This window comes from Diplodia seriata (assembly GCF_021436955.1).
Source record: "Diplodia seriata strain FDS-637 chromosome Unknown scaffold_7, whole genome shotgun sequence".
Lineage (NCBI taxonomy): Eukaryota > Fungi > Ascomycota > Dothideomycetes > Botryosphaeriales > Botryosphaeriaceae > Diplodia > Diplodia seriata.
The window spans coordinates 180,071-449,835 of NW_027117314.1; the positions used below are offsets into that span (position 1 = coordinate 180,071).

The following is a 269,765-nucleotide window of genomic DNA, read 5'->3' on the forward strand; positions in this document are numbered from 1 at the left end:
TTGTCGACTCTGGTTACCGCCCTGGTCAGAAGTAAAAAAAGAAGAAAGGGCCGGCAGCGGCGGCATTTAAAGAGACTTGGCCGGATCCTCCTCCCCTTTTCCGGCCATTCCCCCTGCTCTACCGCGCACTACGGCCCCCGCCAAGCCGCTTCCTGCCGGAGGTTGAAGCACCCCACCAACATCGCCCGTCTAATATTTCCGCCCGGCGCCCCTGAGCATTCATATATTCTTTGCTCTTCCGTTGCATCCTTTTCCCACCCCTCTGAAAATGGCACTCACCTCATCCAACACCCCTCTAGACCCCGCCGCCGCGGCCGAGGCGCAGGACCAACTCTCGGACATAAGCCGCCGGCTCTCACGAGACCTCGCCGGGCTCAACACGCACCGCAGGTTCGGCAGAGCAGCGTCTTCGAACATCCGGCGATGTCTGACCCAGCTGCGAGAAATGTTGCACGTGCCAACGACGGCGATCCGCAAAAGCCAAGTCACCATGGCCCTGCTCGACATCGCCGAAAGCCCCGTCGTCGACGACACCCTCCGACAAGAAGCTCGGACAATACGTGACAGCTTCTCTCAAACCCTGCTCGCCGACAGCCTCGTCCACTGGTCCCCCGACGAGCCAGCCGCCGTCATCGTCCTCCTCCCCATCTCGGATCACCGCGCCTTCCCCTCTGACGACCGCGACGCCCAACCACCCTTTTTCCTCCTGCGCTTCGACTTCGACTCCGACGTCTCGACCCTCGCCCTGAACCAACACGCCCTACAAACGACAGCGGCGGCGCCACTACCATTCGCCGTCTCCGCCCGCCGCATCTCGCACCCCGCCAACGCCAGCACCCTCAAAGCCGCCGACCTATGGTCCCTCTCCTCCTCCACCACCACCACCGCCGCCGCCGACCGCCGAGACGTATACACCGTAGCCGTACGCCCTACGCTCTCACCCCCCGCAAACACCACCACCACCACCACCACCCCCGACTCCGCCTCCTCCCTCACCTTCGACATCACCGCCGCGCAACCAGCAACCGCCGCCTCCATCTCCTCTTGTTCCTCCCTCCTCCTCCGCCACACGCGTCTCCTCCTTCCCGCCCGCCTGTTCCCCGGTGACTGCCTCGTCACATCCCGCCCTCCTCCGCCCCCCGTCATGCGGCTCGACGACGACCCGGCGCAGCTCGTCGTGCAGGTCAGCGTCCCGGAGCGTGGACGGCGGATGGGGGAAGTGCGGTTGGTGGAGCGGCGGACGGTGTGGGGGGAGGGGTCGCCAGATGCGGGGGACGCTAAGGCCGCGTTGCTGTTGGCGGGGAGGGGGTGTGAGGGGATGGGGGGGCTGGTGGATGTTGTGGTGGTGGTGTTGGTGGTGGTGGTTGTGGTGGTTGTGGCGGCGTGGGGGAGGGTGCGGAGGGGGAGGGGGAGGAGGTCGTGTGGGGTAGAGGGGGGAAGGCTGGTGTTGGGGGGCGAGAAGGGTGGGTGGGTGTGAGGAGGTGGGTGGGTGTTTCGTCGGCGCTGGCAAGGTTGGGGATATTGGTAATCAGCGGTAGGGGTTCAAAAAGGGTAATGGAAGCTTTGATGCGGAACGAAAGATGGATATTTCGAGAATTGTGGACGCCCCCGTTCAGAGAGGAACGGATGTTCCAATGCCGCTCCAAGGTCAAACTGACGACAGCAAAAGGAGATCATGCACTCATAAGTCATACGCCGGGCAGAAAGACGACACGCATCAAACACTCCCCCGTCTCTGCCAATCCCGCTCCCGCCGTCGCTCCTCCTCTTCTTCCCGCTCCACCCACCTCACATCCCCATCATCCCCCTCCGTCAACGTCATCGACACGGTTGGCGACACCTCCCCGACCTCCCTCCGCTCCTCAACCCTCACGCCCTCCCTCTTCTCCTCCTCCCTCTCCCTCTCCCTCGCCTCCGCCGCCGCCACCTCCTCCGCCGTGACCTCCTCAAACACCGTCGACGACGACAGCGGCGGCCGCTTCAACCGCGGATGCCGCGGATCGGCCACATCCAGCACCGCCAACACATCTCCAGCCTTCGCCGTCGTCGGCACCGCGCCCGCGCAGTTGCGCCACTCGCCGCCCAAGCCCAACTCCTCGTGCGCGAGGCGCTGCAGCTGCAAGACGTCATTCGAGACCCACTCGAGGCGCGAATAACCCCCACCACCACCACCACCACCACCACCACCACCACGGCGGCGGCGCTGCACGCACGCCGTCAGCGGCTCCACAACATACGACCCCACGACCACCACGCCCCCAACGAGAAAAATCACCAGCAGCCCCACCGCCGAGACATTGACATACGCCTCGCTCCGTATCTTCTGCATCCCGCAATGCTTGTCCCCCACCGTCTGCGGATCCACCGGCACGCCCGCGTCCGCCGGCCCCGTCGCCGTCTCGCGGTACGACAGCTGCAGGCCAGCGAGGGCCATATCGAACCAGCCTTCGACCTCGTCCTGCCACTGGTCACTTGGCAGCGGCCCTTGCAGCCCCCACCGCAGCGTCTGCCGCGCGCGCAGCGCGCTCACGCCGAGGACGGAGACGAGGTCGTACGGGGAGCTCCACCCGCTGTCCTTGATGCGGCGCAGCCACTGGAGGAACGCGCGCTCGGCGTCGTTCCGCAGGATGTCGGGGTAGGCGAGCACGGCGTCGATGGTGCTGGCGAGGGGCGTGCAGCGGCCGTTGTTCGGGTTGCACCACTGGTTGCGCGTGGCGCAGGCGAGGGCGGAGGACGGGGCGGAGGCGAGGTACGCGGAGGAGAGGGCGTAGTCGCTGCTCCAGGCGCCGCCGGAGGCGCCGGGGCGGGCGGCGCGGAACCAGGGGTCCGAGGTCGGTTGGGCGAAGCGGATGGCGTTGGCGGAGAGGAAGTGCAGGGAGATGTCGGCGGAGGGGGCGCGGAGGGGGGCGATGGGGTAGAACATTGTCCAGGGGATGTCGAAGGAGGAGTTCATGGAGTAGGCGCAGGTGGAGCTGGGGGTGGGGGTGTTAGTGGGAGGGGGGGACGGAGGGGGAGGGGAGGGCGTACCTCAGTTCGTATTGCTCGGCCGTGCGGTTGATGGCGTCGAGGAGCAGCTCCTTGTGCTCGTAGATGTAGTCGGAGCCGTTGGCCGCGCCCAGCCAGTACTGGCGGAACAGCTCGGACGTGCCGCCGACGCCGGTGTAGTTGTGCTGCACCTCGTACTTGGTCGTGTTGAGCGGCGCGCACTCGAGCGTCTGCCGGAACTGGAAGCGCAGGCTCGGCGGCGTGTTGATGCCGAGGTCGTCGTTGGTGTCCAGCAGCCCCGAGTCGATCCGGATGTTGGCGTCGGGCGTCACGCACATGTCGGCGTCGAACGGGCAGCTGGCGTTGCGCTCCACCGTCGCCGGCAGCCGCTGCTTGACGTACGTCCCGCAGCTCGCCGGGTTCGACGACGTGTTGGTGTAGCATTGCTGCGCGTAGATGAAGCTGGTCGCGGCGCCCTGCGCGATGTACGCGTTCATGATGTTGAAGAAGGTGTCGTTGTCCGACGAGCTGGAGATGCCGCAGCGCGGGCTGGAGATCAGCACTTCGTTGCCCATCCCGCTCGAGATGGTCGAGGAGAAGCCCGAGGCGATGGCGAAGGCGAGAATGGTGATTGTCGTGTATGCGATGAGGGGGAGCAGCCGCGAGTATGCGTGCTTGGCCTCATTTTGCCCGCTTCTCCATGACCAGAGGACCAGGAGGAGGCTGCACAGGCCGCTGGCGCCGTTGGCTGAGTTGCGTAGTAGGGCTTGTCGTTGGTGGTGTAGTCCGTCGCGGGCGCTGGCGGTCGAGAATAGAGTGTGGAAGGCGAAGCAGCTTATCCGCCAGAAAGCCGTGCTGACGATGGTGATGAAGAAGGCAGTGAAAGCGATGAGCAGAGCGCCATCTCTCCGGGACAGAGTTATGGTGGACCCAAGAACGGCTCCACGAGACCAATTGGTCCACAAACCAGTGTAGATGCCATAATAGCTCGGGGTGTCTTGGGTGGCCGAGGACAAGGAAGCCAACGAAGCCATTGTGGTGGAAGTCTGCAGTGCGAACCTGGGAGATTGCAGACACGGCAAGTCAGTCGTTTAAGTCTTTTTTCATGTTCCATCAAAGCTTTACAAAAATAGTGCGCAAGGGTTGTGCCAAATGAACATTTGGGGGCCGACTTTGATGCTGCGAGACGTTACCCGTGTGTGTGGATACACTGTTATGCCCTCAGGATTATCCCGCCTGGGTCGCACATCATTGGCCACGGAATCCAAACATCAATGTCACTAAACCCGTTCCAAAGCTCGGCTCAAAAACCTTGCACCAAATGCGTGACCATCACCAGGAAATCGGTTAATTTTGGACGCTTCGCCCCCAAAGACGGTTGCCGATCGTCGATAGGCAGCGCCCAGCTCCACCATAATCATCGCGTTCAGACCACGAGGTGATCGAATCATCACTGTAGCGAGATTGTTGAGCCGGTACCTGGAATGTCGACTCCAAAACTCGTTACCTACCGTCAACTTCCAAATAATCACCGACATCTGAAGGGAGGCTCGTTGTAGAAACGTGGTATTCGCAACCGTCGTACCAGCGCACATGTGGCACAGCAACTGGGGGCGGTGCCGGGAAGCTTGCCGATAAGGTCGAGTCATGGGCGGCAGGCATTGCTGTGACAGGTAGGCAAAGATCAGCACCCAGCCCTCGAATAAACGGCGGGCCATTCGGGGACCTCTTGACGTGATAGGCCGCCAGAAATAGCGCGGATGTCGCTATCACCAAACAAACAAATGGTGAAATGCTGCGCATATTCGTGGCTGAGCGCTTCCTCGGCGAATTGTAACATGCGACCGCTCTGAAGACGGGAAGAAGATGCGGGGGGTTAAGCTCCTTCTCTCTTCGGGTAGCCCCGTCAGCAACGCATAAGATCATTAAGCAGTGTGTTAACGCTGATCACTACCGGATGCTGTCGCCGGAGTGCGTTCGAAATCCATGGAGCGTGCCGTGCTTGTCGGCACTCTTACCGCTTGATGTCGTTCGGTTCGGCGTTGGCCCAGTCCTGTCCATTCCTTTTTCTCTTGGATCGAGGAAACGGCGGTAAGCACCGTTGTTCTCTTGTCAAGTGGATATTATTCGTCTTGGAAGCTACAATCAGCTTTTACACGCTGCCATTGATATTTCCTTCGCTCCTGGCCATCACATTTGAAGGTCGAGGTTGGCCGGGAAGGATTTAAGGTTGTAGATCGATTTGGCGTGGAGGAGCCTGAATAATGTGGGGTTTCGTAACGCCACCAACACTCAAGCAAGCACTAAGCAAGCGGAAAAATCGACTCGCAAACGTCACTCAGGACAAGAGAGTTATTTCTCGATATTTTCATGACCCAAGAATAAGTTTGTTCCATAGGAAGCCAAGCTCAAGTTCAAAAGCTACTCGACTTGTCGATGAATACACCATCGGATCCTATCCTCGTGTGTATTCTTACGCAAAGAAAATGTTTTTTTTTAATTCGCTTCATTGCACCCTTTTCGCTCATTGACTCCAATAACTCTTTCTCAGTCTCATGTACCAGGTCCATTTTCAACGCTTTGCGCTCGCCCGCCATCACCGTGACCATGTCCGTGCCGCAATAGTAGACGGCAGTCAGCGCGAGCGTGCGCGCGGACCTACCAATACTGTACGCGTACGAGCCGGTGTTATCCCGGTAGCGGAAGCCGATGGGGAACCCCTTATAGCACTGATGTTGAGATATATAACCATAGTGAAGTCGCCGAGTATACAGTGTTTTGCATCATGGAGATTATAACGCCATCTCCCCTCACACTGTCACGGTTAGCAGCGCGGTGCGCTGGAGAGAAGGCGAGGGCGCAAACCAGGGAGCGTCCTGCCGTCACGGTTCAGGCACTCATGGCGGGGCACGAGTTCAGATTTTCCCGGGGAGACAGCGTGATGAATAAATCGTCGGTTCCGACCACGAAGAAGGGAAGCGTCTCAACCAAATGGAAGTAATTGAAAGCATAGCTTTTTGATCCATCCGCTCAAATCACTGCGTTCGCTGGTAACAAAACGTTTGCTTATCAACTGTACACCTTATGTTCCTTTCTGGCGGTAGCTTCCGAAACAGGCGGGTGGAAGAATTAGGCGAAGGTTACTCAAAGTTGAGTCTGCCCCAAATTCCAACAACTCACCTGTTGATATCATCACTTGTAATTCGTCCTACTCTCCATTTACCTCATCAACATCTGCCCCGTAGATTCAACTGGTGGTTTACTCAACCATGTATAGAGATGTTGGCCGAGTTGTCAAATCAGATACTTCTCAGGCAAAAGCTTCTCATAGACACCAAAGTCAATCGAATTCACATTATTTCTCGCCGTGTGTTCTACTATAGAGTACTAGGAGTTTTCGTGAGCTATCATATTCACGCGCACGTTGTTGTCTCGGAAAGAAGGAAGGCGCAGCCTTGTTTCAAAGTCGACGCCCCGTTAGTATGGAATCATCGGACTCGTTTCCGTCCAAGTGGACATGCGGGCCAACAAGAAGCCGCCATCATTTCTTGGGATCATCTACGAAGATATGGTTCGTCCATTTTCACCAACGCCGATCACGCACGACCAATAAAGACCAGAACTCATCACCCCGCTTTCTCATCCCCGCATCACCACCTGCACGCGCTCGACGTCGGTGACCATCGATTTTTCAGTGCTTTCATTGTGCGATATCATATAAAGCGCTACGTTATGCTATCTCCAAAATCTTCCTTTTTCACCAATACCACCAGATCCCTTCAGTCTTCCAGGACCATCATCTTACAACCGCCACAAATCCTTATCCGGTACTCTTCTCCACCAACGTAACCTATCACGAGATAGTGATCAATAAGGCTATTAGTCATCTACAGCAGCAAGTCGCGCAATGACTTCCTCGCATCCCTTCGACGATGACTTGATGCTCGCCGCTCCAAGTCCACCCGCCTACCCCGAACAATCGAATGCGGATGGCATCTTTCCCGCCGAACATGCTCCAGCCACTTGGGATCCATCGGACGCGGGAGGCAGCTGTAATGTGTGCCCTCCCGGATCTTGCACAGTATTTGTTCCGAAGGAAGGGGACCCCACCCACTGCGCCCATGCAAGCTGCGGACATACAAACGCGCAGCATGTCTGAACAACAAGGCGCCCCCGGGTACATGGTGTCTCCTGCGGCTTAGGATGTGCGAGTTGGTGGAAGCAAGCTTCATCGAATCATCATCAACACTCTACTGTCACGAGATAATCCACAGTCATGTCTTCTGGCGTGCTCAACCCCCATCGAGGAGAACGCCAAAACGGTGCGGTGCGGTTCAAATCCAGTTCCGCCCGCTTCGTCAGCCTTGCACCTCAAGCCCGTTGGAGCCCATCCCCGTCTCCATCCCCATCCCCACCCCCACCCCCTTCCATCATCACCCTCATCCTCTCCCTATACCCCTCCCAGCCCGGCACGACCTCCCGCAAAAAATACGCCGTCCCCTCCCTGCCATCGCCCCCCTCGGCATCATCCCGCATATCCCACACGCGATCCGGTCCGGCCCCGAGCACCCTGCCTACGCACGTCACGTCAGCCATCAGCCAGGCCCCGCGCCACGCCACACCACACCACCACCATTCTCCCCCCAACACACCCCCCCTAAAAAAAGAGAAGAGACTCACCACAAACATCCCCCTCCAGCAACACCCCCACCGCCCTCCCCACGCACCCCGCATCCCCCGCAACCCCACACCCGACCGCTTCAAACAACCCGCACAAATCCGGCGCCTCCCCCCTACTCCCGTCCGTCATGGGCGTGCGCGTCAACCACGGCGCGACGGCGTTGACGCGGGCGGTGCCGCGGCGCGCGAGGAGCGGGGCGAGGATGCGGAAGAGGCCGCGGGCGGCGTGCTTGGAGGCGGTGTAAGCCGCGGCGTTGGGGAAGTCGAGGTAGGCGAGCATGGAGGTGAGGAGGATGAGATGGTGGCCTGGTTGGGGGGAGGTGGAGAAGAAGTGGGTGGCGAGGGAGGCGGTGTAGTGGAGGGCGATGGCGTTGACGAGGTAGGGGGTTGTGTCCGGGGGAGGAGGTGGGGGTGGGGCGGCGGGCGAGTGGGAGGAGGAGGGGGAGGGGAGGTCTGAGAGGGAGGCGGTGGCGGTGGGGAGAGGGTCGTGGTCGTCCGCGGTGATGAAGGGCGTACCGAGGACGCCGGCGCAGGCGATAACGGTGTGGATGGTGGGAGGGGAGGAGGGGTCGAAGGCCGCGGCGGTGGCGAAAGCCGCGGCTTGGGCGGGCCAGGATGTGAGGTCGCAGTGGATGAATTGGGCGCTGTGGGAGGAGGGGGAGAGAAGTGAGCGGGGACGGGTGGGTGGAGGGGAGGGTGGCGCACTGGTAGCCTTTTGCTTGGAGGGAGGCGGCGTGGGCGGTGCCGAGGGGCTCGTTGATGTCGAGGATGTTGACGTATGCCCTGGATGTGTGGGTTAGCGACGTTGAGCTATTCGGGAGTTGTGGAGGGGTAAGACGATGGAGTGGAAGAGGTGGATATCGCATACCCGTTCCCGGCAAATGTCTCCGCGAGCGCGGCACCGACACCCGAAGCACCGCCCGTGATGACTATGTTCTTCCCGGCTAGAGCTGTACCAGTCAGTTCTTGGTCGTTGCACCGCTCAAGGCTCAGCGCAGGAGAAAGGGGGATGGAGGGTCGAGAAGGCATGGTGACGGATGTCAGCGCAGGCGAGGATCGTCAGCGGGCACTGAGGTGGGACTCCATCAGCAGCATGGCTGGTAATATACCCAGATGATTGAAGAAAGCTTCGGGAGCCCATGTGTTGCGCCCATTCCGGAAAAAGCTCCGTTGTGTAATATTCGCTGTACGTGGATTCCAAGAAGTCTACTTACTTCTCCGCATCTCCAGTACAACCAGTTCGTCGGGTTTCGGAATTCGATTATGCCTTTTGAATCTCACGCTTACATCTCTCGTGAGAATGTAAATCGTTCGGGAAGCGCACTGGTCTCTCTGGAGTCGTCGCAGATTCAGTTCGCCAACACGGCGTAAACTGCAGTATTCGGGGCTCAAATCATGTCAGTCCACTTCCCCGCATTTACCATTCGCCTACACTCGGGAAACCGAGCATGCAGAAATGAGAAAGTGCCCATGGCGGCCGTATCTGAAAATCCCAGTCAACGTCACTTTCTCGGCTCTCCGCTCCAACCCCCACGGGAATCCCGTCCGTTTGCGGGGGGCCGTCCTCAGCACTGCCGCGCTTACTCGGATATCCTTTACAGACCTGTCTCGGACTAGTACCACTGTTTTCCCATGCGGGGAGGGAATAATATATCGCACATTCTGCCAATGGCCGTCGTCGCCAAGTGTACCCTCAATCGTCTACGGATTATTCCAGGCCGTTGCATGGCCACGGCTCGGTGTTCCGATGACGACGCCTTTGTCCCGTGTGTGAATCAAACAACCCTACAGCTCCTCGATTTTGCACTGTATTGGACGTGTTTGGTGTTCGTGTTCCGGCAGAGAGGGTGGAGGGTAAGCGCTATATTCGCTCAGCACGTGCTTTTTTCTTTCTCGCTGCATGTTGTTTTCAAAGTGCACGGTAGCAGCGGCTTTCCGATCGTTCCTCGCACTGGCGCTTCACCTCGCACCAAACACGAACCGTAGTGCTGACAGTCAAATTCCAGGTACATGGCCTGATTAGGGGTGCTCGACAGTCGCGTTGTTCGTTACTGCACAAGTGCATTTACATAAAGTTATCAACAACCGTCAGACAGTAGATTAAGGATTACAGTGGTAACAACACATACCTTTCGAAATCCCGCAGTCTTCCAGGTGGACCAACAGCCCAAGTACTCTGGTGTGGTGTGGTAGCAGCTTCTTCGATTCAAAGATCAATAACACCCCACATCTTTCCGATTCCGCACACAAGATAATCCCGAAAAGTTTTTGCTTGATTTTTTTGGTTACACTCATCAGGAAGAGGCTCTAAGCTACTTACAGCCCCCGCTCATTGGTATCATCAAAACAATATTCATACAATATCATCCACCGCCAATACCTATCAAAATCCCTTTACATGCACATCATGGTATCATAAAGAAAAAACAGACAACAACAACGCTAACGAAAACCCCCCACGAGGGGGGCGGGTGAGGCGGGTTCTCAAGCGCTCAACCCAACTCAATCAAGAGCGAGCGAGCGAGCAACGCCGCCAACGCACGCCTGGAACATGCGCGCGCGCGCGCGACAGGAAACAACAGTCGAGAAGAAGAAGAACCAGAAGCCCTAGTTCATCTCCTTCTGGTTGCTCCGGCTCTTCTCCCAATCCGAGTCGGAGTTTTCCTGGCTGCGGCGCGGCACGTCGCCGCGGTTCTCGGCCAAGCGCTCCGCGTCCTCGAGCGTCTTCTCGACGTCGAGCTTCTCGCCCTTGCGCACGCGGCGCTCCGTCCACACCGGGTTCTCGTTCTTCTCGTACGCCTCGGCGAAGATGGCGTCCATCTTCTCGAGAGGGTAGCCTGCATGGATAAATCTATTAGTCGCATGTTCGTTTGGATGAGAAGAGAGGGATTGATTGAGAGCTTACCGTTGGTCTCGACGAAGGTGAAGTAGACGATCGGGATGAAGGCGAAGTTGAAGCACATGAAGACAAAGTACGTCTCCCACGCGATCTTGTTGATCATGATGGGCGCGAGCTGGACGACGGCGTAGTTGAAGATCCAGTTGGCGCTGGTCGACAGGCCGTTGGCCTCGGCACGGATGCGGATGGGAGTGATTTCGGCCGGGTAACTTTCGTTTTACGTTAGCATCAATGCCAGCGAGGTCGGCCGGTGTGTGTAAAAACTTACAGCCAAGTGACACCGAGCCAGCCCATGGCGAAGAACGAGTTGTAGACGAAGATGAAGACGGTCGCGGCGAGAGCGGCGGGCTTGGTGCCGGGCGCGAGGCAGGCACCGACGACGAGCAGAGAAATGGCCATGCCGACGGCACCCCAGAGCATGAGCGTGCGGCGACCGAGACGGTCGACGATGAACAGGGCGACGAGGGCGGCGATGAAGAACTCGGTGCCCAAGCAACCAGTCATCAGACGGGAAAGCTCGGCATCGAAACCAAGGGAGTCTTCGAAGACGGTGGTAGCGTAGCTGGGAGCTGTTAGCATCCTGATGGGTGAGATGGAAGGATGGAAAAACGTACTAAGTGACCAGGTTCAGACCACCAATCTGCTGGAATGCCTGAGAGCAGAAGGCAATGGTGGCACGCCAGCGGTTCATCTCGGGGCCCTTGCTGAAGAACTCCTTGAAGGTGAGCTTCTTGCCGCCGGTGATGGCGTTGATCTTCTGGATGTCTTCGACCTCGGCGTTGACCCTCTGGTCGTCGGTGGAGCTGTCGTAGAGATGGGCCATGATGTCGCGAGCAGCGTCCTCCTTGCCATGCTTGAGCAGCCAGCGAGGCGACTCCGGGTAGGCGAGAACACCGAGGATGAGCAAGAAACCGAAGACGGCCTGGAAGGCGATGGGGAAGCGCCACTGGAAGGATCCGTACTGCGTGACGAACCAGAAGCCGTAGTTGATCCTATGACAGTGTCAGTGCGCTGCAGGTGGCGAAGAAAGCAAGCAGTGAGAACATACCAGTAACTGACACAGATACCACCGGTGATCAGAGCACCCTCGAACAAGACGAGGAAGCCACGAATCTTGGGCGGGGCCATTTCGGACTGCCAGACGGGAATACTCGAAGTGTTCATGCCGTTGCCTACACCGGTGATAATGCGGCCGGCGATCAACATGCCCATGGTAACCGAGGCGGTCTGGATGGCGGTGCCGACGAGCATGATGGTGGTGCCGATCAGCACGGATTTCCTCCGACCGAGCTTGTCACCGTAGCCGATGATGAAGAACGAGCCGAGCAGACAACCGATTTCGTAGATGGCAACAACCAAGGCCTGAATGGAGCCGTCCTTGTAGTTGCTGTCCATCAGGGGGAAGTCCTTCAAGAACATGGGCTCGGAAATGATTCCAGCCATGATTCCCTGGTCATAACTGTAGTCGCGGCGTTAGCTCTGGGGAAGGCGGAGAAGCTCGAGTGGCAGCTTACCCGAAGAGGAGGAAACCGGAGGCGGCAGTGATACAGACACCAATCTGGAGGGCCTTTCCTCCGATCTTCCCGCCGAGGAAGCCGGTGTGCGTGAAGCCTGAGAAACCCATGGCGAAGCGTGCGGCACCGAAAACAACAGTGCGTCACGGGGAATGGAGAGGGAGTTGGTGAGGCGGAGAAGGAGTAGCGGGGAGTGGTGGTTCCCTTTTAACTCCCCAGCATGAGCGGCCATGTCTGCGGTCCACAGTGCAGACCCTTGGGCGGAGGGCGATGATATCAGGGACCACAAAAAGCACGGCGGAGCGGGGGCTCGGAGCAGCGCGAAGCGGCATGCAGACCGGAGATCCATTTGGGATTGTTGACGGCCAGCGCCAGGCGTGCGGGAGATGGCCCGGGCTGGTGGGCGAATTGTGGGTGTGGTGATTTCATACTGGAGCGTGCACGATAGCGAGGTGTGGGAGTCTAGGCCGGCGCGGCAGACACACGCGGTGTTGGCTGCGGGCGCGCGTATGCCAAGGGCTGGGCAACGCAACAAGGCGGGTCAAGCGACGACCCGTGACGTCAGTGCGACAAGCTTAAATTCTTAATCGGCCAATTAAGCGCCGCTGCCGCCGCCCTTTTGAGCCTCATGGCGGCCATCCGGGCGGGAGTGGCGCAGGGAAGCGAAAATCACGTCCAGCCGATGACGGCATCCCAACGGCGCGTCGAAAAGAGGCACTTTTCGCTGGGCGACAGGCCCGTCGCGAGGGTTGCGGGTGAGAATAGGAGAAGTGTGGGAGCGAGCAGGCAAATCTGGAGTTGCTGGGCCGTTCGCCTCCCCCGTTTCCCTGCCTCCGCCGTCTCCGCTCATCCATCCGCCTCCGCTGTTGGCCGGCTTGCTGCCCCATGAGCACCGCGCATGCCAGCCCCACCGTGCGCTCGACTGTGGGCCCAAGCCTAGCGGATCGGCCCCAACCCATCACATGCGAGCCGCGCTTGCCCAAACGGGCCTGATTGCGAAGCTTGCCGGCGACTCATGACCGGTGCGGCTCAAGAGCTGATCGATATTTGGACGCCGTACCCGCCGCCCTGGACGACGGCTGCTGCAACAACGTAGTTCGAGGCCGCACCTCGGTGTTTTCGCACCAGACGTCCAGTGTGAGCCGACTCCTGAGCTAGCTCTGCTGCGAAAAGTGGGCTGGCCCCCGCCAGCCCGCGCCTGCATTCGGCTCCCATCCAACTCCAGCGCAGCGGAACCGCCCCCGAAAACTGGATCGAGATGGTGTTGCACCACACCGCATCAACGTCCACCGATGCCGATGCCGATGCTGATGCTCACCCAACCCACGTGACTTCACGCCAGCTAGCCCAGCTGCCACTTTCAAGTTAATGGCGCATGCCGCAACTGGAAGGATGTCGCCTTAGCCCTGTCTCGGCTTCTCCTTCGACAAAATCGCTGCTTATGCGCTGATACCGGCGGCCTGAAAGCGTGGAAACCACTGCCATGATCAGAAGTGAATCGGACTCACCGGTATCCCCCCAACTCCGAACCCACGCATCGTTTCGCCGCGCCGCTCAAACCCCCATCAGCCGTGAAGGGTATTGTACGTACGGCCTATGCACGCTCATGCGCAGACTACTCGAACCACAGGCTGCACCCAAGCCCCTCCCCATCGTAGACGACGACGTGCGCAATATCCCATCACCTCTGTGCTTTGTCGCCCTCCGACCGCCTCTCGCCCCTGCCCCCTCCCCTTCCCGTCAGCACGTCTTCCGCCGCAGCTCGTTCTCCCCCGCCTGATCGGAACACTCCAACTGCCCGGCCTTCTCTGCGCCACGGTTATCGCGCGTTCCCATTCCCGCTCGCTTGCCGGGCGGACAAGCCGCATGGCTGCCTTCTTGCATTGCGCCATTGCTCGACGCGCAAAGCACGGGGTCCCCCAGTCCCGGTCCTCAAGGATGGGGTAAAAGGGCGTGCGGACGGAGTGTTCCGAGCCTCGAAGCACCACCTCGAACTCCCTTCGCGGAGATGAGAGAGAGAGGCCGGGAAGTATCGCGTTGGCCCAACTACACCCACCCCCACCTTGGAGACTTCACTGAAGGGGCGAGGGTGAGCAGTGGCATGAGCCCCCGAATGCGCATTTCCATCGGCGTGTACAGCATACATCCGTCATGTCCGTGACGAACCGCACGCGGCCGATGCGCGTTCCCGCCGACTCGGGACGCGCGGAATGATGGAGAAGACTCATCGTCCCTGCTACGAAGCCGGCCGGCTGGCAGATGTTGCCTTCAGGGGGCCGTGACACTACGGAATCTCCTCATCTCCTTCTATGCGGTCCCATCCGTGGTCGACGTGGAACTTCTCGAACGCGGGCTGACATGAGAAGCAGTAGTCAAAGTCCAGACACGCGCGGCAGTGGAAAGCCGGCCCACGTATCATCTACCTTGTCAGCAAAGTGGTACGTACGTACAAAGCAAGCCTTCCATCCCAGTCACTCACCAGAAAACATGAGTCGCATTGATATGGTTCCGTGTGACTTCTTTTGGTCTTCCACGCCGCGTCGTCCCTCTCTCTGAGTCGCAAGGGGCAATTCTCATCCGCAACCAGGCCGTCGTTCCCGTGGTATGCAGCCAAGGAAAACGGCGTGAACGCTCCAGGCATACCGTCGGTCGAGACAGTGGTCTCTCGAAGGCCGGCGAGCATGAGATCAGTGACCAGCTGCGCGTTCCCTGCTCGAGCCGCCCAGAACAACGGCGTCCATTCGTGCTCGGAGGATAGGAGCCGTTCTGCGACGGGAAGCCTGAGGATGTGGCGAGTCATTTGCACGCTTCCAGACTGACAAGCATAGTGCAAGATGGATCGACCGGCATGGTCAGTGCCCAAAGAATCGAAGCCGTGATCATGCAGGAAATCGAAGACTTCCACGTTCCCAGCACGTGCGGCAAGGTGCAGGGCGCTCCGTCCCATGGGATCGGGCGAAAATGATTCCGCCCTCTGCTCCTTCACAACCAGCCGCAACAGATGCAGGTTTCCAGTACGGGCAGCTTCGTTCAGATACGGGAGCCATAGACTATGGCCAACCAATGAAGGAACGTCGAGCTCGACTCGGAACAGGCGATCAATGACTGAGTTGTGGGCGTTGCCGGCAGCGAGCAACAATGCAGTATTTCCACCCACAGTCTTTTTCGCAGGGTCTACTCCGTGCTTCAATAATATCTCAACGAGGTCTCCATCGCCACTCTCAGCCGCGAAGTGCAGGGCCGTTTCCCCATATCTAGCTGGCGTCGACGGATCCGCACCTTTGTTCAGGAGGTATTTCGCTACATCCGGGTGTTTGCGGATGATCGCAAGGTGCAAAGGCCCTAAGCCGTCTCGATTGAGAGCTTCAAAGCCGGATCCGTAGTTAATAAGTAGCTGCATAGCCTTGACATCTCCAGAAGTGCTCATGTTATGGGTAGTTAAAGCTATCGTCCGGACGAGAATGTCGAATTAAAAATTCTATATACGTATTATTTTTTTTCTCTCTAAAAACGAGCTAAGATATAGTTACGCTATATTCTGCTATTCTTCGCGCTAGCCATCGGCTGCGAGAGGGGGCTGTAAAGCGGGGTAAAAGGCCCGGCGATGGCATCCTCGTTCTCAATTTTCGGCATCAACTTTTCTTCGACAAAGGATGCCCAATGATTGAAACATTTACTCCCAAGAAATGCAGTGACATCATCGAATTTGTGTATGTCTGAATCCTCGGTTTCCGCAACGTGGTGATACCAGAACCTCGCAGAGTAGTCCAGCAAGTCTGGGCGAGGATCATTCCAAACATTCTCATTATGGATGACTCTGATGCAGAGTCGCGCAAGACGGCGATGTTGAGCGGAGCTATCTGATATCTGGAGCTGACACGGGGAAAGTGGCCCTCTGCTGAAATTGGGGCGAAAGGATGTAATCTCTCACGGACGTGTGAACGAGGTGGATCGTTGCAGAATGGATAGAGTCAGCGCCATCTGATCTTCGCAACTCCAGAAGTGGCTCGCATAGCCTCTTGAAGTTTTCTCCAATCGAATCGATCTGGCTTTCTAAGTCGCTACTTAATTTAACCTTCAGGGCGTGGACTATTTCGGGCAACGTTAGCGGCCTGAAAGCAAATGCTGTCCAGCGGATTATGGCCACTGCGATCTGCTGCTCATGGCCATTCAAATTTTGAATACGTTGCCAACTTCCTTCGAAGGCATCAGAAAGCTCTCCGAAGTCGATGGTGCCATCCTGGGTAAAGCTTTCCGAGTGCCTGCCAGCCTGAAGACGATGTTTCTGCAGCTTGATCCACAAAAAGGAGCCCGCTGAAGTCTTCGAAAGTTGATTGGCTAGTTCGATATTCAATTCGGCTGCCCGGTTTGGCAAACTCTCATCCACGACCTTTCTTGCAAGGACCACAACATCGCTTTCAACATCGTGTTCGGTGATTTCATATTCCATGAATGTAGGTCCTGCATAATGCTTCAGCGAAGATGAGATCTCTTCGCGATTGTCGCTTCTGCTCATGACGAGGACTCTCGTGTCAGTCCAAGAAATTGCGGTCCGGAAATCTTGAAGGAATGCTGCGCGTTCGCCTCGGTCCTTGAACTCGTCGAGACCATCCAAGACAAGCGTACACCTTGGAACGCCGGAGAGAATGGACCTTAATAGTCTCAGGGAGTCTCTGGTTGTTGCTTCCGACGAGGAAGTTGAGACAAAGTGCTGGAACGCGATATCTCGTGCGGAGGAATTCTGACGGACAAGCTGAGAGAGCCAGACTCGAGGAATGATGTCGAGACTGTTCTGCGACTCAGCCAAGGTGGAGCAGAAAGCATGCGCAACCGGCTGTTCTCCATCCATGTGCTCAACCAAGGATTGCACGACCCGTGCGCAGATGATTGATTTCCCGTAGCCCGGTCGTCCATGGATCCAGAGAATGCGGCCTCCATCACCCGGGGCAGTTTCAGGCACCAAGACCTGTACGTATCCCGCTCCAAGATCCAGTCGCATGTTCTAGGAAGCCGCAAAGACTTGCGGCGCTTGTATTCTTTGACTGTATCCGGGTGGTCTAGCCATTCATCAATACGTTCCAGTTTCACATAAGCTGTGACATTTGCTTTGCCAGCTTTCGGCCTATAAGTGCTTCCGTCGAGGTTCGCATCTATATCAGAGTGTCAGCTCGACTCACTATGGTCGGGAAGATTGGTTTCACCCTTTGGATCGTCGGGTCCATCACCGGGTAAGTCCATTCTCACTCTGGATTCAGGGAAATCTTCAAAAAGGTGGTTGACCATCTTGCTCAGTTCTCTCACTTGCTCTGAAAACCGTTGGCCATGGATTGACCAGCGAACTCCCTCTCGGAAATTGGTGACTCGAGACCGAAAGGGCGAGCGCGGTCTCTTTGGGCCTTGATCAAGTACCGGAATCTCCAAAGATACAGCGCCATCCTCGGCTGCATCCTGTCTGATCTTCCTAAATTTTGACCGGAGCCATTTGCAGATCTCCCTGATGACACCGAAGTAGCTCTTGGCGTTTTCAACGTAGTCTTGGTCCTCCAAACGAGGATGGTGTCTCCTCCCTAACTCCTCTCCGTCAAATCCGGAATAGGCGATCCAAGTTCGAAGGCGCAGCAGGCTGCGGTGGAGGATGAGGAGGGCTTTCCTTGACTCGAGCAGGAGCTCATGGTCTACAACCATCTCCCAGCGGTCGCGGAGGTCGAGTATATCGTTGATCAAGCCGGGCACGCCAATGATCACTCCTGCGATGTCCGTCATGATTGCACCGCAGTGTCGAAGTTAGTGCGAAGGTAAGCGAAAGTCGGGGAAGTTGGCCAGGCTGGCGAGATGTTTTTTTATACGACCTCGCCAAGCGATGGGGGCGGCAATATCAATCAGCCTGCACTTCTGATTGGCGATGAGTGAGTGCATGCTGACTTCCACCCTTCTCTGGCGTTGAATATCATGGCATGTAGCATTACTTCTGTACGGAATCTATCAGTGACACGCCACACTTCAGCGCAAATCAAGCCCGCAGAGATCAAACCTCGTGCAACATCCCTGCTTCCCAACCGACTTCACAACCCATCGTTACCCTCAACCCACGAGAACCAAAGCCCTGCGCAAACATCATGACCTCGTCGATCACAAATTGCATCTTCAGCACCCTTCAATCTCCCGGTGATAAGGTGCGGTACGGCGGCGGCTCCAGGACTGACGCTCAGCGCGGAGAGAGCTCGTAGGGCTGTAGACCAGATGGAGGCGGGTTCGTTGTGGATACCGGTGACTACTCTGCTCCCCGCATGCGCTGCTGCTCTTCTCCATGCGCAGGTTGAGTCCGGAGCTGTCGGGTGATGGAAGGAGGTGTTGGCGAAAGCTGCGGTTGTTGCGTCATCGACCCAGCGGTTCCATGTTCCTGCCGATGGCTAGCGCGAAGAATAGCAGAACATGGCGTAACTATGCCTTAGCTCGTTCTTAGAGGAAAAAAAAAAAACAATACGTAGGTAGTTGAAGCTATCGTCCAGACGTGTATGTAGAATTGAAAATCGCGCAAGATCGCGTCAAACTGCCGCTGGCTGTAGGAACCGGAGTTGATATAGCCCATAATAGCCACCTTGAAGGATTCTTGGCCACGGTGAGAGTTCACGGTAAGCTTGTGGCGATCCTCCTTCTTGATACGCCACTGATAGAAAAATGAGGTAGCGTCCATCACGGAGATGTAACTACATCCCCGGACTGCGTTGATAATGTCTTGCTGTGCTGGCAAAGGATACGAATCCTTTTCTGAGATTCGATTGAGGCCGCGAATGTCAACTACCGCGCTTAATTCTAGATACACGTCTGGACGATAGCTTCAACTACCCATGACATGAGCAAAAAACAGATCCACGCTAGCCATCGGCTGCGGCGCCCGTCGCTGCTGCCCCTTAACCCCACGTCGTCAAAACCTTATCCGTCAACGAAGACCAATTCTCATAAAAGTACAGAGAAAACTTAATTGCCAGACAGGCCTGCCTCGCTCCTAAGGCCACAGGCGGGTTGTTTGCTTCTTTTCTCAATTAGGCTTAGCTTAGTTTGCTGGCAGGCGGTGATATAACCCACACTTTATAGATGTGTTTTGGGGATGTAATATGACAGAGAGTGATGATGTCGTTGTTGCGGCTCAAAGAGCCGGGTAAGTATCTTTTACCACCTGCTATGGTTTAAAAAAGCAACTGAGCTCTAGGTAGTCGCCGGCTGCGGAACGCCCTCTGTAGAATCACAAGCACGAAGGGGAAAAAATCACCACGCACACACCAACCCATCACATATCCGTACGTTCAGCAGCAACAGTAAATTTTTGTTCGCAAAATATAATATCGACAAGCAGCAGCAGCAGCAGCAGCAGTACGCAAAACACCGCGCGCGCAAAACGCGCCGCAATGCCGCACGACCAACCAACCAAAAAGCCAAAAAAGTTAAAACAATCGACTATATATCTACAAGAAGCTTCCCACCATCCATCCATCCACAGAAAAAAGCTCAACACCCCCTCTTTCTCTACCTCCTCAGCGCACCCTTAACAACGCTCTCAAACACAAACGTAAACCACTCCAACACATCCTTGATCCGCGTGCCCTCGGGCAGCGCCTCGCCGGCAACCGCCGCCGCACCCGTCGGCGCGGCGATGACCTGGGTCAGCGCGGCGCTGGGGATGATGTTGGTCCAGTTGCTCGCGATGCCGCTGGCGACGAGCGACGGGAGCGCGGACGGCGTGGCGGCGGCGACGGCAGACGTCTCGGCCGCGACGACCTGGGTGGCGAAGGTGGTGGCCTGGGCCTGTTGGCCCTGGCCCTGGGCCTGGGGCTTGCCACCCTGGGCCTGCTGGCCCGCGGCGGAGGCGGAGGCAGCAGCGGAGACGATGTAAGTCGAGGTCTCGACGGAGGCGGCGCCGACGGCACCGGCGGCCGAGCCGGAGGCAGCGATGGCGGCGGCGGGGGTGGCAGAAGCAGCTTCGCCAGCAGCCACGGTCACGAAGACGGTGGTCATCGAGGTGTTCTTGACGGTGATAGTAGTAGTAACGGTGGACTTGCCCGAGTCGGCAGCACCCTCAGCGCCGGAGCCGGACGAAGGAGCGGGGGTGGTGGCGGCGGCGACGGTGGAGGTCTCGGAGGCGGACTGGTCGGCGACGGCGGAGGAGGAAGACTCGGTCTCGGAGCCGGAAGAGGCGGCGACGGAGCTCTGGCTGGAGGAAGCAGCAGCGGAAGACGACGACGACGAGCCGGTGGAGATGGTGGTGGTCTGGCCGGAGATCTTCTTGGCGGCGTGCTCGGCGGCGACGTAGACGATGGCCTGGGTGTTGCCGGTGGGCAGGTCGGGGTGGATCGAGGCGTCGACGACGTACAGGTTGTCGGTGCCGTAGACCTTGCAGTCCGTGTCGACGACCGAGGTGCCGTCGTTCTCCAGGCCCGAGTCGGTGCCCATCTTGGCGGTGCCGACGAAGTGCGAGCCGGTCGTCAGCTTGGCGATGAGGTCGGCCGCGGTGACGTTGCCGCCGGTGGTCGACGTGACGCTCATGGTGCCCGACTTCTGGACGTAGCCGAAGAACTCGTTGATGAAGGAGGTGATGGCGGCCTTGTCGGCGTCGGTCGTGAGCCACGGCTCCGTCATCAGCGTGGTGGCGCCCGACTCGTCGATGCCGAGGCGGCCGGTCGAGGTGAGACCGTGGGTGAGGTAGACCTTGACCTTGATCTCGTTGGAGCTGGAGACGGAGGTGGTGCCCTGGACGTAGCGCGTCTTGCCGTCGGAGCCCTCGACGCTGGTCCAGAAGTTGAGACGCTGCATACCCTCGGCGAGAGGACCGGAGCCCTGCTTGTAGAGAGCAATGTCCGAGTCGGAGGGGTTGGTGGGGTCGAAGACGGTCATGTTGCCACCGTTGACCTTGACCGTCATGGACAGAATGGGGTGGTCCTTGAGGCCCTTGCCGACGGGGAGCTCGATATAGTCAGCCGAGTCGAGGGTGATGCCGTTGTTGGCGCTGTTGACGATCTCGAGCTGGTCGGCGGGACCGATGCCAGAGTTGAACAGGATGCGGGGGGTGGACAGGGCACCGGCAGCGAGGACGACCTTGCCGTTCTTGGTAAGGTTGATGATCTGGGCAGCGCCGTCGGCGTTCTCGATCTCGACACCGGTGATGGAAGAGCCAGTGCGCATGACACGGACGACCTTGGAGTTGAGCTGGAGCTTGAAGTTGTCAAGCGCCTGGGCCTCGGGCAGGTAGGTCAGGACGGGACCGGCACGGAGAGAGTCCTTGACGTTGAAGGGAGGGTGCGAGAAGACCTTCTCCTTCTTGTTGGGCTCCTCAATGGCGTCGACCTCGCTCCAGCCGTTGCTCTTGAAAAGCTTGGACAGGGTCTCGTAGACGCCCTGGTTGTAGCGGCGGCCGTCGGCGGAGGGGAGGGTGGTACCGGGGTTGCGCTCGTAGAAGGCCTCGGCAGAGGACTCGACGTCGGCCCACGACCATCCTTGGGGCCAGTTCTCGAAGTCGGCCTCCTGGGGCTTGACGAACATCTCGGCGTTGATGGAAGAAGAGCCACCGAGAATGCAACCAGCCTGGGAGGCGGTGTCGGTGCAGTAAGAGACATCGCCGGTCGAGGAAACGGCGTAGCCGTAGGCGGGGACGTCGTAGGGGGTGACGGTGCTGTTCCAGTCAAGCATGTCCTTGCCACCGCTGGAGGCGGACGAGGCACCACCGCGCTCGATCAGGAGGACGGAGGCCTTGGACTCGGCGAGGCGCTCGGCGGCAACGATACCGGCGGCACCACCACCGACGACGATGTAGTCGTAGGTGTCGCTCAGGGTGGAGGGAGTGGCGAGGGGAGTGCTGGAGGGGGTGGTGGCAGAGCCAGCGGGGGTGGTGGTAGAGTTGGAGGCGCTGCTGGAGCTGGAGGCGCCCGAGGAGCCAGTGGCCAGCTTGGACCAGGTGGCGAAGTCGGCGGACTCAGCGTCAGCGATGGTCATGCCGAAGGCACCGAAGCCAGCAGCGTGGTAGTTGAGGGTAGCGGACGCGCTGCCGGGGGAGGTGGGGGCAGTCTTGGAGAAGGCCCAGCCGAGGACGCCGGTGGTGCCGGTGACATCGAAAGCACCAGAGTCGCCAGTCACGCAGCCACTGCACAGGAAAGTGTACGAGTAGTGGGTGGAGTTGACGAAAGTGCCCTCGGGGATGGTGGTGAGGGTGACGGCGTCCATGACGGCGGGGTTGGAGTAGGCATTGGTCTTGCGGGCCGAGGCAACAATGTCCTCGCCGTTGGGCCAAGCAGCAATCAGGGTCGAGGCCATCATGGAGGAGGTCATGGAGACACCAGCCCAGCCGGAGCCGGGGGCGACCATCTGGCCAATGATGTCGGTCTTGGCATCGGGGCTCTCGGGAAGAGCGACACCGAAGGAGAAGCCGGTGGTCTCGTCCTGCCAGCGCTGGAACTTGATGCCGGTGGTCGAGTCGGTGTAGGCGCTCGTGGAGGTGGCCGCGCGGGCAGCACCAGCCAGGGCGGCGACGGCCGCAACGTTGGCACGCATATTTGTGGTTGTTTTGGGAAGTGAGTGTGAGGACTAGTAGTCAAAGAATGTGAATCTGGCACCTGGCCAAAAGATAGAATAGCTCGAGGCGAACGACTGGAGCCGTCGAGGCTGAAAAGAATGACTTGCGAGAAAAAAAAGAAGGTAATGCGTGCTGAACTGGCAGCTGTGCGTGAAGGAGAAAGAAGGCGGACACCGGGGCAGCGCTTGGCGGGACTATATACTATGCGGGCTCGAATGGGGAGGGCATGATTGTTCAGCCACGGGGCATGCAGCGCTCCACTGCTGGCACCGTCATCTCGCTGCGTGAAACGAAACTCGACTCTCGGCAGTTGGTTTCCCCTCTGGTGATGCGTCCGGGCTCGGATCGTTCCAGACGGGACCTGGGCGAGGCCTGGCGGGCTGGAGCCGAATCAGCATCGGCAATCCGCGCGCGGGCATTGGCCGGCCAGCCGAGCGAGCCGGGGGGGTGTTTCGCATATAGAAACGCGGCTGGTGTTTCTGCTGGAAGCGAAGGGGCGCGCACGGCGGTGGTGAAACGGCACGGACGCGATAGATGAAGAGGCTGGCCTGAGCGCCTGCCTAACCGCGCCGCCGTCAATTGCCCGCCAACCGCAGCCGTTGTATTTCCACCACCACGCATGCGACCGCGCAATCTGCCGTCCAGGGTGCCCACTCGCCTCCGATCGCAAAGCTTGGTATCCCGGGTCCCGCGCACTTCGTCATCCGCCGCGGCCCTCGTTGCGTGCGTTCCATACCGGTAGACGCCGCAGTGCCAGCAATGCCGTTCACGGGCCCACACGGGGCTTTCACCAAGCGCCACGGCCCATCAACGGCCACTGGCGGCTCCCTATAGCCCGCGGGCGCCGGCATTAACACCGATCCACCATGTGGAGAAGCTAGAAGCCGCTCCATTTCGAGAACAATATACTGCGCGGAGCATCTCGGCTTTTGCCCTACACTACCATCGCTGCTATCTCCGAGCCACGCCTCACCGCAACCCTCTCCTTTCCTCTGCTCCCATCGCCGTCCCGTCGACGCCCTACCTCGCCGTGGCCTCCTCCGCGTGCTTGTGGTGGCAGCCCGTCGCCCTCGCCTTCGGCACCAGCGGGCTGCGCCGGACGACGCGCTGGCTGCGCGCGGGCAGCGAGTCGAACGAGTCGGCGTACGTCGCCACCGCGTGCGCGATGGCCCGCGTGTTGATCAGGAACGCCTCCAGGTTCAGGTTGTCCACCGTGTCGCCCACGCGGTGGTAGTTCTCGTCGTACGCCAGCCCCGCCGTGCCGCCGTACAGCGCCGCCTCCGCCTCCGTCTTGACCTGCTCCGCCCCGGTGAACAGCCCGCCCGCCGCCACCCCGACGTCCAGGAACGGCCCGTAGTCGGAGCGTCCGCTGAACTCCGTGGGCTGCGACGGCAGCTCCTTGCTCGCGAAGTAGCCCTCGAACAGCGCCTCCGCCTCCGCCGAGCCCGCCGGTCCGCTAAGGTTGAAGGCCGACCCGTCGCCGTCGTAGATGCCAAGGAAATAGTTGGGCGACGCGATCATGTCGAAGTTTAGGTACAGCCGGATCTTGTCCAGGTCCTCGGGCGTCGTCTGGTTCACGTAGTACTCGGCACCCAGCAGGCCAAACTCCTCGGCCGACCACCAGGCGAAGCGCACGGCGTTGTTGACTTCGTACTTGGCCAGCTTCAGGGCAACCTCGAGGATGCCGATGGATCCGGAGCCGTTGTCGTTGATGCCAGGGCCCGCCTCGACCGAGTCGGAGTGCGCGCCGACGAAGATAACGTTGTCAGGGTCGCCAGCCTTGGTCTGCGCAATGACGTTCATGCTGCATTAGGGGTCAGCCAGAAGGATTCTGGTGCGGTCTGGGTGCTGGGCAAACTCACGTGACGCGATCCTCAATGATGGAGTTGACGTTGAGGTCGCCAGTGACCTCGCCGGCCTCGAGCAGCGCAAGGATTGCGCGACCGTTGCTAAGAGAAATGGCCGCGGTGGGCGGGTAGGTGCCCTCGGTGCGGTTGGGAGCACCAAGAGTGCCGCTTAGAGAGCCATTGACATTGTTGTAGATGACGGCTCCGGCAGCCCCTGCGGCGCCGGCGTAGGCGGCCTTCAGACCGAAGTCACAGGTGCCACGGGAGATCAGCGCGATGGCGCCTGAAACCTCCGCTGGGAAGTCGGACTGCAATTTGTCGTCAGCTAATCGCATTGCAGAACGAGAACAAGACAACAGGCGCCTACCGGTTCGCAGCCCAGGTTCGACACGGCAACGATAGGGGCCTCGACCTGGCCGTTGGGCGCGTACGTCATCAACTCGGCCTGCTGGTCCTCGCCATTGACAGTGAGGGTGGCGTCACCGCCCGAGAAGGTCTCGATGAAAGGCTGGTACTCGACATCGTAGTACTCGTCCAGCTGTGAGATGAGCTCGTACAGGTATAGGGTAGTGAAGTTGTGGCCGGGGCTGCCGAACACGCGGTTGCGGCCGGTGGTCTGGTAGGCGATGGCCTGCAGGTTCTCGGCGTGGTCAAGGAGAGCGGCGGAATCGATGTCGTTTTGGAGCGCATCCTGGCTGACGCTTTAGCACGTTTCACACCTCAAACGAATCGGAGGCGCACCCACCGACGTGACGGGCGTCTTGGCCTCAGTCTCGGCTTGCACCGTGATCTCGTTGGGCTGCTCTGGCGCTGCTCCCCAGTTTTCGACATCTGGCTGCCAGTCCCGGGGGAAGACTTGGGGACCGCGGCGCTGCAGCAGAGATGCTGGGCGGACGGCGTGCACGTGACCGGCAGGGGTCGAGGCCTCGCCGACAACTGCGAGCGCTGCCAAGGCGGCACTGGACTCGAGGAAGCGCATCTTAGCGTAACGTGGAGAGCGTAGAGGGGTGTGTCTGCGCAATGCCGTCGGCCAAATTGCTCGGAGTGCTGCGGCTATATATACTCGGTAGGCCTCGACTTTGAGTTAAATTGAGGATATTGATAGGGTTCCACAGCACTTGGCGGGAGCTCTTGGGCTTGCAGTGCTGTGCCTGACGACAGGTCGGGATGAATTGGCGTATGGGACCATGATGCATGGACGCGTTCCCAGAACAGGCAGGCGGATGAGGAGCAGGAAGCATCCCGGTGGTGTTGCCCAGCGGAAAGAAGCATCCAAGACGGACGGCGGGCTTGGCGCGCATCTCGGCGGAGAGGGGACGGGGGGCGGAGGGCGGATCCAGAGAGAAGGGGGAAGGAGATAAGAGCGGCCGGCCAAGCGGCCAAGGCAGTGGCAAACGAGAAAGGCAGATAGAAACGTGATAGCGGAGGATTTGTCTGGCCTCGCTGCCTCTGCTCCGCCTTTTCGCGGCTTTGGACATGATTGAAGACGAGGTGGCGTCCTTCGTATTCTTTTCAAGAGAGATGTCGCCTTCGTGCCACGGCAGCAACGGCACAGGGTCGCGTACTGTGCCTGTCAGCCAACCCGCACCCTAAGCTCATGCGCTGCAACCATTCACACGACGCGGGTAGCCAGTGGAAACAGTCGCACCGCTTTGCAAACAAAGCAAGGTAGATGCCCCGAGACCATCACTCGCGTTGCGGGGTGAGACGGGCCATGCTGGGTGTTGACCGCTCATCTGCCGCAACTCGAGATGTTTGAACGATTCGACGACGATGAAACGCGCCCAGTGTTGAGTGACGCGGCGCAAGCTCAAGGTTTGCGGCGGCCAGGGTGGGAAACCCTGTCCTCCATGTTTCCTGCAGGTCAACCTTCGCTTTTGGCACTGCGCAGAACCGGGCTTTGCGAGCTCATCAGCATAGGTATCCTCGCATGGGTGAGGGTTGCGGGGTTGAGGTTGATGAGGCTCCGAGGGCGACTCGGGCAGGCGCACGCGACACCCCCTGGTCGATGACGCAACCGCCGCCTTGGCCATCCCTTTACCACACAGATCACGAGAGGAAGAGCAACAAGAAGACAACATCTCCGCTATAGATGCTCTCTAGTAAATCAATTAGCCCTTGCCGCATTGTTGAATCTGATTGCTTACTTCATCCTGGGAACATTCGAAAAACTGGGGTATACGCGAGCTCTGGCTTTCGGGGTTTGAGGGTCAGAGTTATCACTTGCATCCCCATCCTGACTGTCCTCGGTACTGATATCGCTATCACTGCAGTACCCATCAACTCGTGTCTGAACCCAATCAGATGCTTGAGTTCCATGGCGTCATCAACCGGTGCGCAAATGATTGGGGCTCAGTACTGTCAAATTGCGCATTTGCGCGCACTCCTTCACTGGCGCAAAAACTCGAGGTGGGATATCGACCACACCCGCCTTTTCCAGATTTTGCCCTTTGAAGAGTTGGAAAGCTCGCAGAGGCGTTCTGGGTTTGGAAGTAGCTGTCTCTCCACGGAATCATTGAGAACCGTCTACGCCAATACAAGTGCTGCGAATCGAGGACGCAATGATGTCAGTCAGCACGATGCTGATTCGCAAAACATCGAAAGAAACTTCTCAACAGCAAGTGTAGATGCTACACGAGCGTAAAGGCGTGTTCGAAAAAAAAAAAAAAAGGGGGCTTGCCATCGCACTCCGACCAACACTCCAACCGCCCTTCCAATCAAGCAAAACCGACCTGGTATCCCAACAGCAACAAAACACACAGCACGTGGCACCACTCGCAACATCACACACGCAGTTATTTCCAAACACATCCACAAACAAAAAGCGCACAAAATACATTAGTCTAACCAATCATAAACCCGTCTCCCTGCTACAAGTCTAAGCAAAACCAACACTCTCCAAAAACCCACATCAACGTCATCATATCATGTAAACCTTAGCGAGTGTCTCTGGGGGGAAAAAAAGGAAAGAACCATGCAACATCATCATCATCAAGAAGAGACGACAACGGCACAATACAGTCATATAAACAAACGACGGAGGGGAAGAGAAAGGTAAGAAAGAGAAGTGTGGTAGACGACTGCTCCGAGAGCATATATACCGTACCAAAGAGATGGAATGAGAAGTGAAGTAAAGAAAATCGTGATTACAAGCGAGCTCAGTCTCAGGGAGGAGAAGAGATTAGAATTTCAAAGGGGAAAAAAATAGACCACCGTTTTGTACTCCTGGTTTTTCGTAATTGTTATTTTGTACGGGTGTGTGTATGGCGACGAGCTGCCTTGTATGGGAACAACAACAGGCCGAGTCATAAAGGGAAGGAAACAAAAGTAAAAAAGTCCTCGGGAAGGACAGGCATACCAATGAGATACTTTTTTGTTTCTTCGGGAGGGAACGAGGGAGCGAGTGAGCGAATGAGTAAGTGAGCCTGGAAGAGACCATGCCAGACGTGCAAAAGAAAATCAATATGCCAACCATGTGCTATGAGAGAGGATCCCTAGCAGTAGGAGAAATTATCAAAAACCGTTCGCCTTCTCTGCACGAAACACCTCGTTCTCTTGCCTACGACAAGAGCATTAAGCGCTACTACGGGAAGTAGGACCCGGAAAAAAGGGAACGCTATTTGTTTGAATGACGCCATGTGTCCCCCAATTTGCTTTTTATTTTAGTGACCCGCCGTTTTGAACATGATGCCGCAACCAGAAGTGCTGGTGTGTATTTTTCGTGTGGTTGTACAGGGCCTGTATCCTTCAGACCAGTCTTTTTTCTTCATACTTCGTTCCCGATTGCATATCCAGATCGACTCTTGAGAAGACCCTGAGTAGCTGGGGTACTCGTAATACCAGAGAGGTACTTCTGGGTTTCGTGGGAGTTAAGAGCTCTTCTCGCTCCCAACTCCAGCACCTAGACCCGGAAAGACACCCCAAGCACCTCCTTGCGAAGAGCTAGTTCCACCAAGGCCGCTGGACAGCCTCTTGGCCTTCTTCTCCTTGTCGGCTGCGGATTCTTCTTCTTCCATGTCGAACAAACCCTGTTCTTGCTCCTCTTCAATGGGCTCGCGGCCAATGCTGCTGCTGGAGATGGCACGGTCCATACCAATTCCGGCCCTCGAAGGTACGGAACCAATGCTGGAAGCTGAAGTCAACCGTCCAGGCATCCCCGGGTGCTGCTTGTCTTCTGGCCCTTCCGGCTTGGAGTCCGATACAAGAGATGAGAGACGGGTGCGCTGGAGCTGCTGACTGAGCGTGCTAATGCTGCTCTGACGCGGCGGGCTAGCAAGACCGAATGGGCTAGCGTCACCGGTTGACGGGGTCCTGCGATCTCCGATGGGACGAAGTGACGGGCTGGCGTTCGGGTTCAGGGAAGAACCGCGGAGTGGGGAGCCCACAACGCCGAAAACGTTGGCGCCAGGGCTCGACGACATCTCCTCGGCGGGCTTGTGTGTCCGGGAGAAGAGAGCGCCGAAACGCGAAGGAGAGGAACCCAGCGGTGAGCCGACCTTGGAATCGCCCGGAGTGCCCAACCCGGAAAGTGACTGGCGGTGGTTGAAACCTTGGTCGTCTTCGCCGGCGCGGGAAAAGCGGCGCATCTTCTCCTGGGGGGTCAGCAACTCGTGCAGGCTGTTGGGGACCAGGTCCTCCTCGAATGCAAAGTTCTCATCCCACTCATCCTGGCCAAAGCCGGGTCGTGTGCCCAAGCTCGCCGACATGACCTTCGGTCTCGCGAAGCGCTCCGAGTGCATGATGCGCCTGCCCATCATCGGCTCTTCCGTCGTGGGCGGGGATGATCCCAGACCATTCCTTGCAAGCGCCTCATCTCCAAATGCGGAGCTGTGCAGGTTCCTCAATGTAGACGTCTCGAGCGCCTTGTTCTGATACGACGACGGCGGGGAGGCGCCCTCGAAGCCGAAGCGCGAGGGGACGGATGCGGCGATGGGACCGTAGCGGGCCATGTGGGAAATGCCCTGGCTGTCAAAAGAAGCGGGGAGCGGGGCATCGAGGACGCTCAGGCCCTTCTGCACGGGCGACGTTGGGAGACGGCTGTCATTTGGCGGTGAGCCGAAATTGGAGCCGGGATTCGAGGAGAAGGTCTGGTCGATGGTAGGTATCATATCATGAAGGTGCTTGCCCTGGGCGCCCAGGTAGGGCTCGTCAGAGGACATGTAGGGGTATTGCGGGGCGCCGGCCATGGCTTGCATGGTGAGCAGCGAGCTCTGGGTCGCGGGCGGGCGGCCGTACGGATGGCGGCCCATTGCGAGGTTCGGGCCGTTGACGCGCCTGCCGTCGGGCAGGATGTGGGCGAGAGCGCATTTGGCGCCGAACTTGCAGTTGCCCTGGGGGCGTGTCAGCGTGCGGCGGCGGCGGGCTTGGGGACGGGCGAGGGCAGACCTTCTGGAAGTACTTGCACGGGGCAGTCTCGGTCTGCAGGTCGTTGGTGTGCAGGAACGGACAGGCCTTGCCAGCCTGGCAGACGCCCTGGCGGTAGAATTTGCACGGGACGTGTGCAGTGCCTTTGAGCTCAGTGGGATCAGTGCTAGTGCTCTTCTGCGAGTGCTTGTTGTGGCGCAGGCGCTCACTCTTGCTGTTGGGCGGGCTGCGAGGCCCGTCGAAGCCGCTCATGCCGCGCACATGGCCCTGGTGGCCGTTGGCCACGCGGTGTTGTATGGGCACGCCCTGCTGGCTGGTGGGGCTCTGGACCTGGCCGTTGCTCTGCGAGCCGCTGAAGTCGCGCGAGTGGCGGTTCTGCACGCGCTGGCCGTTGGCGGCGGGCTGGGGCGGGAATTGGGGCGCGAGGGCGGGCATGCTGGGGTTGGGGAGCGGCGGCGGGGTATCGTGGGTTGGGCTCTGCGGAGGCGGCGAGAAGAGGGCCTGCGGAGGAGCAGGCGGGGGCTGGCTCTCGGTGGTCATGGTAGCGGTAGCGGCGGTGTCGTGGCCCGGCGGTGGGCGAGGCTGCAGCTCAGTCCGTCGAGAGCGACGTGGTGGGCGCGCGGCGGGCGGTCGAGCGAGCTGGGACCGGGACGGAGACTGGGTCTGGCGCTGGCCGGGGACGGGGACGGGGACTGGGACTGGGACTCTGGCGTGGGCGGCGGGACGATGGCCGTCGCGATGCTCGCTTACGCTGCTGCGGCCAGGACCAGGACCAGGACCGGTGACGGGCGCTGTGATCGGAGCTGCTATCAACGCTCGCCATGCACGCTCGGCGGTCGAGAGAGGCGTCTTGGATGGCGATTGTGCGGCAGTGCATCGCCCAGATATGCCCGCCCGCGCCCGTCACGAGGCGCGCGAGTCACGCAACAAGGCGGCGCGCACGCGTCGTCGCAGCGATGAGCTCATGTCTCACTCGACCTCGACCGCCCTCGACAGCTCCAGCTCCAGCTCCAGCTCCAGCTCCAGCTCCAGCTCGCAGCTCTCCCACCTCCCCCACGCTGCTCGTGGGCCGACCAGGCCGTCGTCATGCGCCCGCTGACCGGGATCTCGCCGCCGTCCCTTGCGCCGCCCTGGCCGCAACCCGCATCGAGATCGGGCCCTGCCGCCGGAACACCGCGTGCCTTCCAACCTTACTTGGCCGCTGCGCATCATCCGCCCCTCTCTGCTGCCTGACCGCCGCCCTGCGTATATTACCGCCGTTAACCTGCAGTAGTCCCTCCAGCATGTCTCCCGTCAGCTGCCGTTGACGTCTGTCTGGCTGGCTCCGTTGTTCCATACACACCACTCCATCACATGCTGCGTGGGATTAACGAGCCTCCGTCCGCTAGAAACAACCGCCCTTCTATCGCGCCGATTGCGCCTTTGAGCCGTTCCTCGTGACCCACTTCCCTCTGCGTGTTCCTGAAGAACATCCGCCCGTAAGTACCTAGGTGATGTCACTTCGCACGCACCCCCAACAACATGCCATCAGCCGTGCACTGTCCGTCATACCCCGCGTGATAGACTTGTGGGGTTATGTGTATCTACGACCTAGTGCCTCGGAGCTTCACAACCCTCGACAGCTCTGAAGAGGTCATCGGTACCTCTGCGGATCACAACTTCCGCCAACAGTATCTTGCACGCGAAAACTTCCATGTCACTCAAAACAAATCCCTTTGATTTTTGAACCCAGCGCAGCTATCTGTGCGGTACTCACGAAGAGCACGAAATTTTAGCTACGTGCGCAGTGCTGGTGCCATCCAGTGCACTTTGACTTGCAACCGAGTGAAATCGAAGCAAAAAGAACAGAAGTACCACCCGGATACGTCTTTAGATGCCGCCACCACGAGTCAATCCGGCCGTGTAGTTGTTGTTCGTCCAGCCAAGCTGCAGGTCGTCCATGAAGAAAACCCTGTCTTCGGCCGTGTCACTCCAGTAGTATGACCTCATGCGAATCGAGGACAGGTCCGTAAAGTCTCCACCTTCACTAAAGAAGTCAATCTTGGTCAGCTGGCATTTGCCTTCCTCGTCGACAGTCGTCTCCGAGCATGGCACCATGTCGAAAGTCGAAATCGCCTGGAGCCCTTCCACCTGCTCAATAGCGTTCCAACGGAAACCAGTAACCTCAAGGGTGCAGTTGAGGGGGTCAGGACCGTTATCGACAGGAATGGGGCCCTTGTTACAGGAGAAGGAACCGCCGTAAGCGTTGAAGTGGAAGGCAGAGTCACTGATGCGATTGCCATCAGCGCTGATGCTACCGTTCCGAGTTGAACCATTCTCGGGCTGCTCCGGCGCGGTTGTCGTCCTGTTGGGCAAGTACATGACCAGGTATGGGGGCGAGGCAGGGCTGATTGCATCGTAATCCGTCGGGACGTACGCGAAGCCTTCGTTGAAGACAAGGTGGTGAGTCGGGTTGTTAATACCAACGAACGGATCCGAAGTGGTGACCACGTTGTCATGGCCCTCGTCAAACTGTGTGTAGTAAGTGCACACCGAAAGGGAGTTTCAAGGGGAGATGACACTGACATTGATGGTGAAGTTACCGAAGTCGCAGCCCTCCCCGCACATTGCAGATGTTGGCGTCGGATTCGCACTGGTACTGACATTCGAATACGGAGGGAAGGTGGTGGGGGTCAAACTTGCAGCGTGCACTGTCGTCGTCTTGCTCACGATGGAAGTGTCCGCCGGCACTGTCGTCGTCTTGCTCACGATGGAAACGTCCGCCGAAGGAGTGTCATACCAAGTCAAAGTCACCGTGACATTGCGGGTGGAGGTCCGAGTCGTAAGCGGGGTAGAGTGAACCTGCGAGTGAGGAGGCACCGAGACTCCACCAGTGCCTCCGGTGACAAGTCTCGAGCTTTGCAGGCCCGGGGTATACCCCGACGAGTTCCAGCCATGATAGCCCCAGCCAGTAGACGGAGACGCATATGGGGTGGCATTTGGAGACATGGGAGGAGTGACCCACGATGAACTTGTAACCACGCGAGAAGATGATAGGGTGACCTTGGATGAGCTTGAAACCGCTGGAGGAGACGAAAGTGAGACTTTGGATGAGCTTGTAACCACCGGAGGAGACGACAGTGTGACCTTGGATGAGCTCGTAACCGCAGAGGATGATGGAGTGACTATCAAAGAGGTGGAACCTTGAGAAGAGGAACCATACTCTGGATCGGCATCGGAGATAGTCGAAGTTCCGGAGAACACGGTAGTAGAACTGGTCGCGACAATAACCGTCGTAGGCTCCTCACTCTTTGTAACCCACACCGTGGATGTTGAGGTAGACTCCGAGGGAGTATGGTCCGTGACGGTGATGAACTGCGTCGAATTGAAAGTGATCCAAACCTCACTGGTTGTCTCCTGGGGCGGAACAACAGTAAACGTGGATTTGCCGGACATGACCGTGATTGAATCGGTAGGGTCGGGGGATCCACAAGGCCAGAGGGTGGAAGTGCCGTCCATCGCCTGAATGAGCTCTCCGCCAGTTGGGCAAACAAGACCAGACGGGGGAGGCGCAGCAGAGGTCGAGGAAGGTGTAGCAGGAGGTTGTGTGGTCGAAGGCGAGTACGAGTTGCAGCCGAGAGTGGTCGTCACTGTGATAGTGGGACCAGTAACAGTAGTAGTCCAAGCCATAGTAATCGTCACCGTGCTGGCTGGTATGATGATAGTCCTAAGGTAGAAGGGTAAGTGTTGACGTGACAATAGGGAAGATCAGAGGAGAGAACTTCGGATGGAAGACCTTCCAGTGAAGCGGGTGCTGACGATTAGCGCATTGGATAGACTCAGGAGCAGTGGACGATATGAGGGAAATGTAACACTTACTCCTGGGCGAGCGCCGGCAGGAGGAACGCCATGAAGGCGAGCCACGCTTGAACGAGCAGCATGGCTCACTTGGCGAACGAGCTGGGATGCGAAGCAGTGGGATGAGAGGTCAAAGAAGGTGAGAGGTGTGGACCACGGAGGATTGGCGTCGGTTATCGAGTGAGTGAGTGTCAGTCGCCGGTAAAGAACGAATGAGTGTGGTGGAGAAGGAAAGGAAGAAGAGGAGGAGGGCGGGCGAAGAGAAGGGTCCTTATGCTCGGCGGCGGGCGCTAGAGCCAACTAAGCGAGCCGTCCGTGGATCAACCGTCTTTCCGCCGCCGCGCGTGGCTCTGATTGGCCGAAAATCAAGCTCGCACGTTCCGCTTGTCGTTTTTCTCGACCCAAAAGAGCAGGCGCACGTCATAGGCCTCGGATCAGGGAAGCTACGGCCGGCTGCAGCCCCATCAGCGAGCTGACTGCGCTGGTACTAGGTGCTGGCACTCCGAAATATCTAGTGACACGAAATGCGAGGGCAGACGATCACGGCAGTCAATCTTCAGGGCAGTAAGCCATGCAGGTACCCCTCTGTCAGTGCTGCCAGCCGGAGCCACAACAGAAGATGGATCTTGGTCTGTGGGTAGGCTGCCGACCATGCAGGGTGGTCCGCTCATCCTTGACCGTGTAACGCCAGGGCGGGTAAGGCAACATGGCATTGACGCTGTGTCACCGCCGCCGGGGCTGTGGCTGTGGGCATACTGTGAGCAACGTCTTGAGAATGCAGCTGACTCACTGTGACGCCTTCGGACATTAGTTCTGAGCGCTTTAACCGCTCTCCCCAGATACTCTCCCACTGAACAAACCTAGATCAAATTGCTGACATCCAAGGATCTCCGTAGTATGACTACAATCTCTACAGCACTTGCAAATTTTCCGACAACCTGTTGGCATCTGAAGAGGTCCGCTGCACCTCCGAAACAAGCAATTTCAAAGCGCATTCCCCACCGCATCTCCCACGCCGCCTCTCAAAAAAGAAAAAAAGAAAAAAAGAAACAAGAAAACTCCCGCCCACGACCCCTCACTCAAACTTATGCAACACCAACCAAACCGGCGCCTGGCCCGACCCCTTCCCCCTCCTCTCCGTCCACCCCTGCTTACTCAGCGTCTCCGCCGCGCGCTCGTCCTTGTACTTGATCGTGCTGCCCTTGTACCACCTCCCGTTGCCTGCCTCCGTCACCTCGCTGACGGCCCACGCGTCGTCGCCCTTGCCGAGGTGCTCGAGCAGCTGCTTGACGGACCACCCGACGTCGGCGTCCCAGATGTTGAAGCCGCCCATCCTGCGCGCGGGCACCACGACGCCGCGCCGCGCGCCGTCCTTCCACGGCCCGATGTCCGTCTTGCGGAAGACGTGCAGCCGCGTCTGCTTCGGGTTGTAGATGATGCCGACGCCGGCGCGGCCGCCTTGTGCGCCGGGGCGTCGCGGCAGCGTCTTCGGGTTCGCTGGGGCGTCGCCGTCCGAGCAGCCGTCGTCGTCGTCGTTGTCCTCGCCAAAGCGCCAGTTGGGACCGCCGCCGGGACCGCCGCCGGGACCCATCCACGGCGCCGCCATGAAGCCACCACCACCACCACCGAACGGCGGAGGGCCGTGCGGCGGCGGGAAGAAGCCGTGGGGAGGAGGACCTGGCGGCATGCCGCCGAAACCGGGGCCGTCGTCGTCGCCGGGAGGGCCGGGAGGCGGGCCGCCGCCGCCAGCGAAGAAAGGGGGAGGACCGCCGCCGCCGCCCATGAAGGGATGGTGAGGGGGAGGGAACATGGGGGGCCCGTCGAAGAAGCCCGGGGGGCCGCCGGCGAGCATGGGGTCGAGGAAGTCCGGGGGCTGGTAGCCGCCGTAGCGGCCGTGCCAGGCGTGGGGTGGGAAGCGGGACATGGCCGGGTTTGGTTGGGTTTGCGGGAGAGGGAGGGAGGTGGGTGGATTGGTGTTTTGTTGAAGAGGACAAGGTCGAGGGGGCTGAGGGTTTGTTGTTGGCTTGATTGAAGGGGTAGCTTTGTGGAAGCGTCGAAGTGTGGTGCTGGAGGATGTTGTCGTGGCTTGCCCGGAGCTTCGCTTGAACTGTGAGAACAGCAGTCAAAGTGGATGAAGGAGAAGTGTCGGTGGTTGCAAGGAGGTGGCCCTTTTGTGCTGTTCAACCTGGGTTCTCAGCTGTGAGCAGGAGACCGAAGCATAAACTCCTTGGAATGGTGGTCACAGACTGTTGCGGGTGCCCCCTTATTGTAAGCAGCTGTGGCACGCCACGAAAGAACGACGTTTGTCAAGAGACAATCGTAGGAGCATTTGGGCTCTGTTGGCAGTCAGGTTCTTCTGCTTTGCTGGCATGTCATCTTCTGTTTTCCTTGTTTGTTGGCGAGGAAACGTGGCGAGGGGTTTGTAGAGAATTGGGTGTCAATGAAAACAGCATTTGGGTGGGTGATTAGTGCTTGTAGTAGTACAATCAAGAACTTTTGAAAAGGAGATAAAGGAAAATAAACCACGGGGAGCATGCACGCACGAGACTTTACTCCTGAGGAACTCCGCGTGAATCCAGCACCTGTGCAACCACAAGGACATTCAGTAGAGTAGCGCTGGTGAACACAACATGAAGAGACAAAATGACAAGGAACGTGGAATGAAGATATTGGATATCTTGAATCTTCATGAGTTAACGACATTGTAGAATATAGAGCAGCTGACCACTCGCCCAAAAAGTCCATTAATTCAAGCCTTCGCCTACCCCCCAGCCACAACGGCCAATCCTTCGTAAATTTTTCTCTTGACGGCATAAAAAGTTCCATCAGGCCGTCCTGGTCCCATGACGCCAAACCCACTGCTCTCCACTTCAATCTTGCCTGTCCCACTCTTCCTAACCACCACGGAGCCGTTGATAAGTAGTGTACCCTCACCACGGAACTCTGCCGCAAAGCCTGATGATTGCATAATCTTCCGCAGGTCCGCGAGTCTCAGGTCGCCCACATGCAAAGGCTGAGCGACCGAGCGCGTAGCAGCGGCCATGCTGGCAGGCACGATGTCGAGAATCGGTGTTATGTTGACTTCCTTGCTCCCGTTGTCTTGCTCCGATGCTTCTTGGCTGTCGCCCTTTGCGCCCTTGACCTTCTTCTTGATGCCGCCATCATCGGTTGCTGAGTCGTCGTCCTCTGGAAGGAGCGCTTCCAAACGCCCCGTGATCGCAACGACCCCAAGGCCCTTCACGTTCTGCCAACGCAGACGACGAACGATGCTCTGACTGAGTTTGACCGTCCATGCGTTCGTGTCAACGCTTGCGTCGACCGTGACACCGATTGTTGGCGTGAACACGTCGACTGTGGCCTCTGTTGTATCGGCAGTCGCTGCCTCGATCAGCTTCCGGCAATCTGCTGCCAGCGCCAGCGTCTCCTCCTGCTCACCACCGACGAGGATGAGCTTGCGCGGTCGGATCATGGGTATGAGCAGCTGCAGGCTTCGCTTGTCGTGCAGGCCCGAGAAATCCACAAACGCGATCCTGCACTCGAGTCGTACAGTCTCCTGCGTGAAGATAATCTTGGATGGGCCGGCAACGACTTCCTCAGAAGCCTCGTCTTCAGACTCTCCGGAATCATCGTTTTCGGCCTGCTCGTCATTGGTGACGCTGCCTTGTACAGAGCCGTCCTGGTGTCTGCGGCGTTTCGTTGTGCCGTTCGCCGCCTGCCGTTTGCCTGAACCGGGCTTGCCTGTCTGTTCGTCCCACTTGCGCTTCTGGCCAACGCCCGCATCTTTCTGCACGGCGCCATTCCGCATGTCCTGGCCGTCCACTTCGTCACGCTCCTCTGCCCGAAGGTATTCCTCTGGTCGGATGAGGTCTCCGAATTCGTCTCCGCGCCTTCTCTTCGCAACGTAGGGGAACATCTTTTCTCTGCCCTTTTTGCCCCGGGTGTCGTAATCGTGGACGTTTTTGCGGCGTAGAAGGATGTTGATGCCCAGTTCCGCATCGCTAAGTCCCAGCTTTTGTCGAGCGTGCGTCATGGCTGCCGAAATATTCAACGACTTTCCCTGGTGTTCGGTATCCGATTCTTCCGAGGACTCTGAGGTGGTTGACGAGCGGTCATCGATAACGTCTGCTGCGGTCTCCAGCGAAGTTGCGCCGTCGGGCTGTAGAGTGTTATGCAGTTGACGCTGTTGTGCGAGGTAATGCTGGTACAACGGGATCTCGTTTCCTTCGAGCGGTGTTGCCTGAGGTACATCCACAGTTGCTTCGGCACCGCCAGCCTGCTGCACAGCAGCATCTTCACCAGCCTCGGCGGACTTCGTGGCGCCGCTTCGTTCCGCCCAAAGCTCGTAAAGCAACCTGCCCAGTCCTTTCTTCAGGTCTGAAGATTGTGCAACTCGTTCCGTCAAGACGACAAGATTTCGGCTGTCGGCGGCGAGATTGCGCAGAGCCTCTTTGGAAAAGCCCCATTGCAACGAGACATCGCTTGCCAAGATGACTTTGGGGCCAGTCGTGGAAAGCATGCGACTGACCTGGGATTTGCGTTCTAACAGCCTCACATTTCTGAAGTCGAAGGGCGCATTAGGCTTCTTTGCATCATCCTTCCCGTCTCTTGACCTGCCCTGCTGACCTCTTGTACGTTTGACATCGTCCCCACCCTGGCCACTGCTTGCCACTTCGAACTCGCGCACGATGCCCTCGTCCATCCACTCCAGCATACTCCTTGCGTACCGCATTGTTGCGCCACACGTGCGGCTGGTGAGGTACAAAGGGGCATTGCCAAGCGAATGAGGCTCCGCGGACCAAGCGCTCTCCAGTAGATATGCCAACTCCAAGATGCGGGCACTCGAATCCGAGGGAATCAGGACGGAGCCGCCGTTGGAGACCGTTTCCTTGATCATGTTGAGCAGCAGCTCGTCTCGTTTTTGTCGGCCGCCGGACAGAGCGATACGTTCCGCACCTCTGCTGCTACAGATCATAGCTGTTGGCCGCCGCAATTGCTCGATGACCTCGGCACCGCCGGCACCAGATCCGCCCAGCCAAGCGGCGCCAGAGAGAACATGCTCTCTAGCCTGGTTCCAGTCTACCGCGTACACGACCGACTCCATGCCATGTTGGATATGCCATATTGTGCCGCCCAAAGTATGTCCAGCGCTGTAGGCGGTGATGGTTAGGCCATTGAGGGGCGGAGAGAAGGGCGAGGGCAGTGGTTGATGCGGCTGAGAGTATTTGAGCGGATTGATGAGCGAAAAATAATGAGCGATTTCCTCGGTGGAGGGAGGTTGGAGGAGGATGTTGGGGTGGCTGCCGCCTTGGAGGGCAGGGAATGAATAAGCCGAGTCGGATAGGGCAGCTTCCGGGATGATGGAGGATGCGAGAGGGCTCGAGGAGTAGAGGTCCTGGAGGAGGGTCCGGCCAAGAGATATAACGGGAGTGGTTGCGTAGACGGGAATTCGAGCGAACAGCGGAAAGTGTTTGCAACAATGGGCGAATGCACCAAGGTGGGCGGTTGTTGCGTGGGTGAGCAGAATCACCGAGAGGGTTGGGATTTGCCTGTACGCAGCCGGGTCAGCATTGGATTCGGGTCGATCAACAAAGCATGGCTGCTGCTTGGGGCGCGCGTCCTACCTCTCGAGCTCCTTGAGCTTCTCAGCGTTGAAAGCTTCGTCCCAGCCAACGTCGACCAGGATCTTGATGCCGCCATCAAGCTCGAGCAGGGACTGCGATGCGGCTGAGGTCGACTGCGCGCCCAGAAGGGGAGTGAAGTTGAACATGGCTGCGGCGCGAGGGGTGCGCGGGCACGCGGACTCAGACTATCATGCAATGGGCATAGCAAGGTGGGCGACGCGGTGATGGAGGGGTGCTGGCAAGGCTACTGCTACAGGTGCTGGAGGCCGCGGCGCGCGCGTGCTGATGGTGACGGCAACGCTGGCTTTGGTGTCGCGGCTGCACGTCGCTCGTCGACCGCGTTTCCTGCGGCCCGTGCGCGCCCAGCGCTGCAAACAAGGCAAACACGGTCTCGCCGCGCATCCCCTTTGGGCATAGGCTGTCCTCGAACCATGGGCGCGATGTCATTCTTTGACCATCCTCTAATTCAACCTCCTCTCCCCTCGCTGGCCGTCGAACTGCTGCTGGGCTCGCTCATGCAAGGCCAATTGGATCCCAAATGAGCCGCCCAACAAGTCCAGTTTCACGCAGAGCATCTGGCTGCTCCCCTCCCCCTGGATATTGAGTATTGGTGCTTAAATCCGGCCACGGCCACTGTCGATCAGCCCGGAGCTGACATCCGCATATGAGCGTTGGTGAAGTCTGACATGGGCTATCCATCACTCGGGTTCCACCAGATACGCGACCCCTGATGCGATCCCTCCGTCGGCGTCAAGCTTCGCGTGGCTGCAATAGACCGGCCCTCAGCCTGGTACGGGTCAGTCTGCCGATCTCCATGCTCGCAGCGATTACTTATCCTCCTCTGACGAACGCATCAACATTCTGCCGTCGCTCGCCAAACGATATCCGGTGGTCAGCACCTGCGCCACTTGGCCCCATTTCGCCTGCTCAAATTGGGGGACTGCTGCATTGGAGACGGCCGGACGCGAGCCGGTTACGCTTTCTGGCGGCATGCACAGGGGCTAGTTCCAGACCCGCCGGTCTGGCGTGGTACAGCCAGCGCAGCCAAAATGACGCCGCCGGCCGTTGTCGATACTGCATGCGATCGCGACGATCGTGCCTCGTACTCCTGAATCTATCGCCGAATAAGCTGGCGTCGTGGTACGTGATGGCTTGCTCCGCCGCTTACACCACTTAGGGCGCTCCGTCCAGCCAGGTACCTCTGGACGCCGTGGCCAAGCCTCAATGGCAGCAGGGTGGACTTCGGGACGGGGATTCCCATTGTCCTACCGTCAGCCAGACGCTGCCACGGTCGACCATGCCGCGACCCGTGTCGCAGCTTTGCCAATCTCTCACCGGCCATGCTGCCGCCTGCGAACGCTGCTGAGCCGAGATGCTACAGGTCACATCTCGTCGCCGGCGTGGCTCGCCCATTCGGACCATCCCTGCAGAAGGCATGTGTGGGATCCCCAGAGAGGCTGGTCCGGGCACTACCATCCTCGAGCCCCAGCGTGCTGGACCTCATGCATGCTGCACGGGAAGTCAATCGTGACGTCCAAACACTCCCGCACGCGTTGGCCCTGCCAAGCCCTAAGCATGGGAGGGGAGCGCCTGGCGACGTTCGGTAGGCCGGCCGAGCGAGGTGTGGCGGGAGGCGGTGCCGGCCGTCAGCCCAGCCCGGCCAGGGCAAGAGCCGTTTTTGTGCGACCTTTCGCTTGAACCTGGAGGCTGCAAGGAGTGCTCGGCTAGCAACATCCCCCAAGCCGTGCCACACGAATGGCGGTTGACAGAGCTTGTGCGCAGTGACATTGCTCGCCTCTTGGAGCGGAGCATGCTCCGCCGCCGACCCCGGCCCAGGCACGGCGGACATCTGCAACCTGAGGTCACAACCATGCCTCCGTTTCGACTGCGCCCACGTGCGGACACGGCCTCTCTGCAGCGGCGTTGCCGCATCCGTCTTCACCTGCTCACGGCGCTGCACCACAACGGCGCCGGCGGTGATTTGGAAGAGTCGCGCCGCCAATGGAGCAGCCCCGCCGGCCTCTGTTTCAAGCAAATGCACTAGAGAGGACGGCACGAAGGCTCTCTTCAGCCGGAGCAGCACGGGAGAGCAGGCGAAGTGGTGGGCAAGCACTCTACGCATGTGATATGTGTCTGACAACCATGGCCACAAGTGGACGGCTCACCTCTGGCACGGCAGCCTGTTTTTGGGCCTTCTGGAACGATCCAGGCCGCAAGAAGCCGGGCGTCAATGGGCTACGCTCGCACTAAATAGCAGCGTGCTCGAGGCCGTCGGAGTGGCTTGCGATGCTCGGTCCGGCCGCGTGTCAGCCGACTGCGCTTCACAATCCCATCACACGCCGCGCGCTCCGTCGGCGGCTTGGGCGATCGCGTTCATGTACAGCATCTGGCCAGCCCCCACCCGCGTGGGTTTAGGGCTGCAGTTTGCGGCAAGCGGCGGCGCTGCGAAGTGGCTGGGATTGGCGTGGGTTGCACACGATCTGTTGTCTGCGATGCGGTGCCACGGCGCGGTGCGGCCAAGGGATCCCCAGGATCGGCGCGGGTGCTGCTGCGGGCGCGCGTCAACGACGTTGCGGTGCGCTTAAGGGCGGGCCACGAGCGGATGGTGGCCGCGAGGTCAAGGGACTCGGGCTGGCCCTGACGGGGTTGACGGCGCAAGGATGGCGGCGCAAGTGATCAGCGCGCGGCGGAAAGTTGGCCGGGATGCAGGCGGGTACGCGACGTTAGCCAAAGTCAAAGCGAGGATCGGCTTTTCGACGGCGCCATTCTCGCTGCCCCTCGACGCCCGCCAGCAGCCAGCGCGCCGCCCCCGGCCGCTCCACCCGCACCCACCATGCTCCCTGAGCGCTGCCCTGAGATCGCAAAGATTGGCGATGCCAGCAGGAAAATGCCCTCGTATACCCGCGAACCCCACACCCGCGCCACCAGCCAGCAGACCAGATTGCTCTCCCGGCCAGCCTAGCCGCTTCCATCCCACGGGCTCCCTGCCCGCCAAACACCGCCCCCGCCTCTGTTTCGCCCGCCCATTTATCACTGGCCGCTGATCCGCTCGCGGTAAGCAGCCTGCCGACTCGCGCCCTCGCTCCTCGCTCACGCTCAGTCAGCCCGCCCTCCATCACACTCCTTCGCTCTACATAATCCGGTGCTCGCCGTCCGCCCCGCCCCAAAGCCCAAGCTCCCGCCGCCGCCAGGTGACGCGCCTGAGGGAGCTCGCCTATCGTCTGCGCCAGAAGCCCTGCGTCAGATCGCATATCTGATGCCCCCGTCCTGCCCGTCTCTCCTCCAATTCTCCTCCACAACATGGCTTCCGACATGTTTGGCCCCAACCCCGTGTCCTACGGCCCGCGCTTCAGCATCAGTTCCTCGTCCTCCAGCCAGGCCTCGCCCTCGTCGAGCGAATCCCCGCGGACCACGCCCAGCGTAATAGACTTCCAGTACCTCCCGGACCCCAACTCAATCGACGGCATCGTCCCCAAGATCGAGGAGCTCGACGATGACGACGACACGTCCAAGATCTCTCCCCTCACCGACGAATCCGTGCCCTCTCCGGACCGCATTGTGGTGAAGCGCCCCCGAGGCAGGCCTCGGAAGCACCCCATCGCACAGCCTGCCTCCATCAGCAAGCCGCCCAAGGGCCGCTCCAAAACCGGCTGTATAACGTGCAGGCGCAGGAAGAAGAAGTGTGACGAGACTAAGCCAGCTTGTAAGGATCCCGCCTGATAGCTGTGGCACGGACCATGGTCTAATCTGAACGTAGGCCTGCATTGCCAGAAGAACAACGTCCACTGCGAGGGCTACCCGCCCAAGGAGTTCTGGAAGAGCGGAAGGCAGCGGTCTATTGGTACAGTATACAGACCACGGTCAATGATGCCGCGTACTGATGATTGCAACAGTCACCCGCAGACACAGCTCCGTGTCCGTGAATTTGCCCGTGCTCATCGACGGAATTGAGACCGACATTGACCGCAAGTTCCTGGACCACTTCCACTTCAACGTCAGCCGGGTGCTCAGCCTATTTGACGATGTCGGAGGCAACCCTTTCACCAAGATCTTAATCCCCATGGCCATCAGGCACCGGGGCTTGATGCATTCGCTACTGTGCCTTGCCGGCTCCCACGTTTTATTACGCGAGAAAAAGCCCGAGTACGAGCACAGGCAGGCCTACCATTTCGATAACGCCATCCGGAATCTCCGAACCGACGAGAACATGCAACGGCGGTTCTCCGGTGATGACACGGCCGTTATCGATGACCCGACGGTCGCGCAGACGCTGATCCTCTGCCTCAAGTCCGTTACTGCCGGAGAGACGGATGGTTCCTACCGCGCCCACATGGATGCCGCGAGACATTTGATCCAGAACCAGGAGTCGCCCAACAAGGAATTCCAAGCCTTCCTGGTCGAGTTTTTCGTTTACCACGACGTAGCCAATTCCGTGACGGCCACCGACCGGAGAAGTATTCTTATGATGGATGACTTCCACCTGCCGGAGTACATGATCCAACCGGAAGCGGCCACTCTCCTCGGCGTCGTGGATGGTCTGTTCCGGATCATTTCTAACATTAGGAAATTGCGCGATAAGATCAGAGCCAAGAAGGTGCAAGGCGTCAACCCGCCCGTGGATTACGAGATTCTCAACGACGCCGTCTCCATTGACCAGGATCTCCGCGAGTGGAAGTGCCAACAGGAGGACGAGTATCGTTACTACACGTCTATGCTGTACCAAGCATGCACTTGGATCTACCTCCACCGGACCATCAAGCCTTCCAGGCCGGACCCCGCCCTGCACGAGGCCGTTAATAAGGGTCTCGAATACCTCGAGAAACTGCCCCCGACATCAAATACGCAAAGCGTCCTTCTCATGCCGCTGTTCCTCTTGGGCTGTGCCGCGTTCGAAGAGCACCAGCGCACCCCCATCAGCGAGGGCCTCGACAAGCTGCAAGCCTACTCGCACCTCGGCAACATCAAGTACGCACGCGAAGTGGTGCATACGGTGTGGGAAATGATGGACTCGGGCAACGAGGACTCGTGGGACTGGGAGACTATCATCGTCAACAAGGGTTGGGACTTCCTGATCACTTGATCCACCCTTGCCTCTCGGTTGACTGGGGGTGGGTATAGACCCCGGAAGGTTTTCGGTGATAGTTTCCGTTCACGAAGCGTGGTCCGGCTCATCATCATCATCACCGTCCCTCCCCACCCTTCTTCGCAAATTAGCGTTTCGAGGCCTTGTTGCCATTTCGCATCACGTGGTTATCATGTTATCGGTTCGGTTGGAATTTGGCGGGCGCGCGTGCAGGTTCTGGGTCTGGTTTTCCGATTTCCGTTACAAATGCGGGTGGTAGGCGGGAATCCTGGGCGTTCTATACCACCGAGAGTTTCGCCGGTGCGGGATGCATGCGGGCGGGGATTCTTTGCTGTTATCTCTTTGTTTTTCTTTGCTTTGGCTATTGGATACCATCGTCGGGTAGGGATGAAGATAGTTGATTTCCCCTGTCTTTTTTTTTTTCTCTTTCCTTTCCGCACACACATACGGTTTTGTTTGGGGGTTCGGCAAAGTTGATCTGGCGGTTTCCCGGTTTCCCTTGTTTTGGTTGGTTCGCAAACCGGCCAGCAAGCACGCTTGGTCCTTCTTCTCCTTTGCATTTTTTGGGCGCAGTCGTCGGCGGACAAATATCACATTACCCCGGATACGGTTACCAATACAAATCATCAGGGGTGGGTGGAGGGAGGTTCTTGATCACACATGGGCGGCTTTTTAGTATCTGTTCGGGTTTCACTGAGGTGGATGAGAGAGGGGGCACAGGCTTGATGCCGCAATAGTTGGATGACGATGGATGATGGAAGAAGAAGAAGAACAGCAAAAACAAAATCATTCCGCTTACATATCCCGTCCGTCCACTACCTGATCTGATTCCGCGACCCGTCGGCCTTTTTTTCTGTACACCTTTGTCACACCACTTACCCCCTTCTTCTTCTTCTGCAGAGCAAGCACTACATACGCACCACTGGCTTTTTATTGGCTTATACGTTTTTCGCTGCGCTGGACGCATCGTCGTTTTGTAAACATTTCCTCTTTAACTTCCCTCCCCATACCCCTTTCCTGCCTTCTGTACTTAATTTCTGGTTGCCAAGCTGCGCGGACGATTGTGAGCTTGGGAAAGGTGTTGTCGTTTAGATCTGGTCGGCGCGCGGAGCACGTACGTACGTACATACATCCATCCATCCATCCACCCCTCCATCAAACTTCCCGCGGGGGCCACGCGGCAGCAAAGCACAAACACATGCAAGCAAAGCGGGCGGGCGTGGGTGGGTGGTGCCGGACAGCAGACCGAGCCGCCGAAGATAATAATAAAAACATTCACGGTCATTTCCCATTTTTGTTTTGCAGAGAGAGAGTTTTCGCGGCCACCAGCCTAGTAGTCGGTCAAAGTTCAACAACAGAGAGAGAGAGCAAGAGCGTTTGGAGGCGTTTTGTGTGGGCGCCGCGCGCGTCGTTGTTGCAGGCAAGTTACCCGAGAGTCTAAACGCCGCCCTGCCTTGCCTGCCTTGTAACCCTGCCTGGGGGGAACCGCGTCAAAGCTCTGAGAGCCCTGGCTGGCTGGCTGGCTGGGTATATACTTTTTCTTTTTTTTTTTTTTGGCGCTGTGTGTCGGGGGCCTTGGCGTGGATGATCATCTTGGTTTTTTTGATTTGATTTGCTTGGACGAGGGGGGTGGAACGTAGGGAGGGAGGGAGCACAGGAGGGAGGGAGCAGGGATTGCGCGCACCGCTAGCATGGTATGTAGACAGCCAGCCAGCCAGGTGTGCCAGGTCAGGTCAGACAGAACCGGGCAACCCGGGCGCATCCAACCAGCCAGCCAGCCAGCCAGCCCGCGAAAGGGATGGAAAAGAAGTAAAGGCGGCGAAACGGCAAGTCACCGTGAGGGTCGCAGGTGTGCACCTGCATGGGGGGTGTGGGTTTGGGCTGCTGCTTCGTTCTTTGCTTTTGTTTTTTTTGTTCGACATCTTTTTTTTCTCGACTACGTACATGCACACTACTGTAAAAGCCGGGGTAAAGAAGTAGTAGTGAGTGCAGGTGCTCCATAAAAGCAAAAGCCCAAGCATGCCCCCGATACGTGTAGGTTGTTGCTGTCGGGCAGCAGCAGCAGCAGCAGCGGGAGATAAAACGCCTAAACCCGCTTCTTTCTGACTTGAAAAAGCGATGTCTTCCCTTTGCGGTATTGCAGGTACTACACGCTGCTCGGTTGTACCTACGGCCCGCGTGGCGGCAGCGCGAGCGCGGGGGTGCCATGGTGCTACCCAGCTAGCCATTTGCTTGGCGTTGTCTCACCAACAACCACCACACTGCAACTGCACACCACATGGCTTCCTTCATCATCACCACGTGCGGATGGGAGAGAAAACAGATACGAGGGCGGGAATGGCTCCGCCCGCCGCCGCCGCCGTCACCGTCACGGTCACCATCGCCGTCTCGCCACATCTCTTGTGTCTTGAGTTGATGATGGATGCGGGTGGAACGGCGCGGGGGATCGCGCGCACGCGCGCGCGGTGCCGCTGCCGCCGTTGATAGTAATGCCGATGAATGATGATCGTTCACTTGATCGCAATGGAATTCTCCGCTTTCTTCCCTTCCACATCCCCTCGCCCCCCCTCCCCCTCTTCTTCGTGTCAAGGAGGAGTCGGTGATCGGTGTTATTGTTGTTATTGTTATTTTTTCCCGCATTGGTCTATACCCGCCGCGCCGGTACGAACGACGGCGCGCATTGTGACTTATGACGACGACGATGATGGACGATTGTCATTTAGTGGAGAGTGCCCGCCCGGCGGACGGGACGCAAGCCGGACGGACGTTGCCTGTTGGAGTGGGCCGGGCGATGGGCATTGTGTGTGAAGGAGGCGCGTGTGTTGTTGGGCAACGGAGACGGGGGGGAGGAGAGACACGCATGAAGAGGCGCAGGAGAAAGGCCGACGCCGAACGTGGACGACGCGAGAGAGAAGCGCAGAGAGAGGGAGAAAACGTGAGAATGGGGGCCGGCCGGTGGGAGAAGAAGCTCAGAGGCACGGGGAGCGCGCGGCAACGACAGCATATCGTCGGAACCGCAGCATGATGGCGATGACGACGACGGTGGTGGATCTGCCGCAGCTCTCTCTTTCTCTCTTCTTTCCTTGAGCGACGCGAACCGAAGCGATGCGATTCTCACACATCATCCCTCTCAATGCCCCGCCCGCGCGCGCGCCCCATCGTCCCATCCGCCCCAAGAATCCCGTCCCGTCCCAAAAGGGGATCGGCCTCGGGAGTGCGGCGTTGCTTCGCTGCAATTTCACGACAACCCTCCCCTCCCCCCTCCCCAACGCAACGGTTGAATTTTGATGATAGCAATGCCCGCACGCTCCTCCTCCGCCGCCCCGGTCCCCGCTCCGTGGTCATTGGGATGGGAGGGGCCCATGCGTTTCATCTAGTGTTCCTGCTGCTGCAACCGGGCACGTACGCGGGCAACGGGGCATTTATTTGTATAGGCAGTATTCTTGTTGGTCAGCGGCGCAGAATGCTTGTTCGTGTCGTATCATCGGAGGATTTTTCCGTCATCGCGTGCCCTGCATCTGCCCTCTTTTTCAGTCTAGCTTCTTAGACCCGGAATCCTTCTCTGCCAAACGCCTCCGGATATGAAGAAGGAACAGAGAGGGTCACGCTTCGTGTCTGTCGCGATGGTGAGGGAGCTGTGGCTTGCTTCCAGGGGCGCAGTCGATCGTCCGTTGACTGTCGCCTTGCTTGATCGGGGACGATGGGCCGCCTGGAAGACGGACCTCGGGGTAACTATGCGATTACGGGCATTTTTGACTGCCGTGAATGGACACGACCATAGCAGAGACCAGAGAGCTAAGCGGATCAGCCGGATGAGTCTGGACATAGGCCGCGCCGGGCCGGCCGAACCCACATCATCATCGTCGTGCTCGTCATGGTCGGGTACGGGTGCGGATGCCGTGATGGGCCAGGAGTTCGTTGGGCGGCTATCACCACCGTCACCTGTTTGATTGATGCCTTGCCGCTCTATTTTTCCCTGCTCTTTGATCAGCCCGTCCTTCCGGCTGGCTGCTGCGCTGCTCCGGGTCCACAGACGCGCGGGCGAGGGAGAGCGGCATCGAGCGTGCATAAGCGTTGATGGGGCCCGGGGCTGCGCCAAACGACGGACCCATCAGGGCACACCTGTTGCACCCTGGGAGGGGAAGAAGGCGGCGCGACGGCTGCTACGACGACGACGTATCTCTTCCTCCTCTCCCCTTCACGGCTCCGTCGTGTCGAGGATTTGCCTTTGCCGATCGCCAGTGCTCCCTTTCTCCTGCATTATCAAATCAGGCAGGCCCACTTGCCCTCTCCGTCTCCTCTGCTGGCCTGGTTTCTTGCATCTCAGTCATTGATCAATCACAGGCCGTCCCTGGGCCCCTTCCCCTCCCGTGCTGCATCCTGCGTACCCTGTCGTTCCCAGCTGAAGCTGCAATGCGGCGCCGGCGTCTCGATCAACCGCATCCCTCTGCCGCGCGATCGGCCCAAAGCGTCCACGGAGCGACAGCGCGATTGTTCCTTCAGGGCGCGGTGGAGAGGGGTGACTGCTCGGGCGTGCAGTGCGCGCGGCTAGAACAAGCGCGACTATCGAAGCACTGACTTGGCGGCAGGGCGGCAGGAATCATGGGAATTAGGGACCGTGGCAGCGGCAGGCGGGCGCGAGGGAGCGGGCGACCAAAGCTTTCTGGCACCTCAGCCGCCCGCGTCCGCCCGCCCGTCCGTCCGCGTGTCCGCGTCCTGGACCAAACTTCCCTTAACCTTCTTTTACCCCTTCACGTCTTTCCCCACAGGGACCCTGCTCGGCCGATGGCTGTCGCTCACTACGTTGTTTTTTGTGGCTCGCGGGCCCGTCTCCTCGGATTGAGTGGGCATCGCGGCCTTTTAGATTGCGGCACACGAACATACACGTAGGCCGCCGTGGCTCTGCGCCGCTCGACAGCGAATCGTCGCGAGCGCTTTTCGCCCGGCCAGTGAGATCTCCTGTGCGACGGTCGGCGGATTTGTCTAATCATCTCATCAAGCAACTCGGCCTTTCCATGGTAGGTAAGCATGGGTGATCGTGGTTTGACCCACGGGCAGCGAAAGCCGGCGCGGGCACGGCAGCCCAACGCACCGTCGGCGGCGCGTGGGCATGGCAGATGCGCCGAATCCGCCCGGCGCAGGCTCGCAGCAGCACGGCCGACCAGGCAGACGGACGGGCAGCCAGCAGCCAGGCCAGACGACAACGGTGCGAAATTATCGGGGAGTGGGCACCGCAGGCGCGCCAGGAAGATCGACCGGGACAACCCTTTGGAAAATGACAAGGCGGACCCCGGCGCGCTGGGAAGTGGTTGATGCAGGACACACGCGCCGCCATGCGCGCCCCCCGGCAGACCCGCCGCTGCGACCTCTGTGGCTCCGTCGCTCGAGGCCCGAAGCGGGGGCCGCCGACTTCTTCATCAACCGAAGCCTCTCCCCATCGAGCAGCAGCGTCGCAGAGCTGAGCTCGCAGCTGGCTAGCTGAGCCCAGCCTTCGCGGCTGGCTGGATTCCGGGGGCCGCAGCTGGCAGCGCGGCGATCGCCAGCTCTCCAGTGAACCAATCGCGGTCGCTAATGCATGGTGCGCAAGCGTAGGTAGGGGTGCCGAGGGGGGCGTGTGGTTGTTCGCTCTGTCGCGTCGGCGCTCTGTTTCGTCGGCTGCCTGGGCCGGGCTGGCTGGCTGACGGAGGGACTGGCCGGGTGAGGAGTGTTGTAATCGGGCCATCATCCTCCAGCGTCGTTGTGGCTTTGCTGTGCTCTGGCTTCTTCTGTGCTTTGCCGCTGCCGCAACGGAAGGAGCTGGCTGCCGAGCTGCCTCCTGCTCCTTCCTCCCTTCGTGCTCGCGCGCACACAGACTCTCCACCGGCGGCGACGCTGCCGCAACCGTCCAAGGCGCCTCCTGCTGGCCCCCGCGCCTTTGCGTCTTCGCGCCTCGCGCCTGCGCCCGCGGCTGTGCTTTCGCTCGCGGCCACTAAGGCCCGCCTTCCGCGCCGTACGTGTGCCAATTTGGACCGACGTTCAGGCCTTCAGCTGAGCTCTGTCGTCTGCCTGCCAAGAACAGCAAGCTTTGCGGGTTGCTTGCTTGCTTTTGTGCTGCCATCTATCCGAGGACTGACTACCGCGCGTCTGTCCTGCGCTTCCTCTTGCATCTCCCGTCCGCTTCGGGCATCTCATCCGCCGCCCGCCCACCGTGGCCCCTGCGTACGTGAGCCCCGACCCCCTCCCTCCCCACTTCCAGCGGTGCATCGAAACATCGCTTCTGCTGTCCTGCTGCTGCGCCGCACACTCGCCTCTATTCCTCTGGCGCAACGCAACTTCTGTTCTTTTCGGCCAAAGGCAGCTAGCCCCGGTCCCTGCTCCGGCCGTGGACCGACCATCCCCACCTGCCTGCCGGCCGGCCGGTTTGGCTCGCCGTGCTGCCTGCCCCGGCCCGCTGTCTTACGATGATCGATCGCGGCGATGAGCCGGAGTCGTAGCGGTGGCAGTGGTGGTGCCCGCGGAGAACGCTGCCAATACGCAGAAACGCAGGGCAAAGCGAGGAAAGGATGGAACGTCATGGTGGTGCCTGATCCCGTCTTGGCTTCCATGCGTGCCACGCGCCTCGTGGAAGCCACCTTGGTCGATGCCCTACCGCTCTCCTTCTTAGGCTATTGCTATGCCGACGTATTGGCTATCTTCGGCATCTTCGGCATGTTTGCCATCGGGCCCAGGGTCCGTTGCCGTGGGCGTGCTATCGACTTCCCGAACGGGGTGCCTGTCGACTATCGAAGTTCTTTTATTATCTGCGGGAGAAGAGCTCACGTAGTACAGACGCGGGGTCCAGGCCGCCGCCTCCCCGCAACCATTGCCCGCTTCGCTGCCGGTCTCCTCCCCCTTTCTTTGATCCTGCTGCTGTGTAACCACCGGGACCCTGTAGTTGATCGCCTCCATGTACGCGGCGTGCTGCACCGACTGCACCGCATTCACGAATGGGCTAGGTCTTGGGGACGCAGTCGCCGCCGCCACTGTCGTCGGCTGCTTTCCACATATCTCTCTCTCTCTCTCTCTCCCTCGCTCTCGCATGATGGCTTGCCTTTTTTTCTGCGGGCAACGCAGAAGACAGCGGACATCTCAACGGCGAGCCTTAACGCACTAAGGGAAACCGACAAGGCTCGGCTCGATCAGGCATCCCGGGGAGCCGCGCCTGTGCCCCCCTCCTCTATCCCCCACACTACATGACTCCCGCATCACGCAGTAGTCCCCATCACCCGCCGATTTTCTTGGGCTTGCAGGAGCGATCCCCGCGTCGGGGTCGGGAGGAGGAAGAAAAGGTGGTGTGCTTCGTCGCGTGGCAGAAAGAGGGACGATCTCTCCCGTTGCTCCGATCCAGATCATTGACAAGTTAGGGAAACCCTGTCCATCTAATCATGCTTGGCCGTCGACCCCGGGGCGAACGAACGCACGCCACGCCACGCGCTATGTACCTTATGCCGTGGCTTGTTCTTTTGGTAAGTTAAGCGGCCGCGCCGCAGATCTCACGGCTGAGAATACACAAGGTGAAACGGTTGAGGGAGGCGTCTGTGCGTGTTAGGTCGTTACGCGTATGTAGGGGCATTGTAAGTATGTATGTAGGCGGTGCCTGCGAGTCAAGAACAACCGGGTGGTGGACGGATGGGACAGCAGTGCCTACTGCAGCGTGACGAGGCATGGGGAGGGGGGAAAAAACGTGCACGCTGCACTCGGTCATCTTGCCCTGCAGTCGGTCAGTCACTCTTCTCGACTTCATGTGTCTCAGTCTCCCATCCAGCTTTTTTTTTCTTTTCTTTTTTTTTTTTCCTCCGTCGTCCGCGATTCAGATCCGTCCCGCCCTGCAACGTGGTTGTCGTCATCGAGCTATCCGTCGCCATCCCGTTCGTTCGTGGGGGGGCGAGTGGGGACCCCACTCCACCCACCACGGCAGCAGACGGCCCACGAACTTGACTCGGGCGTGGAGTGACGACGACGACGAAAAAGCTCGGCGCGGCCTGCCCGAACGGAAGCAGAACAACAGAAAAGACTAGGCGGGTATTATCACTGGCCACACTCGGAGGCCAAATGAGAAAGCACTGTACTTGCTTGCTATCCACTCCCTCCAAACACCGCTTCAATTCTTTTCCCCCCGCCGTGCAAGAGAGAAAGGCATGTACAACGTCATAGAACCGAGACAGCGATGGGACGGATGTTGCGTCGTTCGGCATTTCGAGTTGGGCTCGGGAAGTGCCTGCCGAGGATCCATCCCATGCCATCCAGCCAACTAACTAAGCACAACGTCTTCCGCCCTGCTTTCCGCGCCGCTGACCGGTCAAAAGATACTGCACGTCGGAACCGCACCACCACATCCATCCACGTCTCCTTGTCTCGCCTCATCAGCCTCGCCCGCCGGGCTGTAGCAGTTTGCCTCGGTCTGTTTGGCCGTCTTCGAGCCACCTGCCCTCCATGCGACTTGCTTGCTTGCCCCGGGGGAATTAAAGCCACGTGCGGGCCACTGAAAGGCTAGAAGGAGGCGAAGAGAGAGAGCAACATTGCCGAACGCCAGCATGCACGTTTAACTTTTACACTACGTACATACGCCCGCCCTCCCGTCCGCATCATCATCAATCGTTCGTTTCCCACGCTTCGCCTCGCCCCTTCCGTCATCTCCCACTCCCTCCCTCCCGGTGGAACCTTCCGCTAGCGACCGGTTTCCCGTCCAGGTACATCTCCCGCTGCAGCGCGCTGAGTCGTGTTGCTCGCTGAATGATTCATGTACGTGGACGGGGGGGCAACGCAACGCAACGCAACGCGGCGCACGCGGGCAAATCTTCTTGTTCGCCGCACGCACGCACGCACGCGCGCACGGCTGGTGCCACGATTGTCTTGTCGGTTGCACGTACGTCGCCAGGGAGGGGGGGAGGGGTTGGGGTGGTGCTGTGTGTGCTGCGTGCACGCGGCGTGCTACGGGCAACGACGTCTTCAACGCACGAAAGAGCGCATGTGCTCCACTTGCATTCAGGAACCAAGGGCGGGCGGGCCGTGTATGTATGCACCAGCAAGTGTTGGGACCGGATGCATTGTTGCATCGATGAAGCAGGTTCCTGTGTTGCGGAGAGTATGAGGCGTGCAGTGCAGCCCGTCGGACGGTCGTGCAACGGGTTTAACTCATCACTGTCCGTTCCATCTCGCACTGGGCTGAAGGATGGTGGTGGGAAGGTCGAAGAGAAAAAAGAGTGGACGGACGTAGACGTGTGGTTCGAAGGAGCATGATAACTTTCCAAAAAGCATCGTCACCCAGACACCACATCCTACCACAAGCGCTCTACCATCTCCCCTATCTCCCATTCCCCAGCCACCAGCCTTCGTCATCGCCTGTTGTTGAAAGAAGAAGAGAAAGAAAAAACTCGGAGCATTCGTGCGTCATAATTCCCCTCCTCTGACCGGTCAGATCCTCAATCCCCACATTAAACCCGGCAAGGCGGGAAGGGACGACGACGCATTGACTCTCTCTCTCTTGCACAGTGAAACGAGGAGAAGAAGGAAAAAAAAGAAAGACGGATCGAGCCGTTGGATCGCGCGTCTCGGTCTCGAAGCGAGGAAGGATTCGTACGTAGCGAGATGGAAGAGCGATGAGAAAAGAAAGAGCAGTAAATGCCCGACATGTCCCAACAGCTTCCTCCCCCCATCCTGGCTGGTGGTTCCCGCTTTAGCGCAATCTCGATCCGATTCCTGCTTATCTTAGCGTCTGTTTCTGTTTCGGTGTCTATTCATGTATGTTTGTGTGTGCGTGTGTGAGAGACGAGAGAGACCTAAAATGTAGATAAACAACTAAAGAGCGGTGGTTGCAAGACATTTCCCCCATCACGAGCGCTGGTGCCGTGCTACGTGTTCGCCACCGGCCCGGCCGTCAAACGATGGACTACCCTTGCACTGCGACAAGACCCTTGAGCTTTTTTGTCGCGGGGTGGTTTTGGGGCGGGCAACGGAGTCCTCTCCGATCCGCCCTCCGCCGGCCGGCCGTCGTCTGTGTAACGAGGGTTAAGCGCACTACATGCGAACTAACTGAACTACCACGCGCAACCAGGGTCTCCATATTATTTCCGGTGCCTCCTCTTCTCCCAAGCATATGCCAAGCCCGGCGGCGGGAAAGTACGAGTAATGGATTTCGATACCCAGATTCCCCATCTTAGCAGGGCGAGAAGGCAAAAACTTGATTTCCTTTTTTACCCGCTTGCGCGATGCTCCACATCAGCCACTACTGCCCGGTACCCAAGATCCGTAGTAGTGCTGTATCAGCCACGATGGCTGGGTGGGTGGGGACCGGTTTTATTTAGCGACGACGCGATGGATCTTTGACAGCCAGCCAGCCAGCCAGCAGACCAACGCAGGGTTTGTTAGCTTAGGTTAGGGTGACTGCTTAGCAGCAGCGGCAAAGTCACCATCTCTTCTCTCGTCGACGCTACTCCCAAGCAGCCGGCAGAAAGAGGCGAAAGTCCGCGCGTCGGTTCAGTCAGGCCCAAGCAAAGTGGTTAGCAGCAGAAGCAGCAAAAAGCGCATCAGTAGTAGTCGCCCCAGCCACAAAGGCAATCAATATAACATCCTTCTGGCCCTCGAGAGGCGCCGTCGCGGCGCGTAGGAGCCAATGGAGAAGGGGTACTTACCGCGCACCACCTTCCTCTAACGTGGTGCATCATCGTCACTTCTTCTAAGCCTAGCCTAGCCGCCGCCTTTGCGGCGCGGAGATGGAGTGATTTGGAACGAAACTCGAGTCATGTCGACCCAACCTTTGCTAGCGCGGCTTGCCCAAGCACGGCATTTCCGACGTCAACGATCGCGATCGTGGGAGGCCGTGACGGAGTTTGCGCGCGTGTGGGGCAAGGGTACGATAGTGTTGAGGCAGGGTCGAGTAGTGCGTAGTCTAGCGTGGGGCATCTTTGGTCTATGTCGGGGTCAGCGAAAGGATGGGGGTGGGTGGTGAGGAGGAAAGTGGATGCCCGTTGGGTATCAGGGCATGGAGGAATGGCGCTAGTCGCCGGAAAGGAAGCGAACGAGAAGTAGTAGTACTCGGGTGGTACAAAATGAAACTTCCTCGTTCGATGGCGAGGATGGCAGCGCGTCTTGTAGCTCCATGCGTGAGATGCACATGTGAGCGGCCGCTGCAGTCATGGTCCTCGGTAGGTGATAAGTGGGCGATAGGCTGTAGCTTTGGCCATGGTAAATGTTTTGCGTCTCAGACAGGCGGATGCCGGAACTGACGATGTTGGCTTGCGTACAGCGACAACGGAGGCGTTGCTGGCTGGAGTGTGGCGCCTGGTAGTCTGCCCGTCAACCGGCTTACGCAACAAAGCTCCGTCCGCAGTGGGGCAGTCGAATCCATAGCGTGCGGGATCATGGTCATTAGGTAGACAGACAGACGGAGGAAAGGGTGCATCCCAAGATGCGCTCACCCATGCCCTATACAACGAACTTACGATATCTGACGCCGCGACTTCTCACCCGCCCGGCTCCGGCCATGGTCATTATATCGTTGTGCTGGTAAGTCGACGTCCGCAACGGCCAGCAGGCAGGGTGCAGGCAGCCATTAATATGACGGGGCACACACACCTCTAGTCAGATGACCGCGAGGTGCTGTGAGATGGCCGGCGCCCGTCACAACGCTTCTGTTTTCGGCACACGCAGTGTCACGACGCAATGCGCACACCTCTTCAGGCCCGCCGCAGCATGCAGGGGTGCCTCTGGCCGACGTCAGCCTCGGCGAACGTGGCTGCTGACAGGTGTCGTCGATCGCCGCGGCTTTGGACGGCGAGAGGTGCCGAAAGCAGGTGCAACTCTTGCTGTTTCAGGAGCTCGTTGAACGGTGGCAGCTCCGCAGCACCGCGGCCTTGGTCGTGCTGGCGGAGGGTGCACACAGCAGTCCGGTGCGCTCGGAAGCGGAGACGGGGAGGCGTCGGCGTCGCTGGGCTCCTGCAGGCCCGTGTGGTGTGGCTTTCGCGCATTTCCTTCAGATGACCGGAATGTGCCATCTGGCATGAAAAGGCGATCGCAGAGCTAGGGGCGCGCACGCCCCTCATCTCTCGCAATCCAACCTGTTTGGGCAGCGTGTGCTGGGCAGCCCAATTTCCGACGAAGAGCTGTTTTGGCTTCTGCCTGGGTGTTAGCGGGGTGATTGGTGGTGAGGGGTGGTCAGATGAATTGATCAATCAGGGGAGCAGGCGCGCGGGCGGGGGGCCCTGCGTGCTGCGCGGCGTGGAGTCGAGCGCAAAGGATGCGCCCGAACGCGGGCAGCGCTGCAACGGGCAAGGGCTCGAGATGCGGTTTGCTAGTCTTGTGCGACGCTGGCGAGTGGTGTTGTAGACATCAAATCTCGAAGCGGACGCGGCTGCAGCATGCATGATCGGATGCCCTCATCAGACCGCTTTCTTCCGAGTCGCGAATGCTCGCTGCGCTGCTCCACGATCCTTCGCCGTTTCGCCGAGCCCGTACAGACTATCGCGTGGCAGCCGCTCGATTGGCCGCCGCCGCTCAGCCTTACCAGCCCGCATGCCTGCTGCTGCGCACGCGGGCGCTCTGCGTCTGTGACGGAGCCGCAGCGAGCACATGTCGACTCTGAGGCATGGCGACGGTGCAGCAGCCGGTGAAACGTCAGACCACGGGTGGTGGGCCTGGCATCGCGGCCATGGGGTGTAACGTGTATCCGCCCGGCAGTCGTCATCGCAACCACGGCAGCGACGGGGCTCAGGATCGTTGCGGATTGACAGCACCCGAACGGTCCCCACCCACGACTCCACAGAGCGCAGTTGTGTCGACGGGACGAGAGGGCAGGCGCCGACGGACAGTCCGGCCGGGCGAGTGAGGCGGCGACAGGCAGTGTTGGCGATTGGTGAGTCTTCATCCGACAATGATTGCTTCGATCGCCGCGGGCTCCACTGCCTCTGCGGATGTGAGAGAAAGAGGGCTTGGCGAGTCAGGCGGCGGGCAGCGAGAGCGAGTGAGGCGTCGGGAGATCTGCGCCTTGACCAGTGGCATCTGCCATCGCGCCGGGCCCTTGAGCAACGCGCGTGTGGTTGCTGGTTGACATGCATTGAGCCATGGCGCACAGACGGATGGCGGCAGCGACCGAAACGGGGCATAGGACGTGGTGTTGTCGGAGCCGCGACCCGTGTAACATTACCCGCTCGCTTTCGCTCCCTAACGCCGTCGCTGCTGCCTCTGCCTCCTCCATCATCCATCAGCCACGCCGGCGCTGCTGCGCTATTCCGGCCACTTGGGTGACGGGATTTTTTGAGTTGACGAGCTTACTGTGAACGGCGATTCTGACAGAGCGTGCCCTGCCCCCGGGATCCTGGCGATTGGCGAGGACTGCCCTGCTCCGCCGAGCCGATTGTAAGCGCCCCAGGTTCCAGGGTAGGCGTTCGCAGCGCGCTGAGACGTGAGCTTGTGAGACCAGATCACGCAGTACAACTCTGGGGAACCTCGTGATGGCAGGCGCCAAATGCCGGATTAGGCATGGTGGCGGGCGCTAGAAGCCAGGAAGACCGTTGGCGGGCGCGGGCCATGGTGTTGAGCGCAAAGCCCGCTAAGGCAGTGCGCTATTGCATACATCTCACCCTTCACCAGCTCGCATGAACCGCGGCCAGAGTGCGAGGTGTGCCGGCTGAATTCGAGTGGTCGGCGGTGCAGCGCAGCTCCAGCTCGCTTGCGTAGCGAGCGCAACGGCCTGCGAATGCCGGCCGGGGTTCTACGAGCCCTCTCGTCCGCCCAGGCCAGCTCCTTCCTAGCCTCGCTGGGGACTTCCTCCCTCTGACGGCAACTGTCAACACCAGCAACTCGACCGACGTGCCCGATGAGCCCACAAATCTCACGCTGACCATGGAGCGCGACGTCGACAAGCCCGACGACTCGGGTGACACGCTGAACGACAAGCACTCTCCCCATGTCTCTGTGAAACAAGGCCCGCCCCGGCTCGGCGCCGGCAACGACATTTCGCTGCGCGCTGTCTCTCCCGTCCACGTCGCGGTACGCGACATTGCCGTCAAGGTCGACGTCTCGCCCTCAGGCCCGGCTGCCGTGCTCCATGCCCTGGCCGCAACGAAGGGCGCGGCGCAGGATGCCGATGCCGAGGCTGCAAAAGCCCGCGACCTCAAGCCCATCCTGCACAATGTGTCCGCAGACATGCCGAGCGGCAGCCTGACGGCCATCATTGGTGGCAGTGGCTCGGGCAAGACGACGCTGCTCAATGTCATGTCAAACCGCATGCACGGACGGCGACTGCATGTTACCGGCGGCACCTTGTTCAACGGCCACGACGTCCTCGGTGACCTCTCGGCCATCAGTGCCTATGTCATGCAAACCGATGTGCTGCAGCCGACCTTGACTGTAAGGGAGACGCTGCGGTACGCCGCCGACCTGCGGCTGCCCACGTCCGTGGCCAAGGATGAGCGCCGTCGCGTTGTTGACGAGGTCATCCTTGAGCTTGGTCTGAAGGAGGCTGCTGACACTCGGATCGGCAACAATGTGCACAAGGGCTGCAGCGGCGGCGAGAAGAGGCGGACCAGCATTGGTGTTCAGGTTAGCTATCTTACGCAGCTCGGCAGGTAGTCGCACAGACTAACCCCTTCACCCCAGTTGCTTGCCAATCCCTCTGTTCTGTTCCTTGAGTATGAGCCCTGCGTGCCGTCTTTCACGCTGCCCAAACACTAATAAGCCCGCAGTGAGCCGACCACCGGTCTGGACGCAACTAGCGCCTTTCAGCTTGTCCGTACGCTGAAGAACCTTGCGAGCAAGGGCAGGACGATTATCACAACCAGTACACATGCCCGGGCACTCAAATATAGCAAGACGGTCAGCGCTAACCTGAACAGTACATCAACCGCGCTCCGAGATTTGGGATCTGTTCGACAATCTCGTGCTGCTGACCAAAGGCCACCCTGCCTACTCCGGGCCTGCTGCTGATGCTTTGTCATATTTCGCCGGCCTTGGCTATGAGCTGCCTCCATTTGTCAACCCGGCAGAGCATTTGATCGATATCGTGGCCGTAGACATTCGTTCTCCCGAGCTTGAAGAAGCTTCAACTGCCCGCGTTGAAGGCATCAAGGCAGCTTGGACGCAGCATGCCGAGGAGAAATTTAGCAAAGATGACGATATCCGATCGTCTTCTATGGCGCTGCCCAATCGTTCGAGCAAAGACTATCACGCTCAACTAGGCCGTCAAATTCGTGTCCTTACCGCAAGGACGTGGATCACTACCATCCGGGACCCAATGGGCATGTTTGGCAGTTTTTTGGAGGCCATAGCAATGGCAATCATCACCGGTCCGTGCATGTTGAACATTCTCAACGAGACCTACAGCTGATGTCCGTCCAGGTTATATCTTCTTCCAGTTGGGCGAGGACCAAGCCGGAATCCGTTCTCGACAGGGTGCCCTCTACATTGCCTCCTCTCTCCAAGGCTACCTGATCCTCCAGTTTGAAGTTTACCGCTTGACTATCGACATTGAGCTCTTCGACCGCGAGCGTGGGGAAGGCATCGTCAGCGTCCCAGGCTTCCTTATCAGCCGTAGACTGGCCAGACTTCTCATCGAAGACTTTCCCGTGCCGCTCCTGTTTTCCCTCATCTTTTACTTCATGGCCGGTTTCCGCACCGAAGGGACACAGTTCATGACCTTTTTTGCTGTCATCCTGCTTGAGCAGTACATTGCTGTCTGCTTTGCCATGACTTGCGTCGCAGTGTCAAGGACGTTCGCTGGCGCATCTCTAGTCGCCAACATGGCCTACACCCTTCAATCGATGGCATGCGGCTACTTCATCCAGTCCAACACGATTCCAGTTTATGTGCGGTGGACCAAGTGGATAGCATATTGCGTAAGCTTCTTCCGAGCCTTGGAACTCTGACTTGCAGCTGAGAAATGGACAGTTCTACGCTTTCGGGGCCCTTGCTGCCAACGAGTTTGCCGGACGTTTTTATGCTTGCCCCGAGGAAGGTGGACCAGCGAACCCAGCCTGCAAACAATACACAGGCGATTACATTATGGAACAGCTCGGCTTTCCCTCGAATTGGATCTGGAGACCTATCATTGTACTTTTGGCTTTCGTCATTGCCTTCTACTTCGGCGCCGGCTTTATCCTTCGGTATTGGAAAGTTGAGATGCAAATCGGAAGAGCGCGCAAGGACGAATCCGACGAGTCGGCGGGCAAGGAAAAGATGACTGCAAGATCTCTCCAGGAAGTTCGGGCTGTCAAGCTACGGCTGGAGGATTATGCGCTGGAAATTGAGAAGCGGAACTGGATGGGCCGAAAAACTAAACAGTTGGAAGTGCTCAAGCCTGTCACTGCCGAGTTTGAGCCTGGTGTTCTGAACATCATTATGGGCCCTTCCGGTTCGGGTAAGACCACGCTGCTGAATTCCATGGGGCACCGCTTGAAAAACAGCTTCTCGACAAAGTACCACTCCTCCGGTCAGCTGCTGGTGAACGATGCCATTCCGTCTGATTCCGTCCTCGAGTCTATCATCTCCTATGTAACTCAAGACGACGATGCTTTGCTTGCCTGCTTAACCGTGCGGGAAACCCTCAGGTAAACTTCTCTCCGTCCGATTACAGACTGCCGCTAACTTCATGTTCAGGTTCGCTGCTGGTCTTCGTCTCCCATCATGGATGCCAAAGGAAGAGAAAAACAAACGTGCTGATGACATTCTTCTCAAGATGGGCTTAAAGGATTGTGCAGATAACCTCATCGGAGGCGAGCTCGTCAAGGGCATCAGCGGCGGTGAAAAGCGTCGCGTCACAATCGCCGTCCAAATCCTCACTGATCCACGAGTTCTACTTCTCGACGAGCCGACAAGTGGTCTCGACGCTTTCACCGCCACCTCCATCGTCGACGTCCTGCGCGGCCTCGCCGAAGAAGGCCGCACGCTCATCCTGACCATCCACCAGTCCCGCTCCGACCTCTTCCAGCACTTCGGCAATATCCTGCTGCTCGCGCGCGGCGGCTTCCCCGTCTACGCCGGCCCGGGCAAGGACATGTTGCCGCACTTCGCCGCCCAAGGCTTCGTCTGCCCGCGCAGCACCAACCCCGCCGACTTCGCCCTCGACCTCATCACCGTCGACCTCCAGCACGAGAGCAGGGAAGCCGCCAGCCGCGCCACGGTCCGCAACCTGATCGACTCCTGGACCAACAACAACGAGAAGCCTTCGAACGCCGCCACCACCGCCAACCGCCGCCCATCCAGCACCACGCAACAACAACAACAACAACACACGGCCACCCCGGCCGAGCTCGGCAGCCTCGCCCGCAGCACGACGCCCTTCCACGTCGCCTACCCGCTCCTCGTGCGGCGCGCAGCTCTCAACATCCGGCGACAACCACCCCTCATATCCGCGCGCATCATGCAGGTGGTCGGGCTGGGCGGGATCCTGGCGCTGTTCTTCGCGCCGCTGGGGCGCGACTACTACAGCGTGCAGAACCGCGTCGGCTTCCTGCAGGAGATCCCGTCGATATACTTCGTCGGCATGCTGCAGAACGTCGCCGCCTACCCGCCCGAGCGCGACGTCTTCGCGCGCGAGCACGACGACGGCGCGTACGGCGTCGAGGCGTTCTTCGCGACATACGCCTCCGTTGAGGTGCCCTTTGAGATTGTGACGAGCTTGGTTTTCGCGGTGCTGGCGGTGCTGGCGGTGGGCTTGCCGCGGTCGGTGGAACTGTTCTTTTTGATGGCGTTTAATTGCTTTTGCATTGTTAGTTGTGGCGAGAGTCTGGGGATTATGTTTAATACCCTGTTCGAGCATACGGGGTTTGCGGTTAACGTCACGTCGGTGTTTTTGAGCGTGGCGCAGATCATGGCGGGCATCATGAGCATCGATATGCCGGCGTTCTTGAAGGATATGAACTATCTTTCGCCGATCAAGTACGTGGTGGCGAATCTTGCGCCGTATAGCTTGGATGGGGTCAGGTTTACTTGTACGGAGGGTCAGCGGTTGGCGAGTGGGAGGTGTCCGATTGAGACGGGCGAGGAGGTGTTGAGGTTGTATGCGTTGGAGAGTGGGGATGCGAGGTTGAATGTGTTGTGGTTGGGGGTGTGTGCGGTTGTTTATCGGTTGTTGGCGTATGCGTTGTTGAAGGCGAGGAAGGAGAGGTGGAGTTTACGGTGGTGGAGGGGCGAGTAGGGGGATGGAAGAAGGGCTCGAGTAGGTAGATGGCTGTTTGTCTTTTCGCCTGTCATGAGGATGTGTACGATTGTAAATTATGGCTATTAGCATTCAAACTGAAGATATATATTTTTTTTTCTTTTCCTGGTGCTTCTTTTGGTGTTCTCAGTGCGAACTTCCTGATACGTCCTGGCTGTCCTCGGCCAATGACGCGTGGCCACGGATTCTATCTTGATTCGCCCACTACGGCCCACAGAGACACGAAATGATGGGGCTGTTTTGTGTAACATCGCATCCGTGAAGGATTCAAGAATTAGCTGTTCCACCCCTTCACGGTTGCCCAACAACGCGTGATTGGTCGGCCATCTGCGTGTAAATCAGCTACTATGCCTCTTGATAGCTGAGTTACGTGTTGTTGGCCGACTAGCGTTAGAAAAGGGTGCTTACGTGATTGCCTCTCCGCACTGGCCAAGATCCTTGGCCAAAGCACCCAGCCGGCCGGTTGGCCAACAACACGTAATTCAGCGGGGCATGATACTGATTTACACGCAGATGGCCGACCAATTACGCGTTGTTGGGCGACCGTGGATGGGTGGTCGCTTGTGGGGTGGGACCACAAACATGCTGCTTATGATCTAGTTTCGGCCAAACGCGAATACATTCTGAGATGCAAGAGACCCGATAGGTCAGACCGTCCGCCTCGTCAGAACTAGGCGGTCTTTGTCAGCCCAGGCTGCAGCAGGTATCCGTTATAAGGACAGGCAGCCTCGCACCATTGACGACCTTCACCCCATTCTTTTTCTGACCTTTCATGAAGTTACACTTCCAATACTTGACAAGTCCCCTCCTTGCGATCTTTTTTGGCCCACCCTGTCAAGCTCATGTCTCAGGAGCACGGTGCCGATCCCCAAGCGTCTGCGCTGAGTCGCTCGCCTCCATCTACGCCGAACAATGAGAGTTCCTGTTGCAGCATGTGCCGCAGCACTCTTACAAAGATATTTTCGGATAGGTCTTTTGAGTACCGCTACGTCAAGTGGACCGAGTTGATCGATTCCGCGAATTCTGGGTGTCTGCTCTGCATCCAGTTGATGGACGGGTTTTTTGGAGATAAACGGGATGAGCTACTCAATGCAATGAAAGAAAAGCCAGAGATGAACGACTCCTTCGTTCGCTTTAAATACACGGGCAGGAATATGTTCTTTGTGTATAGCAATAGTACTGTTGCGTCGAGGATTCCGTACATGTTTTTCGAAGGGTATCAATCTTCTAGTAAGCCTTTTTTGCCACCTGATAGATAATGTAAATGAATCTAAAAGCGATTGGCAACAGAGATAAGCGGGTTTTACGACGCTCCCTCGGTCAACACTGACAGCGATAAGACGTTTGATATTATTGCTACCTGGTTATCAACGTGTTCGCATGGTCACGAAGCATGTGGCGGCTCTGGAGACTTTTCATGGATGCCCACAAGGCTACTCGACGTGACGATCGGCCAAAACCTGAATAGGAGCAAGGATCGAGTATGCCTGAATGTTATCGACGATGGCCGTCCTCCAGCCGCATACGCTACGCTCTCACATTGTTGGGGTGGTCATGCATCCATAAGGCTCACCAACGAAACTCGCTGCTCGCTAGAGCACGGATATCCCGTCGAAGCACTCCCAAAGACATTTTCAGATGCAGTACGGATTACGAGAAAGTTGGGTATACGGTACCTATGGATTGATTCCTTGTGCATCCAGCAAGACTCCGAAGAAGATTGGGGGAGGGAGTCTCGGGTCATGGATATGGTATACAGCCATTCATGGTGCAACATTGCGGCATCTTCTGCCAAAAACGCTTCTATTGGGTGCTTTTTCACGCGCGACCCGAGAAACGTACAGCCTTTCGAAGCGGATGTCTGGTGGTATGAGACAAAAGCCAGTGCTCCTATCACGTTTCTCAGGGAGGAATTGTGGAGAAAGCACGTCGACGAAGGAGCTCTTGCACAGCGGGGTTGGGTCGTCCAAGAGCGTGCTCTAGCACCGCGGCAAATCAATTTCAGCAAAGCTGGCGTCTTTTGGGAATGCAGGACTCTCAGAGCTGTCGACTATTTTCCGCAACAGTCGCTCGGTGGCAATGGTTACAAAAACCCAAACCCGAAACGCCTGTCGTACCATTTGGAAAAGCTGATGAAGGACACCTTGTCAATCCACGTCGATGATATCCTTGCAGCCTCCAAAGATTTTGTGTACAGGGAATGGTACAGGATCGTTGGAGTTTACTCTGCAACCACTCTCACGAAAAGAAGAGATCGTCTTGTTGCAATCTCAGGATTGGCAAAGAGAGTGCAAGCGGCAGTGAAGGACGTCTACCTGGCGGGTCTTTGGGAAAGCAGGCTGCTCATAGAAATGTGCTGGGAACAAAAGTCCGGATTCCAGGCTCCGCGGCCACGGCCATTGCTGGCTCCAACTTGGAGCTGGGCATCAAAGTTGTCTCCCATCTACCCTATGGAGTTTCCGCAAGACGCGAATACACTGGGAAACAAGATACTGCAAGTGAAGCTTGATCACGCAACAGAAGATCCTACCGGTGGTGTTGTTGGAGGATATCTGAGACTGCGAGTTATGGTTGGGTTGATATCGCCCCGTATCTCACTCTCTTGGGGTCTTGAGGATATATCTGGACCTCTAAGCGCTTTGATTGGGGAAGTGGACACCGAGTGGGATGAAAAGTTCGATGAAATGAGTTCGGGAGACTGTTGCATACTTCTCTATACGAGCCCCGAAGGGAAGTACATCAGTGGCCTGATCTTGCGTGCGCTCGATGAAGGAGGCAACTATGAGCGGATTGGCCGTTGGCACAGTTATGGAAACGGTGACGTGGAAAGTAAACTCAACAATCTTTCTGAGGAGGAAAAGGAACAGCTGTACAAGGAAATTGTGATTTATTGAAGTGGGTGGTAACGTATCAAGGCAGGACAATAACGACCTCAATCTTGAATTCATTTGCGCCAGAAATCTCTTTACTATCCACGCGTCTGTATGACCGCTCTGCCTACTACGTAAAATTCACCTCAAGCCTTTTCCCATCTCTCACAACTTACTCCCCGGCTTACAGCACTCCTCCAACGCACCGCCACTCCCCACCGTCGCCGTGCCCGCACTCTGCTGATGCCTCTCCTGGGCACTGGTACTGCGATTAAACCCCTGCTCACTCGGCGGGACATCGAGGGCGGGATTCCTATCGAAGAAGTTGACGGGCTTAAGGGCGACCTTGAGGACCTCGACGGGCATGACGGGGAAGTCCTCGATGCGGGGGACGTGGTTGATGCCGAACTGGACGAAGACGACAATATCGGCGTCGAGGGCGGGGTCGGCGCGGGCGGCCCAGGAGCGCACGCCGGTGCCGCCGCGCGACTGGTTGGTGTAGCGGCCGCCGGCGTAGAGCTCGCCGTCGCGGTGCGCGACGAGGTAGACGTCGTGGTCGGCGAACTCGGCGCGCGCGTGGTTGAACGAGTTCGCGTCGGCCAGCATCTTCTGGAAGGGCGGCGCGTGGATCTTGTACGCGACGGGTAAGCCGTTGACCGGGTTGCGCACGCCCGCGTTGCAGATCTTGAAGACGCGGTTGGCTGACGGAGAGAGGTCGTAGCCGCCCGTCGTGGTGACGGGCGTCTCGGTGACGGCGTAGCCGGTGCCGTGCGGGTTGGTCGTCGGGTCGCGCGGCATGGGGTGCGCTTCGCTGTAGACGAGGCGGTTGGCGTGGCCGTCCAGGGCGGGGTCGATGCGCAGCGAGAAGATGTGCTGGTGGTGGACGGCGAGGACGCCGGGGTGCACGACGGTGCCGAAGGGGACGCTGAGGCCTTCGTCGATGGGTTGGGTGGAGAGGATGCCGGTGGCCCGGACCTCGTAGGCGAGCTCGCCGGCTTGGTTGAATTGGAAGGCCAGGATGTACTCGTAGTTGGAGACGGTGATGATGCTCTGTAGGACGAGCTCGCGGTTGCGCACCACGGCGGCACGGCCGGTTCGGTAGTTGGTGTGCTTCCAGCCAATTCCCGCGTCTTGCTCGTGGATGCAGACTACGTTGGGCATGTCGACCGTGTCGCCTTTGTCGTCGGACAGCACGGACGAGAGATAGTAGATGTGGCCGAGACAGTCGCAGCCCAGCTGCAGGTTGTTCGCCATGATGCCCGCGCCTGCGTCGCCCAGATCGAATGCCGACTTCTTGTGGTAGGGGTGGCGCGGGTCCGCGTAGGGGATGTTCATGTCGGAGAGCGAGATGCGATAGAACAGTGAGCGGTTGTCGTATCGCACGTCGTACAGAACCATGCCTTCGCGCTGGTTGAAGCCCACCCGGAACCTCCACTTCTGCCATTCAATCACTGATGACGTGCCCTCCTGGGTGACGGTGAATGAAGCACCCTCGGGCTGCACAACTCTCAGCGGCTTCAGGTCTGTGCGGAGCTGCTGGGCCTCTGGGATGTACTCGTTGGGCGGATGGACCTTGAGAGGACCGAGGGGCTTGATCTTCTCGTCGGCACCCGTCGGCAGGATGTCGATCCGGATGACGGTCATGGTCTCAGTGCTGATGACGGGAGAAATAGGAAGAGGCAGGGCGTAATGGTTGGAGTCGGCTTCATTGGGGTTGAGCGGGTCCCGCATGTACATGAAGCACTGGTACATGCGGTCGTCGTCGTCGACGCCGTCGGATCCGTAGATCCAGGGGTCGATCACCACCACGGTGCCTTTGGGCAGCTGCAGTTTGGCGATCTCGGCCTGCACGCCCGCGTCCTCCAATGCAGTCTTTTCGATTGCCACGATCTCATCGCCATCGCCGTTCGCATGGACATTGGGACCTAGCCGGACGTTTCTCTCAACGCTGCCAGCGCCAAGGTCTACTATGGCCTCGTGGTACTTGTTCTGGCTGGGCGTCAGCAAAGTCAGCACTTTTGAGGGACCCAATGAGCCTTTGCCAAGCGAAGATTTCCCCGCTCTTATGATAGCCTAAATAGCATGACGCACCGTGTTGCGGATGTAGTAGTTCACGAAGGCCTTCCGGCGGATGTTAGGGCGTGGGGCCCCGGAGTGCTCAGCTTCCAAGTAAGGAACGACTTCGGCCTTGGGCGGCTCCTCTAGCGTCACGGCCTTGAAGTGCAGGTTCGTGCCTTGCGGCCAGGCACCCTGAATGATGGCGGAGGCGGCCTTGATTTCGTCGCCGGTGAGCGGTGCTAGCGGATGGGCTGCCGTCTGCGTGGCGGGCCGCACCGGCAAGTTTGGGATAGACTCGGCATAAGACATGGCGGCGGGAGAGGGAGGGAATGAGGCAGCGGGGCGTTGGGTACACGATGGCGCGAAATAGCTATATATAATGGCCACGGCGGCTAGATGGCAGGGTTCCGAGGACCGCTGACAGCGCGCCTGAGTGGGCGATAAGCAAAGTGGGGATGGCCATTTTGTGGTCGTCGATTGCGGAGCTGCGTGGACTTGCCCCGCTGGGTAAAGCGTGCCTGCCGTGCATTGGCTGCTTGCCACCGACCCGGAGCGATCGCGGCCCCTGTGCCCTCGATGCCTTGCCGTTAGCCCGCCATGGCACGTCGTGCCACCTCGAGCTGCGAATGCCTATTTTTGAAGCGGATGACTGAGGTTGCCCATACCTAAGAGCCATCTTCTGCCTCCAATCGTCGTGAGAAGCCCAACAAGGCCAACTGCCGCTTAGCCGCATTGATGCGGAAGTCCCACGCGCCAAAGTAGGCACACGCCATTGATCTACACACTGCGCACCAATTCGGCCACTTCAACACATCTTGACCGCATCGCAGCGCATGCTCCACTCCGGCGTTGGATCGGTGATGCTGACTGCGGGCATCGTTAGATGGGAAGGCTTGGAGTAGATCAGCGTCGACAGCGAGGGAGCTTCTAGAAGGTGTGGTTCCCACGAAAGCTCTAGTTACCAAAGCATGCCTAGGAAGACGCAAGGTACGGTCAAGCCAGCGGGCACTAAGGTAGTCAGATCGCGCAACACCCGCTGGCGGAGGATTTCAACTGAGCCGCAATACTCAAGCGGCCTACAAGTGGTTAGTTAGGTGCAAAGTGCGCCGTCGGGCGTGCGCCGCCCAACAAGAGCTTCAACTGTTCGAACCTTGAGTGGAGATGGTTGCGCTTTGTAAAATGGTGGATACTGCCAGAAGAAAGAGTAGTTGGGCGCGCGGGCGGTGACGCGAGCACGGACCATATCTTAATTGCTGGGCAGTTTCCTTGGAGCTCCAGTCGCCGAAAGCAAAGCTACCGCGTCACACTCGAGCTCCCCCGCCCACCGCAAAACCCGTTAGCCACGCGCCGAAAGCTGTCCTCTTGAGCTACATCCTCGTTGTAGCCGCCTCTGACCGCCCGTTTCCGCGAGCGTAGAAACACTTGTCGCGCTGCGCCTGCAGCCCTCTTTCACCATGCCTCCAGAGAAAGGCGGAAGGGTTGTCTTCATCGGCAACATCCCCTATGGTACGTTGCATGCACTCATTCGGCCCTATGCGTGCCATTTCTGACCTTGCGCACAGGCGTGAGCGAGGAGCTCATCACCGAAACCCTCAGTCGCGTCGGCCAGGTCCTCAACTTCCGCCTCGTCTACGACAAAGACTCGGGCAGACCCAAGGGCTTTGGTTTCGCCGAGTTCTCCGATGCTGAAGACGCCGCCTCCGCCGTGCGAAACCTCAACGATTACGAGCTTATGGGCCGCAAGTTGAGGGTTGACTACTCCAACGATAACGGTGCTGGCGACAGCGCGCCCGCGAACTACAACTCGCCTCAGCCCGCCTCCAACGGCCAAGATGCGCCGCCCTCTACCACACTCCCTCCCCTGCCACCGGGCGTCGACGTGCCGCCAAACCTTACCTGTCCCGACGCCATCTCCAAGACGCTCCAAACCCTCCCTCCCCCACAATTGCTGGATATACTCTCGCAGATGAAGGGACTGGTTACCACCGACCCGGCCAAGGCCACTGAACTGTTGAGACAGGCCCCGCAGCTGTCGTTTGCCATCTTCCAGGCACTGCTGCTTCTTGGACTAATCGACCAGTCTCTCCTCACCTCGGTCGTGGACACGACAACGATTCCGCAAGCGGAACCTCAGCCACAGCCTGCCGCTACGCCCATGCCGCCCCAGGCATTCCCGGGATACCCGCCCCAGCAGCCTAGCCGTGGCGTGATGAGCGTCCCTACTCCCCCTGTTGGCAACCCATACCAACAACCTCCGATGCCGATGCAGCAGCCTGCCGCTCAACCACAGGTACCTTTCGATCAACAGGCGCTGATTCGGCAGGTGATGCAAATGTCGCCCGACACCATAGCGGCTTTGCCGCCGAACGACCGAGCGCAGATAGAAGCGCTGCGGGCGCGCATCATGGCGACGGGATCGCCCTTCTAGAAAAGGGCCGGATGGACGGAGGCAAAAGGGTGGCCTAGACGGGCGTTTGGCGCAAGTTTTTGCATAATCTGGGCAATGGCGGAGCTTTTTGATATGCGGAATGACGAGGCATACCATTCTGAATTTGTAAATTACTACATATGCAGACGACCGGTCAGTTGGCTGCACGCAAGGGAGGAGCGGGGGTCGTCGGGGCGCCAATGGTTCGCGACGGAGCGCGGGAACGACACCAGGGCCCGGCGGTACTTGGCAGAGCAGCAAGACAGATGAATCGAATGCTATTTGACACGTCTCGGCAGTAGGGCTGACAACGAGCTCCGATCACGGTTTCACGTGTGGATTTGCGTGAGGGTGCGGCTCTCCGGATTTTAATTCGGTGGCTGGGCCGCAATGTGATCACCGACCCGTTCGGATCGCCAGCTCAGAGCTCTGTGCGCTGCAGCCCGCGTCCAACCACAACCCGCCGCGCGCTGCAGCTCTCATTCGCCCTCGGCTGGAGACCGCAACCCTCACAAGATCGCACACCGAACACCTTGCACCGGCCAGCGCGCGAGCTGAGGCAACGACGACCCACGACGGCCACTGCGCTTGCCGCGACACGGACTGCGCCGCGCCCTCACCCAGCACTACTGTACCATGTTATGACTTACGACTCACGACCTGAAGCCTGATACCCAAAACAGCAACCCAATACCCAGACAAGAGTAATTCATTCCGTTTCCTGCATAGAACCTCGCCACCCCATCATCGCCGCTCCATCGCCACGCGCGCACAACCATGTGGAGCAAGATCACTGGCAAGAGCAGCGACGCCTCGTCGCACGACGGTCGCCGCAAAGAGCATGGCTCTTCGTCGTCGCGCCGTCGCGCCGAGTCGATGGTCTCGTCCTCCACCGCGCGTAACCCCCCGTCGTCGCGTGTGGAGGATCGCAGCGACTATCCCCCGACCTTGTCGTCGCGAAGCAACAGCTATGCGCAGCCCGCGCCCTCCGTCTCGTCAATTGGCACCTACGCCACCGCTCGGGACTACGACCAGAAATCCGAGAGAACCGCTCCGTCGCGCGTCGGCTTCGACGATGACGATCTTCGCTCCCTGCGCTCCGACAGGCGCCGCGACGACGACCTCCGCTCCACACGATCAGAGCGGCACCGTGACGAAGACCTCCGCTCTGAGCGTTCAGAGCGCCGCCGTGACCGCTCGTCTAGTCGTGACCGCAAGCGAGACCAGAGAAACGGCGATCGCGAACACAAAAGGAAGGACAAGAGAGACTCGAAGGACAGCAAGGACAAGCGGGAAAAGGAGAGGGAGGATTCCGGGAAGAAACCCAAGACGCGCCCCAGGAGTGGTAGTAAACTTTCGGAAATTGTGGACGAGCCGGCGCGCCCGAAGGCTGCAGACATCGCTGGCCGCGGCTCTGGTGCATATGACCTCCCGATGGCCAGCCCAACTGTTTCCCAGTACACCGCTCCGTATGGCCCATCAAAGACTGGTCCAACCTCCCCCGGCTATGGGCGTATGGATGCGCATGTAGCAAGCCAATTTCCCGGTCAAGATCCCGTGGACTTCTCAAATGCATACCGCCCGCCTCCCAGTGCGCTACAGAGCCAAACTGGCCACGCTTCTGACTATTACGGAGATTATGGCCAGTCCGTGCAATATCAACCAGGTGTCCGTCCTGATCCGCCAAGTGTGATAGTTGGCACCCAACCACACCTGATGTCAGCATCCGTTGTGCCTAATCCCCCCGCAGAGACTGGTCAAGGCGCTGCTGCCGACTTCTACGGAACTCCCACCATCAATGGCGACAGACCTCCTGTCAAGCCGCCTAGACCCCTGTCCATGCCCGGTAGCTTCGAAGAAGACCCACCGGCTAAGCCGCCGCGGCCAAACTCCATGCACAGCAAGATGTCCACCGCTGCTGGCGCTGCTGGAGGAGCAGCTTTAGGCTATGGCTTGGCCCACGAGTCAAGCAACTCACACCACGGAAGCTCCTCCCACAACTCCACGAGCATCTATGAAACCACTACTAGCACCACCTATCATCCACAAGTCTCCAACCATCATGTTGAAGACCCCCCTTACTACACCACACCGTCCACCTATGGGCCCGCCTCCCAGGTTTATGCCGAGTCTGAGCCCGTTTTGCCAGCCTACGCCCAGTCCGCCACCAGCAAGCCTAGCAAGTCAGGTAAGCACTCCTCCCACTCTAACGCAGGTCTCTACGCTGCAGGCGCGGCTGGATTGGCGGCTGGCGCATATGGCCTGCACGAACACCACGCTCATCACCATCAACATTCGTCGCTGCCACAAAACGGAGGCCACTACCCCTCACAAGTTCCAGCCTACTCTGATCTCGACATGGCCATGCAACAAAAGACTCGCGGTCCTGTCGACAAGATTGTTGATTGGTGGAAGGACCACGAAGACGTGAGGAAGATGGAAGAGTACACAGAATATATTGGTGTTTGTCGCCACTGCTTCGACCCATATGAACCTCCATCAATGGCTCCTCGCAAGCACCACTACCACCCTCACCGTCGTACAAGTGGCGGCTCTCTCCGTCATTCACGTATTGACAAAGGATCTCGTTATGGCTACTCTTCTTCAGACGATGAGCGCAAGAGCAAGAGCCACTCTTGGGTCGCCAAAGGCCTTGCAGGCTACGGCATAGCCAAGGTCGGCAAAGCCCTCTGGTGGCAGAACCAGGATTTCGATGATACCTATAGCGCAAAGTCGGGTCGCAAGCACCGTTCTTCTCGTTCGTCTCGGGGCGCGAGAAGCCGAAGTGGCTCGAGAGATAGGCGGAGCGTCACTTCACGCGGCGTCGTCCGCAACAGGAGCAGATCAAGAGACTCCCGCGCTAGCAGAGGCTATACCACCGAACGGAAAGATTACAAGGTCGTTCATCACCACTCTGAGTCCCGGTCACATTCGAGGGATAGCAAGAGTGGTGTCTTCTCTGCAGCCGCCGGTGCTGCACTTGGAGCTTCTGTGGCTGGCGCAGCCGTGAGACGTCGCAGTAGGAGTCGCTCGAACTCCCCTCCTGGCTATGCCATTCGGAAACATCACACCGAGGAGCCCTCTAGCTCGGCCTCATTCTTTGGCTTGGGTGAGAAGGACCACCGTCAGAGCAACCACCACCAGAGCACCCGACACTCTGTCATTTCTTCGGCCTCGCGTCACGATGATACGAGGTCGCACCGCTCGGCAAAGGAGAACACTGGCAGTGTATTCGGAGGCATGTTCTCATCTGGCCCATCAACTGCCACCAAGCGCGAAAAGGCAAAGACCCACGCGAAGAAAAAGAAAGGCTTCTTCAATTTTGGAAACTCATCCTCCTCGTCTGAGGATGCTGGCCTGACGTACGGTGGCAGTGCTTTGTCTCGGCATAGTAGCGCAGCCTCTCGTCGCAACAGTGGACGCAAGAAGCGTCGAAACTCTGATGAGAAGCTCAACGCAACTCTGATCGGCCTCGGTGCTACTGCTGCAGCATTGTCTGGCTTAAACAGCCGCGAGAAGCACCGCGGTAAGCGCAGGTCGGAATTTGGCGCTGCGCGTGAAGGCCAAAGGCATCACGGCGCCAGACATTCCAGCGACCGTACCCGTATGCCTGGCTCTTACATGGGCTCGGATTCGGATGAAGGCGAATGGGAGTCGGCCTCTGAGGATGAGAGTGACACTTCTAGCGTTGACTCTGGCCTTGCTTTTGGTGACTATGGTCCGAAGAGCCGGAAGAGCATGGAAAGTCTCCGCTCCGACGCCTCTGGAACCGACAAGTGGAGCTGGAGATGGGGAAACAAGAAGGACAAAAGGAACCGCAAGTCTCATGATAGCCTGAAGGCTGGTGCCGCCGGTCTCGCTGGCGTTGGTATTGGTGCAGGCATTGCTAGTGCAGCTGCCGGCGACGGCAGAAGCAGTGCCAGCAGCGTTCCCACACCACTGCAGACGGTCGAGCCGGTGGCTACATCTGACCCTAACGCTTTCGATGCCGTCCGCCGCTCCGCTTCGATTACCTCCCAGCAGCATGGCCAACACGGTCAACCGCTCGTGACATCTCGTCCTGGGGCCGTCCCTCTCCAGCAACCCCAACCCATGACGCCGGTATCAAACGCCCCGGTGTACACGACCCAAGCCGGCTACGCCCCGACTCCTGCATACTCAGCGCCATCGGGCCCGCCGGTATTTTCCGGCGGTGCCAGCAGCAAAGCCCCTCCCACGACCTTCCCCGGCCTGCCCGGCCATTCGGAGTTCGAAGAACGGCCTCCGATGCCACCCAGGCGCGCCTCTTCGCCCACCAACACCCACAGCTCGACGAAGCGCGACCTCGCCATCGCGGGTGCCGCCGCTGCGGCGACTGCAGGTGTCATTGCAGCGTCGTCGCATCACGGCCGGTCTTCCTCGACGTCGAGGAGGAGAACCAGTTCGCCCTCGACCAGGGTCGACTCGCCCAAGACGGTGGGCTTTGACCTGACGAGAGGTCAGAAGGAGAAGGAGGATAGGGAGAGGGTGAAGGAGCGCGAGCGCGAGCGCGAACATGATCGCGAGCTTGAGCGAGAGCGCGAAAGGGAGCGCGAACGTGAACGCGAACGCGAACGCGAGCTTGAAGCCGAGATCGAGCGTGAACGTGAATATACGCGACTTCGCCATATCGAGGAAGAGACTCGTCTCCAAGAACGCCGACTGCAGGAGCAGGCTGAACGCGAGGCGGCATCTCGCCGCGAAGCTGAAGAAGCGGAAGCCCACGAGCGCTCAAGGCAGGAAGCCAAAGACAAGGCGGATCTCGACCGTGAGACGCAGCGCATCCTGCGCGAGCGAGCTGAAGCGGCCGAGGCTGCTGCCGCCAGAGAGGTGGCTGCGAGAGAGGAGATGGAGCGGAGAAGGCTGCAGCATGAGGCTGCCACGCGTGAGCGCGAAAAGTTGGAGCGCGAAATCTATGAGGCGGAGCTCAATCGCCAGCGGGAGGAAGATGAAGCGGCCAAGAGGCAACAGGAGCGCGAAGAGAAGTTCGACTATGACATCGAGGCCCGCCATCGCGAGCTTCGTGCTCGGGAGCGCGATATTGTCGAGCCCGAAGAGCATAGTTCTTGGAACACGCCTGCTGTCGCTGCTGCGGCTGGCATTGCTGCGGGCGCTGCCGTCGCTGGTATCGCTCATGACAAGGATCGTGACGAGAAGCGTTCTAGCAAGATCGAGTTTGACGACGACCATCTCTATGAGGATGAAATCATGGATCCTCACTACTTCCAAAAGAAGGACACCTCGCGCAGCCCGGACCGAGAAACCAGCCGTGAACGTGAAGAGAGCATTGCGCGCAGCGCTGCCAAGAAGGTCATGGCGGACATCGAGGAGCGTTGGAAGAAGCCCGCCGACAAGCAGGACATGGAAGACTTCTGGGCGCCACCTGAACTTCGCGATCGCTCGCCATCAAGCAAGGTTACCAGCCGCAGCCCAGACGCGGACGTTCAGGTTTATCACTCGCCATACGTGGTCGTCGAGCCACCGTATGAGCCACCGTACAACTTCACGGCTACTAGGGACGGCGACGACCCCAAGTCAAACAGACTCCACAGCGTCCCCACGCTTAACCTCATCGAACCGACTCCGCCGGTCAGCCTTGCTGGCAGTTTAAGAGGTGAACATTCGTCCCCGCCGTCACCCAACATGGAAGCGCGGAAGGATGCTGCCGAGGCTATCAAAGAAGCCGAGAATGAGAGAGAAAAAGAAGAAAGGCAGCGCAAGAGGACTAGTGTCACCTGGGGCGCGGACGAGACCTTCCACTACGAGGCGCGAACACCGGAGAGCTTCCGCGAGCACTACATTTCTGACCAAGATATGAACCGGCATCTCCCAGAAGACTGGGTGCTTCAAGGTGACCACGCGTACGCGGATCAGCACCGCTACCAAGGAAACGACGAGATAGTCGTTGAGGCCGACTCGCCTCGTTCAGGCAGAGAGCGAACGACCTATCGTCCCGACGTCCACGACTATCGCCAAAGCTGGAGTTCGGATGTCGCCTCTCCGGTGGAGGAGATCAAGCGTTTTGAGGACGATGGCCGCCAGGTGATCGAGTCTACCTCTCCTGAGCACACCCCCACGATAATCACCCCAGGAGACGAGAAGTACCAGACGCCCTTCTTCGAGACGGTGCCTGGCTTTGCGGCTTACGACGCCAGCCCTGGCGCGGATGCCGAAGCTGGTCGGCACGGCTTCGTGGAGGGTGAGATCGTCGAAGAGCCCGTGGAGGAGATTATCGCGTCTAAGCCGAAAGAGGCTGAGCCGCATATGCCTGGTGGTTGGGACGACGAAGAGCCTCTGAAGGAAGCGGATACTGCTTCTTGGGCCGAACCGAAGCTAAGCAAGAAGGAGCAGAGGAAGCGTGACAAGGCGGCCAAGCGTGCCAGTGGCGACACGCTGGAAGACCTGACATCCTCTACGGGTTCCCTGAAAGACCTCGACCGAGATTCAAGAACCGAATCCGAGGCCAAGTTTGACGAGGATGTCTGGGATGCACCGCTTAGCAAGAAGGATAAGAAGAAGCGCGACAAGGCTGCAAAGCGCGCAAGCGAGAGCTCTTCGCTGCCTTCCACCCCTGTCGAGGAACCAAAGGCTGAAGACTTGTGGGAAGATGTTTCCGGCAACAAGAAAGACAAGAAGAAGAAAAAGAAGCGGGACAGTGTCGATCGTGACCCTCGCGACATCGAGCCCAATTACTCTTATCCGTCCGCTTCCGGTGAAGCTCGCGACGCCAAATCGGATTTCGGTGTGGCTCCGAGCCGCATGCCGGAGGTCGCTTACGACGATTCCCGTCGCCGGAGCCTTGATGCCGGTCATCAACCCAGCTCAGCTGCGCCTTTGAGCTTCGCGACAGCAGCCGGCATTCTTGCCGGTGGCCTTACTGATTCCAAGCGCAAAGAGGCTGAACCTGATAACCTCTGGGCTGCCACGACACCCTCGCAGCAAACGCGTCGGGACCCATCGCCTCCTTCGAGTTCCGTGCCGTATCCCTCGACCTCGAATGGCGACCATTCTTCTGCTGCTCCATACACTGTCGATCCACCCGCGCGATCTATTCCAAGCACGGCATTCCATGAGTACGATGAGCTTGCAGACGCGAAACAGCCGTACAAGAAGGGCAGCAGGAGACGTAGTAGGCCGGGAAGCGGTCCTGGCCTGGGGAGTCCATTGAGATCCGAAGTTGCATTCGATGACTACATGGGCATGGACGCCGCGGCTGCTGCTGCGGCGGCAACTGCCGGGAGAGACCTATCGAAGGCTTCAAGCGAGTCGTACGAGGCAGCCAACGTTCCTTTGCCGAAGGATGACTCGCCCCCTTGGTCGCCGACCGGAGAGAAGGACTCGCGGCAGAAGCAGTACATTTACGATGAGCCGGAAGAATTTCCCATTCATGCTGGCGTCTCAATGCCGCATGATCCGTACGGCTCGCCGTCGCCGCCGCGTGGGGAATATCCTGAGCGTGGCTACGCTTGGGAGGATGAAGGTGAGCGCAAGAAACACAGACATCACCACCGGCCACGAAGCGAGGACCCGGCGGACACTAGGTCAGTCGCGTCGGACGACCGCGATTCGGAAGGTCGAAGGAAGCACAGGCATCACCGTCGCCGGGAGAGTGAGCGCTCGGATGGCACTTACGACGAGACCCGGTCATCTGTGTCCGAGGGTCGTTACGACGACGATGGCCACCGCAAGCACAAGCACCGCAAGCATCGGTCCACTGGCGACGATGATTCCAAGTCCGTGGTCTCCGAGTTCCGGGACGACGAGGGCGATGATTCGTCGAGGAGGCACAAGCACCGCAGATCGAAGCGGGAGAGCGACATCTTCGATGACTCGCTTCGCGACCGCGATGCTCGCTCCGACCCGGGCGATATCCTCGAACGGGATGACTCTGAGCGGCGCAAGCACAAGCGTAGGTCCAAGCGCGAGGGCGACCTTGATGACACGGCCTCTGTGGTGTCGAGTCCGGCGAAGTACTTCGACGACGATAAGAAGAAGGACAAGGAAAAGGAAAAGAAGGGTGGTATCTTCTCCAGCATCTTCGGGAAGTCCAAGGAGAGCCTCCCGGAAACGAGCTCCACCAGGTCCCTTGACAAGGCCCGTGATGATAACGATGTGGATGACCACAAGCACAGGAGACGGAAGCATCGGAGCTCCACGCATGGCGGCTCTTCGTACGGATCGGATGATGACAGTCGCTCTGTGGTCTCAAGCACGAGCGGCAGGCGGGAGAAGAGACTGAGCGGTAGCAGAGACGACTCAGGTATGGATTATTCCCGACACTACAAGGTACATACGACAGAGAAGCCCTCTCTTTCTTCTACTTCTTCTTCTCGACTTTCTCCAGTCGAACTCTCGAAGTTTCCTTCTACGTTTGAGAAGGGTGTTCACACCGCTCCTTACGTGTCGCCAAACGCAATCGACGACAGGGAAGACATGCTAAATCATCTTGTTACAAAGGACGACCCCATCACCGGCGCCAGCACTCCCACTAAAGACAAACGCAACACCTACCACGGCGCCGAGTCTTTTTTAGGGCTTCGGGCAAGAGGTGATCAATCCGAGCGTCTACCTCCCCTGCCCACCATCCACCACGTCCCCATCGCCCCCGCGCACTTCGAACACCAAGACGAGCTCGAGAACGCAATGCCGATGTTCACCCCCCTCCCGCGCAGCCGCTCCACCTCTCCCACCGAAGAAGGCGGCGGGCGCCGCGCCGCTGCCGCCGATGATGACAATGGGCCCCCTCTCAACTTTCCAAAAGTCAGGCCCAGCGGTAGCCCCGATGCTGCTGCAGCGGCGGCGGCCGCCACCGCCACCACCACTCCGCAACAACAGCAACAGTTCGGCATTAACAACAACAGGAAAAGCACGCCGGCGACAAGCAAGCGGAGCAGCATGATGCCGCGCCAGACGTCGGCGACCGCCGTGCCGATACACTTCCGAGGCTTCGGCTCACGACCAAGCAGCGAAGTGGGCAGCCCCGCTGCCGCTTCGTCGTCGTCACCGTCGCGACCCATCAGCACGACGGCCGTCCCCATCCCGTTCCTCGGCCGGCGCGCCAGTACGGGCGCCCATCAGGGCTACAACAATAACGCGACGTCGGCGCCCAGATCGCCCGTCTCCCCACAGCAGCACGCGCCCTCGACCGATCCGCTCGGCACGATGGCGACGCCGCCGATGCTGCAACAACAGCAACAGCAGCAGCAGCATCAGAAACACAAGAGGATCCCGTCGACCGAGTTCAAGGGCGGCAGCACGTTCAGGCCGCTGTACCTCGTCGAGCGGAACGCGGCGAGGAGGGGGAGTAGTAGTGGCGGCGGCGGTGCGGGAGCGGGAGGAGTGGTCGACGAGCGGTTGCCGTCGCTGCCGAGCAGCAGGAGTCCGTCGGTCAGCCAGGAGAGTGGCGGCGAGGATTGGGCGAGCGCGGTGGAGGAGGTGGAAGGGGATGTGAGTTTCGGCGAGGCGAGCGAGAGGAGTAGTGATGGCGTTGGGGAGGGGGCGAGCGGGTATGCGAGCGCGAACGAGGGCGACGATGACGACGTCTTCGGGAGTGCAACCCAGTCGCCGGACTTGAGGCATGCGGGTTTGCGGATCGATACCGGCGGCGCCGTGAGAGCTGCTGGCGTTCCGGATGATTTGCTGGGCAGTCAGCAGAGCACGCCGAGGGCTGGGGCGTTTGGGACGACGACGACGGATGGGTTTTCTTCTGGTGCGAGAGGTGAGGTTGAGAAAGACGATTTCGTCGTGGACGTTCCTGGTGCAGCTGCTGAGAAGTTATCATTGGAGAAGGAGCAGGCGGAGCAGCAGGCGTTGGCTCTTGATCGCGACGGTGGGGAGAAGGATAGGGATGCGGATGCGGATGAGGGGACGAAGAGCGCCGATTCTTTCGCTGCTACTGCTGCTGCTGCCGCGGCGGTGTTGGGTGGTGCGGCTGCCGCTGGGTTTGTCGCGCATGAGCTGGGCAAGGGGCGTGATGGTGAGGATGAGAAGGAGAAGAAGACTCGAGAGGTGGAAGAGCAACCGAGAGACACGAGGGAAGAGGAGGTCGTTCGGCCGACGGCTGTTGTGGAAGAGCCTGAAGCTGAGGCTGCACGCGGGGAGATGAGCTCTCCTCTCACGGCTGTCGAGGGACAGTTTCCAGCTGTTGTCGACGCGGCGCCGAGCGAGGCTGTCTCTAGCACGCCCGTGGAGGAGTCATCGACTGCTGCTGCACAGCCATCTGGTGAGGAGCCTGGGCCTAGCATTTCCTCGAATGTGGGTCACGAATCAGCAACTCCAGGCATCACTAGTACGGAAGAGCCTCCTATCGTGTCTCGAGACCTTACCGAGCCCGCCCCCGCGGACGGTCTCGCCCCGGCTGAATCCAACACCACCGTCGAGGAGCCCGCATCAGCCGGTGGCGCTCCCCTCGAGGAGACATCAACACCCACCGCCCTCGACGACTTCATGGCCGGCGAGCCCGACAATGCCGCCATCGAAGAGGCGCGCATCGCGGCCGACCGCGAACGACAGGAGCTGGCGGCCGATCAGCCATCGTCTCCCGCCCGGCCTGCTCTACTGACGCGGACTTCTTCTTCCTCGTCGAAGAAGAAGGGGAAGAAGGGTAAGAAGGCGGCGAAGCTCGGCACCATCTCTCCAGATGACAACAACGCCGCCGCCGGCACTGCCGAGGCTGCGCAGCTCAGCCCCGAGCAGGTGCGCGAGACGACGGAGAGGGATACGGCGGAGGCGGTCGAGGGGTGGTTCGCCGATGATGATACGACGCCGTCCGCTGCCACCGTCGAAGCCACTCCGTCGGGTGTTGGGGAAGCGCGGCCGAAGAATGAGGAGGGCGAGAAGAGCGAGTCGCTGACCACCCCTGCCGCGGAGGTGCCGAGCGTGCTGCTGGCCAGAGAGCCGAAGGGCGGGAAGAAGAAGGGGAAGAAGGGCCGGAAGAGCAAGAGCGGGTCCGTGAGCGAGGGCGTCTCGTCGCAGCCTGCCGATCCTGCCGTCTTCGAGGAAGCCGAAGCCCCGCTGCCTGCAGCAGCTGAAGAAGCGCGGGATGTGGCGCCTGAAGACGTGCCTCTTCCCGAGGCTGATCAGTCGCCTTTTGCCGAGGCACCGTTGCAGCCGGAACACGAGGCGGAAACGGAAAGGCAGCCGCTCGCGGTTGTTGAAGAGCCCGAAAGAGGCGCTGAGCGGGCGGAGCATGAGGCACCGCGGGTTGTCGAGCATGAGCAGCTTCCGCTGCTGGAGAGGGACGTTGGCGTCTCGGACATTGCCCCCGCCGAACAGGCACCGTCGTCGGCTTTGGACAGAGAAACTGCCGATGCCGTTGATGCTGCTGCTTTCCACGAGCCTCTGCTTGTCGAAGATGCTGCCGTTCGGGACCAGCAGCAGCAGCTGGACCACACTCCAACACTTCCTGACCCGACACCCAGCAGCCCCGTCACCACCGGCGCCGCCCCGCAAACCGTTGCCGCCGAGGAAACGGCACCCGCCGCCTTCTCCGCCGAGGATGTGGATGCCCAAGCACAATACGCCGAGCCTGCTAGGGAAGTTGAGCAGCCCGAGCCGGAATTCGCACCCGTGCCGTCTCGCTCTTCTTCTTCGAAGAAGAAAAAGAAGAAGGGCAAGAAGGGTGGCAGTGTCGGGTCGGGCTCTGGCTTTGCTACGCCTGCTGATGAGGAGATGCGAGAGCCCGTCGTGGAACAGCCGCCCGCTGCTGCCGTTGTCGAGGAGACGCCGGTGTTCCCGAGTGAAGAGGGTATTCCTGCTGCCGTTGGCGTCGAGGAGGCGCTGGCTGATGCTGGTGCTACTCGCCCTGGTGATGAGAGGGTTGATGAGGCTGAGGCGGTGCCTGTACCCGAGTCCGCGCCTGCTGAGGAGGTTGATCTCGATGCGGAGTTTGCGCCGGTTTCTTCTTCTTCGTCGAAGAAGAACAAGAAGAAGAAGAAGGGGAAGAAGGGTGGGAGTGGGAGTGGGAGCACGAGTGCGGGGTTGGCGACGCCGGTCGGGGAGGAACCAATCGAGAAGGGCCCTGTCTTCGAAACGTTGGCCGTTGGTCAGCCGCATGTCGAGGAGCAGCTTTCCAAGGAGTCGGTCGTCGAAGAGCATCTCGCTGAACAGCCGGTGGCCGAACAGCAGATCCTTGAGCAGCTGGTGGCCGAACAGTCTACCGCCCAAGAGCCGATGTTTGAAGCGCCGATACCCATGCAGCCTGTTACCGATGAGCCTGAGCCAACCGAGGCCGTCGTTCAAGCACCCGAGCACACCGTTCCTGAATTTGCCACGGAAAATCGCGACTTCCCGACGGAAGAGATTCCCGATGTTGAAGCATCCACTCCGGCTCCTGAGGTGGATCCGGAAGATAAGTTCGCGCCTGTCGTATCCTCGAAGAAGAAGAAAAAGAAGAAGGATAAGAAGAGCGGCAGCGTCAGCGCCTCGGGGTTCGCTACACCCATTGAAGAACCGGCGTCGATCACGTTCAGCGTCGAAGAGGCGAAGCCCAGTGAACCGACCATCGAGGAGCCTCGACAGACTGTTACACATCCTGCTTTGGAGGAGACGAGTCCCGCAGCTGACCTCGCGCCCACCGAAGAGAATCCTGTGTCGGTAACCGAGGACATCACTGATGCTCCGGTGGTGGACGAGCGGGGGGCGCAGGGGGTGCTGGAGGAGGGCACCGCTGCCGTCCAGCCAGCTGAATCAGAGACCCCCCAGCCTTCTTTCTCCACCGGTTTCGATGAGCATGCAGCGCCAGACGCGGAATTGCAACAGGCAGAGCCTATCGAGACTGCTGAAGCTGATCCGGAGTCCGAGTTCGTGGCTGTCCCTGCGAAGAAGAAGAAGAAGGGCAACAAGGGCCGGAAGAGCGTCTCTGACAGTCCGATCGATGTCGCCACCACGCCTGTGGAAGAGGTTGTGCAGGAACCTGAGTCCAAGGCCACGCTTGTGGCTCCTGCTGAGTCTGAACTGGACCAATCTGTTGAGGCGCCAGTATCCGAGGCGCCCAATGTGGACGAAGCTGCGGTGGAAGCTCTCCTTGAGCAGCCAGGTTCGAAAGACATGCCGCGGGAGTCCATCACGGAGCCTGTCACAACTGTGGAGGAAGGCCAAGTTCCCCATGCTGTCTTTATCCCTCTGCCTGACGCAGATAATGATCAGGACCTTGCGGAGCCGCAGGATGAGGTGCACTACGATGTCCCTAAGAAGATCGGTGTCTTTGAGCCGGCGACCTCCGAGCAAGCGACCGTCCCTGAGCAAGTCGACGAGGTGCGTCTTGAGGCAGGGCCTGAGAACGAGTTCTCTCCCGTTCCTTCAAAGGACCAGCATCAGCAGGAAGAAGACACTATTTCTGCGCCCGAGACCTTTGCCACTCCAGTCCATGTCGAGGAGGTGCAAGAGAAACAGCCCCACTTCCTCTTCGGCCCCGATGTGCCACTATCTGAGAGCCACCGGGAGGATCCGGTTGAGCAAGTGCCTTTGCCGGAGGACGAGCGTGAGGAGTTCAAGGAAGCTGAACGGGCTATGGAGCCCGAGCCTATCTTTGAAGATGCGCAAGAGAAACAACCAGGCCAATTCCTCGGTGCTGACGCGACCTCCCCCGGACCGACCCATGGCCATCTGACCGAGCAGCTGTCTTTGCCGGAGGACGAACACAAGGATCCATGGGAAGCTGACCGTGCCTTTGAGGTTGAGCCTATCGGTAAACAAGCGCCACATGAGCAGCCTCAGGTCTTTGACGAGGCTGCTCGGGTGATGGTCGAGACTGATCCTGCCGTCGCAGAAGTGCAAGAGAAGCAACCAAGCGACCTCTTCGGCGCCAAGGTGGCCCTGCCTGAGGGAGATGACAAACAACTACCTGAGCAGCTCACCATGCCTGAAGACGAGCGTCGCGAGTTCGACGAGGCCGAGCGGGCTATGGAGATCGGGCCGAAACGGATTGCTAAGGAGCCAGTCGTCGAGAAGGGTTCCGACGCTAGTCTGCCAACTGCTGTGTCGCCAGCGGCTGCCACTGTGCCCGTGCACTCGCAAATGCCTGAGCTGGGTGCTGAAAGCCAGGTACTGCATGAGCCCTCTTGGGAGCGTGGGAATACTACTACCGCTACACCTAAAGACGACACCGAACCCGTTGTTTCTGAGATCGTCGGCGCACCTGGGTCGATCGCTGAGAGTCACACTTTCGATGAGCAGGCAGCCACTCCTATTGATTCAGAACCGCAACCCGAACTGGCTGTTTCTGATGTTGAACAAATCTCCGAGCCTCTTCCTGAAAACAAGGCCTCCGGTGAGCCATTTGCGCTGCCTCAAGAGACCGCAACTACCGCCAGCATCCATGAGACGCAGCCGGAAGACGAGTGGGCAGTCAAGCCGTCCAAGAAAAAGAAAAGCAAGAAGAGCAAGAAGTCGAAGACCTCTGGGCAGTCCAGTGTCGACATCACTGAGCCGTCAACCCCAGCTGAACGCAGCGAACCGCAGATCTTGCATGAGGACACGATGAACTCACTTGGCACTTCACACGCTCTTGAACAGCCTGCAGAGAACCTTGAGGCGGTCGGCGGCATCGACAACGTGCCCGAAATGGGCGCTGCAACAGGCGCAGAGAGAGAGCCGGACACGGTGGACAGAGAGCATGGCGCCTCGCATGACTTTGACCGTTCCGTCACACAAGAGATGATGCCGGAGGAAGAGCAAACTGCTATGGGGCTATCCTCAACTGACAACGCAACTGAGCCAAACTTTGCGGTTGAAGAGCTGGTTTCAGCATTGCAGCCTTCGACCGCCGAAGAGGCTGCGAACATTCCGCTACCTTCGGAGACTGAGGAGCCTCTTCTATCTTCGGATGTTGCTAACATCGCTGCGGTCGAGAAAATTCACGATGAAGCGATTGCGGAGCCACAACAGATGATCGAGCCGGAACATGTCAAGGAAGCGCTCGTTGGAGAAACTGCAGCACTCGGCCAAGATCCATCTGCCGCCATAGAAGCTCAACCAGAGAATGAGTGGTCTGTTCCAAGCAAAAGCAAGAAGGACAAAAAGAAAAAGAAGAAACGTGGCTCTGTGGCCCAGACGCCAATTGAATCTTCGGCACCTGGAAGCCCGAGGTTGGAGGCATCAGGCGTCGAGGACATTGCGACGGTGGCGTCGCCAACGCAGGGCAAACCTGCAATCATCCCAGTGGACCAACTACAACCTGCAGAGGAAAATTTCGAGGCTGCAAGTGAAATCACGCCTGCGGCTACGGATCAGCCAGCCAGCGTCGCGGACGACCTACGTGGCCCCGCTCCCGGGGCCGCGTTGATGCCCATCGACCCCGGCGCTCCCGTAAGCGAGGAAAACCCCTCGAATCTGATGGCAGAAGAGTCACGTGAGGAGACACCGCTTCATGCAGGCGAGTGGGAACTGCCAACTCAGTCGAAGGAGGTTGGCGAGGAGGACAAGGAGCGTGACGACGTCGGTCCCCCCACCACCGGTCAAGGCCTGGTGGAGGAAGAAGCGGTGCCCGCCGATGGACAGATCTCCAGCACTACCGCCGCCACTCCACTTCTGGAGACTGCTGAACCAGTGCCACGAGACGCCGACGACGCTTGGACTGTGGATCCCGCCGCCGTGCCTTCTTCTGCGCATAATCACCAACAATCGATCGCGCCGCTGCAGTCTGAACTTGCCGAAGAGTTGCCGACGGATATCGAAGCTGGTGTGGAGCCTCCTCCTGTCGTTGAGGAGGCGGTCGTTTCGCCCGCTGTCCCCGAGACCGCTGCGGCCGAAGACGAGTGGGCGTACATGCCTGCAAAGAAGAATAAGAAAGCGAAGAAGGGCAAGAAGCAAGATTCTATCCCGTCGACTCCGAAAGAGATAGAACAAGCACCGGAGCCTTTTGTCGAGCCCGTGGAGAGTGAACGTGCAACCGATGGCACAACTTTGCAGAGCGCTCCGGCCGAAACAACGGGCGAGGAGCCGCCAGCACTCTTTGACGAATCGCCGGCCCTAGTAGAAGCTGGCGAGGATGAATGGGCCCTTCCTGCCAAGAAGAAAAAGGGTAAGAAGGGGAAGAAGGGCTTCGCCGACATCGTACAGGAGGCCGTGCAAGCTCCGGAGACTCCTGCCCTTCCCGAGCGGCAGTTGCCAGAACAGGTCGGCCAGAGCGATGACAAGAGAGAGGAAAGCGCACCGGTATCGTTGGATTTCTCAGCGAACGTTTCAAGAGAGGCCGCGGATGAAGCCACGGATGTCGACGATGTGCCCTTCGAACCCTCTGCTCGGGGTCTCGAAACGTCAATTACTGAAGAGATTCCGGGTGAGGAGCGACTCTCGAGCACCAAGCCGCTCAGCGATGTCGTCACAGAGGAGCCAACCGTAGCCGAACCCTCCCTGGAGCAGCCGAAGGAGGCTGACGCCGAAGATCTCTGGGCTGTGCCAACAAGGAAGAAGAGCAAGAAAAAGAAGAAGGGGAAACAAATGTCCTTGGACGAGCCTGCAACGCCGCCTACGACGGAACACGCTGAACCCAGTGCTGTTGAGGACGTTGCTGGCGCTCTACCGATGGAGGAGCCCAGGGACATGTTGGAGGTGGAGGAGACTCGGCCTGAGGTTTTCCCGGAGTTGTCGCAGCCTGAAGCCAGCATCGAGACGCCTACTCCAGTCGTCGAACCCACAGACGCTGGTGAAGCCAATGCCGAGGATGAGTGGGCGCCTGCTCCCACTTCGTCGAAGAAGAAGAAAAAGAAGGCGAAGAAGGACAAGCAGGGCTCGGTTTCTGAGATTCTGCCCATCCCTGATGAAGCACCGCCGGCTGTCGAAGAGAAGGCGGTGGAAGAGCACACTCCCGAGAGCAAAGATGTCGAGTTTGTATCAGGTGAACAGCCACAACCGGTTGTGGATCCTGTGCTCGACGTGCCTAGTGAGGTTGTCAAAGCGCATTATCAGGAGAACAAGGACGTCGATTTTGTTCCGAGCGAGCAGCCGCAGCAAGAGGTCGAGGAGCCTGCTGTCAAGACTGTCGAAGAGCTTATTCCGGATCAGAGGGGCCTCGGACCACAACTGGATATCGAGCCTGTGACGGAAGAACTCACTGATAAGGTTGCGTTCGAGGAGCCATCGAACGAGCCTATTGTCGAAGAGCAGCCGGCCGAATCACATGTCGTCCAAGAACCTTTCGAGGCTTCCATTGAGCAAACCCCCATGGAACAATCGCTGCCTTCTGAGCCAGTCGTAACAGATGTTGCGAACGTCCAGTCCCCTCAGGAAGCAGGCGAGGATGAATGGGATATTCCGTTCAAGCAGAAGAAGAAGAAAGGCAAGAAGGGGAAGCGCGATTCTACTCCTAGCACGCCCCCGGTCGTTGAGGAGGTTGCTCCGGCCGTCGTTGAAGAATCCATGGTTCCTTTGGACAAAGCCAGCCCCATCGTCGAGGAGTCTACACCAGTCACCGAATTGCCTGCCCCAGTCGCAGAAGAGTCTGCGCCAATCGCTGCAGAGACCGAAGATACTATGCCTCAGCTCAGCTCAGAACCAAAGTCTCTTGGCGATAACGATGATCTCAAAGATATCCCAAGTTCAGTCGAGCTTGTTAATCAGGAGTCGTCTCCGCCGATTGAAGGCGAATCGCAACAAGACGTTGAGAGAACTCTGTCCGCTGCGGACCCGAGCTCCACGGAGGCTCCCACGCAAGAAACTGGCCCCGTCCATGACGAACCTCATGAAGCGCAGCCTGAAGACCTGTGGGCTTTGCCGACACGAAAGAAGTCCAAGAAAGGCAAGAAGGGAAAGCAGCAAAGCATCTCCACTACGCCAGCTGAATCTTCGGAACCGCAACCAGAGCCCGAAATCGTTGGCGGACAACAGCTTGAAGACACGCTGATGGAGCCGCAAGAGTCTACGCCAATCGAGGTTGTTGCAGACGAGGAGTTTAGCATGCCTTTGAGTAAGAAGGACAAGAAGAAGCAAAAGAAGAAGGCTGCTGCTACTCCTGCCGCCGCTGTGGCTGTGCCAATGCATGATTCGCCGCCGTTCGATGATACCGTAGCAGATGAGGTGCCTGCTGAGCAAGAAGTTCCCAGGGCTGAGCAACATACCGAGTGGACTGCTCCTCCGCTCAGCTTCGCCGATGCCGCCAATCTTCTTAGCACTGAATTGTCTGATTCTAAGCGTGAGAACTTCGAGCCGCCAAGCTTGGTTGCCCAGTCATCGTCGGAGACTCCGTTTGAGCATGAGGGCATAGAAGAGGTCAAGGACAAAGCTTTGTCTGAGGAGCCTGCCGTACCTCATTTCGCGGAGGACATCACATCGGAACACATGTCTCAAGACGTTTCTCAGCCCGGAACTAACGCACGTGGTTTCGTCAATGCTGAACCTCCAAGAGAGGTTGAAGCACCAGTCCCCACGGAATCCACGGAAGAGTTGCCAGAGAGCGAAGACAAGAAATTCAGTTCCACATCTGCGCCTTCTATTGGCTTTGCAGCTGCAGCGGGCATTTTGGCCGATGCTGTTGCCGGTTCGCGGCGCAAGGAGTATTCGCCCGAACCCTTCAAGTCAAGCGAGCCCACAATTGAAGCCGCTTCCGGTATTCCCGAAGGCCATGTCCTGACGACTTCCCCCGACACAGCAAATCATGATATCACGCATGAGATACCAGACGTCCCGTCTGCTTCGCTTGGAGATACTGATGCGCCCAAAAACCCAGCTACAGAGCAACAAGAGGCTGTTGCACCAACTGAAGACAACATTGTGCCTCTGGAGACTTCCAGGGATGTTGATGAGACACTTCTCGAGCCCATTTCGGCACCGGTGGAGGCAGAGGTGGACCCTTCTGAGGAGTTCGCGCCAGTCAAAAAGAGCAAGAAGAAAAAGAAGAAGGGAAGGAAGAGCGTTGGCACGGAAACGCCAACTACCGAGGAGCCGGTTCTTGAGTCGAAGGAGATCCTCTCAGAGCCAGTCGTCGAAGCTGAACCTGAGGCTGGGCGTGTCGACGAAGCTCCAACTCCTGAAGCCAAGCCTGCTGAAAACGAGTCTGCAACTCATGATCAAGCCAAGGAAATGACCGAACCAGCTTTTGGGTCCGATGAAAAGCGACCTGGATCTCCTGAACGCGATGTTGATTTTGCAGCGACCCTTGCAGCGGGCTTACAAGATTCCGGTTTCGATCCTAGCCTTGTCCTCAGCGATTCCACCTTCCACGGGCGCAAGAGTCCGCCGAGTTCAGCCCTTGAGGCTGACCCTGACGATGAGTTTGCGTGGTCAAAGCCGAAGAAGAACAAGAAAAAGAAGAAGGTTATCGCGACACCAGATGCCGAAGGGGATTTTGCAATACAAGAAACCGCCGCTCATGAAATACCCAGTCATGAGCGGTCAGCGGAAGAGAACCCCAGTCAAGATCCAGCCTTCGCTGCCGCTGTGACTTCTGTCCTGGACGATCCCACTTTTAACAGGCGCACCCCTTCCCCTGACGCTACGAAGGAAGCAGTGTCTGACGAGTTCTTCCCCTTCCAGAAAAGACCAAAGAAAAATAAGGGGAAGAACAGCCAAGATGGCAGCCCTGAGGCCGAATTGGCTGACCTGAGCCAATTCGAGGGCCGACCTGCTTCGCCCATTGGTATGCCTCCAGATGAAGTCAGCCGCATGATTTCCGAGACACTGCCTAACGTCGCTGCTGAAGATCCACTTTCTGCAAGCAGGCAGTCACCCATAGAAGTTGGGAAGGACATTACAGTCGAAGGACCTCTACCCTCTACTTCAGACGAACCTATTCGGGAAGCTGCTGTTGATTCGCCGGCGGTCGAGGCTCCCACGGATGTGCCCACCGCTGTTGAGAATCCAGCTGCCGAACTTGGAGCCGAGAACGTAGAAGCGAACGACCGCGAACTTTCTGTTGAAACTGCCGCAGCCGATACAAGCGGTGCTCCGAATGCTGTTGCGGAAGATGAATGGGCTGTGCCGAGTAGGAAGAAGAGCAAAAAGGGAAAGAAGGGAAAGAAGGGCGCGAGAGATGTGTCTGGCCAGCAGACGCCAGTGGAGCAGACAGAAGCCGCGGCTTCAAAAGCTCCGGTTTCGACGTCTTGGGCGGACCAGATGGAGGACGAGACGCCAATTGAGATTCCTGCCGAGTCAGGGTCGCTCGTCAAGATGCTTGAATCGCGAAATGAAGAGCCTCATGTGGAGAAAGAGGTGGAAGCGACGCAGGAGTGGGACTTTCCGTGGAACAAGAAGAACGATGAGACGAAGCGGATGTCCGTTCAGGAAATGGCGGAGCAAGCAATGTTACCAGCTAACGAGAAGGGAGCCGGAATGGAGTTTGAGGAGAAGAAGGTGGAGGAACCGTTCGACGCGAGAGCGGTTGAGGAACCGACCACTGCAGTCCCTAAGCTCAGTACTAAGGAAAAGCCAGCCAAGCAGGAAGAGCCCTCATCGGCCGAAAGCCAGAGCAGCAAGATTGCAAACCTTTTCCCTGGTCTTGAAAGGGTGAAGCGTAAGGTTCCGCCACCGAAGGAAGCAGAGCCTAGCACAGACTCGCTGGAGAAGAAGGACTCCCGCTCTTCCCTTTTGAGCGACCGTGGATCATTTGAGAGGCTGCGCAGAAGCTCTCCCTTGCACAGCAAGCGCAGCATTGAGAGGGAGTCATCGTCAGAGCCCCATCGCCGTCTAGGTGGCCTTGGACACATCATGCAACAGCCCACATGGGGATTCCCGCCAGATTTGCCACCGAATCGAGACAGCGCGGTCAACATGAACGACACTCCAATCCTCCCCAGCGAACCCACGTTCCATACCATGGTAAGGGATAGCGGCTTCCACGACGGCGATCACACTCCTATCGAGGATGAAGAACAAGACTCTCCGCCCGAGCCAATGCAGGTGGACGTGGAAACGGGGCCCGAATGGGAAACTTCTGTTAGACACGGTGAATCGACGGAAAGCATACCCATGGAAGACGGCAACGAGAAGGTCCCTTCGACGGTGACGCCGGTGGAGCAGAACAACAGCCCTCAATGGCCCGACGAGGACACAGCACAAGGTACGGCATTCACATCTCCTGTTGAATCCCTCACCACCACAAGGGCACGCTCGTCCACGTTGTTCCAGTCCTCACCATCGGCAGGCTCCATTCTCGATACGCCGTTGAAACAGCCAGACACGCCCGGCGAGCCCAGGAGCATTGCTTCCTCTCCACCCTCAGCCACGCGGGAGCTGCCACAAGAACCGCCCGCGTCCCTCTTTGGAGACCCAACGCAGCAAACATCGGAGAGATCGCCGCCAACCTCGGCCCCATCGCGTCATCTCAAGTCTCCGAGCATGTGTCTCAACACGATCCGCGAATACAACCCCGAAGAGTCTTCGCTCAACAAGAAGGGGCGGCCAACTTCAGACGTGGGTATGCCGGATCATGGAGTCAAGTCTCTCCGTCGCAGCTTTGGGTCCAAGAAGAGCCTCAGCGACGAGATGCAATCCTCACCGGGCCATCCAGAGGAAGACCAAGCCAGCGTCATGCACGTCAGGGACCCCAGCGATGACAAGGACGGCGGACGGCAGCGAGCAGGCAGCATCGGCGACCCGTTTGTGGACAAGCAGCAGCGGCCGTCGAGTGCGATCAGCGACCGGTCGATTGGCAGCCACGCAGGCAGCATATTTGCGAGAATCAAGACGCCCGAGCAGCTTCGCTCGCCCGGTTCCATCAGCGCACGGTCCGAGACGCCGCCGCTGCGGAGGGTGGACAGGGTTGTGTCAGGTGACCTGCGGGTTGCATCACAGCTTGCCGAGGCCAAGGCGCGCACCAGATCGCCCGCAACCTCCGCACCCTTCGTGTCGCCCACCCGCGCCGGCCCGTCCACCTACGACCGCGTGCGCGACAAGGGCAAGGGCCGCGCCCCCGACATGTCCCAGAGCTTCGTGAGTACCCCTGGCGCCGTCAATGGCGATTTCCGTGTGCTGACCCGTGTGCAGGAGGGCTGGGGCGATGCGCAACTGCCTCCACTGTCGCCCACGCGCCCGCCCAGCGTGCGCAAGCGCCAGAGCATCCACATCATGGATCTCGAAACCCGCCTCGACCAGCTCGCCTCGGAGAACCGGCTGCTCCACGAAGCCAAGGCCCGGGCGGAAGAGGCCATGCAGGACGCCAACCTCAACCAGGATCGCCAGGTAAATGACGCGGTCGAGGCACGTGACGTCCAAATCCGGGCCAAGGACGCCGAGATCGCCCAGATCAGCGACATGCTGCACCACCTCCGCCAAGAGATTGCTCGTCTCTCCGAAGTGAACGCCGCTCTGAGCAATGAGACTGCCCACCTCAACGATGTCAATGCCGCTCTGACCGATGCCAACCGGAATCTCACCAACGACACCAACCAGCGCTATGCCACCCTGCAGGCCGAGACCCAGAGCCATGAGCAACGATGGCGCGAAGCCGAGCTCGCACTCGACCAACTCCGCGTCCAGCACAGCACCCTGTCCGCTGGCATGGAAGACGTCCTCCGCCAGGAGATCAAGAACGCCGTCAAAGACAAGGAAGCCGAGATCCAGCGTCTGCACGAAGAGCTCGTCGACGCGACGGAGCAGGTCAAGAATCTGCAGCAAGCCATCCTCGAGTCCAAGCAGGGCGACAGCTTCCTCACGGTGCGCGACGAGGACTACTTCGACAGCGCGTGCCAGCAGCTATGCCAGCACGTGCAGCAGTGGGTGCTACGCTTCTCCAAGTTCTCGGACAACCGCGCGTGCCGGCTGTCGACGGACGTCAAGGACGAGAAGATCGAGACGCGCCTGGACAACGCCATCCTCGACGGCACCGACGTCGACATGCTGCTCGCGGACCGCGTGCGCCGCCGCGACGTCTTCATGTCGGTCGTCATGACGATGATCTGGGAGTACGTCTTCACGCGGTACCTGTTCGGCATGGACCGCGAGCAGCGCCAGAAGCTCAAGGCGCTGGAGAAGACGCTGACGGAGGTGGGCCCGGCGCGGGCGGTGGCGCAGTGGCGGGCCATCACGCTGACGCTGCTGGCGCAGCGCGACGCGTTCGAGCGGCAGCGGGCGCAGGACACGGAGGCGGTGGTGCAGGAGATATTCGGCACGCTGGCGGCGCTGCTGCCGCCGCCGGCGCACCTGGCGGACAAGATCAAGGAGTCGCTGCGCAACGTGCTGCGCCTGGCCGTCGGGCTGTCGGTCGAGATGCGCACGCAGCGCGCCGAGTACATCATGCTGCCGCCGCTGCAGCCCGAGTACGACACCAACGGCGACCTGGTCCGCAAGGTCTACTTCAACGCCGCCCTCATGAACGAGCGCTCGGGCGAGACGGCGTCCAACGAGGAGCTGGAGCGCCAGCGCGCCGTCGTCAAGATCGTCCTGTTCCCCCTCGTCGTCAAGAAGGGCGACGACCTGGGCGAGGGCGAGGACGAGATCGTCGTCTGCCCCGCGCAGGTGCTGACGGCCAAGCCGCCCGCCAAGGATCGCAAGGTCGTCCGCGTGCTGAGCGGCGCCATGGAGATGGGCGGCGGCACCGACGACGGCAGGAGCATGCGGTCGAGGAGCAGTTTGATCAGGAGTCCCGGCGTGCCTGAAGGCAGTGCCATGGACACGGCTTTTTAGCCGTGAGGTGTTCCGGTGGGGGTCTGCTTTTGGTCGGCGTTCGGTTCGGCTATGGGGTTTCGGGAGATGACGGTTCTGAAGGCGATGGTGAGGGTGGGGGAACGGGGGAGAGTTGACCGGTGGATTTTCGTTTTTGTTCACTGTGGCTTCTGTTGATGCTTTGGTCTCTTCCTTTCTTCTTCTTCTTCTCCCTCCTCTTTTAATGAGTGCAGTTTTCCATTCTTGTTCCATATAGTTTTAGCAGCTCGACGTTTTCCTTTCTGTTCGGAGGGATGCATGGTTCGGTTCGGCGCTTAGCAACGACGGTATGACCAAAGGCCGCGGTGATTGCATGCATGCATAAACAGGACACAAAATCGCACGGCCGGTGCGGTGGTTCACGGTTTTTAGGTACTAGAACAAGCGATACCATAGATTCTTTTAGCAGTGCTTTACGTGCGTTTTTAATATAACATCCCACTTGATGCCGCTTCCTCCCATCATGCGTTGTCTAGTCACGTTCTACAAATCGGGTGGCCTGAAGGAGGGAATCGTGAGGCTCTGCTTCGTGGCGCGAGTCGATGGCGCTTACGTGGTGCTGTTCGGGTTGCGTCGGGCTATGGGTCGACCAGTTGGCAGGGAGAGCAATGTAATTGCGGCCCAAAGCCTCCGCTTCCTTTTTGCTACTACTACGTAGTTCGTTTCAGTGTCGTGGCTGGCGACTCTCGGGGCGTTGGGCAGTACCGGTACTGGGTTGCCTAGAATCGACGCCGGGTAGCGCTTTAGCGGCTCTTGCGTTGGGGTTCCGCACAGTAGAATCGATCGCACGACTCAGGCCGGACGGAGCGTTCACGATGATTCCAGTCCCCACCATCCATCATCGCACACCCCACAAACCGCATGCTCATGCCTCGCATGCCGGTATAGGCGTTAGCGCAAAGAAGCGCTGCTCAGAACTAACCACCGATCGAAGCGGCTTCACTTCATCCAGCTACCTACAGCACGTACGACCGCGGCCCGCGGGGCATGGCGAGAAAGTCCGGCGCGCGCCGCTCGACGACGACCACTTCTTCTTCTAGAACCTCCCACAGCAATCGCCGCCGTGCCCCAACGCCGGCGACGACGATCCCGCGCGCTCTCGTCATCATCGCCGCAGTCGTCGCGTTTCTAGCAGCGCTCGTCCTGCCACTACTTCTTCCCCCCGCCGCCACCGCCGCTGTCTCTACTTCGTCGTCATCGCCGTCGTCGTTGTTGTCGCCGGTCATCGAGCACATGCAGCGCCTCTACCACCGCGCCGCCGCCGCCGCACCACCGCTCCTCACGAAGAACGCCGCCTCCTCGCCTTTCGTCTCGCGTCTCAACCGTCTCTTCGCGCAAAACAGCAACAACGTCGCGTCCTCGTCGCCGTACTCGACAACGCACCCCACCACCACCATGTCGTCCTCCTCCGCCAACCCCAACCCCAACCCCAACGCCCACACAATCGACGCCGACTCCTTCCACCCGAAAAACCACGACGACAACAACAACAACAAAGCGGGAGGAGAACAAGACGCCGCCGCTGCTCTCCCCCTCCCCGCACCACCTGGAGAAGGCTCGGCGGAGGCGCTGAGGCTGGAGCTCGGTGCTGATGGTGTCAAGCTGGACGCGCTGGGGCCGATGGTGGTGAACTCGGATGGCAGTCTGAGCCGGATAGCGAATTGGGAGCGCATGGCCGAGATTGAGCGGAGGAATACGCTGAGGGTTATTGGGAAGAGGAATCGGGAGAGGTTGGCGAGGTTGAGGGGGGAGTGATCAGTGGGGTTGATGAGGCGATGGTTTTGTGTCAAAAGGAAACTGGCGTCGTCGAGGTTCTTCGAGTGTGTGTGTAACAAGGCGCAGAAGCAGTGCCGTAGGCATTTGCGGCTAAGATTTAATTAAAAAAAAGAAAAAAAGAAAAGGACAATCATGAAATATATACCATCACGAAACCAATACGCACGCACGCACGCCCACACACACACGGGGAGAGACCGACCATCTCTCCCCCCACGTCCAAGTCCATCCAAGTCCACCAAACCCAACCCACCCCGCCTCGCCCTTCCCCAGTCCCTCGCCCTTCCCCAGCCCCAGTCCCCCTCCCCTCCCCTACACATAAACAACCTTACACATAAACAACCCTCTCCCTCTCCGTCCGCACCACCCTCGCCGCCCCCGGACTCACCTCCCTCCCCCTCACCCTCGAACTGCTCCTCGGCCTCCTCTCCACCAGCTGCACGCTATGCCGCGGCTGCGGCTCATACTCGACATGGCGGGGCATCGACGACACGCTGGAGCGGTAATGATGGTCGTACGAGCGGCGGGCGTGCGGCGGGGGGAGGGCGATGGTGCTGTTGCGCCGATGATGACTGTGGTGGCTGCTGCGCGAGACGGGGCGCGCGTAGGCGGTGTGTGTTGGGACGCGGGGGGCCGGTTCGTGGTAGGGGTCGTACTGTTGTTTTGTTTTGTTGGTTGGTGGTTGGTGGGGTGAGTGGGATTGGGGGTGAGGAGGGGAGGAGGAAGGGGTTTTGCGTACCTCGGTGGTGCCGGTGCAGAAACACATGGTCGTTGCAGCACGTGGGGCTTTTTTTTTTTTCCGCTTGGGACGATGATCGCGTGGGGAACAGGAAGGAACTGGGGATGATCGGCAGACCCCGCGTTGGAGAATGGGACGTTTTCAGTGGCCGGGGGCAGCAACAGTAAGTAGTAGGTGCGGGAAATGGCCCGAGCGGTATGCGAGAGGGGGAGCAAACTGCAAGACCCTTACGTTCAGGCGGAGGGGCAAGAACAAGTTAATCAATGGTTTTGCGGCTGAGCAGCGGGACGGCGAGACGGGAGGTGCTGACTATGACGCCATTGTTTTGCTTGGCGGCCGTCCGAATCCAAGGCCGCAACCGCCGCGCTAGTTTTAATTATAGCAGCATCAACCATGCCATCCCGACCGGGGTGCTACTACTGAACTGATATTTCTGGGCGACGTTTCACTCCTCTGTGGATGTTCTTGTATCAATCTCGGATTCACATTTATACTCAGACACTTGCTTCTAGCAGTCCGCACGCGCCCCGTGTGGCTGAGCGGCGGAGACCCCGCACTGATTATATCTGAAGGCAGCCGCTCGTCGCAAGGCCGTCTCGAACAACTCCACTTCTGAGTGCGGGAGATACTATGGCGAGAATCATAACTTGCTTCCACTTGCCACATCGCCAGCCGATGAAAATCGCAGATAATGAGGGATGTATTTCCAGACCTAAAGTGAGAAGGACTTCTTGGCTTGGTAGACTCGTCCGCGTTCCGATAGAGAGAACTTGGAAGGAATATCGTCGGGTAGTTTTACATATGCAGCCCAACATCACAACATACGTAAACGGAAAGCCTACGATGGAAAGTTATGTATTTCTCAACACGCGTAAGGCTAATCTACTAATGAGTGCTTTCTACGCCCGGGCGCCACAAACAAAGTAAAAGGTCAATCGAACCACAAGAACCAACGTCCCAACCCGAAGCTCCGGTATTTCGCAAGTAATGACAGACAAAAACTCGCTGAAGCTCTGTCCCAAGGAAATCCAGCCTGCACTGCCCTCTCCCCCGTCTTCAAGCTAGTTGTCTTCCTCTCCGCGCGGATAAGCAAAGTCACGGCCGCAAGTCTCAGTAAGCCAGATGTGCATGGCAAAGTAAACATAGTTGTCAGCATTCTCAGTAGTCCTGCGGTCACCAAGCTTAACACGGTCGTTCTGCAGATCGAAGCAGTCGTACGCGCCATAGGCAAAGTCACCGATCTGCTCGCCCACCGCCTCCAGCCCGACCTTGTCGTAATGCATGAACTCATGCAGCACGTTGGCGCCCTGGAACGCGCGGCCGACCGTCTCGGTATCGATGTTCGCCGAGACGTTCCCGCAGCCGTCGGCGACGTAGTCGCGCGCGTTCTTGCGGCCGAAGAACTTGGGGCAGAAGTGCATCCCCGGCCGCCCCCGCCGCGGCCAGAAGTAGGCGGTCCCGCTCTTGCCCTGCGCGTCCGTGGCGAGGCAGAAGGGCCGCCCCCCGCGCCGGCCGTAGTCGACGTCCCACACGACGACGGGGCCGAGTTTGTTGGCGCCGCCCACGAAGTTCTGGAACACCTGCTTGACGACGGGCGGGTGGTCCGCGCTCGGCCCGAACCACTGAGAGACCTTGTCTTTGTGCTTGTCGTCGTCCATCTTGGCGAGCGCCATTTTGGCTACGGCTACGGCGTCCTTGAGGCCCTGCGTGAGAGCTGCTTTTTCGCCAGTGTCGGAGATTCGGTCGACGTTGAAGATGGAGCGCTTCTCGGGATTGGATTTGGAGTTGGACTCGGGGCTAGGCTCGAGCGAGGACTGTTTGTGGGCTTCGTAGGGATTGTGCGTGGGGTAGGGAATGGCATGGGTGAACTGCGAGAGGGCGAGCACGCCAAGTGTTAAGGCCTTCAGGAAAGACATGTCTGAACAAAACGAGATAAAATATGCTGGGTGATGGATTTTTCTGGTGGTAGTTAAAATGTCCAGTGTTAGTGATGGTGAATAAAGTGTGCTGTTTGGTTGGCCTCGGTGGGACTGTTCATGGGATTTATACACCTCCTGTCCGCAGTGAGGAGTGCTGTTTTCATCGAGAACTGAAAACACAGCCGCCTTAGCCATTCCCGACGGATGGTTTCTTTTCATAATGGTGAAGAGGACGGAATCTCGTGTTGTTCTGTCTGCGACGGGGTTTCATGTCGTCCAGCTTGGCGGCTGAACCCGGCCGCTGCTTGTGTTACTGCCCTTAACTTTGGGCCAAGCATCTAATAAGAAGCTTAAATGAAATACTAAGAATACCTTTGGAGATCAAGCCGTAGGTTGCAACTTGCAAAACCCCTAGTCGTTGATGATTGACAGGTGACAACGCATGAGGTCGAGAGTTGGCCAAATAAACAATCTGCATTGATCTCCTATTGGGCAATTGATAGTCTCCGCCTCTCACGATGATTAGCATATCGTCATAGCAGGTCATAGAAGATTGGTTTTCCTTTAGAGGGAGTAGCAACAGGCCGCACGAAAACCGTCCATTCCGCCACCGTGCCACGCACTCTTCTCCGGCACCGTTCATCGTAGACATCACTTTTGCACGGCGGTCCCACGCATTGCCGTCCGCGTCGACGGCACGCCCTCGAAACCGTCTGCTCGTCAGTCTGCAACTCGCGCATTGCGTCAACGGAAAGCGGTACGATGTCCTGCGGCATTCGGGTGCCTGGATAAAGGGCCCAGCCCGTGACTTCCCAGCCCCACGGCGGGTGGCAAAAGAAATTGCCCACCCGCATCTGCCTTACTCAGATGCCACATTTAAATATCTAGGTAGGTAGCTGAATACAAGATCCGGACGTAAATGTAAGTTTTTAATTCGCGCATTTAGTCTAGATCTTGTACTCAACTGCCCATCCCATGTAGGATTGTTCTATGAGGCACCGTGAGCTGAGACTTGAGTTAGTGATCTTGAGATGGCGCCCTCCCAACCCGCCTGTTCACTCTATCGCAGGTCGCCGGAGTTGAGGTGTATATTGAGGTGCCGTGGAAAGATGAGGGTTTGTGCGGTTTGGGTATTTGCTGAGGCTGGAGAATAATGAGGGACCGGGGAGGGGGGCGGTGGATGTGTTTGTGGTGAGGGGAGGTATGCGAGTGAGATGGCGGAGGGGTTTTGGGATGTGGATGGCGGAGGGAAATGAGACGATGCCGAGAGGGGGCCAGCGGAGAGGGGGAGTGGCAGGCGGAGATGGATGCCGGTGGGCTGGTTATCTTTGATGCGGTGGGATGAGTTGTGTGGGTCGGCTGGCATTTGTGCATCTCGGAAGAAAAGGCAGAGCGCACCCAACCGGAATTTTTGATTGAACCCCATTTGAGTACAGGTAGACTTGGCTCTTTGGCTACATGACGGAATCGATGGCCGTAGTGTGGAATCGAATATCCTGAAGTTACTGGTTGGCAGTTGCAATGCGGGCAGAATTCGCATGACATTGAGATTCTTGTCATGTGTTCTCCATCACGTAGTTCAAGGCGTCGTAGATCAAGAATGCAGCTAAGATAAAAGCCTGCTGAGGGGCTGTGTAGGTTGTACGCAAAATGCTGCCTGTCTCTCGGTGAAACTTGACCAAAATTGTACCTCAGCCTCGTGGAAAAGGTCATTCCACAAACTGCTTCACCTTGCAGGCGGAGTTTCACCTTCAAGATTTACATTAACAGGCTGAGGAAGACTAGCGGTCAATGCAAGGCAGCCTTGGAAAGTACCTTGGACTCTGTGGCACTGACCGTGCTGAACGTACTTACGTACCACCGCACCTTGAACTTTGACCAAAGGGGACTGACTCATTTTCCAGCTGAGGGATTTCTAGTACTACATGAATTATCACTTAGCCTGCAAGCTCTTCTGCGGCACAAGACTGAATGTAGGCTCCAGTCGTTATTTAGGTCGATACTGTTGGAATACGTAAGGCTCAGCCTAATCAACTACAGGTATCACGGGTACACCCCCTGGAGATCCACTACGTCTGTTCGGAAGCGCCGAAATCCCTTTTTGTGCAACCCGGCTAACCGCAGCTACGCTACCTTGCTTCAATTATTTTAGGAATAGTTCGTTTCGTAAGCAGGAATCGCGCCAGGTGGGTGGAACGCCAACCTTGGTCCTACTCTGCGGGTGGGGGCCAACTCTTCACCCAAACTCATTTAAACCAAGTCGTCTCTCTAAGACGCAAAGGCTCAACTCAGCACCTTCGGCACCATCTGAACACTACTTTCATGTCTACTACCCCGTACGCATACCTGTCAGGTTCCGGGCCTGGGCTCGACGAGGACACTTCAGAAACTGATTCTCCTACCATGGATCCTTCAAGCCCATTTCTCCCGGAGGCCATACCAGCATTTGTGAACACCAACACCGACATTGACGAGCATCCATCGGATACAGTTGACTTGGGAGTTCATCAAGAAAACGATCTGAGCAATGCAACCAGTGACATTGCCGATGACGGGAACACACACGATGCCCGTGATGCGGAGTTTGCGACCTCGACAACACTTCAGGGCTCTCACAATATGGAAACAAACATGTCGCATGCCCCCGAAAGGATTGAGCCTACCTTGGATCCAGCTCCAACTATTGTTCTTTCCACCGCCGACATCAGTGAGAATGATCAGGGGGGCAACCAGCAGGATGAGGTAGCCTCTGTAAGTCATGTTCAACCATTGGATGAACTGTTACTGACCAACTCAAATTAGCCGGAGAGCCCAGCCCCTCGTCCTCCGACAAAACTTTCCGCGCCTACTCACCTTCGCCCTGCCGTTCTTCTTGGACATGCTCTCGCTTTTGCCCTCACCATCGCTGCACTTGAGGTTTTGGATTACTTCTCACGTCGAAACAATGGAATTGCTACTGTGGATGAGAAGTACTACTACTTCTGGAAATATGGCCCTACCTTCTGTAAGTATTTAGAAGATATTCTCAACGAAAGGGACTAACACATATGAAGTCTTCACTGTCACTGCCACTCTTTGGGCACAAGTCGACTATCAGGCAAGACAGATAATGCCATGGGTAGCAATGACCAAGAGCCCCACAGATGCTGAGCGCAGTCTACTGCTCAACTACATCACCTCATCAACACCGGGATCTCTTTTCAGATCGATACGATATGGTCACCTTCTAGTCTCACTGGCAATCACTTCATCATTGCTGATACGAGCCCTGATTGTCACATCTGCGACCCTTCTTAACCTTCAATACCGGCCGATGGCTAGAAACGTTAGTATTGTTACAACGGACCAATTCGACTTTACAACTCTACCTAAGCTTCTAGAGAAGTCGCCATATCCTGATAAAAGGCTTATCGAGACCCCAGTGGATAGTGTTTTGACTGTGTACGCCATCAATGAGTACAATTTATCTTATCCCTTTGGAACGACCGAAAACTTTGTAACCCAGTCATTCACTATGACTACCGAAGGTACGAAAGGCCTTCGACAGCTGTGTTTACCTTCTTTGTTTCCTAATTTTGCATAGGAATCTCGGGAGAACTTGAACTCGACCTTGACGTATTCGATACATCTTTGGACAACTGCCACTACTTGAACTGGACATCATCCACGGAAAACGTGGGAAATGACATATTTGTCACAGATATCTTTCCACCTCAACTGTCTTATCTGAATGACAGCTATTGCTTGTTCGGAGTATACTACGATGAACAATTTTCTGCTAGCACGCCTCTCTCAAATCTGACAGTGTGGGACTTATACGGATACGATACGTACGTTTTGAAGCATTGTTCAGAACCAGACACAGCAGGAGAGCATCTTTGGATCTTGACTATTAACAAGTTCGAGTATCATGGATATTATGGCCTTCTCTGCCAACCACGATATACTTTCACTCGCCGAAAGATTTTTTCCCATTTGTCAGATTCCATTCCGGGCAAGCTCGGGCAACGCGACACTGGAGCAAGGGCTATTAGTATTGAATTGTCACCACTCAATATTACCAGTATCATCGTCTCGTATCTCCGGTCTAGCCCTTTTTACTTCCGCTGGGTCTGGTCCGGTATCAGCAGCCTCAAATCCAACCAATTTTGGGGGACTTTAAAGCTCTCCAAGCCTGGTGATGAGTTACTAGTCGAGTCCGACGGTCTGATTCGAACAAGCAGAGAAGCTTTTGCGGCCTTGGCTGGACAAATAATCAAACAACTTAGCATGGTACCCCGGAGTACTGCTACAGAGGGAATACTCACATCCACTGCTGGAAGGCTATGCGTCGGAAACCTCGCACTCAGAACGATGGAAGCGCTGCTTGCGCTTCTCCTCGTTGCGAGTCTGATTCTCTATCTTTTATGTTTCCACATTCCCCGAGGAGATTTCAGATCACTACTGGCGTACGCCGCTGTCCTTGAAAGAAGTCCGGATATTATGGAGATCCTTCACGACACTGGCAATCTGTCTCTGAAAACCCTTCAAGCTCTGCTAGTCATGAGGAAATACTCTATCTGTCCTACGACCCCCGGTATCCACGTAGCCACCCACGATACCCACAGCAGTCGGAAAAGCTCAGCATCGATCACTGGATATGTGGACAAGCAAGAGTCATGGCAACCAATTGCAGTCATGTGGAAGTATCGAATGACTGTGATAGCTTTATCGATTCTGGCAATAGCCACTCTTGAAGCGGTATATCGATATTCACTAGCTCACAGCGGTCTGGCCGACGTATCCCTTGAGTCATACCAGAAGTACGCCTGGTCTTTCGTCCCGACTCTGACTATGGTCGTATTTGGATTGGCCTTTGGTTTCATTGACTCCGGGGCAAGAACTCTCCACCCTTTTCAACGGTTGAACAACGGCGGGGTGGACTCCGATGTTCTACAGTTTGATCCTTTAGGCACCATCACCGTCTCGGCCACTTTCCATTCGCTTAGGAAGGGTCATTTCTCCCTGGCAACTATATTGCTCACATCACTTCTGGCACCAGCCCTAACAATTGCCTCGAGCGGTCTATATGAGCATGGCACCGTATCTTCGACTCAACAGATTCCTTTGAAAGCTCAAGGTTCGCTCTACACCACCGACGATCTTGTCCGGAAACCATCAAGGAGTTCTTCCAAAGCAAGCGAAAGCATCTTTGAAGCGATCCAATTCAACAATCTGTCCTATCCTCAGTGGACCTATGGAGAGTTCGTTTTCCCGAAGATTTCTGATGAAGGATTACAAAATAGGTCGAATCAGTCACTGATCGCCCGCTTGCCTGCCGTGCGAGCACAGATGAACTGTACTAACTACTATTTCAATGACATAAACTCTAAGGATGCTATGGAGTATAGATTGCACTTTTATTCCGGAACTTTTCAGGTTAAGGTGGATCCTCCAAGCGGGTGTACTACTCCCGGACAAGGTAGTCTGTTGATGGTCTCGAAAAATGATATCTGGCCCTTCTCAATGGTAAGGACACCCACAATATACGCTGCAGGTTCTGCGTACATGCAGAGATATATGAAAGATCCCGACTCATCGGAAGGAAATTTTAACTGTTCAGATGGCCTGATGCACCTGTGGTACATGGTTGGCCGCAAAAGTTATACGAGCCCAGAAGCCACCGAGTCCAGCATCCTCACTCTAATACACTGCATGCCTTACTTGGAGTCTGTCCAAGTAAACGTTACGCTCACCCTGCCATCATTTCAAATCAGTGGCATTCCAACCCCAGATCCCTTATCCGCACGGACTTTAACCGGATTGGCAGTGGACTTCCTTATGCCGTACACCAGCCTCCAAACATACGGCGATGAATCAACCGCGGTTCAGTACGGGAGTACTAAAGGGAACATTTCGCTCGACAGTTTATTCGAGTCTGTCGTGTTCGGCTACCAAGGCATCCCCTTCGAAGAAATCTACGGTCCGCAGAACGTCGACAAATTGATCGGAGCCTTGAACTCTCGCTTCCAGGAACTTATCGCACTGGAACTGCACACAGACTACCGCATTCCGCTGAATGCATCCACCCTTTCTTCGCCCGACTTACCGCCGGAAGTAGCAAGCATGCTCACCAACATCCAAGGTACCATTGTCGACGACAACCACATGCGTCTGTTCCAAAACGCAGTATCGACCCGCATCCTCGAAGGCGTGCTGGCAGCCATGGTGGTCTGCGCCATCATCCATTTCATCCTCGCGCCGAACACCAAGATACTGCCAAAGGACCCGGGAAGCATTGCGGCGAAGATGAGCCTGTTCGCGGACAGCCGGATGCTGGCACAGATGCCAGAAGCGACTGGTGAACCGGGAAACGGTGCCAATGGGCGGGAGCGCCTGCGAGACGCTTTCAAAGGACAGACGTTCAGCTTGGGATGGTGGGGTGGCGGAGAGGGCGGCGGGACGAGGAGGTTCGGGATTGATGTCGGGAAAGCGGACGATGAAGCCTGACCGCACTGTCATTTTCTCTCATCATCGATAATGGGTTTGCTGCTTTACTACCGAGCGGGACGATTCGGAGGATCTAAGGGGCCTTCGGCCGAGTGAAGAGGGCTGAGTCGGCCAGCCATGCGGAGGTCAATCGTTCGTGGCTATTACTTGTGGGTCTTTTATCCTGCACCAAGCACTTTCTCGTTCACGTTTTGCATCGGTTTGTGGCGCACAGGCGCAGGGGGAGGTGGCGCGGTTCGTCCTTCTGGGACAACGCTCGTACCGGGAGGAATGCGATTGGTCGGTCTCTAGTGATGGTCACGGCGGCATTTAGGGCAACTAGGCGAGCATCGCAAACGTATTCGTACACGCGCTCTACGGCGGCTTCTTGAGCGGACTTCTGAGTATAGCGGGTGTTGCGGCGTTTGGTGTTTGCGGAAATGCAATCAGGATTGATGAGGCGCCTCGTACCCACTACGAGGCACACTTCTACTTTCCATGCCTAAAGATAGTAATTCTGCCCGGCGCTCTTGGTGTTTAAGTAACCCATCTACGCCTCATTGTTCAGGGCATTCTCTTCTCAACCACAATCTTTCCCGCATTCGAGCCTCGCCCAATTCCAACCCAACCACTCTCGATCACCATGTCGTCCAGCTACCACCCCGCGCTCGACGACCCCAACGCCTTCGTCTTCTACCGCTACCACCCCAGCCTCGCCGCCGCCATCATCTTCGTCATCGCCTTCCTCCTCACAACCGGCTTCCACTGCCACCAATGCGTCCGCACAAAAACCTGGTACTTCGCCCCCCTCATCATCGGCGGCATCTGTAAGCCACTCCCCCAGCCAACCCACCACAACCACAAACCGCTCACTCCCACTCGCAGGCCAAGTACTCGGCTACATCGGGCGCGCCATGTCCGCGCGGGACCAATGGGCGCTCGGGCCGTACATAATGCAAAACCTGCTCCTCCTGATCGCGCCCGCCTTCTCCGCCGCCTCCATCTACATGGTGCTCGGGCGCATCATCCTCAGCGTCGACGGCGAGCGCCACGCCCTCATCGGCAAGAAATGGTTGACCAAGGTCTTCGTGATGGGCGACGTTATCTCGCTGCTTGCGCAGTCTGGTGGCGGTGGCTACATGGCGATGGGCACCCTTGCGGCGATGCACACGGGCGAGAAAATCGTCGTGTTCGGCCTCTTCGTACAGTTGCTGTTCTTCGGCTTCTTCGTGGCGGTGAGTTCGCTGTTTTACGCGAGGATGCGGCGCGAGATGCGGACGGCGGGGAGGGGTGCGGGGATGCCCGGGGTGGCGTGGCGCAGGCATTTCGCAGTGTTGATGGCGGCGAGCTTGGCTATCTTCGTGAGGTCGGTGTTTAGGGTCGTCGAGTATGTCTCGGGGAATGATGGGTTTTTGCTCAAGCATGAGGTGTTCCTGTACGTCTTTGATGCGTGCTTGATGCTGGCGGTTATGGTCCTGTTCAATGTGGTGCATCCGAGCGGGATTACGGAAAAGTTGGGCGGGGGGTATGCGGATACGTTCAAGATGTATTTGAGGACTGATACGGAGAGTACTGCGTGAGATCGCCCATTGCATGGAGCTCGACTTCTTAGATGTAACCGTTAGACGCATATTAGCCGTTCACGCAGTCTGACCCTCGAATATACATACGAAGAAACTTGCCCTCCTACAGATCGTGCATTATGTATACTTAAGGGTAGTTGAATACAAGATCCGGACGTAAATAGAAGCTTTCAATGCGCACATTTACGTCCAAATCTTAGATTCAACCACCCAGAGAAAGAATAGTGGAACATCTCTACTAGGCAGATGTGGGACGGCCAATTTCTTTGTCGCCCGCCGCATGCGAATTTAGAGTTTGTATCGTAAGAGGTACTGGCGTTGATGTTTTCTCTCCTACTAGTAAATGCTAGATACTCCTGATTTGCAATATTGGTCGCCTCCACCACCTACGGTTCGATTTTCTCCAGCAACTCCTTCGCGTCTAGCGTGAGAGGGATCTCGGATACTGTCCAGGTCGGGCTCCAGAGGTTGGACATGTAGATGGCACCTCTTGAGGTTTTCGGCTTCATCAAGCAAGCTCCCCATTCTTGGCTCATCCAGTCCGTCCCGCTCGTATGCAGCGCTGTCAGAGTCAGGTAGCTGCGTCATGACACATGATTCATGTGCGATTACCATGGCCGTCCAAGCTTTCGCAAGCAGTCGTTCTGTCCAGGAGAAACTCCTTCCAATGGACTTTCTGTTCCAAGGAGCTTCCCATCCACGAGTTCCGAGCACAAAATAGAGCCGTGTAATGTCCTCTCCAAATCTTTCGAGATAATCACCAACTTCGTCGTGAAGACCTCCTGCTCCGATGACCGTGGCGGTCATCTCGTCCAGTGCTTCTCTTAGGAGAGGGTTGTCGTAGACGCTACGGGCACAAATGTTTCTCACAGATGTATGTGGGGTTTCCCTCGCAAGGATTTTGAGCGTGTCGAGAATAGAGATTCCAAGGTGGCGGTAATATAGAGGGGTCAGCGGGTGTAGGTCTGATGTGTATGGTTGTTCACATACGGCGTGCGTGAATTCTTTCCCGTCACGGTTCGTCCACCTTGCTCTCCATTTTCTTTCCAAGGTTTCGGTTCGCTTCAAGAGCTTTTGTTGAAATCGCAAGTCTCTGCAAGAGACCTTGGTGGGGGTGGGGACGGACCAAAGTGTCTCGAAGCGTACCGGTGGCGAACATTGCCGTCCTTAGGTATGCCATGAATTTCTTTTCTTCCGAGAATTCAGCGTAAGCGGCGGTAGGGGTTTCGACTGATGTGGCGTCCGAGTGTTGCCTAGAGCGAAAATTTGGTCCTTGAGTCGTGGAGACTTGAGAGATGAATGCGTGGATGAGATTGACACTGTCCGTTCAGAAGCGGGCTTCATTTGCTACGCCTATATAAGTAAGGTCATGCTCACAAATTGAAGGAGCATCATGCAGCGGTAGTATGAATGGGAAAGAGCTGCAGAATACGAAATGTGGTGTAACTGGTGTTAAAAAAGCAAGTAAACCGGCAGTAAACAACGATAGCCAATCGTCAGTGCAGCCGTAAAAGTCAGGGAAAGACGATCGACGAAGAACCTCTGCCCTCCCCGTTAATGTCTCTCAAGCCGTCGTCCTTACCTCCGTAGCCACCGACGACGTATACAGCCTCCACCTCCCCGCCGTAACAACCAAATTGCCAAACGAACCCCCAGGCCCAAACGTCCGCGTCGCGCTATACGCCGTCGCCACATCCGGTCCGCTGCTGTACTCCTATAGCTAATGAAGTACCTAATTACGTGATTTTAAGTAATAGACGTAATTCGAATTTGAAATCCTCCTTGCTATTGTTGTGGTCCGTACGCACCACTAGTCACTCATTTCGGCGAAACTCGTTTTCTTCGCTGCCTGCTCTATAAGAGCAGGCCTCTCCCTTCACCCCTTCTTCTTCTTCATCAAAGACTTCTTATATATAGAACGTAGCTGAATGTCAATTCACTATCGCTTCGTAACAGCTATCATTCTAAGCTATCCAAGCACAGCTACTGGACGCTTCGACACTCTTTCCAGATTATTTTCGGGGGCAGACAACTTTTTGCGGAGGCATAAAAGCCATTAGTACATCTTAGTAGGCAGAATAAATATTGATTCAACTTTGGGGATATTCCCTATGTTAAGCACTAAGGCGCTAGTGCTAAATAATTGCACGAACATTGTCTAATTCTACGTATCAGAGAAAGTCCACACCAATCGCCCTATGAGGAAACCCTCCCCGATGACGCAAGCTTCGGCCCTTATCAACCTACCCATCAGAGCAGAAGAAACTCCATTTCCCGCGCATATACACACCCACCAAGCATTTCATCATCACCCACGAGCGATCCCTTCCCAAACCCCACCAGCCCCCAATCTCACCCAATACGAGCCCCGCTCGCTCGCTCGCTCGCCCACCACACCACCCGAACCCGAGCACCCCCCCTCCCCACGCCTCCGGCACCAGGCTGACACAGAAGAGCTTCTATTTAACCTTATCACATCCATCACCGCCCATCCCATCCCATCCCACCCCGTCTCGCGCGCGCGCGTGGGCGCCACTCATGATCATCCCCTCTCCAGACACACGACGTCGACCGACAAACCCGCGACGTACGCCGCACACAGTGTCGCACGCACGCACGACGCGAACCCCAACCCAACCCAACCCACCGCAGCGGGCCCACCCACTGGGAGAGCGATCGCCGAAAATGGCAGCAGCAGCAGCAGCAAAAAAAGAAAAGACGGCCGTACGACGCATTATCATTCGCACGAGGGCGAGCGCGCGCGCGCGCGCGGTGGGCAGCATGCATGAAATAACAATACGGAGCGTCGTCGATCAGCAATTTTTGCTTGCACCTCCTCCTCCTCCCCTTCCCTTTCCCTCATCGTGGTGTGGACCAATGTCTCCTCCGGCTCCACACCATCAGCCACCGGAGCTGCGACGGGGCCGCGACACAATCAGCACCCGACCCCGTCACGTAAGTACGCCGTGTGATGTAATGCCCCGTCAGGCAGGCATGATGACCGTGACGTGACGAACATGAGCGGCGGCGCCGATCCTCGCGTTCGCGCCGCGCCGCACCCGCCCCCGTTGTTGCCGCGAGGGGGTGTTGATCGGCGGTCTATAAGAGAGGAGGGTGGGGCTATAGCACGGCGTACGTGCCGGGGCGTTATTACAATGCAGGATACTATAAACGAGATGATGGTAAAAAAAAAAAAAAGTGTCGGCTGATGTGTATGATGTGCGTTGATCTGAAAAGCCGTGTGTATGTAGTGGCATTCTGGTGTGGCTGACGGGGCGCGTGCGGTCGGGGTTGTCGGTACATACCTATCGGCAGCCTCGATCGTCATCATCATCATCATCATCAGCGATCATCGATGGGAGAGGATACATGATCGCGGAAGCGAAAGGAATGGTGGAGAATCCGCCGCTCTTGTGAGCCAGAGAAAGCGGAAGTTATGTGGTATCTTTTCGTTATGCTGCGAGGCTATGCCTGCGTCGCTTTCCTCCGGTTGACTACATTTTACCCGGCTTTCCTCTCTAGACATGTTACCAGAATGGCTTATTGCAATACCCCATCCTGCAAAAAAAATCGTACAAAAGACCCCCAGGGCGCTAAACAGAAGCCTACCGGTGGTGTATGACTCAAGGAGAAAAGAAGAGAAAACAATAGAGAAGAAGACTCGTTGCAGCATAAATGCAGCCGTGCTCCCATTTTCCCCAACCCGCATTCAATGCAGTAGGTCCAAGATTCTAATACCAAATGCTAACACAAAACACTAATTGATGATGTATACTTCAGGCCGTTATATAATCTTTCCCGCGTATGCCGCCTCCTGGTGCGGCTGATTAGCGTAAATACTCAACGAGCCAGCCCGTAGGCAGGGGCGCGGTGGCTGGGGTGGTCGAAGTCGCTGCCGCTTCCGGTACCCTCGTCGATAATCTCCTTCCACCAGTCCGACCCGTTGCTACGCCGTGACAAGTCGGGAGTTTTCCCAACATCGTAGGTTGATGTCATGGCTAGCACTTCAGGCCGATCAAGGTCGAACGGATCACTCTTGCCTCGCGTTTCGCGGCTCGCCGCTGTCCTCCGTCTGCTCTCGTCTCCGCTGGCTCCGCTACTACGCCCGCTCAGGTTGTTGTAAGACGTTGCTGGACTGTCCCTAGGGGTGAGCCAAGGAGAGCGATAGATGGATGTTCTGGCACTTGGTAGCGGAATAGGACCTGGCGGACTTCTCCCGGAGTCCACACTGGTTTGTCGCGAAGATGGAAGGATGTAGATGCTCGCCGAATCTTTCTCCGAAGGCGCATCAACAGCCAGCTCATAGTTGTCTCCGAATGGGTCGCTCCTTGGGGGTCGAAGAGGCAGAACGTGTGCCGACGGGTGGTGTGGTGAAACGTATCCCGAGTCTTCCGAGTACCAAGATGAGCGCGCTTGCGATAGAGCCTTTGCATTGCCGCTCTGTGTGCGGGCATGAGCGGCAACTCTGGCTAGAGGTGGAACAGGCAGACTGCTTCTCCGTGCAACGGAATCTCGCTTGCTTGGATCCAGGAACGGATTTGCCGGTTGTCTATCTGCTGGAAAATCGAATTGTGGAGTTGGCTGGCGCCAATTTGCCATGCCTGGTGTCAAGAGGCCTGGCTGTTCGTCGAGATTACGGCCGAGCATAACCGACCTTGGTGTTTGAACCTTGGGGGAAAGGCTCGGAGCATCCGGGTTGGTGACGTGATATGATAGGGGGATCGGATCTCTGAATGGATTAAGAGACTCAGGCAGGTCTTCCAGCTGAGGCGGCGTCGGAGAATAAAATGATGGAATACTGTCGGTGGACACTGCACGTCCTCTCCGTTCTGCGACGGGCTTCCGTGGCTTTTGGAATTTCTGCTTGAACGCCGCAAAACGATTCGCAGGTGGGTTCGCGGGAGCGCTCGTCGAACGCAAATGACGCGTGGAACCTGCGGAGCTGTACGAAGTCCGTGAGACCGGCTCAAACGCAGGTGATTCTGGTGTCCTTCTTGCCACACCATCCGTATTGGACGGCTTCAGTCCTGCCATGGAGGCAATCCCCGCCGTGAGGGCCGCCCACTTGGCAGCGAAACCTGACCGAGGCCTTGCTTGAGTTCCGGCCAAACCCCCTTCCCCTGCGCTCTTTTCATTCAATTCGCCTGTTCGCTCCTTCCTCCTCTTGAGACAGAATACAATCAAAGCAACAATAGCGACAATGCTGAAGAGGACGCCGATGGCGATACCCGCGATAGCACCAGGGGAAAGGCCATGATGGCTGTGGTGACCGGACGAATGGCCATCGTCTGACGTGGAGCCGGAGCCTTTGGACCCGCCGGCCAGATCAGAAGCAGTAGAATCGGAAGTAATGGTTGGCTGTGAAACAAGAAAGGTAGATGAAGAGACGACTGAGACGACTGCGGTCAAAGTGTCAGAACTTCCGCTCTGTGCGGTGGTAGTGGCGGGTATAGTGCTAGAAGGAAGTGCGTTCAAAGCAGCAGAACTTGCGAGCGAGGAAGAAGAATCAGAAATAAAGGCAGCGGGCCCAATCGCCGTCGTAGCCACAGCAAACTTTGTCGACGGCGAGCTGGACGAAGAAGGCTGAGAAGGCGCAGCAGAGACGAGGGAAGACTGGGCAGGGGCAGACGTGGCAGGCCCCGATGCGAGAGCCTGAGACGTGTCCGGCCGGGTCGGTGCAGAGGATGAAGGGGCAGCGGGTGCTGGGACGGGAGAAGCGGCCTCGGTCGACGACAGCGGAGGAACCGTCGTCGCTGGCGCCGCGGTGGTCTGCGTACCTGGCGCGGCGGCGGTCGAAGTGGCGGGCGAGGTCGAGGTCTGCGGCGGGTCAGCATAGTCCGGGGAGGCAGCAGAATGCGGAGAGCTACATTTCCAGCGAGCAGGGTCGAGGTGCGGCGGACGCGGGTGCACCGGCGCCCGTTGACGGTGGTGATGGTGCTCGGCGGCTCAGCCATCCATACGGTACGCGTCGACGCTCAACGTCAACGTCGCGGGTCTTGCGGCATGCGAGCAGGTGGTAGTTCAGGGCAGCCGCATGGGCGGCGAGGAAAAGTCGGCAAAGTGGTGGTCGGGGCCGCGCTGGATATAGCTGGGGCGCAAACACAACGGGCAGAGCCAGTGCGGGATCAGCAGAAACGGCGTTGGGGCCGCTGCACGGGCGGGAGGTGGCTGGCGGTTGCGAGGGGGAGGTGAAGCTTGCGACGTTTCATGCGCTCCCGTTCAGGCAATCGCCCTGGTCGCAGCCGCCGCGCGGACGCTCATCGTCTCAGATGCGCCGCAACGGGCTCGCCAGCCTGGCCGATCGGTGGCGGTCATGGGGCCATCTGGGCCGGGGCGCGATCGCCGGGTGTTTGAGGAGCTGCACGGCTGCCGCGCGGGTCGAGGGCGTGGTGCTGCGATGCGCTCCAGTGGCTCTCGGCTGCGGCGGCGGGCCGGCGGGGTGCTGGTGCTGGTGCGAGGTACGAGGCGGGGGCGCGAGGATTGGCGCTGGGCTGGGCCGCGGTGCCTGGCTAGTGTTGTCTGATGCTCGGCTTGCAAGGTGCCTGTTTTGGGCGGGCCCACCTGCAGACGCGCCGCAACGCTGACCCATCCGGATAATCAGCCGACGGTGCGCAACGTCGTGCTGTCCACGCTGCGCCGCATCTCCTCGCATCCGTCGCGGCCATGTGGGCTTCGTTTCGCATGAAACCTCCCAGTCCCGTCGTCAACTCCTAAGATGTTTGCATTCGGCGGCAGCAGTAAGTCCAGTGCTTTCTTTGCTCCCTCCACCGCGCCGCTGCGTGCCTGTGCGCCGCTGCTCGGCCGCATCCTGGGCCGCCGCGCCGCGTCTCTACGCGCCAGAGCAACGTGCGACGCCCTCCACCACCGCAACATCATCCACCACCGCTCTCCGACGCCCGTCTGCCCCATTCGTGCCCTATGCCGTCACTCCAGCCGCCGCAGCCCGCCCTCCGCCTGCCCGCGATGCTGCCTCCCCGCCCTGACTCGCCGGCGCTGCCGTAGCTACCTCTGGCGGTTTCAAGGCGACGCCCATTCTGTGCTCCCCGACCACTCACCGTCGCCAATTGCTCCGAATTGACTCGTTTCTTTGCGTCTCACACTGCTCCCCCGTCCACGTGACGCCGCCTGGGCAGGAGCCTCTTGGAGCTCGGTAGTAACGCGTAGTAGGCTCTCTCCTAGCTGGGAGACACGATTCGACCCAGGAGCGGCCCCCGCCCGAGCTGCCCACGCCTGTGAAGTTTCCAAACTTCCAGCCCCCGGTCCGCGAGCCCGCAGCATGGACGAAGGACGGCGATCCTCCTGCCTTGTTGCAGCAGTTCGCACGGATCAAGAAGCCCTCTGATATCACCGTTGACCAGTTCCTCGGCCTGAACATCTCCCTGGAGCCCGAGACCAGCATTGGGGACTTGCTTTCCGTTCTTCCCGGGGTGACCTCGTACGAGATTCCGCCAGAATGGGCTGAACTCCCCGCCGACGGAGCCCCTGCTCAGGCTCCCGCGCAGCAGGAAGAAGGCCCAAAGCGCCTCTTGAGCAACGGCAGGCCTTACCCCGGCCGGGAGGATTTTGCCATCCGCCTCAAGGAGCTGCTACTCGACAACCATGAGGCCTTCTCCGTGCTGACGCGCACTCCCCAGAACAAGGAAAAGAAGCCGCCGCGTCTGGCCCACTACCGAAAGTTCTGGGAGGGTCTCGACAACATGGCGTACTACTGGGATACGAGCCTAGACGAGTACATCCCTCCCAAGCCCGAAGATGAACCCAGCCAAACCGAGGGCGCCGACACGTCCGAGACTACCGGAGACAAGACGTCAGACGCGGTCGAGTCCGAGGAAGCAACGCGGCTCGAAGCCACCCACATAGACGAGACTGTAGCCCGCAAGAAGGCCAAAACCGCGCCATCCACCTCGGCCGAAACAGCGCCCAGCAGCGACCAATCTCAGCCCATCAACCTGGCCCAACGCCCGGCGCCCACGCCGGCGAAGCTGGGCGTCACCACCAAGCCGCCCAGAGCAGCAGCGCCCAACGGCAACGGCACTACCGGCAACGGGGCCAGCAACGGCACCGGCACCGGCAACAAGCCCGCCGGCAAGTACAAGGGTCTCCGCATCGGCACGGGCAGCGGCATGCCGGACGGCTACCGCATCGACACGGTGCGCTCCTTCGTCGAGCCGGTGGCGTGGTGCTTCGGCATGAACATTGCGCCGCACCGCCGGCCGCCCGCGCTGCAGATCCGCAACCTGCGCGTCCCCGTGCGCGTCAGCGCCGCCGTCTGGCGCAGCAGCACCGACCGCGTCAAGGCGCGCCAGGGCTTCGTCCACGGACCCGTCGCCGGGATGCGTGTCGCCGACTACGTCGACTTCGGCAGCGAGGGTGATGGCAAGGCTAGTGCGAGAGGAGGTGTCGACGGACAGCAGGAGGCGCTGCTGGACATCATGCGTGAGATCGGCTCGTTGTTGCACATCGCGCAGGAGAGGACGCGCGAGGGTCGCACCGAGACGAAGCCTGGTGAGGGTAAGTGGTGGACCACCGTCCCCAGGTGGGGAGGCGGCAAGGGCGGCGAGGTCGGCGAGCTTCGCGGAGAAGATAGCGGCGACTCGGCGCCCAAGCCGGAGAAGGAAGAGAAGCCCAGCCGCAGCAGCAGGAGACCCACGAAGAAGAAGTCGGCGGCTGAAGTTTGGGCGGAGCTTAGGCCTGGTGTTGGGTACTGGGATCCCAAGGTGGAGTACGAGGCCATTGGGAAGGACAGGAGCTCGGAATGGGATGATGTACGTTTCTGGCTCATTTCACTTTCTTGGTTGAACTGGATCGTTAATGTCGTCGCAGGTTTTCAGCGTCTCCTCCGTAAACACGCATATGGCTCTGCTCCATCTGCGCGTCCATCCAGCATACATCTCATGTCTCGAGACAGGTGAGCTGCCATCGCCGCTTCCGGCTGATGAGAACTGGTGTCGACCGGTGCTCCGCCGCACGCGCTGGTATGATTTCTTCAACACGGAGGACCGCATCGAAGCCACGAGAGGCTTGTGGACGCTCTTCGGATGGATGGCTCGTCCGCAGGAGGAGTCAGAGAAGACCAACGGCGCCAATGAGGGTGGGGACGTCGTCATGAAGGATGCGTAATCGAGCTAAACTCGTGGAGAGAGTTCGGTACGAACATGCGGGTAATTCTGATGATTTCCCAAAACACTCAAGCTCCATCTATGGAGCTTGGCTAGACGAGGGCATCGCAAACACGATGACCTCTAAAGTTCTCTTAGGCTTTTCATGCGTATGGTATTCGCCTAAACGGCTTATTACTTCCTTCTCGAGCAAAATAGATTGTAGCTTATCTCCCGGTCAAAACTCCTTCGAAAATGAAAAGCGATCTAGATGCCAATATGAAAAAAAAAAAAAGCGCTCATCTCAGACCTTCGCTCCCGCCCGCCCACCCAACTCCCCTCGGACCCCTCCCTCCCTCCACCCTTCCCGCCCCACTCACACCTTTGCCTGCTCCCCCTCTCCCTCCTTCTCCCTCTTCTTCGCCTCCACCATCCTCCTCAACGGGCCAAGATTCACCGGCAGCCTCTCGCCCAACCACGTCGCGCGCTGCGAATGGTCCCTCACCTCGTCATCAGTATTCGGATGCAGCAGCGCGGACAGCGGGCCGCGGTTGACGACCAGCCACGGCACGAAGGCGCCGAACTGCTCGGGCGTGAACAGGTTGACCTCGAACATGGCCGTCGCGTGCGGGCCGACCGGACGCTCCCACAGCCGGTAGATGCGCAGCTCCGGGAACTCGCGGCGCACCCGCTCCCACAAAGCCCGAGCGAAGGCGGCTTGGGTGGGGTCGGTTTGCAGGTAGTACACGTGCACGTCGAAGCCCCCGCGTGGGCCGTTGGTTATTGGGCTGGGGAAGGCGGTGTATGCGGGGGATTTTGCGCCCGGCGGGTTGAGGAAGGATTTGCCGTCGGCGGCGAGGTCGCTGAGGGGGAGTGTTAGTTTGGGTGGGAGGAGGGGATGGAGGGAGAGGGGGGAGGGGATGGTGGTGTTGTGCCGGAAGGGAGATGTGGGGGTTTATTTCGTTGCCGCTGAAGTGGGGCGGGGATCGGGGTCAAGAGGCAACGATTTACCCCGCTCTTGCGCATGTGGGGCTCTTGGATGGGATCGCAGGCGTATTGGGATACGCTCGGAAAGGAACGGCAAGTGACGTAGCAGGAGCAAGTGACTTACTTCGGCAGAGGAGGCAGATTCTCCCAACCCTCAAGGGGCGAAGGGTAGGTGTAGAGACTCGGGTCCGACATGATGACTCGCGCAAGCACGGATGGCTTAAACTCTGATGGAAGTCAAAGCAAAAGCAGGGCTAACGATGCAACCCTGGCCTACGGGCTGCCCTATATAGCCGCTGCTCGTGCCTATTAGAACGAAGCTCTGCTGATGTGAGGTGAAGACGTCGGGTAATGGCGTCTTCGGCTCGCTCGGTCTCGCGCATCGCTTTGTCAGCCGCTGCACCGCGGAATTCTTCCACTGCCACAAGATTGGCCACCCTTTCTCGCTTTCCGATCTATCCTTACCAACACATGGCCATAACACACTGTCTCGGGAACTGATGTACGATTTGATTTGGCGTCCATAAGCAGCCTTGGCAGATGCTAATAAGCCCGGCTCCCGATGGAGCGGCCGGCTCGGCGGTGCGCTATCCGGTCGGTCGACGCTTGCTAACTGCAGCATCCCAAGCTTGAACAATCTTCTTCCCAGACATCCTTACGAAGCACCTCAGCCTTCCCCGACTCGGCTCACAACGGAATCGTTTGTTTGGTCTCACTTCAATTGGTTGAAACAATCTTGATGCTTTTCTCGACTCCTGGTAATTTGTGTCGATTATTCACACGTCTTTCGCGAACCATGGAACGATAGGATTCTCTGTAACCGTCGCGACAAGCGAGTATATGCAAGTGCGATGCGACGTGGGATCCGACCAGCAAGGGGGTTGATGATAGCCCGATGGACTAGTCACAGGTGCGCCAGTCAAAGCCTAGGAAATCATGCAGAAGGGAAACCGTTCAACCAGGGAGAGGAGCAATTGCAGCTACTAGAGAAAAATATAACGATTACACACATCCACTCACCGTCGCCCACGCTCTGCCTCTTCAACATCGCCCGCGTGTAAGCCTTGCAACAAGCATCCCAATCCCTCCACGGTGCCAAGCACGCAGCTCCACCCCCAAGGCAACGCCTCCGGGCAACGGCCATGGGGCCAAAAGGCCGATGATATTGGGGGTGATCGAAAACCCAACGACGAGGCCAAGGCTCCGCCCCCGCCCGCCGAGACCTCCGCCGAGACCCATGCATCCCGCGCACGACGATAACGTGTCACTGCTGCCAGGCAGCGGCAAGCTCCCAAGACGCTTGGACTCGTTTTCCCCCACGTCAGCCAAGCGCGTCCGTGCCGCAATCACGCTCTCCCTCCGAGGCCTGATGACGGCGGGGGGGCCGCGCAGCGCAGGCATATATATGTACAGGACCCGTGCTCGAGCCCGCGCCCAAAGGAGAGCTTGGTTTCGAATACGAATCTTTTTGCTCTCTTGCCCATCCTGTGGAAAGCGGGCCGTGGCCTGGATCATCCGTGGGGCTGGATCGTCTCTGCCGTTGTTGCTTCTCCACATCATCGTCTGTCCGTCTGCACGCTCCCTCGGGAAGCGACCGAGGGCTTTTCTCCCAACCGGCCTTGCCTCTGTCGACCAGAAAGGGGTGGTTTTCGACCTCCTCCCCAGAAAAACACATCCAAGTCTTGCAACCAGCACGACAACGACAACAGCAACCATCGCCAGCATGGACATCCGCAACATCGGCAGCATCTTCAAGCGCGCGAGCGGCGGTGGCGGCGAGGAAGGCATCGGCTACGTGCCTCCCCCCTCGATCGGCCACGAGATCGGCGTCATGTTCGGCGGAATCGGGGTCATGATCTTGGGTAAGTTTAGACGGGTTGCTGCTGCTTTGCTCTCCCGAGACGCGGTTCTTATCGAACTGACACGGAAGCGTCGTATTCTGCAGGCATGTTGCTCTTCCTGGCCTGGTGGCAGATGTACCTGAAACACGAGGAGACCAAGGAGCGCCAGAGAGTGGAGGACCTGAGGCAGAGGGGGCTGCTGAAGGAGGCGTTGCACCACAGCGGCTCCCCTGAACGGAACGGGAACGGGCAGGAGAAGGTTGCGGCGTAAGGCGTCGTCTGCGACGAACGACTGATGCAAGGCCCAGTGGACTGATTGCGCGGTTGGTTTTTGGACGATAATGATGATGCCTGGTGGAGTAGACGGTTTGACGAATATACCTCACACTTCTGACGAATTCAAACTACGATTCTTTCCCTCTCTCTCTCTCTCTTCCTCTCTCTCTTCCTCTCTCCCCGTGCACCCATTCCGCCACCACCACTCAGCCCTCCGCCCTCTTAACCTCCGCAAACACCTCCAAAAACGCCTCCGCCTCCTCCGCCCCGCCAACCTCCCACCTCCCATTCACCGTGAAATGCGGCACGCCCGAAACGAACCTCCTCCTCGCATCTTCCACCTCCCCATCAACCTCCGCCCCGCCCTTCCCCTCCGCCAACCACTCCCCCACCACCCCCCCGTCCAAGCCCGCCCGCACCCCCACCTCCCTCAGCACCCCGGCGTCCGTGATGTCCCGCTCGTGCTCAAAGTACGCCGCGAACAGCTCCTCGACGACGCGCGTCTGCAGCGCCGGCGAGGACTGCTTGCCGAGTTGGATCAGTCGGTGCGAGTCGCGCGTGTTGCCGGTGCGGCCGCCGAACGCGAACGCGATGCCCTCGGCGGCGCCGATTTGTGCGAGGCGCGCCTGCATCGCGGCGGTGCGCTGGGCGCCGAAGCGGCGCACGTACCGCTGCTGCTTGTCCTCGCCGGGGACGGGCGCCGTGGGGTCGAGGTAGAAGCTGTGTGGCGGTGGTGGTGTTAGCTTGAGGTTGGACGGGACGGGACGGTGGTTGATGGCGGACGTACGGGTGCCATGTCGTCGTGAAGGTGTCGTGAGGGTGCGTTTGCTGGTGCTGCGATATGGCCCGCTCGAGGCGCTTCTTGCCGACGTAGCACCACGGGCACACCGTGTCGGAGATGATGGAGATGTTGAAGTGCGTCATTGCGGCGCGACGGAGAGCAGCCACGGTTGTTGGTTGTGGGTGGAGCTTGGGGGTGGGTTTGGTGGTGGTGGTGGTGTTGGTGTGAGGGTTAGCAGGTGTGTATGTATGGTGGTGATGAGGCTCGCGAGGCTTTCGGGAGATGCGATACGGAAGCGCGGAATTCCCGTGGTGGCACTCGTTTGCTATTATGCCATCGCGGATTACCAATCAACGCGGCGACGCTCTCTCTTTCTGTGTGCGCTCGGGGCTCCGTCGCTTTCGGGCGCCGAGGTCATGGTGCGCGGTGGAAATGGTCGGAAGCCCGGGCTGACACAAAAAGGGGGTTGCTCTTCACTCACTCATCCCACCGGGAAACCCATCGGCATGCTTGGTGGTGATGGTGGTGGTGGTGGTTTTTAGAGGGTCCATGCGTGGGAACTTGGAAAGCCGAAAATCCCTGTCAGGGCAGGCGGGGACATCGGAGGTGACCGACGAGTCAGTCTTGCGTCATCGAGATCCATCGGGACGTGCGGTCGGGTCGTCGAGATGCCGTTGCCGCGTCCGTGATGCTTTCACATGAAGTAGCAAGAGACGGGTACGTTGTAGCTACTTCTCTGTCCTGGCCTGCAGCGTTGTAGATAGAAGCAGGCTCGCTACGACTTGACTTCTGCATTCTGGCGGTGACCATATCTTCATCATCGGGCGATGTGCGCGCTTGCATCGGCAATCGATCGTCGTCGACTGGCCATCTGACCCGCTGCGCCTTGGTGCTCGTGGGCTTCTTTAACTGCTGTATCACCCCCGACGTTTCGACCGCATTTTCCCTCCTGATTCCCCGCGTGTGGAGTGAGCATGGCTGTCGTTTTCCCTTTGCATCGGCTTTGGGTGTTGCCTCTGATTTCCGGCGTGACCTGGTTCATCACCCTCTTCGTTTTGCTTGTAACATGGGTCGCCAAAGGCACGCCCAGATACCCGGGCCAGTCGAATCCCTATGTCGCGTAAGTGCGAGGTGCTTGTTTGGAGCGTCGAGCCTAACCGGGTGCCCCCAGATTCATCTCTGACATCGCTGCTTTCATGCTGAAGCCGTTTTTCCTGATTGGCGCCTCCGTCACCGCGTTTGCCTTTATTGGCACCGTCTGCTCCGTGCACTTTGCGCGCTATGGTCAGTCTGTTGTTGAGCAGAGCAGAGCCAGAGTATCTAAGACTTGCTTCCAGACCACCGCATGTATGGCATCGACGACCTGTGGCACAGAAAGTGCCTTTCGGTGGTGGCCATGATCTCCGGCGTAGTGGCCGGCGTGGGCCTCATCATGCTGGCCATCATGGACACTTTCCGCTATCACCAAGAGCATCACATTCTGCTGTTGATCTGCTTCTCTGGGCTGGCCCTTTCGGCTCTTACCACGACAATTGTATACTTTGACCAGACAGTGCGGCCTTCCAAATTCCGGGAATTGAGATTCTAGTAAGTCTGCCGCAAATGCCGTCTTCCACGCAGCACTGAACCACGCACCAGCTGCGCATTTAGCGCCGTCATCGTCTTCTTGGAGGTGGTGATGGGCCTCATTTTCACCGGCTTCATGTACACGGGGCATTGGCGGCTTGCGGGCATCTTCGAGTGGATCCTTGCGTTCCTCGGATGCTTCTACATGCTCGCCTTCATTGGCTTTGTGGCTGTCCCGTAAGTGCATACGTCTCCGCAGCCGCCTGTATCCGTCAGCTTACCATGCGTCTAGTGTGCCGCGAGACGAAGTGGATGCGCAGGAGAGGAGGCCGCTGCTCGCCGAGGCCCCGGCGTGATCGCTCTCCAGAATTGTGCGGGTCGCGGGTCCCTTGCCATGGCATTCCGCGCGTACGAGACTGACGTGCTGCCACGGCAACTTGATAGACGACAAAGACGATAGATCATGGAAATCGAGATTTCGATAACTCTGCTGGCGGGCTAGCCTGCAATGGCGCTCCAATGACGTGAGGCGCGGCTCCTCTCCGCACTCGCTGCACCGCGGATGGTGCAAATCTTTCCTGGTCTGAGCTGCGGACTTTGCCCTGTTGCAGCTAGGACAGCCAGACAGGCAGAGCGGAGTGCATCGCTCCTTGGACACGGCAGCGGAGCGCGCGAGCTGAAATTTGCAGCCTGCCCGGGCTGAAACACGCTCAAAGACAGCCGCCTCCTTGCGTCGCCGCGCAGACGACTTCTTTGTCCGGAAAACTCTGCATCCCAATCGCGCGTCGATTTCGTGGAGTGCGCATCGCGGCGATCATCGACTCGCTCGGGCCAGACCGCAGCCAGTTCCAACTACGTCAACCCTGGCCGGGGTGCGTTCTCTGACCCAGACCTGCGGCTGCCGGCTCTCGTCCTCCACCACCCTGCGCACCCTGTTCTCACCTCCCAACTCCCCATCCCTTATCCTGCACTGCTATCCCCCGGCATGCTGTCTCTCTAGGCCGCGCTCTCACCTCACCGCACCGTCTCCGCTTCCGCGACTCCGCAGCAATGGCGTCGCGCGACCACCCCGGCGAATCCTCCACCGCTCCCACGGCACCTCGCGGTAGCGCTGCGCCGGCTCAACCCTCAATTAGCTCCGTCATGGCTCAGCCCGCCGCCGCGCAACAAGAACACGACTCCTCCCGCACCCCCAACGGCTCCACCAAGAAACGAAAGCACCGCGGTGGCAAGAAGAGGAGGAGACGTCAGTCGTTCGCCGCACCACCGTCGGAAGAGCACACCGATGTACCGTCAGACATGGGCCCCGATCGCCCTAGCTTGGCCGATGTGACGAGCGAGGAGGCTCTACGCAGCAGCTTCTACCGCCTGCGCAACAAGGGCAGCAACACTAGTCTGGAGAGCGAGGCACTACTCGATCACCGGTAGGAGACAGACCCAACAACTTCCTTCTGCGCATGACAGCTGACACCGACCCCAGCGACCAAGGCCCACTTCAGGCCCGCCGACACAGCATCATGCAAAGCGGCTTCTACAGCCCACGCTCCAACCAGCCTTACAACCGATCCTCGCCCGGCCACCGTCCATCGACCGCCTTCCCTTTCCCAACAGCCAACAAACGCTCCGAGGGATCTCGCACCAAGCTGTCGCGAACAGAAAGAGCGGGAAACGAGGACGAAGATGCAGACGACCAGACACCATTGATGGGGGCGTCCGTGAACAGAGACAGCCCGAGGTTTGGCGGATACGGGGGCTTGTCGTCCATCGGCTCTCCTGTGATCCGCTTCGCCGATCGCATGCGCCGCAGATCAAGTGTCTCGTCCGGCGGCTCCAGCAGGCGCAAGCGGGCCGGTTCTCGACCGGGCACGAACCAGCAGAGACAAGACGACTACGATGTCAACAATCCGCCCTCGGTGCCAGGCAGCCCGCGGCTAGAGTCGGACATGGGATTCGACGATGTCATGCTCACCGGTGAACTCGACCGGCAGAGGTCACGTGGTTCGGAGCGGGAGCCTGGCCCGCTGTCGCGAGATGTGCTCATCGAGATTGACGACGAGAGCGCAGTGCGCAGCCCCCAAGGCTTGTCTCCGGGATCCCCAAGGAACGGGTCCAGTCGCCTGGACCTGCACCCGGCCGAGCGGGACGTGTGTTTCCCGCAGGATTTGATGTCGGATATCGGCCGCGAAGAGTACGCGCACATGACTGAAGGCCCCACGCGGTCTCGCAGGAGGAGAAAGAAGGCGTGGCCAAACATCTCGGCGCTCGAGGAGTGGGCCGCGCAAGAGAAGGAGCAACGCACTATTGAGGGAATACGAGCCCGTAAGGTCAGCGAGCCGCTTCTCGTCGATGGCCGGCTTCGTCCGCAGAAGAGAGCATGGCACCGCGAGGATGACGATGCCCCCTTCAGGTTCACATATTTCAATGAGGAGTTCCAGAGTACTCTGCACAGTCATACTCTGTCCGAGCTTTTGCAAGAGGGCCAAAGCTTCCGCGATCTCTTCATCCCAGAACCTCCCATTCTCTCCGACGACAGTTCTGATGAGGATGAGGAGGATGTCCCACACCATGCCAACGGTTCGAACAGGAAGCTCGCAGCGTCGCCGATGCTTGGATCGGAAATGTCAAGGCAAGCTTCGCGGGCTTCGCGATTCAGCAACCCAAGAGCCGACTCATCGGGCGAGAACACGGGTGAAGGGACGCCCACGCAATCCTACCCAAGAAAGCCGAAGGAGAAACGCTACGGCGCGAGGCCCGTGTTCTGGCTCGATGTGCTGTCTCCCACAGAAGGCGAAATGAAGGCTCTCACTCGAGCATTTGGCATCCATCCTCTCACTCACGAGGACGTGATGATGCAGGAGCAACGCGAGAAGGTCGAACTGTTTCACAACTATTACTTTGTGAACTATCGTACTTTCGAGCAGGACACCAACAGCGAGGATTACCTGGAGCCGGTGAACATCTATTTCATTGTTTTCAGGGAAGGAGTCATCAGCGTAAGTATTGCACGCCATTTCAAAGCTTGTCAACGGATGGCACTGACTTGGGCCAGATTCACTTCTCCATGACTCCCCACATGGCCAACGTCCGCCGTCGCATCCGCCAGCTGCGCGACTACTTGATTTTGAGCTCTGACTGGATTGCGTACGCGATCATCGATGACATCACTGATGTCTACGCGCCACTAATCCAGGGCATTGAAGACGAGGTCGATGACATTGACGATCATATTCTCAGGATGCACTCGTCAGGGCCGGTGCCTGATGGCGACAGCAGCAAGTTGAAAAAGATGATCCGCGAGTTCGGGGATGAGAAGCAGTCCGAGTGTGGCGACGGGACAGCCGGCGAATCCGGTGGCAATATGCTTCGAAGAGTCGGAGAGACAAGAAAGAAGGTGATGGCCTTGTACAGGCTGCTGGGCAACAAGGCGGATGTCATCAAGGGATTCGCCAAGAGATGCAACGAGCAATGGGAGGTTGCGCCCAAGACGGAGATCGGACTGTATCTGGGCGACATTCAGGACCACATCATCACGATGACGGGCAACCTGAGCCACTACGAGAGGTGAGTTTCCAACGAAGTGGATTGGTGAAGAGGACTAACCCGGGCAGCCTCCTATCACGTGCGCACGGCAACTACCTTGCGCAGATCAACATCCGAATGAACGAGCGAGCGGAGCAGACGAACGACGTGCTCGGCAAGCTGACGGTTCTGGGCACGATCGTCCTGCCAATGAACATCATCACGGGCATGTGGGGTATGAACGTCCAAGTGCCCGGCCAGGAGGTGGAGAACCTCTACTGGTTCTGGGGAATCACGGCCTTCCTCATCATGTTCGGCATCACATGCTTCTTCATCTGCAAAAGGTACCTGAACATGCAATTCCTCTAGCGTGTACACAGTCTTTGGATCTGTTTATACTTGTCCTTTCCCCTGTTGGTATATACTGCGACCATTTGATTGCGCACCTATCCAGTCATTCTGGTACTGCGTTTTGCAATACTCCGTGGAAGGAGCGCAGCTAATGGTTTCGATTTTTCTCCTAGGGTGTACGGGGTTGTCTAGATTTCATAGAAGGGAGTTGGGGTCGGAGGACTGGACGGCTGGACGGCAGCACCCGTCGGAGGCGCGGACAAGGCAGCATGACAGCAACGGCAACAGCGCACTTCGTTTCGGGGTTGAATGGGTCGGGGTTGGAGTACTCGCATTCTTTATGTTTTCCATCGGCAACAACGGCATTATTACGAACCGCCGGGATAGACGGATGGTAGCTCGTGTTAGTCTTCGCCGCTCTCGGAAGACCGAGAGTAATAATGATAGTATCGTTATCTCCCCCAACCTACTCGCGGTCCGGAGACTTGTCCGCCGACGGATTTGCGTGTCGAGGGCCCACGCGGGGCTGAGGATTGACGGTCTGGCGGGAGGCGCAGGGCTTGCTGGTTGCAGGGCGCAGCAGTCGTTATCCGGGGCCGTGGAGTAAGTATTACTCGATTGGATCGAGCATGGACAAGGTCGGGACGGGCGCGCGGGCCTCTCGGCGCTTCATGTGTTCGGCGCGCAGCGGCCAAAAAAGCGGCCGTGAAAAGGCTCAGCTGGAGCGCAGCACGAACAACTCGACACCGCACAATCAGCCCTCACGGTCACGTCATGCTCGCCGGACAGTGCGGTACGGTGTGGCTTCGTTTCCCTCCCTCTGCCCTGGCGCTGACCGCACGGCACGAACGAGCCGAGGGGGGGCAAGTCGTCGGGGAGACGGGCGGGCACTGGGCGCGGGCTGTTCCTAAGTGTCGGCGGGGGCCGAGCGGTGAAGGGACGGCCCAGTAGCGAGGGTTAGCTGGCTGCCCCGCCATCGGAAAGCCTGGGCCACACGCACGCCGCGCGCGGGACCCTTCTTCTACAAGTCGTTATCGTTATATCAATCCCTTCCGTTCCCTACTCTTTTTGCTTCCTTCGTTCTTCTTCCTCTTTCTCTTCCAAGAACAGACTCCGCCCCGCGGTCAACCCCCGAAAGACCCTTGAAGCTTTGCCCCGCCGGAGCTTCCAAACATAGTCTATATCCTTCTTCCTTCCGATTGTCCTTGTCGTAAACGCTTTCAAGATGTTCGGTTTCTCGTCGAATGAGCCGATCCACAAGCTCGCTGTCGAGGAGCTCGACACGGCCTTCTCCGGCAATAGCATTGGTACGCCGCTCGCTCCCCGAGCCTTCCCTCAGCCCCGACCCTTCTCCGCCGTCCTTCTCTTCTCCGCCGTCCTTCTCTTCTCCGGCGCCCTTCTCTTTTCCGGCGCCCTTCTCCTCTCCTCCGCCCCTTTCGCAAGAAGCCACGTTCACTAACCGTCGCCTTCCCGCACCCACAGACCTCATCTCCAAGCCGCTCGGCTCTGAAATCCTCGCCGTCTCGGACGAATGGTTCGCGGCGGCCAGCAACCTCACGACGCCGACCCCACCGATCCGCAAGCCGGGCGTCTTCACGCACGCAGGCGCATGGTACGACGGGTGGGAGACGCGGCGGCACAACCCCGCAGAATTCGACTACGTCGTCATCAAGCTGGGCGTCGCATCGGGCAAGTTCCGCGGCTTCGAGGTGGACACGGCGCACTTCAGCGGCAACCACGCGCCCGAGATCGCGGTGCAGGCCTTCTTCGCGGGCACCAACGAGCGCGCGGACGACATGGTCCAGGACCCGGACTTCGGCGGCTGGGAGACGGTGCTGCCCCGGCAGGAATGCGGCCCGGATCGGCGCCAGGCATGGCGCCTCGAGAAGGAGACGGACAAGCAGTATACCCACGTCCGCCTGCAGATGTTCCCCGACGGCGGCATCGCCCGCTTCCGCGCCTTCGGCGTGCCCGTCCCCGTCTTCCCCGAGGGCGCCGACGACGCGTTCGACCTCGCGGCCGCGAAGAACGGCGGCAGGGCCGTGAGCTGCTCCGACCAGCACTTTGGCACCAAAGACAACCTGCTGCTGCCCGGCCGCGGCCACGACATGGGCGACGGCTGGGAGACGAAGCGGACCCGCGGCGAGCACGTCGATTGGGTCGTCGTGCGGTTGGGCACGCCGGGCGAGATCGACAAGGTGGTCGTGGATACCGCCCACTTCCGCGGCAACTTCCCAAAGGAGTTTCAGCTGTTCGCCGGCGAGTTTGGCAACCGCGATCCCGCCCACGACGATGCGGGATGGGTCGAGATCCTGGAGCCGACCCCGGCCAGGCCGGACGAGGAGCATGAGTTCGAGGCGGCGGATCTGAAGGAGGTCGCCGTCAAGGCGTACTCGCACGTCAAGTTGGTCATCATTCCGGATGGCGGTGTGAAGAGGCTGAGGGTGTTTGGCAGGAGGAGGGCTTGGTAAGTGTTGTGTGTGAATGGTGTGTTGGTGGTGGTGGTGGTGGGGGAGGGGATTGGGATACCCGGGTCTTTTGGGACAAAAAGCTAAATGGGATGAAAACGTTATACTTGATATTGACCGTTTTGCACGAGCACGAGTACGGCGTGGCTGAGTGTGTTGAGGTCCCGACCGTGACAGGATCGGTCACACTACTACTTGTTCAAGAGACTCATCGTTGGGGAACAAAAGGGGATTATCTAAGCCGGGATGGCAATCTGTTGCACAAGCAGCCGCTCGGTCATACAAGTCCCCGAAAGCGAAACACAAAAAGAGCATGGCTTTCTTCCCCCTCTTCTCGGTCTTCGTTCTGGGTGCCTCGTGGCACAACGAGACGTTGTGATGAAGAGGGTCATTTGCCGTGCGGACATGGAAGGAGATATGATGGTGGTGCTATATACCACCTGGTAGCAAACCAAGCTAAACCTAATCGATCTATGAAGCAAACAACCCGCTGTACCTGACCGCTGTAGTGAGTCACAGCATTAAGAGAAGGTTGAAAACTGTGTAGGGAATACCTTCATATTCAACCTTACAGCTGGAGTTAACAGAAATCGAAGCTCGCAAGCGACGCCCGTTCGAAATGTGAAAGAAATTGAGCATGGCGTGGATTTGGGATGCTCGGTATCTACCCGTCTGCGCTCGCTTGCAGCAAAATCTGGCGGCACGGTGTCAGACTCGACGGACACAGCGGTACTCGAGCCAGAAGCAGCCCTCGAGAATGCCTCGTCAACCAAATCCTCACTAAAAGAAAAATGCCACAATCTTCCGGGAGAGACCGCTGTCGATGCACTTGCGACAGAAGCGTTTAATCGCCAGATTCCAATGCCGTAGACGTCGGCAGCTCACAAACTCACAACACATCCGACGCAAACATATTTCCGGTCGAGGATCCAGCTATTGACTCTTTTTACTCGTTTATAAATCAAACCGCCGACGAGTTTCTTTTCCAGTGCAGTAATAGCTCCTACCTCGATGCTGATGTCTCCTGCCTGTAGCCTCATAGTACCGCACCTATTTTTGGATGAGCGATAAAAGCCCTGTCAACTAGGACCGCTAAGCAAGGATATATGATGCACTATGTGTCGCGGCCGTAGCGAGACTAACAAAATTATGGGGTTTGTAAGTAGGTGTGGTCGCCGAAAGCTGCGCGATTGAGGCACAGTTGCCGATCGGAGCTGAAATGGTATCGCCTAAGCGCCCACAGGGATGTATCAGCAGATAACAATATCTCATACACTTGAGGGATCCGGTTACAATTGGCTGTTCTCCACTGGTCAAGGCACAACCGCGCGCCTACAAGAATTATGGTCTTCGTCGCGTAGCCGGGGAAGCGGCTTGACATCCCCAAGGTAGCATTTGTGCGTGAATGATTGAATGATAAATTTACTTGTATTCCCACTCGAGGTTCGGAGCGATCAAACTGCTTTCCTCCACATTGACATTCCCCTTATTATCAACAGGCCATTCTGCGTTGTATCACAAGACCAATTACCTTTGTCCTCTTTGCGTCCTCCATTTCACGTTCTGGTCACCGAGGTGGACATTGCTTCGTTCATTACAGGTTTCATAGCTACGGCTTTGCGTCCAATCCGCATCGAAATCGACTACAGAAAGCATCACTATGCAATCTTCAAGCAGGAATACCAGAGGGCCACAAACCATCGAACGTGGTGTTGCATCGGCGCAAAGCAACACTTTGACGTATGACGGTTACACGATAGGATGGATATCAGCGCTTCCGGTAGAGCTTGCTGCGGCTAGAGAGATGTTGGACGAAGCGCACTCCGGTCCCCCTGAAGCGGTGAGGGGGGATCCGAACACATATGTGTTTGGAAGAATTGGCCGTCACAACGTTGCAATTGCGGTCCTCCCAAGCGGCTCATACGGCACCACTTCCGCCGCCGTGGTTTCATCTCACATGATGAGAACCTTTCCGAATCTTCGTTTCGGGTTGATGGTTGGCATCGGAGGCGGGGTACCGACCGGAGACGACGACATCAATGACGTTCGGCTCGGGGATGTCGTAGTAAGCAAGCCTCAAGGGCACTATGGTAAAACACGCTCGCTCCCCCCCATTGAGTGGTACTCGGCTAAAAGATGAAGGCGGTGTCATACAAGTCGACCTGGGGAAAGACACTCCGCAGGGCTTCAAGCGCACGGGCATGCTCAACAGACCACCTCGAGTACTCCTGGCTGCCGCCGAAAAGCTGGAGTCAAATACCCAATCCAGGAGGATCCCGGAGCTCCTGGAGGACCTCCGCCGGCGGCGCCCGAACAGAGCTCAGGAGCTCACGTGCGATTACTCAAATGACAAGCTCTATCAGGCCAGTTACGAGCACCCCCAACACATGGCAACTTGTGAAAGCTGTGATTCGGCAAGGCTCGTACGCAGACCAGAGCGGTTTCGGAACGACCCCGTCATTCATTATGGACTCATCGCTTCTGGAAACCAGGTCATGAAGCATGCGCCTAACAGGGAGCGTCTGAAAGAAGAGCTGGGGATTCTCTGTTTCGAAATGGAAGGTGCGGGGCTCATGAATGACTTTCCTTGCATTGTAATTCGGGGCATATGCGATTACTCCGATTCGCATAAGAACAAACGCTGGCAGCTGTATGCCGCTGTGGTGGCAGCAGCTTACGCGAAGGAGTTGCTGGAGAACATCGAACCGTAGGTGATTGTAAACCAGAAGTATCTAGCATGTACCAATAGGAGAGAAAACATTCACCCTAGTACCTCTTACGATACAAACTCTAAATCCGCATGCGGCGGGCGACAAAAGAAATTGGGCGTCCCCGACCTGGACAGTATCCGAGATTCCTCTCACGCTAGTCTCTGGTTGACCGCGCAAGACGCAGTTCGCGCTATGACGCTTCCAGTAGGGTTTGGTACGCCCGCTGAGAGGACCGAAAAGGCATTGATAGCCTTGGCAGAAGGGATTACTGACTTCGACGACGGTGAAGTTGCTTTGTTCCCGGAAGGCCACTTTCATGCAGCAAGGATCTTGCTGTCCCTACTCGCTCCCATAGTTCCATCTTTCGCCGAAGAGGCTTGGGTAGTACTACTTGAAGGGCCTTCTGCATCGGAATACCGTCCATACGGTGTGGAGGCCTTGACCTTGGGAAGGCAACGAAAAAACGAGGCCACGGACGAGATGCCCGACGAACTCCTCCATGATCTGCCAAAGAGGGGCAGGCCCAAGACTCTTTATTCCGTTTTCGATCAGCCATTTCCTCTTCGGCTCTCGGATGGCGAAATGCAACGATTGCGTCGGAAAACAAGGGAATGAAGGTTCTCCGATAAGTAGGTAGTCAGTGTCTTTTTTTTGGGCAATGTCGGCAGCCACTGCTGTTTCAACACTTTCTCCTCTTCACAACCCCGAGACTTGGACGACTATATCTACGAAACATACATGGTATAATCTCAGGAGTAGCAGTCCACGATGCTTCTGTTCCGTTGTTTCACCATGCGACACATGTTCCTCACGTTCAAGACTTCCAACAGCATCAATTCGCGTGTATAATAGACAGCAACCCCAACTTATTACTCTACACCATGCTACTTTCTGAGCGTTCGTCCGTAACAGTGTTGGAATGCACCCGCATCCACGCGTATGGCACGTGATCTTATCGGAAACGATTCCGCCTTTGGCCTCGCTCCACTCAACCCCACAACTGCTCCCGTCTACACTGATTTCCCGGACTTCAGCTCAACCAGCCGCAATAGTATCGTGAGACGCCATGGCATCGGAATATCGACCTCTGCGGCCCGCACCGCCTCCCGCCACCCGGGCCCGGTACGAGCTGGACCATTCGACCCGGACCCGCAAGACGCGCCATAAGCTGATCAACGCCGCGTGCGAGGCCTGTAGAAAGCGAAAGACCAAGGTAACGTGACGAGTTCGCGACAGAGGCAATCCCTTCACGCAATCTGATGGCAGAGCGTCTCGAACAGTGCGACGGAGAACGGCCGGTGTGCGACCAGTGCCAGGCGCGCAGCAGCGAGTGTGCTTTTGAGACCAAGGACACGGAGCAGACGCGCTCGCAGGCCACCAAGTTGAGGATGGACCAGCTGACGGCCGACTTGAACGATGCGACGCGCATCCTCAATCACTTGAGGCTGGCGTCCGATGGACAGGCCGCGCACGTCCTCGCTCGCCTGAGGGCGAATGAGCCGTTCGCTTTGATTGCCGCCGATACCGACACAAGCACTTCTTCACGGAACTTCCGCGCCGCGGAACACTCCCTGGATATTATACCCAGCAGCTCCGACACGTATCCACGTGCGAGTGGCTGCAATACGTAGCTCTTAGCCCTCGTTAATAACACTTCCTGGTCCATCGCTTCATGTAAGATATATATGTATGATCATGATGGTGAAGCAGGATGATCGATTAGTGAAGGCTGCTGGTGGTGCTTTATAGCACCACCTAGTAGCAAACTACGCTAGTCGTAATCGATCTACATGAAGCAAACAACCCGCTGCAGTCTCATGAAGGAGGGAGGCCTGCCGGCCCTGCCGATCAGATCAGAAGCCGGGCTACGAGATGGGGCAGTTTCTGTCTCAGCTTCTGCATAATCTCGCTGTCTCCATTGACAACATGGTCGCAGTCTACGGGACGTTATTACCACCCCATTTCTACTTAGAACCGATGCGCAATAGATAAGATTAATCTAAGGTCATCTATTATGTAGTTGGTTTAGAATACGAATCATGTGATTTCGCGTTCTTCCGAGATCATTCCGTTCCGCGCGTCGCGTTATAGCGCGGTACCACCAGCAGCCACCTAAGCACCGAGCGAACATCGCCCCAGCAGCAGCGAGCGAATACCGCCATTAGCAACGAACGGTAAGCGTCACTAGCAGCGAGCGAACACCGCCACTAGCAGCGAGCGAATACCACCATCAGCAGCGAACGGCGAGCGTTACCAGCGGCGAGCGAACACCGCCACCAGCAGCGAACGAACACCGCTCCTAGTTTATCTCACGAGTTAGACCTTCTTCCGAAGCAGTTAGTTCCGGATTAATGTTTTCTCCTTTTTCCGCAACCTTCGAAGAAGGGTCTAAGCATATTTGGGCCTAACTTTGCGCAAGCCCGTTATACCCTTCTACTAAAACTAAATCTCTATCTTTAGAGCTATACTTCGTATCTCTAACAACGACTTTTCATTCTAAAAGTATCTAAAATAGAAAGAGAAGCCATTTCTCTATCGCCTTAGATATGCGCAAAAAAGTCGTACTTAATATTTAATTTTTTATTCTTATTCTAAAAAGAGACCTTGCGAAATTCTAGCAAAAAATCGAGATTTCTTAGAGAAAGTATAACGGGATCTTCTCTCTTTTTTTCGTCTTTAACGCTATATATGTATATAAATTAATAGAGTAATCTCTTTAAAAATACTACTAGAAAAAAGCGTATATCTTAAAGAATCGCTGCAGGTGTACTAGAAGATAAAATATCTAAATATTATAAAGTTATAGTAGTTAGTCTATTTAGGGGTGTAACGGCTACACGTAAAGCTGGGCCTAGATGTGCTTAGACGCTTCGCTGGAGGTGAAATTAGAAAGTCGTAGCCGGTACGAAGTATGGCCGAACCGTAAGCCCGAAGCGTCTGACTAGTGAGATAACTCCTAGTAGCGAACGGCGAGTGCCAGCTACGCGCTTCGCTGGGGGCCCCTTTGACAGATTTCGCCTGGCCAATCTATCATCAGCACATATTTGCGTCGCGCCATCCCTTCGCCGTTCTTCCGAGGGTAGTGCCTCCCCCGGCCAAGTCATGACTATTCCGTGTTTGGGATGCTCCGACCCAAGCGAGGCGCAATGACCTGAGAAGCAATCGGCGAGCAAGTGGTGTAGCCTCTCCGGGTAAGATTCTGGAAACCGGGTCCGCGGTACCTGCATGACCCTGGCTCTCGGAATTTAAGCCGCTGTCAAACGGGCAGAAACGCATCCAATTGCCTGCTGTTTTCCTGTTCTACGGCGCGTGATTGATTCTTTGGTGGAAAAATGCAAGTCAAGGCTGGGGTGCCCCGCATTCACGGGCCTCCGCTATGCTGAATCAAGTTGCGCTTCTCCGCAGTGCTAACGAACCCTCCAAATCTCCGCGACTCTCGGCCCCTAAGTGCCGTCGCTTAGAAGCGATTCCTCTGCTCTCCGCTCAGCCAAGCCATCAACCCACCATGACGGCTGACGTCAAGACCAGGATCGTTACGAGCATCTGCCGACGACACTTTAACCGACGGAGAGTGGCAGCTCTCGGCAGCCCGTATAAATGATGCCGCCTCTGCTGTGCGCGGCTTCCGGCTCAGAGACAGCGGTCGAGCAATCGTCTCCTCGAAGTCCACCATGTTGCGCCTGCAGCACTTGCTCTCCCTGAGCGCTGCTCTGCTGCCCCTCGTCTCGGCGCAGGAATGGCCCGTCCAAGACAGCGGCTACACGGACGCGGTGCAATATGACCACTACAGCTTCATTGTCAACGGCAAGCGCGTCTACCTATTCGGCGGCGAGATGCACCCGTTCCGGCTGCCGGTGCCCGAACTGTGGCAGGACATTGTGCAGAAGACCAAGGCGCTGGGCTTCAACACCTTTTCCTTCTACACCAACTGGTTCTTCCACAACCCGCACCCCAACCAGACCGACTTTGAGCACGCCGCCCACGACATCAGCCGGCTGCTCGAGTACGCCAAGGAGGCCGGCCTGTTCGTCGCCGTGCGCCCCGGCCCCTACGTCAACGCCGAGCTAAACGCCGGCGGCTTCCCGCTGTGGCTCACCACCGGCGCCTACGGCGAGCTGCGCGACGACAATGCCACCTACGAGGCCGCCTGGACCCCGTACCAGGACGGCATCGCCAAGATTGTGGCCCCCTACCAGATCCACAAAAACGGCACCGTCATCAGCTACCAGCTCGAGAACGAGTACGGCGAGCAATGGCTCGACTCGGCCAACAAGACGCCCAACGAGCCCGCCGTCAGGTACATGGAGCAGTTGAATGCGAATGCTCGCCGGAACGGAATCGAGGTGCCGACGACGCACAACAGCCCCAACCTGCAGGATTTCTCGTGGTCGAAAGACCAAGACACCGTGGGCGCCGGTGGCAATGTGGACGTCCTGGGCCTGGACAACTACCCTCTTTGCTGGTCCTGTGATCAGTCGGAATGTACCGGCGTCTCCAACGACTACAACCTCGTCGAGTACTACAGCTGGTTCCAGAACAACACGCCGAACCAGCCGTCCCTGATGCCCGAGTTCCAGGGCGGCCGCTACAACCCCCTCGACGGTGACGCGGGCCAGTGCCTGGAGCCCATGGGACCCGAGTTCCGCAACCTGTTCTACCGCCACAACATCGACCAGAAGGTGACGGCCCAGATCCTCTACACGCTCTTCGGCGGCACCAACTGGGGCTGGATGGCCGCTCCATTCATCGGCACTAGCTACGACTACGCCGCCCCCATCGCCGAGGACCGCAGCCTGCGGGACAGCTGGTACGAGACGAAGAGCTTGGCCTTGTTCACCAGGGTTGCCGAGGACCTCCGCGAGGTCGACCGTGTCGGCAACAGCACCGCCTACACCACCAACGCGGAGGTCATCGCGACCGAGCTGCGCAACAAGGCTACCGGAGGCGCTTTCTACATTGCCCGTCACGCCGACTCGGTGACCGGCAAGCCCGTGTCTTTCAAGCTGCACGTCGACACTTCGATCGGCAGCCTGACCATCCCGCAGAAGGCCGGCGAGATGGAGCTCAACGCGCGCGAGGCCAAGATCGTTCCCACCGACTTCCGCTTCTCGGGCCAGAAGCTGCTCTACTCCACCGCCGAGGTCTTCACCTACGTCGAGCTGGACGGCAAGCCCACCATCGCGCTGTGGGTGCCGGGCGGCGAGGGCGGCGAGTTCCTGCTCGCGGGCACCGCCAACGTCTCGGCGACGGCCGTGCCCAGCGACGGCGTCGCCTTCCACCAGAGCGAGCACGGCTTGCTCGTCAGCTTCGCCAACCAGACGGGCACCACCGTCGTCGACACGGCCAAGGCCCGCTTCGTGCTCCTGGACCGCGTCGACGCGTGGAAGACGTTCGCGCCGGTGCTCACGGCCGACCCGCACGCCCCCGTTAACGAAACCATCCTCGTGCAAGGCCCGCACCTCGTCCGCACCGCCCGCATCGAGGGCGACACGCTCGTCCTGACCGGCGACACCAGCGCCGATACGACGCTCGACGTCTTCGCCCCGGCCTCAGTCAAGACCATCACCTGGAACGGCGAAACCCTCACCACGACCCCCACCGCCCACGGCAGCCTCTCCGCCGCCGTCGCCGGCCCCGCCCCCTTCACACTCCCGCCTCTCTCCAACCTGACGTGGACCTCGGCCTCCTCCCTCCCGGAGATCCGGAGCAACTACACCCTCTCTCCGGCGACGTGGAAAGCCGCCACCGCCGACACCACCCCCTCGCAGTACACCGTCAACGCCACGACGCCGTACCTCTACATCGACGCCCTCGGCTTCCACGTCGGCCACCACGTCTACCGCGCCACCTTCCCCACCAGCCCCGCGGGGACGCCGCCGCCAACTGGCGTCTACCTCGCTCTGCAAGGCGGCACGGGCTTCGCGTGGAGCGCCTACCTCAACGGACGCTTCCTGCACGCCGAGCGCGGCTCGCCCGACCTGGAAGCCACAAACGCCACCATCACCTTCCCATCCAACTACACCGTCGCCACCGGTGACAACGTCCTCGTCGTCCTCATGGACAACTCGGGCCACGAGCAGCGCGCCGAGGCCCTCGAGATCCGCGGCATCGTCAACGCGACGCTGCTGGGGGGCGTGGACTTTTCCTCCTGGCACGTCGCCGGCACCGCGGGCGCCGCCGACGCCCGCACCCTCGACCCCGTCCGCGGCGCGTACAACGAGGGCGGCCTGCACGGCGAGCGCGCGGGCTGGCACCTGCCAGGTTTCGACGACGGCGCGTGGACGGTCGGGACGGGCCCGGCGGCGGGCTTCACCGGCGCGGACGTCGTGTTCTACCGCGCCAAGGTGCCGCCGCTGCGCGTGCCGGACGGCCTCGACGTCGCCGTGCATTTCACCATGGGCGTGCCGGATCCGGAGCAGGCGGACGTGCGCGCGTTACTGTTCGTGAACGGGTACCAGTTCGGCCGGTACCGGCCCGGCGTCAGCACCGCGACCAGCTTCCCCGTCCCGCCCGGCGTGTTGGATCTCGGCGGCGGCGCGAACGAGGTGGTCGTGGCGGTGTGGGCGCTGGGGGAGCAGGGCGCGCGGGTCGAGGTCGGGTGGGAGGCGCGGAGCGTCGTGAGGAGCGGGCTGGATGTCGTCGGGTTCGACGGGGCGTATCTGAGGCCGAGGTGGAGTGAGGAGAGGCTGGAGTTTGCGTAGGGTGGTGGTGCTGGGTAGATGGCTTGGTGTCGAGCGGTGAACGTGTTGCTGTGGTTTGGAGTGGGTGCTGCTCGGACTTGATTGCAGTTGGCAAGGTGGTGCCAATAATGGCTGATTGATACGGATTGTAGTATATACATACCGTCTACTAGCAAACTAAGGTATACCTGATCGGGCGATAAATGGTGCGATGGTATCGCTGCTACGGGTAGCCCGTGTATCCTGCCGTGGCTGCTCGCCCCCGCCGCCGAACCGTACCACCGCAACGCAGCCAACCAGCTCCCCCCAGTACACCGCCTCCAACGTCCCCTGATCAAACCCCCCAGTTCCCCCTCTTCCTCGCCCTAACAACCAACCCCCCCTCCACCTCCGCAATCCCCACACTAACCATCGCCGGCATCCTGCCCCTCCACTCCCCCCTCCCCACCGCCGCCGCCTCCGCCCCGTCCGCCAGCTCCAACGCAAACTCCCGCAGCAGCGTGCTCGCCACCTTGTAGACGTTCGCCAGCGCCACCGCCTTCCCGACGCACTGCCGCCCGCCTTGGCCGAAGTGCATCAGGTGCCGTGGTGCGGCCGCGGGGTCTTGGCCCTCCTCCCATCGCTCGGGCGAGAAGACGGTGGTATCGTGGGGGCCCCAGAGGTTGGGAGCGTGGTGCAGGGCGTGGTTGCAGATGGCGATGGAGGTCTGCCATGCATGCGTGTGTGAGTGAGTGTGCCCGTCGTCAAAAGGCGCCGGGGAAGATGGAGGTGATGCGGCGTTACTTACTCCCTGCGGAACGTGTCTGCCCGCGATCGTGATGCCTTCGGCGGCGGTGACGCGGCGCGCCAGCGGCAGGGTGAAGACGGGGGTGATGCGGAAGTTTTCGCGGACGCAGGCGCGCAGGTAGGGCAGGGCGGACTCGGCGAGGGCGACGGGGTAGGCGGCGGCGGGGACGGCGGTCGAGAGGAGGGGCGGGAGGTTGGCGTCGATCTCGGCGACGCATTTGGAGAGGGCGGCGGGCGCGTGCAGGAGGTGGTGGAAGAGGAGGGCGGTGGTGGCGCTGGTGGTGTGGGTGCCGGCGATGCTGGGTTCTATCGTCAGCGGTGTGGGGCGAGTTCGAGGAGGGGAGGGGCTTTCTGGTGTTGATCGGCTTACATGAAGCCGAAGGCTTCGGTCTCGAGGTCGGTTTGCGTGAGATGTTCGCCCGTGTCGGGGTGGGTGGCGAGGATCAGGTTGGTTAGAATGTCTTTCCTCTTCTGCCCGGCGGGGTCGCCGTCTTTCAGAGCGTCGAGTCTTTGCTGTACGCATCGCGAAGCCAGCTGGGCACATGCGGCGCGCGCTCTGAACAATCGCTGCAGCCCTTCGTGGGGTACCATCGGAAGCCATCTCTTCAATCTCATTGTCATCAGTGGCCATGCTCCTGTGACAGCAGCGAGAAGACTGTGTTCTTTGACCGGGGGAACAAGTGTTTCGTCGTCTGCCATTTGCACGCCGAAGGACTGGCTAAATGCGAGCTCGCCCAGCACGTCGATGGTGTAGTAGTGCAAGAGTTTCTTCAGATCGAAGGCTTCTTGCCTGTCGCAGAAGCCGGAGATTTTCTCTTTCAGTATCTCCACATTGGCGTCCAGGAGCACCTCCATCTCCTTGACGTAGGACATGGAGAAACTGTGAGACATGTGGCGTCGGCGGATCGAATGCGCTGCTTCGTCCCGCATACCAAACACGTTGGGATGCGCTGCTCCGTAGGCGTCGTAGAACTCGGTCTTTGGCATCGTCCTCCCGCCTTTCTGGTAGATGGTGGAGACTGCATCTTCCGCGGTGACACTAAGCTTGTCTGGACCGTAGCGCACGAACGAGCCATACTTCGCATGCAACTCGGTCAGGTGGTATGGCTGCTTGAGAGTATAGAATTGGTGGGCTTGCCATAGGTCGGTAAGGCTGGCCAGGAAAGGCCCTGGGTATCCGGCAAGAGGGTGGAAAAAGCGCTGGTATATGACGTAGCCAGAGACGTAGATTGTGAGGGCCAGAACGACGAGAAAAAGTACATGGAAAGGCGGAGAAGAGGGAAGATCGAGGAGTGAGTGCATTTTGGCTCGCTGAACTTGAATTGAGAATCGTGAAGAGACATACGTGACACTTGTGTGTCTGCTTATATGTACAACCGCCACTGCTTCTCCGAGGTCTCATGGCTGAGATCCAATCGGATGGTAGCATCCCAGGAGAATGCGGGGTAACCAATAACGTGAGTCCTACCCGGCGATGAGCCATCCTTTGTTGCGACCAATAGGGTTGACTCGTCCCGGTTCTACTACTACGGCGAGTGCAAAGTCTTTCTCAAGGAGTAATTGCATATCGGTAGTCATATCCAATTTTTGGATGGATCTGCAAATGTTTAAATCCGTATTTACATCCAGATATCAGATTCAGCTACCCATGACTTCGAAGGGCTTAGATTTTCTGTCATGTGCTGTATCACTCAATTTGTAAGGATGATGGTACATGCGCTTTAATCGGACGTCTTCACCCTAAGAGGAACGATTTGTCTCTTGCAGCTAGCCGTTGCGGTTACACTCACTGCTTCATGTAAATTAGCTTAGACGCACCTTTGGCTTCGTGCAACCCCCAACAAATTAACGGCCGCACATTCCACGCCTTTCTACCATCCTCGCTGGAGGACGAAAGCCCTTTTCTCACAGGCATTGCTTCAACAATTTCCTCTCTCTTAATAGAAACTAGACATTACCTGCAAAGCGCCTCATCCGCCACCATGGGCAACAACAGCAACGACAACCAACCCACATGCAGCAGCTGTGGTAAGCCGTCACAGAATCTCAAACGCTGCGCCAAATGCCACTCGGAACAATACTGCAACCGCGACTGCCAAAGGGCTCATTGGAAGACGCACAAAAAAGTCTGCGCCGCCATCGCCGCCGCCGCCGCCGCCGAGGGCGCTACCACCACGAGCAACAACAGCAACGAGACGGCCGGCGCCCCTCCCCCCAAGAACCTCGACACCCCCATCCCCGACCCCTTCACGCGCCTCACCACGCGCACCTGGCTGCACGACCGCTCCGAGCGCGACACATACCGGCTCCTCATCGACGCCTACCGGCTGCGCATGTCGGACCAATACACCTTCGAGGGCGACGCCGACGTCGACTGCGTGCTCGGCGGCGCCGTCGCCAGCAGCATCGGCGGCTTCACGCGCTTCCTGCGGAAGCTGGGCCGCGAGGCGCCGGACCTGCTGCCGCCGTGGTGGAGCGCCGCGAAGGAAGAGGAATGCAGGCGGGCGGGGATGGTCAGGAAGGGGGTGTGGGAGAGCCTGAGCGCGGCGCCCGAGAAGGCGGATGTGGTGGAGCATTATGGAGACGCGAGGATGCCGATGCAGTTGAGGATGTTTGCCGAGGCCGTGTATGGGAGTGGGCCGGGCGGCCAGAGCGGGAGGGGGATGATGGAGATGATGGCCGGGATGGAGCGGGGGGGAGGAGGAGGAGGGCCGGGTGGTGGGGGAATGCGTGCGGAGACGCTTGATTTGAGCGCTCTGCTGGCCGGGATGGGGGCTCGGCGTTGAGTGGGGGGAGCCCGCGTTTGACGCTTTCCTCCGAGGTGCGAGTCGTGAACCCATCTACTCTTACTCTTCCTAGGTGGGCCTTCGAATGTTCAGACATGACAACCCCCGTGAGAGGCGAGGAGTATCCATGTCTGGGCCCGGAATATTCGCGAGCAGTAGCTATGGTAATGCTTTCAGGCGAAGAGGTACTGATCGAGGATGGCCAATTCTTCTTGAACCGGCGTGGAGCAAACTCATCAAGGCTGCGGACCTGGACGACATGGAGAACCAGACCTACACCACATGTACGTAGGCAGTTAAAATCTTACATCTGGACACCGTTGTCTGCATTTCAAACTCACAAGTACGTCCGGACAATGAATTCAACTACCTACGTTTAAAGGGTGTCGTGTCCTCGGTGGAACACAGCCTCATAAAAGGAGGCCTGCCGATCAGATACCAATCCGCTTTTGCATGTCCCGCTAGGACAAGAATGACTTATGACGACTACTCCTCGCCGCTTCCCTCTCCCGAGCTCTCTTCCTTCTTCCCCTTCTTCGGCTTCGCCTTCGCAAACATGTCCTTCACCGCCGCCGCGCCACCCTTTTTCGTCTTCGTCTTCGCACTCTTCTTCTCTTCCCTCCGGTCGACTTGGTCCTGCACCCTCTCCCTCTCGCTCCTCCCGCGCTCCTGTAGTTCCGTGTCCAGTTGCTTGAATTCCTCGCTCTCCACGTCCATTCCCACCAGACTCTCCAGCAGCTTGATCTCCCGCGCCCACAAGCCTTTATCGTCGATGGTCTTCTTCGGATTCTTCGGGTCGGGGCTGTCGATTGGCGTCTCGAGCACCATGGGCAGCCCCTGCAGGCGGGAATCGTTCATGATGTTGTGGAACGCGCGCAAACCGAGAAAGCCGGTGCCGATGTTGGCGTGCAGATCGCGGCCGGAGCCGAGCGGGGCCTTGGAGTCGTTGACATGGAGAGCCTTGAGGTAGGAGAGGCCGATGACGCGGTCGAACTTGTCCATGGTGTCGGCGTAGGCCTCGGGCGTGCGGAGATCGTAGCCGGCGGCGAAGACGTGACAGGTGTCGAGGCATACGCCGACGCGCGACTTGTCGTCGATGAGGGCGATGATGGCGGCGAGCTCCTCGAAGGTGCCGCCGATCGTGTTGCCTTCAAAAACGGCCATCGTCTCGAGAAGGGTGAGCACGGTGCCGCTCGATGGGTCTTTGTGCGCCTGGTTGAGCTGCGAGGAGAGCTGCTGCAGGGCTTCTTCACGCGTAGAGCTGGCGGCATTGCCCGGGTGGAAGTTGTAGAGCTGGATGCCGAGCTTGTTGCAGCGGGAGAGATCGTCTGCGAAGGAGTCGTAGGCCTGCTTTGCTCGATCCGAGTCCGTGTGGGCGAGGTTCACGAGATAAGAGCCGTGGGGTACGACGTGCTTATTGCTCTCGTACTTGTGATGGCTGCAGTGCTGCTTGAACATGGTGATGGCCTCGGGGGCAACTGGGGGGTTCGTCCATTTGCGTTGTGACTTGAGGAATAATGCAAAGGCATTGCCACTGCGGCATTGTTAGATAAGTTGGCTTCTCGATCTCACAGGTGTCTTACCCGATGTGCACCGAGTTCGTCACTGCATTCTGTACGCCTCCTGCTGCACTGACATGAGCACCGACGAACAGTTTCGAACCCACGGTCCTTGCTGCTAGCGGCAACATTTCGGCCTCTTTCTCCTCTTTGGTCTTCCGTTTGCGTGTAGTCTTTTTGATAGCAGTGCCGTCTTCTCCGTCCTGGCCTTCTTCCCTGACTTCCTCCTCAGCTTCGGCCTTGACTTTGGCCTTGATCTTCCTTGCGGGGTTTTCCTCTGCTGCAGCTTCCACGGCCTCCTTGGCTTCAGCTTCAGCCTTGACTTTGACTTCTTTTTTGATAGTTGACTTCTTTCCGTTCTGAGCTGCAGAGCGCTTTCTTGGCGTACTCTGAGTGACTTCCTCTTCCTGGTCTTCTTCACTCTCTTCAGCGTAGCTCGGCTGAGCTCCTCGTGTAGCCCTCTTCGCACGTTTGACGGAGGAAGTGGCAGGCTCGGAATCCCGCTTTCGGCCTCTGGGCTTTGTTGTAGATGTCTCGGCCTTCACGGCCGGGGTCGCTGTTGTGGTATCCAAAGATGTGAGCTCTGTTTCAGTCCGTGGAGGAGATAGTTCTGAGGAAGAATCCGCCATTTGCGAGGTGAGAGGCCCAATGGCGCGGGGAGGTGTAGGTGCCAAAGTCAAGTGAGCTCGGGACCGAGTGGCGCGAGGAAGACTATGGATTGCCGGTTTTAGAAGCGAGACGAAGTTCAGACGGGACGGGAAGACGCGGAGTGAACGCGTCATGCAAGGGCCAATCTTATAGCGCGTTCTTGCCGAGGTTGCGCCGACGGCTGTTATCGATAAGCAGGCCCTCGAGTTTGAGCAAAAAATGTCGGCGAGCTTTTGCGCCGCCGGCCCAGCACCTTGCGATCGCGAAATCGCTTCCTGCGCCGGACCCTGCAGGCTCGTCTTCAGTCTCCAAAATGCCGAAAGCCGCGAAGAACAAGAAGAACTCCGCTCCGGGAGGCGGCCCCTATGCCGCCGCCGCGGCCAAGTCGAAAGCCGCCCACTCCATCTTCAAATTCAACACCGACCTGGGCCAGCACATCTTGAAAAACCCTGGTGTCGCGCAAGCGATTGTGGACAAGGCAGACCTCAAGCAGAGCGATGTATGTCTGAGTCCTGGCCCTGTGGCCTTCACCGCTAACAGCGCGCCCGTCGTCCCAGGTCGTCCTCGAAGTCGGTCCCGGTACCGGTAACCTGACGGTCAAGATCCTCGAAAAGGCGAAGAAGGTCATTGCGGTGGAGATGGACCCGCGCATGGCGGCGGAAGTCACAAAGCGCGTGCAGGGCACGCCGGCGCAGAAGCGGCTGGAGGTGATCCTGGGCGACGTGATCAAGACGCAGCTCCCGTACTTCGACGTCTGCATCTCGAACACGCCCTACCAGATCTCGTCGCCGCTGACGTTCAAGCTGCTCGCGACGCAGCCCTCGCCGCGCACCCTCATCCTCATGTTCCAGCGCGAGTTCGCCATGCGCCTGCTCGCCAAGCCGGGCGACAAGCTGTACAGCAGGATCAGCGTCAACTGCCAGATGTGGGCAAAGGTCGACCACATCCTCAAGGTCGGCAAGAACAACTTCAACCCTCCGCCCCAGGTCGAGTCGTCGGTCGTCCGCATCGTGCCCAAGAACCCGCGTCCGCAGATCAGCTACGACGAGTGGGACGGGCTGCTGCGCATCTGCTTCGTCAGGAAGAACAAGACGATGCGGTCGAGCTTCTTCGGAACTTCCAGCGTCATGGATATGCTTGAGGCCAACTACAGGACTTTCTGCGCGCAGAACGACATCCCGCTGGACGACAGCCCGTTGGACCCCAACGACGCTACTATGGAAGTTGAGGAGCAGGAGGACGAGTGGAACGGCATTGATGAAGATATGGATATCGAAGAGGACGACATCCCTGCCTTTTTCAAGGAACAAGCGGCTGAGAAGGCTAAGTTGAAGAAGACCGCCACGCCAAGGAAGAAGAAGGGTAAGGTTTCCGAGTTGGTGCGTGAGAAGGTTCGCAAGGTGCTTGAAGATGACACGGAGCTTGCGGAGAAGCGATCAAGGATGTGTGAAGAGGGTGATTTCTTGAAGCTGCTGTATGCCTTCAACAAGGAAGGCATCCATTTCAGCTGATTGATCGTTGCGGCATTTGTTGTACATGCGCTTTACGAGCATATGTGGCGTTAAGGGGCGGCTCAGGCGAGGAAAATGGCGTTATTCAGTTGGCAAGTAGATACCTTTTTCGTTGCGCAATCTCAGTGCATATTCAATACCGCAAACGCGCCGTGAGGACAGCGAAGCCTGCTGTCCTTTCCAGGCTGGTATCCGTAAGGTCTCGGGAATACTAGACTCGTTTCATCGACAGGTGGCTGGCAGGGTTCAAAGACAGGTGTCTCTTGACTATTTTGAGACAGGAACCAGCAGGGGCCAACAGTTGTGAGACCATCTCATTGACAGCTTGAGATGGCGACAAGGCAATGAGTCGCGATCAGCAAATTTAGGCAACAACGGTTATACATGTATCTGATGATTGTCGTGGCGTTCTACTCCAATAGAAGCTGCTCATCCAGGTGAGACGAGGCGGCCTCGCGGCGCAGAAGCTTGAAAGGGTTGGCGTAGCAGCGTAGAGTCATCGTTTTCTGCGGTCGGCATCTCGGCGTGGAGAGCTAAGTTCCAAAATAGGAAATCAGCTGGCATCCTGCAGTATCGCGGCCATCTCTGTCACGGGCGCGTAGGTCTCTCCTCCATCCAGCGTGGGGACGAGCACTGCATATGCGGCTGGCGGTGTTGAGGGAATGGTAGAATGGTTCACTACACGCGCATGCGCGACTTATGTCTGCGTGTAGCCGGCGGGCGACAGGCCATTGGCTGGGGTTGACAAGGGCGGTGGAAGGCTGCATGCCGGCCGATAACCTTGCTTGCGACCGATGGACCAGTGCTGCCGCCCGTCCCGTTCAACTCGCCCCTAGCAGAGGGCGACCAGTCGCTTTTTCTTCAGCGTGGGCGGCCTCTCGAAAAGCAAAAAAGACGTTGGATTTGCCGAGTTGGCGCGAGATAACGGTGCGTCATGGAGCTTAGGGCGATGGCAGCTGAAACAGTGGCAGGCGGGAGGCCGTCCCCACGATCCGGTGCCACCTCATCAGCCAATGGCCGCCGGCGAACGGGCCCAGGCGACCGGGATCGTGGGCGGGATGGCAGATGGAGCCTCAGAGACGAGGCCGCCGTTGGCATCCGTGACCTCTCACCCTCGTGCACCGCGCCCGCCGTCTCTTATCGACCCTCTGCCCTCCACGCGCGCGTCCCGCCCTCTCAACTTTCGCTCCACGCACCCGTCGCCCTCGCCCATCACCCACTCGCTTTGCTCGCCTGCGCCGCCGTTCCGCGCTGCCGTCGCGCGCCGCTGCTTTCTGCATCCGCGTCGAGATTTGTAGCTTTTCACGCATACCCACGAGTACGTCGTAGAAATCCTCCGCACGGCATTGCGACCCGCATCGCACCATTCGCGCCGGGCTAACACGCCCCCTCATAAGCCAGCAGGCCTCGCGCCATGTATCAATGTTAGAGTCTGCCATCCACCAAGCTTGGGATGCATCTGTAGCTGCCCATGGCGGCGTTCGCCCAAGCTTCGCGAGCTCCGACTCCTTCACGAGCCCGGCAGTCGCGCGCTCCCACCCTCCCACGCTCGCCTTCCTCGCACCACAAGACGCTGCCATTCGGCTCGTGCAATTCCCGCGACCACACCGTCCCCGGCGCCAACCCCCCGACCTGCGGCTGCAAGCGCTTCTGGAGAAACCCTCACCGCCCGGAGGATGGTGGTGATGAAGGCTTCGAGTACCCATGGTGCATCTGCGGCCACCATGCCTGCTTCCACGACGACCCTGGCAATGCTGTCGCCAGCTCGCACAACCAATCCCTTCATCATGCACCGCAAACCCCCGTAGACCTCGTCCAGGTCGTCGACGGCGTCTACGTTGATCGCATTCGGCTCGACCACGCAGCCTCCCACGATACACACCACACCCCCAGGCGCAGAGGGCAGTTCACTCGCAGTCTTTCCGGGGATACCACGGTGGAAGACGGAAACCCTTGGATACAAGATCCCACCGCTGCGGGCACGAGGCAGGCCAATGCCACCCCCAGCCCGACTCGGGGAGACAACTCAGATCTCCACATCTCTGGCTTCCCAAGTGTCCCGTCCATCTGCTACCCCGGACCCAGACATGCCTTGGACTCTAGCGCCGGTGCCGCTCGACAGCCGAGGCTCAACGTGTCGGTTCAGCCTGCCCACAATTGCATCGATCGATCGCGCGAGGCGGAGACGGATGCTCTGATGGCATGGCACAGGACACTAGAACAACGAGCGAGAGAGCAATCTCAGCTAGCCTCCACTGTTCGATACTCGACCGATGCAGAGAGCGATCGTCCCCGCAATAGCCCGAGTCGAGCTTTCCTCGACCATGTCCTGCAGTCTCGCCGCGCTGCAGCTCAGGCAGACTCTTCGCCTACTGCTGTGAAGAGAGAAGACGCTGGGCAGAGTGCCACGGACCTGGCTACATCTGGCATCGTCGAGACACAAGACGTCCAAGCCTATGACCAGCATCTGCAGGAAACAACTTCCATTATCGACAATGTTGTTCGGGGCATCAGGTCTGTCGAGGACCCTTCTGAGCACACCGAGCTCGCCTTTTCCCCAACCCAGCCGAACACGTCGCAACGCAGCTCGAGAAATGCGAACGACAGAACACCCGATCCCCACGCCGACTCTATTGCCTCTGTTCCGATGAGCGTGCCGTGGGCCCTTCGCAAGCTTGCACCTCAGTTGCTTAGTTTGAAGAGGCACCTCGCGGCACAGCCTAATATCTCTACCACCATCCAAAACATATCTGACCGCCTCTGGATGCTGGAAAATGCATCCTTCCAACACGTTCCGGCCGAAGAGATCTGCGACAAGTTTGACCTGATGGATGGTCGACTTCTCGACGTCGAGCACCGTCTGGTCGATATTGAACGCCTCCAAGAGGGCTCACAGACATCCATGGTTCGGCGCAATGCTGCTGAGGATGATTCGTACTACAGCGAATTTACTGAGACTTTCACCAAGTTCGAGCAACGTCTCCAAGACCTCGAGGTTTCAGTCCCATCCCCGGCGTATCCCTGGGAAATCGAGGTTGTCCTTTTCCCTTGGGGAAGAGATCTTAATGGCATCTGGTTTTCTCAGTCAGAGCTGCAGCGTATGTCTCAAAGTTCTGAGGATCGCCGTTCAAACCGTAGATCTTCGATCTCTCCGTTCCGAATCAAGGGCACCAAACGTGGTCATTTCAACCCGGAATATGAACACCTTGTTCCAAAAGCATGCGGACCGCGAAACCAAGTTTACCGTCGTCTCAAAAGCAGGGGTTTCATCAAAAATGTAATAATTACGGAGCCAGGGGCCCGCCACATCCTGACCACCATCCACGACGCCTTTGGCGAGAGATTCTTGGAGGCTGCTGGGGACAGCTCTCAGCTGCATGAGGAAGAGCTGAAAAATCTTGGCCTGATGGCCCCTGTGATCCCCCTTCGAAAGATTCCAAAAGACAAGCAGCTTCAGTTCCTACCTCCCTCGGAGATGGTAAGCCCAACAATGTGGAACGCCGAGTTTCTTTCGTCCAACGTCATCCACCACGTCAGCGGAAAGAAGCGCCTCTACGTCACTGTGAGCTGCGCATACATGCAGGAGGCTGCTGCGGAGCTTGGTCTTACGTGGAAGAAGATTAAGCGTCTACCGCGTATCAACATTACCTCATCTGATACTGAGGAATCCCAAGCTCCAGAAGAGGACCACGAGGAGTTTAACTCTTCATGCCCGCTGGCATTCCGTAGTGCTCCAGATACACTCCCCCAACCTGAAACTCTCTATCTAACCTCACACCAAAAAGAGCCGGGTACTCCTCAATCCGATATCATCCCGCGACCCCCACGTCGCCTCAACCGCGCGACGCAAGTGACGGACACAAAGCCCCCCTCCAAGCGGCCATTTGATCTAGAAGAACCCCCGCCACGCTACCCTTCAGCTGAACGAGATTGGATCGCCGACGACAACAGGAGAAAGCGCCGTCGCACGACCCGCTCGTCAGCTCCAGGTCGCACCAACAACGGTAGCGATGCTGAGTCGGGCAGCGGCGACGCAAGAGACGGCGACCATCTCTTCACGCCACGTCAATCAATCGAACCTAGTGGCCCTCTCGTCCCTTACCTTGGAACCGGGGGTAGCCTCGGAATTGCGGCCTGTTCGCCCAATCCAATCCACCAGCAAGCCCCGTCTTCGACCAAGGGCAGTGAGGCCTATGCTACGCCGTTCAGCGGCACAGGCCCCGCTAACGGGTCGCCGTCGGATTATTCCGACACCGAGCCGGATGATGTCGAGGGTGGGAGCGGGTCGGATGACGATAACGATGACGAGAACGATGCGATGATGGGCGACAACTACAACAACAACAATAGGGCGAAGCGCGTTGGTGAAGCCCGATACCAATATGGGAACTGCGATGATGAGATGACGGACGCCGACTGGTCGGGCGCCTTCGACGCCAGCCAGGGCAACTCCGACGCCAGCTCAGTTGACCGCGTCAAGCACCCTAACTCTTCCATCAAACGAGAGTGTGATTATCCTCAGGATTTTGGAAACCCGTACGTTCATTGCCCCGCTTGATCCTTGCGCTTTCACTCTTACTGATTTGTTTCCCTTGCTCGCAGATGGATACCAATTACTAGCAGCAGCACGAGCTGTGCTGTACATCATGATTCTTCTGATCACTAAATGCTGCTTGTCGGGCATTTCATCTGCGTTTATACCCCCCTCATAGATGGTTCCAGCGCAGCTGCCGGCCGTTGAGCATTGTACTATGTTTCCATTGCTGGTAGGTGAAGCAGCGGCATGTTTACGTTGTGCGAGAATGCGTAGGCGCACACTTATCTCCGGCGTTCATTGCTTTATTCTCTTTTCTCCGCCATTTCAGGACATCTTACTCCAATCTTCCGAGCGTCCTTTTTCTCATGATATCCCCGGAGGTATCGTCTCTTTTTTCTCTCAGCGGGCGTGTCATCGCCCGTACGAGGTCTTGGGTTTGATCCCCCGAGCGAATAGTGGTCGTTGTCGGCGCCATATATCTCGACTCTTACTGTATAGTACATGTGCGGTTGGTTGGCCCTGTATGTCGCCTTTTTTTTATTTTTTTTTGTTTTCTTGCTTTTGCTGCTTTTCCGCACGAGCAACAAAGAAAATCCTACTTTGCGGCGGCGTTCGGGTGATTGCTGGTGTTTGGGAGTCAGTCCTTTTTGTTTAACCACCCTACTTTGTAGACGGGTTGTGGTTGGTTCCCCGCCCTTTACCAGCTTGTTGATGTGGGAAGAAGCTGGCCGGAACAAAGGGACGCATGCATGCGGTGGTGCGGATGGGGATGGGGGAAGGCAGCATGTGAAGGAGAGATGTGTCGGGTGTGATGGGATGAGGAAGGGCAAAAAACTCTCCACACAGATTTTGCATGGGCGCTTTGTTTGATGCTTTTTTTTTTCGCGTCTGTGCATGTATAGTAGGCAGACCGGACTCCCGGGAGCAGATGGATAGGTAAAGACGGGAGAGGTTTGTGCAAATCTACTACTCTTTTGAACGTCAAGTGTTAGTGGGTGAGGTGACGTGGGCTGAGGTGATGCTGCTGGCTAAAGATACTACTATACTCTTTTTACGTGGGTAGTTGAGTCTGATACCCGGACGTAGAGGTAGGTATTGAATGCAGATGATCGCGTCTTGATATTAGATTTAACGAACCGCGTTAGTATGATTTGAGATGGCGATAGAAGATTTTAGGCCTCTACGTTTACAAAGAGCGCTCTATCCTTACTATGGGCAGTTGAATCCAGTATAGGGACGTATTTGTTCGCATTTGATACTTACATTTACATCCTGATAATAGATTCAACTACATACACTGTACACAAGTACAGTGTAATAAAAGAATAGTCCTTGCCGAAGCCCATCTCTTAGTCGGCGATATACACCCACCTTACGCCGAGCGGCACTTTCAGTGGCATATTTCAAGTTACGTCGGTCGTGAAATTCCATGTATAGACGCATTTGTACGATTTGAATTCTCACGCCTCTGTCCAGACATTTGCTTCAGCTGCTCATATACGAGACTTTTCCCCGCCCGCAGAAGCTTTTTTTTCCCTCTCTCCCTCCCCCTCTCTCCCCGTTGCCGGCTTTATGCATCGAATGGCCAAGTATCCTCGTATACTAGACCCTTAGCAACAAATTCCTTCTTTAGCTTTCGAAGCTTTCGGGCTATTTTCTTGTAATTCTCGGCACAAACGGGCGCGTGATTGTATATCGGCATCCGGTCCAGGCGAGAGCTTACCATATCCATAATAACGATAAACTGATCCATACCGTACTTAATGCAATAGACGCATCTACTCCGTCCATCTAAGCTGTTGCAATCAACGGCAAAGCAACGACAGAGATTTGGGATGAGAGCAATGAAGATTGTCCACGTTCCGCGACCCATGATTGCACGCGAAAGCAACCGCTTCCAGAAGACGACACCACGAACCGGCAGCCCCCTCCAATTTCTCACGCTCTGTACACACCCGCCCATTCCTCCCGCCGCTCCCTCTCGCCATCCCCCGCCCACCCATCTACACCGCCATCCGCAGGCCGCTCCTCCGGCAGCGCCTCCCACTTGACCGCAACGCCCCCGCCGCCCTCCTGTCCCCTCTTCGCCAGCCTCTCCCCGTTCCGGCTCCTGAGCTCAAACTTCAGATCCGCCGGCTCGATTAGGATGTGCATCTGGAACTCGGCCAGCCAGTACGCATGGTTCTTCACCCCACCGAGGCAGCAGAACAAGTAATGGTACCAGCGTGCGCTATCATGGCGGACCATGTCTGCGTGCATGAGAGTCGATTCAATGGTGCAGAGCTTGGTGACGCCAATACCAACACCGTGTTGCGGCTGTCGTCGTTGCTGCGGTTGTTGCTGCTTGAACGACCGCGGCAAGCTGTTCGGAGGCAGCAGCGACATGACGATCTGGGTGCGCCAAGGTTCGAGCTCGGTGCCGGCGGCGCGCTTGAGGCGGTAGGGGTGGTGGATGCCACGTGCGACGGTGATGGGGTCGCCCTAGTGCGAGGTCGGGAGCCTCATGATGTGAGTCTTGTTTCCTTTGAAACGGATGGCCTGGCTGCTATGGGGACGATCTTGTTACCTTTTTGACAACCCAGTGGATCTGGCCGTCGACCCACTTCTTCTTGTCGTACGGATCGATGACAACGTCTTCGCCGGCGTGGCGTCGTGCGTCATACTTCTCGCGGCAGAGTATGCCATAGCTGGCACGGCAGCAGCGTGTCGTGTACATGGCGCTTTCCGATACGATCTCCTGGACGCGGTTCATGACCAGGCCGTGGCAGACTGCGAGCTGGCTATGACGAGAGGAGAGGCAATATCAGCTACTACCACTCTTGGTCAGGGAAATGGAATGGGGGAGTTACGGATGTGGTGCAAGGAGGATTTGGAGGTCGTCGACGTTATTCAAGTGATGACCAGCTCCAAGCCGATAGTGCTCTCTCAATCGCCTGCGCAGATAAGGGGAGCTGCCGAGTCCGCCGGAGACGATAAGATATGACTGGTGTGATTAGCATGAGTGCAGTGAAAGTGCCGGGGGAGGTGTTGGTGGATCACGTCGACTGAGGAAATATGGCATGTCAGGGCAGAACTCACTACGACTTCCTGGGGGTGTGTTTGCTCGAGTTTCTCCAGTTGCCTGTCGATGAGTCGGAGGATCTTTTCAACCTGCTCATCAAAAAGATGTTGTAGTTCATCCCTGCCTCACAGTCAGCTCGGAAAGAATGGGTGGAAGTGTAGTGGCCTTGCTTACTTCTTTATAATCATACTGGAATTCCGTATTGCCGATCCGGGGACGTTGAGGCCGGGCTCCATTCCGGTTATTGGGAGCGGGATCTCATCCATTTCCGAAGCTTCGGAGCCGAAGTCGCATTTGAAGCTCTCAAAGCGCCCACGAATCATCTCCTCTGCGCACTCATACGGCCTGCCTCGAAGCTGGTGCTTGACAAGCTCGAGGCGTTGCTGGATGATGACGGACATTCTCCAGTCGATCAAGGCTGAACCAACAGCCATGCCCTCTACATGAGAAAGCGGAGTGAGCTCGATGCGCCGCCCGGCAGACGTGATCTTCAAGATGTTAACGTCTGTGGTCCCTCCGCCGGCATCGCAGACGAGTATCACATCATCTGGACTGTACTGTTGACTCGCAGCATACACAGCCGCAGCCTCGGCCTCGGTCAGAGAGATGTTTACTCTTTGGTTGGCATTGTCGCAAAAACCGACATCTCTCAGAATCCCTCTGATATGTGCGATCATGGCAGGATTCTTCCACGTTGTCGGTACACTGAAGGCGAATTCGACTCTGTTCTGTCTCCATCGCGGAACGCGTCCGTCGAAGTAGTCCTGAATGAAGACGTACACTCTTCGCATGAAATGTGCAAACCAGGTCTGCGCATCGGTAGGTGATGGAGCCGACTCGTGGCTGTCTCGGTATTCGGGGTCAATGTGCAGCTTGAAGAACTCTTCTATCTGGACGTTTGGAGAATGCTGACTCTGTTTGCGAATCTCTTCGCACTGAAATCCCCATCCAAGGGGGGCCATGGAATGTCGATCTAATGCGATGGCTGTTTGGACCTTGTTCGTAAGCTCCGAGCTGAGCTTTCCTGGCCATTGCTGGATAGTTGTCGGTTTCGCCCATTCCGGAGCCTTCGAGTAGGCAATACCTGAAACGCACAGTTCAGTTTGAGCTGCCAAATTTCCGAGTGACACGGACCTGTGAATGTCATCCCAAAGTCGATTCCAACGACAACGTCCGGCTTCCAAGACGTGAATTCCATGGCCGCGAATGGAGAAAAGTTCGCTCTCTCGATAGAAAACACAGACGCTACACTTCTCTTATGTGGTAGTCGAATCCAATGTCCGGACGTAGATGTGAGTCACGAATGCAGACAGCCGCGTCCAGATGTTGGATTCAACTGACTACGTAAGGCTAGTCAAAATCTCTGCACAACAGATTTGGGGCGGGCGGTAGGCCGAGAATACAGAGCTCCTCGATTACAGCAAGAGCCTGGGGTGTGAGAGCAGGCTTCAAAGATGTCTTGAGGCTGAACCCCGCATTCGGCAAGAACCGCCAGGGTTGTCAGAATGCAACTGCTGTGGTCATGTGCAGATCAGCTGAAGATGGGTCTAGGCTCATGGCTGCAATGCCAACCCTGGCAAGCGCAGCGTGCACTGCTGCAGATAAGCCGCCATCGCAAGGCTGTGAAAGTCATTGAGGTTCTCCTGCGTGCACGAATGCGACAACGACTTCTCCTACGACCCTCGATGGTTAAAATAGCTGCTGAAAGATCGAGTCAAGGGTATATCAAGTGGGTTTCGACTTCACCAGCGATAAAGCCTCCCATCAATCCCCAGCTCTCTGCCATTGCCCGTCTCTCGAGGAAACCCAAAATACCCCAGAGGTGGAAGTCGAGCAGCCCGCAACGGCAGCTAGTCAACCATGACGGACTTGAGCAGAACGCCCTCTTCGGCAACTCGATACTCGACGGTCGGCGGCGGGGAGACGGCTTTTTCCACGACGGCAATAGCAACAGCGGCTACTACGGTCGACAAGTCCAATCCAAGCTCGAGGCCGAGCGCGGGGACCGGCGAGCAGGCGACAAGATCAGGCATCTCGGGGGGAGCAGTTGCAGGAGCAGTGATTGGGACAGCGGTTGCAGTTGCTCTGCTGACGTTCGCGCTGACGTTCTGGGCGGGGCGGCGTGGCAGTAGGAAGAGAGGGCTGCAGCGACAGAAACGGCGGAGCAGCGAGCTGAGCGACCACTATGTCAAGAGGAGCGGCACCAACGCGTCGGGCGACCGGCGGCGCGGCGGGTGGCAGGAGCACCTGCCGCAGTCATTGGACGACCCGACCGTGCGAAGACGCGTCAAGACGGTGCTGGACCAGGCTGCGGTGCATGTGGAGAACAACTTCAGCGACGAGGTCGAGGTCGCGGTCGCGGTCGAGGTGTCGGACGCGTTGGCCGCCTTCCAGACGCCGCACCTGCCGGCCCCGCTGCCGACGCTGATTGGGCAGTCGCGGCGCCCCACGCTGCTGATTCAACACGCGCTGGCTTACTCTCTCCTCGTCGCCTCCTCTGACCTCCTGCTGCCGCCCACCCTGACCGAGCTGCCACGCCTTGTCGACCAGCGCCCCGACAGACCGCGCGCTGCATCTCAGGCGCTGTCTCACTGGCGCCGTCTCACCGCATACCTGCATCCCGCCCCGGCTGCAGATCCCGCTTTCCTGGCTCATCGCAGCGCCTGCATCGAGAACCGCGTCGATCACTTCCTCGTCGCCTTCGAGCCCTGGCTGTCGTCCAATCCCGCTGCCGACCGCCGCGCCAACCTCATCGCCATCTTCCACGCTGCAGCCGACGTATCCTACACGCTGTTTTCCCAGCCTTCTGCACTCGAGTACGACTGGGCGGCCCGACCCGACGGCTCCCTGGTCAGCCTTCCCGGACTGCTCAAGCTCACCGACGAGAATGGCTCTCCACTGCCATATGCCCACGTGCTGCTTCAACCCGCTGTAGTGAGCTCTTTCTAGCCCCTCGTCCCACATCCGGCCCATACTCACCACGTCCTTCTTGATTGGATCTTCACGGATGCCCTATGTGGTGGCGTGTGCACTTGTACTTGCTCGTTATTTTCTTTTCTTTGCCTGCAGGCGTAGTGCCATGGGAAGGTTCCTCTGGACCACAGCCTTTCAGCCATGGGATGAGGCCGTGATGCCTCAAAAAAATGAAATTTACGGCCGTCTTCCCATTCAGTGACCTCTCTGGAGGAAATGTCGTTGTTTTCCAGTCTCAAAGCATGGATTGATGCACTGATCTCTTGCTATCATAAAGTCCAACCCAAGTTACAGGCTTTAACCTGATGGTCCCACTAATAAGACGTGCACGCAGTGACTGCGAATACCAAACCGCCCAAGTCACGGCTCTCTCTCTTGAAAGCTAGCTCGATGAGCAAGCCATATTTGTCCACGCGACCTACCACCAATCCGCCTGCGAGGTGCCGCTGGGTTGGTGTCCGTCGAATCAGGCTCCGGCGTTCGTGCCCTTCCTGCGGAGTATGGCTGGCGTCGCGGTTGACCAATGCCCTCGAACGCGGCCTGCCACCGTGGATGCTCACGCCAGTCCACTTGCAGCCAATCCATGCATGGCCCCTCAGCAACCACCGCAGGCGACACCTCAATGAGCGGCTCGGTTTCGCAGCCTTGCCTCGGTCTACCCGGAATGTCGCCGGGTAGCTCCACCGGTTCCTCTCGAAAGATGACAGAGTGCCGCTTGCTGTTCAGAAACTGGCTATCCTCATACGATGGCAGCGGATATTTTGGCTCCGGCTGCGCCTCGTACCTCGTGCATGCTTGGACTGAGGCACGATTGCAGAGAATGCCCATGGCCGTACAGAGACCGTGGTAGGCGAATTGAAGTCGACCCAGGCTGGCGGTGATTTTTGGAGAGTCCCGCAGGACGAACAAGCCTCGCGTGGCTATGGAAACATTTCCGTTGTTCGTCTGCATGTCGGCGCGAGCGGGCTCCACCAGCAGGGCAACGGTGGCGACAGCTTTCTCAGCGCGCTCCAGTTCCCCGTCGATCATAGCCTTCTCCTCTGCGCTGAGAAGCCGCGATTTCTGACGCCGGAGTCTCCGCGTGTGCTGAAGCAGCTTCTTCATCCCGTCGCTGATCTCGAGCACATCCCGAGCCTGTTTCTCCACATCGCGGAGTTCGAAGATGCGCCTCGAGACGCTGATGGATGAGTTGATGAGGAATCCGATGGTTCCCACTGTACTGAACAGAGACATGGTGTATGGCTCCATGTAAGGCGTGTGGACTGCTTCGAGATGAGGAAAATGATGGTGTTTGCATCTAGACCGCCACTGACCTCCGCCTAGAACAAATACTCTGCTGATGAGACGCCCACGGACCGCACTCTAGACGAAACAGCGCAGCACAAGCTGCACTCATCCATCCCCATCACATGGTGCGGGGAAAGGCCTTCCGAAACGGAGGCTTACATGTGCGCCTTCTCCACGATTACGACGCCCATGACACCCAAAGCTGAAGATGGATAGTGTGTGTCGGCCAGATTAGAGCAGAAGTTACCTCCACGAATCACAGCTGCAGGCTGGATGTTCTGGCCTCTTCGGACCACAGTCCCCCTCACTCAATGGAGCGAGCTCTTCACCAGGCAATGCCGCAACACTGCAACCCATCCTCCTGCCATGCAAGTCAGCAGCCACCGCACGTAGAGACAGTGTCAAAGATGATTGTCCCGTGGGGGTGATGAGGCTGAAGATACTCCAGCTGCATATTCTGTGCTTGCTTTTTGCCCATTTCTCTTCTTGCAATACTCGCATATTTTATAACATGCCTTGAGCCTCTTCGGCTACTGACTGCCAAAGCCTTGCGTGGTCTTTGAAACCCAGTATGCTTCAGATATCCGTCTCACTCTACTTGTTTTCAACTCTTCCAGTTCTTATGGTCCTCGCACTCGTTGCGCCTACCCAACGCTCCCACGACCACCTACTCGATGGCTGGACACCAAAGCCCACGCGCGGACCCAAGGTCGAGATCCGTGCAAACGGAATAGAACCCCGTCAAGACTCATCGATAGATACCTGCGGCTACTACATCTCTTCCACAGACCTGTTGTTCGCGTGTCCCACTCGATCTGTGTGCGCATACTCGTCAAGCTGGATGGGATGTTGCCACTCCCTCAGCTCGACGTCATCCTGTTTTCTACATAGTAGCTGCTTCGACTCCACTGCCAGACGCTCTTGCACCGGCGACTGTACCGACAACGAGTCTAACCTCGTTTGGTAAGCGCAAAATCAAACTACCATCCGTCACCCAATCACCGCTAACAGTTTACTGTCCGGAAAGCACCAATTCCGACACGCCATACTGCTATACAAACATAGTGTACGGCAGCAACGCGCAAGACACAAAGTCGTACACATTTTACGACTGCCGCTCCTCGCAAGCCCTTTTGGTCGTGTACCCCATGGACAAGTCCGCCACTTCGACCGCGAGTAGTAGTAGCGCACCACCGGCGTCGTCGACCACAAACCCGCCATCCTCGTCTGCCGCGGCGCCAACTTCGACCCAACCGCCGCCGTCGCCCTCTTCCACAACGTCCGCACCGCCTCCTACACCACCCCCTTCTACATCGTCGACGTCGCCCACTGGCCCTCCCCCGCCGATCTCTTCCTCTATCCCCTCCTACTCTCCCGCTTCCTCAGCACCGGCCTCCACCGCGGTTCCGGCGGGGCCCTCCTCGTCCTCTCCCACCGCCTCGTCCTCTCCCACTACCTCGGGCTCCAGCGGCGCCACAACAATCCCACCCAGCGAAACAAACGACAGTAACAATAACAATGACAGCGACAACAACAACAACAACATCAACCATGAAGACCATACCGGCGCCATCGCAGGCGGCGTCGTTGGCGGTGTAGCGGGCTTGGCTGTCATAGCGGCGGTGCTGGCGGTCATGTTGAGGTTCTGGAGGAGGAGGCGGGAGGAAGAGGAGGCGGCCGCGGAGGGGGAGGAGGGAGGGAGTGGGGAGAGGGGGGTGGTGAGGGAGATTTCGGCCATGTAAAGCGTTGAACCATTGAGAAGGGTGGCAGAGGTGGAAGGGGGGAAAGAGAGGGGCTGGCGGGTGGTGGTGGTGGTGTTTGGCCATCTATTGTTTGATCGTGCGGATGATGTTAAGGAAGGTGAGTGGGCACTTGTGGCCTGTTGATCGGAGTGGAATGGGCGGAGGGCTGTTGTCAGCGATGTCGAATAACGGCGTCCGTGGGAGTCGAAGCTGGAGCTGAATTCAATTCAAATCAACGTAACTGTCGTTCATCTAGTGTTCTCTCGGCTACCCAGTACTACAAATACTTTACGCCACACGTCGATACTCGAAATGGAAAGGTCTGAGCGTGTGGATGCGGACGGGATGGGTAGACCATTTAAAAGGGAATGTCAAAAGGAAGAATTACGTAGGTCGTCGAATCCAAGATCTGGACGCATTTGTCTACATTCAAGGCTTACATCTGTGTCCGGACATTGTATTCCACTACGGCCCGGATCGGTGACACAAGGTAATGGGTAAATCATTTCTGAATGATGATGATGATGATGATGAGGCATTGCTCTACGAACGATCCTCTTGAAGCCGACGGACTTAATAACCAATACGGTCCACCTTGCCAGTCATACTGCAGACCCATCGTCTTACCTTGGGGCTGGTAGCTGAAAGACGGCGATAGAAGATTTCAGGCCTCTGCGTTCAAACGCTATATCCTTACTATGGGCAGTTGAATCCAGTATAGGGACGTATTTGTTCGCATTTGATACTTACATTTACATCCTGATAATAGATTTAACTACATACACAAGTACAGTGTAATAAAAGAATAGTTCTTGCCGAAGCACACCGGCCTCGACCCGAAGGAAATCCCCATCTACTCCGGCTTCATCGCCGCGACCTCCCCCTCCGACGGCGACGACCTCAACACCACCACCGACACCACCACCCTCTCCATCCCCTACGTCGGCGCGCCGTACAACTACACCGCGGCGCCCCTCATCGGCATCGACCCCGCCGACGCCCAACATGCGCTCCGCCAACTACTCCGTTTTTGCCGCGCCGCAGGTGTACGCGTACGGCACGAAGCTGGCGCAGGGCGCGCACGCCGCGTACGCCTTCTGGGACGACGACGTGCGCGTGTTCCGCTACTCGCTGCAGCAGCCGACGCGGCCGCGACGGACAACATCGTGCCGACGTGGTACGGGCTTCGACCCGACGGCGCCGGTGGCCATTAACTACACGCGCACGATCATGCGGCCCAACGGCGGGACGGTGGCGGGCGGCGTCGAGGTGCTGGGGAACTTGTACTTAGTCGAGGGGCGATCTGCCGTTGACCGTGGTATCGCTCGAGTAGAGCTTCCCGTTGAAGGATGCCGCCACGGGGTCGACGTATGTGGGGTTGAAGAAGGGCGGGCATAGGTTGCCTGTGCAGTGGTTGAGGGTTGGAGGGGATGAGGAGAAGAGGGAGGATTGGGTGAGTTGGATGAGCGGGGTGATTGAGGCGACGAGGGACGCGTACGGGGGTCTGGCAAACGGGACTGTGGTGTGGAGGGAGAAGACGATGATGTGTTGGGAAAGAGACGGGCAGATGGTGCTTGGGGGCCTGGCGGGGATGTTCGCCCAGATTTTTTTTCTTTTTCTTTTGGAGATGTTTCGCCAGCTCTTTTATACGCGGCGTTGACCTCGGCTGTAGTAGGAATACCAAAAAGGTCCAATGGAGAGGACTCGATTTACCATCTCGTTTGAGGTCCTGTCTCTTCGCACACTCGTTCCTGACAGGTATCAATGGCAACGGTTGATGCTTATCAAGCCACCATTGCTGACGGCCGGCTCCGCCTTGGTTGAAGTCGAGAGGATAATAATCTTATCTTCCCTCCATGGTGGCTTTCAGGGTGGTAAGTAAAGCCAATTGGCAGCAGATAGAATATCGTTTGGCAGCCACCACGATTCGGAAGAGCGGTGGAGGCCAGATATGGAGTCAAGTCCGGTAGTGTCCCTTTGCAAGATGCGGTTGCGGAGGTACGGGATCTGGGGGAAGGAAGTTGGGCAAAAATAAGATGTTCTCGGGGATTGACTAAGTCGTTTCTCGGAGTGTGTGTCAGCAAAAAGGCGGAAGTCCATGTCGCAATCCACGCAGCGATAAGGCGCGCAGATTCTCGTATTCGACCCCAACAACCTTGACGAAGCTAGATGCTCGGAAAATAATGGTCCAAATGATCTGCGCCCATGAATCGATGGGGTAGTTCGTAAGCGAACCGCAGCTTCTCGAAAGGGCAAGATGCAGGCGAACAACCCAGGAGAGTCGCAGGATGCTATTGCAGGGTTAGAAGGAGGATAGGAGCTCGCCGACGCGCAAGCAAGAGGGGTGGGAATAAACACCGTGGCGAGCGTACGCATCTGCTCGAACGGGTACTCTGTCCGCTGCAGCCAACCCCGCCGTCTCGAATCAGTAGCGACCGGCTTGCATCGTGGCAGTCCGAATAAAAGTACGCTTAGCCATCGCCAAGCCTCGCACATATGATGCCAAGTTCAGCCTATCGAGCGTGCAGCGGTAGCGAATGATAAGGCCCCGTGCGTATCTCGTGCAGCAGCTGTGTGCATACCCCGCAACCGCGATTCTGCTTCTCCGGTCTCGGGTTTGACGACTTGTCCGTACCACCGTTCTCGGCCGGGTCCTGTTCCTGCCATTTGCCAAGCAACGCCACCCCTGCTCGTCGCTCGCTTGCTCAGTTGTCCTTGGAGCTGATTGATGGCCCACTGGCCGACTTGCCGCTTTGGTCTGGAGGAGCCGGGTTCGGGCCGCTGAGTGGCAGATAGTGGCTAAGGTTATTTCTTCCGTGCATCTTGGCGTTCTGAATCACCTTCCACTTCCATCATCCTAAGGTTCCTCCTACGCGCCCTTGTCCCACGTGCTGGCAGTAAGCACTCTTATCATTGGCGCAGGAATGCGCATTGTGTTGTCCACGCTGAAACAAGCGGAGACCACCGACGGCACCCGGCGAGATGAACCTCACTGCCCGGTGTTTATAAACGCGAGGAATGTGGCCCAACTTTTTCTCCTCCAGCTTTCCAGTGCAGTCAATCGCAAATACCAGGCCATGCAGTTCCTCGTTGTCGTCAGCGCGCTTCTGAGCGCCGCTCCTCTGCTTACTCAGGCCCTCCCGGCGCCGGCTCCCGTGCCCACGCCGCCTGGTATTCCGGCCCTCTCGACCGCTCGGACCCAGCTCAGTGGCTTGACCGTTGCTGCTAAGGGTTCTTCCACTGGCTACAGCCGCGATGTAAGTATCCCAGTCGTCTTGTTGGTTGTAGCAATTTTCTGATCAAGGCAATAGGAATTCAACCACTGGATCACCATCTCGGGGTTCGTGCATTTTTAGACGAGCCATGGCTTTCGATGGTTCTGACTTCAAATAGCTCCTGCAACACGCGCGAAACCGTGCTGAAGCGTGACGGCACCAACGTCGTCACTAGCAGCGCTTGCGCCGCTACCAGTGGGTCCTGGTTCAGTCCGTATGACGGCGCGACGTGGACTGCCGCTTCTGATGTCGACATTGACCACATGGTGCCTCTCTCGGAAGCCTGGAAGGTGAGTAATTGGGAAACCTTGCACGTCTCGGAATGGAAGCTGACATGTGAAAAGTCGGGGGCCTCTTCCTGGACTGCTGCCAGACGTGAGGACTTTGCAAACGACCTCGACAACCCCCAGCTGTGGGCTGTTACGGATAACGTGAACCAATCCAAGGGCGACTCGTCTCCTGACGCATGGAAGCCTCCGCTTGGTAAGTGACTCCCTAGTGTAGCACCGTGAACCGTACTGACCATGCAATAGCTTCGTTCTACTGCACCTACGCTAAGGCCTGGATCAAGGTGAAGTCGGTGTACAGCCTGACGATTACTTCGGCGGAGAAGAGTGCCCTTACGGACATGTTGGACACGTGCTGATGGACAAGGGTCACAGAGGAGATTCAGTGGTCCAGGTTCTGGAGTCGTGCTAAAGTTGAATAAAAAGGTCCATTACCCGTGTCGCGTTTCGGAGCCCGCAAGAAATTGTCATGTGCCCGCTATTTCAGTGATATCTGACGATACAGATTGAAGCTGAGAGATGACTTGTTCGGAAAACCGTGATGTGGGGTGTTCCATATACCTAAATTATTGACCTGCCGGGACCGGCAAAAAGGTGCCACAGGATGACTGAAGCTGCCCTTTGCCGTTCTTGTAGTTCCAACCCAGAGGGGTTTGAAATGGGTACGGATGCTACTGTACTCACGTTGCTTTGAGATTGTTGGACCAAACGACTCGCCCAAATAGTCTCTGCTGCCGCGCACAGGTGGTGAGAACAAAGAGCACGATTATATTGCTCTTGCCATGCCGTCTCGTGCATCCGCCTTGATCATCTCGACAGGGCCTCGGATTGAGTGCGAGCAGACCAAGGACGAGTCATGGCCTGTAAGATGAAGCGGGTTGATAATGCGACAACGTGTCACTGGATGTTGCGTTGAGTGCTGCGGGTGTGCAGGTAGGCGAAGCGGCCGTGCGGTGGGCGGACAGCTGGGGCCAAGCGATCGAGGGGCCGATAAGATAAGCTGGAATTTCGACTCATCCCACCAGATGACTGTTCGCCGGCCGGCGATCGAATAAACACGGTCGCACTTCCCCCGCCTCTCCTTCCAATTGCACCACCCCCTCCGCTCGCGCACGCTGCCTGCCCAAAATGGCGACCATCTACATTGACGAAGACATTGGCAAGGACGAGCCCACCCAGCAGGGCACCCAGGAATCGCCCTTCAAGACGCTCCAATTCGCCTACCTCCAGCGCCCCGCCGAGGCCCAATACCTCACCCGCAAGTCCCAGAGCGAGGACGAGGCTGCGAAGGAATGGAAGCCCGCCGCCAAGGCTGGCATGAAGAAGGCCGTCAACTTCTACGAGCAACAGAAGAAGAAGGCCGCCCGCGAGCAGGAACTCACCGCCCAGCGTGCCAAGGAGGAGGCGGAGCGCGCAAAGGTCCTTGAAGAGGCCAAGAAGATCGTCATTGAGGAAGACACCAGCCTGCCCCAGGCTGTCAAGATCAAGCTGGACGAGACGGGCGGCCACATCAAGCTGCGCAGCGGCCAGGACGCCGAGAACAAGGGTACTCGCGTGAAAGTGCTTGGTCGCGTGCACCGCGAGCGCAAGCAGAAGGATGTCCTCTTCATTACGTTGAGAGACGGCTACGGCTTCATGCAGGTCGTCATCGCCGGCAAGCTGGCAAAGACTTACGATGCCCTCACCCTGACCCGTGAGACCTCCATGGAGATCTACGGCGAAATGTACGAGGTCCCCGCTGGCGCCCACGCCCCTCTCAACCGCGAGCTTCACGCCGATTTCTATAAGATTCCCCAGGAGTGGAAGGCTGCTGGCGGTGAGGATGCTATCACCAACAGGGTTCAGGCCAAGGCCGAGCACAGCACGCTGCTGGACCTGCGCCACCTTACTCTTCGCGGTGAGGTTGCTTCCTCGGTCATGTTGGTCCGCGATGCTATCGAGTACGCCTTCCACACCGCGTACAAGGAGTGCCGCATTCGCAAAGTCAGCCCCCCTGCCCTGGTGCAGACGCAGGTCGAGGGCGGCGCAACGCTTTTCAAGTTCGACTACTACGGCCAGGATGCCTTCCTTACCCAGTCTTCTCAATTGTACCTCGAGACCGTGCTGCCTTCTATGGGCGACGTCTACTGCATTGAGAAGTCCTTCCGCGCGGAGAAGTCCCTCACAAGGCGCCACTTGTCCGAGTACACGCACATTGAGGCCGAGCTGGACTTCATCACCTTTGATGATCTTCTGACCCACCTTGAGCATATCATCTGCCGTGTTCTCGAGCTTACCATGGCCGACCCGATCATCGCTGGCTACATCAAGAACCTTAACCCCGACTTCAAGATGCCCGAGAGGCCCTTCATGCGCATGAAGTACGCTGACGCCATCCAATGGCTGGTTGAGCATGAAATCCCTAACGAGGAAGGCGAGCCCCACAAGTTCGGCGACGACATTGCAGAAGCTGCCGAGCGTAGGATGACGGACATCATCAACAAGCCAATCTTCCTGACTCATTTCCCCGTCGAGATCAAGGCCTTCTACATGCAGAAGGATAAGGAGGATCCTCGCGTCACTGAGAGCGTCGACTGCCTGATGCCTGGTGTCGGCGAGATCGTGGGCGGATCAATGAGGCTGGACGATTACGAGGCGCTCATGGCGGCTTTCAAGCGCGAGAGTCTCAACCCTGACCCGTACTACTGGTACACCGACCAGAGGAAGTAAGTGACAACTTACCGAAACTCTATTTCCAGATTGTGGGTAGCTAACAAACAAATCAGGTACGGCAGCTCCCCCCACGGAGGCTATGGCCTGGGTCTGGAGCGTTTCCTGGCGTGGCTTTGCAAGCAACATACCGTCAGGGACTGCTGCTTGTACCCGCGTTACATGGGTCGCTGCACGCCGTAAGCATTTTCGGGCCTTCGTGCTGAGCAAACGGGAGTTGCAGTCATGGGATTTTTTTACTACTTCGTTTTGCGGGCGAGTGCCTAGAGTGCGCTGCGCAGTACCTTTTTCCTCCTTTCATATCAGAGCTTCAAAAAGATGAGAGGCATCCGGATAGTCTGAAGATAGAACGCGATCAAAGAAAACTTGGCGTCGCGTTGTCGCGCGGCGTACTAACCGCGTGCTAAAATGTCCAGGCACCACTGTGACGGGGACCGACTGTACTTGCAGGGATGACGGCATCAAGACACGTCATTTTGCCGAGCAACCCGTCTTCCAAAACGTGCAAACAAATACTGCCATCTCGTGGATGAAGAATGTTGTGTAGCGGCAGGGGTGCTCGAAAGCAGGCCGCAGCGCGGTGAGAGGTGTTGGCGTTCGTTTCCGGCAGCGAGCCGAGCTTCGCGGTCACGTGTCGTAGCTTCCACCAGGGCTATTAAAGGAAAGCGCGCCCCGCTCAGCAGAACGTGGAATTGGATGTTGCGGCTCTTTGACTGGCGCAACACGACCAAAGCACCACCACCTCAATTGTCATTCCACCTCCGACGCGTCCGCACGCCCACCCGCGCCCCAATTGCAGTCGCTTGCTCCACCACGCACCCGTTCGGCCCACGCACCCAGTCGCAGCTGCCCCGTCCTGCCGCAGCCCACCGGCCCAAGCTCCCAAAGCTTCGCGCGTCCGCCAAGCAACGGATCGCCGCCGCCGCATGCGCCTGCACACCGCGCTCCCACCCCGACACCACACCCCCGCCCACCCCCGCACAGCCGCTCCTCGCTGAGCATGTGAGGAGCGATGCGGTTCAACTCCCCGAGAAACCTTCACTACCCCATCACCGTCACGAAGCTTCTGCAGCAACAGGATGACAAGGTGAAGAGGTTCGCGAAGCTCTTCTCATACTACTATACAACTTCTGTGACGGAAGTTGATGAGTTCGGCCAGGAAAATGAGGTCAAGAAGAAATTCCCGGCCGACTTTCAAGCCGAAAAGGAAGGTACCCTGAAGACGTGGTTCATCAGGGAGGGAGACGTCATCCAGCGCGAGGGGTAAGTAGCATGCGGTTTTCCCACCGCTCCCGCCCCGCCTCCGTTAGCTGATAGCAAGCAGGGTGAAGCTGTTCGAGCTCAATGAAGAGTGCTCACATGAAGTCCAATGGGGCGGAATGTGCGTCAACTGCGGAAAGAACATGGACGAGTAAGTGCCCTTGCGGACTTTTTCCGCCTCTGTCGCTGACGGCGAACCCCCAGAGTGAGCTTCAACACGACCATGCGCGATGTCGACCGTGCCACCGTCGTCCGAGCCCACGGCAGCACCGCCCTCAAGATCAGCGAGGATGTCGCTATTCGCGCCGAGGAGGAGGCTAAACGCCGCCTTTTGTCGGGCAAAAAACTCTCCCTTGTCGTCGACTTGGACCAGACCATTATCCACGCAACCGTCGATCCCACCGTAGCCGAATGGCAGAAGGATCCGGACAACCCGAACTACGAAGCGGTTAAGGATGTGCAATCCTTCCAACTCCTTGACAATGGCCCGGGCGGGAGAGGATGTTGGTACTACATCAAGTTGAGGCCGGGCTTACGAGAATTTTTGGAGAACATCTCAAAGATTTATGAGCTGCACATTTACACGATGGGAACAAGGGCCTATGCGCAAAACATCGCGAAGATTGTTGACCCCAATCGCAAGGTCTTCGGCGATAGGATTCTCAGTCGAGATGAGAGCGGTAGCCTGACGGTCAAGACCCTACACCGAATCTTTCCTGTGGACACCAAGATGGTCGTCATCATCGATGACAGAGGTGACGTCTGGAATTGGCACAGTAACCTGATCAAGGTGACTCCCTATGATTTCTTCGTAGGCATTGGCGACATCAACAGCAGCTTTCTCCCCAAGCGACATGACATCGCTGCAGCCGAAGCAGCCAGGCCACCGCCGCCGCCATATACTCCGGCACCCGACGAAGCAGCAGGTGAGACGAGTGTTGCAAGCGAAGAACCGGCGGCCGAAGAAAAGCAAACTCCATCCAAGATCCAAATGCCACCAAAGCCCAATAGTGAAACAACGTCGCTAGAAGAACAGCTCGTTGCCATGAGCGGAGGTGACAATCCCGAGCTACTCAAGGAGCAGACGAACGAGCAGAACGAGACGATTGCGACGCAGATGGAAGACAAGCCGCTTTTGCGTAGGCAGGAGATTCTCGACAAGGCGGACCAAGAAGCCGCGGAAAAGGAGGAGACCCGCGAGAATGGTGATGAAACGCCGAGTGATGCTCACAGACGGCATAACCTTCTTCACGATGACGACGACGAGCTTACACACCTGGAAGCCAACCTGCGGTCCGTTCATCAACGCTTCTACGAGCGATACGAAATGAGCCGATCCGGCGCCCAGGGCGGAAGACTGGCGCAGCTCAAAGGGGAAAAGAGCCCGAAGAAACGGCCGATAGACGACTTGGAGATAGTGCCAGACGTCGCTTTAATCATGCCCGACATGAAACGAAGCGCTCTCAAGGGCGTCTCGATCGTTTTCTCCGGAGTAGTCCCCCTGGGAACCAACATCCAAAAGTGAGTACTGCAGTGCCGTTATAGCTCCTAGCCAGCTTCTAAATTGTCCGCAGTTCCGAGTATGCCGTTTGGGCGAAGAGCTTTGGCGCGAAGGTGTCCGAAGTCATCAACCGTAAAACGACCCACGTAGTGGCCGCGAGGAATCGGCGAACACAGAAAGTTCGGCAAGCAGCACGGCATCCTCAGATCAAGATCGTCACTGTGGACTGGCTGAAGGAATGTTTCGTGAAGTGGCAACGTGCGTCGGAGGCGCCCCACATCATCCATGTGGAGCCTGATGAGCGCGGCCCGCACGCCTCGCAGGGTTCTCCATTCGACGAGCTTGACGATGGCACCGTGATGTCTTCATCTGACGAGGATGCAGCGAACGCGGAAGCCGACCTTGATGAGCTCGTAGAGGACGATATGGCTAGTGATGACGACGAGCTGGACGATATGATGCCAACTTCCCCGGTAGACGAGACCAACCTCGCGCTGGATGATGAAGACCGAGAAGAGCTCGAGAAAGAGCTTGCAGAATTCTTGGACGACAGCGAATCTGACAGTGAGGGAAGCGAAAAGTCCAACGGGTTCGAGTCGGATACTAGTGTTCGCAGCGAAGGGTCGGCGAAGAGTGCGCATAAGAAGAGAAAACGGAACGCCGAGTCTAACGAAAACTCGGAAGCCAGCGATAGCGATTCTAATGCGACGGACGACGGGACCGTCAGCATAGCGGGGTCAAAGCTCCAGCGGCGGAAGAAACGGGCGCTAGAGCGGGTGACAAGTTTGACCAACGTCGCAAGCGTCGAGCAATCGTCCGGCCTTCCCAGTCCGGATACGACCGGGCCTGAAGAAGGGCAAGGGGAAGAGGACGCGGGCGCGGTGCACCAACCGAACGCGGACGAAGACGACGACGCGTTGGAAGCGGAGATGCTAGCAGAGTTCGAACGGGAGCAGGACGGTGACGACGATGACGGAGAAGGAGGGGGAGAAGAAGAAGAGACCGAGAACTAAAGGCAACGGCCTTTGTTGGCATGTCAACGAGCAGTCACGGCTTGGGAACGGCGCACAGCTGCATCGGGGGCGGGTATGTCCGCATCTTACAGGTCTGTCTCTACATAGCGGGGCTCTCTTTATTCTGTACGACACAACGACGACTGCTCAGGGCGCTCGATCACTCACAGCCTGCATAGCGCGGAGTTCAGGCATCTTGAAGACTGGAGTTTGGCGGAATTGGGATTGGCAAGGGCACGGCGGGCGGGCGGGCGGATCACTGATGCTATTCTCATCGGCGACCTGCAGGTGCGCGTGGACCAGGCGGCGACGGCGCGCCATGTAGAGTAGCTCAATCCCTTTGATGAAAACTAGGCTTCGGCGATGGCAGGAGCCCCTGCTAGGCCGTGGGAGATGCGCTGTCCGGGGCCAGAGCTCGGCTAGCGGACGTCACGGGCCGTGTGGAGGCATCGGAGCGTGGCTGAGGGAGACGACCGACGACAGGGCTGCCCAGGGCGAGGCCAGCGAGGCCGGCGATGGCAGCGGGCGGCGGCCCCCTTGGGCCCAGGGCGACGGCGCCGTTTTGATTTTCGCGCGCGGATGTGCGCCACAGTCTGAGTCATGCGGAGGGATTAGCAGTGGGCAGATTGCTCTGGACGGTATGCAGGCCGAGCAGGCTGAGCCAACTCCAGGCAAAATGGTCTGACTTTGACGACGGCAGCCACAATCGTATGTTGCCGGTCGACACGAGCGAGTCCGCACGCGCAGCCAAGACCTGGCCGTGGGGTTTTCCGTCATAGTGCCCGTTTCATTGCGGATAAAATAATTGTCGGATTCGCGCCGGCTGCCTGCAGCGTGCCGTCCTCCTCTCCTTCTCCACTTCGTCTGCTTCTTTGGTGCTGCTGCTGTGCGTCCGCTGCCTGCTGCCCGCCTCCATCTGGGACCGGAATCCTCGCCCGCGCGTCCATCTTTCTTTCGGCGCCTAGGCTCCACCTTCTCTCTCTTCTCCGCGCCTTCAGTCTGCCGTCACTTTGCACCACCACCGGTTTCCGCGTGTGCGCGCCAACATGCTGACCAAGGCGACCGGTCTCTCGATTGAGATATGGTCGATGATAGTCGACTATGTGAGTCCAGCCACGGAGCCCAGCCTTCACTGCCCAGACCCCGCACGGCACCCATGCGGACTTGCTGTGCCGCGCGGCACCCATGACCTGGAGCCTTGCTGACGGGTTGGTTGCGAACATCACAGGTTCTCCGGCCTACGGATCTCAAGAGCCTGTCCCTCTCGTGCAAGCAGCTGCACCAGATCGCGGTGCGCAACCTGTACCGCGAGGTGACGCTGAACGTGGGCAGCACGGCGGACCTCAACCTGGGCGCCTTTCTGAACCCGCGCAACATCGGATTGAACTACATCCGCCGCCTGCACATCTACCTTGCCGAGGTCGAGGATAAGCGCAACCAGCTGCAGCAGGCCCACTTTGCCGTGCGCATGATCCTGGAATTCCTGCCTGAGAACATTCTCGAGCGATTCTCTTGGCACCCATGGCAGCCCTTTTCCGCCGAGAACCTGCTGCTGCTGTACCGCAAGCAGCGCCAGATGACCTGGCTGGAGGGCATCTCGCTCGACAGGAACATCCTCGACCAGCTGGAGCACTCGGGCGACCTGGAGCACATCGCCGAGCACACGCGCACCCTCGGCCTGTATCCCGACAGCGGCGAGGTGCTGGACCTGTGCAATATCCTGCTGCGCAAGAACAAGAAGGTCGACAAGCTCATTGTCAACGCCAGCTTCCACCCCGCCGTAAGCCCGTTCTCGCCTCGGGAACTGCATGACTCGAGCACCGGGCCTGGCTTGATTACGTCGAGGCTGTTTGGGCACATGATTCCCCTCGATCACTGCAAGCCCCTGGCCCTCACGGAGCTCACGCTGCAGAAGGTGCACTTGCGGTATTCGGCCGAGACGTGGTGCCGCGCCATCAAGTTCTCCACGCTCAAGAAGCTGGCCGTTTTCGACTGCCCGGGGGCGTGCACTCTGTTTGCGGAGCTGAGCAAGCCGACGAAGCTGCCGCGGAACCTCGAAACGCTGGAGTTCAAGCACGAGGACAACCGCGAGAGCGACGCTCTGCACGCCCTGGACAACTTCCTGTGCCTCGTCACTGGACTCAAGGCCATCACCATCGACATCAGCAACGTCAAGGAGCTGCCTGCCGCAGCAGGCATCAGCAGGCACGGCAAGACGCTGAAGCTGCTCAACGTGCACGCCAACGCGGCGGACCTGCTCGAGGACGAGTACGTGTACAGCCCGTTGGACTTCGAGAGCATTTGCAGGGAGTGCTCGGAGCTGGAACAGCTGTCCGTCGGCTTCCCGGCGACCAGCATCGTCGCGGACAAGACCGACAGCTTCGCCGCCTTCGAGGTAAGCCCAAGCCCCAACCCCCATACATACTTCAAACTAACCACCCACACCAACAGAGCGCCCTCAACTACCTCCCCCAGCTCGTCTCCCTCAACATCACCACCTGGCCCAAGAACAACAACAGCCTCGGCGCCCTCCCCCGCAACATCTACGCCCTCCTCGTCCAAAACGTCGCCCAATCCATCCTCTACTCGCACCACCCGCACCCGGCCACCTCCGACGCCCACAGCGACACCGACTCGGTCATCACCGCCGTCGACCACCACCACCACCACGGCCACCCGGGTCAGCACCACCACGACAGCCACCGCTCCCCCCGCTGGTCCCACCTCAACCTCATCGCCTTCGGCAGCACCGACGCCGCGACGGCGCACGTCCTCGACGACAACAGCCTCGGCGTGGCCACGCAGCTCGTCTTCGTCAAGGGCAGGCAGGTCGGGCCGTTTGGCGAGGAGGCGCCGCTGGCGGTCGGCGTCAAGGGCCGGCTGAGGGAGTACGTCGAGCCGCGGAGCGAGGTGCTGGATTTCGGGCTGGCGCGCGCGAGGAAGATGCCGTCCGGGGGCGAGGACATGGGGGTGGGGATGGGGGTCGGTTGGTTGGCGAATTGATTTTGGTTGAGGGAAGGGCAAGTAGGGGCAGGGGGTTGTAAGAGTAAGAGACGGGCCATTTATTTTCCGTTCTGTTCTCTCTTTTTTTTTATTTTCTCTCTCTCTCGCTTTCTGGTTCTGGCTATCCAAAAGTGCATGGGTTGGCGCTGATGAGGGGCGGGGAACATCTTTTCCCTTTTTTTTTTTTTTGACTCCTGCAGCATATTCCAGGATAGGGGTGGACGGCCGTGGCGCGTATTTCCCTGTTTTTTTTTCTTACTTCGCTTGATCCTGTTTTCTGTTGGCAAGCCGGCGTTCTTCCGGGGAATTTTGGGTTGGAGTTACGCGGGGTGATATCCCTGATTTGATGGCTACTACCCATGCGGATCTCCGCTTCGATTGCGCAAGTGTGATTCGGTCGGGAGAGGGTGGTAGTTGTTGGTGGGGGGCGAGCTGACAGCGAGAGATGACATCAATTTATCACAGCATGCGTTCGTTGCATGCGGCGCCTATAATCGGAAAGCAGCAAAAGCTCCGTGACTTTTGCAATGACCGTGTGAGGTTTCAGAGTAGCAATAATAATACGGTGGCACACACGGGTCGAAATTCTTCGGCGAGTTTTGCACGCCGAAAGGCGGTGAGTCGGACTGGTTAATCGGCAAAAAGTTTGGGATTCTGCCGCTTGCGACGCGCGAGCGAGTCCGTGTTCCTCTCACAAAAATTCCGGGAGGAAAGCAGAAGAAGAGCGCAAAGGGACAGACAGTACAACAACCACCACGGCCACGCTACACAACGCGCGCAAAGCGCTGAATCCACTTCCTTCAACACCGCACGGCGCGCGCTCTGCACATATACGATTTCGAATCGCACGCGAGGGTTCAGCCCAGAATGGCCGCCGCAAAACTCGACACCTCCCTCCCGACGCTGCTGTCGAACCTGACGGCATCGCTCACCTCCGCCGCCGAACCGGTGCCCTCGCCCACCAACAACAGCAAAAACACCGCCGACGATGGCGGCGGCGACAACAACGCGTCGTCTTTCTTCTCGCCGCTGCCGCCCAAAGACGGCATCTCGCTGCTGGACGTCAAGAACGAGCTGCTGCTGTCGTACCTGCAGAACCTGGTCTTCCTGATCCTGCTCAAGCTGCGGAACAACAGCGAGAAGACAAAGAAGACCGGCAGCAATGAGGAGGACGAGGGAAAAGAAAACGTCGACGACGTCGTCAAGAAGCTGTGCGAACTCCGGCTGTACCTGGAAAAGGGCGCGCGGCCGCTCGAGGGCAAGCTCAAGTACCAGATCGACAAGGTGGTGCGGGCGGCGGACTACGCGGCGCGGGCGGAGGAGGCGCTGAAGAAGGCCGGTGGCGGTGGCAGCGCCAATGCTCCGGGGGGGAAGAAGAACAAGAAGAAGGCGGAGGGCGGCGGCGGCGAGGACGAAAGCGAGGAGGACGATGACGAAGACGAAGACGGCTCCGACGACGACGACGACATCGACGAGCTCGCCTACCGCCCCAACCCCCTCGCCTTCTCCCGCGGCAGCAACAGCAACGACGCCGCCGGCTCCGAAGCCGACAAGAAGCGCAGCAAGCGAAAGGGCGACGCCGAGCCCGCCGACGACGCCGGCATCTACCGCCCTCCGCGCATCACCGCAACCGCGATGCCGGAAGACCTACCGCGCCACGGCGGCGGCGCGAGAGAGGAGCGTGGCGGGCCCCGCCGCGCCGCCGCCATCGACGAGTTCGTCGACGAGCACCTGTCGGCCGCGCCCGTCGCGCAGCCCAGCATCGGCTCCAACGTCGTCGACGGCGGGCGCCGGGTCAAGTCGGCGCGCGACCGCGCCGCCGAGGACGAGCGCCGCGCGTACGAGGAAACCAACTTCGTCCGCCTGCCCGCCGCCGGCAAGAAGGAGCGCGCCAAGACGGCGGCCCGCGAGCGCCGCCAGCGCTCCGCGTACGGCGGCGAGGAGTGGATGGAGCTGGGCGCCGGCGTCGACCGCATCGATAGGCTGACGCGGAGGGGCGAGCGCACCACGGGCACCAAGGGCGCGTTGGAGAGGAGTCGGAAGAGGGCGGTCGAGGATGGGCCGAGGGATAGTGGTAGTGGTGGCGGTGCTGAGGCCGGGGCCATGTTTGCGAAGAGAAGGAAGGTCGCGCAGAGGAGGAGGTGAGAGGTAGATGCTGCCTCTTGGGTTTTATCTGTCAAGGGTGATAGAGGTTTTGCGGCATCTATCGGCGTTGGTTGGGCGTGGGATGCGCTTCAAAGAGGGGCTTTGCAGGTCATTATAAAAGTTGCTGTCGGGATGGGATACCCCCAAAAAAGTCTTTTTCGTCTTTTTCTCTCCTCATCATTGTCCAAAGTGAATACCGTTGGTGGGGCTGCTCTTGATGTCACAGCATGTTACAGATTTCCTGTGTAGGTATTTGGACCTCTTATCCAGACGAATTCGTCCCCTGTTACGGTGCATATACGTTTGGAGAATGGACTCAACTGTCTACGTAAGCAGGGTGTCATGCATTCTGCGCGGTAAAGCTGAGAGACCCGGTACTTTATCACCCGCCGTGATGTCCGATTCGAACGATTTGGAGCAATGCGCGAAAGGCTGCATGCTGCACACCGGCTGTGGCTGCTTACAAGCGTGAGCTTATACCAAGGTGTCGGCTGCACCCTCCAATCCATCACATCCCGAACGCTTGCTGCCAGTGCTGCTCGTGCAATGCGCAACGAGCATACCTGCACTTCACAATCTTAATTGGCTTTGCGTCGAACTCTGGGTTTATACCTGTCGCCGTGCTTTGTTTTCCATTCGAGCTCCTTTCTGGCCCTTCAACACGTATGGATATGCTCCCATACAGGGGTCGCGACAAGCAGCAAGCGCTTGATAAGCAGAACGACCTTATATAGTATAGATAGAAAAGATCGCCGCTTATAACGATTTTAAACCTCTTACGTGTAGAAGAATAGTGAGGCTTTAAACCGCGGAGTATCGTAGATACGAGTGGATAGGTAGCGGGGTATTAATAACGTTGTTCGGAGTTATTCGAAGTTACTTGGATAACGTTAGTCCGCCCGGTCTAACAGTTCTCGCCCGCCTGTTAAGCGTTCAATCAAGCAAAGCGCAAGCATGATGGCCGCTTGCTTGATCGCCTCGAGGACCCCCCCTTTGCTTGCAAGCAGTTCAAGCTGCGACCTCTACTCCTATAACAACTATCTCTTGACCCATCGATCTATCATAACGTATAAACAAAAGCGATATCGGAAGAGTCCTCAAATTCCAAATCGCGATCCCATCCGCGCGATGTCTCAGTCAAGTCCTATTCGAACCTGGGACTCCATGGAATAAAACCGTCACTCTCGCATCTTGACGGATGACGAACTCCCTTGAGGACGAAAACCGCCAGGAGTCGAGTAGTTACTGTAGGATCTTTCCACGAGGGTCCAGAAAACCAAGCTAAAATGGCTTGGGGCGCTGGTTGGCTGATCGGGGACTATTGAATTACTTCCCGCATCACCGTTGCATGACCTGTGCCCCAAGTCTTGTGACACTCGTTAGCACCAAGGGCATGCATCCTTTGCTGCCAAGGGTAGTGTCGACAAAGATGGTCTGGTCCGATAAGGATAGGGACAAGACGAAAGGGTGGGGCGATTGTTGAGGATGATAAGGGGGCCGTTCATTTTTTCCAACACATTTTCATTCATTTATCTCTCTGCGAGACACGTCCTACTGACGCCTCGCTACTCCACCGATCCGCTACATGTAGCCGACAGAACAGCAGAATGAATTGTTTCCTCCAAATGCTATGACAAGCTTGAGCGTTCCGTGGAATTCGTGTTGAAAGAACCCCCTCCCAAACGCCGGCGCTTCTGATTATTTTGGCGAAAAACAAAAGTGAAAAGGTTGAAGAAGTTCTTTCTCTCTTAACCATCTGCAATACTTTGCAGCTCTTGCGCATATTGCAGCGTTTTCTTCTAGAGAGTCTATGTTGAATACTGTTGACAGGTGGTATCTTGCCCAAAAAGCCCAAGTAAAGATTTTCTCTTTTTAGATGATCCCTGACGCCGTTTTGTTTGTTGAAGAAACATCAGTCGTTACCGCGTAGCGTTGACAAGACGTTGAGTCGTCAACTTGAATGTTCATTGTGAAGAACCCAGAAGGAAAATTAAGCCGGAAGTTCTCGAACCTAGAACTTGAGCTCCTTGGGCTGCTCCCAGGTGAAGGTCTGGTCGGTGAAGTGACCGTTCTTGGCAGTGCGGTTGTAGATGGGGTTGGTAAGGTTGAGCTCCTTGACGATGACACCGGGCCTCATGTCGAAGTTGTTGCGGATGATCTCGACAAGCTCGTCCGACGTCTTGTCAGAGGTGCCGTAGGTCTCAACGAAGAGGGAGAGGGGCTCGGCGACACCAATGGCGTACGAGAGCTGGACAAGGGCACGGCGGGCGAGGCCGGCCTTGATGAGAGACTTGGCGATCCAGCGGGCCAGGTAGGCAGCCGAGCGGTCAACCTTGGAGTAATCCTTGCCGGAGAAGGCACCACCACCGTGGGCACCCCAGCCACCGTACGTGTCGACGATGATCTTACGGCCAGTCAGGCCGGCGTCACCCTGGGGACCACCGATGATGAAGAGGCCAGAGGGCTGGATCTGTAGAGGGGTTAGCGGGCCATCTCAACAAAGTTCGCTTCTGTTGACACTTACGTGGTAGACGGTCTTGTCGTCAAGGAGGTGAGCGGGGATGACCTGCTTGATGATCTTCTCCTTGATCTCCTTGCGGAGCTCCTCGGTGGTGATGTCCTCGGAGTGCTGAGCAGAGACGACAACGGTGTCGACGCGCTTGGGGATAACGGCGCCGCCATCGTGCTCGTACTCGACGGTGACCTGCGTCTTGGTGTCGGGACGGAGCCAGGGAAGGTCGCCGTTGTTGCGGGCCTTGGTCATGGCAGAGTTGAGCTTGTGCGACAGAAGGATGGTGAGAGGAAGCATCTCGGGGGTCTCGTCGGTGGCATAGCCGAACATGATACCCTGGTCGCCGGCGCCGAGCTGCTCCAGAGCCTGCTCGTAGTGCAGGCCCTGGGCAATGTCGGGCGACTGCTGCTCAATGGCGACAAGGACGTTGCAGGTCTTGTAGTCAAAGCCCTTGGCCGAGTCATCGTAGCCAATGTCCTTGATGGCGCCACGGATGATCTTCTGGTAGTCCAGAGCGGCCTTGGTGGTGATCTCACCGAAGACCATGATCATGCCGGTCTTGGTGGCAGTCTCGCACGCAACCTTGGAGAGAGGATCCTCGGCAAGGCAGGCATCGAGGATGGCGTCGGAGACCTGGTCGCTGTAGAGCCGTCAGCGCGGAGCTCGCGGGAATGCGGCGCGGGGGAGTCATACGCAATCTTGTCGGGGTGGCCCTCACCGACCGACTCGGAGGTGAAGAGGAAGCTGCCCTTGGAGGCAGTGCCATTGGGGACGGAGACCATCGTGGCGGCTGGGAAGGCGAGGCGCGGGAGGCGACGAGAGAAGAGGGCGGAGTGGAGGTGGAGACGAGGGAGAGGATGAGGATGAAGAGAGAAAGTGGGTGGAGGAGGGGAAAAGAAGACAATGGCCGTGGGAAAAGACGCTAAGCCGACGTTTAATTGCCGGGCGCAAAGCACCTCATCCCGCCATTTTTTCGCTCACCGCCTGCCGCTCCGGAGTCGTTCTGCCCGCACGTGTCGCCGCCGGGCGCCGACCGTCGGTCGCAAGCGGCGCAAAAAGTCACCGGCGTCGCTGCTCGGCCGCCGCGGCGAGCGCTACTCACGAAAACTCCCCGCATCCATCGCAGCCATGAGCAAGTTCGGCACTCTGGTCATGGGCCCGGCCGGCGCCGGCAAGAGCACCTTCTGCTCCGCCCTGATCCAGCACCTGCGCACCCTCAAGCGCTCGTGCTTCTACATCAACCTCGACCCCGCCGCCGACGACTTTGCGTACGAGCCCGACGTCGACATCAAGGACCTGATCAGCCTCGAGGATGTCATGGAGGAGATGGGCCTCGGCCCCAACGGCGGCCTCATCTACTGCTTCGAGTTCCTGCTGGAGAACATGGACTTCCTGACCGAGCCGCTCGAGGAGGTGACCGAGGAGTACCTTATCGTCATCGACATGCCGGGCCAGATCGAGCTGTACACGCACGTCCCCATCCTGCCCGCCCTCGTCAAGCACCTCACCCGCGGCTCGCTCAACATCAACATGTGCGCCGCCTACCTGCTCGAGGCCACCTTCGTCGTCGACCGCGCCAAGTTCTTCGCCGGCACCCTCTCGGCCATGAGCGCCATGCTCATGCTGGAAATGCCGCACATCAACGTCCTGAGCAAGATGGACTTGGTCAAGGACCAGGTGGCCAAGCGCGAGCTCAAGCGCTTCATCACCCCCGACGCTGGCTTGATGGAAGACGATCCGGCCCACAGGCTCGAGTTCGAAAGCGTTGGCGACCCTTCTGCGACCGAGAGCGTCATGACGGGCTCGTCGTTCAACCGGCTGAACAAGGCGGTGGCGGGACTGATTGACGACTTCAGCATGGTTTCTTTCCTGAAGCTCAACGTGCAGGATGAGGACAGCGTGAACGCAATCCTCAGCTACATCGATGACGCTATACAATACCATGAAGCGCAAGAGCCGCGTGAGCCGATGGATGAGGCCGACACAGGAATGGATGACGGCTGAGGCGGTATGGCCTGGGTATGCATGGTTGGGAGTTTCGGGTAAAGTTCAAGAGTTGGGCATAGCAACGGAGTTTTAGGATACCAAAAGGGGGATCAGGGTCGATTCGAAAGGTTATAAGGTCGAACTAATGGGGGCATCGGATGACGCTCCGCATCGTCAGTTGCCCGCTTGCATCACCACATCTGTGGATGGCGTCTTCAGTCTAATTGTATCCCTCACATTTTCCACCAACGGAAATCGGCAGTGTGGGTGACACAACTTCTCAAGCCAGCACATAACAGCTGGAAGGATTCTAGCAGTCTGCAAGACTACACACAAACTTTCTCGAGCTTTTGCCACGGCCGGATCGTCACCAATCTAGTTTCGCGCCTTGAGGCATCCGACGGCTCTTCAACATGCGGAGACCCCTTTCTTCTTCATTCGTGGCAACCCTTTGCGCGCTGACCACGATAGTGGGTGTTGACACTGCACTTTTACGGATGCGTGAATTGGGTGCCGGGTCGGCGGCTGTGGCATTCCTCAATGTGGATTCGGCTGTTTACGTTCGTGCGACCTGACCATGCATTCTGGCGTGTCCCGGTTCGGGCTCACACAGCAGGCGATCTTCGCGTAACAGGCACGTTGCGCGATCCTGGATGACGAAAGGAGTCTGCTGGAATTCAGCCAGATAGCTTATCAGCAGCACTTTCCCATGATTCTTGTCTACTTGTTTGGAGCCCAGACAGACGTCAAGCACGCGTGGCCGTGTGATGGAAGTTGCCCAATCCTCGTCAATCACTGATGTGAGCAGAATTAGCAAAAGAAACGCCCGTAATCTCATGCAGGTACGCCGTGCCAAAAGCAGCAACGGGAAGATGATCGAGTACGCCAAGTGAACCTGGACACAAAGCCACGGTCGGACGCAGGTACAATTTGCGAGAGGCGGGGTAGCGGCACTACGCCTTTTACCCGTCAAGCTTAATCAACCCCAAACAGCTGGGGATCGTCCTCACCTGGCCAGACTGTTTCTTCTTTGGTCGCTCGCTATAGCCACGAATAAGTCACGTTCTTCGCCTGCGTCCTGTCATTTAATTTCCTCTGCCGGGTCTGAGGCCGCTGGCTCCGGCGGCTCATCCCACTGCTTTTGCCGTCCTTCGCTCGCCTCAGGTGGTGTCACGCTCCGCTGACTTGGCGACCCATACAACTCCACGACTCAGTCTTAGCCCGGTTTCCACCATCAGCCAGCATAACACGGACCCGCTTGTTTCACGCTCCGGTCTGCTGCCATTGGATCGGCTGTACATTCGCCTGTAAGCATGGCTCTGTTCGGCCTTTCCGGCTGTCAAATGCTCCACTGCAGGCAAGTCCGTGCCAGACGTGGAATACTCTGAGCACCGCTCCCCCGCCGGCAGGCTAAGAACAATGTTCCGAACGAGCTGCAGCCCCTTCGAAAGCTTCTCACTTGAGCCTTGAAACCTGATGGCGGTGCCATTGTGGCGGGAGTCGGGCCCGTTCGCGACGGAAATTCGGTTCAGCGCTCCGGACGCGGCCATGAGCGGTGCATATGCCAGGCAATATAAAAAAGGATCTCCCACTTGCTCTATCGTACTCCCCAGCCGCCTTCGAACACAGTCCGTACAGCCAATTCTCAGGGACAGATTTACTTTCGTCACTCTTTCTCGACAAGATGAAGCACGCTGAAGCGCTCGCCCTTGCGGCTGTGTTGCCGGCTGCGTACGGCCAAACGACAGCAGCTCCCACGACGCTGCAGACGAGCACGACTGCCGCCGCAACCGCGACGACCCAGGCCGCCGACGCCAACCCGCTTGCCGGCTACAGCTTCTACGCCAACGCGTACTACTCGTCCGAGGTTGTCAGCATCGCCGTCCCATCTCTGGAGGCCGCTGGCAGCACTGCCTTGGCTGCCCAGGCCTCCAAGGTCGCCGATGTCCCCAGCTTCTACTGGATGTAAGTTTGCCCATCTCTGGCTGAGCTCAAGCGGTGCGACAGTAAGCTTACTTCTGCTCCAGGGATACCCGCGACAAGATTCCCATGATTGATGATTTCGCCGCCGACGTGCAGGCCAAGAACGCGGCTGGCGCGAAGCTGACGCTGCCTCTGGTTGTATACGACCTTCCGGACCGTGACTGCGCTGCGGCTGCTTCCAACGGAGAGCTCTCCATTGCCGACGATGGCGTGAACATCTACAAGACGGAGTACATTGATGAGATTGTCAAGAAGATCAACGCCTACCCCGATGTCTTCTTCACCTTGGTCATTGGTACGTTCACCCCGCAGCATTCAACTTCCAAGAAGCATACTCATTTTTCTTCCCAGAGCCCGATTCCCTCGCCAACTTGGTGACCAACCTGAACGTGGCCAAGTGCGCCAACGCCGAGTCTGCGTACAAGGAGAGCATCGAGTACGCGATCAAGGCGCTCAACCTCGACAACGTGGCCATGTACCTGGACGCCGGGCACGCAGGCTGGCTGGGCTGGCCTGCCAACCAGCAGCCGACGGCGGACCTGTTCGCCGAAATCTACAAGGCGGCGGGTAGCCCGAAGGCGGTGCGCGGACTGGCGACGAACGTGTCCAACTACAACGCGTGGAGCATTGCAACCTGCCCGTCGTACACGCAGGGCAGCACCATCTGCGACGAGAAGCGCTTCATCAACGCGCTCGGCCCGCTTCTCGAGTCGGCCGGCTACCCTGCGCACTTCATCGTCGACCAGGGCCGGTCCGGCAAGCAGCCCACTGCGCAGGAGGCTTGGGGTGACTGGTGCAACGTCAAGGGCACCGGCTTCGGTCTGCGCCCCACCACCGAGACCGACGACCCGCTGCTCGATGCCATTGTCTGGGTCAAGCCGGGCGGAGAGGCTGACGGCACGTCGGACACGTCGGCGACTCGCTACGACTCGCACTGCGGCGCCAACAGCGCGCTCAAGCCCGCGCCTGAGGCTGGCACTTGGTTCCAGGAGTACTTCGTCCAGCTTCTTACGAACGCCGACCCGGCTTTCTAGATAGGCTGAGAGATGTGGTCATGTCGGGAAGAAGTGATTGTTGGGAGAGCGGCTGCTCATTCTTTACATTCTTCGTGTGAATATCTTTGCAACATTTGTCCATACATACTTTGAACAATTAAGCTTCTCCCGCGTTTGGGATTGTCGTATGTTTCAGCTGCCATCTGTGATTCCAAAATCAGGGAACTTGCTCGAGTAATGTGTGTTTGATGGTATCCGAAAGTATCCGGTCTGGATAGCGCCATCGCTGCCAGCGCGACAAGTACGACTCGTACTGCAGCGATACGTGAGATCCGTGCAAAATCTCCGTCGTAACATGAATCACTACGTAGAACCATGGTTTGATGTCTGACCAATGCGGTCAAGTGGGTGCTCGGCAAAGCTCGTTCGTCCTCGCACAGAACGAGCCTCCTCAACTTCCGTCGCCCAGTCTCCACTGCCCACACTTCTCCACAAGCTGTGGGCCATCTTTCGACATCGCTTCCATACCACGAGCTCAACAGACATTGCTGTGGCGAATGCAATAGCCAGGTTTTTGCCGCCGTCCCACCTGCCGGCTCAGCAGCACCATCTCCCCGCAGCCGGGGGCAGATGGTGGCGTGGTTTCTAATCAACCCGAGGCGGATCTCCAGCGCCTGCGGTCCGCCATGCCGATGGGCACCCCTGCACGCCACCCAATAACGGCTAAAATCCACCGATGCTTGGGAATTATGCTTAAAATTTATGCAGGGATGTGGACGGCGACGCTCCGTGTGCACCCTGTGTCGTTCATGTCAATCAACTGGCCAATGTTTCGAAGATGCATTGTTCGCACGCTGCGTGCGCTGCCACCCTCGTGGCCTGTGCTCTACGTTCTGTATATCCGGACAGCTCGGCCCCGGATTGCACTCAGGAACAGCGGGTACACCACTCCGTTAGCCTGATGTCCGGCTTCACGGCGCTGTCGGGAAAGAAAGTGCCGCAAAGCAGGCGAATACTATGCAATCTTTGCCGAGTGTGTTGTAATACTTGCCTCCCTGACGGCATTTTCAGCATTTCTGTCGTCTCCTGACCGGCTCGAGCGGAAGTATAAGATGTCTTTCGACTACGGCTAGGCACATCTTTTGTTGGTGTCTTAGTGTAGGGACCTTCCGCTGCTTCGTTTCTCCTCCTGTGGTAGCATTTGCCTTCCACTTCCCATTTTCAGTCTTTTTGTTACAAACACTTTCAATCCTTCTGCTCGCCATGTTTGGTCAGGCCCTCCTCGCCGCCGCCACTCTCGCGGGCTCCGCCGCCGCAGGCACGGTACTCTGGGATGGACGGTTCAATGAGTTCAACTCGTCGGCCGACCTAAACAACTGGTCATGGGCAAACCAGGTACGTGCTTCTTCCCAGGAACCAGCTTCTGAATAGAACGGCCTTTCTTTTTCAATGCCTTTGTCTTTCCAAAACCCTCATCCGCTGAAACTCCCCCTCTCCCTCCACCAGGTCGGCCCGTACCAATACTACATCCACGGCAGCGGCGACGTGACCGACTACGTCAACCTCTCGCCCTCGTACAAGAACCCGGCCGACACGGCGTCCGCCCAAGGCGTGCGCATCACCATCGACCCGACGGCCAAGTGGAACAGCGACATGTGGCGCACGGAGCTGATCCCGCAGACTTCGGCGGCCATCGCCAGCGGCACCGTCTTCTACCACTTCAGCATCTCACGAAGCGCAACCAACGCGCCGTCCACCGCGCACGAGCACCAAGTCAACTTCTTCGAATCCCACTTCACGGAGCTCAAGTACGGCTGGCTCAGCGGCGCGGCGGGCGAGACGAACCCGAACCTGCAGTGGATGGTCGGCGGCGCGAGCAAGTGGTCGGCGCCCTTTGATCCTGATGTATGGCACAACGTCGCGTACGAGATCGACTTCGCCGCCCAGACCGTCGCCTTCTGGCACAGCACCGGCGCCGACGCCCTCGTGCGGACCGTTGCTCCCGTCGCGGCGAGCGCGAGTAGTAATGGCGCCGACTGGCATCTCGGCGTGCTGCGCCTGCCGCGCAGCGGCTACGACTCGGATGATGCCGAGGACTGGTTCTTCAGCGGCGTGTACGTCGAGAGCGGCGACATCACGACGAGCGTCGCGGGTCCTGGTGAGCGTGCTTCTTCTTCTTCTTCTTCTTCTTCTTCTTCTTCTTCCGAGTCGACCGAGTCGACCGAGACGACGACGACGACTGCTGACGTGTCGACCCGAGCAGTCTAGCGTTTCCGTGACGGGGACCCCGGTTCCCTTGACGCCTGTCGCTTCCCTCGCAAACTACGCTTGAGACGACGATTGTCTAGTCGGTGGCGGCGCAGGCCCGACTGTGGGGGGACGGCGAAGCGGTTTGCGCAATGCGGTGGGGACGGCTGGGCGGGAAGCGACGCTTTGCGAGAGTGGGTAGGTACACTTGTACGGAGCTCCATGACTATCAGGCACAAATGTTTTTTGTGATGACGGGCAACGCGCTTGAAGGAGGAGCTGGATTTTAGTTCTTTGTTGATACTTCTTTCTTTACCTTTGGAGCGGTCCGTGTATACCTGGAAAACGATGATAGTGAACGTGGCCACGAGTCGATTTCGGTCATCCTTTCATCACGAATTCAAGTGCTTAGGGATACTTCTCTGTCCCATCATATGCAGATCGAAATTTGAGCTGAAGGAAAAGAAAAAAGCAGTCTCGAGCTTGGTCGATTGGCACTACACCAATTTGAACGCGGAATAGACCAATAAAATGGAGTCCGACACGTCCTCTTGGAGCTTGCAGAAAACGCCCTGCAGTTCGCCAACACATCGCTCAAAGAGTCCGCGCTCCTGTATGATCTGCATCTCGAAATGATCTGGAAATATCCGAGAAGAGTCACTCACATGGCAGTCTGTCTAGCCTTTCGTCCACGCCTCGCGTCATTTCTACTGCCCCAAAGCCATTGATGTCTCTTTCCAGGGGTTTTCGAGCCAGAACCGTAGAACAAAAGTCGTCTAGTATTACAACACTCCCCTAATATGTCGATGGGAACCCGCTCAACCGGCCACCGTCCGTAACCTGCACCGAGCCGTTGAGGTAAGACCCGCCCTTGCCCACCATGTACAGGATCAAGCCGGCGATGTCATCGAACGAGCCCTTCCTCCCGGCCGGCACCTGGCTAACCGGATACTCCTGATCATGCTCGCCCGTCATCGCGCTCGGATACACTGTTTTGCATTGCACAACCAGTCAGCACAAGGATTTCCCCCTCCCCCCTTCCACCACAGACCAATCCACCAAAGAACCAGAAGGAAGGAGAGAGGGCTCGGGACAGAAAAAAGAAAAAGAAAAAAAAAAAAAAAAAGAGAACTCACCACCCGGCGCAACGACATTACTCCTCACGCCCCACGGCACCAGCAGCGTCGCCAGCACCTTTCCCACATGGACCGCCGCCGCCTTGCTCGCGCTGTACGCAACACCAGCCGTAATTTGCCTATTAAACCCCGCAATGCTCGCGACCGTCAGCACCTGGCTGGTGCGCAAATCGCCCTCGTCCACGCCCTCCCTCTCCCCCAACTCGCTCGTCCACTTCCTCGCCCTCGTCGCGCCCGCCTCCACGCGGCCGGCCTGCCACCCGCGCCGCGCGTTGCCCGCGTCCAGCAGGTGCAAAAACGACGCCGTCACCAGCGCCACGCTCGCCGTGTTGGTGCGCAGCGTGTCGAGCCAGTCGCCATCGCCCCCGTCTTCTTCGAACCCCGTCAGCAGCACCTCCTGCAGCTCGCCGACCGATTGCGCCTCCAGCGCGGCCTTGTTGGGCGGCCCCGTCTTGCCGGCGTTGTTGACGAGGACGTCGAGGTGGCCGGATTCGCGCTCGATGGCGGCGGCGGCGGCGGCGACCGAGGCGCGCGAGTTGATGTCGGTGGGGAGCGCGACGGCCGTGTCCGCGGCGACGTTGGCGAGGGCGTTGAGGGTTTGCGCGGCGGTGGAGAGGACGTCGGCGCGGCGGCCGAGCAGGTAGATGCGTTTGGCGCCGATTTGGGCCATGGCCGACGCCATGGCGAGGCCGATGCCTGCGGGGTGGGTGGCGGTTGGTTAGCGAGGGTGACGAGGGGGAGGGGAGAGGTGGTGGGTTTTGCCGTACCGCTGCCGCCGCCGGTGATGGCGACGACGAGGCCTTTGGCGCTGCAGATGTTGTTGGGGTCGACGGTGGTGTTGGGATCCATGGCTGGCTGTGGTCGCCGGAGTGCTGGCGTTGAGGGAATGTGGGGAAAGGTCAATTGACGAATGTAAGCCGTGGGAAGCTATGGAGGAGGAAGCGGGGGGACTGGATTGAATTTGGGGATGAGGAAGAAGCGGACTTTATGACGCAGACGGCATCCTACCAACGGGCTCATGCCGTCCCTGCCCCTCACGACGGCGGGAGAAAGGTGGGGTGTGATTACAATTGTGCTCCACCCCATCAATCACGTCACGGTTGAAGTTGTTAGCTGCTTCGGGCCGCGGGTTGGCGTCTGCTCTTCACTCGTCATCCTCGCCGAACCCCTCCCCCACCTTCCGCATTCGATTAGCTCCCCACGGAAATCTCAGGCCCGAGGACGGCGGAGCGTCGCGCTTTGTCAGCCGAGGTTCCGATTTGGTCATCGAATCGTTCGGCCGCCTCGATTTTTGAGCCCACATCGTGGCCATGGTTGGATCTGGGTTGGCGTTGATGAAGGCTAAATTCTCATGTCTATCCGACTCTTCACGCGGGTATCTCGAGCAACTCCCTCAGCATTTCCTCCACCTTCTTCGCCTCAACCCTGCCGTCGTCTCCCCGCCGGACTGTCTGCCCCACAAGAAACATGAGTTTACCTGTCTGGCCCTTCTCCTTGATCGCAGTGATCGTATCTGGGTTATCATCGAGCACATCTTGCACCAACGACCGGTACTCGTCTCTGGTCATGGGAACCAGCAAAAGGTTCTCTTCTTCAACGATGCGCTCGACAGGCCGCTCGTCGCCATAGAAAACCTTTGAGAGAAGCTGCTTCGAAGTCGGGCCGGTGATCTGGCGGCGCAGCGAATGGAGGATGATGGAGGCGAGCTGCGCGGCTGGGACGACATTATCGGACCAAGTGATGTCTGCGCTGGTCATCAGGCCACCGAGTTCCATGAGCACCCTGACGACTGTCAGCTCCGTGAGTAAAGCACGCGGGACGCCCTGATACGTACCAGTTGCCAGCAGCCTTGCCCAGCTTCAACGACGCCTGCTCATCCGCCGTCGTCTGCCGGTTCAGCTTCTCCACGACATCGAAATAGTAGTCCAGCCTATCCCCCGTATCCAGCCCGACCAGCGTCTTCGCATCCTTCATGCTCAACCCGTACCTCGGATCCACCACGAGCATATCCACCGTCTCGTCCGGCAAGGCCGGCAGCGTCTCCCGCAGATGCCTCACGAGATCCTCGCCCACGACCACCGGCCCCAAATCTGGATCGGGCATGTACCGGTAATCCACCTCCCCTTCCTTCCCCCTCAGCTTCCGCGTGCCCGCGCTCCCCAGCGTCCACCCCCTCGTCTCGCCCTCGATCGCGCCGCCCGCCTCCAGCACCGCGATCTGCCTGTCCCTCTCCGCCACGATCGCATCCTCGACCGCCTTGAAGCTGCTCAAGTTCTTGATCTCCGTGCGCTGCCCCAGGCCGGCCACACCGTGGTACTCGCATAACGCCCCCGGCGCGTCGCCGCCGCCGCCGCCGCCGCGTTGCCGCACGCTGACGTTGACGTCGGCGCGCAAGCCGCCGACCTCCATGCCCGCGGTGACGGCGCCGACGCTTTTGAGGACTTGCTGTATCTTGCGCACGCAGGCGGCGGCGGTTTGCGGGTGGTGCATGTGCGGCAGCGTGATGATCTCGACGAGCGGGTGCGAGACGCGGTTGAAGTCGAGCAGGTGCGTCGACGGCGGCTGCGCGATGGTCTTGGCCGTGTCTTGCTCCATTTGGAGCTGCTTGATGCCGATTGTGACCGAGGCGCCGTCGCGTGGGTCGATGCCGTCGTGGGCGTAGAGGGTGATTTGGCCGTCGCGGGCGAAGGGCTCTGTGGGGAGGCAGATGGGTTAGCATGCGGGCGCGTTGGAATTGGAGGGGGAAGCGCGGGCGCGAGTTGCTGTGGGGGCGGGTGTACCGTAGTACTGGGTGATCTGGTAGCCTTGCGGCTGGTCCTGGTAGAAGTAGTGTTTCCGGTCGAAGCTGCTCTTCGGCTGGATGTCGCAGCCCAAGGCGATGGCGGCGCGCAGGGCGGGGAGCAGCGTCTCGGGCTGGAAGTGCGGCTGGGTGCCGGGGAAGGCGACATCGAAGAGGGCGGCGTGGGAGTTGGGGGCGTCGGCGGTCGAGGTGGCGGCGCTGGAGAACAGCTTACGGGCGGTGTTGAGCTCGGCGTGGATCTCGATGCCCACGGTCAACTCCCACTTCTGCAGCAGCGGGTCGGCGGCTTCGGCCTTGTCGTTGGTCTTGTTCTTCTTGGCCTTCTTGCCGCCGGCTTCGGCTTTCTTGCGCCGCTCCTCGTCCTTGAGCTGTTTCCTGAAGGGCACGACGTCATCGCGGAGGCGGGCGGCGGCGTGTAGGTAGCGAGCGGTGGGTCGGAGCGCAATTGGGCGGGAGCGGGGCGATTGATGGAGGGTACGCAGGCATGATTGGCATATGTATGGCTTCCGGCGGAGGGCGGCGCCGAGCAGGCTGCGTGAGCGCGTGGGGAGCATGGTTGCGGAGCTGCCGTTAGGATGAGCTCGCGCGTTTTTGCGACTGCGTCCCGGCCCGAGCTCTCGCCCCCCAAACCTTACCCTGCGATTATATTTCCCGGCGGCGCAAGAATGGAAGTATACGGGTGTATGTATTTTTTACAATGGAAGTACCTTCCTAATATTTACATTGAAATCCTCCTTTCAAACAGTCGCCAATTCAGTTACTATTCGTAATACATGACCACCGTCCAGCGCACTTAGTAAGTGCCATAGCGGGGGCCAAGAACGGTCGAGGCGTTGCCAACCTGGCTGCAGACAAAGTCATCCGCGCCATTGCCGCCAGCGTGGCAGTAAGTCGGCACAGCGACGGTACCGTTGACAACGGAGCTGCACCAAAATCGTCAGCATTCCCGAGCTCCTCCTCCAATCACTTGCGCGGTGTTCGAGCTTGACTCACTTCATGCCGACCTCCCTGGTGATGGTCAGGTTCCAGCCGCCAGTCTGAGCGAGTTCCGAGATCTGGAAGTAGTAGTTGTACGAGCTGCCCTCGCACTCGGTCATGCGCGGGTACACGAGCGAGGCCGCGTCGCCCTGCGAGCACTTGGCGCCCGCGGGCGAGATGTCGAACGAGGCGGCCTGGATGCCGTTGTTCTTGCGGACCGAAAGGTTCTGGATGGCGACCGTGTTGGGGTCCGCCGCGGTGTTGGCCAGAGGGACGGCGGCGGCGAGGCCGGCGAGAGCGAGGGGGAGGGTGAACTGCATGTTGACTGTGGGTTTGAGTAGAGGGGTTGAGGGGCTGGTGGTGTTGTTGGATGGAATGTGGACTCTGGACTACACATGTACATGCTTATATATTGGCATTAGGCGCGAGGCTCCTCAATAATGATGTATGTGGAATGGATTAGGCAAGCCACAGCCGTGGAATACGAGGGCTGTGGATTGGCAGCGGCCTGAGCGTTGCAGACGTTGACAGGGCTGCTTGGACAGCGTAGCATTGTCTCCGCCGTGTAACGATGCCACGGACCCGGGACTGGCCAGTGGAAACAAGAACAGAGACCGTACGCGGGTGGAAAGGGATGAAACAGGGCTGTGTGCCCTACCGCCGTTCCCTGCGGATCGACTGTGGTAATCGGCAATTGGGCATGGGCATGCTGTGATGTCATGCAGGGTCCTAGAGCCTAAGATAGAAGCACACATCGATCGATCTATTCCCATTGCGGGAAGGGCTGATCGTATTCGCAGCGAAGGCGTCGGCATCCGACCAGCCGTAAATGGCAACGAGGCAGCACGGAAGCTAGCTTTGGCTGTGACGTCGAGCATTATTCAGACGTCAATTTTGATGGTACGAGATGCACCGTCGACGTGACTGTTAGGCCAGAGAAGATCAAGAGACGGAGGGGGAGAAACAAAGATGACTCGAGATGCTCCCACTTATAGCACACCTCCTTTTCCCTTTTTTTTAGCCTCTAATTGTCAAGGGTGTTTGTCTGCGACCCCTCGGTCTCCGGCGCTATTGCCGAGCTGCAGCCCCGACCGCCGGGCTTACTATATCCGGTAGTGGTTGCGCTTTGCCCCATTATGAAACAACGTCTAAGCGCCACGGCGGGTGACAGCTATGCTTCACCGAGGACACGACACTCTTCAAACGTAGGTAGTTGAATCCATTGTCCGGACATACATGTGAGGTTGAAATGCAGACAACCGTGTCCAGATATTAGAGCCAACTGCCTACGTACATGTATGTAGTGCAGGCCCGACCCGTACACCTCCCAGCGCACCGGGCCCTGCGCCGTCGTCCTTCCCTCCACAACCTCCTCGAAGCCCCACTCAAACGTCGTCAGGAAGCCCGAGAAGAGGACGGCGGCGACCATGTAAGGCCGGCCAATTTCAGCGTGGCGAACGATCCGACGGCTCGCCGTTCCCATGCTTTTCCGGCTTGTCTTTGCTCATCTCAAATCTCTGACGTTGCTTTGCCGTTGATTGCTGGCGGGAGGGGTCCCCTTGGACAGGGCACCGAGTAGGCGGTCAACGCCCTGGACGAACTTGGATGGAGGAGACATGGCGGCAGCGGTGATATACGGGTCCGTAGTGAGGAGGTGGTGTGGTGATTGTATCGCTGAGCCGAAGAAGTAGTGAAAACCCGCACGCCGTGGACATAGCAGAAGTCGCGAATTATCCTGTTTACGACGTCCCCATGCGGGTATCGATCAGCTGCCTGCCCCCAGCCTATGTCCTGCTGTCTTCCAACATCGCCTACCAGGTGTTACTGCTGGTCGAGACGACAAAGCTTATCAACCCGAGGGTGCTCCACACCTACTGGCCCGAGAACTACGATACCAAGGGTAATAAGGGGGAGACATTTCGCCTGATGGAGATGCAGACGGCGGAGACTCGAGGTACACGGCGCTGGACGGGGAGAAGTTGTATGGCCGTCAGGAGAAGCAAAAGGCTGGAAGATAGATGACGGCAATGGTCTCCGGCGCTATTGCCGAGCTGCAGCCCCCTCTCTCTCCCCGTTGCCGGCTTCATGCATCGAATGGCCAAGTATCCTCATATACCAACCCCTTAGCAACAAACTCCTTCTTCAGCTTCCGAAGCTTTCGGGCTGTTTTCTTGTAATCCTCGGCACAAACGGGCGCGTGATCATATATCGGCATCCGGTCCAGGCGAGAGCTTACCATGTCCATGAGGTCCGCACCATCGCGCCATCTTTGCAAGTCTCTGCACAGGTTTCTCTCCAGCCGCCTGCTGATCTTGATCGGATAGGCAGCCTTCCTCCTCGGGACGTGCGGCATGTACTTTCTCCAGCGCGTCCGCATCAGCCAGAAAGCCCAGGCCGAATACGCTTCCGCATCGTCGAAGATCTCCTCCGCCCACTTGATCCTGGAGCCGAACTTGCACTGCTGGAACCGTTTTGCCTCGAGCGCTTCGGACGACTCTTGGAGCAGCAGCAGCTTCTTGGACGCCGAGTGGTTCCGGCACAGCCTCTCGAAGTTGCGCGCCCCCGTCCCTTCTTCGGACCGGACCACGAGTTCCTCGTCGTCGTCGCCATCCACCTCGTCCATATTGGCGGCCCAGTCCGAAAGCTTCGGCCAGACGTCCTGCTTGAACATGGGGGCCACCTGGCTGTGGTCCCACCCGGTCAGGCCGACGATCTTGGAATTGTCGCGAGCGTCGACGAAGATCGTGTCCATGCCGATGCGGTTGTGCCAGAAGCGAAACCGGTCTATCGGCGAGCCGAGCGGGGCGATGTGCTTGAGGACCTTCAGGTACCATTCGCCGACCCGCCGCTTCTTCGCCTTTGTCGGCCGGTAGCCGACCCGGCCGAGGAGGATTTCGAACGACGCCGACACCGGCACTTGCTCCGCCTTCTCGACGGCTTCCAGTTCGCGGTACACGATGGCGTGGAGGAAATCCATGGTAGAGTTCCACGGCCCTCTGTCGCACTCAAGCTTCCGTCGATCACTCTTCACCCAATTCAGGTTTATCACCGGACCGACAGTGAAGCGCGTATCTTGAATCTCTTTCCCATCGCCATCGGTGTATACGAGCGGTCCGGTAGACGTGGGACCCGCTTGGTCGGCGTAGTAGATTGCTCCTATCTGTCGGAAGGTTCTGGACAGCAAATTGTCTTGGTATCCCGCCAGCTGTTCCATGAGTTTGTGGATGCTTGCCGGGCTCAGATCGTCCCAAACCGACTCGAGAGCCACGCCGGGAAATTTGTCGACGAGGACGTACTCGGCGCCGACGGGGTTTTCCTGGACGTGCGAGTGCGAGCTCCAAGCCAAAACATTCGGGGCGGGCAGCTGCAGCACGGAACGTGCCTGAAAGCTGTTAGTCCGAGTCCACCAGTCTCCTCCGAGGGGCACTTACGAAATCCATCGATGCCACTTGGCTCGCACAAGTCAAGTGGGGCATGCTCTCGTGCGGGAGAGGGACTTTGGCAACCACTTCTCGTCCGTTGTCCATGGTGAGGTTGTAAACCTTTTGGTACAACATGTCGCCGACTTTCTGGACGTCTTTACAGTGGGAGGCGCCCGTTGCTCGGGCCGCGACGCGTGTCAGCTCGTTCATGTCGAACTTGACACGATGTCTGGCCCTCATCCCCTTCTCGTCGGCCAGGAAACGGCAGTCGGTGATCTCGAAGAATCCTTTGGATCGGTTCCAGTCTGATATGGATGAGAATTCTACCTTTTGGCCTGCTCAGGGCTGCGACATTACCTTTTATTGGTGGACCGCATGGTGATGCGTTGGTTGAAACCCCTCGGAGTGGTGTACGGAGAAGACTCCCGTTGCGAAAGAGGCGAGTAAGCATTTTGGCGCGGATGAGCATGCGAAAGGCTGGCGTATGGTGCGGCTTATATACAAGGGAAAGTCTCTGGAAACTCGCTACCGTGGTTCGAAATTTTTGGAGTAACCCATGGATGGCCTTCGCCAGGCTAGAGCCTCTCATCGGGACATCTCTTCTGGAGATCCGAAGGCCCAATCATGGAGGGAAATGCTGGAACACTCATTGTGTGGGTCTGCAGTATAACCTTATGTAGGCGCATGGATTGGAACCAATAGAACCTGATGTCATCCATGCGAATGCCCCTCAGCGAAGCGAAGCGTAGGCGGTGACTATTGCTGCTAATATTCGCTCGCCGCCGCTGCTAGTGTTGTTATTCGCTTGCCGCCGCTAATGCTGGTATTCGCTCGTCGCCGCTACTGATATTCGCTCGCCGCTAGTGCTGGTGGTACTGTTCGCTCGCCGCCGCTGGTGCTGGTATTCGCTCGCCGCTGGTGCTGGTGGTGGCCCGTGTTCGCTCGCCGCTACCGCTGCGGTGTAGTTGTGATGACGTGGGTTGTAGCGCGATAGGGCGACTAGAGAATACTATAGTGTAGAAGGCGCCGAAACGCGTCGAAACGCGCCGACGCGAGATCACGTTACCCTAGGAATAGATCTAACTAATAGATAGCCGAGAATCTTACTAAGGCCCCTACTCTTCGACTAGGAACCTCTTACGCACAATCATCACCATCATCACCTACAGCAGAGCAAACAACCAGAACGCGAAAAGTTTCTTAGCCCTACGATGTCTGCGGACGAAGATGATGGGGGCGGCTTTGCCACCGTTGGCGCGTCGCGACGCGCTGCGCGTCTCCAAGCCCGACAAGTCGACTACCGCGCCCTCCACACCGGCAAACCGACGGGGCAGCGAAGAGCCCGCGCAACCACTGCGTCCGAACCGTCCACCGATTCGACCCTGGACGACGTGATTGTCTTGCTCAATGTCGTCGTCGCCCAGAACGACCGGCTCACCGAGCGGAACGAAGAGCTCGCGGAGCAGGTAGCCAGGAACGAAAACGAGATCAAGCGCCTACGCAGCGTGCTTGAGACATCGGAGGAAACGCAGGCCAAGATGGAGGAACGCATGGGGAAGATGGAGAAGCAGATTGCCGCGCTCGTGGAGACGACGCGCAGAAATCTGAGCTCACAGTCCCAGATCAACGCCACGTATGCGAACGTGCTCCGAGGGGGACCGCCGACACCCGCGAACAGCAGCCCGGCGTCCAGCGCCGCCGTGCCAGCGCGCGCGAACCACGCGTCCGTCTCTCCAACTCGAACGGTGCCGCCCGCAGTTGAGCTCGACCTTACGAACGCCAGCGTCGGAACAGTAAGCCCTGGGGATATCCGCGCGCGGCTGCAGACGGCGCTGGAGAGTCAGGAAGCTACAAGGGAGGTCAAGTGCTGCGGAATCGCGAGGAACCCGAGCGATACGGCCAAGGTGCGCGTTTTCTTCAGGACGGAGGAGGACGAAGAGCTCGTCAGGTCGAACCTCGGATGGCTGGAGTCGGCCTTCCGGGGAGCGAGGATGCGGGGCCGCCTGGCACCCAGTCAAAGTAGACAATGTCAATAAGCTGGCCATTCTGAATGACGACCGCACTACGGTGCGCGCCGATGCAGGCGAGAAGATTGGCGCCGAGAACGACGTCGAAGTCACGCAGGTCCGCTGGCTGAGCAAACCGAGCAGCCGTCTCTACGGGTCGGCGGTGATCTATCTTGCTAAGAAGAGCGAGGCCGACGCACTTCTCGCTAGGAGGGTGATCGATGTAGGCGGAGAGGCGGCGTATACTAACGTGTTCGAGCACCGTCCGCGCCCAAGACGCTGCTTCAAGTGCCAGAGCTACGATCATCTGCAGTTCCGCTGCCGGGCAGAAGAACGATGCGTGAAGTGTGCGGCAATCGGCCATAGGGAAGACGGCTGCTCGTCGTCGACGGTAAAGTGCGCTTCCTGCGGCGGCCCACACAGAGCAGACGACAGAGGCTGCCCGAAGTACAGACAGCTCTTGGAGGATATGCTCCGCCAGCAAAATGAGTAGACCGCTAAAAGTGATTCACGCGAACCTGGGAAAGAGCGGGACAGCGCAGTACAGTATACTAAACGACGAGGACCTCAGCGACTTTAGCATCATTTCCATTTCGGAGCCAAGCTGCTTCCGCGAACCTGGTGGTAAGACGGTGGCCGCACCCGCTACTCATCCATATTGGAAGCAACTATTGCCGACAAGATCACGGCAGAGTCGTTATCCCGTTCGCTCAACGATGTGGATCCGCAAAGACACGTAAGCCAGGCAGATCGCAGTACCCTCTGCCGACATCACAGCTGCAGTTATTACGCTGCGGGACCGGGTCGTCTTCGTAGCAACCGTGTACGTCGCCAAAAAGGAGAACGTGGACGACCCGGAACTCACCAGCGCGCTTGGGCACCTGCGAGCGGCAGCCACAAAGGTAGGAAGCCAAACCAACGGGGTGCTGGAGCTCCTCATCTGCGGCGACTTCAATAGACACGACCAGCTATGGGGAGGTGATCGGGTATACAGTTCGCCACGCAACGGAGAAGGCGCGCCGATAATCGACTTTATGGAGGACTTTCACCTGCAGAGCCTGTTGCCTAGAGGAACGGTTACGTACGAATCGGCCGGACAGAGCTCTACAATCGATCTTATCCTAGCATCGCCCCGACTAAAGGAAGAGATGAGCGATTGCAGTCCTGCCAGCACGGCATACGGACATGATCACCTGGCCGTCGAGGCCCATTTCGAGATTGACGTGCCTCATCAGGAACTAGAAGCGCAGTACGCGTTCCGTAGCGCCAACTGGGAGGCCATCAGAAGCGACATGAGAAAGAGGCTCGCCGAGGAACCACCTCCGGATGGCAAAGATATTGAGAGCTTCGCCAACTACCTTTCCAAAACAGTCTCGGCGGCGGTGCTGCGCTCGGTCTCCAAAGCCAGGCCGTCACCATACGTGAAGAAGTGGTGGACTGCAGACCTTACCCAGCTGCGGAGGTCATTCACCTATTTTAGAAACCAAGCGAGAGGGCGCCGAAGGTGGGGGCAACCGGACCTCTGGCTAGAAGCGCAGGCAAGAGAAGCAGCGAAGAGATTTCACGACACTATGAGGCGCCAGAAGCGGAGGTGCTGGAAGGACTTTCTCGCGGAGCCGACCAACGTCTGGAAGGCGGCCAAGTACCTGTCTGAGCCGGGAAGCAGCGGGTTCGCTCGAATTGCGCGCCTTCGGCACCAGGATGGTTACGTGGAGTCCTGCGAGGAGATTTCGGAAACACTCAAGAGCTTCTTCCCGGAGCTCCCTCAAGTGCAGAGCGCTCGGGCTGAGGCGGCCCCGAGCTTTGGTGAGCCGATCGATCACGCACCGCTAACCACGGAGGAAGTAAAAGAAGCCGTCTTTCGGGCTAGCCCATTCAAAGCACCAGGAGCGGACGGGATTCCTGCGGTGGTGTGGCGCGAGCTGTGGCCAGTGGTTGGCAAGCACGTCCACCAGCTGTTCAGCGAGTCGTTGGCGCAGGGTCGCTTGCCCAACCTATGGCGCATAGCGAGGATTGTACCTTTGCGAAAGACAGGAAAATCAGCAGAGGTGCCGCAAGGATACAGGCCGATCTCGCTGTTGTCGACGTTGGGGAAAGCGCTAGAATCGGTTGTGGCAGAGAGGATCTCTGCTCTGGCGGAGGAACACTCTCTGCTGCCAAAGAACCACTTTGGCGGTAGGAAGCAACGATCCACAGTGCAGGCACTAACGGTCCTCCAGCAACGCATTTACGACGCGTGGCGCGAAGGCAAGGTTCTCTCGCTGCTGTCGTTCGACGTCAAGGGAGCCTACAACGGCGTTGCCCGAGACGTGCTTCTCCACCGACTGCGGCAAAGGAGGATCCCAGAAGTACTAGTAAGATGGGTGGAAGCATTCTGCTCGGACAGGAGCGCTTCGGTGGTGGTAAACGGCAAGACGTCTAGGGTTACGGACCTACCGCAGGCAGGGCTCCCACAGGGATCTCCTCTCTCGCCGATACTATTTCTGTTCTTTAACGCGGACTTGGTGCAGTCCGTTACCAATAAGAACAAAGGAGCCATCGCGTTTATCGGCGACTACAGCGCCTGGGTGACCGGCCCTTCCGCAAGCGAAAATGTGGCGAAGCTTCAAAGAACGGTCGTGGCTCGGGCCGAAGAGTGGGAGGCGGCGAGCGGCGCGACGTTCGAAGCAGAGAAGACGACGCTCGTCCACTTTACGCGGAACAAGCAGAGGTGGTCCGATCAGCCAATAGTGGTTAAGGGAAAGGATGTGCACCCAAGGACAGAAGCAAAGATTCTAGGCGTTGTGTTCGACCAAGAGCTCCGATTCAAGGCTCATGCGGGGAGGATTGCGAAGAGAGGCGTCCAGGCAGCCCTGGCGCTGAAGAGACTATAGGGCCTCCGACCGAGCAGCGCGCGCCAGATCTTCGCGGCTACAGTGGCCCCGACGGTCGATTACGCGGCCCTAGTGTGGGCACCAGCGATAACAGCACCACTAATGAAATCACTAGAGGCAGTGCAGAGAATCGCGGGCAGAGTGATCACCGGGGCATTCAGGGCGGTAGCGCTGCCCATCCTCGAAGCCGAAGCAGCGATTCTGCCGGTCGGTATCCGCCTCCACCAGCAACTACTTCGCTTCTGGGTCAACTGCCACACACTGCCGCAGAAACACCCGTTCTGGAGGCTGAAGCGCGCGATCGGCCCAGCCAATAAGAGGTTCGTGTCCCCGCTGCAGCGGATCATGCTGATGGCCAGAGAAATCGACGTCGAGCACCTCGAAACGATCCGCCCATTCATAAGAATGCCGTGGGCCGACGGGCCCGTTGCCCAGATCGAGTCTCTAGAGGTGGCAAAACTCCGAGCCAGCTCTCCGTTAGAATCAGAGGTCGCCATCTTCACGCATGGCTTGCAACGGAACGGAAAGGCTGGTAGCGGCATCTCGTGCGTGGACAGCAGGGGCACGACAGTCGTCGCTCACTCATCCACGGCTGGCAAGTCCGACTCAGTAGACGCCTTGTTTGCAGAGCTCCAAGCAATTCACCAAGCTGTAGGCCTGATACACGGCACGTGGCCAGCCGCGATGGTGGCTAGATTTCCCGAAGCGGCTAAGGTAAAACACGTCGTCTACAGCGATAACAAGACTGCCCTTCGTCTCCTCCATAAGCCGCGCCAAACGGCGCGCCAGGAAACCGTTGGAAGCGTTCTCCAGTTACTGGACCAGGTCAAATGCAACAGGGGCCCGCCAGTCGAGTTCAGGTGGGTGCCTGCGCACCAAGGTATCAAAGGCAACGAGAGGGCGCGTAGCTTGGCACTGCAAGCCACGGAGAGCAGCCAAGAACCGCCCTTAGGCAAACTACTACGGTCCTCAGCCATGACACGGTGCAAGGAAATCACCTCGAGACTCTAGAAGAAAACGTTCGAAGCTTCCAAGGCTGGCGAGTCCATCCGCAAGCTTGACCGCGCGTTGGCGCACTTTCACACCAAGAAGCTATATGACCAGCTAAATTGCAGAGAAGCGGCAGTAATTACACAGCTAAGGACGTCGAAAGCGAGCCTGAACGAGCCGTTGTACAAAATTAAGCGAGCAGAAGGATCTGCATGCAACTGCGGGGCAGAGAGAGAAACAGTTAAGCACTTCCTTCTGGAATGTCCGCGTTGGATGGATCTCCGGGCTGAATTGCAAGTCGAGCTAGGAAGCAGATTTAGAGATCTCGCATTTATGCTAGGCGGATGGTCGGGTACGAAAAGGCCCGACGGTAGGTACGCAGATGGGCCATCAGAGAAGTGGCGGGCAGATATACGCGCAGTAAAAGCAACGGCAACATTTGCTCTAGCTACTGGGAGACTAATCGCAACTAAAGACTAAGAGCTTAATCCTTCTTATAGCGAATTAACTTCTTCTCTAGCCAGCCGTCACGCCGCTACAGGGACTGACAGCACTCGGGAGGTGGTCTCGAAGGGGATGGTATAAGGGGTGTATAGAGGATGGCTCTACTTTACTTTTCTTTTCTTACTTTTCTTGCGTGTTGCTTAATTTCTTAACTGGTATTCTTGTCTTTATCTGCGTTTTGGTTCGTTGGATGGGAAAGAAGGATGTTTTCTTTGCATGCAGCGTGCTGGGCCTCGAATGAATCGGGATCCCAATGTAGCTTAGCGTGGAATAGCGTTCCTTATCCCTATGGCCCGTCGAGGCCGACGGGGTGTATAAATCATCATCATCATCATCATCATACTCTTCGACTAATAGAAACTAAAAGCGATCCCAAAGCTTTATCGACGTCCCTAATCTTAAACGTAAGCCCTAGCTACGCTACGGTCGGCCTATCTACCGCGTCGCTTCGGACCTTCGGCCCTTAGCTCGAGCGGCAACGGCGCACCTCCCTCGCTTCGCTGAGGATGATGACGACGACAATGATGATCCGGACTCTCTTGGCAACGAGCGAGCCCTGCAGGCGCGGGAGGGCCCGCCTGGTAGACTAGTGACTGCCTATTTAGGAAATTGCGCCATCCGACGTCTGCGACACCTCACCAACTTTTAATTTAGGCCTTTCCTCATGCTGCAGCGGAGCTGCTGGAAGAAATATAGACATCGTACCAATATTCGCTGTCTACTGCTCGTCGTCGCTACTATTGCTAGCCGCCGGCACTCGCTGCCGACGGTACTCGCTGCTGACGATCCCTTACTCGCTACTGCCTGTACAGGCTACTGCCGGTACTAGCTATTCGCTGCAGCTGCACTTCTACTCGTCGCTGCTGGAGCTCGTCGCTGCTGGCTGCGGGCTTTGCCGTCATCTACTCTCTGCGCATACATTCTCTGCATGGAGGTCATCCACTGTTTTACAGCGCAGTTCTACTGTTTATAGCTAGGTTTAGAGAACTTTTCGGGCCCCTTTTCTTTTGTAAAAGTGACCTTGTCGCTCTTTTTGTTACGTATGGCTCCGCTGCAGCTATTCAAATCTACCTTCGCTGGCTTTAGCGGATTTCTGATTGTAACTGTCAACGAAGAATTATTTTTCGTCAACAATACTAGTCTTTTGAGCGCAACCACAATACTACACAACTGTCATAAGGGAGTTCGGAGTATGCCCGGCAACGAGCTGGTTGCCCAAAGGCGAAGCATCGTGGCTTCTTCGCCAGCGCAACTGAGGCAGGTGTACCTCGCTCTGTTACAACAGTAAAGCGCAGTGAGGGCTGGGTGCAGACTGCTGTTTACAGCAGCCTACCAATTGAATGTAGGCAGCTTCTGCCGCGATCGTAGGACTTCTCGTAACCAGCCGCGGGCTCCACGAATTCGAACGTTTTTTTCCCGTTTTCTGGTTCCCATGATGTCGCCTCCTAACCAGTTCCGCGCCGGCGTTAGTCGTCTTCTTGACGCCTTGTCGACCGGGACTCCCCCGGCTGTTCACCGACTGCTATTTGGAACGCCCTCTGGCCAACGTGCGTTCCCCGGCCGTGATAAAGAGGCCTATATCGGCTGTCGTCTCGATTGGGACAATAGTATTCGCCGCCTGCATCTGCAGGCCAACGCCAACGCCAATTGTCGTTGGTTTCGAGAGCGGGCGAAGCCCGTATTTAAGAAAAAACACCACGATCTCTCGTGGGCGGACTTTGAGGAGACGGCGGCGGCGGCCGATAGGCCGGATTACGAGACCGCCTTGGCCTCTCTGCGCCATCAATTGATGGCTAATTATCTGACGAAAGCGGGGCCCTTTTTGGGCGAGACTCCGGCTGCCCTAGAGCCTAAGGGCAAGAAGGGCAAGAAGGGCAAGAAGCCCTAAACATTATGGTCTTTCTCTCCCGAACGCAGCGGGATCTCTTGAGGCTTCATTAAGGAGATAATAATACGACAGTTTCTATCCGCTACCGTTCGAAATTTCAAACCAGCATCGCATTGTACCAGCATTTTTACCCTCGCGTGTGTCCGCACCTTGACGTGGTGTGGGGGCTCAGGGTCCTTCGCAGGACCTGACCAAGACGGACACGGGTACAATGCGATGCAACGGCGGCATGGAAACAAGCAACGGACGTCTTCTTGGCGAAGAGGGCGGAGGGTGACGTCCAGCGCAACGCACTTGTCTCCGGTAAGCTTCTCTCATTGAGAGCCACGGTCCCCGCTAATCCATACGCTTCAGTCTTCCTCAGGACGCTGGAGTACTACTCCGGAATTCTGTTCCTCGCAACGAATCGGCTGGGAGTCATCGACGAAGCCTTCCACTCCCGCATCAAGATGTCCTTCTTCTACGACAACCTCAACTGGGAAAAGACGCGCAAAATCTGGCGGAACTGCATCAAGAAGATCAAGCGGGCCAACGACAAGGCGCAACGCCATCCCCGACTTCGCCCACACGCACTTCGAGGCGAACCGCCATCTCAGCCAATGGAACGGGCGGCAGATCCGGGACGCGTTCCAGACCGCAATCGCACTGGCGCGCTACGACCTGCACGTGAAAGTGGACAAGAGGATCGCCCAGGGGAAGATCATCAGGGACGACGCGGCGACGAAGAAGAAGCGGTACAGGACGGTGCGGCTCGCGGCGGAGCATTCGAAAGGGTGGCCGAGGTGACGACCGAGTACCACAGGTACGTCAAGAGGATGCAGAAAGGCAAGACGTCGGAGCAGCTGGCGGCCGCGTCGCAGTTGCGCGCCATGGACGAAGAGTCGGAGACGGCCACGCCCACTCCGAGCGCCAGACCCAGGCCGCTTTTCCGCCAGGCCATCAGTCCGGAGGAAACGCTGAAGAAGGAAAGGAGGAAGAAGCCAGTGGCGCCGGAACCGGTTTCGCATTCGGATTCCGAGGAGCACGATTCGTCGGGGGCTGCGAAGAAGAAGAGCAGGCAGCCGGACTCTCCACTTTCACGTCCACGACCATCGCCCTCTCCAGCCCTTTCATCCTCCCTATTCTCTCACCAGTAGCCCATTCTGAACACAGCATCTTTCCCGAAAACCTCACGCTCAGTCACCTCCTCATCGCTCAGCCACTCAGATCCCGGTGGGATCGTTCCTGGTTTCAACATCTCTGCTCTGGCGAGAAGTCTGGCTGCTGCGGCGATGCTGCATGGATGATCGGGCAGCACTTGCTCCACGTCAAGTAGGAAGAACGATACCACGACGCAAATGACAATAGCGATGAGGGGGCCTTCCAGCATTCTAGCTGAGCGCTTTGCTTGACGCGGATGACGCCTGGATCAGTAAAGCGTCCATACTGATCCATTCGTCTGTTGACGATGTTTGCTGCGAGTGCTGGTGGTAGGAATATAGGCTGGGCGGCTACGTTCCTTGCCGACTGAAGCAAGAACCCAAAGATTCAAGCTCGGGCAAATGTTCTCCTTCTGAGATCTCGATGCGGAAGCCTGCTATTTTTTCATGCAACTCAGGTACCTTTCGTTACACTACACTGAAACCTGCACCAGTACGACTTAATGTCGTGTCATCCACGTGACGCCTGGGGGAAGAGCGAGGGGCAGGGTGGGGCCTGGGGAGTGAGGCGAGGAGAAAAGGAGAGTGGATGGTATTGCGGCATTCGAGAATGCACCGCCACAAGCGGGAGAAATGTTTGGCTGGGCCACTCCATATATGTTACTCCTCTTTTCCCAAGGTGTAGCCGGACCTTCAACACTGAACCACACCGAGGCTCAAATTCACAAGAAGCAAGGATCGCGTTCTGTCATGAACAATGTTTTGCTTTCCACTGTTTAGGAGATCTAAACGCAACGCCTAGCCAAGCATGTCGCAACGTAAAAAAAGGAAAGTAGCTAGCTGTCTCCCAATCGTGAACTCATAAGGTATGTACATACAATCCAGAAGGAACCCCCCATCAAACGCGTCAACCAACTCTAGTAGCCGCCGCTCGGCTCGAAGCACTCCAGCCAGCCCTTCAGCGCCTTGGTAAAGTACTTCTGCGCGCGCACCGCCGTCGGCGTGGTATCGAAATCGTAACAATGCTGCGAGTCGGGCAGCAGGAAGCCAAACAGCTCGTCGGCGCTGGTGCTGACGCCGCACGCGGGCGCCGTCTGCGTCAGGTACGGCATGGGCGCGTCCTCGAGGTCGTCGCTCAATGGGCTCAATGTCCTCCACGGGTCGAACTCGCCGCCGGTCCAGAAAGTGTTGCTCGGGCGCATCTCCCAGCCGCCGGTCAGCGCGTTCAGCTGCTCGACGGCGGGCCACGCGGGCAGCAGGCCGGACGCGGCGGCGGCCGGGAACTGCGCGCGGCAGATGGACATCTGGTAGTCGAGGTCGTTGTACGCCGACGTCAGCTGCCGCGGGCCGACGTTGGCGGCGTGCAGGAAGCCCCACTGCGTGCAGTACTGCCACGTCCAGCTGATGTCGTCGGGCTCGGTCGACAGGGTGAGGAGCGAGAGGTCGCACACTGGGGCGGAGTCGTCGGAGGAGTCCCCGTCCGAGGTCGTGCTGTTGTCGGAGCGACGAGACATTGGCGACGAGGGGGGCACGACGTTGCCCTCGCAGTCCTCGCTGACCATGCCCGCCAGACTCGGCCACTCGGCCCAGCGCTGCGCGACCCAGCCCGCGCCCATCTTGGGGGCCCAGCCGTGCTCGCCAGCAGCGATGACAGTGCCGTTGGCCGTCTCGCGCGTCTCGAGATAGTCGCAGAAGGCGGCGATTGTGCCTTGGGGCCCGCCGTTCTGCCACCCAAACCAGATGGTCGACAGGGCGTAGGCGAAGTCGCCGTTGGAGTTCTTCTCGGCGTTGCGGCCGAGGAACTGCTGCTTAACTGCCGCGGCGGATTCGTCGTCGGCGAGCAGCTCGTCCATATGCAGTAGCGCAGCGCGCACGTCCTGGCTGCAGTTGCCGTACCCGTATGCGTGCAGCCCGTCCCAGATCGGGTCGAAGTACGACGACATGTTAACCCGCGCCTCGACCGGCGCCGACGACGCGTACGCCGCGTAGATGATGTCCGGGTAGAGCTCGCGCATCAGCGCCGCGCGGATGCCCGGGTACGAGCCGCCCACGAAGATCCACGGCGTCGAGGCCGGGGTCAGGTCGACGTCGGGGTAGTCGGGGTGGCTAAAGTTGGAGGCGAAGGCGGCCACGTCGGCGAGGGCTTGCTCGACGGTAAGGAACTTCATGTCTTCCGGGTCGGTGTCGGTCGAGATGTTGAACGAGATGGACTCGCCGTAGTAGCGGTGCTCCCACGAGATGCCGATGCCGCCGAAGCTGTCGACCATGTCCTTGAACCAGCCGTACTCGATCGTCGACGAGTCGCCCGCGCCCTCTCCGTTGTCGTAGATGAAGACGGGGCTGCCCGCTCCCTCGTAGCCCGAAGTCGAGATCCAGTAGCGGTTGTCGAACGTCCTCTCGTCTGAGCCGAAGTGGTCGAGAGGCAGCGTGACCCATTGGTCTACCGTGGGGTCGGACTCGTTGAGCTGACGAGGAGGCAGGATTCCTCTTGAACGGAGGTAGTCTTGCGGCCGTTAGCGGAGCTGGTGTGTAGCTGATTCACGTGTTGCCTACCCTTGTCGACCCGCTGCACTTGACGATCAAACTTCTTGTGGTGGAGGCTTAACGCTTCAGTGCATGTCGAAGCAGCCAAGAGCAACAAGCTCCACGTGAGGCCCGATGTAGCGACCATTGTGGCGGTTGGTTATGGTCCGAAAGTGATGATGCGATGATACTGCGGAAGTGGCGAGGTCGCGGCCATCTTTATAATACCTTCCTCCAGCTGTTGTATTTGCCTGTTCCTGACATCCCGACCGCTTACAAGGCTATGTCGCCGCTTTCTCACCGCATGGCCTGAAATTGGGCGGAGCGAGCATAAGCGCTGTGGAGCTGGCACAGCCGCACGGACCGGCCAAGCGGGCAAGCCTCCGCCGTGGCCGCCCATGTAGATGCATCTCAACTCGCTCAGCACTGGAGCGGATAGTCTGACAGGTGGCGTAGGAGGAAGCAGTCCTATTGCCGCTGCATCTGGCCGCTCGGCACCTTCATCTCGAAGTGAAGTTTGCATGGACAGCCTCGCACAGAACAAGCATCGTGAAAGTGTTTTCGTACCAACACGCGGGCCCGCTGCTATTCGCCGAGCAAAAGACGGTAGGGTCTTGGCTGCTTGCCTCTCCGCAGCCATCCCGCCCACGCCCAGCCAGTGCCTTGAGCGGCGCTAACCGAAGCGCAGCACCCGTCACACAGCCCGTCGCCAAGCCAAGGCTTCACGTATAGAGAAATGGACTACGGCGGGTGGCCGCCAATCAGAGGCCTCAATTTGATGTCACCACAGCCACCACGGCTGGCCATTCGATTGCACGCACGCGGGACGGGATGAGCCTCATGGATCCCGTGCATCGTTTTCCGCAGGCAGCAGGATCGGCGTTGGGCTGGAAGGCTGGCCGCTGTTTTTAGAACTGGCCGACACTAAACCTGGCCCCCATGCCGCCTCGACGCCACAATCTTACCCGAAGGAGCGCCGGCTCCATAGCTTTTGCTGCTTCGCCTTTCAGCTAAATTGCTTTATGGGGCCCCATTCCCGTCTTCGGCCGATGTTTCTCTGTCGCCTGCGTGCATACAGCTCCTTCGCGCAGCCGATGGCTAGCGTGGATCTGTCTTTTGCTCATGTCATGGGTAGTTAAAGCCATCGTCCGGACGTGTATATAGAACTTTTAATTCGACCTTCTCGTCCGGACGATAGCTTTAACTACCTACGAATTTTTTTTTTCTCTAAGAATGAGCTAAGGTATAGATACGCCATATTCTACTATTCTTCGCGCTAGCCATCGGCTGCGAGAGGGGGCTGTATGCTCGCTTGACACCTCACTGAACAGATGTGACACAGCATCCGCGTCGGACGCTGCCTTGTATCTTCACAGCTTTTAAGAATAGGCAAGACCTCTACATGCAAGAGAACTTGAAGTCTGCCTCGACGGACTTCGCCGACTTGAATCAACCTCGTTGGGGGCGCAATCATGCAGCATTGCGACTTTCAGTTTTCTGCTCCCGGCCGAACTTTTTCATGCACGATGATGTCAACGTGTTTTTCGTACCTTTTACAGATATGCAAAGAATCAATGCTGGTAATCCACCTATGCAGAATCTCACATGATGCACGTAATGGAGAAGAACAATCCATAGAGTCAAATCATTCATTCACAGCGTCACTTCCACTTTACTGGCAGCTTCCACCAACATGATGATCATTTTCGAGCATTTCTTAAGAATGTAAGCTTGTTCACTGCCACTGGAGGTCCATGGTTGAGCGGTATGCCGGTCAGCGATGACCGTCTCGCAACTCCCCGTCAATCGTTTAGGCCATGGCCCAATCATCCATCAATGTGGCTTTGCTTGGCTCGATATGCCAGGCAGGGCCCTTGGCCGCAATCTCGATAGGGTATGTGATCAACCTCCGGGTTTCCATGGATGCCATGCTGACCACCTGTTGTGAAGGTTGCTGCAAAACACCACTGAACATCGACTGTGCCCCCTTGGCAGCCGTGGAAGGCGGCATGACTGAATTGTGGCTGTTCGCTCGCGGCTGTGACATGTTTGAGGTTACCGTGAGGCTGTGCACTCAACCAGCTTTGCTGTTCCACCGAATATGTCTCCGTGGCTTCTGCAAAAGAGAAGGATTCCTGCAGGACTCGAATGCAGGTCAGAATTTCGAAAGTGCGTAGCCTCCAGGCACATAAATAGTTGCCTGCGCTGGGCTTGCGGTGGGTTGAAGCCACGAGGACTGGTCAAAGACAAATGCTTATGAAAATGGTCTTGTCTAGACCACACGATGGCATTTTTTGTGTCAATGCGAAAGAGCAAAGCATTTACTGCAACGAATTTAGCAGCAGATATTCGCTTGATTTTGGGGCATCTGTTTTCTTAGTACGGAGAGCAAAGCCACCACCGAGCAAACTGACCAATGAAAACTCGCGCCCGCTGCTGGTAACCTACAAAAATCTGGGACAGCTGCATGATAGACTTCGTGGTACCGCTGAACTCAGCGCCAACTACCCTTCACACACCACGTCATCAGACAATTTTATTGGTCGAGAACAAAAAACACCTCCAATCACAGGACTTGCCTTCTTTCGCGCGATCTTTAAGATTAACCACATGTTACCATCGATGGTGAAAATGCCAACACCAGCGTCGCGGTCGCTTACCCCGAGCCCATAAGAGGGATGATGAAGATGGTGGTGATGGTGGAGAGGCATTGTGCTGAGTTACCTGTCACCTGAGGTTTGACGGCGGTAGCTGTTAGAGGGTCAAGGTTCCAGCCAAGCCGTAAGCGGCTACCGTGATGCTGGAAACACAAGCCTTGACCAACACTTTAGCACGACGTTAACAATAATTGTTGACTGCAGTGTTTGGTGGCACGACTACGATGAGGGTCACTGGTACAAGTTGCCTGACGGGATTGATGATATTGTGGATTTCTTGATCAACAACATGGGCGATGAGGATGAGAAGGTCTTATCAGCAAACAGGTACGATATTCAGTCACATGACTTAACTAACATATGAAAGTATCCGGCTGATGTGCAAAGCCAAGAACAAACGAAAACAAAATTCGGACACAATCGTTTGAAAGTGCCAGATTAAGGCATGCTAGAACTTTGGCTCGGCTTTCTTTTCTTTAGTGCCGAACCTCATCGCTTACAGCTTGGGGTCTTCAAACGAATCGGTCGTGCGTTTCTCGCTGGTCTAAAGTGCCGAAGACATTGGCCAGGAAGGAACAGAAGTCCTTAAACAAGCGAAAGCCCCAGCGCCAGATGAAAGCTATGACTTTCGTCAAAGGTTGGGCATAGACCAAACCAAGAAGTGTTATAAACAGTGCGGTGGCAGACGTGCAAAACATGTATAGCACCACCATTTCTCCTGGAGTGCCGTTCATGCTGAAGATCCCAACAGCGAATGCCAACGGGAGGAATATGAGTACTGTGACGGTGGTGAAGTAGGCATTGAGATCATCTCGCATGTACTGAAGCCGTTTCTCGAGGGACGCCTTTAGGGATTGAACATTCGCTTTGCATCGATGCAGGTGAACGATCTTTCGTTCGTTGGAAGCCAGGAGCTTCGAGATTGTGCCGCGGTATTTTTGTTCTTTGTTCCCCGGTCCATCGAGGTTTCTCCGGGAACCTTTCCTTCTCTCGCTTTTTCCACTCACCAATCATCTCCAGGTTCTCGGTGATGTCGTCCTCGACAACTTGTAGGATCTGTTGGAAAATTTGCCAACGCTTGTTGATGGTGAAATACGCAAACGAGTCGGTCTCGCACAAAGACAGTGCATCCGAGAGCGCACTGGACTCTGCCTCGTTTCCTTGGCTTTGACTATCTGGCCTTTGCGCTTCGTTTTTACCCAGAACTTGTTTCTTGGTTTCGTGAATGATATCACTCGTGCTTGAGATGATTTCGTCCAGCATGTGGTCGAATAGTAAAAGCTCGAGGACTTTCCGTTGTCTCCAGGGTTCCTTCTTCCTTTCGCTCTCTGCGACTGCATGTTTGGGTGACAGCAATTCAAGCAGCTTTTCCTTTCCCTTGGTCTGCCACTTCCGCCACCATTGCTGGTTGTCGGTCACAAAGTGACACGTCCAATGTCGATCGAAAAAGTCACCAACAAAGCGAAATCCCAAGCCCTCTTGGCGGATGGATCTGGATTCGACGCCTGGAAAATTGACTGCTCCCTTATCAAGGCTTCCACGTCGTACACTCGTCCTCAATTTCCACAATACTCATCTGGTCAACGAGGCTGTTGAAAGGAGTCGTCTTTTTCAAGGTAGCCTTCCGCATGCCGTTCCCTCTTTGTTGCTGGGAGCGGGAGTCATCATGTGCAGTGTCTTCATCGCTGCCACTGCCTCCTTTCGATACCGTTGAAGGCTTCGCCGACCCGTCTCTTCTGGGCCTGGAATACTCCTGCATCTCAGGATTGCGTTCGTCTGGAAAGCCGCATTGACCATATTTGTAGAGAACATATGGGACTTCAAACATCGCCAGCAAGTTTGAATTGCGATGGGTTTGGACCAAGTTGTGGTCGGGGTCGTTGTTCTCGTCGAGAAAGATGGGAAACAAACCATTTGGTGAGGAGCTTTGTAGGAGAATGTCCTCGGCGGTTCGAAAAATCTCCATGAGCGGTCTGTGGTTGATAGAACGCCCTTGTCGAGACATCATGATGGCGAGCGCGTATCGAAGTGTTCTTGTCCAAGAGCGGTCGTTATTCTCTTCATGGTCTTGTTGAGATTCTAGAGTAGCATCCCAGATGTCGTTTGATTCGTCTGTTTGGAGGACAGAGAAGAAACCAGGCCCTGAGTCCATAGCATAGAACAAAGCGGTGTCTTTCGTATGGAACAAGAATCTGTTCTTCAGAGAGCTTCTTCCGACGGCCAACGCTTGCTTCTCTGATTTCGTTAGGGGGCCGGACTGGTTTGAGTAAGGACTCTTTGTTGTGAATCTCGCCAGAACGTCTCGTTGAAATGTCTCCGAAGCGTATTCTCTCCCAAGGCCCTTGAAAGATGGCTTCAAGTGCGGTTGAAGTTTCTCGACACATCTCAAAGAACGCCAAACCCACGCATGATCAGCCAGACGGAAGTCATTCACGCCGCCGGTGGCCGATCGGGGAATGGTATGGCTGGCTCGTTTGTCGGCGCTCTTCAACGCATTCACCCAGCGGTCAACATATTTAGCCAAATTGGGAAAGATTTCTGAATGGAGACAACTCTCTGCGAGTGATCCTTCGAGTTCGCCCATCTTGATCAAATGGAAAGGAGCGTCAAAAGCCAGCTGATTGTCGAAGTTGCCTTGGTTGTCCCAGCTCTTCGGCACCTTTCCTGAGGCAGAGAAAAAACTCTGGAATTCACTCTTCGTATTGCTTCGTCAGCCTTGTCTTCGCATTATGATGGAAAGCATGCCAACTTACTGTATAGTCTGCCATGACTGGCATTTCCTCGCTCAGATTATGTCCCACACAATTGATCACCCAACGCGAGTGACGCTCGCATGTGCGCTGAATCCGATCACACAGTTGATCGCAGTACTCCTGAACTTGTCCACAGAGAAGGCACGAGGGAATCCCGTTCCCCATTGTGTGTCTGTGCGTGTGCAGTTGAAACGGTTGACTCCGTTTGAGAAATGAGAATACTGATACCAAAAACTGAAATGCAAAGCTACAACAGATTAGCCAAGGTTTACAAAAACCGTTGATGGACTCACAAACTAGATGGAGTGTCGATTATGTGTCCGTAGAAATCTCCGCATGTCAATACGAGCGCTCTTCTGCTGTGGTTTCTGTTCCCGTTGCGGACTTGGGGTGTGCCTTCATTGATACCATACTCGGCGACAGGAATTGAGCAGACTGACAGGATGTGCTCCAGATTTCGCCGGATGATGAAGTTGAGATGCGGATGCTTACAGTAAGCAATGGGTGCGAAGGATACTTTCAACAAAGTAGTCTCCATCTCTTGAAGATCTATCTCAGACCATATATCATCCTCCCAAGAATCTGAGACACTTAAGTCCTGTAACTTATACAGAACAGTGATCTCCACTTTCCTTGATTCTTCCACGATCCTGTCCATGGATGGATCAAAGCAAATACGGTAGCTCTTGCTATTTCTTTGCAGTCTTTGGATTTCTTGTGGCATCCCATTGAGAAAGGGTGCCATGATAAGTCCAATTCTAACAGGTTTCGGTGAAGAGGCACTCTCATGGCCATGAGTGTCTGGCCCAACAGGGACAGGACGCTGATGCTGATGGATTCTGACGAGTCCACAAGAATCACTCGACAGCCTCTCTAAATAACCGGGGTCGTCCAGCTCATGAAGTGAGAATTGTGAGGCGGGGGAATCTGCATCCAGATCCGGATTCAGATGGCGAATTGGAAAGGCATGGGTCAGACGCAGCGATGCAAAATCCTGCAGTGATACCGTATGTTCTGTGCTGCGGGCTCTGAAGATGTACTTCTGTACAATCGTGGCTTTGTGACAGAAGTATCGTAGAGTCACTGCGTAACTATCTGTTTGATAGTTGAAACATGGCCAGCGGTCATGTAGGAAGCGCAGAGTAGGCGGTTCTTTCGGCAACAGGGCCTGCGGCAGCTGAATCCCCACGCCCTGTCTCCGTCCGGCGAAGAGATTGCTCAGTTGACGGGCCCGGTTGAATCTAAGTCGTGATGACGTGATTTCCGGGTGGTCGGCGCAAAAGAACCCAGAACTTCCAATCCCGAGAAAACGTGTAATTTGCATGAAATGTCCGTATGCGTTGACACTGGCCGTAGTTCCCTCGTCACCAAAAGACGCAAACGTTTGACGATTCCGAGACTTTTCGTCCGCTTCGATCGGAATGCTGACGAACTCGCTGTCGGCAAAGTCTCGATCGTCCTCACTCTGGGGTGCTATATCAAGCTTTGTTAGGCATTTGCGGTCTTATTGGGCAGAGTGCTTACGTTCAGGCAGGCTTCGGGCCTCATGGGTAGTGTCATCTGGAGGTGCATGCAAATCAGTGCCAGGTCTGCGTTGACTGTCTCCGGCCAGTGGCCTGGAGGCAGGTGCTGTACTCATCCCGAAATCGGGTTGGCGAATGCAGTTGCAACTGACAACCGGAAGGCTTCCTGGATCTTGTAAAAACTCAAGCCAGACCGTCTCTTAAATAGAGCGACCGCGACAATGATATTTCCGACCGGCAAAACATTGTAAGCCGAAGGATCGTTTTTCGAGGTTTATTTCCGGCTTTTGCATGTCTACAGCCCACCCACTTTGTGGCGAGGCTCTAGCACGAGATCTGTCAGAAGGGAAGTTGATCATGCTCCGGTGATATGATAGGTCAAAACCCGGGGATCGTATTCGTTCATTTGCCTGATAGGCCAGAATGGCAGCCTTTGAGAAAAAGCAACTTCACCTGGTTGATTACGAACCCCTCTTGTAGGCAACGAGGCTGCAACGCACGATAAGCCACTTGCATCCTATTGAACAGGCATTAGCGAATGGCTGCTTCTTACAGGGGTGGACGGCTGACCGCATGGGCACTGAATCCCTCAAGTGAACGTCCTCGAAACCACCACGCAATTGCTCGTCAATATAGTACCGAGATTTTCAAAGAGACACAAGAATCACATTGTAAAGGTCGAGAGCAAATGCCATTACGAAATGTTAGTAGCTCCGAAACATCTGGCTGCAAATGCGTCTCACCCCCGAGAAGTTGTTCATCTTGCGTAAGCAGCTGAACGTACAAGAGGCGCCAGGCTACACCAACAGCCTCGTCCGAGTCCTTCCTCATCAGTCACATGCACCCCTCTTCGCAGCATGTGGCTAACCACAAACCGTCCCCCCTCCCCCCCCCCCCCCCCCCCCCCCCCCCCCCCAACACACACACACACCCGCAAGGCTGATCAAGACAGAACAACCCTGCACTCCCCCGCCGTCGGATTGATGATGAAGAACTGGGTGGGCCGCATGCTCTCGTCCGTCGTGGCGGGGGCCAGCCGCGCCTTGGGGTAGCGCGAGAAGAAGACGGCGACGGCGAGCCTCATCTCCATCTCGGCGATGTTGATGCCGATGCACGCCCTCGCGCCGCCGCCGAACGGGTTGTACGCGGCCCTCGCCTCCTCCGACAAGCCGCCTTCTTTCGTCCAGCGGTCGGCGTCGAACCTGTATACACGGTACATATCGTGATCAGCTTTCTTGTCCCGGGAAAAAGAACAGGACGGGGTGGGAGGAGGAGATGCTCCCACCAAAAACCAAAGAAAGAAAGAAAGAACCAAACTCACTCCTCGGGCCTCTCCCAGATGTCCTCGTTCCGATGCAACGACCACGCCTGCGTCGACACGACGACGGTGTCGGGCATCCACACGCCCGCCACCGTGGCGCCGCCCGGCGGCGTCGTGCGCGGGAGGCTGCCGGGCGCGGCGCCGTACAGGCGGAGCGTCTCGCGGATGACGGCGTTCAAGACGGGCAGCCGTTCCAGGCGCTCGTCGACGAACGCGGCTTCGTCGCCGCCGCCGCCCATCATCGCTTCTTTTTCCGCGCGGAGCTCCTCGACGAGCCGTTCGTGCAGCCGCGGGCGGGCCAGCACGCACCAGACGAGGAAGGTCAGCGAGACGGCCGTGGTGTCGGAGCCGGCGATGATGAAGCTGCGGGCCTCGCGCGCGAGGACGACGTCGGAGATGGTTGTTGCTGTTGTTTCTGCGTCAGAGGAAGAGGAGGAGGAGCGCTCGGCTTCGGCGAAGATGCTGGTGAAGATGTTGCCGACGCCGGCGCTGCCCGACTTGCGGCTGTTGTCGACCGTCTTGGCGGCCCAGTCGAGGGTGGCCTTGGGCGCGGCGAAGAGCCTGCGGACGGCGGGCAGGGGGACGTATTTGAGGAGGGGCAGCTCGGCGTTGATGCCCGAGGCGCGGGCGTTGGCCTCGAGGGCTTTGATGTAGGCGTTTTTCTGTTTTGTTCATCCATCAGCATTTCCCCTGATCACGGCCCGTCACTTCGATGGCAAAGACTCACCTCTCCGGCCTGGAGGTTCTCGAAGCTCTCGCCGAAGACGATCAACGAGGCAATGTCCGACGCCATCAACACCCACCACTTCATCGCGTCGACGTCGCCGCCCGCGCCCGCCGCCGCGTCGCCGCCCATGCGCTCGACGGCGAACTCGACCTTGCGCCTGATCTCGTCCTCCCAGTGCTTGCGGATCTCGGACTTGCTGAAGGCGCGGGCCAGGATCTTGCGGCGCTGGGCGTGCGGCTTCGGGTCGAGCATGGAGAACATGGTGCAGTTCTCGTCGGCGTCGTCGGCGTAGCCGGAGAAGGCGCGGTACCAGAAGGCCTTGCGGAAGCCGCCGCGGCCGATGCGGTGGATGTCGCGGAACGCCGCCGGGCTGCTGCAGTCGACCTCGCCCGGCGCGATGCGCACCATGTCGCCGTGCCGCCGGTGCAGCCCGTCGACGAAGACGACCCGCCGCCCCGTGATGGTCGCCCATTTGAGCGGCAGGTTGGTGAAGCGCGTGTACCACGGCCCCGGCATCTTGCCGAGCGGCCCGGTGAAGCCTTTGACGAGGACCTTTGGGACGGCGGGCTGTGTGAGCTGGCATGTTTCGAGGTGGGTGGTGTTCTTGACTTACCTGCAGGGCCCAGATGCCAACGGCAAAGAGCACTGTCAAAACAGCACCGCTAGCCATGGTCAGGATCAGTGTTGGTTTTCAGATGGTGAGAGAAACTGTTGTGCGGATCCAAGTAAGCACCATGGTTGGATTGCGTTCCATCTTATAGGCCGCTTGCACGTCGCTGACCGCACCCCGCTCGCTGCATCATGACGGCTCGCCTCCCTTAGTTCGGAAGCTGCAAACCGCCGATCTGTTAGGCGAGGTGGTGTTGGACGTTCGGGGATTGCTGCGATGTTACACGTCGGTCATTTCAAGCATCGGGCTTCGGATCTCGCGCCGTTCCTCGCGCCGACACGGGGGCGGTGTTCGGGCCCCGTGCCGCCCGAGTGCCCCCGTCTCGGCTCTGACCGTCCACCGCATTGAATGACTTCCCGTTGAAGAATGCGCTGCATGATTTTCCGCTTGGCCGCGAGAGCATTTGGTCATTGCGCTTCCAGAAGCCAAAACAGTGGCGAAGCTACGACAAGGTTGCCCCGCTCCCGTGTACGGTAAAGCCGTACGACATGCTTATTGCGCTATCCCCGAAGTCGAAATGGATGACGAACCTTAATGTGACTTGCCGTCGCTGCCTCCAAACCCATGCACATGATTTCCCCACAAGTACCTCGGTATGCTTGCTGCAAAAGCACCTTGGTGTTGAAGGATGCCGGGCTTCCTGGATTAGCATGGGATAGATCAAAAGTATCGCGCATACTGCAGCTTTCTATCGAGTTGTGCTTGACAAAGATTGGTTCCAAATTAAACCCGCTTACCTAGTGGCTGAATAAGCTGCTTAAGTTGGTTACGAACCTTATATATATAAAAAGACACCCATCTTCCACTATTAGCGTATAAGGTACAGCAAGTAACAAAAGATCCGAGCCTTCTAAGCTCACCAATGACGACACTCCTCATATATGGGTAGTTGCAGTTGCATAAGATATGTAGAGGGATATGCTCACATTCAAGTAACGCCGCCTTCTCTAGTTCGAAAAGACGGATGTGGGCGGTTAATAATAAACGTGGATTCAACCCGTTCTACTTTCCTTTTCCCCCTCTCATTTGCTACTCATGCGTGCGTCGGAATTGTTCGAAACACATCTCTAATCGCATTCCCTTTTTTTTTTTTCCTTTCTTTCCTTTCGAAGCTTTTACGCCCTTCACGAGCGCTCCCACTCTGTGTCCATCTTTCTACACTTTCGAGTTGATTTCCTGCTAAAAATGATGCAATGATTCCCACGACGCGATCAAAAGCCAATAGAGATAAATGTCCTTGCTGCAGGGAAACAACGGCTATTATACAGACGACGCGGATCTCCATCTTATCTCCAGATAGACACGAACAGGTTTTTCGGTGAAACGGCATATCAAACTCCACGCAAATGCTTCATCCGGCAGCAATAGTCTCTCAACGGCCGAAAGTCTTACAAGGAACTTCCTTCATGCAAAGAACGTACAACACAATCCAAGCTCTTTAATCCGGAAATGTACAGCCCCCTCTCGCAGCCGATGGCTAGCGCGAAGAATAGTAGAACATGGCGTGACTATGCCTTAGCTCGTTCTTAGAGAAAAAAGAAATAATACGTAGGTAGTTGAAGCTATCGTCCAGACGAGAATGTCGAATTAAAATTCTACATACACGTCCGGACGATGGCTTCAACTACCCATGACATGAGCAAAAAACAGATCCACGCTAGCCATCGGCTGCGCGAAGGAGCTGTACTCACAAAAAGAAAACAACGAGAGAGAAAATAAAACGGGGGTATCACAAGCTCTTCCTCACCTCGTGTCATCTCACCTCCCTCCCCTTCCCTCTCCCTTCCTTGACCAAATGCTCTCCCGACGCTCTAGTACCAGCATCTCCGCTCTCCGACCGCCTCTTCCCGTCCTCCTCTTGCCCACTACCCCTCCTCGTCTCTCTACCGCTCCCACTAACGCCCTTGACCAGACTCTTCAAACTCATCCTCCTACCCTCCCCTTCCGTCATACTCCATCTCACCACGCCATCCGCCTCATCCTCATAGCTGCCCGTGAGCCACCTTCCCATGTACGTATCCCACCTACGTGGATCCTCATGCGCCGCGCGTTCACGTGCACGCCGCTGCCGAACGAGCTTCTCGGCTGCCTGTTGCACCTTGATCATCGGCCGTGCGTACGTGTCGTACTTGTGGTCAAAGGGACGTTGCAAGTACGCAGCCGTGGCCTCTTCCATGCGGGTCAACGTGCGGCCGCCGGGTACGGGCTTCGGTTGTTTCTTCTTCTTGTTGGGGCCATCTTTGTTATTCTTCTGTTGCTGCTGGTCTTGCTGACTGTTGGGTGCGGTAGCGGTGTTGCTGTTGGACAGGCTGTCGGATGACACGGATGGAAGCGTGCCCGAGGATGTTGGGTCTGCGTCCTCGGCGGATTTAGTGTTGGTGATGGGGATCTCGAAGTTCAAGCGTCGCCGGTCTGTTCCCGTGTCTTCCCGCGGCACGCGTTGCTCGCGAAGAGCGGCGGCTGTAGAGCTGGCCAGGATGGCCGGCGCAGAGGAGGAGGCGATGGCGGCGCTCTTCGACACTGGGGCAGTCGCCACGGCCGTGGCTGTCGCCGCCGCAGCTGCAAAAGCCTGCGGGCCGCCCCACGGTCCCTTTTCCCAGTTGTCCAGCTTCATCTTCTCCAACCCCGCGTCGACATTGAGCCGCTTGTACCACGTGTTCTCACCCTTGGCGATGCGCACCATGGCGCGGTGCTGCTCCTCGCCCTCGGTGTACTTGATCAGCACGTTCTTGAACACGGCGAACTTCTCCGCAACCTTCTTCATCGCCCGGCTGTTGCCAAACGGACCTGGCCACGCGCTCGCGAAGCCATCCGCACTCTCATCCGGTCGCCCGGTGCCAAGGGACAGCAGCAGCGCTGGGTCGCGGTGCTCGCCGTACAACGACACGAACTCAGACCATGCCGCGCCCGCCGGGTTGTTCTCGCGGATCCCGCCATCCTTGAACCCCATGATTTCGCCGCGGATGTCGGCCTCCAGGATTTTGAAATAGAAGGGCGCCGCCGATGTGGCGCGCGTGACTTCCCAGACCCTGAGCTTGTCTGCCCCTTCGTTGTAGAGAGTGATGTAATTGGGGACGTTGACGTATCGGTGATTGTAGGTACGGAGGAGATGCGCCTCATTCACACGCTCGTTGTGTGTTGCTGTAAGGCAAATTCTGATTTAGAATGTTAGATCATCGCAATAAAGTGTCACCCTACAGGGGGTGTTGAGTAGTAGTCCAGACGTAAACGTGAACAACTGAAAACATTCGCGTCTGGATCATCACTCCGACTGACAACGGTAGTTGGGGAAGGACTTACGAGTGGCATATTTGCTCTCCAGGCCGTAGCACCAGAGAGTTGATTTGATCTTCCTCCTCCTCAACATCCCACGGAAACCAGTCGTTGCCATCGCAGGTACCGTTTGGATGGGTCTTACAATGGCGTCTCACTATCTCCTTGACGGCTTCTTCTAGAGGCTTGTGACGATACTTGGTTGTCAGAGGTACTACACTGCGACGTGTACCAAAGAGGTCATTTCCAACCTACTTAACGTCACTTCACACATACTTGAAAACGTGGGCCGGGAAATGACTTACCTGTCGGTAGAGCTCCAAACACTGTGGCACGCTCATGCGTAACCGTCCTAGCATTGTTGCTATCAGGCCTCCCGTACTTGTTCCGTACATGAAATCGAAGTAATGCGCGGGTAACAGCTCGTCCTCGTTGAATGTACGGGGTTCGAATGGCGGAGTGGATGTGCCATCTTTCCGTCGGGTCGCTGCTTCTGCTGCCTCTTCCATTTCGAGCTTGCGCTCCCATTCTGCGATTTCATGCATGAGTTGTTGGACCATCAGGAGGCTCGAGTAGCCGCGAATACCGCCACCATCTGTGAATTTCAGTTAGCCATAAGACGCTTAATCCCTCTAACGTGGACAGTTGAAGTAAACATCCGAACGTATATGTAAGTTCAAAAACAGCACACAGACATAGGGTTCAGCTCCGCACATGAGTTGGTTGCCATATTCCTGGCAAGATTTGAGATTTTCTTTTGCGGTGGTTGGAGGCATTGAGCTGCCGCCTACAAATGCGGCGAACCAGAAGCTTCAATTTCAAGCTCGAGAACTCACCTAGTGTAAGGATGGCAGGATCCCAAGGATCTTTGACAGAACGCGCCCAATCGCTGCCATTTGAAACGTCGTCATCGGCGGAGGCAAACGTCCGGACGGTCCGTACGCTGCGAGGTCGCTGCGGCGTGCCTGCCGTGTCGACCTTCAGCCCAGTCATAGCGTTGTTGAACGGCCGGCGCGAATACACCGGTGGTCCACCGGCGGTCCACGCGCAGCTTCAGGCAGATGCGGCTGTCCAGAGAGCTAGTTGGAAAGGCGATTCAACGGAGACTGGTGGAGAACCAAGCAGGTAGGAGGGTGGCGAGGAAAAGAGCCTACGCGCAAGGGTCTGGCGGAGATCTGAGCAGGTGGATGGAAAGAACAGGGAGCTCGCTAATCTGGGGAGAGCTAGGCTCCAGCGGGAGATCTGAGCAGGAGCGCGGAAGGAGCTCGCAACGTCGACGGAGCTCTCGTGCAATTTCCGGCAGGAGCGACGCAGCAAACGTCTGGGAAAGCGGTCTGATATGTAGGTATCGTCGGCGCGCTTTGGGCGATCGTAGATCGGGCGGTCGTTTCTGGGTGAACGCAAGGCGACCGGACACGGACTCTTCGCAAGCAAGATGGAGGCTGGCTGTGGGGGGACGTCTCTTAGTCTTATTAAACTGCGGGCCCCCGTCGCGCAGATGATGCACCTGCCCTGCCGCCCCTGGGAGCGGATGTGGCTGCGGATCTCTCTGCTATGACGCAGTCCAGGCACTCGCGGAGGCATATGGTCGCCCGTGTTCCCCGGCTATAGCTGTTGCGGGCCACTTGATCGAAAAATAGCAGCTGCGCGGGCAAGCCTGCGCGATTAAGAGTGGCGCCGGGCCCCTCGGAGCCGGCCCGCTGATGGGCTTGGGCTTGATTTCGCAGCAAAAAGCCCCCGACATGCGCGCGGAAAGCAGGCAGTCAGCCTGTGCGTGACCACACAATCGTCAATCGCCAACGGCGCGCACGCAGGGGCCGGCCGTGCTTGATAGAGTTCTTACGCAAACCGGCGTGGTGGTGAGCTCCTCGCCGGGTCTTCACCCCGTCACTAAGCTTTTTGCTCCTTCGTACTGGCTGTTTGCACTCCCCTCATGCGTGCAGCAGCAGCCGGGCGACCGCGCTAGACAGGGCTGGCGACCGAGGTGTGGGCGCTGGTCAGCACCGCGTGATGCACGGCCATTGGCCGGCGCGTAGATCCTCAGTATCAAACGACTCTGGGTCAGCAGGCTCAGGCAGCGTGTGGCGCCGCGCTTCGGAGGTTATGCAGGGAGGACGGCCGCCTGGCATGGAGCTGCGTCGGGGTGAACTCAAGCTGAGGATCCCGCGGGCACGTTGTGCCACCGCAGCGCGCTTGCCACTGACGCGCACCCGCTGCTTGACTGGCTGCGATGGGGCGCGCGGGCAGAAGCGAGCCTGGCAGGTGCGGTCTGGGGCACGCCGATCCTGGCCCGCTGAGCCACCACGCGCAAGGCGCAGCGAGCCCAACTCTTCTTCAACAAACACGTCTGCCCACCGTCTACTCACCGCCGAGCATCTTCCCGAACATCCCACGGCCTTCCTGTTCCTGGCCAGCCAGAGTCACTCCACACGCGAGACCATTTCTATCTCCAGTCATTAAAAGCCGGCCTACCGCCCACCGCCTCCCACTAACCGCTCTCCCGACCATACGTCACCACGGCGCGACCCAACTCAAATTCGCATCCTACACACCCAACTCGGCCCGCAATGTCGCGGACTTGGAACACCGATTCTACCGCCTCCACTCGGAGTGCTGAGAAATTCAACCTCGACGAGAAGGACAATGCTAGCATTCTGGTCTACAAGTATCGCACTGGACTGGACGTGTCGTCGCAGGAAGACCTCTGCAAGGCCTTGGACAAAGGTAAGCCGCACCGACCCCATCGCAATTTATGTATTGCAGACACTCATCGCTCGCGGTGGAAAAGACCCCTCGCTGCGCGTCACTCGCAAGCGCATCCCTCGCGGCGACAGCAGAGTCGAAGTGAAGCGCGAAGACCTCTGGAACGACGAAGAGAAGAGCACCTACTCGGAGTTCCCCAACAGCAAGTCCGGCCTGGCCAGCGTCTGCCTGCCGCGCAGCGTCTGGTTCAAGCGCATGCTCTTCAACCAGTTCCAGGACCTCTACATTGTCTCTCCCGAAACCACGCCGACCAGCTCGCTGAACGGCTCGCCCGAGTCGTCGCAGTGTTCGCCCAGCAGCACTTGGAACCACCGCCCCGATCACGACGGCGCTGCGCATCAACCGGAAGAGCAGCATCAAGACCATAATCCGAATGATCACTGCTAATGCCGACGCGTCTTTTGAAGCACGCGGAGATGCAGGCTTGCGTTGGGCGACTGGCTTCTGCTAGCCAGCTTTGCAAACGGCTGCAAAGGGTCTGGTTATGAGACATAATGACTCAAAATCCGCCCCTTGTGGGCGCTAGCACAAAGCAACGGCTTTCTGGTCACATGGCTGCACTTGGTCTGGATTGCTTCGCCAACACAAGCCGCCCTCCACTTTTCCGTTGCTTTCCGATTCGTTCTTATACCCCCCATACGGTCATTTTCTTTGGCGTAGGTTCAGCGAGTGAGTTTCTCTGGCGACGAAGACTCAAATAGGCGTTTCTCTTTTGGCTATCGGGCGGCAAACAATGATATCCTATCACGTACGAACTTTTCCTTTGTATGATACTAGTACGGCGCCGAAACCTAGAGCTAAGGTCACATGAACTGTGCAACGTTTGCTTCAGAAGCGGCCCGACGCGCCTAATAATTCAGAACGCTGTCAGCACGTGTGCCGTCAACGCATCGAGCACCGCAAAAGGCCTCATCTATCTTCGTGCATGGTACATCCCTCCCTCTCAACCACGCGGAAGCGGACATCCTCACATATCAGGCACAACGTCTATTTCTCACTATCCCATTCGTGCAAAACCGCCTGCCCACGTGGCTCGTCCATCATCACCACCCCATGTCACCGTCTTTCTTTCTTAAATGCCGCATGGAGCAAGCATGCTTTCCTCTCTCTATCTCTCCCCCCTCCCTCCCTCCCTCGCCTTCCCCGATAAGCGTCCTCAGAACATTAGTGGTCCAGTAGCCCAGCCCAACCCAGTCAATTTCCGTCCCCCCCATCCCCCATGACCCCTCGAAAAAAAACCCTTTCACAGCTTCACGTCCCCCTTGATGGCGTCCCGCAGCAGCGTCAGCCCCTCGACGGCGAACTTCTGCATGTTCGCCTCCCTGTCGCCGCCCAGCCCCGTCTCGACCTCCCTCGTCGCGGTGCCGGCCGCGGAGCTGACGGCGAGCGCGACGTAGCCACTGTGAACACATTTTTTTTCGTCAGACAATTTTCCCCGGGGGGGTTTTTTGCTTCTTCTCTTTTGCTTTTTCGTCCGTGTTCGAAAAAAAAAAAAAAAAGAACTACGAGGTCGTACTCTCTCAAAGCCAAATCGCTGCCGAAGGAAAAGGAAAAGCAGACACTCGAAAAGCAGCGCGCGTGCTAAACCCCAAAGAAAAAGGAAAAAAGGGGGGACAGGCAGGAAGAAAGTCCCAGCGAAACACAGCAACGGCACTGAGGGTGGAGGAAAAAACAGGCGGAAGTAGTAGTAGTAGATAAAAAAAAAAGGGGGAACTTACGGCGTCCTGTTCCTCGTCTCGCCGCCGGTGGGCCCGGCGGTGCCGCTCTCGCAGACGGTCCAGGTGGTGGCGAGGGTGCCGCGCACGTGCTGGGCGATGCCCTGGACGATCTCGGGCGTCGGGCCGGCGTAGTTCTTGAGGTTTTCCTCGGTCCAGCCGCCGTAGGCGATGCGGGATTCGAGGGTGTAGAGCTGATTTCGGTAAGTACGGATTCGGGTCGGAGCCTGGTTGGTAGAGGAGGGGGAAGTGATGGGAGGGGCGGAGAAAGAGAGAGTGTGAGAGAGAGAAAAGTAAAGATGGTGGGAGGTTCGTCGGATGTTGTACGGCGAAGATTTTCGAGGTTCGATGGAAAACGGCATGTGGGAGAATCGGAAGGGCACACGCGCATACCTGAAGACCGCCCTTGAAGATTGCACTCGCGCCCGGTGTGGCTAGGATTGCTGCCGAGGTCAAACCTCCTGCAGCCTTTTCCGGAATCAGTCGGAGAATAAAGATGTCGGTTCTACCAGTAGTGCTCGTACCGTCTCGGCAACGGAAAGCGTCTCATTCCTCTCCTTCAGCAAGTCCGCAACCTCCCTTGCAATGGCCTTCAACTCCGGGGGCGGGAACATGGCGACGGTAGTTGTGGAGGTGATGCTGAGACGACAACGGGCCGATTTATCAGATTGGCGGACGGGACGGGAAGGTCGATCAAAGCAGAGCAAGCAACCAGAATAGATGGCGAAAGAAGAAGAAGGGCGAGCGAAGAGTAAGGGAGAGGACCAAAGAGAGTTTAAGGATATCTGAGAGATCTCATCTCACTGCGTTGCTCCGCGCTTACGCAACGCCTCATCAAGTTCCCGGGGCCCGCGTGGCGCGGCGGGCCCTTGATGCTCAAGGAGAGAGCTCCGTCGCGAACCACGGCAATCCTCGAAACTGCTTAAATCACGGAGCGCGCCAGCGCCACAAACGCCCTTAGCGCGGCTCCACGCGCCTGAACATCGTACGTTTTTCTCCAACATCCCATACCCGATGGAACTGCACGAAGCGAGAGCTCGGGACGGCGGCGTGGCCAGCCCAGGGCGTGCGCCTGCGCCTGCGCCTGCGCCTGCGCGCTTGTTGCGGACGAAAGAGGGTCCGTTTGCTGCGCCCGCGCTGCCGCCAGCCGCGCTCTTGCTGATAAATGGAATGGGAGGGGGATTACTCTTGGTTTAATAATGCGGCGGCGGAAGTAACAGGAGCCCTCGCCTCGACCGGCGCGGACGAACCTAAAATCACGATTTGCCAGGGAAGAACGGCCATGTAGCTTGTGGAGGGGGGAAAGGGAAAGCGATAAGTCGATTGTGAAGCGCGACCGTGCGCTTAAGGCAAACAGGCAGAGGGTTCAGGCGCGCTACACATGCCGCCTCTCTCATCGCATCGTGGCACAAACCCCCCCGTCCATCGGCAAATGCACGGAGAACCCCTTCCAGCAACCCCTCTGTCGGAAGTGCGACCGAGCAGGCTAAACTGCGGTGTTGGCCCCGTCGTCGCTCGTGTACACAGTGCAGCCCGGCCGGGGTCCTGTCAATGACGTAGTGTGAGGTCGGAGGGTCCAGGTCGGGTGTGACGCTGAGGGGCACTGCAGCAATGACAGGGCAGAGGGGGAGATCATTGTGCATCTGTCGCTTTCCTGCAGCCAGGGCAAGTAGTGGGCTGCAGCGCCACCAACAAAGACGCATGCAATATCGCCAAACCCCAGCGTCCAGCAATATTGCACGACATTATTGGCAGCAGCTTCCGACTATCCCACGACTTCTCGAGAGGGGGAACAAGCAGGACAATCGCAGCAATGGTAACAAAGTCATCGCCTTGCTCGTCCGTCAGAGCCACAAAGAAGGGAAAAAGAAAGAAAGAACCAAGGCGAGGCGCTGCTCATGACAGCTCCAATCACGGACTGTACCTAGAGCAAGCATCCCGTTTCTGGGTTTCTGGCGTGATACGTGCATCTATTACATTCGACGATCCCACCTGCGGAACGCCTCCAGCAGGAAGGCGGCGATCGAGAAGAGAGAGCAAGAGAGCAGCTGTCAGCCAGTCCATTGATGCAAAAGCCAACAAGAGCCCCTCTTTCTTTGCGCGCGCGTACGGCCAATCCCCGCGGGCCTACCATTCATCTCACGAGACTCGAGGGCCCGGCGAGATACACGGAACCAAGTGTACGGATCCAGCAGGGTTGTACGCTTATCAGGCGGTCTGCCATGGGCAAAAGGGCTATGAGAGGCAAACACAAATCGATGTCGCGTGCTCGTAGCCGTAAGTTCTAAACGAGGCACGAGCCGTCCCGAGAGGGGCGGGGATACAACTCGACACGATTGCCTCCGTGATCTTGCATAAGGTTCAGCTATCGAGCTTTTCGGGAGGGAAGGAAGCGCTCGGTAGCGGGCATCAGCTGACGTGAAAACAAGGTCGACGCTCATCGATATGCTGACGCTTCGTGGTCGAGAGAACCAAAGCTGCATCCTACACCCCTATAGGTAATAATCGTCGCTGAGCTGCTGGCGAGGAGCGGTTGCCATTAGTCCGATATTCGCGCCCGACATTGAGATAGGACGACAATGACGCCGTTGCACGTACTGCACTCGAGTGAGCAAAGATGATCTGCCCGAGCATTCACGCAAGTTTCTATCCGAGCAAAGTCCTTGAGAGCGAAACAGCAAGTCGTCGATCTACGCCAACATTCAGATCGATCTGTACACTGCAAGAGACTACATGGCCAGTTATCGGGGCAGTTTTCAACTAGAAAAGTATTAATTTATCTTTCGAAAGTAGCCTGGTAGTCGGGTCAGTCGGGCCCTTCAAATGGACCGGAGCGTCAATCGCCGACTTCGCCTTTCCCCTTTCTCACGACTGGGGCCATCGAGCACAAGGAGCTTCATCCCTGCAGGGTGCATGACATGGGTGTGACGGGGCAACTTGCAGACAGGCAAGAGGTGACGCTGCCTATATCACTGTTTGACTCGAAGCTCGATCTCCGTGGACCGTCCAGAATAGACATATCATTATCGTAGTCGATCTGTATGTATGATTGGTCATCACCACAGGCTGCCGAGGCAGTGCAAGCGTAATCAGGGAACTGGGGCTTACGAAAGGCAGATCCACGAGCTCGGGATCGAACAAGGAGTATGAATCACGTGCGGTCTATTAAAAGAAGAGCAGCGAAGTCGGGAAGGAAACGAACCATGAGGAGGAAGTAGGAAATGAAGAAATAGGTTCCACGCAATGTCTCTGAATTTGAATCTCGCATGCAAACTGGAAGAAGCCCTGAATTCCTAATACTCCCGTTTCGTCAAAAAGGCCGGATATGCATCATGAAGTGTCGACTCGACCCAAACAAAGAGGAGAAAAGGAGACATGAGTTGTGAGTGTTTTTGGGGAGCACTCCTTCGATAAGCGCTAGCAGGCCGTTCCTTACGGAGTTATAGACTTCTTATCCATGCCATCACCCTAAACCTCCCAAGCAAGCAAGCCGTGAAGAAAGAAAACCGAGGACACCAAAGCCATGCAGGAGAATCGGCTAGATGGCGTACTTTCGAGTCCACTCGCGGGCCGTCGCCTCGTACCTGGCGCGGTCGGTCTTGTACACGTGTGCGATCTCCGGGACAAGCGGGTCGTCGGGGTTAGGGTCTGTAAGCATCGAGCAGATGGAGAGCAGCACTGGACGCCATGTCAGTAGATGCTGGCGCGTAAGCGAGATGGAATCACACACCCTTCGAGATGGTCAAGGCCGGGCTCCACTGGTCCCTCAGGATGTCCAGGCAAATGCTGCCGTTGGAGTTGATGTTGGGGTGGTAGATGCGGGTGGTGAAGTTGACCTTCGGAGGCTTGAAGGGGTAGTCGGTGGGGAAGTGGATAGCAAGGAAGAAGACGCCGCCGGAGTAAGGAGAGTCACCCTGTAGTCCCGAGGTCAGCAACGGATCTGGTGGATGTGGCTTCAAAGGCGGCGTGCTAGAGGCTCGGCCCCTTGGCCTCGCCTCCTGCCGCCAGGAGTATGGAGCGCAACTTACGGGGCCCATGATAGTCGCTTGCCAGTGGAACTTTCATCAGAAACCTGTCAGTATTGTGTTCTCGATGCCGCCCGAGACGGTGAGGGCGGCGATGTGGGTAGCCGCCGCAGCCGCGGGGCTACGTGTTGGCGGTCGGCCAGGTGAGGCGGGGGAAAGCGTACCAGGTCATCGCCGATGGGGCCGGCAGAGCACGAGGAGGGAGGATCACTGCGAGAGAACGGTCAACACGGATCCGGGCGATGGAGTCTGGGGGCTGGCGGCCGGTGTTGGTCGCTGGCAGCCCCGCACCCGCAAAGTTGTCATGCGAGCGCGGCGGCTGACGAAGGCGGGGGCGGATACGTACCGGCCGAGGTCAGTGAGTTCCTTGTTAATGCGCTTGAGAGCCATGGTGTGCGGTGTGCGGTGTTGTGGTGGAAGCGGGTGCGTCGGGCGGGTGCGTGTTGTAAGTGTGGGCGAGCGATGGTTGAAGATTGCAGCGTAAAGGGAAGTGGGCTGTGGCACGGCAATATAATCCTGGGTTAGCGCCTGGGAGCGTGGCTGCCCGAACGTGGCCGGCAGTGACGTATCGCCGAAAACTCGTTCCCCGACGACGACGAGAAACGGCAGACCAAAGGGCAAGCACTTACAGAGGCGCGAGGAAGACCGTGGGCCGGCGCGGGAGGCGAAGTGGCAGCGTAGGAGTGGGAGGCGGCGCGGCAAAAGGCCACGGCGATGGACTTTTTATGCAGCCCAGCGTCGACGGCAAGTAGGTCGCCGCCGCAGCACCCGCCAGAGCAAGCAGGCGCACGAAACCGGAAGAAGCTCCCTCAGCCTCATGCACCTCACGTCTCTTGAGTCACCACCGCCGCCGGCGAATGCACCTGCCGCGCGAACAGGCATGTCACGTGCGGCTTCCTGAAGAATTCCCGCCCGGTACAAGGTACCTGCATCAACCATTGTTTCTCCGCCACCTGCAGCCTTACACTACGACGCGTCCTGCCTCCTGAGAGACGGCCCACCCCGCCCGCGTCCGCTTGCCCAGCTTTCGCCCGTTGGGGCACTTGCACACAACCGCTCTGCCATTTCCTCCGCCGCCGGAGCCTGGAAGCCTGTATCAGCATCCGCATCCCTTTGGACCGTTCGCGGCTGGGGACACAGTGCGTTTGCTACTTCTTTGTAGGCACGCTGCCGAGGGGAGGCGGGACGTCTACAGCCATGCTCATGGCCACCGCGCCTGTTCTTTCTGAATTTTTGTTTTCTTTGTGTGACCTACTTGCTTAGTAGGCGTCGCCAGTTGATCGACCGGGCCTCTCGCAAAAGCATGCTTGGGAAAAAGAACCACCGGGCCCCTCCCGAAACAGCGAACGGCTGAAGCTCGCTCTTATGCTATTTGAAACCTCACACTGTCTGAGCATTGCAGATACGAAGTCCACCCAGCCAACCGCGAGCGTTGGGAACCGTCAACCATGCCTGCATCATACAGCTACCGAGACATTTGCAAGTTATGGGTTGGTTTGCTCGGCTATGTACCCACTTCCGATCTAGGCGTTATTGCGTGGCTGCAACACAGGTAACGCCCGTGGCTTATCATCTTCCCCGGAAAAGCAATGGGGTTCCCAATCTACACGAAGGCTTGGATGCCAGTGATGGCCCGACCAAGAATAAGGGCTGGCGGATGAACGTTAGTAGCTGCTCGTCCCAAACTCCGCCCATACAGGCAACTCACCATGAATGTCGCTTTGGCCCTCATACGTCTGTGTCACGAAGAGGTTCGCAACATGGCGACCGATGTGGTACTCGTCGCTGACGGCGTTGCCACCGAAGATCTCTTGCAATCTAGCGCAATGTCAGCAGATGGATTGTGGACAAAAGGGGTCGAGCCGACATACATCCTGGCGTTGACAAGAGCCCGATCACAGTTCTGTCGCTTGATCATTGAGATCATCTCTGGTGCCGCCTTGCCTTCGTCCTTGAGGCGACCAACCTGGGCAGCAGCCAGAATGCCGTACGCCGCATCAGTGCTTGCATCGGCAAGCTTCTTCTGCACGAGCTGGTACTTGGCGAGTGGGTTGCCCTTGAACTGCTTCCTCTCAAGTGCATAGGTCCGGGCTCTTTCAATGCAGTCTTCCAGAGCGCCCATGGTGCCCCAGGCAATTCCGTATCTAGCAGAGTTGAGACAGCTGAACGGGCCCCTCAATCCCTCGATGTCGGGGAACATGTTGGCCTCGGGGACAGGGCAGTCATCGAGCTGGATCATGCCAGTGATCGACGCCCTCAGGCCATTCTTGTCGCCAATCTTGGGCGTCTCAAGGGTGCCAGGAGGACATTGAGACCGCTCAACCAGGAATCCGCGGATCTTGCCCGTGCTTTCCAACTTGGCCCAGACAAGCATGACATCGGAAATAGGAGAATTGGTGATCCACGTCTTTGCGCCGGATATCGAGAAATATCCCTTCTTGGTCGGGTGTGGCTTGGCCGTGGTCTCCATGGAGCCGGGGTCTGAGCCATGGTTGGGCTCTGTCAGACCGAAACACCCCAGGATCTTTCCCTTGGCCATGCCCGGCAAGAACTTGTCCTTCTGCTCCTGTGTTCCGAACTCCTCGATGCCGCCCATGACAAGCGAACTCTGTACCGACATGCCGGATCTGTAGCCCGAGTCCACGCGTTCGACGGCACGGGTGATCAGGCCTGACGCGACGCTGCTGACGCCAGCACATCCGTAACCCTGGATGGTCGCCCCCAACAGGCCAAGCTCGCCCATCTCCTCCAGGATCTTCTTGTCGTAGTCTTCGTTGCGGTAGGCCTCTGTTCCGCAATCAGCATATCGTTTGCCAAATCTTCGGATCAATGCGGACCTAGTACGCGGGGAAGCATGCGCTCTTGGCAATAGGATTCAGCCGTCTCAGCTATAGCGAGCTCCTCGTCCGTAAATAGATTGTTGGAGCCCAATGGGTCCTTGTAATCGAAGGTGACTGGGGCATGGAGCTGGCGGCGGGCGAGCGGCGCAGAGCGCGCAGAGGCGCGCAATTGCCTTGCGGCATGACGGGCGACGGGTCTGAACATGGTGCAAATCACAAGAGCAGAAGGCGACGAGTAGCAAGCAGGAAGGGCAGAGCAAGAGGCGGTTTGTTGCTCATAATGAGGGCCGCGACAGTGATGATGGCGGGTCGGCAACCCCACACCAATCAGGCGCGTGCAGCCGACTCATCGCCGAGGCTCGCGTTGCAGGGGCATCGCGTCGGAAGGGCGAGTTCGGAATCGGCAAGCTTCCGCGAGCGCGAAGAGCGGGAGTGCTTCGCGGGGCTGTCGGGAGACACCTGCCCTCCGGTCGCTTGTCCCGCAAGAAAAGGATGTCTCGCGGCGGCTTGGCCCGCTCGATTCCAGAACGCGATCTGGCCGAGCGCATCAGACCTCCCGTCATGCACGCGGTGGACACGGACCGAGGGGTCGTGACGTAGGGCTCGGCTGTCGCCTGGCGCTAGTCCCAAAACGCGCGTTGAACGAGCGAGACGCGCTTTCTGCCTGCGGGCGTCATCTTCGCGACTTCACCCGCGCAACAACACCCTCCACCCCGCCCATTGCTCGCCACACAACGCCCGCTCGCAGAGACCGTCGCCCCCGGCAGCCGCCAAGATGGGTATCAAACACCTCTACCAGGTCATCAACGAGAATTGCCCCGGCGCGATCAAGACGGGCGAGATCAAGCACCAGTTCGGCCGCAAAGTCGCCATCGATGCGTCCATGAGCATCTACAGTTTCCTGATCGCCGTGCGCTCCGACGGCCAGCAGCTCATGAGCGAAACCGGCGAGACCACCTCTCACATCATGGGCATGTTCTACCGCACCCTGCGCATGGTCGACAACGGCATCAAGCCGCTCTTCGTCTTCGACGGCGCCCCGCCCAAGCTCAAGTCCGGCGAGCTGGCCAAGCGCTTCCAGCGCAAGTCCGAGGCCCAGGAAGCTCACGAGGAGGCCAAGGAGACCGGTACCGCCGAGGATGTCGAGAAGTTCTCGAGGCGCACCGTCCGCGTCACCCGCGAGCACAATGCTGAGTGCCAGCGCCTGCTGAAGCTCATGGGCATTCCGTACATCATTGCTCCCACTGAGGCCGAGGCTCAGTGCGCGGCCCTGGCGAGGGCAGGGAAGGTGTACGCCGCGGCATCGGAGGACATGGACACTCTCACCTTCAATTCGCCTGTATTGCTGCGCCACCTCACTTTCAGTGAGCAGCGCAAGGAGCCAATTCAGGAGATATACTTGGACAAGGTTCTGGAAGGACTTGAGATGAAGAGGGAGCAGGTATGAGATCACTCTAGCGAGATTGGAGTTGGTTCACTCTGACTTGTCATAGTTCATCGACCTCTGCATCCTCCTTGGCTGCGACTATGTCGACCCCATCAAGGGCATTGGCCCAAGCACTGCCCTGAAGCTCATCCGCGAACACAAAGACCTCGATGGCGTCGTCAAGCACTTCGAGTCCAACCCCAAGTACACCCTGCCCGAGGATTGGCCCTACAAGGACGCTCGTCTCCTCTTCCTTGAGCCCGACGTCCGTCCAGCGGACCACCCTGACTGCGAGTTCAAGTGGGACGCGCCCGATGTGGATGGTCTAATCAAGTTCCTGGTCGAGGAGAAGGGCTTCAACGAGGATCGCGTGCGCAGCGCTTCGCAGCGCCTGACGAAGAATCTCAAGTCCGCGCAACAGAGTCGCTTGGATGGCTTCTTCAAGACGGTGCCTAAGACCGCTGAAGAGCAGGCCAGCCTCAAGAGGAAGAAGGAGAAGGAGGTTGAAGACAAGAAGAAGAAGCAGAAGTTGGCAGCCAAGGAAAAGAAGGAGGCCAAGGCCAAGCCGAGGGGTACGGCATGAGGACGAAGCGGACAATTCCAGGTTCGCAGTTTCCGAGGCGGAAACATGGGCATAAAAGCAAACGGCGTTGGAGGGCATTAGCACATGATTTGATTGCTTGGGTGGCTAGGGAACGGAGATTTGGCGTTAACACCACTGAACAGGCAGAGGCCTTCAGGCCCGACCTTTCAAGAAGGGTTGGAATGGCGAAGATAGCTACGAGGGGCCGATAGCGAGCGAAACACACTTTCGTCGAGGGATGAATTCGACTTGACCTTTTCAATTAAACTCGTGCCGCTGCTTGAGGAAGTTTTACTGATCGCCACTTGAGAAGTCCGTCACTTTTATGGTGTCGGTAACAGAGCCCTGAACTAAGCTGCAATATCCATACAAGTTATTCGCGCATCCTGCTGAATGTAGAAGAAACGTAGGGCATCGACACTTCTCGTTTCGTCCATGGGAAGCAAAGCAGTCTATCACTTCATCAATCAGTTGTTTGGCTGGAGAGCTGTTAGCCTTCGAGCGCAGTGGAAAGAGGGGGAGCGATGTTGCTGGTAGCCGTTCAGTCAGGTTTCACGTAGACTCACTAGCTCTTGCGTCTGTAATTTGGTGGTGATAATTAGTGATAATGTTGCAGGGTGAAACCCCACCCCATCGGCAGTGGTGGTGAGGGTGAGTGACGCACACACATACAGTTGCTCCTTCCTAACCCACAGTCGCTCCTTCCTAACCGGTTCGTTGCCCCCAGCAACGGGCAGACCCTGAGCAGCTGCCCGCTGCCGCCCGCTGCTGCCTGGAGGGGGGGTATATAAGACCCTCGTCCCCTCGCCCCCTCCGTTTCCTCTTCTTCTTCTTCATCAGCTCTTCTAGCGGCGCCTCGCAAGAGGTGTCGATTAGGGTTACGGGCGAAGAGTTCGAGGCGCCGATCAGCATTCGGAAGCAAGCAGGCGCAAGCCTGCCTCTGCTCGTGACTAGTTCGTGTTGTCTTGGGCGTTGATGCGTCCGGGGGTGACGACTACCTTTAAAGGTCGGGGTTGGGTGGGTTCATCAGCGCAAAAAATGTGCTGGGGGCAAAAGAAGTTTTAGCTTAATTTTTTTTTTCTCTTAATTTAATCTTCCCTCGAAACCAACATTGTGCTTTGCTCCTTTCCAGTGCTCGCGTGAACGGTGGAAAACTATCTTCTCACAATGGACTTCACGCTTGCCATGGCATGTTGCACGGATTCAGCAAACAGCGACATCAAGAAGACGACCAAGGCCACTATCGGCATACCGGCCGCTCCGAGGACGGCGGCGACGCAGGCGACGCAGGCATGGCTGTCTTTCGCTCCCCTCGCCATCATCACAGCGACGATGGCGACGACGACGAACGCTGCCTTCTTGTCTTTATTGGGGATGTACATGATCGGGATACAGAGGCGCTGGATGGGTTTGCGCAAGGTATGGTGTTGGATTTGGTTTGTCCTCGGAGGGCGTGGTCGGAGAAGAAGGAAAATGTGATGCAGGATCGGATTGTTGATAGTAGTGGTGATGGAGAAAGAGTATGAGGAGTCAGTAAGGCCAGGGGTATTTGGTTTGGTAATGAATTAGCGAAGGCGCTGGGGCAGGCGGCCGAGGCGAAGGTTGGGAAGGAGGGGGCGAAGATAAGGCTAAGGGAGAACATTAAAGACTTTAGAGGGGAGTTTATAGAGTTATTGGAAACGGTAGTGTTAGGGTAGGAGGGATGAGGACTTTGGTCGCCGAGACGGGAATGTTGGGATCGGTGCTGATCAGGGCCCTGGAGAAACAAAAAAGTGATACCGAAAAGTGAAGGCTATGCGATACCAGCTCGCCTTGGGCCTTCTCTACTAAAGTCTACATCTCTAGTTTAGCTGTTGCTAAGACCTGGCCAATCTAGGGATCATTGTTAGTTGCTTCATCGCAAGCCATTGTGGTGATGACTCACCAAACTTCGTTCTCTCTTTGTTCCGCCTCAGGATTTTGACCTCATCACCAACAGCCAGGTGCTTTCCTGCGTCTTGTGGTCCCGGGAACCCGTATCGACCAAAGACAGGGCTCCACTTGTTTCCAACATCGATCCTACGGTCTTTCTGGAGCTTCTTCAACACCTCTCCCGTCGGACCTGTACCTGTCTTGCCCGTGGTATAGTCAATGTTGATGCTGGCGCAGCGACCGCAGTTGTGGGTGAGCGTCACGGTGGCTTCTCCGATTTGGATCTCTCCCCAGAAGTCCTCTTCCCACGGCTCGTCAGCTCCCTCAATGACGATATTGGGCCGGAACTTGGTCACATCCATGTCGACGCCATCAGGCAAGCGGGCAGATACGTCATCCAGGGAGGACTGAGATACAACGAGGTAGGCAGCACAGTCCTGGAAAGTGACGGTGTCCTTTTCTTCGGCGCCGACCAAGGGGAGGTTGCTCGCAAGGGATGACAACCACGACTTGGGCTGCTGCTCGTTGGGGGAGCGGGACATCAAGACTTGGCGCCTGTTGTCGCCGAGGTAGACCAGCTTGACCCTGAAGCCCAAACACTTGGAGAACCAGTCGCTGTACGGGGAACCCATGTCAAAGGCCTTTGTCGGGCTCTTGTGCATCATGACCTCAACCTCGGGCAGGCCGGCAGGATCGGGTTGCAGCGGGAACTCCAGCGAGTCGGGCTGCTTCCCCGAGTCGGACGGCGGACGGAAATCAACTTTGATGCTGCCCTTCTCGTCGGCGCCGTCCGGGTAGATGATGGTGGGCTGGAAGAGAGACAGTTCGGGAAAGTAAACGATGTGCATGTTCTTGAAGCTGCCATCATCCTGGATCTTGAGCAGCATGAAGCGGCGGTCATATTGGAAGCCATTCTTGGTGACGGTGGCCGAAGGGATTGGCGTGGGGAGCAGCGCCTTGATGGGGTACGTATAGAGCTGCGGATGCTGTGTCAGAGTGGGACAACGCGGGTCGAGGCCGCTAGACGACGACGTACTTGGCCGATCTTCAACGGCATTGTGGCGGGTCCACGAGCAACGTTCGCTGACAAAAAGCAAGAGGCAAATTTGAATTTCAGATTGTTGAGCAACAGCAGAGGCGACTGAGGTCAGAGTAGCGCTGTAGCTGCGCGCTGGCACGGCGTGAGTCGCCGAGCTCGCAATGCGGGGTTCGCATCTTCGGTATCGATAGGCAGCGTGATGACAGGCCGGGCTCGCCTACTCCCAGCTACGCTTACAGCTCCTTCGCGCAGCCGATGGCTAGCGTGGATCTTTTTTTTTGCTCATGTCATGGGTAGTTGAAGCCATTATCCGGACGTGTATGTAGAAATTTTAATTCGACATTCTCGTCCGGACCATAGCTTCAACTACCTACGTATTTTTTTTTCTCTAAGAACGAGGTAAGACATAGTTACGCCATGTTCTGCTATTCTTCGCGCTAGCCATCGGCTGCAAGAGGGGGCTGTACCAACGCGACCTGCAAACCCGCCAGGCTTGGCGGCTGCGGCCACTCCGAGCGGCTCAGACACGTTGAGCGCAGGGCTTTCGACGGTGAGCGCGGTGCCGGGGGCTTGGCTGTGGCTGCTGCCCGTGTGCAGTGCGCGCGTGGTGGTTTTGCGCTGCACGCGAGACGGCCGGCTGGCGATGTCACGGCCGGCCGCCACAGCAGGCCTGTTTGAAGCAGCGCAGGAAACGTTCGATCAGTCTTCGGGAAGGTCGCGCGCCGACGCGGCAGGGCCCAAAGGGCAGATGAACCTGTTGATCCAGGAAACGCCGGTCGAATCAGCGGTGAGAGGGCGCTCCGGGTCGGGGGCGACCGCACAGACTGGCCGGCGGTGTGTGGCTGAGCAGCGTCGTTTGGCGAATGAGGGTGCGGTGACGTCGTATTTCGTAGGCCACCGGGCCTTGCCCGACTGCAGCGAGCCGTCGTGCCGTTGGGCGCGCAAGCCAACCACACTGCGCCCGCACGCGCGCTACAAGACTCACACAGCCTTCGCGCCGAAACAGGCACCCGACGACCTCTGCGCCCACGACCCAACGACCTTATACCCTCGAGACCGCGCCCCCAGCGCTTTCGCATCTGCACCTCTACCGCACTTGCATCGTTCCTGCGCTTGCCCGCCACCAAAGTCCGGCCCCGCGCCTCCCGCCCTCCCCGCGACCACCCGTCAAGGCCCCCAAGTTCTTGGTCGTCGGCGGCCACAGCCTCTTCCGCCATGCCGGAACCCATTCAGCACCTATCGGTCGTCGAGTCGACCGGCCTGCGCCGCAAAGACACCACCAAAGGCCCGCCGCTGCGCATCCTGTCGCTAGGTCAGTCGCACCCCTCCATCCCTGCCTGGCGTGACCGTACTGACATTCGCTTCGCAGATGGCGGTGGTGTCCGCGGCTACTCCATGTTGATCCTGCTGCAAGAGCTTATGCACCGCACATATGTCGAGATCCACGGCAAGGCCCCCAAGCGCCACGAAATCCCCAAGCCATGCGAACACTTCGACCTCATCGCCGGCACCGGCACCGGCGGCTTGATCGCCATCATGCTGGGCCGCCTGAGGCTCGACCTCGAGACCTGCAAAGATGTCTATGTGCGCATGACCAAGCGCGTCTTCGAGACCGACAAGACCATTGCCGGCATTCCCTACAGGCATACCCTCTTCAAGGCCTCGAAATTGGAGGAGGCCATTCGCGAGTGTGTGCGCGAACATACGTTAAACGAGGCCGAAGGCAAAGACGACACCTCCGCCTCTGACCTCGATCTTCACTCTCCCCTCAGTCCCAGAAGCAGTGTCCACGGCCGTCCCCAGAGAAGTATGAGTACTTCCAGCCGTTACAGTCAGATCGGAATGGCCCCCATTAACATGCGTGGTCCGTATGCAGCCATGCGCTGGGGTAGCCCCAATGCCCTGCTCTACGACAGCAGGGAAAACCGCACCAAGACGTAAGTGGACATTACCACATCTTTTCATATTGGCCATTGCTGACTTCCACAGTGCTGTCACCGCTGTCTACAAGGGAACCCCGAAGGGCGGCAAAGCCCAGCTGCTGAGATCGTATGACTCCCGCGCCGAACCCGCTCCTGAATTCGAATGCACCATCTGGCAGGCCGGCCGCGCAACCTCCGCTACGGGACTCGCCTTCAAGCCCATCCAAATTGGACAATCGGTTTTCATTGACGAAGGCGCCGGAAAATACAACCCTTCGCCTCAAGTCCTAGACGAGGCAGTCCGCAACGAATGGCCCGGAAGAGAAGTCGGCGTATTTGTCAGTATTGGCACTGGAAAGCGGCCCAACGGAACCGGAGCCCAACAGCACCTCTGGTGGGAAGGCTTCATCGGCAGCGGTATGGGCGATTTTGCGGAGGCCCGCAGACGCTTGATTGCCAAGATCGAAGGTTGTGAAGACACTCACGAGTACATGGTGAAGGAATATCTGGCCAAGCGCGGAGTCAACCAAGAAAACTACTACCGCCTCAATGTCGAAGTCGGCGTTGGAGAATTCGGTATGAACGAGTGGAATCGTCTTGCCGATATCAGCACCAACACCCGCCGGTACCTTGCGAGAGACGAAGTTCAAGGCATGAATCTGGATGCTGCCTGCAAGCTTGGACGCATCCACCGCGCAAAAGTCAGGTGGGAGAGAGCTCAGAATGCCGGCGTTACCGAATACACGTCGGAATCGAAGTGGGACCGTCCTCTTCCCCCTGCTCCAGGCAACGGTTACACGCCACCTTCGAACCCAATCGCTGTCGAGCTGCCAGCTGAGGATGTTGTGTTCCCGATGAAAACCCCGCAGACTCCTGCGTCGAACGACTTTCTTTCCCCCTCCTCTCCACGCATGTCAGCATTCAACCGACTCCCGCCTATTGACGACAACGACAAATACGCGGTTATCTCATCCGATGAGTACCCCCAGCCAGTAGATCGGCGTAACTCAGGCGAGATGTACCTGCCCTACCGGAGTTCAAATGGATCTCTCGTCCCCACGCCCACCACCCCAAGGCTCAGTAACGAAGAAGCACGACCCGCGACGGCAACCACCGATGGCTCCATGCCGCACTCCCCTCCTCCGCTTCCACCCAAGACGCCTCTGCCCTATCCGGATGACAGACCCATGAGCCCGAACGGCAGGCCCATGAGCCCTACGCATGGAAGGCCACTCGGCCCGCTTCCGTACCCGGACATGGACGGGCCTCCCCCCATGGTGAACATGGCCAGGAAGCCGGAGATTGGCCGATGATTTTGCTGTCTGGGTTTCGATCTCATTTCGTGTACTCTTGATACCCCATCCCTCAAACTTTCGCTCACGTATCACACCGGTCTTACTTCTTTCTCGAATATCCACCTCAGTAACCCACGAACGATGGGGCAACGAGGGCGTTTTTTGTACTGCGCTTCTAATCTTCTCTTCTTCTCCGGTCTCCTTGCGTAACTGCAATATTCCCCCCGCGAGGCCTCCAAGAGGCCCGTTCGCCTTTTTTTGTACTTTTTTTTTTCTTATTTATGATGACGGCCGATTGAAGGAAGGAAAGGGGAAGATGACGGATATGGTCATCAAGTTCGATTGCGTTTCAAGGGTTGGGGCAAAGGGGAAAAAATATCAGCAATAACAAAGGATTTATTTTGTTTTTGTTTTGTGCGGCCACCATTGGGTGTCAACGGGATGGGGGTGGTGAATTTGGGATCAGTCGGTCATACTGAGGGGAAGGTTGGTTGGTTGTTCCCTTCCCCCCAGAAGAAGAAGAAGAAGAAGGTATACTTCCTCTCCGGATGGAGAATTGGACGCACATACTCGAAGCAAATATCTTGGCCTTGCCGTGTAATAATTCTAATACATCCATATGAGAACGATGAACGTGCCCGTCCGTGTGACTCTGGAGTTTTGTTGCGATTTGTGCGTGCCTGAGGCATGTAGGTGGGGTGTGAGCGAAACGTGCTTATTAAGCGGATGAGATGGTTTGGTTGGTACAGGCCTAACTAACTTCTTTGAGCAATGCTAGCGTTCTCCGCCCGCGGGGGGACAACAGCTAGCCACTTTGACGTGTACATGGGTGAGGAAGGAGAGCGCAAAAGTTAATGGCAGGGAGCGACGTGTCTAGGTGAAGAAGGAGCTTGCGGTTGTTTTGTCTGTCCACAACTCTATAGACCGCGGTTGAATTGTGAGATCACTTTGCGAGGGAGTGAGTGGAAGAGTAGTGTAGGGAACGCTGTGTGTAGTTTGCAACAATTTCTTTTTTCTTTCTTTTTGTATCGGTTTTAGTTTGGACTGCCTATCGTACCTAAACGTTCATGATGGCAAAAGCAATGCGTCCACCCAGATAGATGACAACAGGGCGTGAGTTGAGTTGTGGTTGTTGATGTTGTTTCTTTCGCGGCGGCAAAAGTGCAAGGCCTTCCTTCCTTCCTGCATCGCCTTTTTTCCTGATCGAGAGCTGCTGCCGACCGATAAATGTTGGAGTTTTTGTTTCTTGCTTCGGATCCTCCACGTCGGTTCTGCCCACTGGGGTCATCGTAATTCCCGGGGGCACACTTCCTCCTAAAGGCGTGGCATTCCAACGTCCAAGAACGGTCTTTTGGTTACAGTAAGTGGTGGGGTGGAGCTTGCAAGGCGTATTTGCTCAGAGCACACCTTTCCTTAAAAGAGGGGCGTGGGTTGTTGATGCAGTCGTCACAGCAAAGAGGTAAAGGCGGCCAGAACGCACACTATAGGAGACATGCGGGTGGACGTATTTCTGGGCTAGTTCGGCCTTCGGCCCATTACCCAACAGCTCGGTTGGATTCAAAGCCTTCGACCTGGGAATTTCAGTCATCGACAAGTTTCGTCGAGGGTGGTGCGCAGTAGCTGTCTGGGTTTCCCAGACGTCCCGAATCATCTATGGTCATGCTGGAAGCCTTTTCGCCATAAATCCAGTAGTGCCGCGATGCCTTCGCGCAGAACGGATTCCCAGTGTCGATTGTTCACGAGAGCCGCGGGTTCCACCAGAAGCGACTGGGTTGGTTTTCCTGAGTGATGCTGATCTCAACATTCGTCGTAGACGGGTTTCTCGAGACGGCTGAGCAAGCTGCTGATCCAGGCTGCATCGTCGACACTATTTCCGCCTCTTCCGTCGGCTAAGGGGGAGGAGCGTCAGCATCATCCTTTCGATCCGTACTTATACTTATCTTCCACACTATCGAAAGTTGGAATCCGCGTAATGGTAAAGGGCGATCCCACCTTGTCAATCTGGGTGCCCGACAGGTGTCCTTGGTCGTTTGTCTCTGTAGCTGGAATTCCACAATCCACCACCTCGTCAGGCAGGATGCCACTCGTCTTTGCAGCTGAAACGCAGCATTCCACCCCCTCATCCACGCGCCGTCCTAAGTTCGCCAAGCTTTTTATCATGTGCGAAGTGGTTTCTGCGGCGAACATCTGTCCGGAGCTTATCGCGCCCATAGTGGGCGGTAGGTCGGTGTATCCGACGACTCCACAAGGATGCGACATGGAGAAGTTTGGTGCTTGGAGGTTCGGTGTATCACCGTGGATAAGCCGATGACGTTTGACTAGGCCGAGCATCTGAGAATTCGATAGCCCGAATTCCTTGCCAATGTGTACAAGCCGACCCTGTAGCCATGAGCGTTGTTGTTCGGGGATACATTCGACGTTTGCGGCGACGAAGACGTGCCAAACGAGGAGGAAGCCGCCAAGCGCTTCGGCGGCTGTGACAGTGTTCAGTATCGCCCTTCATCACAAGTATATCGAGAGAAGTAGAAGAGAACTCACACTCGCGGTCTTGGCCAACCTCCCTAGCACGAGGCTGCATGTCAAAATTGATGTGAAAAGGGACACTGGCACACAGGTCGTCGATAAGGCCCTGAGTGACGAAATACGTGTTCGCAAGCAAGGCTTTGACTGAGAGGTCGGCGGAATTAGGCGAGATGATTGAGCAGCAAGCCATGATGATAGAGAGAGTGAAGACACGAGTGATGCGGTAATCGTTCCAGATGTGAGATGTCCAGACGTCCGAGTAAGAATGGACTGGCCCGACCCAGCGCTCGGCAGTGCGCACATCTTCTGGTATCTCACTCTGGTATGCGACAGTCCTGTGTGCCCAGTGGTCTGACAGTGAAGTCGCCCACTGATTCAAGGAATTGTCCACTTCTCTTGCCGCAGCTATCAGGGACCATGCCTCTGCCTTTTTATCGCCCTTGTTGGTGTTGTTCACCAATCCGCGGACACGGGATCGAAGAGCCGGGAGGCTCATAGAAATAGTGGTGAGACGGTTGGCAGGATTCTCTTCTTGAAGAGTCCATCCAGGGATTCCTGGGAACTCCTCGACTGGCTTGCATCGTTGCATGGCGTTTGTCAACTATCACAGGTCAGCGCATGGTTGTGAACGGATTCGAAGGTAGTGCAGTACCATCAATGCCCGCACAGCCTGGAACAGCTTCCGTGAGGACTCGGACTGCAGTTGCTGCGGACCACGGAGTTTGGCCAAGGTGACGGCGCCGTCGATGTGGTGCGCCCACGCGCTGATTGAATCGTTCGTCGAGTGCATGGCCTGTGGACGAATCAGTTAATGCATCTCGGGGAACGACGAATGCGTATTACACAATTCTTGAATTCATCAATGTATGTTGCTGCCGCAACTTGCAGGAGGCGGCGTTTGTGGTTCTGAAATACCTCGTATAGCACAAATAGCATGATTGTGAGCAAAGTCTCGTCAGACCTTGCTTTCACCGGGTCCTGGAGGGTTTGCTGCGCCTTTTGCAGAGCTTGCCCGTAGAACCGTGCCGCTTCTCGCAACAGCGGTGCTCGGCCGGGGTAGTTGCCGAGGACTGCAAGGGACACGGCATGAGTCGCAAGATGGAATGTAGACGAAGCAGGTGTCGAGTTGTAATACGGCACGATCAGATCGAAAAAGCCGCGGGCAGTTTCGTCCTGCTGAGGAAGGAGAACGAAGTTCCGGAAGAAGAAAGCAGTTGCCTGGTTTTCTATGGAGATGGAAAGGCCCTGGGGGAGCGCGAAGCCGCGCAGGGAAAAGAAGGCATTCAGCAAGGCGTTGTCTGAAGGGACTCCGCGGATTCTGGTCCCGGCAGAACGAGGCGGGTATGAGGTCTGCTTGACGACGGGCAGCGATTGGTCGTCCGTCGGAGATTGTTGGGGGGAGTCAGCGTTTGGAGACGAGCTGGAGTTGGAGGTGCTTGGCTTCTGCTTCGAAGCGGCGCGCTTGGTCCTGCGGGCGACGGCGGCATTCTCGTTGCGGAAGATGAGGTCGAACTCGTCCGGGAAGCCAGGGCAAGTCCTGCCCGACTTCCTGCAATTGCCGCATGACGGACGGGCTTCGTCGCACTGGAGACGAATCAGTCGGAGAAGCGAAGGGCGCGGTGGTGGGGGCAAAGCGGGGGGTCAGGTGCTGCAAAGCTCGCAGAGGCAGCCGTCCGGTGTGGCACGTACTCTGATTCGACGCGTCTTGCAGGTCTGGCAACCACGACTCGGTTTTCCGGTATAGACCATGGTCACTGGGTTGGGACGGGGCGCGGGGTCGCAAGGTTCACCGGATGGGGCAAGACCGGGAGAGAGGCACCCCACGAAGGAACATGCCTCAGCCGCCGTGGCGCGAGGTATATAAGGGAAGCAGTCGTGCGGCGTCAGGGGAAGCTGCGGGCCCGCGATCCAAAGCTTGCTGCCTAAGGAAGTGACGCCGCGGGCGAGTTGTTGCACGCGGACTCGCGACGGTGGGAATTTCCGGCGGCGACCCTGGCCATCTGACAGAGAGCAGGACGAGACGGCGCTGACGATGCCGAAAGAAGCAGACGACGAGGCTATGGCGGGCAGCAGGAGGAATGAGCGCCTCAGGACGAGGTGCAGACTGGATGACTCGGCGAACGAGGCGGCGCATCCCTGCCAGCGATCAGCACGCGGCCTGGAGCTTCCCGAGGGCGGCGTTGCGGCAGCGGAGCCTGGCGCGCGGATGCACCGAAGGCCGCGCCCGAGCAGCTGCGCGGTGGTGGGTGGTGGCAGCCGTCACGGAGCGTGAGAGGCTCGCAACCATCGCCCGTTTCGGTGCGCAAGCGAGCCGGCCCAGCCACTCGGCCTCCGCGGATGCGCGACTCCGGGCGCTGCCGGCTCCAACCGTCAGCAGCCACCGAACTGCGCCCATTCTTCGCGCCTTCCAGTTCCAAGCACTTAACTCCCCGTCGCGCCCGCACCCGCGTCACCAAGAGGCGAACGTCACTGTGGACTGATCAACCATCGCGGGAGCCGCGCAACGCTGCAGATCCCCAATCTCTGTCCAAGCGGCGGTGCTGCGGAGTTTCCGATCTCCCTCAACAGGCTGTGCAACCCGTAGCGAGCGATCATCCGCCATCCGCGGCGGCGCATCGTTAGCCCGTCGGACCTCAATCGCTACCTTACGCAACGGATGCAAAGCCAAGTTACGGCCGACTACGGGCCACTCAGGACGCCCACATGGCGAGCTGCTGCAGTTCCACGTGCTAACTTGACCCCAGCGCTGCCGAGCGTCCGCCGCACGGCGTACGAGTACGACGAGTGCGATAGCGGTTGATCTTCCACTATCTCGTCAAATCGCGCGTGCTGCCCGCTTCCTACTTGACACTTGGAAACGCCCAGAATCCATGGCCATGGGGTTTCTAAATTTAGGAAAACGCCTCTGCTGGGAAGCCGATCCTGCGCGCTGCACGGCGGTGAACGGGGGAGGTTTCTGGTCAGATCGAAAGACGAACACCGAGAAAAATATTGAACGTCACAGCTACTTCCACTAGCTCATGTCCGAGCATGGAACGCCGTGGTCAAACGCCGACGAGTTTTGACGGCGACACAGGCTCTACACCATAAACCACGCGGAAGCTGCATCCTTTCCCGTTCAGTGGCCGGCGAAGATCACCGCACAACGTGGAGTGTCGGACCGACCTCTGGCGCCCGTTATCTCTGCAAGCCCTCTGACCGCTGACATGTTCAGCTGGCATGGTGAAACGGACCTGGACTTCGTATCGCAAGGCGCTATTGAGGACCCAAATGCCCACGCTCAGGGGCACGTCTTCGGAGATAGGCCCGGTGGTGTAGGGCCCGGTGGGCGAGGCTATTGAGCTGGAGTACGAAGAAAATGGCGCTGGAGCCGGTTTCATGAGGGTGCGCATCGGTACCATGGTGCATTCTTTGCAGCTCCTTTCTCTAGACGATGGCGAAATGAAATACCGAGGGAATCTTGATATGCGGCTGCTTCCCGATCGGTAAGGATAGACGACAGATCATACGACTTCAGGACTCGAACTACTGTTCGCTCCGGAACGTACCAGCCTCGCTACCACGCGTGTCATCGGGCTCCAACACGCACACAACCGATATGTAGCTGTGAGAATGACTCGCTTGATGGAACCTGCAATGACGATGATCGGCGTTTGTAAAGTGCTGTGTACTACGTAGGGTGTACACGTGGTGAGCGAGTTCGGGTGCGAGCTGCCAGTGCAGTCGATGTGGCGCACTGGGGTGACATGTGCGAGCTGAAAGCGTTGTATGGAAACAGCAGCACTCAGAAGCGCGTGGTTGAGGTCGTGGTGGTTGTAGTCGGCGGCGCTTGTCGTGGGCGCAGCCATTTCAAAGCTGCTTTGAACCGGCGGCGCGTGATTGGCTGGCGGCGCGACGGGCGGGATGCCAAGGCTGGTGTCGAGGACGTCAAAGTAGATTGCGCTTAACCACCACATCCACCACCCCCACAACCATGGCTTCGAAGCTCAGCCCATTCGCTCTGCGATCAAGCCTCCGCGCCGTGCGGAGGGTCCGCCAGCCCCAATGGCGCGCCTTCACCACCTCGCCGGCCTTCCGGAGCGACGCTCTCGCCGTCGTAGGTCTCCCGCACCCACCACGACCGCACAGCTCCCGCCACCGCCAATGCCATCGCGCTGACCACCCTGCCGCCTGCAGCACAGGAACACGCCCGAGAACAACCCGTCGATACCCTTCAAGTTCAACGAGCAGAATGAGAAGCTCATCCAGGAGGTGCTTGCCCGCTACCCCAGCCAGTACAAGAAGGCCGCCGTCATGCCTCTGCTCGACCTGGGCCAGCGCCAGCACGGCTTCACCAGCATCAGCGTCATGAACGAGGTCGCCCGCATTCTGGAGATGCCCCCGATGCGCGTTTACGAGGTCGCCACCTTCTACACCATGTACAACCGCGACCCCGTTGGCCGCTTCCACGTCCAGTGCTGCACTACGGTACGTCGCATCCCCGCAATCGGCCGCTGGAGGCCTTGAGATGTGTGGTACAAGGCAATTGAAATACTGACGGAGCGGACCGCAGACGCCCTGCATGCTGCGGGACAGCGACGGCATCATGAAGGCCATCGAGGAGGAGCTCGGCGTCAGCCACGGCCACACGACCAAGGACGGCCTGTTCACCTTCACCGAGGTCGAGTGCCTGGGCGCGTGCGCCAACGCGCCCATGGTGCAGATCAACGACGACTACTACGAGGACCTCACGCCCGAGACGACCAAGTCGCTGCTCAAGGCCCTGCGCGAGGCGGCCAAGGCGACGGGCGCCAGCGGCGGCGCCGACGGCCTCGCCACCAGCACCATCCACATCACCGGCGCCGAGGACTCGCGCATCCAGACCCCCAGCGAGGGCCAGGGCCGCACCTACACGGCCAACGGCGTCAAGATCCCCGCGCCCGGCCCGCTCAGCGGAAGGGATACCTGCGAGCCGGCGAAGGGCTTGACGTCGCTCACGGGCGAGCCGTGGGGAGCTGAGAAGTTCAGGACGGATGGTGCTCTTGACTAAACTAAAGAAAGCGTTGTGTACATTTATGTAGGTGTTAAGAATTCCCATTGCCATTCCAAGTACCAAATTCGCCCGCTTTGGCTCTGTGTTATCAATCTTTGTGACCTGTTGGCTTGGTGGACCGATTCCGAATCCACGATGGATATTTTCCGTACATTGGCAACATCAATTCCGGATTTCTTTCGACCCGCCCAGCCTCTATAGGCCCACCAGATGCACCAATTACTACCAGGACAATTACTCAACCAATTTTAGTTATAAACATTTACAAAAACAGATTAGCGGCAGAAACGGCAACAACCGGAAGGCGGTGGTTAGGCACTACACAGGATCGAATTGGTAGCGGAGCAGAGCCGCGTGGGGACTTCAACTAAGGAATTCTCATTCATGTCCCAAGGACTGCTGGTCAGGCTAAATGGGAACTAGACTATTTGCACATTCCGGCCGTGAAAGTAGAACTCACATTACATGTATACCCCCACCAATTGTGAGTGGAGCGATCAGAGAATTGGTCGCCAGAGGTATCAAGCGGTTTTCCACCGTTAAAGGCGGCCAGCAAGCGGCAAGATCCATCGTCTGTCGTCGCAGGGGGCGACGATAAAGAAAGAAGAAGATTGCATTGACGAAGGTCATCGAGATAAGCGGCGGCAGCGGTGGAGGGTATAAGCGAAAAAGGCGAGGCCTCACTATTAGGCGCGCTGCTGGAGGCGATGGTGTCGTAGCATGGAATACCTTATAGTCTTCACGACAGCCCAATATAGCAGAGAGCACACGGGCTCTCTTGCATCTACAGGCGCGATCCTTCCCCATCTGACACTTGCCAGTCGCAGCCATGGAGCTTATATATAAGCCCTCTCTCCTCTGAACCACAACCACAGCGTCTACGTCATCATCCCACGCCACCCATTCCACTCCCCAACTAACATATTGCCGCCTTGCATCTACTTGTTCACACAGTCACAGCGCATTCGAACATACGGTAATCCGCCCCGCTACTCGACTCCGATTCCCAAGTGACGCTCACTAACTCAGCACTCGCCCGCACGCGATTGCCTCACCGGAGTCTCCTTAACTTCTCACCGCAACCATGGGAAGGCGGTCGAAACGCATCATAAAGAGACGACCGAGACGTGCAGAGGAGTCACCATCGAGACGTGATGAGCAGATGCTTCCGAGACGCGACGAGGAGACTCCCCCCAAACGCGTCGAGCAGACGCCGCCTACTCCGTTCCTCGAACGCCGAAGGTTTCTGGACCCAGAAAGTCCGGGAGTCGCTACGCTTGGAACCACTCCAATTGACGGGACTCAAGAGGGATCTCGAGTAAGAATGGTTCAAGGGAGCTTGGGAAGCGGACGGCAACGGCACGGTCAAGTTGCGGGCATGTGCAAACGCAACGGCGAGGGAGTCCATTGCAGAAGACGTAGCGGCTGCGTGGAAAGAACGATTTGTTGGCGGAGGACGGGGACCGCGCGACGAACGTCTCCGATCGGATTGTCGTCCACATCCTGAAGCACGTATTCAACGCGGTTAAGAAGCACTATGAAGAACGCGCGACTAAGAGTGCTGCTCACGCGAAGAAGAAACTGCACTCTGAAAGTGCAGCCCCGGCGAAGAAGAGGAAAATCGGCAACATCGATGCGACCACAAACGCCACACAGACTCTCACCTCACAGCACGGCAACACGCAGAATCACGATACCCCTGTCAACAGTGCCCAAGGTCTCGCCTTGAAAACCTCTCCTCCCCTCAGCCATATGATGCTCTCCATCTCCCGCGAAAAGGGCAAGGAAGGGGGTAGTAACTCCGCGGGAGATATCACTCCTACCGTCATTGAGCTCACACTGCCTAATTTGCACATGGCAGGCATGATGATGCTCGATAACATCCAACAGGTCAGTTTCGCAAGGCTGGAACTGTCAGCTCGGCAAGAGCTCCTTCTTTCGCCCAACGGGACACGACGATGAACACGATCAGATCAAGACTCAAGTTTAGCTACGCCAACCCTCTAGATGGCAAGCTAGATGTCATCGAAGACAGTTTCAGCCTGCAACTTGCCATTGCCTTCTTCGCTAGATTGGGCCATTGAGGAGTCGCTTTGAAAATCATGGCATAGTCGGAAATTCCTTGTGGGCGAGGAAACAACGAGGTGTTGCCCCCAACGAAGCTCGCAGCGGGCTCAGCTTGTATCCAGCACCCGCAGTCACTGGACCATATCGGAAATGGGAGAATGGGGAGGAGGTTACATTCGCAGAACTATAGAGCCAGTTTGCTGAAGCTGAAATAGCAGCAAATGCGGCTCAGGTTTGATTGAGGGCGTTGGCTGGGTACTCAAATTGGAAGATAGCATTAGATCACCACAATCAGGTTCTTCTCTACGAGAACTAGTTTGCCAAATATTTTGCATTCGTTACTATCCTCTGCTGTCTTTCTTGACTTGTCTGCTCAAGTATGATGTGTGATTAGTCGGGAGGTAGAAAGGGAGACTGGGAAAGGAAGACGTCGGCGAGAAAATAACGTTAACATGCAGCACGCCTAACATGTGCGTCAAACAGTGTACATGGCCAGATATCGTGAACCTCGTCAATGCCGTCGTCCGCGGGTTTAGATTACTCGCCTCGTACCTGACGTGATGGATAGCGGAAAGGTGATATTGGAAAGTGACGAAGTCGTAGATCTTAGATATACAAGAATCATTTGCGAACAGGACTGATCAAGACGGTTGTAAATGTGAGAGTTGGAGTGAGTTAGCACGCTTGAAGGGACATTGGACATCTCGGACAGTGGTTTGGATTCAGGTGGGAGACAACTCGGCGGATATCGGGTTCCGCCATCTTGATGGAATGTGAGAAATAGAACCATGAAGTCCCTGTCTGTACGGGAATGGGCTGGCCACGGAAGAAAACCAACTTGGGCTCTCCATCTGAGAACGCCCCCATCTGCGCCGCCTCGACACCCCGCCGCCCAAGTCCAGAGCCAGCGTCAAACACCCTGGACCGCGAAAGCAAAACCCTCCATTGATCACGGAAGGTTAGTGCGATAGGCAGGCTCGGGCTCTACACACCGCCATCAGAACCTTGGAGCATGAAACCCGCCGGTTTGTGATCCGTTGGGTAACCTGATCTGCAATGTGAACAGTTCACGGGTTCAATCCCGGATCAGCGTCATACTGCGGTTCCTGTGCTATTCCGAGGGTCATGTTCGTATCAAAGGGCCGTGAGTACTCATGTGATTCAACTTGAATTGCTTTTTTGCCCGTTTTCTCAACGACACCCGATGCGCCTTTTACTTCGTATTTTTTTCCCCCTTGGGCCGGCACATCTGCACCAGGTTCTGCTCTTGGCACAAGATGCCAAGGGCCTACATATGGGTCGGGTGGGGAGGTCATCGAGATGGAAAGCGACGACCCCCGCCCGTGAGACGTGTAGATGCCGTCACCTGAGCTCGTGCCAGTCAGGACTGATTGCGGACAAGCAGCAAGTGGCAGACTTCACGGAAATCTCACAGAGTGATGCCGACGAGGCCACTGAGCAGTTGGTCTGCATGCTTGCGGAGTTTCAGTGAGCTGCATGCTCGTCGTTATCAGAGCGGACCGTAGGCAATGCCCGGCGATGCTCCAGGGTTGAGCTGTAAGTAGCTCAAGCTTAACCCCTTTCGGCTTTTCAGCCTACTGGACAGCTCAGGCTTCAGCAGCTTCGCAAGTGGTGGCAAGCAAATCTCGGTATCAAGGGTCAGCCGCTTTGAAGGTGAAGACGCAGGGTGCTCCAGCTCGGGTCAATGAATATCGGGAACATGGCACACTGCACGTACGGCGGCTACGTCTCGGCCGGAGCCCACAGCGCAAGTGCCATGAGCGCGTATCTGACACGGCTCGGCGTCTGAGGGATTGGGTCGTGAGAAGTGGGCAGGGCGAGGGCTTCGGATATACTCACCCAGACACATGATGCGCAACGGACAATGCCCGCTTCCAGATCGACACGCCTGGACTTGCACAACTTATGCACTCAATGCGAGTGGTGCAAGCAGAGCCGCAAGCTGGTCCCGGGGAAGAGGAGAGCACGGCTAGAGGACGATCATGCACGAGGCGTAGCAGTTCTCGACAAGAGTTGCCCGGGCAGAAAATTAAAACGCGGCCAAGCTCAGGTACCTGCGGCGATCAAACGCAGCTTGCCGCCCCGTTTGCGTACTCGTATGCTCGCGCCCCTTGGCCAGGCGCACCCGGCGGCCGATCCCAGCATCGCTGGTGTTACGATTGATGATCCCGCGAACCCGCATCTCCACCCGGCCAACGGACTAGATAAATCCGCCAGTAGTGACGGCAACACCGGGGGATCCTGAAACGCGCGTGGCCCGGCCAGACATAGCAGAGATCGGATATCAGCGGAGCTCGGAGTCAAGGAGCTGCCCGTTGAGATGGACGTCGGACATGGCACGCAAACGCCGAGGCTGACTTGACTAGTTAGCAGTTGCCTATAGGCGCCACGCATCCGTGCGCAGTTGTATCTCCTTCTTCAACCGTCGTCGTGTCTTACGCGGACACAGGATGCGTCGTGTGCTGGGTACGTAAGCCGATTCCCCACTGGGCGGTCGCAGGAGTTGGGCGTCGCTTGGGTGGTGGAAGTGCCGGACGCACCAGCCACGTCCGTCAGCCTTGTCGGCAGTTGGCTGCGGGCGGGGCGAGGGTTTAGGTGGCCGGTGGTCGGTGGTCGGTGGTCGGCGGGTGAGCTTGGAGTGTGAGAGATGCTTGTTGCTCGTTTCTCGCTCGCGGGCGACGGGATTGCAACGGCCGACGGCTTCCCCTTCCAGCCAAGCAGCAACGGGAAGGAATTCCCGGCAACCAGAAACCGTTCTGCAGCAACCGCAACCGCAACCATGCATGCAGTCCGTAGATGCCGAAAGAAACCACCTCCTCCACGCCCTCTGCAGCGAACATCGCCTTCAATCACGATATCGTGATACCGCCGTCAAGAGCTCCGAGCCGCGGCACCCTCTCCCCGCGCCCCAGCCAATCACAGCGGCCAGATCTCCGCTGCCGTAATCCGCCCGGCGCGTTCCCCGCAACCTCGGCTCATCTCACTCCACCCCAGATAACGCGACCAGGCGAAAGCGGGTAGAGGTGGGCAGGTCTGGCGACGAAGAGGGAAAGGAGCCAAGCTGCCGAGGCAGTGCGAACCACCTCTAACTCGACCACCGGCGAGAACCAGACTCACCGCTCCACCGACTTTTTTCCTCTCTCTACCTCCCTCGTCCTTCCCTGCGCGCGCGCCCTCCATCACGATCCAGTCCAAAACCAACACTCGGGTTCGCCGCACGCCGCACGCCGCCGCCCCCCCTATCACGCAACGCAACGCAACGCAACGCCAAACTCCGTCCGTACATCTCCAACAACAACAACGAACAACGAACAACGAACCCACCCAATAGCCCTAGCAACAATGTCCGACACCACCTTCACCCCCAAGGACGTCGCCTCGCACAACACGGTCGAGAACGGGCTGTACATCATCATCGACGGCGGCGTCTACAGCCTGGCCTCGTTCGTCGACGAGCACCCGGGCGGCGCCAAGATCCTCAAGCGCGTCGGCGGCAAGGATGCCAGCAAGCAGTTCTGGAAGGTGAGTCTTTTTTCGTCAAGTAGGAGGAGGAGGAGGAGGAGTTGTTGGCCCCCCCGCCGTCCCCCCCGCCGTCCCCCCGAGTTTCGTTGCCCTCTCCCCCCCCCCCTCACCCGCCAGCCCTTTCTTCCCCCTGGTCTCTCGCTATCTCTCTCTCTCTCTCCCCTCTTGCCCGACGAGGCCCCCCCTGAGAGTGCATGCATGCATGTATGCACATGCGGCTGGCTGGACGGGGAGACCGAAAGGTCGGCCGAGAGAGAGAGGGAGAAGGAGGGAGAAGAAGAGCGATAGGGATGGGGGCTGGCTGGCTGTGTTCCGATATACGAGCGATGCTATTTTTGGCGGTGTGTGGGGTGGGGGAAAAGCGAAAGACCGGAGAATAAAGACGGGGGCTATGTCCGTACGGGGGTTAGGCTGACTCGACTCTGTTCTGCCACAGTACCACAACGAGGGTGTGCTGAAGAAGTACGCACCCAAGCTGAAGGTGGGCGAGGTCAAGGAGGAGGCGAAGCTATAGATCAGCCTCGCTCTCCCCGTTCTGCGTAACGTCATGATTTTTGCCATATATGTTTTTTTTTTCTTTTGCTCTATTTCAGGAAAGGAAGGAGGGATGTGTGTGTGTGCTTGAACGCGTAGATGACTGCACGCCGTATTACGCAAGGAAGAGCGAGCGAGAAGACAGATACTAGATAGAACGACGCTTTCCCGATTTTCCCCCCAGCCAGCCCTGACGATCTCGCCCCCCATCCGTGTACGAAGTAGTTAGTAGTAGGCAATAGACTAGTAGGCGGCGGCCCGTCATAATCTTCAACCATCAATATTATAACTGCCGATCTTATCGTCTTTCTTCATCCTTTCCCGAATGAATGGAGCACGTTTCATGCGGGAACCGTGACGATTATTTTTTTTTCCTTTTCCCGAAAAAAAAAACCTTCTTCGTGAAATCGGGCCCCCCGGGGCGGGATGATGCTACGTCATGACCCGCCTCGACCTGCAACGCCGGAAATGGATGAACCCGGTCGGATAACCCCGGACTTTGTGTGTCTGGGGGTGGCAATGATGATGCCGCCGCCGCCGCCGACACACCGGCGCAAATGACTCGGAACGAACGCCGCCTAATCGATTGAATGCCTAATCTAAGGCAACCGTTTTCGCGCCGCACAAAGATCCTGCTCCTCGCTTGGTGGTACCTGGAGGGTAGAGAGACAAAAGGTATGAGGCAGCAGCAGCAGGCAACAGTGATTGTCTAGGCCCCAATTTTACCCGTCAGCAAAAACGTCATAGTAGTGGTCACACCAAAGCGTACACAGTAGGCACATTCCTCTGAATTCTTATTTCTTTTTTTCCTTCATTTGGCTGTCTGCTATGTGCTATACGTCCAATTTCCTCGATGAACAGAGAGGATGGACAGCCTTGTTTCGGACCACAGAGTACCTGGTTAGATAAATAACAGCCATAGGCATATGCCTCGAAATGGCCAGGCAAAAAAATGTGCGCATCGAACCGACCATGAGCCACCCATTCTCGTGCGAAAGAGGCACTTTAGTCCCCATGTAAATCCCATACCACGCCGCTTCCGTGCAGGAAAATATAAAAACTTGCAAATGAAATGTTCCCGAAACGCCGCACCGAATGCAACCGTTGTCCCTGAGACATGCAGATAACGAAAGTAAAAGGGAAAAAAAGGCAAATGAAAGGCATCAACACTAAAAGCAAAACAACGCCGTTCCTGATTCGGATTCCGCTTGCTTGACGCCCGAAACTCCGCCGTTTGTGAAAGAGATTTTTTGACTGGAGAATAAAAGGAATGCAAAGGTCCGCATTACTGATCCAGTCGATCATGCAGGGTTGTGTGAAGAACCGAGATCTGGATCTGAAAGTGCTACATCGTGAAACGCAACGGAGACACTATATTCTTCAGGCTCATCTAACCATGAAAGCCTTGTCGAGACTCCTTAGTGCTTTCGAGTCCTCACCGTATCCGGAGTTCCGTTCTTTGACGTGTTGCAGTGCACTGTTGGGGCTGCGACTTCCGTGGCGGCTGGTTGCGCTTGCGTCACTCTTGTTCTCTGCTGCATCTGACGTTCCATTTACCAGCGCGTGGATGCTTGGGAAAGTCTTGGCTTGAGGAGCTGCGCTGCCATTTGTCTCAGGAGCAGATTGCGACTGCGCCTCGGTCGAAGTGGGACGCGGCGGGTCCACCTGCACATTGGTCGCGGGTGGTTGCGGAGTGACCGTCATGCCGTTCGTGACCGGAGTAGCCGAGTTGACAGGCGGAAGTTCGGGGCCAGAAGTCGAGGGTGCGGGCAGAGACGGCCTGTGCTGCGGGGGCTCGACGTGCGCATACGGATGAGGGGGGAGTCCAGGAGCTGCCGAAGGAGGCCCGGTGTGAGCGGCTTGCTGCACGCGCGGAGAGACATTGGGAGGGTGGTGAGCGGCCGGAGCAAGCTGGTGATGGGCGTAGTGGTGGCCGTTCGCAATCGGAGGTGGCGGGGGAAGTCCTGGAGGGGGCCTGTCGAACACAGTTCCGGCGGCGTAGGCTGGGTGTGCCGGATAGTGGTGGTACGGATGAGGAGAGTGCGCAATGTAGCCACCCGGCGCAGGGTAGCCGTAAGGCGAGTAGGGCGGGGTTCCCTGGGGAGTGGGCGGCCAGGTGCCAGGCTGTAGCTGGATGGTGTAAGGCGGCAGAGGCGCGCCCGCTCGTGTGTACGGCGAGCCGACGTGTGGTGCGGTGGTGTACGGCGATCCAGGCATCGGCCCTCTTGTCACGGCGGGCACACTTGACTGCTCATTGACAGACGACTCGGGGTACATGCCCTTCTGCGGACGGATGTGACGAAGACCTGGGCATTGTTAAACTCGGCGTCGGCCACAAGCGATGCTGGGTACTCACTCGGATCTTGCGAGGGCTGCATCAGCACGTTGGCGGTGGGACTCGAGCGCGCGTAGTAGCTGATCAGGTGGAGGTGCTGGCCCTGGGAGGTGGTGATGCTGAACGACTGCTTCATCAGGCCGTCGGGCTTGTAGCGGTATCCGTCGGGGCCGTCCTCGTCGGAGCCGTCCTTGGAGCCGTTGTCGGACTTGCTGCTGGACTTCTTTGCGGGGAAGCCGTTGCCGCCCCGTTTGCCCTCCATTTCGCGGTAGGTGAGAAAGCTGCCCGACACTCTGCTTGCGCTCCACGACTTGCCGTCGGTCCACCTGCGCATGCCGGCTTCCCTCTCGTCCCAGACGAAGACCGAGCCGGACTTGATCTGCTGGCGCTCCTTCTCGGACAGGCGGCGCTGCACGCGCGGCAGCAGGCCGGTGCGGCAGGCCTCGAAGAGGATGATGGCATCGTTGGGGGTGCGCACGTGGCCGTGATACGTCTCCATGGCGGACATGTGGGTGGGGCGACGGCCAGGAGAGGGTCAGAGGGAGAGGGAGGTCAGAGGCGGCCGGGATACAAAGGATATAAAGTTCGGGTTGCGCCAGCTGCAGAAACACCGAGCGTTAGCCAAGGCGCAGCGGAAGCGAGCTAGAATGGATTTAAGTTGGCTCCGGACAACCATAATTAGGGCCAACAATAAGCGCTCTGGGCCGTGCGGGTACGGTGGGCGTGGGCTGGGGCTGGGCTGGGGCCAAGAGGGCGTCGCGCGGGAGGCAGCGGAAGCAGCGAAACAGCGCTGCGACTGGACTTACCGGGAGGAGTGGTCGCGGTGCAGGCGGGGCGAGGGCGGCGGAGCGGTTTTGTTGCAGTCAAGCCGGCCACATGGGCGCGGGAGTGCTGGGCGCCGTGAGTCGGGAGCCAAGGGCGCGGCCAAGACGAGGAGCGAAAGGCGGTGATGGGGGCGCGGCGCGGATAAAAGCTGATTGACGGAAGGCACGGTGGTGCATGGGGAGGAATGTGCCTTTTCTTAGGCGCGTGGGCGTGGGAATCGTGGGAATGGATCGGCCTTGGCTTGCTTGAAGTGGCGCATTGATGATAGCGAGGGCGCGGCGTGTGGATCAGCTTTATTTTAGCTTCGCGGCGTTTCCCTCGCGTCGCGCCTGCGTGCGGCTGGCACTGGTGGGAGCAGACAGCGGGCACCCAGCGGGCACCCGAGCTGACGCTGCTGCTGCCGTCTGTCGCTGGCGCTGGGGAGGCCGCGTCGCATCGCACGGCGCACTCGGCGGCGGGCGGCGGACTCAGATTAAGCAACGAAGGTTATCCGCAATAACTAACTTTAATTTTCACGTTAGCACCGCCTGCGAAATGCCGAGCGCCGCCCCAGGTCGGGTGCAGGTGCAGTCGCTCAGCTGGCGGCTAGCCTCCCGCCGGCTCCACCGCGACGTGTTTAAGCTTAGTCGAGCAGCTTTTCCCCGACGCCGTAAGCCCTGGGGCCGGCGGGCAGACACATGTGCGCTGCAGCAAGGAGCGCGGCGACACGAGCTGGCATCTCGCTTCTGCCTTGCAAGCTCCGATCCTGAGTGCGGGTCCGGCGGCCTCCTGGCAGAGGGCCACGTAAGCGCGCCGGAGAGCGCCAGCGTCTGGAGTACCGGTCTCCACATCGAGTGGGCTCGGCAAAGCCATCGCTAGCCAGGCAAGGGCGCGGTTGGCCGAAAGGGGCGCCAGCGACGTTGTGCGAGGGCTGTGCGGCGTGTCATACGAGCCCTCCTCAGCCCGGTGGCGTAAGATAAAGCTCTGGGACTTTTTATGCTTAACCGCAACCCTAAGATGCGTCCGGCAGCACGGCACGCGCGCTGCATCCCATCGCCGTCGCCGTCGTCGCCTCCCAGGCCCCAGGCCCCAGGCCCGCCCAGCACGGCGCCGCTGCCCAGCCCAGCCCACCGCAGCCGCACCGCGCCCGCGCCCGCGCCCGCTTAAACGCCTATTACTACTCCCGCTCGCACTCGTGCTGCTGCGCCGGCAAGTTCCCGTTCTAGAGCGCGCCCGTGGCGCCGAGCAGGTTGGCCGAGAATTAAGGTAAAGCCAAGCACATGGGCTCTGGAGTGACGCCGCTTGGCAATCGCGCGCACCGTCGGCGGGCTCGCGTGATTTTCCCATGGCGCCGAGCCCCGAGCCAGTCGTATTGCTCTTATTGGGAGGATCTGCCCAGCGCGCCGCCACGCTGCCGGAGCTGTGCGCTGTTTGGGCGCGCGGCGGAGGAGGCCTCGCAAGCTCTTTCGCAACGCTTGTCTCAACCCCTCCTCCGTCAAGCCTCTTGCCGAGCCCGCGTCCGCGTCCGCTTTCGCTCCGGCGCCGGCATGCCTGCACTGCCGTCCCAGAGCGGCAGCCCGCCAGTGTCTTGTGCCCGTCTTGTGCCCCCGCCCCATGACGGGCCAAGAGAGCGCCACTGCCTTGTTCCCTTAACCATAAAACTTGGTTTGTCCGTCCGTACCACCGGGCCGGCAGCAAACGCTTAGCGCCTTACTCGCAGCCACACGCGCGCGCGCCCTTATTGGCAACCGACCCTGCGCCAAGCCGACGCGCTAGCACGACGAGTCGGCCAAGTGTCCCCGCATAGAGCAGTCGTGGATGTACGCAAGCACCGCGTCTCGTAATCCTCATCAATTGCAGACAGACCATGGCCACCCTCCGATGGCAGCGTCCGCCCGCCCGCTTGGCGCCGCTCAAGGCCCGGCGTCATCGCGCTCCATCCAGCGACCCTCCAATACCCTTTCGAAACGTCGTGTTTCGTTCGATTCGGACCGCCGCTGAATTCGGATCTACAGCCACGGACTCGGGACATGATTGCCCTTTTCCTTTCTAGAAGCCGCGGTACACCCGTGCTTGCACGACGGGGCCCCGGACCCTTGGCCCACGCTTGCGCTCTACATCGTTCCCTTATCCCTTTCTCCTTATCTTGTTTCGACATCTAACCTTTCAGCATCTGACCCCGCGGATGCTTGCGGATGCTTGCACGGGCGCGATTCATGCACTTCTAAGAGCCTCGTTGCGAGAACACGTACGCCATAGAGTCAAAGGTCAAAGTAACAATCGCACTAGTCGTCATGACGGCGCCCCTGGGAGGCTTGGCTACTACTATATTTGGACTTCAGATCGCGCGGCACGCCGCATGGAGGCCGCGGCGCAATCTTTTGACTAGATCAAGCAATACTGTAAGTTGATGGTGCAGACCACTAACCTAATCTTCCTATCCTCGACATGCTTGCCGCACGAGGCGAAGGATATTCGGTCATTTGTGATTGCTGGGACTAGAGGATCGTAACTCCAGCCACACTTGGTGGGACAACAAATAAATGAGTCGATAGTCCCTATCTGACGTGAGAAACCACTTGTCGTCTCCTAGTGCCCCGCCCGTAATGATAGCGGGCTAATCTATGGATGCCTTGCCAGTACTAGGTACCCAATACTTTCATTGTAGTCATCTTCTTTTTCCTTTTCTTTGTTTTGAAAAACGTTGTGATACTGCGTAATCTATGTGTCGCTGCGCTTTGGAGAGGGCGTGACTTCTTTTCTCGATGGGGCAGCCAACTGCTCTTGCCATTTCTTATCCAGCCCCAACAACGCAAACACTGCAACAGCTGTTCCCGCCACTGCCATCCACGTCCAAGCCGCAGCGAATCATTGTTCGTCAGACTCCACTGCATCAAAGATATCCGGCAAGACTTGTGCCATCGCCTCTCCGACTGCCGCTCATGCTCACCCCGAGAATGCCTTGGAGCAAAGGAAGAGTGGCTCCGCGCGGAGGAAGGATCGAGGACGAGGCTTGGGATCTCTCGGCAGAGTAACGTACGAACCCGAAGAGTCCCGGGGTGCGCGCACGACGTCACCAGCGAATCACGGCACCCCGGATCCGAAAGAGAGAATGAAAGCACCCGAGGCAATAGCGAAGAGGTTCCTGGGATGGACCATCTTAACCAGAAACTCGACGATCATAGCCGCGCGGATCCGCGCCCACAAGTTCCAGTCGGACCTCGACACAGTAATCAAGGTTAAATCTAGCTGAGCAGCTGAAAACCCCTCCCTCCCCTGCCGGGAAGGCAGCTCCGTGTTAACCAGACGAAGGTGGACCTCCCCTGCCGGATCCGGTAGCGCGAGCAGCGACGTGCAGAACGCCCAAGAAAAAAGAAAAAAGCAAAAGCCCGCCGCCAAGCTATCGGCCAAGACCCCCAAGCCAAGCTCGGCAACACCCTCGGCTGTGGGTAAGAAGGTCACCCGGATGAAAATCCCTAGACGGGAGGCGCACAGTAGTAGCAAGGATCGTGTGTGGTGGTAAACACTACTGGACGCGTTTCCCCCAACTCAAGCGAGCGTGGCGGCGGCGTGGTCAAAGGAACTGCGCGGCGTCAGGGTGGAAATCGGCCGTCACTGAGCGAAATTTCATTCCCATCGAGGGGATGGGGAGACGGGGGAGACAGAGCCGGGTAATAAGACGAGGAGTAGTAGTTCGCTCATTGTCGTTCATGTACCACGCAGCCACCATCCCTCCAGAACCATCTCGCACAAATCGTCAACGACAGGGATCAAATCCGAACCCGCGCCGGCTATCATCAGAACAACAAACCCAGCGCTTGTAGACAATAGCACACCCTGGCGCGAGTCGGAACGAAACGAAACGGAACGAGATCGCCTCGATACATGGGACAAGAGGGCCAAGGGGTGGCTCATTCTGCGAATGTGGTTTTTGCATGCGGCGTGGCCGTATCTGGTGTGGAGCACCCAAGGACTTGGAAGCAAAGAAAGAAAAAGAAAAGTGAATAGAAATAAAATACGGTTGATGGCACGGGGGATGAGGAAAGAGCCAAACACGCCAATCTGTGTTCCCATAAGATATATTGCACCTTACTCATATGCAACGTAGTCGAATCCATCGTCCGGACGTAGATGTGAGTTTTGATAACGGACAAATGCGTCTATATACTACATTCATCTACCACGTAGGGCAGAGTGTAGCATCCCCGGCCGGCGTGCGGGATTGCTTAAAGTTTCCGTAACCTTGCTTGTATGGTGCCATATCAGAGGGGAAAGAGGGCGATTTGTTCTCGCAAAAGAAAAGAAGAAGAAAAAAAAGACAGGGAAATCTCCTCTTTCCGGGGTGATATATGAACATGCATACGCAGAAAAGCTCTCATCGATGGAAAGATCCATTCGGAAAGGCAGCCACGGAATTATAATCATGCAATGATCCCCAACATCACTGTGCCTCTCCCCAACGACTGTGGCGCCACCACACCCATTTTGTATTCAGAATGCTGATAACACGATCGCTCTGGTTCGAGCGAACCATATCCCTTGTCTCATTACCAATCGCATCAGCCAACAGAGCGATCCATGACTCCCATAGGCATGCTTTCCTTTTTGACATACGCAGCTATATACATAATCGAAAGGGACATCCCTTTCATCATCTACTCATAATTCCGCTCATAAACCGTATCTACACACCGCGTTATGAATCATGCAAAACCCTCCTCTTTTTTCCTCGAGCACGAGGGAGATGAATTAGCACTTTCCCCCAACCCAACCACCATCGACGACGACGCATGAAAAAAACCATGAATCAACCACTCCCACTCGGCCTAAACCCAACATGCAACCGATCCGCCACGGCAACTCCCCTCCCCCTTCCCCTTCCCCTCCCCCTACTCCCATCGCGCTGCTGCTGCTGCCGCCCCTGATCATCTCCACCACTCCCGCCCCCGCCCACAACGTTAACATCACTCATCTCCACCTCCACCATCGCGGCACCCAACCCCGAACTACTCGGCCTCCCATCACTACTACCGCTCCTCCTCCTCCTCCTCCCACCACCACCACCACCACCGCTGGAGCTCGACCGCATGCGCCGCATCGCCGGGACGGCCACCGGTTCGCCCTCGGCCGCCGCCTGCGTGGCCAGATACGCCAATTCCTGGGTGGGCCGCAGCTTCGGCGACGACGACGACGATGAGGGGGCGGCGCTACTATTGTTGCGGGTGTCGACGAGGGGGCCGTCGGATCCGAGAACAGAAGGGTTGATGATGGTGCCGGCCTCCATGGCGGGGGCGAGGTCGAAGGCGGCGGCGGCGCTGGAGTTGTTGGTGGTCGAGGGATCGTTGCTGTTCGCGTTCGCAGCCAGGTTGTCGAGGTGCTGTTCGGCGGCGGCGTCCTGTCGGCGGACGGCCTGCTCGCGGGCGTCGTTTTCGAGCTCGCGCAGCCAGCGGCGCGCCATCTTGCGCTTGAAGCGCGCGTACAGGCTCAGGTCGTCGGCCGGGTTGTAGCCCTTGGCGCGGATGGTGCGGTCCGGGTCGAACCAGTGCTTGACGAGCCTCCACTTCAGCCGGGCGAACATGTTGCCCTTGCTCTCGAACGAGTCGATGCGTTGTTGGCGTGGGCCCTCGCGCGCCCACACGCGCGGGTAGTTGTCGCTGAACTCGTGGAAGAGGTGCTCGTAGACGCCGCGCTGCGAGTCGGTGGGGTCGTTGTCGAGGCCCGGCCCGGCGCGCTTGAAGAAGAGCCAGAAGAGCACGACCGTGACCATGAGCGGGACGGCGACGATGAAGTACCATTTCAGCTCCGGATTGTTCTCGTCTTTGCTCAAGATGTCGATATTCATCCCGAAGAAACCGCTGATGAAGGTCAGCGGGAGGAAGATGAAGGTGATCCAGGACAGCCGCCACATGCTGGTGTCGAGTTGCAGTCCGAGACGTGAGTCCCTGATCTCGACGGACTTGTACATCATGTCGCTTAGGTTTTGGGTCGGCTTGATGAGGTCCTCGTTGACGCTGTTAGCTATCTTGTCGAATTCCTCGGCCGACTGTGAGATCCATTCGTCGGGTCCTTCGTCGCCAGTGACGTCCCCCATCATGTTACGGACGTCCTTGGCGAGGTCGATGTGAAGGTAGATGAGCTTCTCGACCTTGAGCCACAAGGACGAGTTGATCCACAGCTCGGGAGCACGAGACTCATCGGCCGGGTTTTCGTAGATCTTGTCCTCCAAAATACTGACATGAGTCTCGCAGGCCCGCATGAATCTCTCCCAGCCCACGGTGATGGCCTTGAAGACGTCCTTCAACACCAGGTCCATGCACTCCACGGCCAATTGCTCATCCGTCGCCTTCTGCTCCTTCTTCAGATAGAACGGCAGCCGGCGCCACCTCGCTTCGATCTCGTTTCTCGCCTGGATCAACGTGTCCTCGGGGCTGTTCGACTGCGAGTTCTCAAAGATGATGATGGTGCTTCCGTTATCCAACTCTTCCAGATGCGGAAAGTAGCCGGTGCTACGGCGGCTGTTGCCATTGGCCTCCTTGTGGCGGGAGCTGTGGTGCTCGTACTGCTTCTTCAGTCGCCTGTACTCGCTGTACTCCTCCTGGTTGTACGGGTTGCGCATGGGCATCTCGAAGTCGCCCGTGTGCAGCTCGGGCTGCTGCTCCTGCGGCTCGCTATGCTGCACGTAGACCGACAGCCGCTGCACGAAGACGTCGTGGCCGTAGACGGGCGTCTCGAACGCGTCGTAGGCGTTCAGCTCCATCATCTTGACCTTCTCGTCGTCGGCGTCCCTGTTGTACTTGCGCGCGTCGTATTGCTTCAGGTAGTCGAGCCCGAAGGCGCACCGGCTGATGCCGCGCCACGGGTCGCGCTGCGGGCGGAAGGCGCGCGCGTTGAGGACCGGCTTGCCCGCGCGCTGCTGCGGCCGCTCGAAGCGCGCCCACCGCCCAAAGGCCGTGCCCACGATGTCGTCGTCGTGCTCCATGTTGAATTTGCGCAGCAGGTAATTGTTCGCCCACGACGCGTTCTGCACGTGCACCACGCGCAGGATCGACGATGCCCGCAGCGACCGGTTCTCCAGCAGCGAGCGCAGGCCCTTGAGGCTGCGTATCTCCTGCGCCGATATGCGCCGCTTGCCGTCTTCATCACCTGTCCATCCTAGGCGTGAGCTGACAGTTGTCGGGGTGGAGGGAGAGGAAAAGAGACGCACTCCGGCCTAGGTAGTCGATGACCAGCACTCTGCCATCTTTCCAGTCGGATGGGTCCCATGGTGTATTCCAGTCCGGGCCGGGGCTGCGCCTGCGATGGGGACGGCTGTAGCGCTGGTGCTCTGGCGGGGGTTCTGTTCTGCGTTTGGGCAGCGTCTGCTCGGGGCTGGGAGGGTCTTCTGGGAATTGAGGTCAGTAGGTTTCCGACGAGCCACTGCAGGGAACATACCTGATTGAATGTCCTCTAGCGGCTCCTCGTAGCTTGTGTCCTCGACGGAGATGGAGGGTGCGGAGAAGGTCCGCCGAGGTTCTAGCGGCGGCGTCGTCATGAAGTCGTTGCCTCTGGCCGCTACTACAAGCGGAATGGCGGGTGTATATGCACAGAAGAACAGGCGGAAAAGGAGAGCAGCGCGGGAGTCTGAATCATCATTATATTGCTACCTGTAGGGCTGTCAGAGCCGCAGCATTGGACGCGGCTGCCGTTCCCCGTGGAGCTGCAGGTGACAGACGCCGAGCGCGGCTGAGTGCGATGGCCCGCTCCTGCTGACCCAAAATTATCCCCGATGAAGCAGTAGGAATGGAGGAATAAGGCACCAGCGGGCCGATCTGTCAGCGCGTGTGCTCCGCCTTTGGCTGCGCCGATGGGGCGGAGATGCCGATTTTCCATGCACGAGTCACCTGTGCACTCCACCCACCTCCAGCTGCCAACGGGGGCCAAAACCTCTCGCCATGTAAGCTGTTGCCTCCCGCAACCATGTGCGTGTTCCCGTTCCACGCCCGTTGCGCCAAGAATGCTGCCCGAACCGTCCAGAGCCACCAAGAAAAAACCAGGGATGCGTGCATCGTCCTGCGCAGAAAGTGAAGCTCAACACACACCGACATTGTCGGCTCGCTTAGTCCGTCTTCCCACCCATGACCTTCGCGGCTTGGACGGCATTCATCTTCTGCGTCCAGCCCGGCGCCGGTTGGAACTTGCGAACCGTGCGGACCTCGTCCGATGCGTAGCCCGGGATGCGGATGTTGTAGTTGCGCTCCAGGATGTTCTGGATGTCGCGGATTTCCAGTTGCGACGACTCGCGGAGCTTAGCAAGCTTGCACGCCGACGACACGACATTGTCCAGGAAGTCGTCTGCCAGCTGGAGCATCGCCTGGTGCCACCGTTAGCCACTTTGTCCTTGACTCGGAGTGAGAGCGCCTTACCTCCTCGACCTCGGGCGACAGCGCCTCGCCCGTGGGCTCGCCCACGCCCGTCACCTGCCTCACCAGCTCGTCGAGCTTCTTCTTGCTCAGTACCCTGTTCTCGTCGCCTTCCAGGTGGTACTGCGGGTGGCCTGCAATGACGGGCTGGCCCATCATGCCAGGCGCGCCGTTGCTGGGGCCTCCGAGAGTGGGTCTGGCCGGCCCCATGTTGACGGGGTGAGGCGGCGGAGCGTTGAGCGTCTTGGGAATCGGCATCTTGGGGTTTGCGATCTGATCGGTGCGGTTTCCGATGGGCTGGTAGCCCTGTGCTGCTGGAATCTGCGGTGTGCCGCGGCTGTCGGAGTAGGTGCGGGCGGCGCTTGCCATGGCCTGGTTGTGCGTCAAGGGAATGGGCCCGTTGGGGTTTGCGCTTGGCGGGTGAGGCGACTGCTGCATCTGGTTCATCTGCGATGCTTGTTGCGGGTTGAGCGGGGGTCGCTGCGGGTTCATGGAGTTTTGCTGTGGCGTTTGGGCGCCTTGTGGTTGAATCTGGCCGCTAAAGGCGGGCTGGCCTGGCGGCTGGGACCCTGAAATGCCCGGGCTCATTGGTGACTGTTGTTGCTGCCGGGCCGCTTGCACCGCCGGGTTGCTGGCAATCGGCTGGTTGTTCCCAACCTGTCCGCCCTGCTGTGGCGCATGGCCGGACTGGCCACCCATGTGCATTGGCTGCTGCGATTGCACCGGCGTGGGAGGTGCCACGGGGGTCTCGGTCTTGATCTGCGGCTGCTGGGGCTGCTGCTGGGGCGGCTGCGGCTGCGGGGGCTGCTGGACCGGAGGTTGTGGCTGTTGCTGCTGGACCGGTGGCTTCTGCTGTGGTTGGGGAGGCTGCTGCGGGTGCTGCTGTTGCTGGGGCGGCTGCGGCGGCTGCGTTTGCTGTTGAGTTTGCGCGTTTTGCCTGAGCTGCTCCTGGGATTTCCTAAACTCTTGGACCGATCTCTTAACCTGTGCAAACTGCGCCTCCATCTGCGGCTTTTGGGAGATCCAATTTGGAGGTATGTCCTGTCCGGTGCTCTGGCGCTCGGCCATCATAGTTGCCATTTTCTTCAGATTTTGGGCTAGCTGCTCCTGCCTGTGGAGCATCGAGGCGTAGTGGTTCTTGACCTCCTTCAACTTGGCCTCTGCCTCGGGTGATCCGGCGGGGATGTTGGGCGGCAGCTGGAAGGGGAAGTTGTTGATGTGCTGTACGATCTGAGCCGGGAGCGGTTGCTGGCCGGTAGCATGTATAGCTTGGCCCTGGGTCTGTGGCGGGGGCTGCTGTGGCGGCTGTCCTTGTTGACCCTGGCTTTGAGGCCTGTCGGCGGCGGCTGCCTGCTGCTGGGCGGCTTGGGGCTGCTGTCCGCCGGCGGCTTGGGCGGCCTGGTTTGCCTTCCACTCGTTCATCTCTTTGCCCATCTTCTTTGTAAACTCCAGCAGCTTGGCTGCCGCCGACTTGTACTCGTTGCTTTCCTTGTCATGCTTCTGGAAGGCTTCGTAGAGGCCTGCGACGCCACGGGTGTATTGGGCCTTCTGGACATCGGTCAGGTGCGGGAGTGTCTGGATCTGGTTGACACGGATGCCAGGCGGAAGAGGACGGGCAGGCGGAGCACTCATGGTGGGCGGTGGCTTTGGAGATACGGTAGGAGCGGTTGGGCGGGGTGTCGAGGCTCTTGCGATACACGCGTGCGCGCGTCGGCGGCGGCGGCTGGCGGCCTCGGCGGCGGCTGGGAACGGGATGCGCAAGCCTGGTCGCTCGGGCGTGGCGACTCGCGGAGACTGGTGATTCTAGAGCGAGGATTTGGGGGTGGGTTTCTAGATGGGAGGCTGGATGATGTTGATTGAAACTTCCGAATAGGCTATTGCGGATGTCCGCGCTCTTGTCCGCCCGTCCCTCGCTCCCGCAAGCCCAATCGCTTTATCTCCACTTCAGCCTCAACGCCCCGACCATCCATCGTCGCTCGACCCGTCGCTTGCTTAGTTGAGATCCGAATCAATGGGGAAACGTCATACACACTTCCATGTAGAGTTGCATAATTGAGGGATCGGTCGTCTCACGCGGGCTCATGATAAACGTCGACTATCCTTCCATCATTACGAGTACAGGGCCTGAGACCAATGTCCTCCGAGCTGATCAGTTTTTTCAATAAGTGTCAGTGTTAAGCTGGCGCTTCAATTTTAGCTAACGATGCCGAACCTTGAGGCGGTAGATGAGACGGGAGAGCCACCACGTATAGTCGGCGGCAGTGCCACACTTTAACAGCAGTTGGTCGAAGTCGCTACCTGAACGAAAATGACAGACAGCTACGAGTTTCGAACGCGGGGGGTAAATGCCCAAAATGGAATAAATTGGGTTTCCATAAAGTGAAGTTGAGAAGGCGTAACCGGTGATCCACATACGCCACATACACCCTCGCAACCTCACCCTCGCGCAACTACTTTGTCCAGGTACCCTCAATCTGCTAGTATCTTCCAGAAAACCCACGGCTAGACGTGAAAGTTGCAAGTGATCTGCTGCCGTTTTGGGCTACGTGCATGGACCCTGCATTGAAGGTTCGTCCGGAGTATGCAAAGATGGATGGGGCATTTTACCATTTCGAAATGCGACGAATCTACTTGTGATGAACCCAACCGGCTCTATCGACACGTAGCAACACCCGCATCTTCGGCACTTCCCAATGCTTGCCCTTTCATACTATGAAGTGTTGGATTTGCTCAGCGATGCATCAATCACTTAAAACAAGAACAGGCGAGTAAAGTCCTCTAGAGATAGCGAGTGTGCTCCAAGGCATCGAGAAAACTGTCGGGCCTGAATCTCCAAATTCGACAACTGTCGCAACTGAAGACGTGGTGGCAGTGCCGTGTTCTAGAGTTGCTGAAAACTGAACGGACTGATGCACGCGTTTCTCACAAAGGCAGGCACCGCAGTGGCATAGCAGGTGACAAAAGGAACTGGCCTGGCTCTGAGCATCATCGACAACGTTACCACTTTTCCTACGTAGGCAGTTGAATCTAATATCCGGATGAAAATGCGGCTTTCTAAAGCGCAACAAATACGTCCACATCTGGGATTCAACTACCCATGGAGATAACGTACTATCTGTGGGAGGGCCAAGTCCTTTTCTCACCCGATATGGTGGCTACTAATAGCGACGTATATCAGCCCTTATTGAAAGGGCGAACGATGGAATCGGGGTACAAAACCACCAACCGCGACAGCGGCTGCTCAGATCCCTGGAACCCGTAGGAACCCCCCGTCGTGACCAAGGTTCCGGATGCGTGATGAGGCGGTGCAGCAGCACGACGCCTCGAGCCAAACATCGAGCAAAGCAACGTGGTGGCGCGGCAATGTATCCTCCCAATCAGGCGCAAGAAGTCCCAGAGACGAGAATTAGGGTTGAAAAGTAACAATCATTCGGGGTTCAAGGAACCCGCTCCCACTTGCCCTCATCCACATCCGCATCCGCATCGCGGACGCCCTCCCTCCACACAGCCGACTCCGTCGCGTCCATCTCGTAAACCCTCCGCTGCTGCTGATGCCTCCGCTCACCACCACCACCACCACCACCGCCCTCCATCTCATGTATCTGCCTGCCCTGCACCTCGTGCGCGCCCGCCCCGCTGCCCTCCATCTCATGCATCTGCTTCCCCTCAGCCTCATACAGCGCGACGTTACTCCCGCCCAACTCGCCCGGCCCACCCCTCTGATCCCCCATCAACTCCACGACCTCCCTCCCCTCGACCTCCTCCCCGCCACCACCACCACCCTCTCCCCCCTCCTCCTCTTCCCCCCGCAACCTCTCCCTCCCCTTCCCCCTCTCCGCCCGCCACGCCCTCAACCCCACCACGACCCCCACCCCCGCGAGCCCCGTCAACGCCGCGCAGCAGCCGCGCGCCGCCTTCGCTTGCGCCGCGACGCCCGGGCTGGTGCCGTCGCCCCACCCCTGGTTGGCGGCGTACGTCTCGGGCGTGAAGAAGCTTGGGAAGCTCGCGCCGTCGACGTCGCCGTCCCACGCGAGCGCGAGCGCGGCGGCGCGGTTGAAGTCGGCGAAGGCGTAGCAGGTCGCGACGAGGGTGCGGACGAGGGCGGCGGCGGCGAGGAGGGCGAGCTGGAGGGTCTGGGACGTGGGGGGGATGGGGATGCGCTGGGGGTGGTTAGTTTTTTTGGGGGAGTTTGGAAGGGTGGGGGACATGGTGAGGGGGAGGGGGAGGAAAGGTTGGATGGATTCTGTGTCTAAGCGTAGGAGGGAAGTTTGGGATATGTGTGTGTGGTGGACGTTCTCGTGTTCTTGTAGCCATCCATCCCCCTTCTTTTTCTCCTTCTCTCACGTACCTGGTTCCCCGTGATGTTCAACGTCAGGGGGCGGCCGGAGTAGATCAGATAGCTCGCGGCGGCGGCGTTCAAGATGCCGCCGGTGCCAGCCCACACGACGAGCGCGGAGCTGGCGCGGTGGATGACGAAGCCGGGGTCCTCGACTTCGATGTTTTGCGCAATGGACAGGACGTTGGCCATGAGGGCCATTGCGAGGACGCTCAGCACCAAGCAGCACGCCTGCAGCGCGAGCGGGACGATGCGCATCTTGCGACTGCGGTTCGGCATGGCCGTTGCGCCACTGCCGTCGCTGGGTGGCGCCGGAGCGGCGGCGTCGAGGATGGCGGGCATTGTTTGCTGGAACGGAGCAGAGGATAGCAGCACCAGTCTGGAGGGCGAGGCACAGGATGAAAAGGAACAACAGAAAGAAAAAAAACAGCCAGTCCCAGGTTGGGAGGATTCCACCTCCCGGCCAAAAAAACGAGATCGGTTGCTTCAGCTAAATGGTCCCCGAACGGAGCGTCCCGTAGCGCGATGGGATTCTTGAAGGAACAGCAGCCACCACGGGCTCACGGACTCTTTAAACTGTCTGCAACGAATGGACACGATGGTCGGCGATCAGCCAAGGACAACGCGGCTCCAGGTCCCTGGTCGACTTCGGTGGGGGCGGAAAGTTGGGGGGCTCGGCGGCGTCGCGACACCCCTATAAGCAAGCCGGGTAAAAGGTTGTTGGACGGGACGGGAGGGCTCGCATATTTTTGTATCGAGGTCGGGATCCCTGTAGAGAGACTGGAGAAATTGGCGATTGGTCGACCTCGCCATGACGGGACCTACCGGGCGGAGAGGAAGAGAGTGACAGGGTAGAGGCGCCGGCACTAATTATACGCGACGATGCTTGGCTTACACGCTCTTCTGTTTCTTGCTCCTGCTCCGTTCTGACATGGGCTGTGGGGTCCGCGCGGTGAGGCAAAAGGAACGCCGTGGCTTGCCGACGACTCGCGCGATAGGGCGGCCCGGCTGTTGGGTTAAGCGTTGTTGTCTTCGCGGCAGCCAAAATTGACCTCTTCTTTCCCAGCCGTCAAGTCCATGAACTGCGTTACTCCATCATAGCACCGCCCAACGTGACGTACAGGAAAAGACGATTGTGAGAGGATACCACACAGTCGATAGTCGAAGAAGTGTGCATGTTCGCGGCAGATTGCGTCGGCATGTCAAGCATGAGTGGTGTTGAGGGTTGGGGGCTTTGTCTTGGCAGGACCGCTTCCGGAGATAAAGCCCATACATCCGCAGGAATTCATGATCAAACACTTCATGTCCCTACCTCCACCACTATGGACCCGCCAACTGTACATAGAAGGGTGGAACGGTCACCATGGACGGATTCCATGGCCCCCAGAAGCTATAGTAAAAACATCTCCTGCAACCTCCACCTGCTTCAACACCATAGCCGCCGTTACGCAGTGATACACACATTACAACATTTTAGCACATCCCAAATTCCCTGGTTCTCAACCAGCCCCGCGCCCCAAAGGTGCATTTTGTTCTCGACTCCCTTTTTTCCATCTGTGATGCCTTTTTGCACTCCACCCCGCCCTACCTCCACAGCTTTCCCTTAACCCCAATCAAGGCGACAATGAACGATCGATGTTGAACAGCCTCGGTCCATCCTCCATCTTCCTGGCACCCAGACGCTGCAGCTCCACCCACTGCGTCGGGAACTTTGCCTGGATCCAACGTTCAACTTCCTCTTGTCTCGAGACGCCGTAGGCGGCGTTGAATAGCGTTCCCAACCTAAAAGACAACCCGTCAGTGATACCGTACGGTTGAGCATGCCGGCAAAGGGGGCATGTGGAAAGCAGTGGGGGAAGAAGGAGAAGCAAGAAAAGAACTCACATAAAAGCATCCGGCCTCCACCCAAACTCCTTCTCCGACCTAAGCAGCACCATCTGCGCGTCCTCGACATTCTGATTCCCCGCCAGCGCGCCCACGTACGCCGCCAGCATCTCCCTGTTGATCTCCACGTCCATCGTCCGCAGCCTCGCCCACAGCTCCTTCGCGAGCCGCTCGCCCCGGCCCGACATGCGCTCGCAGACGCGGAAGGCGATGGGGATGGAGTTGAAGCTGGGCCCCTCGCGCGAGTTGACAATGTCCTCCCAGAAGCCCCACGCGCGCGCGGGCAGGCCGCAGGCCGTGTACGCCAGCATGAGGGCGTTGCGCAGCCGCGTATTCGGGTCGATGTCGAGGTCGAGCTTCATGGCGTTGTGCACGGCGTCCAGCAGGCTCTGGCACTCGGAGTCGCGCTCGTCGGCGTCCATGTCGCTGTCCGTCGCCGACACGCGCGGCGCGGCGAAGTCGGCGATGCCCGTCAGCGCCGCCACGTACGTGCCCGCCGTCGCCCGCGTCGTCTTGTCGTCCAGCTCGCGCATGTGCGCGAAGACGTGGCACGCCATGTCAGCGCGCCCGCGGGCGAAGAACTCGCGCATCATGTCCGTGCGCGTCTTGCGCGGCAGCTCCGCGAAGATTGAGTGCGTGATGATGTACGTATCCCACGCGCGGGTGGTGGACGTGCGCTCGCGGTCCATGACGACGGCCACGAGCGTGTCGGCGATCCGGAGGCGCTCCTTTGCTGAGAAGTGGAAGGAGTGGGTTTGGAGAAGGTCGATGACGTCGTGCAGCTCGTTTTGCTGAAGGTGCAGCACGCTCAGGGCGGAGACGGTCTCGGGCTCGAAGCGGCTTTTCCGCTCGTTAAGATCGTCGACCAAAGCCATGATGGTGTTGAAGTGGTATTTCCGCGACGCGCACATGGCCTGGACGAGCTGATTGGCCGCCAGCCCATCTTCGCCTCCGGAACAGTCCTCGGCTTGAAGGAGCTTGTAAGCAGCCCGTGCGCCGTCAATGTCCCCGCCAGAGAGTCGGTATTTCACCTGGAGATAGTAGGTCTCAGCGTTCGGATGGATTCCCCATTTTAAGCCAAGAGAGATATATCTCTCAGCAAAATACGGCTCGTTCCGGGCCATGCACGACCCGACCAACTTGTTGATCGTTTCGACGTCCGGTTGTACCGATATTCCGTCAGCAAAGGTTCTCCGAACCATGACGTTGATCATGCGATCCACCTCATCGACGCCTTTACCAGACCCGGCAGACCATAGAAACAGAGCATCCCACATCGCTTTCGCCCTCCCTAGGTGATTTTTGGCGGGATCGGAGTAGAACACCTCGAGAGTCTCGAGCATCGGACGCACGAGCGACTGGCCCCACTCGCTGTCCTTGTGCTGAAGGCAGCAGTTGAACATGGCATCGTAGGAACTGTTGGATATATCCAAAATTCCACCCGGGACTTTCGTGATCTCCTCGTACACTTCCTTCGTGGCCGCCAGGTCACCGCGCCGCGCATGAATCCCGAGCAGTTCGTCCTTGACCTTCCGTGTAACCTCTGCTGGGATCTCGAGATCTTGCATCATCTGAAGCGTTTGTTGTGCTTCCGCGATGTTGCCATGAGCGTAGAGCTGCTCTAATATGGCTGCCCAGGGTACGGAAGCTCTGTATGCGCTCTTGTAGTCCATGGTATGGTTCTTATATTTTTCCACCAGCAGATCACGAGCGCGCAAGGGCTCGCCGTTGACAGATATGGTCACAATCGTCTTTGCCAAAGCTCTGAAAAGATAGGCATCGTAGGCACTGGTGCCCTCGGTTTTAGCGGGTCTTGTAATTTCCAGAAACCTAAATAGCTCTTCCGCCAGAACAAGGTGGGTCTGGCTCCTAGGAGATTTGATAGCGCCCAAAGTGTCCAGAGCGGCTTGCAGGGCTCCTCGAGTGGGAATCTCTGCTCCCTCGGCCTCGAATTGGTTGGCTTTGCGCTTTTCGTCCAGGTAGCGGAGGGTATTCAACAGATGGCCAGCTTCGACGTCGGAAAAGGTGCCGCGCGAGTCCATTTTGGCCTTGATCAATTTGCAGAAGGCCACGCAAAGGGCCCTGAGGTTTGGCGGCCGTGAATGTTCGGTTTGGGCGCGATTGAGGTCGACCAGCTGGTCCAGTCCTGGGGCCAAGTCGGCGCCTTTGACCTTGCGTTCCGACTCAACCGCGAAGCCGAAGAAGGAGCGCGTCTGAGCGAAGCCATGGCGGCGGATTGTTTGGGAGCGTGGCTGCAGGCAGGCATTGGCGCGGCGGTAGAGGCAATCGCGGTAGACAATGGGTTCGTTGGCAAGAATCCTGCGAATCACGAGCCGGGTGAGGTGGGCGGGCATGGCGGCGGGGAGCTCGGCGGCTGCGCGGGCGGGCGGGGAGGAGTGGCGCGAGGTGGTTCACGGCGAAGCTCAATGGCGCATGTCTGGAGCGATCTGCCGGAGATGCGAGAGCTGGGCTGGCAGGGCAATTGCGGCGGGAGGTGGTTAGGTTGACGGAGCGGATGACGACAGCCACGCGAAGGCCAAGGGCGAGTGCCGCAAAAACTCCAGCGCCAAGCATCACCGCTCTCCACCTCGGCCTGCCTCCGCTCCGCAACACTCCAAATGTCTTTACTGCGACTGTCCACCACCCGGCCATTGGCCGCCCTGTGTGGCGCGCCTGTCCGCGCCTTCTCCACCACCACTGTCGCCCGCGACCAGGACAGCTCCCGCGATCCAACGTCATGTACCGCATCCGCCTCTCCCCGCAACCCGCCGCGCAACCACTGACCCGCTCCTGCAGCTCTTTACAAATCTCTCATGTCGGAATCGGGTTTCGAGAGCCAGAACAAGCCCAATTACGCCCGCTTCCAGCCTCAGCCTACTCGCGAGCAAACACGCGATCGGACCAGTTCGTCGTCGTTGGGGTACGCGCAGAGGCTCCTGCAGCATTCGTCCACGGCCGAGGAAGTCGACGTCGCACGCCTCCGCGGCGATCTCGAAGGCCAGATGCATCGCCGCTGGCAGACCGGCGATGTCTACGCGCCGCACGACCTTACCGGTGTTGAAGCCAGGAAGTGGAAGCGGGCGAGGCGGGCCGTTACTACCGACGCGGTCGATTACCTGGGACTCAACCCGATTAAGGAATACAAGGTACGGGCTTCAATGGCATGTACAATGCAAAGGCGAACCTCATGGGCTGACTGGTCTAAACAGAACTTCGCTATCATGTCGGAGTACATGACCGAGCTTGGCCGCATCAAACACTCCAAGGCTAGCGGTCTCCGGCCTAAGAACCACCGCAAGATGGCCAAGGCGATACGGAGAGCGATTGGCATCGGCATCATGCCCAGTGTTCACATCCACCCTGAGTTGATCAAGCCGTCACATGGCGCTCAGAACTCCTATTAGAAATGCGAAGTGGTGGAGCTGGGACCATTGCAGAGAGTACTGGTCGACTCCTTGGGCTGTGGTCGAAAGCTCCGGCCTTGGGGAATGTACAGGCCGTGGACTCATGCCAGTGGTTTTTCTTTCTG

General features: G+C 58.0%; 67 protein-coding genes across 67 annotated transcripts; 32 read left to right on the forward strand and 35 right to left on the reverse strand.

Moving 5' to 3' along the window:
- Window positions 1-2,987: 2,987 nt before the first annotated feature.
- SLS55_006840 (uncharacterized protein) lies at window positions 2,988-4,019 on the reverse strand (the record flags this gene model as incomplete). Its single annotated transcript, XM_066778269.1, has 2 exons — window positions 2,988-3,972; window positions 4,012-4,019. The coding sequence occupies 2 exons, from the start codon at window positions 4,017-4,019 to the stop codon at window positions 2,988-2,990; spliced, it is 993 nt and encodes a 330-aa protein (XP_066630706.1).
- A 6,253-nt stretch (window positions 4,020-10,272) lies between these two features.
- On the reverse strand, window positions 10,273-11,143 carry SLS55_006841 (uncharacterized protein; the record flags this gene model as incomplete). Its single annotated transcript, XM_066778270.1, has 3 exons — window positions 10,273-10,502; window positions 10,571-10,773; window positions 10,833-11,143. The coding sequence occupies 3 exons, from the start codon at window positions 11,141-11,143 to the stop codon at window positions 10,273-10,275; spliced, it is 744 nt and encodes a 247-aa protein (XP_066630707.1).
- Window positions 11,144-11,177: 34 nt separating this feature from the next.
- Window positions 11,178-12,188, reverse strand: SLS55_006842 (uncharacterized protein; the record flags this gene model as incomplete). The annotated part of the gene is made up of 3 exons (XM_066778271.1): window positions 11,178-11,556; window positions 11,613-12,023; window positions 12,079-12,188. The coding sequence occupies 3 exons, from the start codon at window positions 12,186-12,188 to the stop codon at window positions 11,178-11,180; spliced, it is 900 nt and encodes a 299-aa protein (XP_066630708.1).
- A 2,174-nt stretch (window positions 12,189-14,362) lies between these two features.
- SLS55_006843 (uncharacterized protein) lies at window positions 14,363-17,841 on the reverse strand (the record flags this gene model as incomplete). Its single annotated transcript, XM_066778272.1, has 4 exons — window positions 14,363-14,431; window positions 14,663-15,489; window positions 16,264-17,080; window positions 17,323-17,841. The coding sequence occupies 4 exons, from the start codon at window positions 17,839-17,841 to the stop codon at window positions 14,363-14,365; spliced, it is 2,232 nt and encodes a 743-aa protein (XP_066630709.1).
- A 1,761-nt stretch (window positions 17,842-19,602) lies between these two features.
- On the reverse strand, window positions 19,603-22,617 carry SLS55_006844 (uncharacterized protein; the record flags this gene model as incomplete). The annotated part of the gene is made up of 1 exon (XM_066778273.1): window positions 19,603-22,617. One exon carries the CDS (start codon window positions 22,615-22,617, stop codon window positions 19,603-19,605), a length of 3,015 nt encoding a protein of 1,004 aa, XP_066630710.1.
- Window positions 22,618-23,659: 1,042 nt separating this feature from the next.
- SLS55_006845 (uncharacterized protein) lies at window positions 23,660-25,465 on the reverse strand (the record flags this gene model as incomplete). The annotated part of the gene is given in 4 exon segments (XM_066778274.1): window positions 23,660-24,443; window positions 24,502-24,794; window positions 24,854-25,187; window positions 25,206-25,465. The coding sequence occupies 4 exon segments, from the start codon at window positions 25,463-25,465 to the stop codon at window positions 23,660-23,662; spliced, it is 1,671 nt and encodes a 556-aa protein (XP_066630711.1).
- A 2,890-nt stretch (window positions 25,466-28,355) lies between these two features.
- Window positions 28,356-30,285, reverse strand: SLS55_006846 (uncharacterized protein; the record flags this gene model as incomplete). Its single annotated transcript, XM_066778275.1, has 2 exons — window positions 28,356-29,816; window positions 29,872-30,285. 2 exons carry the CDS (start codon window positions 30,283-30,285, stop codon window positions 28,356-28,358), a joined length of 1,875 nt encoding a protein of 624 aa, XP_066630712.1.
- Window positions 30,286-31,719: 1,434 nt separating this feature from the next.
- SLS55_006847 (uncharacterized protein) lies at window positions 31,720-33,285 on the reverse strand (the record flags this gene model as incomplete). Its single annotated transcript, XM_066778276.1, has 3 exons — window positions 31,720-32,361; window positions 32,416-32,482; window positions 33,053-33,285. 3 exons carry the CDS (start codon window positions 33,283-33,285, stop codon window positions 31,720-31,722), a joined length of 942 nt encoding a protein of 313 aa, XP_066630713.1.
- A 1,477-nt stretch (window positions 33,286-34,762) lies between these two features.
- SLS55_006848 (uncharacterized protein) lies at window positions 34,763-35,611 on the reverse strand (the record flags this gene model as incomplete). The annotated part of the gene is made up of 1 exon (XM_066778277.1): window positions 34,763-35,611. One exon carries the CDS (start codon window positions 35,609-35,611, stop codon window positions 34,763-34,765), a length of 849 nt encoding a protein of 282 aa, XP_066630714.1.
- Window positions 35,612-36,448: 837 nt separating this feature from the next.
- SLS55_006849 (uncharacterized protein) lies at window positions 36,449-39,454 on the reverse strand (the record flags this gene model as incomplete). Its single annotated transcript, XM_066778278.1, has 2 exons — window positions 36,449-39,233; window positions 39,309-39,454. 2 exons carry the CDS (start codon window positions 39,452-39,454, stop codon window positions 36,449-36,451), a joined length of 2,931 nt encoding a protein of 976 aa, XP_066630715.1.
- A 3,154-nt stretch (window positions 39,455-42,608) lies between these two features.
- Window positions 42,609-44,388, forward strand: SLS55_006850 (uncharacterized protein; the record flags this gene model as incomplete). The annotated part of the gene is made up of 3 exons (XM_066778279.1): window positions 42,609-43,011; window positions 43,066-43,149; window positions 43,202-44,388. The coding sequence occupies 3 exons, from the start codon at window positions 42,609-42,611 to the stop codon at window positions 44,386-44,388; spliced, it is 1,674 nt and encodes a 557-aa protein (XP_066630716.1).
- A 13,860-nt stretch (window positions 44,389-58,248) lies between these two features.
- SLS55_006851 (uncharacterized protein) lies at window positions 58,249-62,539 on the forward strand (the record flags this gene model as incomplete). Its single annotated transcript, XM_066778280.1, has 6 exons — window positions 58,249-58,973; window positions 59,091-59,185; window positions 59,241-59,690; window positions 59,743-60,239; window positions 60,292-60,950; window positions 61,000-62,539. The coding sequence occupies 6 exons, from the start codon at window positions 58,249-58,251 to the stop codon at window positions 62,537-62,539; spliced, it is 3,966 nt and encodes a 1,321-aa protein (XP_066630717.1).
- Window positions 62,540-65,595: 3,056 nt separating this feature from the next.
- Window positions 65,596-67,797, reverse strand: SLS55_006852 (uncharacterized protein; the record flags this gene model as incomplete). The annotated part of the gene is made up of 2 exons (XM_066778281.1): window positions 65,596-67,419; window positions 67,522-67,797. The coding sequence occupies 2 exons, from the start codon at window positions 67,795-67,797 to the stop codon at window positions 65,596-65,598; spliced, it is 2,100 nt and encodes a 699-aa protein (XP_066630718.1).
- Window positions 67,798-68,942: 1,145 nt separating this feature from the next.
- Window positions 68,943-69,916, forward strand: SLS55_006853 (uncharacterized protein; the record flags this gene model as incomplete). The annotated part of the gene is made up of 2 exons (XM_066778282.1): window positions 68,943-68,994; window positions 69,051-69,916. The coding sequence occupies 2 exons, from the start codon at window positions 68,943-68,945 to the stop codon at window positions 69,914-69,916; spliced, it is 918 nt and encodes a 305-aa protein (XP_066630719.1).
- Window positions 69,917-70,792: 876 nt separating this feature from the next.
- On the forward strand, window positions 70,793-93,490 carry SLS55_006854 (uncharacterized protein; the record flags this gene model as incomplete). Its single annotated transcript, XM_066778283.1, has 2 exons — window positions 70,793-70,800; window positions 70,885-93,490. The coding sequence occupies 2 exons, from the start codon at window positions 70,793-70,795 to the stop codon at window positions 93,488-93,490; spliced, it is 22,614 nt and encodes a 7,537-aa protein (XP_066630720.1).
- Window positions 93,491-94,741: 1,251 nt separating this feature from the next.
- On the forward strand, window positions 94,742-95,263 carry SLS55_006855 (uncharacterized protein; the record flags this gene model as incomplete). The annotated part of the gene is made up of 1 exon (XM_066778284.1): window positions 94,742-95,263. One exon carries the CDS (start codon window positions 94,742-94,744, stop codon window positions 95,261-95,263), a length of 522 nt encoding a protein of 173 aa, XP_066630721.1.
- A 1,821-nt stretch (window positions 95,264-97,084) lies between these two features.
- Window positions 97,085-97,939, reverse strand: SLS55_006856 (uncharacterized protein; the record flags this gene model as incomplete). The annotated part of the gene is made up of 1 exon (XM_066778285.1): window positions 97,085-97,939. The coding sequence occupies one exon, from the start codon at window positions 97,937-97,939 to the stop codon at window positions 97,085-97,087; it is 855 nt and encodes a 284-aa protein (XP_066630722.1).
- A 2,406-nt stretch (window positions 97,940-100,345) lies between these two features.
- On the forward strand, window positions 100,346-104,431 carry SLS55_006857 (uncharacterized protein; the record flags this gene model as incomplete). Its single annotated transcript, XM_066778286.1, has 4 exons — window positions 100,346-100,693; window positions 100,859-100,946; window positions 100,996-101,398; window positions 102,007-104,431. 4 exons carry the CDS (start codon window positions 100,346-100,348, stop codon window positions 104,429-104,431), a joined length of 3,264 nt encoding a protein of 1,087 aa, XP_066630723.1.
- Window positions 104,432-105,053: 622 nt separating this feature from the next.
- On the forward strand, window positions 105,054-105,990 carry SLS55_006858 (uncharacterized protein; the record flags this gene model as incomplete). The annotated part of the gene is made up of 2 exons (XM_066778287.1): window positions 105,054-105,237; window positions 105,296-105,990. The coding sequence occupies 2 exons, from the start codon at window positions 105,054-105,056 to the stop codon at window positions 105,988-105,990; spliced, it is 879 nt and encodes a 292-aa protein (XP_066630724.1).
- Window positions 105,991-112,708: 6,718 nt separating this feature from the next.
- Window positions 112,709-115,113, forward strand: SLS55_006859 (uncharacterized protein; the record flags this gene model as incomplete). The annotated part of the gene is made up of 3 exons (XM_066778288.1): window positions 112,709-112,730; window positions 113,161-114,758; window positions 114,817-115,113. The coding sequence occupies 3 exons, from the start codon at window positions 112,709-112,711 to the stop codon at window positions 115,111-115,113; spliced, it is 1,917 nt and encodes a 638-aa protein (XP_066630725.1).
- Window positions 115,114-115,467: 354 nt separating this feature from the next.
- SLS55_006860 (uncharacterized protein) lies at window positions 115,468-116,273 on the reverse strand (the record flags this gene model as incomplete). The annotated part of the gene is made up of 2 exons (XM_066778289.1): window positions 115,468-115,954; window positions 116,203-116,273. The coding sequence occupies 2 exons, from the start codon at window positions 116,271-116,273 to the stop codon at window positions 115,468-115,470; spliced, it is 558 nt and encodes a 185-aa protein (XP_066630726.1).
- Window positions 116,274-117,801: 1,528 nt separating this feature from the next.
- On the forward strand, window positions 117,802-118,190 carry SLS55_006861 (uncharacterized protein; the record flags this gene model as incomplete). The annotated part of the gene is made up of 2 exons (XM_066778290.1): window positions 117,802-117,940; window positions 118,024-118,190. The coding sequence occupies 2 exons, from the start codon at window positions 117,802-117,804 to the stop codon at window positions 118,188-118,190; spliced, it is 306 nt and encodes a 101-aa protein (XP_066630727.1).
- Window positions 118,191-118,401: 211 nt separating this feature from the next.
- On the reverse strand, window positions 118,402-118,991 carry SLS55_006862 (uncharacterized protein; the record flags this gene model as incomplete). Its single annotated transcript, XM_066778291.1, has 2 exons — window positions 118,402-118,938; window positions 118,983-118,991. 2 exons carry the CDS (start codon window positions 118,989-118,991, stop codon window positions 118,402-118,404), a joined length of 546 nt encoding a protein of 181 aa, XP_066630728.1.
- A 1,098-nt stretch (window positions 118,992-120,089) lies between these two features.
- On the forward strand, window positions 120,090-120,898 carry SLS55_006863 (uncharacterized protein; the record flags this gene model as incomplete). The annotated part of the gene is made up of 4 exons (XM_066778292.1): window positions 120,090-120,096; window positions 120,314-120,563; window positions 120,615-120,779; window positions 120,835-120,898. The coding sequence occupies 4 exons, from the start codon at window positions 120,090-120,092 to the stop codon at window positions 120,896-120,898; spliced, it is 486 nt and encodes a 161-aa protein (XP_066630729.1).
- Window positions 120,899-121,592: 694 nt separating this feature from the next.
- On the forward strand, window positions 121,593-124,430 carry MNR2 (CorA metal ion transporter; the record flags this gene model as incomplete). Its single annotated transcript, XM_066778293.1, has 4 exons — window positions 121,593-121,966; window positions 122,023-123,535; window positions 123,592-124,103; window positions 124,151-124,430. 4 exons carry the CDS (start codon window positions 121,593-121,595, stop codon window positions 124,428-124,430), a joined length of 2,679 nt encoding a protein of 892 aa, XP_066630730.1.
- A 1,207-nt stretch (window positions 124,431-125,637) lies between these two features.
- On the forward strand, window positions 125,638-126,883 carry DAL2 (Allantoicase; the record flags this gene model as incomplete). The annotated part of the gene is made up of 2 exons (XM_066778294.1): window positions 125,638-125,719; window positions 125,895-126,883. 2 exons carry the CDS (start codon window positions 125,638-125,640, stop codon window positions 126,881-126,883), a joined length of 1,071 nt encoding a protein of 356 aa, XP_066630731.1.
- Window positions 126,884-133,262: 6,379 nt separating this feature from the next.
- On the forward strand, window positions 133,263-136,292 carry SLS55_006866 (uncharacterized protein; the record flags this gene model as incomplete). The annotated part of the gene is made up of 1 exon (XM_066778295.1): window positions 133,263-136,292. One exon carries the CDS (start codon window positions 133,263-133,265, stop codon window positions 136,290-136,292), a length of 3,030 nt encoding a protein of 1,009 aa, XP_066630732.1.
- A 1,131-nt stretch (window positions 136,293-137,423) lies between these two features.
- SLS55_006867 (uncharacterized protein) lies at window positions 137,424-138,359 on the reverse strand (the record flags this gene model as incomplete). The annotated part of the gene is made up of 2 exons (XM_066778296.1): window positions 137,424-137,570; window positions 137,763-138,359. The coding sequence occupies 2 exons, from the start codon at window positions 138,357-138,359 to the stop codon at window positions 137,424-137,426; spliced, it is 744 nt and encodes a 247-aa protein (XP_066630733.1).
- Window positions 138,360-138,761: 402 nt separating this feature from the next.
- Window positions 138,762-139,843, forward strand: SLS55_006868 (uncharacterized protein; the record flags this gene model as incomplete). Its single annotated transcript, XM_066778297.1, has 2 exons — window positions 138,762-138,767; window positions 139,100-139,843. The coding sequence occupies 2 exons, from the start codon at window positions 138,762-138,764 to the stop codon at window positions 139,841-139,843; spliced, it is 750 nt and encodes a 249-aa protein (XP_066630734.1).
- Window positions 139,844-140,329: 486 nt separating this feature from the next.
- APN1 (DNA-(apurinic or apyrimidinic site) lyase) lies at window positions 140,330-142,031 on the reverse strand (the record flags this gene model as incomplete). Its single annotated transcript, XM_066778298.1, has 2 exons — window positions 140,330-141,377; window positions 141,427-142,031. The coding sequence occupies 2 exons, from the start codon at window positions 142,029-142,031 to the stop codon at window positions 140,330-140,332; spliced, it is 1,653 nt and encodes a 550-aa protein (XP_066630735.1).
- A 332-nt stretch (window positions 142,032-142,363) lies between these two features.
- Window positions 142,364-143,561, forward strand: DIM1 (Dimethyladenosine transferase; the record flags this gene model as incomplete). The annotated part of the gene is made up of 2 exons (XM_066778299.1): window positions 142,364-142,549; window positions 142,608-143,561. The coding sequence occupies 2 exons, from the start codon at window positions 142,364-142,366 to the stop codon at window positions 143,559-143,561; spliced, it is 1,140 nt and encodes a 379-aa protein (XP_066630736.1).
- A 1,676-nt stretch (window positions 143,562-145,237) lies between these two features.
- SLS55_006871 (uncharacterized protein) lies at window positions 145,238-148,119 on the forward strand (the record flags this gene model as incomplete). Its single annotated transcript, XM_066778300.1, has 2 exons — window positions 145,238-145,243; window positions 145,381-148,119. The coding sequence occupies 2 exons, from the start codon at window positions 145,238-145,240 to the stop codon at window positions 148,117-148,119; spliced, it is 2,745 nt and encodes a 914-aa protein (XP_066630737.1).
- Window positions 148,120-151,329: 3,210 nt separating this feature from the next.
- SLS55_006872 (uncharacterized protein) lies at window positions 151,330-152,357 on the reverse strand (the record flags this gene model as incomplete). The annotated part of the gene is made up of 2 exons (XM_066778301.1): window positions 151,330-152,243; window positions 152,294-152,357. 2 exons carry the CDS (start codon window positions 152,355-152,357, stop codon window positions 151,330-151,332), a joined length of 978 nt encoding a protein of 325 aa, XP_066630738.1.
- Window positions 152,358-160,238: 7,881 nt separating this feature from the next.
- Window positions 160,239-161,082, forward strand: SLS55_006873 (uncharacterized protein; the record flags this gene model as incomplete). Its single annotated transcript, XM_066778302.1, has 5 exons — window positions 160,239-160,418; window positions 160,473-160,501; window positions 160,555-160,726; window positions 160,781-160,919; window positions 160,970-161,082. 5 exons carry the CDS (start codon window positions 160,239-160,241, stop codon window positions 161,080-161,082), a joined length of 633 nt encoding a protein of 210 aa, XP_066630739.1.
- Window positions 161,083-161,851: 769 nt separating this feature from the next.
- Window positions 161,852-163,615, forward strand: SLS55_006874 (uncharacterized protein; the record flags this gene model as incomplete). Its single annotated transcript, XM_066778303.1, has 2 exons — window positions 161,852-163,428; window positions 163,489-163,615. The coding sequence occupies 2 exons, from the start codon at window positions 161,852-161,854 to the stop codon at window positions 163,613-163,615; spliced, it is 1,704 nt and encodes a 567-aa protein (XP_066630740.1).
- Window positions 163,616-164,444: 829 nt separating this feature from the next.
- fcp1 (CTD phosphatase Fcp1) lies at window positions 164,445-167,206 on the forward strand (the record flags this gene model as incomplete). Its single annotated transcript, XM_066778304.1, has 4 exons — window positions 164,445-164,695; window positions 164,757-164,843; window positions 164,897-166,213; window positions 166,267-167,206. The coding sequence occupies 4 exons, from the start codon at window positions 164,445-164,447 to the stop codon at window positions 167,204-167,206; spliced, it is 2,595 nt and encodes an 864-aa protein (XP_066630741.1).
- A 1,046-nt stretch (window positions 167,207-168,252) lies between these two features.
- Window positions 168,253-170,209, forward strand: SLS55_006876 (uncharacterized protein; the record flags this gene model as incomplete). The annotated part of the gene is made up of 3 exons (XM_066778305.1): window positions 168,253-168,309; window positions 168,435-169,601; window positions 169,658-170,209. The coding sequence occupies 3 exons, from the start codon at window positions 168,253-168,255 to the stop codon at window positions 170,207-170,209; spliced, it is 1,776 nt and encodes a 591-aa protein (XP_066630742.1).
- Window positions 170,210-171,076: 867 nt separating this feature from the next.
- Window positions 171,077-172,354, forward strand: SLS55_006877 (uncharacterized protein; the record flags this gene model as incomplete). The annotated part of the gene is made up of 1 exon (XM_066778306.1): window positions 171,077-172,354. One exon carries the CDS (start codon window positions 171,077-171,079, stop codon window positions 172,352-172,354), a length of 1,278 nt encoding a protein of 425 aa, XP_066630743.1.
- A 2,011-nt stretch (window positions 172,355-174,365) lies between these two features.
- SAM2 (methionine adenosyltransferase sam2) lies at window positions 174,366-175,648 on the reverse strand (the record flags this gene model as incomplete). The annotated part of the gene is made up of 3 exons (XM_066778307.1): window positions 174,366-174,824; window positions 174,879-175,506; window positions 175,560-175,648. 3 exons carry the CDS (start codon window positions 175,646-175,648, stop codon window positions 174,366-174,368), a joined length of 1,176 nt encoding a protein of 391 aa, XP_066630744.1.
- Window positions 175,649-175,994: 346 nt separating this feature from the next.
- On the forward strand, window positions 175,995-176,870 carry SLS55_006879 (uncharacterized protein; the record flags this gene model as incomplete). The annotated part of the gene is made up of 1 exon (XM_066778308.1): window positions 175,995-176,870. One exon carries the CDS (start codon window positions 175,995-175,997, stop codon window positions 176,868-176,870), a length of 876 nt encoding a protein of 291 aa, XP_066630745.1.
- Window positions 176,871-178,536: 1,666 nt separating this feature from the next.
- SLS55_006880 (uncharacterized protein) lies at window positions 178,537-179,869 on the forward strand (the record flags this gene model as incomplete). The annotated part of the gene is made up of 3 exons (XM_066778309.1): window positions 178,537-178,817; window positions 178,880-179,130; window positions 179,187-179,869. 3 exons carry the CDS (start codon window positions 178,537-178,539, stop codon window positions 179,867-179,869), a joined length of 1,215 nt encoding a protein of 404 aa, XP_066630746.1.
- A 1,224-nt stretch (window positions 179,870-181,093) lies between these two features.
- Window positions 181,094-182,098, forward strand: SLS55_006881 (uncharacterized protein; the record flags this gene model as incomplete). The annotated part of the gene is made up of 2 exons (XM_066778310.1): window positions 181,094-181,225; window positions 181,337-182,098. The coding sequence occupies 2 exons, from the start codon at window positions 181,094-181,096 to the stop codon at window positions 182,096-182,098; spliced, it is 894 nt and encodes a 297-aa protein (XP_066630747.1).
- Window positions 182,099-182,872: 774 nt separating this feature from the next.
- On the reverse strand, window positions 182,873-184,368 carry SLS55_006882 (uncharacterized protein; the record flags this gene model as incomplete). The annotated part of the gene is made up of 3 exons (XM_066778311.1): window positions 182,873-183,066; window positions 183,214-183,909; window positions 184,362-184,368. The coding sequence occupies 3 exons, from the start codon at window positions 184,366-184,368 to the stop codon at window positions 182,873-182,875; spliced, it is 897 nt and encodes a 298-aa protein (XP_066630748.1).
- A 212-nt stretch (window positions 184,369-184,580) lies between these two features.
- SLS55_006883 (uncharacterized protein) lies at window positions 184,581-186,567 on the reverse strand (the record flags this gene model as incomplete). Its single annotated transcript, XM_066778312.1, has 3 exons — window positions 184,581-184,995; window positions 185,048-185,906; window positions 185,994-186,567. The coding sequence occupies 3 exons, from the start codon at window positions 186,565-186,567 to the stop codon at window positions 184,581-184,583; spliced, it is 1,848 nt and encodes a 615-aa protein (XP_066630749.1).
- Window positions 186,568-187,002: 435 nt separating this feature from the next.
- SLS55_006884 (uncharacterized protein) lies at window positions 187,003-187,394 on the reverse strand (the record flags this gene model as incomplete). The annotated part of the gene is made up of 2 exons (XM_066778313.1): window positions 187,003-187,345; window positions 187,387-187,394. The coding sequence occupies 2 exons, from the start codon at window positions 187,392-187,394 to the stop codon at window positions 187,003-187,005; spliced, it is 351 nt and encodes a 116-aa protein (XP_066630750.1).
- Window positions 187,395-189,074: 1,680 nt separating this feature from the next.
- Window positions 189,075-190,548, reverse strand: SLS55_006885 (uncharacterized protein; the record flags this gene model as incomplete). Its single annotated transcript, XM_066778314.1, has 2 exons — window positions 189,075-190,373; window positions 190,423-190,548. The coding sequence occupies 2 exons, from the start codon at window positions 190,546-190,548 to the stop codon at window positions 189,075-189,077; spliced, it is 1,425 nt and encodes a 474-aa protein (XP_066630751.1).
- An 835-nt stretch (window positions 190,549-191,383) lies between these two features.
- SLS55_006886 (uncharacterized protein) lies at window positions 191,384-192,449 on the forward strand (the record flags this gene model as incomplete). The annotated part of the gene is made up of 2 exons (XM_066778315.1): window positions 191,384-191,388; window positions 191,618-192,449. 2 exons carry the CDS (start codon window positions 191,384-191,386, stop codon window positions 192,447-192,449), a joined length of 837 nt encoding a protein of 278 aa, XP_066630752.1.
- An 8,281-nt stretch (window positions 192,450-200,730) lies between these two features.
- Window positions 200,731-202,484, reverse strand: SLS55_006887 (uncharacterized protein; the record flags this gene model as incomplete). Its single annotated transcript, XM_066778316.1, has 2 exons — window positions 200,731-202,316; window positions 202,367-202,484. 2 exons carry the CDS (start codon window positions 202,482-202,484, stop codon window positions 200,731-200,733), a joined length of 1,704 nt encoding a protein of 567 aa, XP_066630753.1.
- Window positions 202,485-210,212: 7,728 nt separating this feature from the next.
- Window positions 210,213-211,987, reverse strand: SLS55_006888 (uncharacterized protein; the record flags this gene model as incomplete). Its single annotated transcript, XM_066778317.1, has 4 exons — window positions 210,213-210,471; window positions 210,900-211,252; window positions 211,318-211,869; window positions 211,931-211,987. The coding sequence occupies 4 exons, from the start codon at window positions 211,985-211,987 to the stop codon at window positions 210,213-210,215; spliced, it is 1,221 nt and encodes a 406-aa protein (XP_066630754.1).
- Window positions 211,988-213,740: 1,753 nt separating this feature from the next.
- On the reverse strand, window positions 213,741-215,619 carry SLS55_006889 (uncharacterized protein; the record flags this gene model as incomplete). The annotated part of the gene is made up of 3 exons (XM_066778318.1): window positions 213,741-215,142; window positions 215,288-215,511; window positions 215,566-215,619. 3 exons carry the CDS (start codon window positions 215,617-215,619, stop codon window positions 213,741-213,743), a joined length of 1,680 nt encoding a protein of 559 aa, XP_066630755.1.
- Window positions 215,620-217,827: 2,208 nt separating this feature from the next.
- On the forward strand, window positions 217,828-218,410 carry SLS55_006890 (uncharacterized protein; the record flags this gene model as incomplete). Its single annotated transcript, XM_066778319.1, has 2 exons — window positions 217,828-217,984; window positions 218,049-218,410. The coding sequence occupies 2 exons, from the start codon at window positions 217,828-217,830 to the stop codon at window positions 218,408-218,410; spliced, it is 519 nt and encodes a 172-aa protein (XP_066630756.1).
- An 856-nt stretch (window positions 218,411-219,266) lies between these two features.
- SLS55_006891 (uncharacterized protein) lies at window positions 219,267-220,352 on the reverse strand (the record flags this gene model as incomplete). Its single annotated transcript, XM_066778320.1, has 4 exons — window positions 219,267-219,423; window positions 219,742-219,932; window positions 220,132-220,206; window positions 220,263-220,352. The coding sequence occupies 4 exons, from the start codon at window positions 220,350-220,352 to the stop codon at window positions 219,267-219,269; spliced, it is 513 nt and encodes a 170-aa protein (XP_066630757.1).
- A 2,924-nt stretch (window positions 220,353-223,276) lies between these two features.
- UBC4 (Ubiquitin-conjugating enzyme E2 4) lies at window positions 223,277-224,153 on the reverse strand (the record flags this gene model as incomplete). Its single annotated transcript, XM_066778321.1, has 5 exons — window positions 223,277-223,416; window positions 223,469-223,652; window positions 223,767-223,796; window positions 223,928-223,973; window positions 224,110-224,153. The coding sequence occupies 5 exons, from the start codon at window positions 224,151-224,153 to the stop codon at window positions 223,277-223,279; spliced, it is 444 nt and encodes a 147-aa protein (XP_066630758.1).
- A 1,213-nt stretch (window positions 224,154-225,366) lies between these two features.
- SLS55_006893 (uncharacterized protein) lies at window positions 225,367-226,882 on the reverse strand (the record flags this gene model as incomplete). The annotated part of the gene is made up of 4 exons (XM_066778322.1): window positions 225,367-225,413; window positions 225,472-225,581; window positions 225,635-226,550; window positions 226,837-226,882. The coding sequence occupies 4 exons, from the start codon at window positions 226,880-226,882 to the stop codon at window positions 225,367-225,369; spliced, it is 1,119 nt and encodes a 372-aa protein (XP_066630759.1).
- Window positions 226,883-227,378: 496 nt separating this feature from the next.
- On the forward strand, window positions 227,379-228,612 carry FEN1 (Elongation of fatty acids protein 2; the record flags this gene model as incomplete). The annotated part of the gene is made up of 2 exons (XM_066778323.1): window positions 227,379-228,044; window positions 228,097-228,612. 2 exons carry the CDS (start codon window positions 227,379-227,381, stop codon window positions 228,610-228,612), a joined length of 1,182 nt encoding a protein of 393 aa, XP_066630760.1.
- Window positions 228,613-230,458: 1,846 nt separating this feature from the next.
- Window positions 230,459-231,580, reverse strand: SLS55_006895 (uncharacterized protein; the record flags this gene model as incomplete). Its single annotated transcript, XM_066778324.1, has 3 exons — window positions 230,459-230,484; window positions 230,537-231,500; window positions 231,560-231,580. The coding sequence occupies 3 exons, from the start codon at window positions 231,578-231,580 to the stop codon at window positions 230,459-230,461; spliced, it is 1,011 nt and encodes a 336-aa protein (XP_066630761.1).
- Window positions 231,581-232,777: 1,197 nt separating this feature from the next.
- SLS55_006896 (uncharacterized protein) lies at window positions 232,778-234,797 on the forward strand (the record flags this gene model as incomplete). The annotated part of the gene is made up of 3 exons (XM_066778325.1): window positions 232,778-232,874; window positions 232,932-233,499; window positions 233,552-234,797. 3 exons carry the CDS (start codon window positions 232,778-232,780, stop codon window positions 234,795-234,797), a joined length of 1,911 nt encoding a protein of 636 aa, XP_066630762.1.
- A 1,779-nt stretch (window positions 234,798-236,576) lies between these two features.
- On the reverse strand, window positions 236,577-239,051 carry SLS55_006897 (uncharacterized protein; the record flags this gene model as incomplete). The annotated part of the gene is made up of 5 exons (XM_066778326.1): window positions 236,577-236,668; window positions 237,318-237,903; window positions 237,955-238,095; window positions 238,146-238,886; window positions 238,992-239,051. The coding sequence occupies 5 exons, from the start codon at window positions 239,049-239,051 to the stop codon at window positions 236,577-236,579; spliced, it is 1,620 nt and encodes a 539-aa protein (XP_066630763.1).
- Window positions 239,052-241,275: 2,224 nt separating this feature from the next.
- Window positions 241,276-242,331, forward strand: NUO24 (NADH:ubiquinone oxidoreductase 24; the record flags this gene model as incomplete). Its single annotated transcript, XM_066778327.1, has 3 exons — window positions 241,276-241,398; window positions 241,479-241,769; window positions 241,855-242,331. 3 exons carry the CDS (start codon window positions 241,276-241,278, stop codon window positions 242,329-242,331), a joined length of 891 nt encoding a protein of 296 aa, XP_066630764.1.
- A 1,755-nt stretch (window positions 242,332-244,086) lies between these two features.
- SLS55_006899 (uncharacterized protein) lies at window positions 244,087-244,418 on the forward strand (the record flags this gene model as incomplete). The annotated part of the gene is made up of 2 exons (XM_066778328.1): window positions 244,087-244,247; window positions 244,307-244,418. The coding sequence occupies 2 exons, from the start codon at window positions 244,087-244,089 to the stop codon at window positions 244,416-244,418; spliced, it is 273 nt and encodes a 90-aa protein (XP_066630765.1).
- Window positions 244,419-247,764: 3,346 nt separating this feature from the next.
- SLS55_006900 (uncharacterized protein) lies at window positions 247,765-248,458 on the forward strand (the record flags this gene model as incomplete). The annotated part of the gene is made up of 2 exons (XM_066778329.1): window positions 247,765-247,944; window positions 248,381-248,458. The coding sequence occupies 2 exons, from the start codon at window positions 247,765-247,767 to the stop codon at window positions 248,456-248,458; spliced, it is 258 nt and encodes an 85-aa protein (XP_066630766.1).
- Window positions 248,459-249,864: 1,406 nt separating this feature from the next.
- PTH2 (Gluconate transport-inducing protein) lies at window positions 249,865-251,321 on the reverse strand (the record flags this gene model as incomplete). Its single annotated transcript, XM_066778330.1, has 2 exons — window positions 249,865-250,784; window positions 250,835-251,321. 2 exons carry the CDS (start codon window positions 251,319-251,321, stop codon window positions 249,865-249,867), a joined length of 1,407 nt encoding a protein of 468 aa, XP_066630767.1.
- Window positions 251,322-256,272: 4,951 nt separating this feature from the next.
- Window positions 256,273-259,148, reverse strand: SLS55_006902 (uncharacterized protein; the record flags this gene model as incomplete). Its single annotated transcript, XM_066778331.1, has 4 exons — window positions 256,273-256,301; window positions 256,829-258,760; window positions 258,822-258,998; window positions 259,049-259,148. 4 exons carry the CDS (start codon window positions 259,146-259,148, stop codon window positions 256,273-256,275), a joined length of 2,238 nt encoding a protein of 745 aa, XP_066630768.1.
- Window positions 259,149-259,712: 564 nt separating this feature from the next.
- TAF12 (Transcription initiation factor TFIID subunit 12) lies at window positions 259,713-261,648 on the reverse strand (the record flags this gene model as incomplete). Its single annotated transcript, XM_066778332.1, has 2 exons — window positions 259,713-259,967; window positions 260,020-261,648. 2 exons carry the CDS (start codon window positions 261,646-261,648, stop codon window positions 259,713-259,715), a joined length of 1,884 nt encoding a protein of 627 aa, XP_066630769.1.
- A 1,805-nt stretch (window positions 261,649-263,453) lies between these two features.
- Window positions 263,454-264,544, reverse strand: SLS55_006904 (uncharacterized protein; the record flags this gene model as incomplete). Its single annotated transcript, XM_066778333.1, has 2 exons — window positions 263,454-264,149; window positions 264,536-264,544. The coding sequence occupies 2 exons, from the start codon at window positions 264,542-264,544 to the stop codon at window positions 263,454-263,456; spliced, it is 705 nt and encodes a 234-aa protein (XP_066630770.1).
- Window positions 264,545-265,965: 1,421 nt separating this feature from the next.
- Window positions 265,966-268,590, reverse strand: SLS55_006905 (uncharacterized protein; the record flags this gene model as incomplete). The annotated part of the gene is made up of 2 exons (XM_066778334.1): window positions 265,966-266,134; window positions 266,237-268,590. 2 exons carry the CDS (start codon window positions 268,588-268,590, stop codon window positions 265,966-265,968), a joined length of 2,523 nt encoding a protein of 840 aa, XP_066630771.1.
- A 459-nt stretch (window positions 268,591-269,049) lies between these two features.
- SLS55_006906 (mitochondrial 37S ribosomal protein bS18m) lies at window positions 269,050-269,640 on the forward strand (the record flags this gene model as incomplete). Its single annotated transcript, XM_066778335.1, has 2 exons — window positions 269,050-269,382; window positions 269,446-269,640. The coding sequence occupies 2 exons, from the start codon at window positions 269,050-269,052 to the stop codon at window positions 269,638-269,640; spliced, it is 528 nt and encodes a 175-aa protein (XP_066630772.1).
- Window positions 269,641-269,765: the final 125 nt, after the last annotated feature.